The sequence below is a fragment of the Microcaecilia unicolor genome, chromosome 5, assembly GCF_901765095.1.
Source record: "Microcaecilia unicolor chromosome 5, aMicUni1.1, whole genome shotgun sequence".
NCBI classification, from domain to species: domain Eukaryota; kingdom Metazoa; phylum Chordata; class Amphibia; order Gymnophiona; family Siphonopidae; genus Microcaecilia; species Microcaecilia unicolor.
Genome location: NC_044035.1, coordinates 335589786 through 335878143, shown reverse-complemented (window position 1 = coordinate 335878143; position 288358 = coordinate 335589786). Strand labels below are relative to the sequence as shown.

The 288358-nt window shown below is 43.9% G+C and overlaps 1 protein-coding gene across 1 annotated transcript; it reads left to right on the top strand.

Moving 5' to 3' along the window:
- Positions 1-92102: 92102 nt before the first annotated feature.
- On the top strand, positions 92103-195583 carry ADAMTS18 (ADAM metallopeptidase with thrombospondin type 1 motif 18). The gene is given in 22 exon segments (XM_030202636.1): positions 92103-92361; positions 98060-98259; positions 98701-98784; positions 99633-99792; positions 104315-104420; positions 111179-111316; positions 131247-131400; positions 133543-133638; positions 144264-144412; positions 147818-147990; positions 150793-150923; positions 153151-153274; positions 154199-154443; positions 174772-174892; positions 177376-177438; positions 177441-177501; positions 181890-182094; positions 185256-185447; positions 192331-192397; positions 192400-192542; positions 194313-194460; positions 195294-195583. Coding segments are annotated over 22 exon segments (3153 nt in total). The 3' UTR covers positions 195428-195583.
- Positions 195584-288358: the final 92775 nt, after the last annotated feature.

The following is a 288358-nucleotide window of genomic DNA, read 5'->3' as shown; positions in this document are numbered from 1 at the left end:
TGGCGTACCAAGAGGGGGCGGTCCGCCCCGGGTGCACGCTGCTGGGGGGGGGGGGGGGGTGCTGTGCGCCTGTTGGCCGAGTCTGCTCATTTCTTCCCTGCTGCTCCCTCTGCGCGGAACAGGTTACTTTCTGTTTCGGGGCAGAGGGAGCAGAGGGAGCAGCAGGGAGGGAACGAGCGAACTCGGCCAACAGGCGCGTGGCACCCCCCAGCAGGTAAAAATGCACCCGGGGGGAGGGCGCTGCACCCGGGGGGGGCGCATCAGCGATCCGCCCCGGGTGTCAGGCAGCCTAGGAATGCCACTGTTGATCTGAGAACTAAAATTTAGGGTCCTGTCTAGTAAGGAGCGCTAACGTTTTTAGCATGTGCTAAAATTAGCGTGCACTAAATGCTAGAGATGCCCATATATTCCTAAGGGCGTCTCTAGTGTTAGCGTGCACTAAAAATGCTAGCATGCCTATAGAGCGGCTTAGTAAATAGGGCCCTTAGAGACTTGTCACAGTAAAAATCTAAAGTTTTATTTCATCCAGAAGAGGCAAAATGAACCCCCTTGAATTTTAGGAACCAACATCAAGGGCTTATTCGCTTGTGAAATCCACGTAGCTGCTGACTTACTGACATTCAACAGCAAATCTCGAGCACATAGCCATTTGTTTAGACTATTCAGTTTGGCGTTAACATCCTTAACTGCACTTGATTAATTGTCTTTCATGAAAAAAATCAGCTGGATATCTACCCTGCAAAAAAGTTTTAATAGTATAGGATGTGATACTGTATCAAAAGTCCCAGTTAAATCAAGCTGCATCCATATCGCCCTTCCTCCCATACCCCCCCCCCAAGTGCCTCTCCCCACCTGTTGGCCCCCCTTAGGATTACCATACATCCAGTTTTACCAAGACATGTCCTCTTTTTGAATACATGGCCGGGCAGCCGGGTGGATGTTGCCAGCCTGCCCGTTTGCCTGGATTTGTGGACGATCAGGCAGGCTGGTGGGCGGACATCTTATCCTTCCCTCCCTTCCCCTCTTTTACCATAGTGTGGTGCCCTGGTGGTCTAGTGACCTCTTTGGGGCAGGAAAGAGTCTTCAAACTGTCTTTCTCCTGGCGCTGATTCAAAATGGCTGCCGAGAATTCAAGCATAAGTCTTGCAAGATCATTGCTTGAGCTCTCGGTAGCCATTTGGAATTGGCATCAGGAGAAAGACGGTCTTCAGACGCGGCAGACGGCAAAGACGGAGCTCTTTCCTGTCCCGAAGGGGTCACTAAACCACCAGGGCACCATACAAAGGAGGGGAGGGGAGGGGTAGTGAATGGAGTGATGTGGGTGGAGGGAGATGGAAAATTGGGGAGGGGTTCTACTTGGGGGAGAGAGGGAATCTGGCTTTCTTTGGGGGGGGGGTCAAAGTGACAGGGGTTGGGGCAGGGTTTGACCGGGTGGGACATGGTGCAACAGGCAGCAGGGCGAGGGTGCGACAGGGGGCGGGTCATGTGTCCTCTTTTGTCTTAGGGCAAATATGGTAACCCTTGCCCCCCTGAGCCTATCTTACAATCCCTGGTGGCTTAGAAGTATAGTTGGGGCAGGTGTGATCCCTAGTTACTCCTGCCCTTTCTCGGTCTGCTCTTAAAATAGACCACCAGGAATGTAAGGTAAATCGGGGGGGGGGGGGGGGCTACTGTTTGTATTCTTTTTTTTGTACTGTGATTGCAAGTAATGCATTTATGATTTTGCACAATGGTTTATATGGTAACTAGAATGCTCCAAATAAATGCTTTTGATTCAAAATTTTAGCAGGAATTTAAGTCTGTAAATTTGAGATGATAAGCTCCTTAGAAATTAACCTCTCTTTGGATTTATGATTTCAGCTGTCACTCTGAGTGTAGCACACAGTCAGCCACTGCAAAAGCATTGTGGTTTTCAGTTTCAGTTTTCATTAGCTGTGGTCAATGTGTGTGGAGACTATTTTGCTTGGATGTAAAATACAGGTTTTCATTTTTTAAATTATTATATTTTGGCTTGGATACTGTGGGTTTAGCAAAGAGATGCAGACTGCAAGCTCTGACAAACCCAGTGGCCATCACTAATTCACATTCACAGAGCCAAACTTGAGTTTTCGGTTTCAGTTTCGGCCAGAACCAGGTGATGAATTTCGGCTGCAGTTTTGGTTTTAGCCAAACGTTTTCAGACAGTTTCGCTGGCAGTTTCAATTCCATCTGAAACTGAAAAAAGCAGTTTTGGTTGGCCTCTATGAAAGACCCATTCTTTTACCTAATTTCTTTGCTCATGTGATTCTATAGACTTTAGTTTATGTCTAACTTTTTCTTCTTTTCTTATAACTGGGGGCTTTCTCTGCTTGCCCCATGCATCCTTGAATCTTGTTACTGATGTTGTCTCCACCCACCTCCACTGGGAGGCCATGTCTTGCTTACACTGTGCTTTCTATGAATAATTACACTGTGATGAAAGAAACAGTGAGTTTCCAAACCTGATAACTGTGGGGTCTTTTACTAAAGATTAGCTTGAGTTACCTGCAGCAGGACCCATTTTATTCCTATGGGTCCTGCTGCAGATAACTCAAGCTAACCTTGAGTTATCTGCAGCAGAGGAAGGAGATACACACAGATGGAGGGGAAGGAAGAGAGGAGAAATGCTGGACTTGGATGGAGGAGAGGGAAGACAGAGGAAGGAGATGCACATGGATGGTGGGGAGGGGAGAGAGTTGAAATGCTGGACATGGATGGAGAAGGAGGCAAGAGAGAGGAAGTGAGATGAACATGGATGGAGGGGAGGGGGAGATAAGAAATGCTGTACATGGATGGAGGGGAGGGAAGACAGAGGAGGAGATGCACATGGATTTAGGGGAGATGAGAAATTCTGGACATGGATGGAGGGTGGAGAGTTGAAATGCTGGACATGGATGGAAGGGAGGGAAGAGAGAGGAAGTGAGATGAACATGGATGGAGGAGAGGGAGGAGAGAGGAAGTGAGATGAACATGGATGGAGGGGAGGAGAGAGGAGAAATGGTGGACATGGATGGATGAGAAGGTAGAGAGAGGAAGGACAGAAGATGTATATGGATGGAGGGGAGGGAAGAATAGGAAGGAGATGCATGCTGACAGAGATGAGGGAAAGGGAAAAGAGGAGAAAAACTGCACATGGATGGAGAAAATAGGCAAGAACTGGATCCACTCTATACCTTCTCCAATCAAGTCTGCGGAGGACCCAGCTTTTACCTATGGATGTAGAGCAAGAAATTAAGAAGAAAGGAGGAAAGTAAAGTAATAAATGGAAAGGAATCCCTGGAAACGGAGTTAAGGGAACAGATAGAGAGCAGCAGAATCAGAGACTGGGACCGACATGATCAGAAAAACAAAGTAATCAGACAGCAAAGGTAGAAAAAAAATCATTTTATTTTCATTTTAGTGATTGGAATATGTCCGGTTTGAGAATTTACATCTGCTATCTTTTTTTGCACTGGGTATACTGGAGCTGTAACATCTTACAAAAATTATTTATAATGAAAAAATTCAAGTTATTTTTTCTCCTACACTGGTATAATATTTTCAATGATGCCTGTTTATATGCGCCATGGTTGGTATAAGGGGTGTGGTTAACATGGGTGTGGCTATCAAAGGAGCAGAGCTATGGGTGGTGGCCCTGCCCATAATGAGTACCGGTACCTTTTTTCCTACAAAGAAAGCACTGCCACAGGGTAACCCCAGGCGGGTGCTAGGCGTTTCGTGACACTTTAGTTTACTCTCATGAAATCACATACAGTACCTTGACCTCTTGTGCCATGCAGGTTTGCTTGTTATACAATCATTAAACCTTTACCCCATGATTCTATATATTGCACCAAAATTTCTGCATGGAAATCAAAGTGTATTCCATAACAGTGTGCGTAACTTAGTTAACAAGCTAATCAGCGCTGATAATTGGATGTTAACAAGCAATTATCAGCAGTAATTGGCATTAATTAGAATTTACATAAACTACTTGCTAAGCATATTCTGTAATGTGTAACGTGGTGTGCGTAAATTCTAAGTGCACAGTTGAAAAGGTGGCATGGCCATTGGTGTGGAATGGGTGGGTCATGGGTGTATCTAAAATCTGTGTACATTGTTACAGAATACACCCACTCCATGCCTAATTTAGGTGTCGGGATTTACACCAGGTTTTCATTGGTGTAATTGACTGCAACTAAATTTATTCACATGGACTGCACTTGGCGTATTCTATAAAGTACGCATAAATTAAAGCGTATTTTATAGGATACACTTCGATTTCACACAGAAATATCGGCGCGATTTATAGAATCTGGTCCTTAATGCCCTCCTCTAAAGTACAGTGATACCTCGGTTTTCGTTGATAATCCAAATGAAAACAATCGGTGAAATCCGAAACTGACAAAACCCAAGGCAATGCCACACTGAGCAGGAGAACGCGTGGGTCACCCTTTGTTTTTGCAAAATTAGCAGTGAGGTCATGTGGGCACGCCGACGAAATCCGAGACAGATATTTTGCGGAAAAAAATCAGAAAACCGATGTATTACTGTATACATATTTAGATTCTTGTATCTTATTTTAGAAGCCTTTGAGGAGGCTGTGGTGCATTTTGATAGCCCTATACTGTACTGCCTCCACCTTGCCTATCTCCTTCTGAGGGTCCAACCTCCAAAATTGTACATATTTTGATGAAATCAGCAGCCGCTTTTACAGAAGCATTTTATCACCAGCATTTCCCTATGACTTCTTCTTATGTACCCTAGCACAGCCCTGGATTAACCATTAAGCAAGATAAGCACCTGCTTAAAGCACCAAGAGAAGGAGGGCACCACAGAGCTTTTTCCCCTAGCTATTATATCCTTAACTCTTTCACTGCTGTCTGCCACACTCATTATCCAATGTGAATTTCAGTGTTTCTAATCATTATAAATATATATGACATCTTGTTTCGTACAATAATGATGTTTCTCAGCACGTATTTAGTCTTAATATCTTGTCAGTTAAGCAATGGAAGGGCCGAGGGGTATCACTGTTGGGTTATGTTAGGGTATCAGTTGGACTTAATCCAGCCCTGCCCTAGCATTCCTCTAGCTCTCTGAACATTGCCTTTTCATGCTGTTTTATTATCTTGAGATCATCAAACACAAGGGATTTGTAGAGTCCTGTACAGTACGACAGTTCCCAGCATTGACTATTATCTTTACTTCAGAGACCTGACTAGATGAGATGTCAGGATCGAGCCTTAGCAGGTCAGAGTATAGAAGCGAAATGTTTAGAAAAGTGTGCTTATCATATGCAAATTAACCTTCTTTCTTTTTTTTTTCTTGAGGTGAAACGATTAAAAAGCTGATGAAATGAAGACTATAACTTGACTTGTTTCACATTTCCAGTGAAAATGAGAGTTCTTCAAATTGTCTCCAGTGGCCGCATAATGATGCACAGTTATGTATGTAAAGCTTGGTTTAATCTCTGGTGCACAGTTAATGGCAATGCAGTGGTCTTTGAACAGCTGCTTTTATAGTTGGTCAATTTGATGGGGTGTAATTTCAAGGGCAGAGATATTCTTGTAACAGAAGGTGTCCAACTTGGTAATTTCACAGTAGGTTCTGTCTCTGCTTATCAACAAATAGCCGCCAGATCACATGCTTTAAAGGATATAAACACAATGAAAGAATAACCATACTTAAATATCACTGACATGTTATTTTACCAGCAGTTCCCAAGAGACTCTCCAATGACATGAGATGGAACTTGTGAGGGTCATTTTTTAGCAGGGCACCATGGGTAGGTGCCTACTTCAACTTTATATAGGCAAGTAGGCGCCTACATCTACTATAATAAAACTCACCCTCAACGTTCTGAGGACACAGACGTCAGTGAAGCCAAGCCCTGACTTCCTTCAAAAAGGTTCGAAGGTTCGTGGTGGTGAAGCCACCAAAATCGCTCTGGGCCCCGCCCTCGAGGGCGGAGCAATGGCAGAACAACGAAGGGGTTGGCAGGGAGGGAGGCAGGGAGGCGGGGGGTGGGGGTGGGAAATCGATCCGGGCCCCGCCCTCACGGCAAATGTCATGACGTTGGGGGCGGAGCAATGGCAGAACAACGAAGGGGTTGGCCAGGGAGGGGGGGGGGTGTTGGCGACGAAAACCTTGTTAGCGCCCGTTTCATTTGCTCTGAAACGGGCCTCTTTTACTAGTGTCTTTATAAATTACTGGTGTATGTGGCAGAGAATGCACCTGGAGTCTAGGCGTGGACGTTTACACGTCATCCAGAGTTTAGACATGTATGCCCATTGATTAAAGTATTTCATAGACTACACACTCTGCCCAATCTCTGCCCCTGTGCATGTCCACCATGTCATGATGCACACTTTTATGTCCGTCGATATTTTATAAGGGGCTGCCGCTGCCTAGTTTAAGAAGGCCAGTAGGTGCCTATTGAGGTGAACACGCCTAAAGTATTAAATATGTGCATAAATTAGCACATTTTATAATCTATACAGATACTTCTACACACTGATCAGCAAAGTACGTACTTTTACACTGATCAGTAGTGTATAAGAAGCCTCTTATTTATTTTAAAAATTTGTATACCACCTAAAGCCTAGGTGGTTTCCAAGGAAAACATACATAATACATAAAAACAAAATTAATCATACATAAAAATGAAAATCTACAATCTGAGACCCTCATTACAAAAGCAGGGCCACTTAGGAGGTGGAAAACAGGCTTTCAATAGAACGCTGCTACAAATAGCTGGGTTTTCAAACTGTCTTAAATGCTGTCACATTTATCACAAAGAAGTAATTGTCCTCTAAGTGCATTCCATAACAGAATTAAGTAAATCAGCCTTTGATGTGTGAAAGTGGTTTATAAAATTACCTCCGAAAACTGCCACCTGTGCTGTTCCAGTTCTTTTGCATAGCTCTGTGTATTATGGGTGGCAGTCAGTAAATGACACCAAAAGTTAGGTGCCGTGAAGATCTGTACTAAGCTAGTGTTCTATAAATGGCGCTTTGCGCAGAGTGCCCTTTATAAAAAAAACTAGCTTGGCATGGATTTACCCCCCGGATTCTATATAGCGCGCCTAGAGAGCAGCGCCAAAATCAAAGTATCTATATATATAAAACTCACCCTCAACGTTCTATTGGCTGCTGATGTCACTGAAGCCAAGGTTCGTATGTGCGAAGCTCTGAAGCCTTGAAAATCACAGTCTCTGGGCCCCGCCCTCGCGTCAAACGTTATGACGTTGAGGGCGGAGGCGGAGCAATTCACCAACATCGATGACGGGTGGGGGGGGGGGCACAGGAAAGCCTTGCTAGCGCCCGTTTCATTGGCTCCAGAAACGGGCCTTTTTTTTACTAGTATTCTATAACAACGCACATAACTTAATTGGCTTTACAAGCTAATTAGCTTTGATAACAGCTTTTAACAATCACTAATGAGCACTAATTGGCAATAATTATTTACGCGCACAAGTCAGTAAGCACATTCTGTAATGCTGTACGCCTAACTTCTAACGCGCATAGGCAAAAAGGGGCATGGTTATGGGTGGGGAAATGGGTGTTCCAAACTTTACATGTGTAGTTATAGAATATGGCCTAGTGCACCTAAATCTATGCACCAGGATTTATGCCACGTTTCTGTTGGTGTAAATGGAGGTGTGTAGTTTTAGGTGCTGAGATATCAACTAAATGTATTCTTAATATACTTCGCCTAAATCTAGGTGCTGCTTATAGAATATGCTTAGTTGGCACTGATTTCTGCGCTGATTTTTTACGCACCATGTATAGAATCGCACCCTTTGGGCAGCAGCATTTATGCCTGCCAAGAGCTGTTATAAATACTGGTGCCAAGCAATTGAAAATATTCTATAACATCGTGCCTAACTTCTAGGAACACCCCCTGATCTGGCCATGCCCTTCCCATGGCCACACCCCTTTGGAGTTGTATGCTATGAAATTTACGCGTCCATTTTATAGAATACCACCTAGGGCAGATCGATGTGTAGCTCCAAATTGATGTCAATTAACAGCAATTATTGATTGCTGACACCTCTCTGAGAATGCTGGGTGTCATTATTGAAAGGTATCTCACATTTGAACCTCAGATTTCCTCTGTGGTTAGCAAGTCCTTTAAATCCCTTTGGAAACTGAAGCATATTAGACCCTTTTTTTTCCTTCTGATATCTTCAGGTTACTAGAATAATCTCTAGTCCTAACTCAATTCGATTACTGTAATGCTATATATGGCGGATGTTAGGAGAGTGTCCCCAAAAGATTACTAGTGGAGTGGAGGAGTGGCCTAGTGGTTAGAGCACTAGACTTGCTATCAAGAGGTGCCTGGTTCAAATCCCACTGCTGTTCCTTGTGATCATGGGCAAGTCCCTTAACCCTCCATTGCCTCAGGTGCAAACTTAGGGTCCTTTTACTAAGGTGCACTGAAAAATGGCCTGCGGTAGTGTAGACGCATGTTTTGGGCGCGCACAGAATTATTTTTCAGCGCAGCTACAAAAAAATGGCTTTTTAAAAATGTTTTGCCGAAAATGGATGTGCGGCAAAATGAAAATTGCCGCCCGTCCTTTTTGGGTCTGAGACCTTACCGCAAGCCATTGACCTAGCGGTAAGGTCTCACGCGGTAACCGGGTGGTAATAGTCTACGCACGTCAAATGCCACTTGACGCGTGTAGCTGCCGCGCGTCAGAAAATAAAAAATATTTTGCGGACGCGCGCCAAAATTGAACTTACCGCAAGGGCCATGCGGTAACCGGACGGTAACTTCAATTTGGCACGCGTTGGGCGTGCGTAGGTGACTACGCGGCTTAGTAAAAGGGCCCCTTAGATTGTGAATCCTTCAGGGCCAGGGAAATACCCAGTGTACCTGAATGTGACTCACCTTCAGTTACACCTAAAAAAGGTGTGAGCAAAATCCAAATAAAGAAACAGCCCTGAATATAGCAGCTACATTGATCCTTCAAGTTTCACACTTTGATTGTTAATTATTCTTTATTAGTTTCTTCACATTTACAAGACAAACTTAGAAATTTGCAGCACAGCATGACTTACAGAGATTGCATTAAAATAAAAGGTAACATTTCAAAATCATCAAGTATATAATCTCTATATTCAATACGAAAAATATATAAAGAAAAATAAATGGAATAATGCTTTCTTAGACCACCAACTGCTATTTGAGCGGTGGAGAAAAGTAAATGAGATCAAATTAGTATTTTAGTAGAAAGGTATATGGCCTGGTCCAAAACCCCCCCAGAATTACTCTTCTAATTTCCTTAATCTCTTTGCACAAACTATCTAGACAGTTTTTTTTTAATTTTCTATAAACATTTTAAGCTGATCTGCCTCAAAGAAAATATATTTATTCCCCAGGTATTTTATACAACATTTACAGGGGTATGCTAGCAGAAAAGTAGCTCCCATAGATTTTACCTCTTCTCCATAAGCAAGAAAACTTTTTCTACGGTCCTGTGTGGATCTTGTCACATCAGGAAAAATCCATATCTTTTGTCCGCAAAATGTTTTTTGAGAATATTTAAAATAAAGTTTCAGTAACGCATTTAGATCTTGCTCAAAAACAAAAGATATCAAAAGTGTCCTTCGAGTAGGAACCTCTGATATAGACTCCTCCAACAATGCCAAAATATCTTGAAGATTCAGTTCTGGAATTTGGTTATTTACTATTGGATCCACCTTGGATTGTTTTGTTTCCGGAAGATAATAGATTTTATGAATCGGTGGTATAGCTGACTGAGGATATGCCAAGACTTCAATCAAGTATTTTTTTTAGAAGTTTCACACTTTGAAAGGGCTACTCCTTTATTGTGTAAGCTGCATTGGCTCCCTATTAAAGCTAGGGTAACTTTCCAAATAATATATGGCGTAGCGCCAGATTATATGCAGCCTTTGATAAGGCTCCCTCTGCGTAATGTTCTCTTTGGCACTAGAAATTGTCTCCGACTTCATCTCCCCAATTAAAGGAAAATCACTTATAAATCGGTTCTGTCTGCTGGTTTCTCTTTTCAAGGTACCAAACAGAGTGAAACTCTTTACCAAATAACATCAAATATCAAGGCAATTACTTACTATTCCACAATGAAGTCATACCACTTTAGGACATTTCTTTCCACAGGCGAACTTCACCAGGCTTAATTTAGGATTACAGTTCTGTGCAACTTTGTGTTATCTTGGCGGTCTTTATCTTTGGAATGGTTTTGTACTTTTGATATTAAGTGTAATGCATTGTACACTGTTTTCCTTGTATGCTTGTTTTCACTATGTTTTGTAAGCCACATTATAAAAGATAACGTAAGTACATAAGTATTGCCATACTGGGACTGACTGAAGGCCCATCAAGCCCAGCATCCTGTTTCCAACAGTGGCCAATCCAGGTCACAAATACCTGGCAAGATCCCCAAAAAGTTCAATACATTTTATGCTGCATATCCTAGAAATAAACAGTGGATTTTCCCCAAGTCATTCTTAATAATGGCTTATGGACGTTTCTTTTAGGAAGCTATCCAAACCTTTTTTAAACCCCGCTAAGCTAACTGCTTTTACCACATTCTCTGACAACAAATTCCGGAGTTTAATTACACATTGCGTGAAGAAATATTTTCTCTGATTTGTTTTAAATTTACTACTTTGTAGCTTCATTGCGTGTCCCCTAGTCCTAGTATTTTTGAAAAGAGTAAACAAGTGATTCACATCTACCCATTCCACTCCACTCATTATTTTATAGACCTCTATCATATCTCCCCTCGGCCGTCTTTTTTCCAAGCAGAAGAGCCCTAGCCGCTTTAGCCTTTCCTCATAAGGAAGTCGCCCCATCCCCGTTATCATTTTTGCCGCCCTTCACTGCAACTTTTCTAATTCCACTATATCTTTTTTGAGATGCGCTGACCAGAATTGAATACGAGGTGCCTTCATACTACAGGCAGATCAATGTCAGTTGAGCTAACAACACAATTGGTACTAATCAATGTTAATGTTAATGAGTTATTTTGGCAAGTTTGCATGCAACACAGCTCATTAAAAATCATTTTGCACTAAGGCTGTATTAACATCAGTGTGGACCAATAGTTTCAAAGCGTGTTAAATAATGCCATGTTAACATGAGTTAAACAGATGTTAATATTAAGCATGTTTCAACATATGTTCACATTAGTACGGAATAATAAACAATCTGTACAATAAGTTGTAAATGCTTTCACTGAAACGCATTTTGGGTGAGCATAAAGCTGACACTTTTAGTGGTTTCGTTTTGTTAAAGAAAAAGGCAGTGGGGGTTAGTGGGTGGAGCTTTAACATCATAAAAACTGTTTGCTCCTGCCCAGTCAAACACTATTGGTGTTCGATTTGTTTTGCCTTTGATGAGTGAACGGAGGGGATCAGGCTGCAGCGCTTCAGTGAATGAACTCCTTTGCTTGCAGCCAGTTTGACTGCCTGATTAGGGCAAGCATGAACTCCGTGCCTGTCATTCTTGTTGCCCTGCAGTAATCGTGCTCTTGCAGGATCACTGTTCATCAAGAACTAATTTGCTTTGCAAGCGGGGGAACAACCCAGGATTTAAAATGCTGTTGCAATGCACTTTGCTTATGATTAGGAGCAGGTAACCCAATCCACTAAATGCACTGAAGAAGATGGATTACTTTCTGCTTTTGATGTGGACTTTAACTGTTGTGGTTCCCAACAGTAACTCAGTGCAATTTTTCACGGTCCTGTGGCTTGGAAGTGTTGTAAAGGCAGGTTAATTTCTTGTATTACCATCTTTCTATGAGCTAAAAATTGTAATCCTGCTGTCTTATTCCTATTAGACTTTAATCTCCTTTTATAGGTCTTGATTGCACTGCAATTTCGTGTTTTTTTTTCTCTCTTTTCTTGCAGACCTTTCAAGTGTGCTGCCTCTGTGGGGTGTCTTTTGCAGAAGCCTTAACCAGTGACAGCAGCGTCAGTGGATATAATTCTGGTTTGTATTAATTTTATACAGAAACCTGCGTTAACTATTGCCTTTTAATCATTGGGAGATTTTTTTTAGCAGATAGACTAATAGTATGCATTAGGTTTCTACATGCAGTGAGATTTTTTGCTAGATGCATCCATTCTTTGAAGCTCTGTAGGATATTGGACAATTATTTTATTTAAAATAATTGTGTGAATACTTGGTCAGCAGCAGAAAAAAGTGAATTGGTAAAAAAAACAACCAGAAAACAGGAAGGCAGAATGGAAGTAAAAGAAGTATTTATTTTAAACTTAGCTCTTTTTTTTATTGTTTTGCAACCATTAATATGTATCAATGAGTACCCTAAAAGAATACTGCATGTATCCACACAAACCCAACAGGTATGAGAGCTGAGCTGTACTTAGGTCTCCTTCGGCTCTTGTAGCTGAGGGGTTTTCTCTGCTTTATCAGCTGTTGCTAGCAACAGGGCCGTGCCAACACAGTAAGCGAGGTAAGCATGGCAGGAGGGCGCCATCCTCTGGGGGGCACCCCGCCGCACCATGCTTACCTCGCCCTCTTCTCCCCAGATCCTTTTCCTTTTTTTTGTTTAAATTTACCTCTGTCCGGCAGCAGCGTAGCGTTAGTGAGGAGGCGGCGCTCCCCCGCCCCGACATGTCAGTCTTCCCTTCGCTCAGTTCCGCCTTCTTCTGACATCAGAAATGACGTTAGAAGAAGGCGGGCCACTGAGCGAAGGGAAGACTGACACGTTGGGGCGGGGGAGTGCCGCCTCCTTCTCACTAACGCTACGCTGCCGCCAGACAGAGGTAAATTTAAACAAAAAAAAGGAAAAGGATCTGGGGAGAAGAGGGCGGGTAGTGTAGCGATCATTTTTGGGCGGAGCGGGGCCAACTGCAGGGGGGCGCCGGAGACACTAGGCACGGCCCTGGCTAGCAATGTACAGGTTTTTTTTTTTTTAATGCTCTGCAATGTAAAGCAGCAGGGACGTAGCCAGACCTCGGTGGGTCCAGAGCCCGAGGTGGGGGGGCACAGTTTAGCCTGCCTCCCCCAGCCGCCAACCCCCCGCCACTTTCAACCCAGCCCTGCCTCCGTCACCCCCCTGCTACTTTCGACCCCCCTCCTGCTGCTGACCCTCCCCCGTCACTGCCAGGTACCTTTGCTGAGGGGGTCCCCAACCCTGGCCAGCCAAAGTCTTCTTCAGCGCCGGTCTCCGGCGCCTTCGCTGATCTGTTTCTGACTCCTGACGTCCTGCATACATGTCCTGCACGGGGCTGCATACAGGACGTGCACGCAGGATGTCAGGACTGAGAAACAGAACAGCGAAGGCACCAGAGATCAGCGCAGAAGAAGACTTCAGCTGGCGGGGGTTGGGGACCCCCGCCAGCAAAGGTACCTGGCGGCGGTGGGGGAGGGTCGTCAGCGGCAGGAGGGGGGATCAAAAGTGGCGTGGAGGGGGATCAAAAGTGGTGGGGGAGGGTTGGCGGCGGGGGGAATGAACATAGAGGGGGCCAGGGCTAAATCTGTGGGGACCCATGCCCCCGTGGCCCCACCTAGCTATGCCCCTGCATAGCAGCATAATCATGTTCAAGTCCTTGGCATACTGTTTCCAGCATTATCAGGCACAGCAATGCAGCCAGACACTTAGCTGAGGGGTCCTTTTACCAAGCTGCAGGAAAAAGGGCCCTGCACTATCGACAGGGACCATTTCTCCTGCGTGCCAGGGCCCTTTTTTACTGCAACAGGTAAGAAGCCCCCAGACAAACATGGCCATGCAGTAAGAGAACTCTTACCACATGCCATGCGGTGGGGAGTCCTTACCGCCACCCACTGAGGTGGCGATAAGGGCTCCCGCAATAACCGGGCAGCGCGCGATGATGCCCAATCACCGCTGGGTTACCGCTGTGCAAGTCATTTTCTGGGGGGGGGGGGGGTTATTTTTCTCCCAGAAATGGCGCGTGGTCGGGGTGGAACTACCACCGGCAGCCGTGTTGGGCTGGCAGTAGTCCCAATTTAGTGTTCGGTAAGTCCGCGTTGCTCCTACCGACGCTTTGTAAAAGACCCCCTGAATATAACTTGCTGTGCGCTACTACTGAAAAGGCCTGAGCTACATCCAAATCAAGACATAAATGAAAATAGAATTAAAATGTTGGTGCCTAGGTGCTTATTTCAAAACCCTATTTACAATCTGCACATGTAAATACTGGTATTGACGTGTATCTTAAGTACGCAACTGTGGAATGCACTACCAAAAGCCACAAAAACAATACACGACATAACTCATTTCCGAAAACTACTAAAAACCAACCTGTTCAATCAGGTATACCCCAATGATCCATCCTAAACAGCAGACAACAAAACTCATACCGGAACTGTGCAAAACGGAACTCTATTCTGGACTGCTTAAGTTACTCTATTACGATCGAAGTTTAATATAATACCTTTTTATTCTTATTATGAAAATGATTTCTCCTTACTTGAATGCCTAATCTACTCTGTCACCTGCAACATAACTATGTATTTCTCATTCCGGATTTGGCGATCGCCATCAAGGAACAATGTAAGCCACATTGAGGCTGCAAATAGGTGGGGAAATGTGGGATACAAATGCTACAAATAAATATCTTAGCTAATATAGAAAACCTGATTTACACATGGCAAGGGGGCGTGGTTTGTGTGGGGCTCGGGCAGAACTGAAATCTACATGTGTTTTCCAAATATCAGGAAGGAAATTGGAGATAGCGGCCAAAATATACCAGCCTTGGGATTTACAGATGCTCCTGGGCATGTATAGGTTTTTTTTTTTAAAGTGCTATTTGTTTTGGGGAGCCCTTTAAAGGAAGGATTAAGGGAGGTCTCCTTAATCCCTGTTGCCCCCTCCCCCACACTTTAAGATTGAGGATGCAGAATGACTGCAGCCTCTGTATTCAATTAGGAGCATTTACATCTGTAGATTACTAAAATGGCAGACATGTGCATGTACGTTTTAAAATACCATTTCACATGTTTGGCAGTGGTTTGGCAGAGCGGAGGAGTGGCCTAGTGGTTGGGGTGGTGGACTTTGGTCCTGGGGAACTGAGTTCAATTCCCACTTCAGGCACAGGCAGCTCCTTGTGACTCTGGGCAAGTCACTTAACCCTCCACTGCCCCATGTAAGCCGCATTGAGCCTGCCATGAGTGGGAAAGTGCGGGGTACAAATGTAACAAAAAATAAAATAAACTTGCACCCATTGAAGTTTTCCATAGTCACAGTTATAAAATAGATGCTCCCACTCCATGTATACACCACATACATTTGCATTCCATCTCTAAAATATTACCACCATTGGACACAACCCAGCCTGGATGTATCAATTTCTATGTTCTATCAAAAATGGACTTTTATATGCAAATTACCTCAGAGATTTCACTGAGGAGACAGCGTATTAGTATACATAAGTGGCTAGGGCTCTTCAGCTTGGAGCAGAGAGATGAGGGTAGATATGATAGAGGTCTGTAAAATACTGAGTGGAGTGAAACTGGTAGACATGAATTGCTTGTTTCCTCTGTCCAAACTACTAGGACTAGGGGACACAGAGTGAAACTATTAAGTAGTAAATTTAAAACAAACTGGAGAAACTATTTCTTCACTCAATGTGTAATTAAACTCTGGAATTCATTGTCTGAAAATGTGGTAAAAGCAGTTAGCTTAGCAGGGTTTTAAAAGGGGTTGGATATTTTCCTAAAAGAAAAGTTCATAATCCACTGCTTATCGGTAGGATAAGCAACATAAAATCTGTTTTACTGTTCTGGGATCTTGATACTTTTGCCAGGTACTTGTGACCTGAATTGACCACTGTTGGAAACAGGATACTGAGCTTAATAGACATTTGACCTATCCTAGTATGGCAAAATTTAGGTTCTTATATTATGGTCCTGTGCCATCAATTCAGGTCCACACACTTGTAAGTCTATTGAGTAGTCCAAGATAAGGTCCCAGTGCTCTACCAAGAAAAAAGGTCCTTCTCCCTTCAGGATAGGTCCACAACTGTGGATAGCCTAAGGGGATGGTGTGTGTTATAGCCTTTTGACTGCTTCTAGGGGCCTGATTATGGGCTGCCTTCACAGTCAGGGTGCAGGAACCAAATCACCATCTAATCATCACCAAGATTATTTTCAAAGTCCACAACATAAGTTCCAGCCCCTGGATTCCTTCCCTAGCAGTTTATAATCCAGGGATTTTAAATGTCCACAACACATATGCAAATCAGATCTGGAAAAATCCATTAATTTTTTTAGTCTCATCTCTGATGTGGGCTCTTCCAGTTTTATGAGTTCTGAGGGACCCCTGACAGTTCCTTCGCTTGGGATCCCTAGCCCCACAGCTGTCAACCAGAAAGTTCTAAATTGTAGCAGGTATCTGGCAATCCCCTTTCTTCACTCATATTTCCATACTTTGGGGTTCTACCCAGTTGGTTCCATCGGAGCAGTCCATAAACTGTGCTTTTGACATTGATCCTCCCTTTGTATTTCAGACCCCTCCACTTCCATAGGAGTAGGTTCCACCAGCCTTTGGGGTCTCATTAGGAACTCCAGTCCCTTGACCCTGCTAGGAGCCATTATATACTTACTGCAAATCCAGGGAGTTTCATCTTCCTCAGAGCTTCTCTCTTCACTAACTCTTCCCCTGCAAAGTCTCCTGGGCATCTGAGACCTCTCCTCCTTTCCCCTCCAGCCTAGGAATTCCTTGTGTACTGGTGTACTTGATGTTTCAAGAACCCCTGCTCTCCATGGGAAAGCAATCTTACGGACAGATTCATGGGCTGGGGCACGGGCATCCTCCTGAATATATATAGATATAGATAGATAGATAGATAGATAGATAGATAGATAGATAGATGTAAGTATAGATAGATATAGGTATATGTATATATATGTGTGTATATATATATACACATATACCTATACATAGTAACATAGTAACATAGTAGATGACGGCAGAAAAAGACCTGCACGGTCCATCCAGTCTCCCCAACAAGATAAACTCATATGTGCTACTTTTTGTGTATACCTTACCTTGATTTGTATCTGTCATTTTCAGGGCACAGACCGTATAAGTCTGCCCAGCACTATCCCTGCATCCCAACCACCGGCTCTGGCACAGACCCTATAAGTCTGCCCAGCACAATCCCCGCCTCCCAACCAGCCCCCCCCCCCACCACCGGCTCTGCCACCCAATCTCGGCTAAGCTTCTGAGGATCCATTCCCTCGGAACAGGATTCCTTTATGTTTATCCCACAGTACCGTGGGAAGGAGATCGATGGCGATGCTTCTTAGCCTTCGCTCGACGCCCATCATCGACACTCCTCAGTACTGATGAGTAGGACGTGGAATCCTCACGCCTCCTCGGGGCCGGGGCCGGGTCCGGGAGGCCTGCATAGCAGTAGGCCTCGAGACAGTATATATATTACTGGGATTTGAAACAGATATCCCTAACATTTACTGGAACACAGAGTACAAATGGAATATTGGGATGATATATATTATCAGTAATTACAAAACAGTCATAATAATCTGTATTGATTGTGTAGTTTCATCATCAGTATATTGCATTTTAACAGTTAACACATATTTAAATATATGTATACACGCATAAAAGATTCACGCAGAAATAAGCTTACTTTTAAAAAGGAAAGGGAATGTGTGGGTGGTTTGAAACTTGTACTCCAGATGCCATGCACTATTAGAATTAATCTGTATTGAGGTACTATGAAAACGTTTCATATAATCTGAATGTTTGAGATCAGAATTTTAAATAAGTGTTCTGGCACATGGAAGAGCACCACACAAAATGTGACATCTCTCCACAGGAGGTTGGCATCTTTAAAAATGGGCACCTGGGCCATGCCCAGCTGCTATGCCCTAGTTACGGCCCTGATGAGAACAGCAGTGTTAAATTTCTTAGAGGATCAATTTGCTTGTCTCTTGGTTCCCTTTTTGAGTTTATTCTTGTCTTTGTTCTGATCATTCTCAATATTTTTTTCCCTAGGTCTTTATTAAATTTTCAAAGAAGTGGAAAGTCAGAACACACAACGTGCTACAATACAATCAACAACTACTTATTAAGCTACAAACTTCTCCCCAACCCATCTTTTCTCTCCCCAAAAAGACCCCCCTCCAGTCCCAATATTTTAAAGGAGTAGATTTACATTTTAAGCACAAGCAGAGCCTCAATCAATCAATGAATCAAAAAAAGGAGACCCCCCCCCCCCCCCCACTTTGTCATGAAGCCTGGAAAGTGCAGAGATTTTGCCCCAGGCTTTCTTTCATGTCACTTCTGACAGGGAAAATCACAAATAGATTTTTAATAAATCATGCAATTTTTGCCTGAAATGTAAGCTTATCCCTTAATTTTTTTCTATTGTTGTTTTTATTTTTGGAGGGTGGAGGGATATTAGGTGATTTTTTTTTGGGGGGGGGGGGAGGGGACCAGGTGGAGGAAGAGAGGTTGGTGGTTGGGAGACGAGGATAGTGGAGGGCAGACTTATACGGTCTGTGCCAGAGCCGGTGATGGGAGGCGGGACTGGTGGTTGGGAGGCGGGAAATACTGCTGGGCAGACTTGTACGGTCTGTGCCCTGAAAAAGGCAGGTACAAATCAAGGTAAGGTATACACATATGAGTTTGTCTTGTTGGGCAGACTGGATGGACCGTACAGATCTTTATCTGCCATCATTTACTATGCTACTATGTTACTCTTTGGGGTTCTACATGGAATGTTGCTACTAATTGGGATTCCAGAATCTTGTAACTCTTTAGGATTCCAGAATCTTCAGAACGTTTAGTACAAGAACAGTGCTGGGCAGACTTTTACGGTCTGTGTCCTGAGAATGGCAAGGACAAATCAAACTCAGGTATACATATAAAGTATCGCATACCATATAAAATGAGTTTATCTTGGGCAGACTGGATGGACCGTTCAGTCATTTACTATGTTACTATGTATTTGTCCTTCATAATTTTCAGTCACAGGGCAGGTGAGAATAAAGACACTGAGGTCAATTTCTTAGCTGAAATTGGGTGGCGGAGCAGGTGGGGGGAAGAGGGGTTGGTGGTTGCGAGGCGAGGATAGTGGAGGGCAGACTTATACAGTCTGTGCCAGAGCTGGTGATGGGAGGCGGGACTGGTGGTTGGGAGGCGGGGATAGTGCTGGGCAGACTTGTACGGTCTGTGCCCTGAAAAAGGCAGGTACAAAGGTAAGGTATACACATATGAGTTTATCTTGTTTATCTTGTTGGGCAGACTGGATGGACCATGCAGGTCTTTTTCTGCCGTCATCTACTATGTTACTATGTAAAATGTCCCCAATTTTTCTAAACTTTTTCTCATGCTTTCCATGTACCACTGTATTTCTTTACCTACATATCTTGTAATCTACCAAGAAACAAAACTGTAGCAAATGTAACTTGCTGATTTTTTAAAAATTTATTATGATAGGAGTGGTTTAAACAAAAGGGGGGCATTTTCAAAACCTTTAAACACTAATGTCTCCTCAGGTATCATATAAAAGGGTGGTCAAAAGGGGGAAAATGAATGGTTTTGTTTACATGCCAGGGGAATTATCTTTCAATTTGATCTCATAGTCCAGCTGAGCAGTAAATACCATTACACAAGGCTCTCCGAAATTAGACCACTTGTTGCTTAAACCAATAAAGCGGCAGATTGCTAGTTACCCTATTAGTGTCATCACTGCAAACACACCTTCCAATTTGATAGCAATTACCACCCCAGAGGGGGATGGAGTGGTGTGGGTTGAATCTTTTCCACCTCCTGGTGATGACAAATGCCTTGACAAGAACATTTGTGAGAAACTTCACAACTGTGCTGGGTTTCTTTCTGCTCTCGGTGGGGAGTTCACCACAGAGCAGGAAAGATTCAAGCCCAGCTTTGTAATGTAAATTAAAAACACACCTTGGTCCACAGTGATAAGAGCCTCAGACATTGCTCCTGACTTTAGTCTTTTTCATTCATGTTTTTAATGATTATTTATCTGTTCCTGATATCCCTGTTAGAAAATTGAACATTATTTTTATTATACTACTACTACTACTTAACATTTCTAAAGCGCCACCCGGGTTATGCAGCGCTGTACAGTTTAACAAAGAAGGACAGTCCCTGCTCAAAGGAGCTTACAATCTAAAGGACAAAAAGTGCAGTCAATCAAATTGGGGCAGACTAGATTTCCTGAATGGAGGTATAATGGTTAGGTGCCCAAGGCAAGGCGACATTGAAGAGGTGGGCTTTGAGCAAGGATTTGAAGATGGGCAGGGAGGGGGCTTGGCGAATGGGCTCAGGGAGTTTATTCCAAGCATAGGGTGAGGCGAGGCAGAAAGATGTTTACATACATAGTAACATAGTAACATAGTAGATGACGGCAGAGAAAGACCTGTACGGTCCATGCAGTCTGCCCAACAAGATAAACTCATATGTGCTGCTTTATGTGTATACCTGACTTTGATTTGTATCTGCCATTTTCAGGGCACAGACCGTAGAAGTCTGCCCAGCACTAGCCCCACCTCCCAACCACTAGCCCCGCCTCCCCCACCAGCTCTGCCACCCAATCTCCGCTAAGCTTACATAAAATATATACATATCACCGATGCCTCGATGATCAAAGGTAAATGCGGGTACTAGAGGCCACTAGCGCTGGATTAGCGCCCGCATTTACCAGCGAGGCATGATCAGAGGGGTCTGGCGCTCATTTAAATATTTAATTATATTTAAATTATATCTAAATGAGTTCTCCCTTATATGGTATGGAAGCCCCACCCAGGATGCTCTGGACAGGGCAGAGCGCCGCCATTTTGGAGGCGGCGCTGGAAGGATGAGGAAGTGCTTCTTCTTCCTCTGGCATCTAAAAGTACAGGGGGAGGGTTCAAGGCCACTAGACTACAGGGTGGGGGTGCGCTAGACCACAAGCCCTCTCTTCTGTTTCGGGGTGATAGAGGGGCTAGAGGTCAGTTTCTGAGGGAGTGGGGGCTTTGGGGTGCACTAGGCCACAAGGCCTTGCCTTTGGGGGGGGGGGGGGTCTGGGAGTCCTTGAAATGTTTGACAAGTCCAGGCTTTTTTTTTTGGTTTGACAGCCTGGACCTGTCAAACAAGTGAGGGAGGATTGTGCCTGAGTGCATGCCCAGGCACAATCTTCCCACACTTTCCCCTGATGAGCATCATTAATAATGCACCTACATTTCATGTTATTAGCGTTGATCATTAGGGAATTAATTCCCCATGCTATTCTGGTGCTAATTTATGGCGGTGTTTTGGAGCTGCACTGGGAATTGATCATTGGGTCCTAATTTATTTCAAAGTATAGACTGGTTTCTGAAAGGAGGTGTGGTTTTGTTAACCCTACTACTACTACTTAACATTTCTAAAGTGCTACTAGGGTTACGCAGCGCTGTAGAATTTAACATAGAAGGACAGTCCCTGCTCAAAGAGCTTACAATCTAGAAAGGGTGGGAGGGAGGCACGTAAAATGTAAACCCTGGTATAAAAATAGCAACATAATGTGGGAAAGTTTAGAGTCTATCACACACATACCCCCTAATTCTATAATCTCACACATCCAGTTTTATGCTTACCCCTGGATTCTGTACATGATGCCCGAAATTACACGCCCTTGGGTGCGTGTCTAAGTTGCAAGTGCAGCTTAATTGAGCAACTAGGTGTTAACTGCGACCATCTAAACTTCAGAAAATCATTAAAAACCTATCTGTTTAAAAAGACATATCCCACCGACCCAACATAAATGCCACTAGACATCAGGGGGTTGGGGTGGGGTGGTGGCTTTAGAATATCAGTAGGGATAGAGGGATATTTTTAGGAGGGAGGAGATTCGGTCATAGCATTAGTTAGGGGGGGGGGGGGGATAGATGCAAAATGCCAATGATGTGCTTTTTTTTTTGCCTGTGGCATATGGTTTTTTGAGTATCACCCTACCTGTCAATGCCTGAGCCGGATCACTGCTCGCCCACTGACAGGAAGGTTGTCATTTAGCATTGTGCTGCAGATTACTGTTGGGTTTTTAAGGTGGCAGTAATGTGTGTGCTCATTGGATCCTCAGGAGCTTAGTCAAGATCGGGAGGCGGGGCTGGTGGTTGGGAGGCGGGGATAGGGCTGGGCAGACTTATACGGTCTGTGCCAGAGCCGGTGGTTGGGAGGTGGGGCTGGTGATTGGGAGGCGGGGATAGTGCGGGGCAGACTTATACGGTCTGTGCCCTGAAGAGCACAGGTACAAATCAAAGTAGGGTATACACAAAAAGCAGCAAATATGAGTTATCTTGTTGGGCAGACTGGATGGACCGTGCAGGTCTTTTTCTGCCGTCATCTACTATGTTGCTATGTTACTATTGTAAAGTGGCAGTAATTTGTGTGCTCATTCTACGACATGCAGTGGTATTTGTGGTGTGCTAACTCTGTGGTAGAGCTGTGTACTGTACCGGCTATTCCACGAGCCTTTCTGCCTAGGCTCCTGAAAGTGGATTGGTGGCAGAATTGGCCAGAGGCTGGCTACCTGACAGAAATCCCAGAGTAGGATTTGATCCCAGGTTGTGGGCACACTAGGCCCATGATCTAACAATTTTTTTTTTCGTAAATCTGTTTGTATTACTACTAGTGCCTAAATTTACACAATTTTTGAGGAGTTCCAGGAAGAGGATATGGTCAGTAATGCACAGTATAATAATATCCAAACAAAATATCATAACTCATCATATTTAAAAGATAGTGGTCATTTCTCTCTACAAACTACTTTTTAAGAACACACCATTAAAGACCGTCTTTCCAAGGCCCAACCTGCTGCTAGTAATTGCAGGTTCTGTCCCAAGCAATCCTACTTATAAAAAAATCTATTTTCTTTATCTCAAAGATATCCTAATAGGAGGGATCTCATATGGTATATTTTCCTTTTGTGCTGCATATCTTGATTGAAATCATTTTGCAATTGCAGATTATGTATTTGTGACACCCGTTGAAGTGGATTCCAGTGGCGCTTATGTTTCACATGATGTTTTGCACAACAGTAGAAAAAGGAGGTCAACTCAAACTCTGGGTTCATTGCACTACCAATTTTCAGCATTTGGCCAGGAATTCCACTTAGAACTCCAGCCTTCTGTCATATTCAGCAATGGTTTAACTGTACAGATACTTGAGAACAATGGATTCACTGCTTCTCAGGAAGAGGCAATTGAACAATGCTTCTATCAAGGATCTATAAAGAACCACAAGACGTCCTCGGTAGCCATATCTACATGCCTAGGCTTGGTGAGTGTTACTTGATTGTATATGCTATGTTACTCCAGTGCTTTCCAAGCTTTTATCCAGTATGACCTACTGTAACATTCAGAAGTTCACAAGATCCCAGACAGTGATGAAACAAAGTAGCAGACTGTTACAGCCCCTTCCTTTGTCCTTTTCCTACTTACCTGGTGTAGAAAAATAGTGACAACGATGGTTGCAACAGTAGCAACAGTTAAAGTAGAACTGCAAGTCAATAATTCGTTGCCAGAAAATATAGTAAAAGCAGTTAGCTTAGCGGGGTTTAAAAAAGGTTTGGCTAGCTTCCTAAAAGAAAAGTCCATAAGCCATTATTAAAATGGACTTGGTGAAAATCCACTGCTTATTTCTAGGATAAACAGCATAAAATGTATTGTACTATTTTGGTATCTTGCCAGGTAATTGTAACCTGGATTGGCCACTGTTGGAAACAGGATGCTGGGCTTGATGAACTTTTGGTCTGTCCCAGTATGGCAATGCGTATGTTCTTAATATGCACTCACAAGTCCTGACTCTCTGCACAGTCTTCCAGTCCACGTATGAAGGTGGCTAGGCCTGTAAATGTTATCTGGCTCACAGACCCCATTCTGATGGCCATTATCGACTGGAGTCTCAGTGGAGATCAAGAGGGAGTATCAGCCCTGTTTTTGTGACCACATCCACAGCAACTTGTGACTCTGACCAAGTCACTGAACTCTCCATTGTCCCAGGTACAAAATAAGTACCTGTATATAATATGTAAACTGCTTTGATTGTAGCCACAGAAAGGTGGTATATCAAATCCCATTCCCTCCATTTGGGGTCACAGCCCACAGTTTGGGAACGATTGTGGTACTCTGTTTATAGATTTAAATATATTGAAAAGCATGCCTACTGATATAAACCAAGTCAGACTGAATGGTCCATTTTCTATGTTACAGTGTATCAGTTTTATGCAACTGACAATGCTAAACGTTTGGATAGATTGCACTGTTTAGGAAGTACTGAATAATCCTTGGCAAGAATGTCCAAGTTCAGTCCTTAAGAGCTGCAAATAGGCTAGATTTTCAGGATATCCCTATTGAATATGCATGAGAGAGATCCGCATACCCTCTACCTCAACTGCATGCAATCACTCTTGTGCATATTCATTAAAGATATCCTGAAAATCTGGCCTGTTTGTGTCCTCTGAGAACTGAACTTGGAATACAATTTATCTTACGTTGTTTGGGCCACAGTTCCTGGTTTCTGGGAAGAAAACTTGTTATGGATCTAACTGTTTGAAAGCCACCAGACCATATCTCCTGAGGTTGCTGCATTCGTTCCTCACAGCAGTGGCGAAGCGAGGGCAGCTGCCACCAGGGGTGGTTCGCTGCTGCGCACACCCCCGGGTGCAGCATGACACCCCCCCCTCGGCGCATCAAACCGCCCCTTGGCGCATCACCCAAGCCCCCCCTCGGCGCATCAACTCCCCCTCAGCGCATCACCCTAGCCCCCCCCTGAGTGCATTCTTGCCTGCCGTGTGCACGCCGCTGGGGGGGTGTTGGTTCCGCTGGTTCCCTACTCCCTCTGCCCCAGAACAGGAAGTAACCTGATCTGGGGCAGAGGGAGCAGGGAACCAGTGGAGCCGACACCCCCCCAGCGGAGTGCACCCGGGGCAGACTGCCCCCACTGCCCCACCCTTGCTATGCCTTTGCCTCACAGTCATGCAAAAGGTGGTGTAGCCACTGCCTCTCTTGACAAAATAATGGAACATAATTCTCAAAAGTAAGCGCAGATGTATTGCGTTAGTCCAGTAAAAAGGTCTCGCCCTGAAACCTGTTTCTACACATTCAGGTGGACTAATACAGCAGCCTTAATACCTTTTGGAAGACATAGTAAAAAGCAGAGCACAAGATTATACCATGCCCTTTGGGCTTTAAACTGGCTAAACCCTCACCAATTTCTTTAGGAAACCAGAATGACAAATGTCTCAGTAGTTGATGTTGGGGGTGAGGGATTGAGAATGTAAACTGTGAAACAGGCAGCGAGAACTGACAAGATCAGGACAGCTGAAATGAATGGGAATAAGATACTTTTGCAAATCAGAAAATGCTGATATTCACGGACACAAAGAGAGTCATTTTATAACAGGCTATAGTGCCTAATGCATGCAGGAGTTATGATCATAAATTACCGTAGCTTTCTAAGAGAATGTAAGATATATAAACATAGGACCAAATTCTATATATTGCACTGAAAAATCAGCGCAAAAAACAAAATTGAGTGCTAAGTGTTATTCTATAAACTAGTAAAAAAGGCCCATTTCTGAAAGAAATGAAATGGGCGCTAGCAAGGTTTTCCTCGGAGTGTGCATGTTTGAGAGAGTGTGTGTGAGAGTGACTGTGTGTGAGAGAGAGAGTGAGACTGGGTGCGAGTGCGTCTGTGAGAGAGAGTGTGTGTGTGTGAGATTGAGAGTGTGTGCCAGGGGCACCCCCCTCCCTCCCAGTTCCAGGGTCCCCGTCCTTCCCTCTGAGTTCCAGGGTCGTCGTTCTCCGTCTCTCCCTCCCTCTGAGTTCCAGGGTCATCCACCCCTCCCTCCGTTCCAGGCCGTCCCCTCCTTCCCTCCCTCCGAGTTCCAGGGTCGTCATTCTCCGTTCCTCCCTCCCTCCCTCCCTCCGAGTTCCAGGGTCATCCACCCCTCCCTCCGTTCCAGGGCCGTCCCCTCCCTCCCTCCGAGTTCCAGGGTCATCCCCTCCCTCCGAGTTTTAGGGTCCCTCTCTCCCTTCGAGTTTCAGGGTCCACCCCTCCTTCCGAATTTCAGAGTCCCCCCTCCCTCCCTCTGAGTTTCAGAGTCCCCCCCTCCATCCGAGTTTCAGGCCCCCTCCGTCCAAGTTTCAGGCCCCCTCGCTCCCAGTTCCAGGGTCCCCCCTCCCTCCCAGTTGCAGGGTCATTGTCCCTCCTTTCCTCTCTCCCTCCCTTCCTTCCAGTTCCAGGCCCCCTCCCTCCGAATTTTAAAAGTGATCTTCACTTACCTCGTTGGGGTTATGGCGGCCGCCAGCAGCGGTAAAAGGGGTGCAGGCTTGGCCCTTCTCTCTCTCTCAGCTGTGGTCCCGCCCTCATTTCCTGTTTTCGCAAGGGCGGGACCAGAGCTGAGAGAGAGAGAAGGGCCGAGCCTGCACGCCTTTTACCGCTGCTGCCGTCTGCCATAACCCTGACTTGGTAAGTGAAGATGACTTTTAAAATCGGAGGGAGGGGGCCTGGAACCGGAAGGGAGGGAGGGAGGAAGGGAGGGACGACGACACCCTCATGCTTATGACGCTGCGTGTGACGAACCAGGAAATACGCTAACGTCAGGACAGAAGATGGATACAGCGTTACAGGCAGCACGAACCCTACAAACCCATCACTGCCACGGAGTCAGCTTCAGAACGTTGGAGGCGCTTTTTATTATAGTAGATGTCACTGAGAGTCAGGATCTGGGCTTAACTTTTAAGCATGAGGATTTGCACGACATAAATAGCATTGCATAAACTATCTTTATGTGGTAACCCATAGCTAAGAATTGCACTGAGGGCCTCTTTTACAAAAACACACTAAATGTTAGCGATGTAAAACGTTTAGCGTGCCCTAAATATTAGCGTGTGCTAAAAACGCTAAGGTACCTTAGTAAAAGACCCCCATAACCAGCTATGATATGATATGAGTCTGCCAGTTCCTCAATCTCAGAAATTCAATGCTGGTGCCCTTACATGGCCCATCATTGAATTTCCTGGTTTAGCACTGGTGGCAGCAGGGCCAGCTTAACATACGGACCAGGTGAGGCTCTGGCCCAGGGTGCCGGAGATAAGGGGCACCAAACACCTGAGTATGTGATGTCACTGGCCCTATAGATTAAGCAGCCCAGAGCTTATCTGGCAGCATTGCGTGTGCAGGGAAAAAAGAAGGGTCGGCAACCCCCTTCCTCTTTCTGTCTCAGGACACTTTCCCTTGTCTACCTTTATAGGCAATTTTCCCTTCCCAAATATGGACAGCCTTTCATTGAACGTTACCCGCATCAGCACTCTGGCGTCTTCCTTCTGTCATGCCCCTGAGGATACAGGAAGTTATGTCAAAGGAGGGGCCAGGGTGCAGCAGAGGGAACATGCAGGGGCTGATGCTGATAGCGTTAGGTGAAAAACTGTCAATATTCAGGAGGGGGAACTGCCTTTAAAGATAGGTCAGAGGGGGAGGATGGCCTGAGGGGGGTGTGCCAATAGGAGGGCACCAAACCAAAAGGTGGCTCAGGGCACCATGGTCCGTTGAGCTGGTCCTGAGTGGCAGTCAGCAAAATGCTGAGAGCCACCAGCTGAATTTCAACCCTAAATGTCAAAATGTATTTATTGTCTCATTTCAGAAGATTATTGACTTGCATGGGACCTTATATTCCTTTCTTTTCGCATCTCATCCTCAGGGAACTGAGAAAAGTTTCCTAAGGGAAGTCCATGAAAATTGGTGACAACAGGAGAGTTTAGTTAAGCCAAGTGTGTTACACAAGTGCCAAAGAGCTATTTGTTTCTTTATTTATTTGTTGCATTTGTATCCCACATTTTCCCATCTATTTGAAGGCTCAATGTGGCTTACATAGTACCGTGATGGCGATTGCCAATTCCGGTATGACAAATACAGAGTGGTATAGTGTTAGGGTTCATGAGTAAGAGACACATTAGGGAATCAAGGAGGAACAGTAAAGTTTTGTCCAGTTCGAGTATTAGTTTCGTTGTGTTGCAGGGTTCAGGCGTTTAAGTTGGATCATTAGGCTATGCCTTTTTGAACAAGTTGGTTTTTAACGATTTCCGGAAGTTTGTTGGGTCATGCGTTGTTTTCATGACATTTGGTAATGCGTTCCATAGTTGCGTGCTTATGTAGGAGAAGCTGGATGCATAGGTTGATTTGTAGTTGAGTCCTTTGCAGCTTGGGTAGTGGAAATTTAGGTACGTGCGTGTTGATCTTTTTGTGTTTCTGGTTGGTACGTCTATGAGGTCTACCATGTATTAAGCTATTAGCTAGGCTGAGTATGAGATGTGAGATGTGGCATCAGTATCACACAACTTTAAACATCATAATTTCAGCATGAATGTTGCCTGTGATAAAGCAGAGCTTGTGAATTGCCTCTATATCCTCTTAGCATCATCCTCTTTTGACACTTGCTTGCCCTTCCCTCTTGTTTTCTTTGTGCTGTGCAATTAAACTGAAAAGTGGTGCTTCTCCTGGATGCTTGGCAGCCCTAATCTTTTTATTGTTCCTCTCTGTAGCAGTAGCTTTTCTGCAATAAACCCACAGTGACTAGGGTTCTTTTAAGCCTCCAACACCACTCTGTGATTTGGGTGCAATTGCATCTCAATAGGCTGGAGGGGCTCTTTGATCTAATTTTTGGACTGTTGAGGGGATTCAGTCATCAGATTGTCCATTGTCTGCAGTCATTTACTCAGTAGACTTTGAAATAACAAAAAGGTCTATTTGTAATGGGTGGTTAGGGTGAGTGTCTTTAATCTTATTCACAAAAAGGAACATGCTTGGATACAGATCCATTTGAAGTGGTTTGTATTTAGAAGCATGCTACTACTACTAATACTTAACATTTCTAGAGCACTACTAGGGTTACGCAGCGCTGTACAAATTAATAACTAAGGACGGTCCCTGCTCAGAAGAGCTTACAATCTGAAACAAACTTCTTTTTACTACCTATTTAGGTGAACATTTCAAATTTAAAATATATTGATGTTTTAATGATTAGACGAGATTGGCAATAATTTGATGAATAAAGTGTGTGTGTGTGTGCGCGCGCGCTGAGCGCACACGACTAATGTACTAAAGTGCACTAACATTGTTAGTGGAGTGGAGGAGTGGCCTAGTGGTTAGAGCACCAGTCTTGCAATCCAGAGATGGCTGGTTCAAATCTCACTACTGCTCCTTGTGATCTTGGGCAAGTCACTTAACCCTCCATTGCCTCAACTTAGATTGTGAGCCCTCCTGGGATAGAGAAATATCCAGTTTACCTGAATGTAACTCACCTTGAACTACTACTGAAAAAGGTGTGAGCAAAATTGAAATAAAATAAATTGTGGGGCCCTTTTAGTAGTAGCATAGGTATGGGTAGGCATAAGCCTAGCCATTGGCTGAGACCTACCCTGTCTGGCACCCAAAACACTTCAGTAGCAGTCACTTCACTTCCCTATCCCTCTCTCTCAGCCCTAGGATTGGGCATTTGCCCCTCCCCCCCCACCTGCAGCTCAGAAACGCCCACCCCCACTCTACCTCAGCCCCTTCACCAGTAGCAGCAGTGATTCATCCACTGCCTGTGTCTTATAGGCTTCCCTCTACCATATCCCACCCTCACGGTTGTCACTTCCTTTTTCCTGTCTGGTCAGACACCCCCGTTTTCTATTTCTGTTGATGGCTCTCTCATTCTCCCTGTCTCCTCAGCTCGAAACCTTGGGGTCATCTTTGACTCTTCTCTCTCCTTCTCTGCTCATATCCAGCAGATTGCCAAGACCTGACGTTTCTTTCTTTACAACATCCGTAAAATCCGCCCCTTTCTTTCCGAGCACTCTACCAAAACCCTCATCCACACCCTTGTCACCTCTCGTTTAGACTACTGCAATCTGCTTCTTGCTGGCCTCCCACTCAGTCACCTCTCCCCTCTCCAGTCGGTTCAAAACTCTGCTGCCAGTCTCATCTTCCGCCAGGGTCGCTTTACTCATACTACCCCTCTCCTCAAGTCGCTTCACTGGCTCCCTATCCGTTTTAGCATCCTGTTCAAACTTCTTCTACTAACCTATAAATGTACTCACTCTGCTGCTCCCCAGTATCTCTCCACACTCGTCCTTCCCTACACCCCTTCCCGAGCACTCCGCTCCATGGATAAATCCTTCTTATCTGTTCCCTTCTCCACTACTGCCAACTCCAGACTTCGCGCCTTCTGTCTCGCTGCACCCTACGCCTGGAATAAACTTCCTGAGCCCCTACGTCTTGCCCCATCCTTGGCCACCTTTAAATCTAGACTGAAAGCCCACCTCTTTAACATTGCTTTTGACTCGTAACCAGTTGTAACCACTCGCCTCCACCTACCCTCCTCTCTTCCTTCCCGTTCACATTAATTGATTTGATTACTTTATTTTTTGTCTATTAGATTGTAAGCTCTTTGAGCAGGGACTGTCTTTCTTCTATGTTTGTGCAGCGCTGCGTACGCCTTGTAGCGCTATAGAAATGCTAAATAGTAGTAGTAGTAGTAGTAGTAGCAGAGGGAAACCTGTGGAAGCAGTGGCTTTTGCATCATTGCTGCCACCAGGGAAGATGCTGAGGTAGAGCAGGGAGGGGAGAATTGCCAAGCTACAGGTCGGAGAAGGAGGGCAAAGGAGCGAGAGAAATGCAGACAAAGTACGGGGGGGGGGGGGGGGGGAGGGAATGAAGGCTCCATGTTATGGAATTGCCCCCATACTGCACAATATGATACATAGCCCAAAAGTGATGGGTCAAAGGATGCTCATAGCAAATCTGATTATTTGAACTGTTTACATAAAATTGGTTGCTCATGTTGATAATTTCCCCCATCAGTGTGAACAATTTCAGTTTCTGGTAACCAGAGATGATTACTGTGATGTCACAATGCCTCATTCCACCAATGCCTAAGAGCCAACCTCATCAGTGATGTCACAATGGTTTGATTGTCCTATAATTGGCTCACTTTTATTATATGTACCAGTGAATTTGATTGCTAGATTCATTTCTTTTTTTTTCTTTAATTAAGAGACGACGTTACCAATATGAGCTACCATTAAGATGTGTTATTTTACTGTTAACCCCGGTTATTAATAACTTGGTCTCATTGCAAAAAAAATGGGACCTGTGCTGAAACTGCACAAGTTACAGATAAAACAACCCATCGTAATGATAGTCCATGTTGATAACTTCCCTCCCCCCTTAGTGAATCAAGGGGCCCTTTTACTGAAGGGTTGCCACGTGGCAACCCGGAACTACCGCCAGCCCAATGCAGATGCCAATGGTAGTCCCACCCCCAGTGCTTGCCGTTTCCGGCAGTAGCAGAAATATTTAAAAAATATTTCTGCAGGGGGGTTACTAGGCGGTAATGGTGCAGCGTCATGAGCTGTCCGGTTTCTGTCGGGTTAGCAAGGGACCCCTACTGCCACCTCAATGGGTGGCAGTAAGTTTCCCTCCCCCAAATGGCCACGCAGTATGTGTGAACTTACTGCATGGCCATGTCTTTTTTCAGCCTTTTTACCCGCTGCGGTAAAAGGAGCCCTGGTGGGCAGCAAAAACAGCTGCCTCCACTAGCGAAGGGCCCCTTTTACCGCAGCTTATTAAAAGGACCCCCAAGACTTGTAGTTATTAAATGGCTGTTTATTGTTGAAGCATAAATTTAAACTATTCCAGAAAGATTCAATCGTTCTTCAACCATTTTTATGGTTCGGAACTTTTCCTGCAGGTATCTTTAAAGCATATTCCAACTTTCCTTGCAGAAATATTTTTAAAAAAATGTAATTTCCCCACCCCTGCAAAGAGGGTAACATGTCTGTTCAGGGGCTGACAGTGCTGAAGAGTTGAGGTCATGAACTAGGAAAAGTTGCAGCTGTTGCTGACATGCCAAAACATGGTTACCCCTGTGGAGGCGATAAACCTCATTGCGAAATGCTTCAGGCAGCGGAGGCCGTTTAGAACAGAAAAAAATACAGTTCTGCAGCTTACAGTCTATAAGTCTGGAAAGAACTGTCACTTAATTATGGTATATAACTGACTCCTGCCTTCAGCCAATCAAGTTACTTTTCAGATGGACTGTTGCTTGGGAAGCTGGAGTCTTGGCTTTGGATTCCAGCTCTGGCTTACCTCCACAGACTGATTTATTAATTGTATCTCTTCATAATCTCACTCTATGACAGTCTCTGCTTGGGTATAATGGAGTTAACAGAGTTGTGCGTATTTTTTATCCTTGCACCCTTGAAGGAAAATTCCAGAAATCACAAGGAACTAGCATCATTTTACTTTATGGAAATTACATTACATCACAATGTTTATATTTAGCAACCAACTCAAAGGTTCTATGCAGATTACAAATGAAAGAAGCTAGGTATATCTAGTCTAGGCCAATTACATTATGCAGCATAATTACAATTTGGATAACAAATATTTATGGAACAAAGTTTTGACTGCCTTCCTACAGGCCAAGTAATTAGTTAACTGTCTTATCTCTAAAGATAATGTATTCCAGACTTTGGCGATTTGATACGAAAGGGACAGGATACATAATCTTTTCAACTAATACCTTTTGGATTTGGAAAAAACAAATCCAGTGCATTCTGGATTAGTCAGTTGATAGATTTCTGTGGTAAGCATAATAAATCTAGCATATATGGAGAGGCATCTTTGATACGATGTCTAAGCCCCAACTTTGGATGTTTTGCTCAAGATATACAGAATCCGAATACCAAATATAGCCATTTTCGAAAGAGCAAAATGTCTATCCTTTTTTTTTTAATGGCCACTTGCTAGATGTTTTTGTGCCCTGTGCATTTATCTTTTTGGTCTATTTTCGAAAAAAAAAAAAAGACCAAAACACACAAAATCAACCCATTGGTATGTGGGAGGAGCCATCGTTCATAGTAAACTGGCCACCCAGACATCCCAGCAGAGCAGTGGGGCATCCTAGAGGACACTGCAGTGGACTTCCCCTAAAAGCTCCCAGGTACACATCTCACCATTGCTTCCTTATATTGTATAGTGAGCCCTCCAAAACCCAACGGTACACCACCACAATAGCCTTTATGGCTGCAGGTCTGGGCTGGGCCTGGGCCTGGGTCCCCTTCTCCATAGTGCACTGTACCAACCAGTAGGCTACTCCATGGACCTGCTTGTTGCTCTAATAGAACTGGCTATAACATCTGAGGCTGTCATAGAGCCCGGTATGTACTGTTTGTTTTACATTATTGAGGGGTGGGAGGGGGTCAATGACCACTGGGGGAGTAAGGCACCTTTCGTGGCTTAGTCATTATTAAAACAGGTGTAGCTCAAAACATCTTGGTTTTCGTCCTGGACGTTTTTGTTTTGTTCCATTATGGCTGGAAAATGTCCAGGTCTTAGGAACACCCAAATCCCACCCTTAACACGACCTCAACATGCCTACTTGAGCATTGGGCGCACTGCAAGCGAACTGCATAGAAAAACATCTGGAGAATGGCTTTCGAAAATACTGATTTGGATTTTTTGTTGAGAAAAACATCCAAATGCTGTTTTATGCCACTTTTTAAGATGTTTTTCTCTTCCAAAAATGAGCCCCGTGGTAACATAGTAGATGATGGCAGATAAATACCTGTACGGTCCATCCACAGCATAAGGCATTCTCAGGGCACAGACTGTAGAAGTCTGCCCAACACTGTCCCCATTCTCCAACTTCTGAAATCATCATCAAAGCTCCATGCCAGCCCATCCAAATGTGTTCACAGACCGTAAAAGTCTGCCTGGCACTGGTCTTGGTTTCCAACTACCGTAGAAATCTACTCAGCATTGGCTTTGCATCCCAATTACTGGTGTTGGCATCTAATCGCAGCTAAGCTTCTTTGGATCCATGCCTTCTAAACAGGATTTTAAATAGCATACAAAATTTAAAAATTATTATAGCCTCAACTGATAACTGATAACAGGAGTGGCCTAGTGGTTAGGGTGGTGGACTTTGGTCCTGGGGAACTGAGGAACTGAGTTCAATTCCCACTTCAGGCACAGGCAGCTCCTTGTGACTCTGGGCAAGTCACTTAACCCTCCATTGCCCCATGTAAGCCACATTGAGCCTGCCATGAGTGGGAAAGCGCAGGGTACAAATGTAACAAAAATAAAATAGATACTATTGGAGATTCTACATGGAATGTTGCTATTCCACTAGCAACATTCCATGTAGAAGGCTGCGCAGGCTTCTGTTTCTGTGACTCACAGAAGCAGCCACATTGGTGATCTGCAAGGGCCGACTTCTACATGGAATATTGCTAGTGGAATAGCAACATTCCATGTAGAATCTCAAATAGTAGCAACAGTGGAGGAGTGGCCTAGTAGTTAGGGTGGTGGAGGTGGACTTTGGTCCTGAGGAACTGAGTTTGATTCCCACTTCAGGCACAGGCAGCTCCTTGTGACTCTGGGCAAGTCACTTAACCCTCCATTGCCCCATGTAAGCTGCATTGAGCCTGCCATGAGTGGGAAAGCGCGGGGTACAACTGTAATAAAAATAAAATAACTAGTGCCACTACACAAAAATCAGGGAAACTCTATCACATTTGCAGGCTGAAAATATTGCTGTTACTACTATTTCTAGAGAGCCAGGGCCGCCAAGAGACTGGCCCGGGGCATGGCCCCGCCTCCGGCACCCTCCCTCCATCCGCCATTGAAACCCTCTGCTCAATGTGAAGCAGTGGCTAAGAAAGTAAATAGAATGTTAGGAATTATTAGGAAAGGAATGGAAAACAAAATGGAACGGGTCATTGTGGTATGCCTTTTTGAACAGGTTGGTTTTTAGTATTTTTCGGAATTTAGTTATGTCGTGTATTGTTTTTGTGGCTTTTGGTAGTGTATTCCACAGTTGCGTGCCTATGTAGGAGAAACTGGATGCATATGTTGATTTATATTTTAGACCTTTGCAGCTGGGGTAGTGGAGATTCAGGAATGTGCGTGCTGACCTTTTGGTGTTCCTGGTTGGTAAGTCTATAAGGTCTGACATGTAGACCGGAGCCTCACCGTGCAGATTTTGAACGTAATACGTTCTCTCAATGGGAGCCAGGGTGATTTTTCTCTTAGGGGTTTGGCGCTTTCGTATTTCGTTTTTCCAAATATGAGTCTGGCTGCTGTGTTTTGGGCAGTTTGGAGTTTCTTGATGATTTATATATATAGTTATATGGCTACTATTCAGATGGGTACCAGGATAAGTACCTGGATAAAGTTAGAAGTGCCTAAAATGGGAAATGCATGTACAAATTTCCACCCCCCCCCCCCCTTGAAATCTCTGTTCTTCATCCCCGTCATCTGCCTGTGTAAATAGTGCCTACAACTTAATTGCCTAGGGAAGGTTCTCATCCTTCTTTGAAAACTGATCTCTACAATTTAAGGTTTATATACTTTTGTCAATCAATTATCTTTAGGGAGTCTCAGTGCTATACTTAAGAGCATTTTAAAAAATATGCAACTCTCTTGCTGAGATATAGTAGCATTTTGAATGATAGTAAGGATCCTTCTCTGTCATCCTCCAGGGCACAAACTCCTCAAGTCTGCCGCATATAAGCTTGAAATAAATCATGGCACGATATGATATATGATGTCATAAAATGCTTAGTAGTCTTAAAAACTGATGGGTTATGAGGCTCAAACTGTGTTTTTTTTTTCCCACACAGTCAAAAGAAGGATAAGCAGAGTGTTGTAAGTGTGTAGTGTTTTTAGGGATATAATTCAATCTCCATGCCATGGTCTATCAAAGTTCCACAGTATATGATTTGTGTACGCATGACCACTGAAATTTCTTTGTACTTGAGATACAATTACATTCCCTAATTATTTAAAATGTTCTTGAAAATTCAGAGTTGCCTCTTTCTTATTTTGGTTTGTGCATTTAAATGTCTCTAAGAATTGTACTAGTAGGCCAGTGTATTAAGATGCATCAACATTGACTGTTAGCATTCGTTAATTAACTTTTGTCAATGACCCATGTTAATAACCTACAAATGAGTTCTGCATTAATGAACGTGCATTAAATACATTAATGTGGATGTTATGGCAAAAACTAAACACACATTTCTGAGGTATAGCTAAGTTTTTGGCATTAAAGTGTCTATAGGGTCCTTTTACTAAGGTGTGCTGAAAAATGGCTTGCGGTAGTGTAGGCGCGGGGTTTGGGTGCGCGCCAATCCATTTTTCAGCACGCCTGTAAAAAAGGCCTTTTTAAACATTTTTGCTGAAAACGGACATGCGGCAAAATCAAAATTGCTGCGCATCCATTTTGGGTCTGCGACCTTACCGCCAACCATTGACCTAGCAGTAAAGTCTCATGCAGTAACTGGGTGGTAACGACCTACGCGTTCCAAAAGCCACTTGGCGCTCGTCCGATACGCGCGTCCAAAACTAATTTCGGCCATGCGGCAAAAATGAAATTACCGCAAGAGCCACACGGTAACTCCATTTTGGTGCGCGTTGGACACGTGTAGACACTTACGCAGCTTAGTAAAAGAGGCCCTATGTTTACTTTACATGTTTCAATGTATATTATTTTTCTATGTGCGAATAGATAATAAGCCATCGTCTGTAATTTTATATCTTATTTATGACATTATTTTTATTTATACATTTATATCCCACATTATTCCGAAAAGGCTTGAGTTCAATGTGGTTTACAATAAAGATTAAATAGATAAAGAATGAATTCAGCAATCTTAACATAGCATTGAAGTAACTAGGAATAGCAGATTAGCGAATAAACTGTACAAATGTACAAATAGACAAATTCATAATACAGAAGATTTTCAGCTAGTTGATTAGTTCTAAGTACTTAAGACTAATGTACTGACATTTGAAATGAATTAGTAAAGAAAGAAGTTTTAAGCATCTTTCAAAATTGCACGTAATTAGGCTGAAATTAAACAGATTTTTGGGGTCCGTTTACTAAGGTGCGCTGAAAAATGGCCTGCGGTAGTGTAGACATGTGTTTTGGGTATGTGCAGAATTATTTGTCAGCACGCCTACAAAAAAATGCATTAAAACATTTTTTTTTACCGAAAATGGATGTGCGGCAAAAGGAAAATTGATGTGCGTCCATTTTGGGTCTGAGACCTTACCACCAGCCATTGACCTAGCGGTAAAGTCTCACATGGTAACCGGGTGGTAATGACCTACGCACACCAAATGCCACTTGGTGTGCATCTGATACATGCGACAGAAAATAAAAATTATTTTTTGGACGTGCGCCAAAAATAAAATTACCACAAGAGCAACTCCCTCTGTGTAATAATTTTTCGGTATAGTACTTTGCCTCAGGTAAGGCACCAGAGAAAATGTTTTTTTCTGTGATGAGTCCATAAGTATATAAGTATTGCCATACTGGGGCAGACCAAAGGTCCATAAAGCCCAGCATCTTGTTTCCAACAGTGGCAATCCAGGTCACAAATACCTGGCAAGATCCCCCCCAAAAGTACAAAACATTTTATGCTGCTTATCCCAGAAATAAGCAGTGGATTTTCCCCAAGTTCATTTTAATAATGGTCTATGGATTTTTCCTTTAGGAAGCCATCCAAACCTTTTTTAAACTCTGCTAAGCTAACCACCTTTACCACATTCTCTGGCAACGAATTCCAGAGTTTAATTACATGTTGAGTGAAGAAATATTTTCTCCAATTCATTTTAAATTTACTACTTTGTAGCTTCATTGCATGCACCCTAGTCTTAATATTCTTGGAACGAGTAAACAAGTGATTCACGTCTACCTGTTTCACTCCACTCATTATTTTATAGACCTCTATCATATCTTCCCTCAGCTGTCTTTTCTCCAAGCTGAAGAGCCCTAGCCACTTTAGCCTTTCCTGATAGGGAAGTCATCCCATCCCCTTTATCATTTTCATCGCCCTTCTCTGCACCTTTCTAATTCCACTATATCTTTTTTGAGATGCAGCGACCAGAATTGAACACAATATTCAAGGTGCGGTCGCACCAAGGAGCAATACAAAGGCATTATAACGTCCTCATTTTTGTTTTCCATTCCTTTCTTAATAATACCTAACATTCTATTTGCTTTATTAGCCGCCGTAGCACACCAAGCAGAAGGTTTCAACGTATCATCAACGACGACACCTAGATCCCTCTCTTGGTCAGTGACTCCTAACGTGGAACCTTGCTATAATTCGGGTTCCTGTTTCCCACATGCATCACTTTGCACTTGCTCACATTAAACATCATCTGCCATTTAGACTCCCAGTCTCGTAAGGCCCTCTTGTAATTTTTCACAATCCTCCCGCGATTTAACGACTTTGAATAACTTTGTGTCGTCAGCAAATTTAATTACCTCACTAGTTACTCCCATTTCTAGGTCATTTATAAATATGTTAAAATGCAGCAGTCCCAGCACAGACCCCTGGGGAACCCCAATAACTACCCTTCTCCATTGAGAATACTGGCCATTTAACCCTAATCTCTGTTTTCTATCTTTTAACCAGTTTTTAATCCACAATAGGATAGTACCTCCTATCCAATTACTCTCCAATTTCCTCTGGAGTCTTTCATGAGGTACTTTGTCAAATGCCTTCTGAAAACCCAGATACACAATTGCGCTCATTTTCGAAAGAGAAGGACGTCCATCTTTCGACACAAAATCGGAAGATGGACGTCCTTCTCACAGAAACGTCCAAATCGGTATAATCGAAAGCCGATTTTGGACATCCCCAACTGCACTCCGTCGCAGGGATGGTCAAAGTTCAAGGGGGCATGTCGGAGGCATAGCGAAGGCGGGACTTAGGCATGCCTAACACTTGGATGTCCTTGACCCATAATCAAAAAAAAAGAAGGATGTCCCTGACGAGCACTTGGACGGTTTCACCCGGACCTGTTTTTCTTACGACTAAGGCACATAAAGGTGCACAAAATGACCAGATGACCACCAGAGATAATCAGGGATGACCTCCCATTACTCCCCCAGTAGTCACTAACCCCCTCCCACCCTAAAAAAACATCTTTAAAAATATGTCGTGCCAGCCTCTATGCCATCCTCAGATGTCATACTCAGGTCCATGACAGCAGTATGCAGATCCCTGGAGCAGTTTTAGTGGGTACTGCAGTGCGCTTCAGACAGGTGGATCCAGGCCCATACCCCACTACTGGTTACATTTGTGGAGGAAACAGCAAGCCCTCCAAAACCCACCAGGAATCCACTGTACCCACTTCTAGGTGCCCCCCTTCACCAGTAAGGGCTATGGTAGTGGTGTACAGTTGGGAGTAGTGGATTTGGGGGGGGGGTTTGGGGGGCTCAGCACACAAGGTAAGGGAGCTATGTTCCTGGGAGCAATTTATGAAAGTCCACTACAGTGCCCCCTAGGGTGCCCGGTTGGTGTCCTGGAATGTCATGGGGACCAGTGCACTACAAATGCTGGCTCCTCCCACAACCAAAGGGCTTGCATTTGGTCATTTCTGAGATGGACGTCCTTGGTTTCGAAAATCACCGAAAATCAGAAACGTCCATGTCTAGGGACGATCAAATTTAAGGATTTGGACGTCCCTGATGGTATTTTCGAAACAAAAGATGGGCGTCCATCTTGTTTTAAAAATACGGGGTTCTCCGCCCCCGGATCGGGATGTTTTGCGAGGATGTCCAAATCAAAACTTGGACGTCCCTTTCGAAAATGCCCCTCCACATCAACCTGCTCACCTTTATCCACATGTTTGTTCACCCCTTCAAAGAACTGTATTAGTTTGGTGAGGCAAGATTTCCCTTCACTAAATCCATGTTGGCTTTGTCTCATTAATCCATGCTTTTGAATATGAGGTATTCTGTTTCTACATTTTTTTTGCTGCAATAACTGGGAGTTATTTTTTAGTGTAAGAAAATGTGCTTACTTTCACTTGTAGAATTTTGAAAGCATAAAGCATGCTAGTCTTGGCTGCAGATGGAATCTACACAATCACAGTGCCTGAAGGTGCTAAGTTCCCTGTGGTGTGCCAATGTCTTTTTGTGTTCAAACAATGTAGTAAATTAAGCAGCTGTTAACTAATTGTACAGCATTCAATACTGGTCTTTGAAGATTCTATGTGTGCTTTGTACAGCTGTTTTTGCAGTCCAGTGATACCCCAAGCCTATTCTTGGATTCCTCCAAGGATTTCAGGATATCTCTAAATGAATTTTAATGAGATCTATTCACATACCTCAGAGACAACGTCTGAGGTTGCTTTTAATGTTGCGCTTACAAGGGGTTTCCACAGTAAAATTCCAATTGTTACAGAGCAAATCTGTCAATATGGAAAATTCTACTAATGGAACTCATATACTAATAAGTACATAAGTAATGCCACACTGGGAAAAGACCAAGGGTCCATCGAGCCCAGCATCTTGTCCACGACAGCGGCCAATCCAGGCCAAGGGCACCTGGCGAGCTTCCCAAATGTGCAAACATTCTATACGTTATTCCTGGAATTGTGGATTTTTCCCAAGTTCATTTAGTAGTGGTTTATGGACTTGTCCTTTAGGAAACCGTCTAACCCCTTTTTAAACTCTGCTAAGCTAACCGCCTTCACCACGTTCTCTGGCAACGAATTCCAGAGTTTAATTATGCGTTGGGTGAAGAAAAGGTTTCTCCGATTTGTTTTAAATTTACTACACTGTAGTTTCATCGCATTCCCCCTAGTCCTAGTATTTTTGGAAAGCGTGAACAGACGCTATTCATCCACCTGTTCCACTCCACTCATTATTTTATATACCTCTATCATGTCTCCCCTCAGCCGTCTCTTCTCCAAGCTAAAAAGCCCTAGCCTCCTTAGTCTTTCTTCATAGGGAAGTCGTCCCATCCCCGCTATCATTTTAGTCGCCCTTCGCTGTACCTTTTCCAATTCTACTATATCTTTTTTGAGATGCGGCGACCAGAATTGAACACAATACTCAAGGTGCGGTCGCACCATGGAGCAATACAACGGCATTATAACATCCTCACACCTGTTTTCCATACCTTTCCTAATAATACCCAACATTCCATTCGCTTTCCTAGCCGCAGCAGCACACTAAGCAGAAGGTTTCAGTGTATTATCGACGACGACACCCAGATCCCTTTTTTGGTCCGAAACTCCTAACGTGGAACCTTGCATGACGTAGCTATAATCTGGGTTCTTTTTTCCCACGTGCATCACCTTGCACTTGCTCACATTAAACGTCATCTGCCATTTAGCTGCCCAGTCTCCCAGTCTCGTAAGGTCCTTCTGTAATTTTTCACAATCCTGTTGCGAGTTAACGACTTTGAATAACTTTGTGTCATCAGCAAATTTTATTACCTCGCTAGTTACTGCCATCTCTAAATCATTTATAAATATATTAAAAAGCAGCGGTCCTAGCACAGACCCCTGAGGAACCCCACTAACTACCCTTCTCCATTGTGAATACTGCCCATTTAACCCTACTCTCTGTTTCCTATCCTTCAACCAGTTTTTAATCCACAATAGGACATTTCCTCCTATCCCATGACCCTCCAATTTCCTTTCTAGCCTTGCATGAGGTACCTTGTCAAACGCCTTTTGAAAATCCAGATACACAATACCAACGGCTCCCCTTTGTCCACATGTTTGTTTACTCCTTCAAAGAATTGAAGTAAATTGGTCAGGCAAGATTTCCCCACACAAAAGCCGCGCTGACTTGGTCTCAGTAATCCATGATTTGTAGTAGTAGTAGTAATATATAATTTTTTAATAAAAACGTTTAGGGGAAAAGGCCTCAGAAATCTGTGGCTGTTATTCAGTCTTTCTTATCACAGCCACCAGATGACAGACTAATCATCGACCAAAAAACCCTCTATAATTTTATATGACATTCCCAAGTGCAAAAATGTGCATGCTCTTTATATAACAAAATATATAATTGAAAATAAAAAATACTTAGCGCAAAGCATTGTTTCCAAATGTATAAATCACTACTTAAAAACCTGCATCTCTGTGAACAGATATTTGTTAATTTTTATTATGTTTACATTAACCTTCTGTGTGCTAGATCCATTGTGTGGCACTGGTATTTTACATTGGCTTGGTGACTCGATAAGCTGTTCTTTAATAGAAGGGTGTTAAGTAATGTTAGCCTGCTTCATGGCTGCTTGAGCCCGGAGCTCCCCCTGCTGCAAATTAAAATTGAACAAATCACCCCTTACATAAAGCATTTTTGGGCAAATTTCAAAAGGAATCACACCCCCGAACGGTTTGGGTGTAGAGGGATGGCTACAAAATGAAAGACTGTGGAGTTGAAGGACTTTGCGTGGACCAGAGATAAATCGGGCCTGCCGAAGGAAGGCAATATGGTGCTTGAAGAAAGGAATAGGAGCAAGGAACGTGGCACAACAGTCCAGGAACAGTGCCAAGGTTTGGGTGAAGCACTAGTAATCAGAGAAAAAAAAGTGAAAAAGTTAGGGCCCTGTTTACTAAGCCACGTTATAGGCGAGTTAGCGTCTTTAATGCACGTTAACCATGTACACGCGCTAACCGGTATGTGCCTACAATATCCCTACAGGCGCCTACATTGTTAGCGCACACACTAATTGTAGGCGCATTAAAAACACTAATGCACCTTGGGGGGGTCTTTTACTTTGGCGTGCTGGCGTTTTTAGTGCACGTTGAAAATAGGCATGTGCTAAATGCTAAAGGCGCCCATAGGAATACACGGGTGTTTTTAGCATTTAGTGCGCACCTATTTTTACTGCGTGCTAAAAACGCCAGCACACCTAAATAAAAGACTCCCTTAGTTTGTAAAGCTACGTACTGACTTTACAATGGTCAGGAAAGAAATACTTAAAAATATATCAGAGGTGAGAGCTGAAGAGGCCTCTATGGGAGGCCAGCTGGAGGAACTAGAGATAAGTGACAGTGCAGGTGGAGAACATGCAAGATGTGAAAACCTATTTACCTGGAAACTGCCAGCATATAGCTTATGACCAAATTAGAAAATCTGAAAAATAGGACAAGAATCCAAGGAATACTAGATATGAAGGGCAGACTGCTAAAACTTTGTCGCTTCTTTCTCTATAATATCACCAAAATTTGCCCTTTCCTTTCTGAGCAGACTACCAGAACCCTCATCCACACTCTTATCGCCTCTCGATTAGACTATTGCAACTTGCTTCTCACAGGTCTCCCACTTAGCCATCTCTCTCCTCTTCAATCTGTTCAAAATTCTGCTGCATGACTTATATTCCACCAGTGTCGTTATGCTCATATTAGCCCTCTCCTCAAGTCGCTTCACTGGCTCCCTATCCATTTCCACATACAGTTCAAACTCCTCTTATTGACTTATAAGTGCATTCACTCTGCAGCTCCTCAGTACTTCTCCACTCTTCTCTCTCCCTACACTCCTCCCTGGGAACTGCATTCAATGGGGAAATCTCTCTTATCTGCACCCTTCTCCTCCACCGCTAACTCCAGACTCCGTTCCTTTTATCTTGCTGCACCACATGCCTGGAATAGACTTCCTGAGCCGGTGCGTTAAGCTCCATCTCTGGCCGTCTTCAAATCTAGGCTAAAAGCCCACCTTTTTGATGCTGCTTTTAACACCTAACCCTTACTCACTTGTTCAGTACCCTGATTTTATCATCCCTACCTTAGTAATTCCCTTATCTCTTATTTGTCCTGTTTGTCTGGCCCAATTAGATTGTAAGCTGTGTGGAGCAGGGACTGTCTCTTCATGTTCAAGTGTACAGCGCTGCGTACATCTAGTAGCGCTATAGAAATGATAAGTAGTAGTAGTAAGGGCTAAAATACTAACAGAGAAGTGGTGACTAGGATATGCAGAGCCCTTCTATAGCCAGGCAAAAATGAGAATGAAATGGTCATTGTTAAACTTGACACGGAACATAGATCATTGACAGCACCAAGAGCCAACATCCTTAGTGACGTTGTCTGTGTGCATAATTTTACCATAAAAGAAAAGATGGCAGTGGCAAAAATAAAACAAAACAAAATAACACCCCCCCCCCAAAAAAAAAACAAGCAACAGATGAACTGAAGTCAGCAGATCTTTAATTTTGAGGATCTATCATTAGCAACCCTGCAAAGTAGAAAAGAGGTGTAATGTGTAACCTTGAAATTGAGAAAGACCAACCACTGCAAATGGCTTTTCCCCTTCAGATGAGCATTTACTGTCAAGCGAACTACTGGCCATAGGGGCGATCCTTGGTCGGCTGCCACCCGGAGCGGATTGCCGCTACCCCCCCCGCCCCCACCGGGTGCAGCACGACACCCCCTCTGGCGCATCAACACCCCTCCCCGGCATAGTACCCAAGGTCCCCCCCCCCAGGGTTAATTCTTACCTGCTGGGAGCAGCCACGCGGCTTTCGGTTCCGCTGTTTCCCTGCTCCCTCTGCCCCGCCCTCGGTACGCCACGTGGTCATGTTGGAGAAGGCTCTGCTAAAAATTGAAGGAGGAGTTGAGATCCTGGAGATATCAGGGAAGTGAGTCAGCAAGCAAACAATGAAGTGACAGTGTGCGCTGAAAAGAGAACACAGATTATGTAGAAAGAAGCAAAAACCCCGGGATTGGAAAGACTATCATCTAAATGTTATAATAAATTTAAGGGACTGTTGGTAAAACTGCTGTTAGAAGTGTTCAGTTTGTATTAGCGGAGAAGAGTTAATAGAATTAATGGACATGGCAAGATGCCAGTCTCTGCAGTTTCTGTAAATTGATTTCATTAATAAACCTGGATGCAAAACTTAGCAAAAATGTGACCAGCCACTTGTAAGCTGTGGTAACTATATTGGTGCATAAGGACTGAACTAGATTCATCCTAGAGAAGCAGGTGCTCAAATGATATCAGTCAATACGGAAGAACATTTGACCGAGTGGAGTTTTCCAAGTTCTAAAGACAGTAGGAGTAGAGGAAAAGTATACGGCATGTGTAAAAGCACTGTGGACTAAATTCTATATATGGTGCCTAGTTGGGCGCAGTTTATAGAATAGCTCTTCGCATTGGGATCTGCACCCAATTTTGGGTGCAAGGATTCCCACTAACTAAAACCTGGTGTAAATTATCTCCCCTAAATAATGCGCAGATCCACCTTTTTCTGTAACACTGCATGCAAATTCCAGGTACAGAGAAGGATGACGAAAACGATAAAGGGCATGGGACGACTTCTGTATGAGGAAAGGCTGAAGGGGCTAGGGCCACATTGGTGATCTGCAAGGGCCGACTTCTACATGGAATGTTGCTAGTGGAATAGCAACATTCCATGTAGAATCTCAAATAGTAGCCACAGTGGAGGAGTGGCCTAGTGGTTAGGGTGGTGGACTTTGGTCCTGAGGAACTGAGTTCAATTCCCATTTCAGGCACAGGCAGCTCCTTGGGCAAGTCACTTAACCCTCCATTGCCTGCCCCATTGAGCCTGCCATGAGTGGGAAAGCGCAGGGTACAAATGTAATAAAAAAAAAATACAAGAACCATGGGTCAAGATTAGCAGACAGTGGAAAAGGTGCCGGTACCCAGTACCCCTCAAAAAAAAGCCCAGGCTTTCAATCCCACATCTTCTTTTTTAACTCTTAGATACATCTGCTCCATCCACTCCCTCCTAGAGTCTTGCTTCCTTCACATCTTCCTGCACTCATTGACAGGACTTAATTTGTAAATTCATACCAGTCTGTTCCTTCCCACACATATTACGTCAAACCATATCAAACGCTCTTAGTTTAAATTATTTCCTTAAAATTTTTTTAATGCTCAGTGTGTATTGTAGTGCCAAAACAACATTTGTGACGGCTCCGGCTTATAGCACAGCAAAATTATAACATCGTAGCACTGAACCCTGCCTAACCCTTCCATAATGCGCACCCAGGTGATATTTCAGTTGTTATCAGTCTCTATTTGGCATCAATTCTTGAGCTCTAAGAGGAGATATTTTTACTTATCACATGTGGTCAGTTCATCTGTCATATCTCAATGCAGAGGTCAGAGTGCTCTCATGTGGTATTCGCCGATCGCTGTTATGTGTTCGAGATTACAAATTCCTGTTGTTTTCGCTTGGAAAAACTTGCTGTTCCCTACGTGAAGTCACGTTTCGCTGTATCGGCATCTTCAGGAGAATTTATGCAAATCTATCAATCGGTCATCTTAGGGCAGGAATTTGTCTCCCACTTGCTTTTGGAACAGGGGACAGATTCCTGCCCTAAATTGACCAATCTGGTATCAGTTATCAAATGAACTGATACCAGATTAATAGAGTAGAACCCTAAAGATGACCTCACTGCAAGAAACAGATCTATTTCCTCGCGAACTTAACTTACACCTTCCCAACTGTAGAGGAATTAAATACAAGACCTACTATGCATCCAGTTTCTCCTTTTTGGGCAGCCAGCTTTGGAACGCTGTACCTAGATCTATACGATTAATTAACGACTACTTGCCCTTTAGAAAAATGTTGAAAGCTCATTTCTTTAAGCAAGCCTACTCTCTAATGTCCCAACCTAACCTGATCAACCACCACTCCCAATTCTGTTCTGACTATGATACCGACCTCATCATTGGTTTTACTTACCCCACCTCCCCATTCCCCCTCTACTCATCCCAACCATCTCCTCTCCATCTCTCCTTTACTATATTCCTCCTTACCCCATTTCCCCCAACCTATACTATCATATCCTACCCTCCCTTATCCTAATCATACATTATCAAGCTTCAACTTTATCATGTTTCACTACTGTTTAATTTCTCTCACTATCAGACTTTGTATTTTGAATTACTATGTAAGCCGCATTGAACCTGCATTGTGTGGGAAAGCGCGGGGTACAAATGTAATAAATAAATAAATAAATAAGATTATAAGGACTTAATTTGTGCCAGAACAGCATTCTGGCACTTCATGAGCCCCAGAGGTGATGTCACCCTCCCCCCTTTCCCCCGTTGTCACTGCTTACGGACTTCTCTCTCTACTGCCCCTTCCCCAGCCAGTGAATATCCCCCCCCCCCCGGACCTACCTATCTCCCTGGTGCTCCTAATAGGGCCATTGGGGGCAGGAGTGAAGCCCTCTCGTTTCTGTCTCTTGCAGCTGCACTTGGAAAATGGCTGCCACAACCTCTGGTGTCCATCCCCTTCTTATTTAGCCTCCAATATTCAGTGCCGGTGCTTGAATATTTGAATATTGAGGGCTAATCTAGCTGGTGATGGTAAACATTTAAAAATCGCTGACCGCCACCGACTGAATATCGGGGGGTATATGTTAATATCCGTCTCACAACGTCATATGGAATTGCAAAGAGCTCCCTTTTCCCGATTTTTTTTTTGACTTAGTGTACTGCTTAGATTTCCTTTGTTATATTTGTAATATATCAAATAAACCTGAACCTAAACCATTAGCAGTATATGTAAGGCAAAATTTAGATATGAAGGGCTTTCAAGCAAAAAAAGAACAAATATAAAATCAAAGTGTTCACAGATGACATTATTTTCATTATAAGCTTTTGACTACTTTGCCTGTGCTTATCCAAGAAATGGCTATGCAGAGTTTGCACAAACCAATAGCTAACAAAAAAAACAAAAAGGCACAAAAACTGCTTACTGAATAATACCAACAAACAAAAAAGCAGAGAGGGTTAAGAGATTTATTGGAACAATACCCGACGTGGCCACGTTTCGCCCTCAGGCTGTGTCAGGGGTAAAACTAGTAGGAGTGAATCTAAAAACCTATTCACTCCTTAATTGTTCCTAAAAACAGTTCCTAAAAGTGTGTTCTCTCTTCTCCATTTTTTTTTTGTTACATTTGTACGCTGCACTTTCCCACTCATGGCAGGCTCAAAGCGGCTTACATGGGGCAATGGAGGGCTAAGTGACTTGGCCAGAGTCACAAGGAGCTGCCTGTGCCTGAAGTGGGAGTCAAACTCAGTTCCCCAGAACCAAAGTCCACCACCCTAACCACTAAGCCACTCCTGCCACAGCACTTCTGGAGTAGAAGAGAGAACACACTTTTAGGAACTGTTTTTAGGAATAATTAAGGAGTGAATAGGTTTTTAGATTCACTCCTACTAGTTTTACCCCTGACGTAGCCTGAGGGCGAAACGTGGCCACGTCGGGTATTGTTCCAATAAATCTCTTAACCCTCTTTGCTTTTTTGTTTGTTAGTACAAACCAATAGCTAGAAATGTTGTGTCCAATGTTGTCAGAGTAGCTTTATGGCAGTGCTGTGTATGACAAGCCAAGTAAGTATGGGTAAGTGTCAAATGCTTTGTAGCACTAAGTGCTGACATGGGAGTTGGTTGTGTGGACTCTGTGCCAGACACAATGAACCCTACATCATGTGGAAACAAATAAAATTGTATTGTCTCAATGGTGCAGTTGTTTGACACTTAATGTGTGGTAGACACAAATGGGACATGGGTGCTGTATGTCCCTAAAGCTCTGCTGCAAGTCATGACTCAAAAACTAAACTTGCAGCAGGACTTCAGGGTGCTGGCAGGAAGGAAAATCCTCCAGAATTGTAGCCACAGATTCCAGAGGGAGCCCAGATCTTCTTGTTGCAGGGTAAAAAGGAAGGCTGCATGAGGAGCCTTCCTTCCTTAGATGGCAAATCTGGCAGTGAAGAATTAAGAAAACCAGAAACTAAACAGGAGACAACCCTCTGCAGTATTCAAGCAGACAGCACAACAGCAACAGTGATCCAAGGATGGACAAGACAGCAAAAGTTCACTCAAATGTAACTTTAATGGAAACTAGACCCAACCTGGCCAACCTTGCTGTACCTGCCTCTCTGCATTTGAACTGATTCTTCTTCAGCGCAGGAGTTGCAGTATATATTGGCTACTTACGCATTTACCAGTGAAAATATTTGGAAACCAGTGTGACCCCTGACAAAGGTTATCCGAAACTTGGCCAGGTTGGGTCTAGTTTTCATTAAAGTTACATTTGATTGAACTTTTTCTGTCTCGTAATTACTTGGATCACTGCTGCTGTTTGAACTGTCTGTGAGGAATTAAGGCCTGTGCTGGGCAGACTTGTGTGGCCTGTGTCCTGTATATGGCAATCTGGTTTAAGCTGGGATGGAAAGGGCTTTGACATCAACTTAAGTAGCTGGAACATGAAGACAGTGCTGGGCAGACTTTTACCATCTCTGTCACGCCAATGACAAGATGGGTTCGGATAAGCTGGAATGGGCATCGATGGCAACTCCAGTAGTTGGAATGTAAGGACAGTGCTGGGCAGACTTCTAAAGTCTATGTCACAGAAATAATGAGTGGAGTGGAACGGGTAGACGTGAATCGTTTGTTTACTCATTCCAAAAATACTAGGACTAGGGGGCATGTGATGAAGCTACAAAGTAGTAAATTTAAAACGAATTGGAGAAAACTTTTCTTCACTCAATGTGTAATTAACTCTGGAATTCATTGCTAGAGAATGTGGTAAAACAGTTAGCTTAATGGGGTTTAAAAAAGGTTTGGATAACTTCCTACAAGAACAGTCCATAAACCATTATTAAGATGGCCTTGAGGAAAATCCACTGCTTATTTCTAGGATAAGCAGCATAAAATGTATTCTACTGTTTTGGGATCTTGCCAGGTACTTGTGATCTGAATTGGCCACTGTTGGAAACAGGACACTGGGCTTGATGGACCTTCGGTCTGTCCCAGTATGGCAACTTATGTTCTTAAGACCATGATCAAGTATATTATATCACATTCATTGTTGGTTTGATGACTTGATAATGAGCGTGACTGTTGAGCAGCCTGGAGGGACCATTCAGGTCTTTATTTGCCATCATTTACTATGTTACTGTGTAAGTGGAAGTGCATCACAGCTTGAAGTTGTGATGAAGGGGTGGAGGGTCACAGCTCCATGGAGTAGGGCTTAAGGGGGCAGGTCTATAACTAGGTACCAAAGTTAGGTGCCTAGGTCCAACATACTGAGTATTAATTCCATAACAGCATCTGGGTACCATGATTCCATCATAGAATACTAGTATTAATTGGCATCTATTTGCTGCAATTAACAATGCGCACATGCCATGTCAGTAGCAGATGTAAATGCACATGTCTAAATGTGGCACTTTGGTATGTAACTTACAGTATTCTGTAAGTTACATGTGTAAGTAGGTGCCCTGCCCATGCTCCGCACACAAATACTCCCTCTTGTATTTACGTGCTAAGCAAATTGTGCGTCTAAATTACAGAATAGCACTGAGCCCCCAGCTAACACTTAGGGTGGAATTCATCAAGATGTAGTAAAATTTCACCTTTTATCACACCTTGATTCCCCATAGGATTCATCAGCCTCTGGAATCCTGGTACCGTAGGTTGCTGAATCCCAGGACAAGAGAACAGTGCTGCTTGTAAGCCACCTCACAAACAGCGTTATTCCCTTGACTCAGAAGCATTGGGCTACAAAGCTATGGCCCGATGCTCCCAGGCCCACAGAGCTGTGTCCCCCGTTTATCCTTAAGCCCCTGGTCTAAGGTCTTTTATTTTATTTATTTATTTATTTATTTGTTACATTTGTATCCCACATTTTCCCACCCCAAGCCCCTCTCTGCCCCCACCCCCAGCAGGGGCTACCTTTACAATCACTGGTCATCTAGGGGTGTCTTCAGGCTAGAGTGATGCCCAATTGCTCCTGCCCAGCTACTTTCAAAATTGTGGCCCTAGGGGTAGTCTCACGTGACTACCGCTAAGGTTTATATTTCCATATAAGAAATAATGAGGGTCTTTTACTAATCTGCAGGAGCATTTTATGGGCTCTGTTTACTAAGCCGCTCTGTAGGCATGCTAACTTTTTAGCATGCGCTAATGCTAGAGACACCCATGGGTGTCTTTAGCGTTAGCGCGTGCTAAAATGCTGGCGCACCTACAGCACGGCTTAGTAAACAGGGCTCTTAGTTTGCGGTAGAAATCAGCTGGCGGTAAATGCCAAGATGCCCATTATATTCCTATGGGCGTCTCAGCGTTTACCGCCAGCTGATTTCTACTGCGAGCTAAAAACGCTACCACAGCTTAGTTAAAGACCCCCAATGTGACTTACGGCCCTAATGCTGCTTGACAAATTCCCCCCTTAGTAGATGCAAATATACATACCCATGTAAGTGCTAATATGCTATAATTTTCGCATGCCAATGAAGTTTACATTTTCGTGCTAGAGTTGTAGAATGAGAGGGTAAGTGTCCAATTGTAGCCAAAGCTGAGTGGTATAAATCACTGCACTTAGATTAGGTCAACTAAATTTTGAAAAAAAAAAATTCAGCTAATCTTAGATGCCTAGATTTCAGCTGAAAATTCTGAACCCAGATGGCTAAATTTCAGCTGCTTTGATAAGGTGCAAAGCCTTGGCTAAACATTTGCCCCTGTAGCTTGTGGGTTTTTTCTTGTGTTTAATGTTGCACTAAAGTGCTAAAGGATGGGTGTGGTATTATTTATTTATTTATTTTGTTGCATTTGTATCCCACATTTTCCCACCTTTTTGCAGGCTCAGTGTTACTTACATGGTACCGTAATCGGCGTTAACCGATTTCGGTATGAACAAATACAAGTTGCGATTAATATCAAGGTGATATTATGGTAGAGTGAGATACATGTATGGTAAAGACAATTGGGGAGAACTTAGAGAGGGAAAGGAAGAGTTAGGATATGTCCGTTACGATCTTTGGTTAAGTTGTGTCGCCGATGTCCAGGTTTTTTATGTTGGGTCGGTGGGGTATGCCCTTCTGAACAGTTCTGTTTTTAGTGCTTTCCGGAAATTCATGTGGTTTTTACTACTTTTGGTAGTGCGTTCCACAATTGTGCGCTCAGGTAGAAAAAGCTGGAAGCATATAGGTGGATTTGTATTTGAGTCCTTTGATGCTTGGGTAATACACATGCAAATAGTGAAAACAAAAAGTAATCCACAGAAAATGAAACTTACGCTGTTGTAATGTGAAGTAAAGGGAAGGAAAAGCCTCAAAGTAGCTCGAAACAAAATAGCATTCACAAAGTTAAAGCGGTCAATGACAAGACTTCACTTCTTCATAGGCAAAAACCTTCCCACAGGAAAGGAGGCTACATATACTATGAAAAAAAAATGTGCCTTATCTTAGAAACAATGTGTAGCTCTCAAAACATGTAGCTCCCAATGTGTCTGGTGGAAATCTGAAGGTGCAGCAAAGCCCCCGGGCCAACGTTTCGTAAAAACTGCTTCAGGGTCCCAGAAGGCACAAAAATGTCAACACTAGATATGCAAAAAGTCAGTACATCCACTAAAACATCTTATCCTGCTCTGTTTGCAAATAACACACGTAAAATAAACAAACATAATGACATTTGATTTTATTTTCTGTCATTTGAAAAAGAAGACAGGAAATTCCTTTCACTTCAAATAACTGCAAATCCCTAATAATTTAGCTGGTTCTCAACATTAGTCCATAATTCTTCTACTTCTTTCCTCGCAAATTAACACAGCATAGGAAGAAAATAGAAGTAGTTCTTCAAAGACATCAAATTAAAAACAGGATTGTCTCTCTGCACATAAATGATTATACTTCTCCGTAAACTCGGAATTCAGTGCACTTAAAATAACTATTTCCAGACTGAGCGTGTTCTATAGTCCAAATCCCCATGACTGTTGTAAGTTTTGTAGGAAGTCTTTATCAAAACCATACGTTTGAAATCATATCTACACAAAATCCTCTGGCAATATTTAAAGTTAATTTCTAGTCTGTTTTCTCTGGTAGTAGTAAAAACATAACCTGTCACTGGTAAACAGAAAAAAAAAATCGGCCTATTATATATTACTATGAAAAATCAGAGCATGTTTGCCTTGCATTATAAAATTGGAATTACATGTGCTTAATTTCAGCTTGATATATATTAAATTGTGATATACAGATTGCACTTTATTGCTTCCAAGCTCACAAAAATCAATGTGATCCACTGAGCAAAAAAGTACCAAACGTGGGGTTACAAATAACAGAGATAAAGACTATAACCTTCTGGAGAGGCAACTTTCTTTTTTTGAAAGTTTTGTGTACTATAGGGTCAGCAGAATAGGACTATGCAATTTTTTTTTCACAATTTTGGGGCCCTGTTTACTAAGCAGCGTTATAGGTGCATTAAAGTTTTTAACACCCATTAACCATGTACGTGCCTACAGTATCCCTATAGGCGCCTACATGGTTAGCGCGCGTGCTAAGTGTAGATGAGATTAAAACGCTAACGCACCTTAGTATACAGGGCCCTTGATGTTTTTCATGTTCTACAGCCTAAATTCTGCAAGTGCCTAAAAGTTATTTAAATTGTGATTTCTGGGGTTAATTACTTTCATACCTGAGGCTAAAATTTTGCAGGATTATACCATTGATATCCCTCTATCTTGTGGTATAAATAAGTCATATACCTCACTTTTGGTATCTGTTTGCTCAGCAGGTCACATATTGACAGCATAAGTTGGGAGCAAGATATATGACTTGATTTTAAATCAAGATTTCAACTTAGCAAACTGAATAGTTACATAGTAGATGACAGCAGATAAAGACCTGTATAGCCCATCCAGTCTGCCCAACAAGATAAACTCATATGTGCTACTTTATATGTATATCTGACCTTGATTTATCCTTGCCATTTTCGGGGCATAGACCATAAAAGTCTGACCAGCACTTGCCCCGCCTCCCAACCACCGGTGCTGCCACCCAATCTCCGCTAAGCTTCTGAGGATCCATTCCTTCTGAACAGGATTCCTTTATGTTTATCCCACACATTTTTGAATTCCGTTACCGTTTTCATCTCCACCACCTCCTGCGGGAGGGCATTCCAAGTCAGTTGCTGTTCAGACTTGGAAGGAGGAGGAGGTGCAGCCGGAAGCTCTGCAGGTTCCAGGGAAGGGAGTGAGGCCTAGCTCCTTCCCTGAGGATGCGGAGGGTCCCTGGGGAGCGGTCCTCAGGAAAGGCCCAGGCCATGGGGCCTCCTGGAGCCAGGGACCAGAAGGCCGGGAGAAGCAGCTCTCTTTCCGGTCGAGCTTCTGACAGGAGGGAGAGGAGTCCTGTTGATCGCAGAGAGCAGAGGCCCAAGGGTGGAAGCCAGTCCAGTAACCCCCCCACGCTCCAGCAACATCTGGGAGGTGAGAGTGAAGATTGTGGGGAGGGGAGAAAGCTGGTGGAGGCCCTGGAAGGGCACCCTAAGCAGAGAAAGGAAAATGAAGCTATGGAAGTTAGCTCAGAATGTTTTCCTGCACTTGATGAGGCAGAAAGTGAAGAGAGTGGGTCTTCAGAGGAGGAAGAGGAGGAATTCCTAGATATTCCTTATGACCCTGAGGACCCAGCACGTAGTTTGATCTGTACAGTGCGAAGAATTAAACGTGTGGAGAAAGAACTGGTTGATTTGGGAAAGCGTGTGAAAATGACAAAAGTTATGAGTAAACTTGCTCCAGCAGAGCACAAGAAAGGTTATGTGAAGGAGGAAGCCCGTTTGAGAAAACTGATACAAAAGAAAGAACTGTTGCTGCGGGGTTTAAAAAAGGGACCTGAGAACCCTTTAAGAGAACTATATTGTAATCAAGAACGTATGGCTTTAAGGTCACAGTCTTCAGGTCAAGGGAGAACTGTGTCCCAGCAAGAGTCTGCAGTTCCCAGGGCCTTGTCTCAGGATTTGTCTAAACCAGAAGACTTGCCAGACTCTGCTAGTACATCCACTTTAGCATTTATGAAAAACCTGGCAACTCAGTCCAGGGGACTTACTAAGCAGGCAGACTGCAGGGAGGCAGCAGCAGGATGTGGTTCGGGGGCAGGGTTGGTGCCTGCACCTGTTGGAGAAGAGAAAGTAATTAAAAAGCTGGTTAAGACCTTCCAGATTGTGGAGACAGAGGAGGGAGCTTCAGGCTGTCGGCTTTTTTCTACAGAAGTAGTGGCAGAGGTGTCCAGTGAAGGAGATGGTGACTTACCAATATTAGAACCTCCAGAAAGAAAGATTGCAGCAGCGGAAGCAGAGCCGGAAGGATTGCAGCAGAAGCAGGTGTCTTTATCTGCAGCTACATCTCTGCCTCTATGTTTGGAGAAGCCCTGCCCCCGCGCAGCGTCCGGGGTGCACAACGGCAGTCTTCTGGAGGGAGAGCTGGCAAACAGTGAGTCGGGTGGTGGATGCGCTGTCCCCGGCAGAGAATGGTTTCCAGAGGCACCGGGAAAGGCTGGCAGTTCATTACTGGATGGTGGCATTTCAGACGGTACAGAGGGGCGAGTGGCGGCGATTGCTGGATTGGAGAGGCCCCACCCACCTGACACGGAGCACCAGGAGACTCTGGTCAAGCAGGCAGCAGGAGAAGGACGAAACTTGCTGGTCGTTGGCAGGCAGGCAACAGGGAATTTGGATCAGAAGAAGGAACTGACTGAAACGGAACTCCCTGTTCGTCTCGCGCAGGACCTGTCGGCTGAGGAGCGGCATGCTGAGCCAGCTTTACAACAGACGGCAGATAAGTTGCTGAACACTTTTCCTGACATTGCTGTGACTCAAGTGGGGGGAGTGTTGAACTGTGAGGGTTTGTGTCCGACTGTTGACTCTGTTCCATGTTTGGGCAAGGACGATGGGGGGAGGCTTGGTGTGCAGGAAGGGGGAGGGGGGCAGGGATTGCGGAATGGAGGGGATGTGATTGACATGTCTCCTCCTGTTGAGGGGAATAGGTTAGCAGGTGTGGGGGCTCCGGGGGATAAGGTTCAGGTTGGAGAAGGGGGGAAGGGAGGGGGGGATAATAGGAGCAAGGAAGGGGATGGAGGGGGCCAGAAGGGTTTTGTAAAGGGGGGTTTGGTGTGTGCAGGGCAGGAAGCCTCGAGCGCCAAGGGTGGGGGGGGGGCGGGGGGCTCCTTCTTTTGCCACGGTGGTTGGTATGGGGAGTGGTAGGGGGGGATTTGGGCAGCGAAGGGGGGACAGGGGGTGGGTGAGGGGTGGTCTGGGGGGTCTGTTACCAAACGCCGGAATGTGGTTCAATTGAGGTGGGTGGGGGAGGGGGGATGCCAAGTAGGGATGTGGTGTTAAAAATGGTTCTAGGGTTAGGATTTCTCCCGGAAGATCTGTATGCTTGCATTCACCCGGCGAACATTCCAGAGTATGATGTCAGTTTTTTGACCCAACGGGGAATGGAGATTTTTTGGGAGAAATACGGGGAGGTTAAAGGGGGGGAGGACTGGAGAAATTTTCGAGTTGTGCCTATTAGTAAACCTGACCTGGTGCAGGTGACTCTGTTAGTGCGGAATGAGTCAATCTCGGGGGCGGATTTGACCTACTGGCTGCAGAGGTATGCAGAGTTAAGGACTCCTCTGGTCAAGCTTCCAGACCCTAGTAGGGTATGGGCAGGGGGGTGGGGGGCGACGGTGAGGTTATACCAGGTGGGGCACGTCACCCAACACATTCCTTCAGCGGCTTTCATCGGAAGAGATCGGATCTTGTGTTTTTATAAGGGACAGCCTAGGCAATGTTTTAAGTGTGGTTCCTTCCGGCATTATAGTATGTCGTGCCCAGTGGTTCAGTGTGCAAAGTGTGGGGCGAGGGAGCACGTGGCAGAACATTGTACCTCCATCCGGTGTAATTTGTGCGGGGATCTGGGGCACGCCTTTCGGGCTTGCCCGCAAGCCTTTCATAATGGGGGGGGGAGGGGGAGGAAGGGGGAGGGGAGGGTGATGAAAGGGGAGATCGTGCTGGGGGGAGGGGTGGAGGTTTGGGGCGGGCAGTAGAAGTGATTGGACGTGGGCGGAGGGTAGAGGAAGAGTTGGGGGAGCAGGGGGCAAACGCTTGGAAGGGTGAGAAGAGGCAAGGAGGGGAGGGGGAAGGGTGGACGCGAGTCTCTAGGAAGAGGAAGGGGGGGACTTCTGGTGGAGGCTGGAAGGAAGTTAGGGCAGGGAATAGCGGTGGAGAATAGATTTCGGGTCCTCGAAGATGAGGGACGGGGGGAAGAGTATGGAGAGGAGAACGGAAGAGAGGACAGTGAGGCATGGCAGGGGGTAGGTGAAGAGGGGGAGATAGGGACAGAGGGGGGCGGGAAGGGTACAAGGAGGGGAAGGGGGAGGATGGGGAGGTTGGAGATAGGAGATGGTATGGACGTGCAGGAGGAGGGAGGGAGAGCAGAGGTAGGTGGGGGAGAAGGGGAAAAGAGGAAATTAGGTAAGGTTCAGGGGGAGCAGGGGGTAGAGAGGGGGGAGGAAGGTGGAGGGGAGGGAGGGGGGATGGAGGGTGGGGTGGGGGGGGAGGGGGTGGGGGAAGGGGGGGAGACCGGGGTTTTTCCGGTGAAGGGGGAGGGGGGGGAGGAGAGGAAGAAGAAGGGGAGGAAGAAAGCAAGGACCAGGGAAGGATGGAAGGGGGGGACCTTTGAGTTTGGGGTTCGGGACTGGGCGGAGGAAGAGGTGGAGGAAGAAGCCGGGCCTTCAAAGGGAGGTCTGGAGCAGAGAGAAGGAAGGATGGGGAGGCAGGGCCAGGGGAGGCGGTTTTCTAATTGATAATGATGGCAGGTTCCTTGTTGGCGTTCATCACGCTGAACGTGGCAAGTATTGCCTCCACAAGGGCGAGGTGTCTGGCCTTTGAGGGCCTTTCCTCCATGTCGGCTGATTGTTTTCTCCTGCAGGAGACCAGGCTGCAGTCTTTGGCCGATGTGAGAAGAGCAAAGCAGGCTTGGAGATGGGGACCCTCTGTGTGGGGTTGGCAGGGGAGAAGTATGGGGGGGTGGGAATTTTGTTTAAATCTCACAAAGCGGTGATTCAACGGGTGGTGGAGTTAGGGGTAGGGAGGTGTTTGGTGGTGGATGTGGTGTTGCACGGGGTGGCGTTAAGGGTGATAAATGTGTATGGGCCACAAACTAAGAAGGGGAGGTCACAGTTATTTGGGAAAATCAAACCCTATTTGTATTCTTCACGTCAGTTAGTGGGGGGGGGCGATTTTAACACGATTCTGAGGAAGGAGGACAGTGGGGGCAGGTGTGCACAGGTGAGGTATGACGGAGTTCGTTTAGTGGGGATAATGAGGGGGGCAGGGTTAGTGGATGTCTACTTGGAGCACGGGGGTGGGCAAGGGGGTTTTACTTTTTTTAGAGGGAATTGTAGAAGTCGGATCGACCGGTTTTTGGTTAGGAGAGGGACCTGCGTACAGGCACCCGAGTTAGTGGTGGTAGAATTTTCGGACCACAGGGCGGTGCGGATAGAAGTAGGGGGGTCGGGGGTCCATAGGCCAGGAAAGGGGTTGTGGAGATTAAATTTGAAATGGTTAAAGGAGGGGGAGGTGCATAGAGAGTATGTGGAGTTTTTGGAGGATCAGCAGACTATCTTAGGCATCTTCCCCTCGGTAGGGAGGTGGTGGGAAGCGGTGAAACAACGCACGAAGGGGTTTTTTCTTAGACAGGCAAGGCAGGAGGGGAGGGAGGCGACACGGTTGGGAATAGCATTAAAAAAGAGGAGGGATAATTTAATTTCCAGGGGGGGGAAGAGGGAGGATATAGAGGCTATACAGGTGGAAATTGAGCGAGTTCAGTATGATCGGTACTCCTCATTAGTTTATGAGAGGGATTTTGGCAATTATTGAGTCCGGACCCGTTTGAGTGCTGTAAGGAAAGAAGGGAACGTAGGGTTATGGAAGGGTTAATGGACAGGGACGGGGTTGTTCAGGATTCGAGGGAAGGGATTTTGCGGGTGGTAGGGGAGCATTTTGGACATTTCTTCTCCGATCTACATTTGGATGAGGAAGACATACGGAGGTATGTGGAAGGGACTCCGGGGGTGGGACAGGGGGGGCCCCATCTTCAGGCCTTGCTGCAGCCTTGGACAGTCAGGGAGGTGGAGGCGGCCATTGAGGCTCTGCGGCGCAAGACGGCACCGGGGCCCGACGGTCTCCCGGCTGAGTTCTATCAATGATTTAAAGTTCAGTTGGCACCTATCTTGTTGGAGGTATGGGAGGAGGCCCGGAAGGGAGGTTCTCTGCCAGAGTCCTTTGGGAAATCGGCCTTGGTTCTTCTCAGTAAGGGGAAAGATGCTCGAGACATAGTAAATTGGAGGCCCATTGCCTTATTGAACAGTGACCGTAAGATCTTTGCTCACATGTTGTTGGCACGTATGCGGCAGGTGGCAGGGAGGGAGTTGGCGGTGTCTCAGGGGTGTGGGGTCCCAGGGAGGGGGGTGTTGGCAGCAGTGGCCTGGGTTCGGGAGGGGGTGGAGCGGAGCCGGGGGGGGCAGGAGGGTCGTCTAGTAGTGGCCTTGGACCAGGATAAGGCCTTCGACCGGGTGCAGTGGAGGGTTCTTTGGGAGAGTTTGCGGTACTATGGTTTTCCGAGGGCTTGGGTTGAGCAGCTCCAGTTGTTGTACATCGGTGTTCGCTGCTTTCCATTAGTTAATGGGTGGAAAGGAAGGGAATTTGACATCACGGCTGGGGTGCGACAGGGGTGCCCGTTGAGCCCCCTGCTGTACACTTTCGCGATTGATCCCCTGGTGCGCCGGTTAGAGTGTGGGGGGGTGGATGGGCTTAGAGGGATAGAAGTGTGTACGGGGGTGTCTCTGCGTGTGGTGGCATATGCAGATGACATAACAGTTTGGGTGGCGGATCAAGGGGAAGGGGAAGTTTTGCACAGGAAGATTGCGGAGTACTCTCGGGCGACAGGATCCAGGATTAACCTGCAAAAGTGTACTTCCTTGTGGGTAGGTCCGGAAGGGGCTCGTTTTGAGTTAGGGGGAGGGTTTCCACCAGGGGTGGAAATGATGCGGGTTCTAGGGGTTTACTTTGGGGGGGGGGATTATGGACAGTGGAACTGGGAACGGAAGATTTTGGAGGCCAAGGCTAAGGTAGAGAGGTGGAAAGGGTGGAGGATGTCGATGACTGACCGGGTGAGATTACTGAAAATGCAGGTGGTACCCATGTTTTTGTTTCTTAGCTATATTTGTTTGTTGCCGGAATGTTGTTATACAGGGCTTTATAGTGTTTTTTTTCAGTTACTCTGGGGGAACCGAATGAACCCTGTAAAGAGGAATATCACATATCTGCCACGGGGAAAGGGGGGGGTTGGGATGGTTAATCCGGTTCTTACGTTCAGTTCTTTCTTTATCCAGTTTAATTTGGGGAAGGCGGTGGGGCGAGATGCTCCGGGATGGGCGTGTAGTGTTGTGCAGTGGTGGGAGGAGTTTTGGGGTCCGTGGTTGGAAGGGGGGAAAGTGGTGGGCCGACGGAGGGGTTTCCCAGGAAGCGTTGGGTATTACAGGACATTGACTAAACTGGTGCGGTTGTGGGGGATTACGGTGGAGGAGGTTAAAGAGGGAAGGAGGGAGGTATGGGTAGAGAGAGTGCGGATGCAGCGATTCTCCTCTCCTTTGGCACTTCGGGACGCTCCAGAGCCAGTTCTGCAACAAGGCTTGCAGTTTGTGGCATCAAAGCGGATTCCACACAAATATCGTGACATTGCCTGGCTGTCCCTACACGGGAAACTGTATGTGAGAGCAAACTTGAATTATAGGAACGTACAAGATCGTGATTGCCCAAGGGGGGAATGTGTTGGTTGTACTGAGACGATGGATCATTTCCTTAGGGAATGTCCATTTTCGATTCTGGTGTGTAAACGTGTGGCCTCCCTGCTTCATATCCCCAGCTTTTGCACCTACTCTTATGCGGATTGGGTGTATGGGCGGGGGCAGGGGTCGGGGGGCTTGGACCCAGGGACGGAGTTCTTGATCTCGGTCATTGTCCGTTTCTATCTTTGGATGGCACGGTGCGGAGTCTCCCTGCGCCAGGAGTTCAGGTCAGTAGAACGGGTTAGCTGGGATATTGTTGGAGCTGTGTGGGAAGTGGCACGTTGGGAGCGGGTAGAAGTAGGGAGGGGTACATTTTGCAAATGGTGGAAACATGTGCGATTGAAGCCACCTTGAATTTGTTTGAATTTATTTGACTGTGTTGGGGGGGTAGGGGGTTTGGTCTGTCTTTGTAAATAGGGGATTGAGGGGTTTTTATGTACCTTTTAGCTTTTATGTATTTGGTTTTCCGTTTCCATTAATAAACGAATTTTCCAAGTATCCACCACTCTCTCTGTGAAAAAAATACTTCCTGACATTTTTCTTGAGTCTGCCCCCCTTCAGCCTCATTTCATGTCCTCTAGTTCTACCGCCTTCCCATCTCCGGAAAAGATTTGTTTGCGGATTAATACCTTTCAAATATTTGAACGTCTGTATTATATCACCCCTGTTTCTCCTTTCCTCCAGGGTATACATGTTTAGGTCAGCAAGTCTCTCCTCATACGTCTTGTAACGCAAATCCCATAACATTTTTGGAGCTATTCTTTGCACCGCCTCAATTCTTTTTACATCCTTAGCAAGATATGGCCTCCAAAACTGAACTCCAAAACTGAATGTTGAAAGAGAATGTGCTTATGGGAAAGGATAATAGGAAGAGCATGTGAAGGCATGGAGATGCATGCGGTGCAGGGTTGCCAGATGGGAAAAAAAATTCTCAGCCCAACCCGCACCCAAAGGTAGCCCAAACACAGCCCAAGCGGGGAGGGGGAGGGGTTTCCCACCTGTACAAGTGCGGGGAGGTGGTATCTCACCTGTGCAAGTGCATGCTGTCTCTTCTCCTCTTCCCACCATGTGGCTGCTCTATCCTCCTGACGTGCTGCTGTTCTGCTCCTCTGAGTCCTCCCCAGTCTGCTGCGCTCCACCCTCGCTCCTCCTCCAGACAAGAGCATAATGAGTCTTCTTCATCTGCTGACGACCTCATCACACACCTCACTCTCCTGTTGGTCAAATTTGGAGCCAAGCTTCATTCTGGCTCCAAATTTTGACCAATAGGGTGACAGTAGAAAGCCGGAACAAGGAGGAGAAACCAGCAGAGCCCCCCCACTCAAATAAAACCTGCTCAAGTCGCAACTCGCGACTGCCAGAAAGCGCCTGCAAGCAGCAGAGAAAACCCCAGCCAACTCTGCGGGAACCCTGATGCAGTGCACTTGTTTGATAAAGACAACTTATGGAAGAATGTGATTTCATGGAATAACCCCCTCCCCCACCCCTAAGAAACTTGCCACGCAAAGGTACACCTGCATTGAGACAAGCATAATGGGTGCATGTATCTCATGATGAGAGTCACACCTGTGGACATATGGAGGCCCTTTTGTTAAGATGTGGCAAGAAGTGACCTTAGCGTGCCTTTACATGGGGTTTTCCCACACAGTAAGGATATTTTCCATTTTTTGTATTAATGGCCATGTTCTAATGTTGCCATTAGCACGCAGCCATTAAAAGACATTAATGCAAGAGCAGTTACTACTACCCATTTTGTTGGTGGTAAGGGCTCATGCAGCAATCCTGCACTAATCAGTTAGTGCACGGTAATGTAGATATGCTAACTGATTAGGGCAGGAACATGCCTGACATGCCCCCTCCCAAAAAGGATTCTAAAATATTATAGTGCGTGGATTAACGCAAGCTAAAATGGAATTTACTGTAGGACGCCTGAGTGCATCTCACGGTACGCCATTATAAGCTGCATTAGACACTTCTTAGTAAAAGGACACCAGTGTCATCGAGCCTTCAGTTTCTGTAGGATACTTGCTTTCTGATCTTTTTGGTGTAGCCTGATGATATGGTTAGTTTATCACTATCCTAATCTTTGTCTTTTTCCAATGTCCAGAATTAGTATTAAGCTGTTGCTGGTGATCTCTTTGGCTGATGTAGTATGCACATAAGTACATAAGTAATGCCACACTGGGAAAAGACCAAGGGTCCATCGAGCCCAGCATCCTATCCACGACAGCGGCCAATCCAGGCCAAGAGCACCTGGCAAGCTTCCCAAACGTACAAACATTCTATACATGTTATTCCTGGAATTGTGGATTTTTCCCAAGTCCATTCAACATGATTGTTGAATAAATATAAACTTTGAAAACAAATAGAATTATTGCTTAAGCATTTATTATATAGGATATTTGGATATCTCACACCCCATTCATCCTTTCTCCAATACCTAGTCTGTTTACATTTAATATATAACTAGGCTGCATAGGACCCTTTTACTAATGTGTGGTAGAGCCTTGCACTTTCTATGTGGTAGAAGGCTAAACTATAGTACAGGAAGTACAAAGCCAGTAGAGTAAATAGGGGGGGGGGGGGGGGGGCTACTGCACAGGCTCTACATTACAAGCAGTAGTAGATAGTACGGACACCTACACAATTTGCCACTGCATATAACGAGTGTGGGCCCAGAATCAAGATAAATAAAAGATGACACAGCCACGGTGGCACACCTCCCCTGATATTTCCCATTCCCTCCAGGTCCCGCCTCTCATTTCTTTGATCTTCCTGCCCCCTCCCTATATCAATGCCCCCTGATGTTACTATCTTCACTCTCAATCCTTCCTCGATATCTGATTCCCACCTATCCCCTTCCCCATGTCTGATCTCCTCCCAACATCACTATCCCCCTCCCAATTCCCTGGACAAAACCCTACCCCCAAATGTCCAAACTCTGCCCCTGATATCAAAACTCAACCCCTCAACCTTTACCCTCTCCATCCTCCTGACTTCTCGCTCCCTGATATTTACCTGGGTCTTCCATCTGGTAGTTCAGGATTTCCAGGCAGCAGCAGTCCCTCTCCACTACTGCCCAGGTTGGGGTCATCTCCTAAAATGGTGCTTCTGCCCCCTAGCAGTTGTCTCACAAACTTACCTCTAGGAAGCATCTTTCCATGTAACCATATAACCTTATGTGGAAGGATGACCTCACAGTTGTCTTGCAAGACTATTGCTGGGAGGTAGAGCTGTCATTTTGGAGATGGCACCAACCCAAGCAGCAGCAGGGGGGGGGGGGGGGCTGCGGCCACCCAGAAGCTCTGAACTAGCAATGGAAGACTCCTGATTGAGTCCTGGGGATGGGATGGGGGGGAGGTGAGTTGTGGGATACAGCTGGGGGGAGCTTCATTTCCATGTTGGGGGTTAGGGGTTCATATGTCATGGATACATGGTTTTGATGCCAGGGGAATCAGAAGATGATATCAGGGAGGATCAGACATGGGGGTACGGGTGGGGACTGGACATCAGGAGAGGATTGGGAGGGTGATAGTGATGTCAAGGAGATGGATATGGGCGGGGAAAGCAGATCAGAGCAATAGGAGGAGGGATCTGGATGGAATGAGAGATGGGGGAGGTATGCTTGGTGACAAGTACCTCAAGACGCATATGCTATTGGACTGCCGGTAGCAACACTACACTTACTGCTTCCTCTTGAGGTGTCAGTAATTGTGGCCATGCTATCGGCATTCATGACAGCTAGCGCACGGTAATGATCCATGAGTCTAGCTGTCAGGGTATGCCACTCCTTGCTCCACCTCAGTCCCACCTCATTCCTTCTGATTTCCATGTTAAGAAGTTAGCGTGGCATTTTTGCCACATGGACTGTCTTAATGCATGTTAATCATTAGCATGGGTCCGTAAACACTTTACACATTTAAAACCTGCAGTAGCTAATTAACACAGCATTAGCTAATTAACACAGCTTAGTAAAAGGGGCTTTATGTTTTTTTTCTAGTACCTATTTTTATTCAAGTATATGCAAAGCAATAAGTGCCTAATTGTTAATGTAAAACAGATTCTATATGTTCATGTCGCTTATTAAATTACTCCGGTGGTCTATATCTCTTCTGGGCTTTCATACTTCTTTGCCTTCCTGCCTGTTACTGATCTTAATTTATGCTGATGCCACCTAGAGGCTCATTATTATATTTCACTGTTTTCCTATTTCCTCTTTGCTGTCACCTTTAACCTTTGGCTATAATGCAGCATGGTTCCTGCACAGCTGCTTTTATTTTTAATTCGGAAACATGGTGTCAGAAGTTTCTGATCTCTCAGAGAAGAGTAAGGATACCAAAGCCATCTTGGATGCATTAGAAACCTATTTCCACTCTGTATACAGCCATTGAAACATGTCATTCTGCAGAAGTTACTGACTTGTGACTGAGAACAGGATCAGCAGGCTGACAGTGTTAAGGCAACAGACAAGAATCAGTGAAGTGTGGATGGCTACAGCAACGAGCAACCTCAGAGTAACCCAGTGGCATCCAAAACGTCAACATGTAATTAAGGTGGCAGTGCACATAAGCAAGTCCAGCATATGGAAAAAACATGTCAGCCCTACAGTGGCCCATATCATTTTGTCAGGTTATGCCTATCAAGTAGGAAGCAAAACACAGCAACTAAGCTACATATGTTGGAGGAGATACCAGAGTGAATTGATGCAGACCTTGCTCAAAACTGATGTAATTTTCTCAAACAAGTGCCCCGTCACTATGCGAATTCAAGGACAAAAATGATTTGTGAATCTCAGATTGAATAACATGGTACAACCTTGTCAGTTGTAGTCTGAGGCAACCTGTAATGTCATGTGTCTGAAAGTCAAAATGAGGTTGGCACCGAGGGCACCCTGCAGCTAAGTAGCACCCAACTGAAGCTATATTCAGGGGAGTTCATACCATCCTTGAAACTTGTTCTGATGCAATGTTTCATACATGGATGCACACATGAGTTTGAATTTGAGATCGTGAAAGCAAATCAGAAATCACTGATGTCTAAACCATTCTTCCTGAGGGAAACATTTCGCAACCTGATACAATCAATGGTTCTAAGCCATATAGACTATTGCAATGGAATTTATGCAGGATGCAAAGAACAACTCATAAAGAAACTTCAGACCACTCAAAACACGGCAGCCAGGCTTATATTTGGAAAAACGCAATTCGAAAGCACCAAACCCCTCCGAGAAAAATTGCACTGGCTTCCAATCAAAGAACGTATGGCTTTCAAAATCTGCACCCTGGTTCATAAAATTATCTACGAAGAGGCCCCGGGATACATGACAGACCTCATCGACCTACCAATCAGAAATAGAACCGGATCAACACGAACATATCTAAACCTCCACTACCCAAGCTGCAAAGGACTCAAATACAAATCAACTCATGCATCCAGCTTTTCCTACATAAGCACACAACTATGGAACATATTATCAAAAGCCGTGAAAACGTGTGCGCCACCTAAACTTCCAGAAATCACTAAAAACTTACCTGTTCAAAAAGGCATACCCTACCGACCCAACTTAAATGCCTGAACCCTGCAACACTACGAAACCAAAGCACGTAATGGACGTAACGTAACTCTTCCTCTATACGATTCCCTAATATGTCTGTTCCACATGAACCTCATTCTACCACAACATCACTGTGTAACTGTTTATACAGGAATTGGCAAATGCCTTTACGGTACTATGTAAGCCACATTGAGCCTGCAAATAGGTGGGAGAATGTGGGATACAAATGTAACAAATAAAATAAATAAATAAATTCCTGCACAGCTGGGAGAAATCCACTTTGAACACAACACCAGTGTTTCACCAGTACAATGTACTCCACACAATGCGACATTTGCCATAAAGCCAGAGGTGAAAGACTAGTTACAAAAGGATAAAGCAGATGGTCATATAGCACCTCTGACTGAACAACCAATTCTATCTGCAATATGGTTAGAGTGAAATAGCCCGAGAAGCTGAGAATTTGTATTGATCCAAAGTTTCTGAAGAGATCTCACTATATTACTACTACTACTTGACATTTCTAAAGTGCTACTAGGGTTACGCAGCGCTGTACAATTTAACATAGAAGGACAGTCCCTGCTCGAAGGAGCTTACAATCTAAAGGACAAATGTACAGTCAGTCAAATAGGGGCAGTCTAGATTTCCTGAAAGGTATAAAGGTTAGGTGCCGAAAGCAACATTGAAGAGGTGGGCTTTGAGCAAGGATTTGAAGATGGGTAGGGAGGGGGCTTGGTGTAAGGGCTCAGGAAGTTTATTCCAAGCATAGGGTGAGGCGAGGCAGAATGAGCGGAGCCTGGAGTTGGCGGTGGTGGAGAAGGGTACTGAGAGGAGGGATTTGTCCTGTGAGCGGAGGTTACGGGCGGGAACGTAAGGGGAAATGAGGGTAGAGAGGTAATGAGGGGCTGCAGACTGAGTGCATTTGTAGGTAAGAAGGAGAAGCTTGAACTGTATACGGTATCTGATTGTAAGCCAGTGAAGTGACCTGAGAAGAGGGGTGATATGAGTATATCGGTTCAGGCGGAATATAAGACGTGCAGCAGAGTTCTGAACAGATTGAAGAGGGGATAGATGGCTAAGTGGGAGGCCAGTAAGGAGTAGGTTGCAGTAGTCATATCATGCCAACATTCAGCAATATCTTATACAGTCCCCAAGGCACCCTCAGTACACCCCACACTGTCACCCTCCACCCTACCTTAATAAAAGGCTGCAGGTCTTCAAGGGCAGGAACGATCATGCCTGCATTTCTAGTGCTAAAATTGAAAATGGGGCCAGCTGGTTCACAGCTCATTTTTGCCCTTCCTACAATTTTTTGAGATTTGAGGAAATGAGGTAGTGAGGCGCTGCAGTTAATTTTACAGGAAATAACTATTCGCAAAATAGCAGAGAGGTTTACTGTGGATTTGCAAATAGTCCCCGTAGCATTGTAAACTGGTTATAAACTCTGGCTCACATTTTGCCTCCATCTACACACATTTTTCTGAGATTAGGGAACTGGAAATATGGTCTTGCAGTTTATTTTACTTCTATGAAAAAAAAAACTCTTGCAGTTGTGGTTAATTCACTATAGAAACTGGCTCCCTTTCAAGGACTCAACCCCACCTATTTATTTGATATTTGACTGTGCAAAGGCAGTCTAGTGCACCATGCTGTGAGCAGAGGAAATGTTCCACAACAAGTGGTCAACCTCACTTTTCCTCTGTTTACTTTACCACCTGGTAAGAACAAAAAAGGTGGAGTAATGACAGATGATCCAGATGAACTGGATTAGCGGTCTAGTCTTCGGTCATGATGCATTAACACTTCTTAATTCATGCTGGGAAGGACCATGATCAGGTTGGGTAGTGTTGCTTCTTTCCCCAGCTCAACTAAAGGTCACAGAGGGAGGATAAATGTAAAAATGCTTTCAGGGCCATGGAACCCCAAGATTGCTTTGATTAAGGGCTTCTTGTCCAGATCCAGATGAACCTGAGATGAATGTAAATGCAATGGGTTGAAAATTCTAGTATTTAATTTAATGTACTGCTCAATGAATAGTTGAAAATGTATAATTTTCAGAACCTTGTATAATTTCACCGCTGGAAGACTTAAATTCAATGAGTAATTACAGCTAGAGGGCCAACGAGATGATGGATAGGACACTAAAAATGTGTGATCCAATGGGCAATAACCATAAAAATCTTATAAATCAAACAAAGAACTTTAAGATCTATTCTAGCCCTAACTGGCAGCCAGGGCAGATCCCTTAGTAAAGGAGTAACATGTTCAAACTTTTTACAGCAAAACATTAATCTAACTGCACAATTCTGCAAGAATTGCATCCTTACCTGAATGGTCTGATGGATACCAGTTAGTATATAAGGAGCTACAGTAATCTATATGTGGCAAAATAATAGCCACTAAGATGTGTATAAATATAGGCTGTGGAAATATAAAATCGTTAGATACTGTCACTTGTCTTAATTTCCACTGATTAATGAATTAATGGTATTCAAACATAACATTGTTCTATATGGAAGAAGGAAAAAAGGCCTGACAGAGCTCCTAGATGTGACTATCTATCGGAGCTAAAACGGATCTATAATGATCCTCTGTTCATCATTGGCCAAAACCTTCAAAACTGTGTGGTAATCTAATCTTTTTCACACAATTATCTCAATCTGTAGATTATTAAAGATATTCTCTCTCACTGTGGTACTCAAAAGAGCTACTCCACACGGTGTTAATCTGAATCTATATTGTTCAAAAGAACACTTATCTTTTGAAACTGCTTGCACAAGGGTATTCAATGATTCCGACTCGTTCCTTCTCTCCCCTCGCCCCAAGCCAACGATGGCCAGCGTTTCATCTTGCTGCATCAGGGTCTTGGTGGTGGGACTGCTTTGGAACAGATATTCACACTCCGTGAATTGTGCCTAGGCCATGGTTGTGAAGGGCCGTTGCTAAAGGTATCATCATGATGTTGAACTGGGTAGGCGAAAGGGGTGAGCCTTGAGGAACCCCACAACAAGATCTCCAGGATGGTGAAATAGAGGTCTGGACTTTGACCCGATAGGATCGGCAAGACAGAAATTCCCAAAACCAATCCAAGACAGTACCTCCAACACCATTTTCAGCTAGTAACATAAGGAGGAGATTGTGTCAACCATGTCGAACGCGCTCGACATATCAAATTGAAGAAGTAAGATGCTTTTTCCAAAAGGCAGCTCCTTTCTAAAGTTGGACAGGAGAGTAACCCGTACTGTTTCGGTACTGTGGTGAGGTCAGAATCCAGATTGGGAGGCATGAAGAATCGAAAATTTGTCCAAATGATCAGCAAGCTGAGAATTTACCAAGCTTTCCATAGTCTTGGCAAGCAATGGGATTGTAGCAACAGGGCAATAGTTATTAATAATACTAGGCTCACACTTCGGGTCCTTCGGGATTGGTGTCAGGAGAATATGGCCGTGATCAACGGGGATGCGCCCGTGCTGAAATGTAGCTAAGATAGGATGTGAGGTCAGCAACAAAACATTCCGGCACCGATTGCAGAAGGTAGTTAGGGCAGCTATCCAGCTTGCAGTGCGTACGTGAAAATTTGCGAAGGGCCACAGAGACCCTCTCGGTGGTGACTGGCTCAAAGGTGGACCAATGACGGTCAGCTGGGCATGGGCCATGCGTGGGCACAAGACCTGGAAGGAAGTCAGCAGCACTAGAGGAGCTTAGAGGAAGTGAGTTCCGAAGTAGAAGGATTTTTTCCCTGAAATGGTTGGCCAACTGGATCGCTGATGGCATGCCCTCACTTGGTGAAGTAACTGGGGTGGTGTCAAGTAAGGAATTCAGCTGACGGTAGAGCTTCCGTGCATCCAACATAACAGTTTGAATTTTTTTCTGGAAGAAAGCTCTTTTGGCCTGTTTGATTGCATATGTGTAAGTGCGAAGTGAGAGCTTCCAAGCTGATAAGGTGTGGTCGCCTTTAGACTTGTACCAAGCTCTTTCCAGCCGCCTAGTTTGTTGTTTTAGCGCTTTAAGGTCAAGAGTAAACCAAGCTTTAGATTTGCGGTGGAAGGAGGATTTAAATTGCAAAGGTGCAAGTCCATCTAAGATGCATTGTCACCGGTTCTCCCAACGAGTGAGGTAATCAAAGGAGTCTGCGTTTGCATGCCAGGCACACACATAAATTTGCTCCCAAAATGATTTGAGGTCAACTTCCCCTCAAATTCCCCTTAAAATTGTAAGTTTTATGTTAAAACTGTACCTGCTGTACAGTACCTTGAGTGAATCTCTTCAAAGAGGTAGTTAATAAATCCCCAACAATAGATAAACATATATTTCAACAATCAATCGATAAATAAATATAGGTGTTCTGGGTCAAGGGGTGGGGGACAGGGAGTCCACTAAATCACCAGCGATTTTTTTTTTTTTTTGGGGGGGGGGGGGGGGGGTTAGGTGAGCTCAGGCGATCATCTATAGGATTAGGGTGTGCACAAGACCATCAGGGATATTTTGAGGGGAATGTTGGGAGTTAAAGCAGATCTGGAGAAAGGAAGCAACAAAATTTCTTTTTAAATATCTCCCTTCCTGTCAGTGAATGAGTCAGTCGTGATTCTATCACTGACAGGAAGGGAGACAGTTTACTCTTAAGTGCAGTAAAGGCTGCATATTATTGCAGTGGTATGCAAGTTTTTTTTTGACAAAGCACAAACTTTTTGAGGCACAGGTAATTTGCATCCTATCAGTGGCGTACCAATGACGGGGTGATCTGCTCCAGGTGCATGCTGCAAGGGGGTGCTCCCTCTGATGTTACTTCCTGTTCCGGGGCAGGGAACAGGCAGAACTGACAGCTGTGCAACTGCTCCCAACACCCCCAGGAGGTAAAAGTGATAAGTTGGGGGGGGGGGGGGAGATGCACCAGGGGAGGGTGCAGTGACGATCCGCCTTTGGTGGCAGCCAACCTAGGAACGCCACTGCATCGTATGTGCTTATGGCTATTTGTGGTGTGACTTACAGGGCCAAAATTAAAACTGTCTTTGATTTCCAAGGTCTTCAGACAAAATGCCAGAATACCTAAAGAATTAGCCTTCTACACACCTTTGAGGCCTCTAAGTTCCTCTCAAGGAGAATCACTGGGCCCGATATTCAGACTATGGGAGGTAGCCAGGCTACCTTCCGTGGTCAGTGCTGAGGCCCAGCACTGAATATCCAGTTTATTTTTGGCCACTAAGACCATAGCCTGCCAAGCCAATATTCAGTACTGGCCGGCTAAGTTCATAGCAGCCAAAGATAGACCTGCTATTGATGCGGCCAGCTTTGGCCACCAATCTTAGCCAGCGATGCGTTGAAAATCGGCAGATAGCTGGCTATATCATATGATTTAACCAGCTATCCACTAAGTGCTAACTGGGGATATTCAGCAGGGGACAGCTGGCTATCTCCCGCTGAATATTAGCGGATAGTCGGCTAAGTACCATTTAAGCGGCCAGGTGGCGTTCCTGGATGGTTAAATGGTTTTGACTATTGGCTGGACTATCTTTACCCTTGTCAATAGAAATAGCACTATGTGATACCTGCCAGTGAGCCTTCTAGGGAGTTGCTCTTACACATTGGAACACTCTCCAAGGGTGTTTGCCTAACTCAAGACTACCTGCACTTCATAAAGAAGGTGAAAGCCTGGCTCTTTCCCCAAGCCTTTAATACACCTGGTGACTTGACTATCTACTCCAAATCTGGACCACCTTCCTGAAGACTGTGTGACTATGACCAGTTCCTCATCCTTATGCAACTGTACATATTATTAGCCTTCAGTTTAGCCACTCATCAATTTATCCTAATGACCTTTTCCTACCAAGCTTGTCCATCTATATTTATTTATTGGGATTTATTAACCGCCTTTATAAACAGTCTCAAGTGCCCTTGCCCCCTCAGTTGCCTAAAGATTTGCCATTGTATGATGTTGATATTATGAATGTGATATCTATCCTGCTTATTTTCGAAGGAGAAGGGCGGCCATCTTCCGACACAAATCGGGAGATGGCTGGCCTTCTCCTAATGCCGGCCAAATCGGTATAATCGAAAGCCGATTTTGGCCGGCTTCAACTGCTTTCCATCGCAGGGCCGGCCAAAGTTCAAGGGGGCGTGTCAGCAGTGCACTGAAGGTGGGGCATGGGCGTGGCTAAGAGATGGCCGGCCTCGGCTGATAATGGAAAAAAGAAGGCTGGCCCTGATGAGCATTTGGCCGACTTTACTTGGTCCCTTTTTGTTCACGACTGAGCCTCATAAAGGTGCCCGAACTGACCAGATGACCACAGGAGGGAATCGAAGATCACCTCCCCTTACTCCCCCAGTGGTCACCAACCCCCTCCCACCAAAAAAAAAAATTAAACACATTTTTTTGCCAGCCTCTATGCCAGCCTCAAATGTCATACCTAGCTCCATCACAGCAGTATGCAGGTACCTGGAGCAGTTTTAATGGGTGCAGTGCACTTCAGGCAGGCGGACCCAGGCCCATCCCCCCCTACCTGTTACACTTGTGGTGGTAAATGTAAGCCCTCCAAAACCCACCCAAAACCCACTGTACCCACATGTAGGTGCCCCCTTCCCCCTTAGGGCTGTGGTAGTGGTATACAGTTGTGGGTAGTGGGTTTGGGGGGGATTTGGGGGGGCTCAGCACCCAAGGTAAGGGAGCTATGCACTTGGGATCAATTTGTGAAGTCCACTGCAGTGCCCCCTAGGGCGCCCGGTTGGTGTCCTGGCATGTGAGGGGGACCAATGCACTACAAATGCTGGCTCCTCCCATGACCAAATGGCTTGGATTTGGCTGGGTTTGAGATGGCCACCATTAGTTTCCATTATTGGCGAAAACCAATGGCGGCCATCTCTATCGCCGGCGATCTCTAAGGGCGGCCCAAATGTTGAGATTTGGCCGGCCCCGACCGTATTATCGAAATGAAAGATGGTCGGCCATCTTGTTTCGATAATACAGTCGGGTACGCCGCTTGAAGGGGCCTTCATTTGAGGTGGCAGCCCTTATAGATGGCCAGCCCTGTTCGATTATGCCCCTTCACGTTATATAATTGTTCTAACGCATGCCTATTTAGGTGTTTCATTTTTATCGTGCTGTCGTTGCAAGTATCATATCTATGTTACATGCTTTCCATGCTGCTTATTGTGGTCTATCATTTATATTCTGCTAATATTTACCATATCATATCTGCTGTGCTGTTTGATTGTGTACATTTCTCATGCTAGACCATGTTATTCCTGCTTCTAGGATTCAGTTTCCTATCTCCAAATTTACCTCATTTGGTCATTTCACTAGAGTTATGCTGTTAACAAAATTACAAGTGTTACGTTAAGCTGTACCCACCGTACACCACCTTGGGTGAATCTTTTCATAAAGGTGGTTAATAAACCTCAGGGGCTTCTGTGGATCTGGACATGATGTAGTTGTTTTAAGAGGGATGGGTCGTGGGGGAGGCATATACTTTAGTGGAGGGTTCAGGAAGGGGTGATGGGATGTTGATTGATAATGCATTAGGTGGGGGAGGGGAAGAATGGATGGTGAAATGAAAAATTCATGCTGTTGGTTAATTCTGATTGTTTCTCTGTATTTCTACTAAAAAAAGGTTTTCGCATAAAGGTGAATAATAAATCCCAACAAATAAAGACATAGTTGCAGTGAAGAGCTAAAATTTTGTCTTAGGCTTGTGTTAAGAAGCTGTGCACGCACTAACCCCCTAATTCTATAAAAGTTGCCAAACATTGTGCACGCAAATTTAATTGATTAATTATTTTAAACAAGCAATCATTTGCAGGAATTAGATTTAATTGGAACTTACACGCGTAAATTTAGGCGCAGGATACGGCCTTCCTTTTACGTGCGAGTACCAAAAAGGGGCATAGAAATGAGAGGGCCAAGGGTGGAATGGAGGCAACCCTAACATTTATGTGCATTGTTATAGAATATACTCAAAACCCAACCAGTGAAGGAATGACATTGCAAGGAGGAAAAAAGATCTCATACAACTGCGGCAAACAAAGAAAAACACCACTTTTTTTTAGCGATTCTTCTGCCCACAGTGGAAAAAAGTAATCATTAATCCTTGTAATATCATTCCTTCTCTGGTTGGGGTTTGAGTATATTCTATAACAATGCATAAAACTGGCTAAGGGGTCCTTTTACAAAGGTGCGCTAGTGTTTTTAGCGCGTTCTTAAAAATAACCACATGCTAAACATTAGAGACATCCATATATTTCTATGGGTATCTCTAGCATTTAGCACATGCTTATCATTAGAGTGCACTAAGCTAGCACGCCTTTGTAAAAGACCCCTTAAGTGCTGACTCCGCCCCCAGAACACCCCCTCCCCCCAAAATAGCCGTTTTTCATTTTGGCACTAACCAGTTGAATACCATTGAAAATTAGCGATTAGCCCTGAACAGGTGATTTAACTGGCCAGGAGCCATTTCTGGCCATAGAAATTGCTTTGAATATTAACGTCTTTGTGGTTTTTTTTTTCATTCACTGATAACAGTGCCCGCGCTTTGCAAATGTTGCATTCCCTAAAGAAGGGGCCCTTTTAAGGAAGAGTATGTGCTCTTTGTAAAGAGCATATACTACTCTTGATGACATTCTTACTGGAATGAAAAAAAAATTCCCTGGTAAGAAATGAACATAACCAACATTCCCATAAACAATATGGGAAATGTTCTAGCTGGCCACCCCTATAATGTAGTAGCTTGATACTTAGTGTGCACTGATTCTTGCATTAACTGCAGAGTAGGGGCAATGGATGACCATGGGCTCTGTTTTACATTTAACACTTGCTATGCTATAGATGTTTTATATTCTGCGATATGTCCTATTTATTTAGATTTTGCTCACACCTTTTTCAGTAGTAGCTCAAGGTGAGTTACATTCAGGTAGTCTGGATATTTCTCTGTCCCAGGGGGGCTCACAATCTAAGTTTGTACCTGAGGCAATGGAGGGTTAAGTGACTTGCCCAAGATCACAAGGAGCAGCAGCAGTGGGATTTGAACTGGCAACCTCTTGATTGAAAGACTGGTGCTCTAACCACTAGGCCACTCCTCGTAGGGTTCAGCGCGGATTACAAATAAAAGAAGCTACCACAAACAGGAGGAATTACACAGCAATAACAGAAACCCCATAGAACTGGCCATGGAGTAGGTAGTGATGAGCGTTGAGGTGGACCGCCTGCTCCAAGCCACTGGTATAGATCGAATAGAAGAGAGAAGCTCAGGGTGAATTGGACACTCTTTTGTTAACAGAATTCCTCTTAAAGCCTTGACCCGAGCTCGGGCGTGCCAACAGAGAAAAGTTACCAAAACTCAGCCGAGTGGAGAGACACTTGAAGCGGGTGGTTTGGGAAATATGTTACCTCAAGTACCCGTATGTGTCTATTGCAGTAAGGCGTACAGTAAGGGGTTAATTGCAATTACATTTCTCTGTTTTAAAAATATTAGGGTACTAATCTGATCATTTGGTTACATTTCAATTTACGGCGGCGAGATAGTGGAATTCATTGCCTCTTCAACATAGGAATATTCTACATTACTTTTTGTTTCGAAAGACACTTAATACTTTTTAATTAAAAAAAAACTTGTCATATCAAATAGAATGCACACGTAAGGAACTAGTCAAAGATTTGTATATTCCTGGGTATGTCCAGTTTCTTAATATGTATATCGCACTGAACTCCAATGGGGGCATGTTGCGATTAATAAGAAACATGGTAATGTAATGTAATATATATTCTTTTTCTGTTTTGTTTTAACTGCACGAAATCAATTTTAAGAAAACAGTGCCCTTTTTTTTATACCAAAGAGGAACTTATCTGCTAGAAAATATTCAAGACTGAAAGAATTACTCTTATGTTCTCTATCCCTAACTAAGGGCCCTTTTTACGAAGCTACGGCAAAAGGGGGCCTGCGCTGGCGTCGGCATGTATTTTTGATGAGCGCCGATGTCCCCTTTTAATGCAGCGGATAAAAGGCAGGTCTGTTTTTTCAGAGAATGGCCATGTGGCCATTTCGGGGGGGGGGGGGGGGGGAGTACTTACCGCCACCCATTGAGGTGTTAATAAGGGCTCCCACGCTAACCCGGCAGTAACCTGGCAGTGCATGGCCCTACCTGATTAACTCCGAGTACACACCAGTATTACAAAAATAAAACTATTCAGGTAGCACCGGATATGACATGCACTGGGGGTGGAACTACCACCGCTTTGTAAAAGGATCCTTAAATGCATTATTCATTAAGGGATTTCCCCATAGATAGTGAATAGGACTCATATTTGGAAAAGCAAAATACGAAAGCGCCAAACCCCTAAGAGAAAAACTACACTGGCTCCCACTAAAAGAACGAATTACGTTCAAAATCTGTACTCTGGTTCATAAAATCATTCATGGCGAGGCCCCAGTATATATGTCAGACTTCATAGACTTACCAACCAGGAACACAAAAAGATCATCACGCACATTCTTGAACCTCCATTACCCCAGTTGCAAAGGACTTAAATGCAGTGGCGTAGCAAGGGGGGGGGGCAGGAGGGGCGGTCCGCCCCGAGTGTCAGCTCGGGCGGGGGTGCTCCCTGCCAGCTCCCCCCCTCGGCGCATCAACACCCCCCCCCCCGACCAGTGCCTACCCTCCTCAGCTCCCTCCGGCTCCAACCAGCTCCTGCACCCTACCTTTAAAGAAATTTCGGAAGCCATGGAGAGGCAAGGCGCAGCGCCTCGCGCCTGCATGTAAAAGAAGCGTGGATCCTCATCGGGCCTTCCCTCACACTGTCTGTCCCGCCCTCCGCTGACGCAACTTCCTATTTCCACAAGGGAAATAGGACGATCCACACTTTTTTTACATGCAGGCGCAAGGCGCTGCGCCTCGCCTCTCCACGGCTTCCGAAATTTCTTTAAAGGTAGGGTGCGGGAGCTGGTTGGAGGGAGCTGAGGAGGGTAGGCACTGAGTCGGGAGGGGGGTGTTGATGTGCCGAGGGGGGGTGTCATCGTGCTGCACCCGGGGGGGGGGGGGTGTGCAACGGTGAACCGCCTCGGGTGGCAGCCCTCCTTGCTACGCCACTGCTTAAATGTAAATCAATACATGCATCTAGCTTCTCCTATATCAGCACGCAACTATGGAATGCACTACCAAATGCCATAAAAACAACGCATGACCTGGCAGCCTTCCGGAAATTACTAAAGACAACCTATTCAAAAAGACTTACATATAATGATCCTTCATAAATGACCTGACATCAAAACTCTACCAGAACCAGACAAAATCAGACTCTCTATACCTGGTTGCTTCAATCAATTTGTCACTAATGAACGTTAATGCATTACCCCATTATCTCTCCCGCCTGAAATGAACTGTCTATCTAACTTACTTTATAATTTATTTCAACATTTATGAACTTTAAATGTAATACTACTTTGTATTTCTCCTCCGAAAACGGCGTTCGCCATTATGGCATAATGTAAGCCACATTGAGCCTGCAAAAAGGTGGGAAAATGTGGGATACAAATGCAACAAACAAACAAATAAATAAATAAATAAATAGGAGCAAAGCCTGTAATGTCATTCTAAGAAGCACCACATTTGGCATTGATATTTTAATGGACAATAATACTCCGCATTAATCTGTCTGTACAAGAATCACTTTATTTCTGAAAGTACACTTCCCTTTAATGTACTTCTCTTTCATGTGATTACACAGTCCCCATTATCAAGGAAATAACTGAAGCATTAATTTTTCAGTAAAAACTTCCCGCCATCTCCTGTTTGCTTTGTGATGGGTTTCAGATGTGTCAGCCCTTAGTGGAATATCTAAAAACAGATAATATCTCAGATTGCTGTAACACACTCCAAGTAAAACATTAGTATTCTCTATGCAAGGGTTACACTTAGTTCTTTCATAAATTCCAATCAGCTCTGACTTGGACGTTTCCACTGATCATATTGTTTCCTGAATGCAAACACCATGTGCAAAAAGATAGTATTTGCTAATGGAAGTTTCAGTATGAAGTGACTCTTTTGGGCTACACGTGGAGAGACAGGAGCACATCAAGGCTCAAGAGATACAGTATCAGAAAGAGATAGAAATAGCAATTGTCGGAGGCGCTACTATATAAACCAATAAGAATTGTCAAGCTCTCTTCTTTCCCCTGTCCTTTTTAATATTTTCTTAAGCCCTTAAGCAACATTGATCCAATCAACTGCAGTAAAATTCTACATCTATGCCAATGATATTCTCCTTGTCTTTCCTCAGTTCCCCTTCAATATTGACCTCTCCCCCCTTCAGTCCTGTTTAAACCAAACTGATCAGTGGTTAACCACTCACCGTTTAGTCCTCAACCTTTCTAAAGATACCTCAACCTTTCAAGTCGATCTACTTCCCCTACTCAAGATCCTTCATTACAGGGTACCCCACTTCAACTGGTACAATCTCTCAAATATCTTGGCATGACTCTTGATCCATCTCTGACTTTCCATCTCCACATTTCTGCTATAGTCACAAGCTGTTTCTTTTTCTTCTGTTTTATCAGGTCCCTCTGTTCTTCTTTAGATGATTCTTCTTATGCAGCTCTTCTGTGCTCTCTAGTTTCCACCCATCTAGATTTTTGTAATATTATTTATTCTGGTCTCCCGAAGGTATCCCTCAGGTGTCTCCAAACAGTACAAAATACCGCTGTTTAATCTCATTTTTGCTTAGATCGGATCACGTTATTCCCTTGTTGGCTGCCCACTTCTGGCTCCCTATCCCGTATTGTATTCAATTCAAGATTCTCACTCTCAAACACTATACTCTCATCTCTCTGCCCTCATCTCTCCCTATACCTCATCTAGAGTCCTCTAATCAGCCCGCTCTTCTTGACTGGCTCTTCCCCCATTGTACTGCTCTTGCCTCCAATTGACCTGCCATTCGGCCTTTTTCTGTGCCACCTCAACCCTATGGAATGCTTTCCCAATAGACCTCCGGTCTGTACAATGCTACCCCCAGTTCAGGTCCCTTTTAAAAACCTACCTGTTTACCTAAACATTCCCTTCCTGTCCTTGCCCCTAAAGGAGGGCCTTCACTGTTGCCTTCCCTGGCAGATGTAATTCTACTCTATTTCTATTTTTTTTCTTTTTTCCTTTGATAAATTTTATGGCGTTCCTTTCTGATTTTGATAATTGTACACCCCTCAGATTGTGCCAAAGGGTGGTATATCAAATGAAATAAACTAATCTAAACTAAACTATCTTACAACAGGGTGTCCTCAAATCTAGTCCTTGAGGTCCACAACCCTTTTCACAATGAATATGTATGAATTTATTTTGCATGTAACAGAAGCAGTGAATGCAAATAGATCTCATACATATTCATTGTGGAAAAGCAGGCTGGGTTGTGGAACTCGAGGACTAGATTTGAGGACCCCTGCCTTACAGGCACCAGAAGGAAGCTCTCGTTGGCACAATGCAAGTATTAAGAGGAACAGTATCAGTGCATTTCAGGGAATGAAATCAAACCCAACATACTCTGGCTTATGAGAGATTTCTTCCTGCCACGTTATGTGCGAGACAAACCCATTTGCAGATATGACCTAAGAAGGACCATTCTAAATCACATGTGTCTGACGGAGATCTATTCTATGGTGGCAATTCAATAAATTGGTGCCAAGATCTAGGTGTCCCAATGTCATGTGCTTAGCGCAAATTTTATAATGACTTCTTGGCACCAAGGTTCCGTTATAGAATGCAAGTGTAAGTTTTCATTGGTCCCTCTTAGGTTAGCTGCCAACAGTTACACCAAGTCAATGACAGTTGTAACTGCTAGTGCCTAATTGTGCCCTGAAGTGTTCATAAGTTCTAGTATTCTATAAGTTGCATATGTAGCTCAGACCAGTGGCACAGCTACGTGGGGCCACGGGGTCCTGGGCCCCCGTAGATTTGGCCCTAGACCCCCTCTCGACCCTCCCTTCCACCGCCAACCATCCCCTCCCCGCCACCGTTGCTGTGGGCTACCTTTGCTGACGGGGGACCCCAACCCCCGCCAGTCAAGGTCCTCTTCTTCCGGCGCAAGGCTTCGGTCTGTTTTTGAGTCTGACTGCGCCGGAAGAAGAGAACCTCGGCTGGCGGGGATTGGGGTCCCCCACCAGCAAAGTAGGCAACAGCGGCGGGGGAGGGTTGGCAGTGGGAGGGGGGGTCGAGAGGGTCGTCGTCGGGGGGGGGGGGGGGGGTCAAAGTTGGTGGTGGCGGCAGCACCGGGGGGGGGGGTCGGCAGCGCTGGGGAGGCTAAAATGTGCCCCCTCACCTCGGGCTCTGGACCCCCCCCCTGCCGAAGTCTGGCTACGCCCCTGGCTCAGACCCATCCATGTTGGCTCATATGTTATAGAATAGTGCCTAGTACTAATTGCCAGTTGTTGGCGCCAGTCAAACTCATAAATGGTATTATTGTATAACTTACACACACAATTTGGTGGGGATTCTATAAACGGCACTCAAAATTCAGTGCTGTATTAAATCGGCACTAAGCACGTTTCTGCAAAGGACGCACGCCCTTTATAGAATCATTCTTACTGCTGACTCCCATGCGTAACTTTAGGCGCCAAAATTTATGCCTGCCGAAATGCTGGTGTGCAAGTTAGATGTATTCTATAAATATGCGCACAGCTTTTTGGAACATCCCTGACACGCCCTTGGCCATGCCCCTTTTGAGTTACACACTAGTAGATTTAGGTTCCATGCGTTATAGAATAGCGTGCAGCCATATGCTAATCAGTGTCAATTAACATCAACAATTGGTTGTTAGCATCCAGTTATTGGTAGTTAAAGGCTCATTACTCAATTAAGTTGCTCACGGATCTTTGGGCATGCACCTAAATTCGGGCATAGAATTCTCGGTGCCATATATAGAATCCAGGGGTATCCATCTGTCTTTAGGCACTGTTTTATAGAATTGCCCTTCAAGGTTTTTTTTTGTATCATTTGTGTGGGAGAATTCATTCTGATCTACTACAGTTCTCTAAATCCATTAAACATAATATTCAGCTGTTTGAAGAATGCATAAGATATCCATTTAAAGTTATGTGTATCTGAAAGGAGTTGGTACATGGCAATGGGCTTGCTGGCCACCAACCTGGTACTACCGCAAGTCCAACGCAGAGGCTGGCGGAAGTTCTGCCACCAGCGTGCACCATTAGGGGATCTAGCAGTAATTAGGGAATAATAATACTGCAGGTGGTTACCCGGCGTTAATCGGGTAGTGCCACGCACTGCCTGGTTACCGCCAGGTTAACGCAGGAACCCTTACCCCAGTGCTTCCTCCAAAATGGCCGTATGGCAAGTGCAAACTTACTGCACGACCATTTCATTTTCCCCAATTTTTCACCCGCTGCAGTAAAAGGGGCCCGGTGTGCGGTAAAAATGGGTCGTCACTGCTAGCACAGGACCCCTTTTACTGCAGCTTAGTAAAAGGGCCCCTAAGATTTTTAACTTGCGATATAGATGAGGAATGTTGTAATAATCAGCCAGCTGACTCCAAATTCAGAACACAAAAATTATAATTCAAGACCAGGAAATATAAGCAGGGAGAGATTTACCTTTGTAGGCTTCAAAAGGAAAAAAAAAATCAGTATTACACATGATTTTATAATAAGGGTTTATGTGAAAAGGCAACGTGGAGGGGCATAATCGAACAGCGCCGGCCAAATAGATGGCTGGCCATCTATTTTGGCGGCGCCGCAAAGAGCAGTCCCGACCCGTATAATCGAAAAAGATGTCTGGCCATCTTTTGCTTCGATTATACAGTTCGGCCCGGCCAAATGGCAGAGATCGCCGGGTTTCAGGTGGCCGGATTCGATTTTCAGCAATAATGGAAACTGAACCCGGCCATCTCAAACCCGGCGAAATGCAAGCCATTTGGTCGTGGGAGGGGCCAGCATTTGTAGTGCACTAGTCCCCCTGACATGCCAGGACACCAACCGGGCACCCTAGGGGGCACTGCAGTGGACTTCACAAATTGCTCCCAGATGCATAGCTCCCTTACCTTGGGCGCTGAGCCCCCCAACCCCCCCCCCCCAAATCCAATGCCCACACCTGTACACCACTACCATAGCCCTTATGGGTGAAGGGGGGCACCTACATGTGGGTACAGTGGGTTTTGGGGGGGGGTTGGAGGGCTGCCATTTACCACGACAAATGTAACAGGTAGGGGGGATGGGCCTGGGTCCACCTGCGTGAAGTGCACTGCACCCACAAAAAACTGCTCCAGGGACCTGCATACTGCTGTCATGGAGCTGGGTATGACATTTGAGGCTGGCAAAAAATGTTTTTAAAATGTTATTTTTTGGGTGGGAGGGGGTTGGTGACCACTGGGGGAGTAAGGGGGGTCACTGATATCATTAAGCTCACTGATAATTACTTTGGCAGCAGTGGTCTCTTCCAGGACCTTTTGAACGGTCACGTCACCTAGCTGATTGTACTGACTGCCTGACTAAATGGTTAGAAACAATTATAAATCCCTGAACATGCAAAAATTATGTTAATGAGCATGGTCATATACCTTGGCAACAGCAAGAGTTTGATTCCCACTGCAGCTCCTTGTGACTCTGGGCAAGTCACTTAACCCTCCATTGCCCCTGGTACAAAATAAGTACCTGAATATATGTAAACCGCTTTGAATGCGGTTGCAAAAACCTCAGAAAGGTGGTATATCAAGTCCCATTTCCCTTTCCCTATTTGAGATTCTACATGGAATGTTGCTACTATTTGAGATTCTACATGGAATGTTGCTATTCCACTAGGAACATTCCATGTAGAAGCCTGCCCTTGCACATCAGCAATGCAGCCGCACAGGCTTCTGTTTCTGTGAGTCTGACGTCCTGCCAGGACTGCAGCTCCTTGTGACTGTGGGCAAGTCACTTAACCCTCCATTGCCCCTGGTACAAAATAAGTACCTGAATATATGTAAACCGCTTTGAATGCGGTTGCAAAAACCTCAGAAAGGTGGTATATCAAGTCCCATTTCCCTTTCCCTATTTGAGATTCTACATGGAATGTTGCTACTATTTGAGATTCTACATGGAATGTTGCTATTCCACTAGGAACATTCCATGTAGAAGCCTGCCCTTGCACATCAGCAATGCAGCCGCACAGGCTTCTGTTTCTGTGAGTCTGACGTCCTGCCAGGACTGCAGCTCCTTGTGACTGTGGGCAAGTCACTTAACCCTCCATTGCCCCTGGTACAAAATAAGTACCTGAATATATGTAAACTGCTTTGAATGCAGTTGCAAAAACCTCAGAAAGGCGGTATATCAAGTCCCATTTCCCTTTCCCTATTTGAGATTCTACATGGAATGTTGCTACTATTGGAGATTCTACATGGAATGTTGCTACTATTGAGGTTCTGTTGCTACTATTTGAGATTCTACATGGAATGTTAATGTTGCTATTCCACTAGCAACATTCCATGTAGAAGCCTGCCCTTGCAGATCAGCAACGCAGCCGCGCAGGCTTCTGTTTCTGTGAGTCTGACGTCCTGCACATACGTGCAGGACGTCAGACTCACAGAAACAGAAGCCTGTGCGGCCGCATTGCTGATCTGCAAGGGCAGGCTTCTACATGGAATTTGCTAGTGGTTAGCGCAGTGGACTTTGATCCTGGGTAACTGAGTTCAATTCCCACTACAGCGCCTTGTGACTCTGGGCAAGTCACTTAACCCTCTATTGCCCCTGGTACAAAATAAGTACCTGAATACAGTATATGTAAACCGCTTTGAATGCAGTTGCAAAAACCTCAGAAAGGCGGCATGTCAAGTCCCATTTCCCTTTCCCTTTTATACAAAAAAGAACATTTCCTTGTCAGCAGCATATTATGATTCAAACCATTTCTTATTCGCCATGCAACCTGCACTCTCATGAAAAACAGCAACTCCTTGGTGGGCTCAGGTAGCTAACGGATATTGCCCAGATATGGGCCCGTCTCCTTCTGCATATATATTATATCCTGTTTTAAAACAATGTTACAATTTGAACACTAATATATTTTCAGTTAATCAGTAATAAAATCATAAAATTATAGGCTTTAATAAAGTCAGCAATTATAGATACAGTGTGGACAGAGCTGTACTGTCCAGAACAATCCAGAATTCTAATACTTCTCGCTCTCCAGAGGTGAAAGACATTGTAGTGCAGGCAATCAAACATATAAATTGCGAGTGACCGTACTCACCCGCAAATGCGCAGTAGAGACTTTCCCTCTCTGTCCCGCCCCCGCGTTAAAACGTGATGACGGGGCGGGACAGAGAGGGAAACTGCGCGAAGGGGAGGGAGGGAGGGAACCGCCGAGGTCGCTACCGCTCCCCCCCAACCAGAGTCACCGCCGCCGCCCCCCTCCACCCAGCCCGGGCCCTCTCTTCGCGATTCAACTTACAGTGCCGAAAACGCAGCAGGCAGATCAGCTGATCTGCCTGCTGCGGTTTCGGCGCTGTAAGTTGAATCGCGAAGAGAGGGCCCGGGCCGGTGACTCCGTGGGGGGGGGGGGGGGGACGGTAGTGGCGACCTCGGTGGGGGAGGGGTGGCGGCGATCTGGCGAGGAGGGTAGCTGGAAATCTCGCCTGTTTTAACGGGCATAACGGCTAGTAGATGTAGAAAAAGAGAGAAATATACAGTTTCACCCATTTTGGTGTTTGTATCCTGCATGAAGCGTAAAACCTTAGCTGGGTTGTTGAAATTGTAAGTACAGTTATTCAGCGTGATTTTCAAGATGGCGGGATAAAAAGTCCATATCGCGCCCCTATTTGTTTTAGTTGCGGTCTGAGTGCCAGCAGTTGTTTTCTTTTATTCACAGTTTCTTTAGCAAAGTCTGGTAGTATAACAATTTTGGATCATAAATCTGATGTTAACCACATAAAGCGCTTTTGATATTGACTCACGTCTAAATGAATCTGTGTATGAGAAATATTTGTTGTAGATTTCTCATCAGTCATCTTTGACTATATCAGAACATGCACAGTAAGACCGGTTTCTGTAATTTAAAGTCACATTTAAGACACGAATTGTATGCGTATAAGGGGCAGCATCTTACATGAAAAAAACAGAGAAAACCCTTTATTCCATATGGTTTGAATTATGTATGATATGAGTCCTCTCAGAATAATTTCAGATGTGAAATCCCTTTAAGATGGGAAATTGCAAACAGATTTACCAAGCTGTTGTCCTACAGTAGGAGCAAAATCAGATAAATGTTCAGTGAATGTGAAATTATGAATGATTGTTTTTGGGTATGTCTGCCTTATGTCACCCACAGTGAAACTCCCTCTCTAACATGTGTTGTTTCTCATGAGAATGTGCTGACTGCAAGCAAAGAAAGCAGTTTTCATCTAGAGGTTTACTTAACACAATAAATAAATAAGTAAATAAATAACACGATACAATACAAAACATTATAGCATGCTTCACAACACATACACAGGGAGACAGACTGTGTGGAGGGTGAAGAATGCGGAAAGGAATAGGTTGTTTACGGCTTCTCTTCCTTGTGTGTTGCCTGGGAAAGTGGAAGTATGGTAACAGTCTCATAGCTCCACCAACTTACAGCAGGGGCGTAGCCAGACTTCGGTGGGAGGGGGGTCTAGAGCCCGAGGTGAGGGGGCACATTTTAGCCCCCCCCGGCGCCGCTGACCCCCCGCCATTGCCGACCCGCCGCCACCTTTCACGACCTCCCGCCCTCTCTACCCCCTCCTGCCGCGGACCCTCCCCCGCCGCTGCCTACCTTCGCTTTTGCTGGCGGGGGACCCCAATCCACGCCAGCCGACGTCCTTTTCGTCCTGCAGTCAGTGCAAAAAAATCTTCGTTCTGTTGCACGTTGATGCCGTGCAAGACGTCAGACTCAGAGAACAGTCCTGCGCGTCAGCATGCAACAGAACGAAGACGTTTTTGCACTGACTGCAGGACGAAGAGGACGTCGGCTGGCAGGGATTGGGGTCCCCCGCCAGCAAAAGCGAAGGTAGTCGGTGGCGGGGGGGGGGGGGGGGTCGAGAGGGTCGTCGGGAGGGGAGTCCAGGATGAAATCTATGGGGGCCCAGGCCCCACGTAGCTACGCCACTGCCTTACAGAGGTGACTTCAAGGTTGTGACACATTGCCACTAAGTTCAGATCAATGCTGCATCAAGCCTAGTATTTCCAACAGTGGTCAATCCAGGTCAAAAGCACCTGACAGAAACCCATGCTACTGACCCCCAAGGATAAACAATGGCTTTCCCTAGGTCTAAGATAACAACAATCTATTGACTTTTTCTCCAGGAACTTGCCCAAACCTTTTTACAACATCCTACAGCAGCAAGTCTCAGAGCTTAACTATGAATTGAGTGAAAAAAGTATTTTCTCCTATTTACTACCTTGTAAATGCATGGAATTTGTACAAGTCATTTATAAACTGGCTATCTACCTCAGCTCCCAATATCCGAGATGATCCCTTGAGCTTAACTTTAACAACTCCTAACTCAAAAAAGGGGTAGCTTTGTTGTAGAATACTTGGTGCTCCCACCCATTAAAAAAAATTAAGTTTTGTTTTTATTCAATTTTAACCTGTGGGAGGAAGCCCATGACTCAATCAAGTTCAAACAGTTAAACAGAGCATCAGTATCATTGCTAACAATGGAAAGAACAGCATTACATCATCTGCATATATAAATACTTTAATAATAATTTTATCAAGGGCAGTGCAGTGTGAATCCTGGAAATCAGAGCTGTTTCAGTGTGACATATGTTCTATAGAGGCACCAAGTGTTTTTACAGAGTTTTAAGTAACTGCTTTGGTTGTCAACATAGCAGTGCATATCAACATAATAGTTTTAAACATGTTAACATAGGGGTCAATATTTAGCTGACGTGATAAACGTACCAAGTTAAATGCTTACACTAACTCTGAACAGTGTAGTAAATTTAAAACAAATCGGAGAAAATGTTTCTTCACCCAATGCATAATTAAACTCTGGAATTCGTTGCCGGAGAACGTGGTGAAGGCGGTTAGCTTGGCAGAGTTTAAAAAGGGGTTAGACGGTTTCCTAAAGGACAAGTCCATAAACCACTACTAAATGGACTTCGGAAAAATCCACAATTCCAGGAATAACATGTATAGAATGTTTGTACGTTTGGGAAGCTTGCCAGGTGCCCTTGGCCTGGATTGGCCGCTGTTGTGGACAGGATGCTGGGCTCGATGGACCTTTGGTCTTTTCCCAGTGTGGCATTACTTATGTAGTTAACTTAATATTTATATTTAGCACTGCTATTCAAAAAGGTAGTGGTGTTCAGTATACTTATATAGGATTAGGTGCTTACATTTGCATGCATGCTGTGTTTGTAAATGTTTAGAATACTAGCATTTATGCGTGTCTGGGCCCACCTATGTGTGTAAATGCCATCATGGCATTTAATTGTTTTCTTCAAGGACCTGTTTAACTTACATAGGGGCCAAAATGTGGTAAAAAGTGGCCATAGCGTGTGCTTACGCGAGTCATTCAGGTGCACTAAGGGCACCCTAAGTGCATCACTTTTTTTAAAATTCAATGCGAAGAAATGCAAAGTGATGCACTTAGGGAGCAGAAATCCAAGGGAGGCGTATGTGTTAGGCGGGGAGAGCCTGATAGACACGGACGGGGAGAGGGATCTTGGGGTGATAGTATCTGAGGACCTGAAGGCGATGAAACAGTGCGACAAGGTGGTGGCCGTAGCGAGAAGGTTGCTAGGCTGTATAGAGAGAGGTGTGACCAGCAGAAGAGAGGAGGTTTTAATGCCCCTGTATAAGAAGTTGGTGAGGCCCCACCTGGAGTATTGTGTTCAGTTTTGGAGGCCGTATCTTGCGAAGGATGTTAAAAAAATGGAAGCGGTGCAAAGAAAAGCTACGAGGATGGTATGGGAGTTGCGTTCCAAGACGTATGAAGAGAGACTTGCTGACCTGAACATGTATACTCTGGAGGAAAGGAGGAACAGGGGTGATATGATACAGACGTTCAAATATTTGAAAGGTATTAGTCCGCAAACGAATCTTTTCCGGAGATGGGAAGGCGGTAGAACGAGAGGACATGAAATGAGATTGAAGGGGGGCAGACTCAGGAAAGATGTCAGGAAGTATTTCTTCACAGAGAGGGTGGTGAACGCTTGGAATGCCCTCCCGCGGAAGGTGGTGGAGATGAAAACGGTAACGGAATTCAAACATGCGTGGGATAGGCATAAAGGAATCCTGTGTAGAAGGAATGGATCCTCAGAAGCTTAGCTGAAATTGGGTGGCGGGGGGAAGAGGGGTTGGTGGTTGAGAGGCTAGAATAGGGGAGGGCAGACTTATACGGGGTATGTGCCAGAGCCGGTGATGGGAGGCGGGACTGGTGGTTGGGAGGCAGGAAATACTGCTGGACAGACTTATACGGTCTGTGCCCTGGAAAAGACAGGTACAAATCAAGGTAAGGTATACACATATGAGTTTATCTTGGGCAGACTAGATGGACCGTGCAGGTCTTTTTCTGCCGTCATATACTATGTTACTATGTTATTTTACCACATGGCTAAAATGGCCAAATTTCTGAGTTTTTCTTTTAATGGCCATGTACTAATTTTCCCATTAGCAAATGGTAATTAGCCTGTGAGCCCCTATCACCACCTATTTTGTAGGCAGTAAAGGCTCTTGTGCTAATCATGTGCTAATCGGTTAGCATGTGACCATGTAGCTATGCTAACTTATTACATAAGTACATAAGAACATAAGAATAGCCCTACTGGGTCAGGCTAGTGGTTATCTAGCCCAGTATCCTGTTTCCAAGTACCTGGCAGAATCCCAAAGAGTACCAAGATTCTAGAATCCCAAAGAGTACCAAGATCCTGGAATCCCAAATAGTAGCAACATTCCATGTAGAACCCCAAAGAATAGCAAGATTCTGGAATCCTAAAGAGTAACAAGATTCTGGAATCCCAAATAGTAGCAACATTCCATGTAGAACCCCAAAGAATAGCAATATTCTGGAATTCTAAAGAATAACAATATTCTGGGATCTCAAAGAGTAGCAACGTTCCATGCTACCAATTCTAGGGCAAGCAGTAGCATCCCCATGTCTATCCCAATAGCAGATTATGGACTTTTCCTCCTAGAACTTGGCCAAATCCTTTTAAAACCCAGATACGCTAATGCTGTTTCCATATCCTCCAGCAAAGAGTTCTAGAGCTTAACTATTTGTGAGTGACAAAATATTTCTTCCTGTTTGTTTTAAAATTGTTTCCATGTAACTTCCTTGAGTGTCCCTTAGTCTTTGTACTTTTGGAATGGGTAAAAAGATCAGTTCATTTCTACTCGATCTACACCACTTAGGATTTTATATCTCCTCTCCTCTTAGCTATCTCTTTCCGTGCTGAAGAGGCCTAACCTTTTAGCCTTTCCTCATATGAGAGGAGTTTCTTCCCCTTTATCATTTTGGTTGCTCTTCTTTGAACCTTTTCTAATTCTGCTACATCTTTTTTGAGATACGACAACCAGAAATGAACGCAATAATGAAGCTCAGGACATGCCTACTTGCCACCCCCAACACTAAAATTAAAATGTATTTTTCAGTGTGTGAGGTTGCGTGCACTGATGCCACAATTACTGCACGATGCCTGAGTGCACCCCCGCAATACGGCATTTTAAGCGGCGGGAATAGGGTTACCATATTTTGTCCCCCAAAAAGGAGGACACATGCCCCGTCCCCACCCCACACCCCTCCCCCTTTCACACCCCACCCCGCCCCCTTTCCTGCCCTCACTCCGCCCCCTGTCACATTTTCCCCTCCCCACTGTCACACACCCTGTCACCCACCTTCTCATCACCCCCCTCCCCTTACCTTACTACTGCCCTGGTGGTCTAGTGACCTCTTCAGGGCAGGAAAGAGCCACCTCTTTCCTGCCCGGAGCGCTGTCCTGATGCATCCTTCCTGTTGCTGATCTCGGTACCGATTCAAAATGGCCGCCAAGAGTTGAAGTCTTACGAGGTCACTTCAACTCTCAGTGGCCATTTTGAATTGGCGCCGAGATCAGCAACAGAAAGATGCATGCAGGACAGCGCTCCAGGTAGGAAAGAGGGGGCTCTTTCCTGCCTCGAAGGCGGAAGAGGTCACTAGACCACCAGGGCAGTAGTAAGTAAGGAGAAGCTAGCAATCTGCCCGTTTGTCCGGATTTCTGGACAAACGGATAGGCTGGTGGGTGGGCCTTCCTCCACCAGCCTGCCCGTTTGTCCAGAAATCTGGACAAACGGGCAGATTGACAAAACCCGCCCGGTTGCCCGGACAATGTCCTCAAAAAGAGGACATGTCCGGGTAAATCCGGACATATGGTAACCCTATGCGGGAAGCACACATTAGTGCATACTGCAGCTTAGTATAAGGACGCCACAGTGCATATCTGCAAGAGGACAGAACATGGGCAAGACATTGCCAGGGCTCCCACTTTTGCAAATAACTTAGTATTCTGTATTCTGTGTCTCTGGCCTCACTCATATCTACTCTATGGCTGGCACAGGCATGAGCACCTATATATTAGGTATGTTAATACCCGGTAATGCTGGGTATTATATAAAGGAAAGTAGACACCCTATAGAGAGCACTTCTATAACTGGATGCCTCCAATTAGGTGTCCAGAGGGCACATGGTATAAGCCTATCTATAAAGGTGCCTCCTTGCTTTTATAGAATACTAGTGCAATCAGGTATTAACACACCTAACTTTTAGGCACTTACATGCTTAAGTAATAACAATTAAGTGCCATGCATTGTTCTCTCTAAGCTGGGTGAGAGTCCTCTAAATGCATTGCTGCCAGCGGGGGGCAGTGTTTCAATATTGTATCTTCCATCACTAGGGACAGGCAGATTCCCTGGATCCTGCAAAACTTGCCTGTCTCTCACTATTGAAAGCGTGATAGTGAAACAGTGCCCTCTACTGGCAGGACTGTAGGTGGAGGACTCTTGCTCAGCTTAGAGCAGTGGTTCCCAAACCTGGTCCTGGAGGCACACCAGCCAGTCAGGTTTTCAGGATATCCACAATGAATATTCACGAGAGAGATTTACATGCACTGCCTCCACTGGATGCAAATTTCTCTCATGAATATTCCTTGTGGTTATCTTGAAAACCTGACTGGCTGAGGTGCCTCCAGGATCAGGTTTGGGAATCACTGGCTTAGAGGGAACAATGGTGCCATTTTAGCATTTATGTGCGCAGGTGCACACTTGCACGTGTAAACACTAGTATTCTAAACACATTCACCTGTGACACACATATAAATATGAGTGCCTAGGTTATAATACCAAAACTAACAACATTCCTGTAACAATGAATTAGAACTAGTCGAAAAGAAGAGGAAGTAAGTATACAATAGAAATTTCCAGATATTTATCAAGCTTCAACAGAATATTGGTAGATGCTACAATTTTCCATAGAAAAAGAAGGTCAGTGACAAGGTGCCATAAAGGGAGGGAGGCCGAGAGGAAATTTGAGGAAATATATGAGAGGGTGACGGAAGCTTGCAATAGCCCACCAGTGTAGATGGTAGAGACCAGCACAGTGACAGAATAAGTATGTTTGGGATTAACAGACTGGGTAAAAGACAAGAGAGAGAGAGAGAGATAAGGCCCATAGAATTTGATTTCTATGTGTGTGTGTGTGTGTGGGGGGGGGGGGGGGGGGGGGTGGATTTCTCCAAATGGACTAGTTTTGTTTATGGAAACCAGAATGCAGAGGTGGCCAAAAAGGGATGCGTAACTACATAAGGAATCTTTATTAACTGACTCAACACAGTCATATTTCAGCATAATGCCTGCATCAGGGGTTCGTGAAAGTTTTGTGCACACTTAGCTACTTTTGTATATACTGTAACAGGAATGAGCTTCACTCCTAAGCCATGTATGTGGAGTATGATCTCAATCTTTTGAATGGTAGAGTACCAAGACGGAAGCTAACAAAGCTGACTTGGCTAAGATGAAAGATACCTTAGTTTGAACAGCGGAGATAGAAGCAACCACATAGACTAGGTGAGCCAAATGCTCCTTATCTCCTATCGTCTACTCTGTTACTATATTCCTTATCCTTTATTTTTCAGTCCGGTTTGATAAGGACACAAGAAAATGAATTCCTTATATCACCATTACCTCAGCACCTGGCAGAAGAACATAACTACTCATCGCCTGCTGGACATCATCCTCATGTACTATATAAACGGACAGCAGAGCCTAAAGTACATCGTCACAAAATAGATTACAGTAACGACCATTTGTCTGGTCGTCTTAGCCGAATTCACACTTACCACAGGCAACATTACCAAGAGCATCATGAATTACCAAGGTTTCAGAAGCAGCATTTTTGTGGACGGCGCAAGAAATGTATGTAAGGAAACTTTCTTTTTTTTTACTTGAGATCATTGGTAGACTCTAAACCCTACGGTTTAAAAGTACCTACAAACTGGTGGTGTTTAAAACCATTGATAATAATGTTTGAACACAGAAGCCTTTATAAAAATGTGCTGAATAAAAGCCAGTTGATTGTACTGTGCTAGTGCTGCACTCATAAGAATGTCAATATTTGTTTTACAGTAGCATTTATCAACAAGTTAATTGGCCAGATTGTTGATAAAGGTGCACCTTGGTTTTCTTTAGAACTTCTATTTGCGCTTATGGAAAAATCATAAGACTTTAACTTAAAAAAGATAGCAGAGGTGGGTGCAGTTATTGTGCATTTCATTGTAATACTGTGAAATTCTCAGTAACTGATTATCTCAGAAATCCTTTGATGGAAAGTGTTTTTTTCTTAGACATAGATCCTTATGTGAACTTGCACAGTGACTGTCGACTGAAATGTAAGTAATTTAGTATGAGTTTTCTGTATTTTTAAGTGCCTGCACAATGTCCCCATGAGAATAGTAAATTTCTATGTTCTTGGCTTTAGTAGAAATAGAGGGGCATAATCGAACGGGGGCGCCCATCTCTAAGGACAGCCCTGTAAAGGGGCGTCCCTGACCGTATTATCGAAACAAGATGGGCCTCCATCTTTCGTTTCGATAATACGGTCGGGGACACCCAAATCTCAACATTTGGGTTGACCTTAGAGATGGCTGCCCTTGGTTTTCGCCGATAATGGAATCCAAAGACGTCCATCTCAAAAACGGCCAAATCCAAGCCATTTGGTCGTGGGAGGAGCCAGCATTTGTAGTGCACTGGTCCCACTCACATGCCAGGACACCAACCGGGCACCCTAGGGGGCACTGCAGTGGACTTCACAAATTGCTCCCAGGTGCATAGCTCTCTTACTTTGGGTGCTGAGCCCCCCAAACCCCCCCCCCCCCAGGTCCGCCTGCCTGAAGTACACTGCACCCACTACAACTGCTCCAGGGATCTGTATACTGCTGCGATGGACCTGAGTATGGCATTTGAGGCTGGCATAGAGGCTGGCAAAAAAATATTTTTAACCTGTTTTTTTATGGTGGGAGAGGGTTAGTGACCACTGGGGGAGTAAGGGGAGGTCATTCCTGATTCCTTCCGGTGGTCATCTGCTCAGTTTGTGCATCTTTTCACGGCTTGGTCATGAAAAAAAATAGACCAAATAAAGTCGGCCAAGTGCTCATCAGGAATGCTCTTCTTTTTTCCATTATTGGCTGAGGACGCCCATCTCCTAAACACGCCCCCGTGAACTTTGGTCGTCCCCGCGACGGAAAGCCATCGAGGGTGTCAAAAAATTGGCTTTCGATTATGTCGATTTGGGCGGCCTTGCGAGAAGGGCGCCCATCTCCTGATTTGTGTCGAAAGATGGGTGCCCTTCTCTTTTGAAAATAAGCGTGATAGTTGCACATTTAAATGGTGTTTTTTTAATTTTATTTTTTATTCAATTTAATAATTTTACAAGACGATATGCTTGTTCAAGCAATTCAGCAAAGTAACAAATTGAAAAGAAAACAAAATTAAAGAAATAATATAATAAACTTCCTTAGACCACAACAAATGGGAGAGGGGTCAATGGAAAATAAAGAATTAGATAAGTAACAATACGTAGAACTTCACATAAAGAACAAGGTAAAAGCTTAGCATGAAAACCTCATCCTTACTTTACATAATATTCCAACAAATTCATAACAAATTCGTAGGCAATCTATTTCAAATCCAAAAAGGCCTTAAGTTGTTCTGGGGCATACAAAATATAGATGCGTGAAATGGCCTCCTGGTGAAGGTCCTGAAAACGCAGACTGTATCAGAATTTCAGAAAGCATGGGACAGGCATGTGGGATCCCTTAGGAAAAGGAGAAGCTAGTGGTTATTGAGGAAGGGTAGACTGGATGGGTCATTTGGCCCTTATCTGCCATCAAGATTCTATATTTCTATGTTTCTTTTTAGAGCCCCCCCCCCCTAAATAGAACGAGGCATTTAAGTGTTTCTAAATGTACTCAGTAATGGAGGAAAATGTTCTTGTTAATGAGACAGGAAACTTCTTGGTGCGTCTTTCCTGCTGGCTTATCCTTGTAAATATCCAGCAAAAAGACTGTCCTTAAGTTATCCAGCTAGCAGACTAAGGGCTCCTTATACAAAGCCACGGTAAAAAGTGGCCTGTCGTAGTATGGGCATGTCTTTTTGGCGCATGCTGGGACACTTTTTACCGTGACTGGGAAACGGGCATGTAAAAAAATGAATACTAGCGCACGTCTATTTACGGCTTGAGCCCTTACCGCCAGCCATTGACCTAGCAGTAAGGGCTCATGCGCTACCGGCATGGTAACCATACAGCACACACCAATGTGGCTGCCCTGCCAATTACCGCTGGGAATGCCCCCCCCCCCCCCCCGCGGTAGAAAATAGAAAAATATTTTCTACTGCGGGATTCAGCACGGTCAAAACTCAGAATTACCGCCAGTCGCATGCACTACCCTGGCGGTAGTGCTGCTTTGGCACATGCTACCCGCGCATTAGTCCTCTGTGGCTTTGTAAAAGGGTTTCTAAGGGCCGTATTTACTAAGGTGCGCTAGCGTTTTTAGCATGCGCTAAAATGAGCGAGTGTTAAATGCTAGAGACACCCATATATTCCTATGGGTGTCTCTAGTGTTAGCATGCTCTAAAAAATCCAACTTGCCTACAGTGCAGCTTAGCATACAAGGCCCTGAATATCAACCTATCAAGATTACGCTGCTGGTCTCCTCTCTCTCTGGATATTCATCGCTGTTCACTATCTGGAAAGCAGACTGAATATTTGGATTTTTTTAATCTTCTGTGGATGGCACTTTAGAAAACACACTGACTGCAATAGCTGAATATTTTATTTATTTATTTATTATCTCATTTGTACCCCACAGTTTCCCAATAGTGTCAGGCTCAATGTGGCTTACAGCGCACCACAGAGGCAGACGGCAATGCAGTAAAATGAAGCTAATACAGCAGAAAACCTTAACACAAGAGATAATGGGGAGGAAGAGGAAGGAATGGAAGGAGTAGGGAAACCAGGAGAGAGGAGGGAAGGGGAATGTATCCAAAATTGTCTCTAGATTGATGCACATCCAACAGTGGAGACACATGCAGAGACCGTGGGATAAGCGTTTCCAAATAACATGGTCTTTAGTGATTTCCTGAAGGCTAGGTGGTTGGTGATGGTTTTTATGGTTTTCGGAAAAGAGTTCCAAAGCTGAGTGAATATTGACACATTGATTGTTATAGCCAAGCCCAACTGAGTTACATACCTCAAACCAAAGAGATAAATAAAGGTTGGAGAAGGGTTGGGCTGGAGAGATGTGTTCAAGAGCTCAGTGCTTGTAAGTCTGAAACCATTAGAGGAACTTCATAATGATGGTTATGATTGTCAGTGGTTTCTAAAATATCATTAAGTAGAGGAGTGTGGTAGCCGTGTTAGTCCACTCTTAAGGTTATCAATAGAAATCAAACAAAATAAAACATGGAAAAGAAAATAAGATGATACCTTTTTTATTGGACATAACTTAATACATTTCTTGATTAGCCCATTATAAACCATAAAGCTGTATTTCTCTGTTGATCACCCTCCCCTCACCTATCCACACCCATCCTGTTAGAATATCAATGATATGCTTTGATGTCCCCATGCATACCTCCGACCCACCCCCATCCTCCCACCCTGTCAGACTGTCATAGTAATGCTTGAATGTTTTCACTTATATACACTGTCAGCTAGCACATTTGCTTATTTCCGATCTGACAAAGAAGGGCAACCTTCGAAAGCTAATCAAGAAATGTATTAAGTTATGTCCAATAAAAAAGGTATCATCTTATTTTCTTTTCCATGTTTTATTTGGTTTGATTTCTATTGATAAAATATCATTGTACTTATATATCATAATGGATTCTTGTTATGTGGAAAATTCAAAAAAGATGTAGTGAATTAGAAAAGGTACAGGGAAGGGTTACGAAAATGATAAAAGGGATAGGACAACTTCCCTATGAAGAAAGGCTGAAATGGCTTGGGCTCTTCAGCCTGGAGAAAAGACAGCTGAGGGGAGATATGATAGAGGTGTATAAAATACTGAGAGGAGTGGAATGGGTAGATGTGAATCGCTTGTTTAGTGTTTCCAAAAATACTAGGACTAGGCAATGAAGCTACAAAGTAGTAAATTTAAAACAAATCAGAGAAAATATTTCTTCACGTAATTAAATTCTGGAATTTGTTGCCAGAGAATGTGGTAAAAGCAGTTAGCTTAGCGGGGTCTAAAAAAGGTTTGGATAGCTTCCTAAAAGTCCATAAACCATTATTAAAATGGACTTGGGAAAATCCACTGCTTATTTCTAGGATAAGCAGCATGGAATCTGTTATACTGTTCTGGGATCTTGTCAGGTACTTGTGACCTGGATTGGCCACTGTTGGAAAAAGGATGCTGGGCTTGATGGAGCTTTGGTCTGTCCCAGAATGGCAACATTTATGTAGGAGCATAAATTTAGGAGCATAACCTTTATAGAATAAGGTCCAAACTGCATGCTAAGCTAGTATTCTGTAAAGGGTGCTTAGCACTCCTTTGCAGAATGATAGTTTAATGCAGATCATTTAGGTACCAAATTGTGGTCGCCATTTATTGAATGTGGTGCTATGTGCATATTCCCCCTAATTCTATAATCTTAGTGCCTAAATGTAAGCACCACTTGCATGCTAAGATTTTAGAATACTAGTTCTTACATATTTGAATGTAACAGTTATACATGCATGTGCCGGTTGGCCACTAAGCTGTATTTTATGAGGCTGGGGCCCTTTTACAAAGCATCAATAAGTCCAACGCATAGATGTTTAGAATGCTAGCACTTACACACATATGTATGCACATACCACCATAAATGCTAGCAGGGTTCCTAACTGTTATTCTACCAATGCTCGCTTAACTTACTTAACATGTATCTGCAAAGGGGGATGTACATGGAGAAGATCGAGACTGGGGCTTAGGCGGGTGTCCCACTTATACAGGTAACTTACAGAATAAGCAATTAGGTACTCACACTCATGCCAGCTCTATGGCTGCTCTAATTGCAAACACCTAAATATTAAATATTAGACGCATCGATACAGGGTTTAGCTAGTAGTCTATAATGAAAGAGAGGAGGGAGAGAGGAGACATGATAGAGACGTTTAAATATCTCAAGGGCATTTATGCACAGGAAGAGAGCCATTTTTCAAATGAAAGAGAGCTCTGGAATGAGGGGGCATATGATGAAGTTAAGAGAGAACAGGCTTAGGAGTAATCTAAGGAAGTACTATTTCACAGAAAGCTTGGTGGAGGCGTAGAATGGTCTCCTGGTGGAGGTTGTGGAGTCAAGGACTGTTTCAGAATTTATAAAGGCATGGGATAAGCATGTGGGATCGCTTAGGAAAGGGAAGAGTTAGGGGTTAGAGAGGATGGGCAGACTGGATGGGTCATATGGCCTTTATCTGCCGTCATGTTTCTATGTTTCTATGGAACCTAGGTGCCTACATTCCTTTATAGAATAAACAGCCTAAATGGAGGAGCCCCGTTATAGAATTGCCCCCAGGATGACCATATAGCTCCGTGATTTTCTTGGGCCTCTTCTAAAAGTGTGGTCTTTTTCTTTTCTAGACACACCCAAACCCCCCACCAAGGATACTTATATCCAGCCAGATGAATATGGAAGTTCAGCAAGGTTAAGACGATCTACTGAAAAACTACAGAACGGTGAAAGTCTAAATGTTGAAACCCTAGTTGTGGCAGACAAAAAAATGGTAGATAAGCATGGAAGGGAGAATGTGACCACTTACGTTTTAACAGTTATGAATATGGTAAAATATTCCATTCTACTACTATTGCAATTTAATTGAAAGCACTATTATAGAAAACATTGACAAGCAGTTGCAATTAGCAGTTAATCATACGATCCAGCCGTCCCATGAAGATTTGTCATTAGAACTAAAATGTAAGATTTCGATTTATCAACACTAATGGGAACTGCTTCATCCAGCAGACATCAATTCTAGTCGGTTGGAATTTTCTACTCTGTTTAAATTCATGAATGTTGTAATAAATTGAGACAGATGTCTGTGTGAGGGGATTGCATTAGGGTGTCTTCATAAATTGATTACTGCTTCAAAATGTTTACACAGTTTGAAATATCTGGCTTCACTGACACTAGTTATGGCTTCTGTAATAATAATAATAGTGAAACTCGTAAATGTATTTTATAGATTTTTTTTTTTTTACTTTGTTTCCTAATGTTCATGCAGGTTTCCAGTCTTTTTAAAGATGGCACAATTGGAAAGGACATAAATGTTATAGTTGTGAGTCTTCTGCTTCTGGAGCAAGAACCTGTAAGTTCTATTTTGTTTTACTTGCATGCTTATAGGCTTATATTGAACTTTATGAACAAATATATAATTCTACTACTACTAAACATTTCTATAGCGCTACTAGATTTACGCGGCACTGTACAAATGAGCATGAAGAGACAGTCCCTGCTCAACAGAGCTTACAATCTAAATTAGACAGACGAACAGACAGCTAGGGGTGGGAAATTGCAGTGGTGGGGGTGATAAGTGAGGGTACTGAGTAAGAGAGTCATGATTAGGAGTTGAAAGCAGTAGCAAAGAGGTGGGCTTTAAGCCTAGATTTGAAGACAGCCAGAGACTGAGCCTGATGTACCGGCTCAGGGAGTCTATTCCAGGCATAGGGAGCAGCAAGATAGAAGAAACGGAGCCTGGAGTTAGCAGTGGGGGAGAAGGGGGACGACAGGAGATATTTACCCAGCGAACGGAGTTCACGGGGAGGAGTGTAGGGAGAGATGAGAGTGGAAAAGTACTGAGGAGCTGCGGAGTGGATGCACTTGTAGGTCAATAGGAGAAGTTTGAATTGTATGCGGAAGCGGATAGGGAGCCAGTGAAGTGACTTGAGGAGAGGGCTAACGTGAGTATAGCGACTCTGGCGGAATATAATCCTGAAGTCATTTTATGTTCTTTTGAGTTTCTTATCTTTGCTTTTCATTCTGAACCTCTAAGAAGGGATGACAATTGGTGCCTAGTTATCATTATCAAGCTCTTTGAGTGGGACAAGGTTCCCAGAGTTTGAACCTTGTCTTATTTCTCTTTGTCCAGAAAGTGTAGGTAATTTTTGAGATCAAACAAAATAGTTTCTAACTTGGAATTTTTGTCAACTTTTCTAGGCCGGGCTTATTATTAATCATCGTGCAGATCAGACATTGAACAATTTTTGTCAGTGGCAGTCAGCTCTTGTTGGTAAGAATGGGAAACGCCATGACCATGCCATCTTACTTACAGGCTTGGATATCTGCTCCTGGAAAAATGAACCCTGTGATACGTTGGGTAAGCATATATTTCAGTTTCTGTTCCTATTAACCAATAGTTTTGCACAGAGATAGGGGCTCTTTAATAAGGTATGGGGTCCTTTTTCTAAACAGTGGCCTGCGGTAGTGTGGGCATGTGTTTTTGGCGTGCGCTGGACCAATTTTTACCGAGTTTGGAAAAAGGACTTTTTTAATGGGATGGGAAAAGGCCATGCGGTAAAACTGAAACCAGCTTGTGCCTAAAACCGGCCTGAGTCCTTAATACCACCCATTGATCTAGCAGTCAGGGCTCATGCGCTACACATACATTAACCGGTTGGTGCGCGCCAACTGCTAATTACTACCAGAAATGCCATGTGCGGTAGGAAATAAATAAATCATCCAGGTGGTACGGGTGTGTGGAAAATCTGAAATTACCACCGGGGAGGGGGGGGGGGGGCGTGGTAGCCTGGCAGTAGTCTCGTTTTGGTATGTGCTGCACACGCATAGAAAAAGGGCCCCTATGTTAGGCATACAGGACCAGTTTCAGTAAATGATGCCCAAAGTTGGCGCCATTATTGTCTGCACTAAGGAGCCCTTTTACTAAGCTGCGTAGATGCCTATGCGTGCCCAACGCATGCCAAATTGGAGTTAGTGCCCGATTACCACATAGCCCTTGAAGTAATTTCAATTTTGGTGAGCATCCGCTACGCACGTCTGAAAAATATATTTTTATTTTCTGACGCCTCAGCTACGCTCGTCGAGTGGAATTTGACGTGCATAGACCATTACCGCCTGGCTACTGTGTGAGATCTTACCACTAGGTCAATGGCTTGCAGTAAGGTCTCAGACCCAAAATGGACGCACGACAATTTTCATTTTACCGCACGCCCGTTTTCAGCAAAAAAAAGGCATGTTTTGTAGGTGCACTAAAAAATAATTCTGCGTGTGCCCAAAACACGCGTATACACTACCACAGGCCATTTTTCAGCGCACCTTAGTAAAAGGACCCTTAAGATACTATTCTATAAAGGGTGCTCCACACAGAACACCCTTTACATAATACTATCTTAGCATACTTCCCACATGAGGACTTATGCTTGCTAAAAACTTGGAGTAAATCCTTGCACCCAATTGATGATAGATGGGTATTTTATTTATTTATTTGTTGCATTTGTACCCCACATTTCCCCACCTATTTGCAGGCTCAATGTGGCTTACATAGTCCCTTCAAAGGCATTTGCCCAGTCGGTGGATAACAAATACAAAGTTGTATAGTGATCGTATGAGATAAAAGTGGAGAGTCGGAATGGATGAAGATTGCGTGTTGTCCTGTTCGATCATAGTCATACTGTGTTGGTAGGTGAAGAAGGTTATGTGGGGTCGTTGGGGTAAGCCTTTTTGAAGAGGTTGTTTTTTAGTGATTTCCTGAAGTTCAAGTGGTCGTGGATTGTTTTCACAGCTTTTGGGAGCCCATTCCAGAGAAGCCGGCTGCGTAAGTTGTTTTGTATTTCAGTCCTTTGCAATTTGGGTAGTGTAGGTTTAGGTAGGATCTTGATGATCTGATTTTGTTTCTTATTGGTAAGTCTATGAGGTCTGTCATGTATTCTGGGACTACGACCTATATGATTTTGTGGACTAAGGTGCAGATTTTGAGGATGATCCGTTCTTTGATTGAGATCCAATGCAACTTTTCTCGGTGGGGTTTGACACTTTTGAAGCGTGTTTTGCTGAATATCAGCCTGGCTGCTGTATTTTGGGCGGTGTGGAGTTTTTTTTATGAGTTGTTCTTTGCAGCCCGTGTAGATTCCGTTGCAATAATCTGCAAGGCTTAGGACCATTGATTGTATTAGGTACGCAATGCAAGTATTCTATAACATTGTGCCTAATTTCTGAGAATGCCCCTAACCTGCCCATCACCACACCCCTTTTGAGTTGCTATGAAATTAAGTCATGATTGTTATAGAATAGGGCACAGGGCTGATTTGCACGTGACATCAAATGAGTGTCAATTTATGCTAATTTTTTATTATTATTATTATTATAAATGTTTATTAGCAATGTATACAAAAGAACAAAAACAAACGGAGCTTGCACACTAGGTTAACTCAAACCTAAGGGATACATAAAACCAATAACACCCATGTGTCTAACTATCACAAAACACAGCAACCAGTGAGCATTGAAGCTATGGTCATAATATCAAAAGTAGTATCAAAGTATTATTAGAGTAAATACTGTCCCTGCCCCAGGACATATTCAAAGCCAAATAAAACTAAGCTGTTATATTTGTTTAAGATAGATATCCACCTGATCCCTGCATGTCAGCTTCCTAAGATCTTCTTCCATTGTTCTAATGATAGGGCTTTTTACAATTTCCAGTGCTTAGAATCCTTTGAGCTGATAAATAGCACACATGAATCTTCATTCCTAAATGAGATTGCTCCCTCCCAACTTCCAATAGACAATATTAAGGAGATGCATCAAACAAAATAACAGTAATCTCTTTACCCACTTTATCCCAAAATTCTTGCACTACTGAGCAGGTCCACCAGTGGTGAAAAAGCATGCCCATAGCCTCACACCCCTTCCAGTATAATTCAGATACTGCATAATTCATTTTGTGCAACTTGACCAGAGAATAATTCCATAAGAACATAAGCGTAGCCATACTGAGTCAGACCTAGCCCAGTATCCTGTTTTCCAAACAGTGGGCAAGTCAGGTCACAAGTACCTGGCAGAAACCCAATTAGCAGCAATATTCCATGCTACCAATCCTGGGGCAAGCAGTTGCTTCCCTTGTCTGTCTGTGGAGTTTTCCTCCAGGAATTTGTCCAAACCTTTTTGGAACTCAGGTACACTAACCACTATTACTACATCCTTTGGCAAAGAGTTCCAGAGCTTAACTATTTGTTGAGTGAAAAAATATTTCCTTTTATTTTTTTGTAAAGTATTTCCATGTAACTTTCTCGAGTGTCCCCTAGTCTTTGTACTTTTGGAACGAGTAAAAAATCGATCTACTTGCTTTATACCACTCTGGATTTTCTAGACCGCAATCGTATCTCCCCTCATCCATCTCTTTTCTAAGCTGAAGAGCCCTAACCTCTTTAGCCGTTCTTCGTACAAGAGGAGTTCCATCCCCTTTATCATTTTGGTCACTCTTCTTTGAACCTTTTCTAATTTTCTAATGCCAGCACATTAAAACCTTTATATTAACCTCCGCACTGAGTAAAATATCCCTCTATTGTGCTTCAGAATAATCTATGTCTAAGTCCTTTCCCCACTCTATCATAGAAGGCAATTTATAAAATCCTTTAGATATCAAGAGAGCATAAACTGATGAGATCAATCCTCTGGCACCCAGATGGGATACCTACAGATATTCCCAATCATTCATGGATCTCTTTCAGATTCCTGCCCCCTCCTTCTGGTGCAAAAAAGTGCTTTACCCTTAAATATTTATAAAAATCCTTATTAGGAATCTCAAATTCCTTCTGTAGTTGGGGAAACGTTTTCATACCATTCTACTCAAGCAGCTGAGAGCAAGATTCTAAACCATATCTTTTCCACCCTACTATCTCCTCTCTATTGCACTTCCCAATTGAAAGGTGCCAAAATGGATCTTCCTCCTTCAGCTCCTCCAGTATTCCTTCTCAGTATCTTCCACCAGAAGGAGAGTAGATGTCTAGTATAGGGGGTTGCTATCTCCTGAGTCAGATGCAGCTCACACCTTGCCCTGATTAAGTACCTTAATTTACAATCTCCTAGTAGACTTTGTTCCAACCCCTCTTGTCAATCCCATAGATGTCAGATTTGTACAGCTTCGTAGTATGCTCTCGTCAGGTATTACTAGCTCCCTGCCCTCTGATTCATGCCTCCTGAAAATACTCAGGGCAGTTCTAGGAGGCTTGCCACCCCCCCCAATAAATTTGTATATAGGTTCTTGGGATCTATTTGGGGGGGGGGGGGAGGCATAATCTATACCCAAGGTCAATTTTATGTGGCCTGTTTGTTCTTCTGTTCTACTTAATTTTTTGTATGACTGTTTTTGGTTTATATTTTAAAGTCTGTACAGAACTTTTTTTAATGTTGTAAACTACTTAGATTTGTTTTAGATTTGTGGTGTATCAAATAGAATTAAACTTGAACTAGAGCACCTACTCATTTCTTAGTGGCCACTCAATGGCTTTCAGGTGGAAATGAGTTGGCCCTTCTATTTTATGCTGAAATTGAATTTGTGATCAGTTTCCATTTGTATTTTGCCTTCACATTCTTTTTATATAAGTTATCTTTATGATTTAAGGTATATTCAGTATTATATAGATATTTATTTAAATTGTTTAGGCTGCACCTATTATATTTGTTGTGAATATTGTAACTAAGTAGCATTGTCTTATAAGAAACCAGTTAGGGTTACTTTTACTAAGGTGTGCTAATGGATTTAGCGCACACTATCAATTATTGCATGCTAAATCCATTAGCCCACCTTAGCCAAAAGGAGCCCTTACTCTCTCCTCTTTATCAATTATATTTTATACAATGAATATCTGTTTTTCTCTTAGGATTTGCTCCTATAAGTGGGATGTGTAGTAAATATCGCAGCTGTACCATCAATGAAGATACAGGGCTTGGCCTTGCTTTCACGATTGCACATGAGTCAGGACACAAGTAAGAAATCTCTCATTAAGTCTTTCCCACACTCTTAAATCTTCTGTGTCGGTGGTGACAATGTATAGTGTACAGGGCGCAAGTTCTGTGCCTCAAAGAAAAAAAAAGTGTGAAAAAGAAGACCATTCTCACAACTGAAACTGATTATTCCATTTTGTAGCCTGAGGGGTCCTTTTACTAAGGTGCGCTGAAAACTGGCCTTCGGTAGTGTAGATGCGTGTTTTGGGAGCACGCAGAATTATTTTTTAGCGCACCTACAAAAAAATGCTTTTTTTTTTTGCTGAAAATGTACGTGCGGTACAATGAAAATTGCCGCGCATCCATTTTGGGTCTAAGACCTTACTGCAAGCCATTGACCTAGCGGTAAGGTCTCATGCGCTAACCGGGCAGTAACGGTCTACGCACGTAGCTGCCACGCGCCAGAAAATAAAAAATATTTTTCAGACGCACGTAGTGGACGTGCACCAAAATTGAAATTACCACAAGGGCCATGCAGTAACTGGGCGGTAACTCCAATTTTGCACGCATTGGGCATGCGTAGGGACCTACGCGGCTTAGTGAAAAGGCCCCTAAGGCAGGTGTTCAGTTTTGAATAAATGAGGGTTACTCATTCCAGAGCAGTGCCTGGAGAAAGATGCGTAGGCATTACAGTGGAGGATAGATAGCATGTAAGCTATGAGCTAGATTCTATATATGGTGGCTAAAAAAATTGTCACTGACAAAACCCCGCGTAAGTGCCACAGTTAATAGAATTAATACTTAAGTGGAGAGGTCACACATAAATTTAGGCCTGGCCATTTGCATCAATGAAAATGTGGTGCAAATATCAGTACCTAAATTTACTCGCGGAGCACCATTAATCTACAATTATGCATGTAACTCAAATTCACCACAAAACGTCCATGACCCTCCCATTTCTGTGCCCCCCTTTTTTGGACCGCATGTAACTTTTAGATATGGATTCAGTGCCTAACTTTACACATGAGTCAATTAAATCTAATTAGTGTCAATAATTGCTTATTAAAAAGCCAATTGTTGGCACTAATTGGCTCATCTATATATATAAAAGGCACCACTGAAGCCTCCAGCCGGAAGTGTGAAGCACCAGAGCGCCAGAGATATCCGGTTTCCCCATGAGTGAAGGAAAATCAGAGGGGGGAGGGGTGGAGAGAGATGCCCTCACTCTCTCTGTAACACAAACACAGAACAGCAGGAAACTTAACACTGAAGGACTGAACTCTGAGGGGGAAGGGGAGGGGGCAGGGACACACATACTCCCACATGCACACTCTGAAGAAAACCTTGCTAGCCCCCGTTTCATTTGCATCAGAAACGGGGCTTTTTTACTAGTTATTCTATAAAGTTGTGCACACAAATCAGGAACATGCCCAAATTTGCGTTCACAAATTTTGACAACCTTTATAGGAATCCGGGGTACAGTATACATGTTCTAAGGGCCACATCTAAGTACTTTTAAAAGGACCATTTCCCTTCCTATAAACTATTGTGTCATTCATTTCTTTCTAACAGTTAACTTTATATTTCTGTCTTTGGTTATCTATGTGTTTTTAATTCACTTTTACCCTTAGACCAACATTTGTAATCTACTTGTGTTTCTGTCAGGGCTGGATGGATATACAGCAGTTTTCCAAGGCAAATATTAACATATGTTACATCCTGGAAGGACTACACAGTACTTTTGCAATCCCAAATATAATTTTTTTTTTACTGTACTTTTTTGTCCAAACTTGCTCAACTTGTGAAAAAGAGAACTTGTCAGTGATATCTTGTGGATATCTGTAGACAGTCAGTTCTTCAAAAAATGATTTTTCTGATCTTATCATAAATCTGCAGAGAAAATATTAGGGGGAAATTCATGCTTGAAACACATCATCATGTGAATGATTAATGGCAAATGAAAGATGAGTCATTCCACAGATGTAAATGAAAATAGTGTGATGATAAATCAGACATTATATAAGTTTTCTCCTTTCATTAAAGTATTCAGGGTTATAATAGACAGCAAGTTATCTTTAGATTCTCAGATTAAAGGACTCACTCAAAGATCATTTTTTGTTATGCGTAATTTATGATGGGTGTGAAAATATTTTGATCAGGATCATTTCCTGTTAATAGTGCAATCTTTGATCTTGTTTATTAGATTATTGCAATATAATTTATTTAGGTGCATCTAAACATTTGATAAAGCATTTCAAGCTGTTCAGAATGCAGCATTACGTCTGATTTTCTCCCTGAAAAATTTTGAAAGCGTCTCTTCATGTTACAGAAAACTTCATTGTAATGTTTAAGTTTTTTTTGTCTTATTTATAAGACTCTACATGGTTTAGCTCCACTTTATTTTCTGGATCATTTTGTATTTTTGCAAAAAACAAGAGTTTCAAGAACATGGACTTTATTTATGTATCCTCCTTTAAAGTATTTAAAAGACAAAACTAGATTATTGGATGCCCTTTTTTAAGGACAAGGTCCTACTTCTTGCTCTTTAATTGGATGCAGGGCATTTCAACATTGAAATTTTGATTCTCAACGGTGAACCTTTTGAGTCTTACCTAAGATCACTTCATATCACATGCTATCTGCACGGTGAACGTTAGAAATTCTATTTCACTTATGTTGCACATTTTATTCACGTCAGGGCCTTTTTACAGAGTGGCGGTAAACCCAACGCAGGCTTACCGCTCGCTCTTTCGGGACTGCTGCCGGCCCAACACGACCACCAGAGGTAGTCCTGCCCCGAGCGCACGCCATATCCAGGGGAAAAAGAAACCCCCCAGAAATGGCTTTGTGCGGCGGTAACCTGTGGTAATTGGGCATTGCCACGCGCTGCCTGGTTACTGCCGGGTTAACGTGGGAGCCCTTATCGCCGCCTCAGTGGGTGGTGGTAAGGGCTGCCCATTGCATGGCCATGTGGTAAGAGTTCTCCTACCGCAGGGCCATGTGTGCTGGGGTCCTTTTTACCCTCTGTGGAAAAAAGGGCCCCGGCATGCCGGAAAAACGGCCCCCGCTGCTAGTGCAGGTTCCTTTTTCCCGCAGATCAGAAAAAAGGGCCCCTCTGAATTTAGTGTCGCACACTAATTTGAAAAGCATGTTTACATCACTACTTATCTTCAACACACTGCCTTCAGTATATATGTGCACATCACACGGTATCCCTCCGTATGTGTATTGGTTTTGGTGGTTCTAGCGTGTATTTCATTATCGTTTCTTTTATTATTTTAAAATGTCATTATAGTTCACATTATTTTATTGCATGTTTGTTATTTTAATATGGACCCCTGATGCAGGCGCTGTGTGCTGAAACACAGCCCATGTTGGGTAGCTGATGTTCAAGGTTGAGTTTTTTGAGATATATAACCAATCAACATTGTGGAATAAAAGGACTTGTTCCATTTTTTAAGGCTTTTGGTACTTCGTTTTGTGTTTTGGATTGTGGTTTGTGCTCTGGACCCTCTCTGTTCTGTTCCATTTTTTTTTTTTTTTGGGGGGGGGGGGGACAGTAAGAGGTGATATTCAGTGGCACTTCCCAGTTTAGTGCAGCTGAATATCAGCGGTTTGGGGTGGACAGGCGATTTAAGTGGGCTACAGCTCTCTCCAGCCCACTTAAATTGCTCTGAATATTGGCCCCAAGGGTTTTGACCAATGAAAAACAATACCATGCCAGAAAGACACTGAGTTGTTAGAGTCCACGTGTACATAAGTACATAAGTACATAAGTAGTGCCATACTGGGAAAGACCAAAGGTCCATCTAGCCCAGCATCCTGTCACCGACAGTGGCCAATCCAGGTCAAGGGCACCTGGCACGCTCCCCAAACGTAAAAACATTCCAGACAAGTTATACCTAAAAATGCGGAATTTTTCCAAGTCCATTTAATAGCGGTCTATGGACTTGTCCTTTAGGAATCTATCTAACCCCTTTTTAAACTCCGTCAAGCTAACCGCCCGTACCACGTTCTCCGGCAACGAATTCCAGAGTCTAATTACACGTTGGGTGAAGAAAAATTTTCTCCGATTCGTTTTAAATTTACCACACTGTAGCTTCAACTCATGCCCTCTAGTCCTAGTATTTTTGGATAGCGTGAACAGTCGCTTCACATCCACCTGATCCATTCCACTCATTATTTTATACACTTCTATCATATCTCCCCTCAGCCGTCTCTTCTCCAAGCTAAAAAGCCCTAGCCTTCTCAGCCTCTCTTCATAGGAAAGTCGTCCCATCCCCACTATCATTTTCGTCGCCCTTCGCTGTACCTTTTCCAATTCTACTATATCTTTTTTGAGATACGGAGACCAGTACTGAACACAATACTCCAGGTGCGGTCGCACCATGGAGCGATACAACGGCATTATAACATCCGCACACCTGGACTCCATACCCTTCCTAATAACACCCAACATTCTATTCGCTTTCCTAGCCGCAGCAGCACACTGAGCAGAAGGTTTCAGCGTATCATCGACGACGACACCCAGATCCCTTTCTTGATCCGTAACTCCTAACGCGGAACCTTGCAAGACGTAGCTATAATTCGGGTTCCTCTTACCCACATGCATCACTTTGCACTTGTCAACATTGAACTTCATCTGCCACTTGCACGCCCAATCTCCCAGTCTCGCAAGGTCCTCCTGTAATCGTTCACATTCCTCCTGCGACTTGACGACCCTGAATAATTTTGTGTCATCGGCGAATTTAATTACCTCACTAGTTATTCCCATCTCTAGGTCATTTATAAATACATTAAAAAGCAACGGACCCAGCACAGACCCCTGCGGGACCCCACTAACTACCCTCCTCCACTGAGAATACTGTCCACGCAATCCTACTCTCTGCTTCCTATCTTTCAACCAGTTCTTAATCCATAATAATACCCTACCTCCGATTCCATGACTCTGCAATTTCTTCAGGAGTCTTTCGTGCGGCACTTTGTCAAACGCCTTCTGAAAATCCAGATATACAATATCAACCGGCTCCCCATTGTCCACATGTTTGCTTACCCCCTCAAAAAAATGCATTAGATTGGTGAGGCAAGACTTCCCTTCACTAAATCCGTGCTGACTTTGTCTCATCAGTCTTTTTCCTTTTTCATTTCATATTATAGGTTACATCTAGTTTGTTTTGACTTGTCTCAATAATTTCTTGAGTACTGCTTCTTGTGAGCTACCTTGCGATCAATGTTATAGCACCCACCCGGAAGCATCAGGCTGCAAAGCCGCAGCCCAATGCTCCTGGGTCACATCTTAAAGGACCATGCATATCAACTGGGAGGTGCCCCTGTCTCCCCAAGCAAAAAAAACCTCTCCTGAGACCACCTCCCAAGTAAATCCCCCCATAAAAGTTTCCCCAACCTGAAGACCCCAATCCTGAATGTCCCTCCCAAGTCAAGGTACAAGGAATGTTTTAAGGTAGGCCTGGGGGCCCTTTGTGATGATGGAGCCCTAGTGAGTGGGGCTTTTAAAAGACTTGGGTGGGAGGTGTCTTCCAGTGAGTTATGGAGGACTTCCTGGGAGGTGAACTTGATATGGGAGGACATTTAATTGGGGGGGGGGGGCTTCAGGTTGGGGGAACGTGCGTTGAGGGGACTTTATTTGGTAGGAGGACCTCAGGAGGTGTTTCTGCTTGGGGGGGGGGGAGTACCTCACAGTTAGCACCTTTAAGATGCAACCCAGAAGCATCAGATCATGGCTTTGTTGCCAAATGCTCTCAAATGGTAAACATCCCACAAGCCACATTATAGAAATTACATAGTAATGAGGTGTTATACGTGCTTTGCATCTCATTACAATGTACTCTGTGTAAACATACATAACACTGTATTATGACCCTGAAACTTATGTTGACTGGAGGAGTAGCCTAGTGATTAGTGCACTGACCTAAGAGTTACACAAATAAAGTTTGATTCCCACTATAGCTCTTTGTGACTCTGAAAAATGGCTTGCAGTAGTGTAGGCACGGGTTTTGGGCGCGCACCGATCCATTTTGTTTAGCATGCCTGTAAAAAAGGCCTTTTTAAATTTTTTGTCAAAAATGGACAGGCGACAAAATGAAAATTGCTGTGCGTACATTTCGGGTCTGAGACCTTACCGCCAGCCATTGACCTAGCGGTAAAGACTCAAGCGGTTACCGGGTGGTAATGACCTGTGCGCACCAAATGCCACTTGGTATGCATTACTTTTCAGACGCGCGTATCGGACACGCGCCAAAAATGAAATTACCGCAAGAGCCACGCAGTAAACGGGCGGTAACTCCATTTTGGCGCATGTTGGGCGCGCGTAGATGCTTATGTGGCTTAGTAACAGGACCCCATAGAAAGGTGGTATATCAAATCCCATCCTTTTTCCCTTGCCCTTTAACACATACTAAGGAATAAGTAACATGGGTTATCACTGTAACACAGCTTGTTAACTACTCAAAGTTGTCATTCCAAAGATCAGATGCATTCCTGAAGTTGAGTTGGTAAGGTTTCTGTAAAACAGAACTGCAGCTATTTTTTTTTTTTTGCTACATTTGTACCCTGCGCTTTCCCACTCATGGCAGGCTCAATGCGGCTTACATAGGGCAATGGAGGGTTAAGTGACTTGCCCAGAGTCACAAGGACTTTAATATTAATAGTTGTGCATTGAAAATTTTAGTTTTTTTATTTTATCCAAACAGACAAAACATTTAAAACATTTTGTATAGGTATGGGTTTTGTTTTTGTTGCCAGTTTAATCCATTGGCATTTGTTTTCACTTTTTTTTAAAGTTTTGGTATGATTCATGATGGAGAAGGCAATCCCTGTCGGAAAGCTGAAGGCAACATAATGTCTCCAACGTTAACAGGAAACAATGGGGTGTTTTCCTGGTCTGCGTGCAGCAGACGCTATCTCAACAAATTCCTCAGGTAGGCTGCAACCGCAACAGAATCCCTACCATGAATCAAACTATTCCAGTGAGCTTTTACGTGAAATTTAGTCATATATGAGTTCATAATATCAATAAGAGGGTAATTGTTTGACAGGTGGCTTAAACGTGAAGGCCAATTTTAAGCCTCTTTTATGAGAATATATAAATAAAGCTCAACTTTACGTAGAATGTTGAAAAGGGCATTTAAGCATCCAAGTAAGACATGCACAATTCCTCAAGTATTTTACAAAAAGCTCTGGCAAAATGCCAAACCTATTGTAAAATGTTGTAAGGATGTGCAGAACTGCACAAGTATCTGCTATCATTTCCAGCGGGAGTGGCAATTTTATAAAGGTCCACATGGGCAAAAATGGCATCCTGTCCACCCCTGTTATTGAGATGGACATGTTCCTACAAATTGGGTTTCTGCCAGGTACTTGTGACATGTATTGGTCACTGATGGAAGCAGAATACTGGACTAGATGGATCATTTGTCTGACCCAGTATGGTTATTCTTATGTTCTTATGGTTTCCAGATCTGCAACTTCTTAAAATTGATATTGCCTATAGCATTGATCCTCCTCCATCCCTGCACTTTCTGACAAAATCAGACACCCCCCCCCTAGCACCCGCTAAATACCAACATCAGCTCCCCATATCCCCACACCCTGTGATACTAACATCAGCTTGTCCCAATCCCAACACTAAATCACATCCAGATTAGCTTCCCTGCTCCTCTGACATCTACATCAGCTTCACAAATCACCTACATCTTGATAAAGACATGAGCCTCCCAAATTCAGTCAGCCCACTGATGAAGACCCTCACCATAAGATCCATTCTGGGTCTTTTCAGAGGTGTATCTTATGTAGGTGGGTGGGGGTGGGGAGGAGGAGCAATCCCCAGTCACTTGTGATCCTTCTGTTGCTGGGTTCAAAATAACAGTGACTGACCCCCTAGTGGTAGTCTTTTAGTAATACGCCAAGCCCCCTCCCTGCCCATCTTCAAGTCTTTGCTTAAAGCCCACCTCTTCAATGCTGCGTTCGGCACCTAACCCTTACCGTTCAGTGAATCCAGACTGCCCCAATTTGACTGCCCCGATCGGACCGACCGTTCACTTGTCTATTAGATTGTAAGCTCTTTGAGCAGGGACTGTCTCTCTTTGTTAAATTGTACAGCGCTGCGTAACCCTAGTAGCGCTCTAGAAATGTTAAGTAGTAGTAGTAGTAGTAGTAATACAGCTAGGGGTCAACCACTGCCTTTTTTGAATCTGGTGCCAGACAGGACAGGAACAACTACCTCCTGTTAGCAGGGAGACTTTTGGTTTGACCCAGGGGGGAGTTGAGGTGGGAGTCTTCACTGTGGGAGCTGCCTATGTTGGGATCCTGAGGGAAGTTTGTAGAAGCTGATGTAGATGTTAAGAGGGTATAGGGATGGGAAAACCAATGGAGTGTGTGTGTGTGTATGTGTGTACAGAGATGGAAGGAAGCTGATACTGGTGTCAGGAGTGTGAGGGAGTCTGATTTTGTCAGGGGGTGCAGGGACAGAGGATTCTGTCAGCTTGTGCATCTGGAACTTATGCGTGCCTTGGGTTAGTGTAAAGGCCAAAGGCTGACATACAGAAATTAAGGATTTCATGTATATTCCCCTTCTAAAATGTTGAATACATATGGAGATGTTCAGCTTGCCGAAACCACACCCTATCCATGCCCACAACACCCCCTCCCCTTAAAATCTACAGAGTCCCTTTACTAATCTGTGGTAAAATTAGGGCTTAGTGTGTCATTACTGCAGTGGACTTCATAAATTGCTCCCAGGAACATAGCTCCCTTACCTTGTGTGCTGAGCCCCCCCAACACCCACTACCCACAACTGTACAACACTACCATAGCCCTAAGGGGTGAAGGGGAGCACCTACATCTGGGTACAGTGGGTTTCAGGTGGGTTTTGAAGGGCTCACATTTATCACCACAAGTGTAACAAGTAGGGGGGGGGGATGGGCCTGGGTCCACCTGCCTGAAGTGCACTGCACCCACTAAAACTACTCCAGGGACCTGCATACTGCTGTGATGGAGCTGGGTATGACATTTGAGGCTGGCAAAAAATGTGGGTGACCCTGAGAGAAGGACGCCCATCTTCCGATTTGTGTCGGAAGATGGGTGCCCTTCTCTTTCAAAAATAAGCCTGATAGTGAACACTCTCTTTCAGGTCAAAATGGCAGCAGCATTTCTTAGGGAATATTTATATGGTGTGATACTGGTCAGCTGACCATAAAGAGGCCAATCAGAAAGTTATCTCTGTCTTTCTCTGCCCCTTCATGTCCAGCATCTCTTTAACCCCTCATCTGCCCCCTCCCCCACAGATTCCAGCATTTCTCCCCTCCCCCCTCCCCCCACAGTTCCCAGCATTTGTGCCCTCTCTCTCTCTTCCACATGTCCAGCATCTCATTAACCTCCCCCCTGCTTCTCCAGGGCCCTCAAAATCCATAACAGGCAGAAGGCAGAGGCAGTGAGGTAAACAGCCTGCTTCTAGCTCGTGCCCCAAAGCCTTTCCAGTGCTGCATCTTGCTCACAGGAAGTGACATCAGAGAGGCGGGACATGGCAGTGGAAAGGCCCTGTTGGGGCCGGCCAAAGGCAGGCTGTTTACCTCACTGCCTCTGCCAGCTGCTCATTCTGAATTTCAAGGGCCTGGGGGACAGCAGGAATAACAGACCTATGAGAGGGTGGAGAGAGGGGGAGAAATGCCAGGATCGGCAGGGAGGGGATGGAACTGTAGGCAGCCCTAGGCATTTTGCAGGGCTTACCCAAAGGTAGCTACACCCCTGCTGGGAGTTATGTCTATGCATCAAGAAAGGAATAGGGCGCACTAGGGACAACATTCAGTACATGGTGCCCATATTTGGGCACCCAAAAAAATCCACATGGAACACTATTCTATAATCAGTGTTCTAAGTTGCACACCATTTATAGAAGAGTGCTTAGAGTCAATTTCCATATCAAACTTTGGGCATGAGGATTTACATCAACTGAAACCTGGTTTAAATCCTGGCACATAAGTTAGGCGTGGATTCCTAGTATTCAGTAATAATGAACACATACTACTACTACTACTTATCATTTCTATAGCGCTACAAGACGTACGCAGCGCTGTACACTTGAACATGAAAAGACAGTCCCTGCTCGACAGAGCTTACAATCTAATTAGGACAAACACATCTTTTGTAATACTGAACGTCCCTGATCTGCCCATGCCCCTCCCATGGCCAGGATCCATTTTGAGTTGCACACTATAAGATTTGTGTGTGGATCTTTATAGAATAACATTTAGCAAGATGCACATACAAAACCAAATTGTTCTCAATTAATGCCAATAATTGATTGTTCGCCTCTCTTGCCTGCTTAAATCATTTTGAACATTGACTGGTCTGTTTCTAGGTAGAGAGCTAAAACAAAAAAGGCTTGGCATCTGTGGTGATAGGAGGAAGAGTGGCTGGAGAAGGAGCTTAAAAATCTTGAATGGCATTGAGTTGAGTACATCTAAGAACATATGTACATAGCATACATAAATGTTGCCATACTGGGACAGACTGACGGTCCATCAAGCCCAGCATCCTGTTTCCAACCGTGGCCAATCCAGGTTACAATTACCTGGCAATATCCCAGGACAGTAAAACAGACATTATGCTGCTTATCCTAGAATAGGCAGAGGATTTTCCCAAGTCCATCTTAATAATGACTTATGGACTTTTCTTTTAGGAAAGTATTTAAACCTTTTTAAAACCCTGCTAAGCTAACTGCTTTTTAACACATTCTCTGGAAACTAATTTCAGACATAAGTTACATGTTGAGTGAAGAAATATTTTCTATGGTTTGTTTTAAATTTACTGCTCAGCAGATTCATTGCGTGTCCCCTAGTTCTAGTATTTTTGGTATGAGTAAACAAGTGATTCACATCTACCCATTCCACTCCACTCAGTATTTTATAGACCTCTATCATATCTCCCCTCAGCCATCTTTTCTCCAGGCTGAAGTGCCTTAGCCACTTTAGCCTTTCCTCATACGGAAGTCATCCCCTCCCCTTTATCATTTTTGTCGCCCTTCTCTGTACCTTTTCTAATTCCACTATATCTTTTTTTAGATGCAGTGACCAGAATTGCACACAGTATTCAAGGCATGGTCGCACCATGGAGTGATACAGTGGCATTATGACCTTCTCATTTTTGTTTTCCATTCCTTTCCAAATAATTCCTAACATTCTATTTGCTTTCTTAGATGTTGCTGCACACTGAGAAGGGGTTTTCAACGTATCATCAACAATGACCCAATCAATTATGAACGCCCACCTTCTATAACTACCCCAATCACTCTCTTCCTTCTTCTTTCTTCCCTTCCTTGATCGCTACACATTACTAACTGTATCTGATAACCTGAAATGACAATGTTAACAAATCTATGTAAGCCACATTGAGCCTGCAAATAGGTGGGGGAATGTGGGATACAAATGCAATAAATAAATAAATGACACCTAGATCCTCTTTCTAGGCAGTGGCTCCTAAGGTGGAATCTTGCATCACTTAACTATAGTTTGGGTTCCTCTTTCCCACATGCATCACTTTGCACTTGTTCACATTAAACATCATCTTCCATTTGGATGCCCAGTCTTATAAGGTTCTCTTGCAATTTTTCACAATCCTCTTGCGATTTGACAACATTGAATAGCTTTGTGTCATCAGCAAATTTAATTACCTTACTAGTTATTCCCATCTTTAGATCATTTATAAATATGTTAAAAAGCAGCAGTCCAAGCACAGACCCCCGGAGAACCCTACTATCTACTCTTCTCCATTGAAAATACTGACCATTTAACCCTACTCTCTGTTTTCTATCTTTTAACCTGTTTTTAATCCACAATAGGACATAACCTCCTATCCCATGACTTTCTAAATTCATCAGGAGTCTTTCATGAGGTAAGTGTTTTTTTAGGAAAGTGTCACATGAATTTCCTTGTCTGCACCTTTTATTATAAAGTCACTACTGTCCTTATAAGTATCACAGCTATGTGGATGATTGTTTTCAAATATATATGATGGTATGTGCAGCCATTGTGAAAACTGTCTTATCATAGCAGTGTTCTTGAACACTTCAAGGAGTATATGTTCTAACATGGTTGCCATAATGCCTAAGAAGCTTACATTGGTTTCCTATTAATGCTCGCATAACTTTCAAAATATGCACAGTAGTCCACAGAATCATCTACAGACTCGCACCAGATTACATGACAGAACTTATCTATCTACCAATAAGAAACGTGACTAGAACAGCAAGAACCTATCTAACTCTTCACCACCCCAACTGCAAAGGTATAAAATACAAATCTTCACATGCCGCCAGCCTCTCGTTTATAGGCACACAACTTTGGAACTCACTACCCAAAGACCTGAAACTCACAGAAAACTACCTACAATTCAGAAAAAAACCTGAAAACACATCTTTTCAAGAAGTCTTCCCCCCTGGATCTGCCTAATCCCACACCACCATACATCACAAAAAGTTTAGAATGGAAAACAATAATATTAATCTCTTTCACAATATGCTAATATATCAACCTAAGCGTTTATTGTACTTCTGTATTATGTACTAGACTTCTACAAATCTAAATTTTGTAACTGCCTTTTTAGCAATATGTAAGCCACATTGAACCTGCGATACGGTGGGAAAATATGGGTTACAAATGCAATAAATAAATAGTCTGCTTCAGAGGTGCCATGGCCACCAAGAAAGAGGCATCTTTTCAAAGTGTCCCCATCATGTTGACCTTTCCACTCTGGCCTCTTATTCAATGCTTTCTGTGTTGAATACCCCAGCCCTATGCAGACCTCCTTATCTTGTACTACTCATGCATATCCTTGGAACCCAAGCTTAGTACACATTATTCCACTTCTTCCTTGTTATCCCTTTGCTAGGCAAAATACCAGTTATTTTATTACATTTGTACCCTGCGCTTTCCCACTCATGGCAGGCTCAATGTGGCTTACATGGGGCAATGGAGGGTTAAGTGACTTGCTCAGAGTCACAAGGAGCTGTCTGTGCCAGGAATTGAACTCAGTTCCCCAGGACCAAAGTCCACCACCCTAACCACTAGGCCACTCCTCCTTCCAGTTAGAAAGAATTCACTCAGCCCACTGAATTAAACTTACAGTGCATTTCATGTAGCTGCTCACGTTAACACCTGATCTTTATCTTTTCACAGATGCCACCAGCTCCTCCTCCTCCTCTTGCATCTACTCCAAGAGCAACACTAGCTGAAGCCAGCCTTTGTACCCCATTACCAGAAGCTGGAGGGACAGAGGTAGCAGCTAGTCTGCTCCCTGCACTTTCTCTTGCTTTTTTTTATTCTGTTTTCCTTCTATCAGTTACTCTAAGGCTATCCAAGGTTCTCACCCCAGAAGCTAAAACTGAAGCATCATTTTGAAGCATGTTTTTCTGGCTGATGAAAGCAATGGAATAACATCCACTCCTGGCTGACTGGTAGAGTCACATTCTGGGTCTCAGAAAAGAGCTATTTCTCTCCTGCTGAACCCAGTTTGGAAGTTCAAGTTACTGAAGGTGTTGCTGTGGTGTAGCTGAGGCAGATGGTTCCCAGTATGCAAGCGGAACTGAGAATTATAGGGGCTAGATCGAAGTCTCCTGTACCATTGTTGTACACCGCTCTGTGCATTCTGTGATTGAAAGAACAGAATAAAAGCACTGATATTAAACTTAAATTAACCATCAGGAGTGGTGTATTGACATTCTCAAGGATGTGTCAGTCATTCTTGAACTGGTTGCCTGCCTCATATACCCTAGACTTTTCCCCCATAAGGCCACCATCATTGCTGGGACTTCTTCTCAACTCCTTAGGGTTATTTCTGCTGTACTTGTTTTGGTTCCTTGGATTTTCTTACCCATCCCCATGTTTGAAAATAAAAGTTTCTGTGTTTGAAAAATCAGTTGTCAAGTGTCTTTTTTCCCATCCGTAGGGCACAGTACACTTTTAGCTAAGGCTTTCACTGCAGTTCATAGGCAGCATAGATATAAGGACCAAGAGTGATGTCCAAAAGTGAGGACATAACCCTTCTTTGGTATCTTGATTTGATGCTTTGGATTTGGGCCATCTGTTTGCAAAGGCTTGCCTTAGCTACATATCTGTGATCTTACTGAGAGGTATGTGCAGAGTGTAGAGCACCACAGGCTGGTCTGAATTCAGGGCTACTCAGCTAGGGAAAGACCCTGATGCAGCTAGGCCTGTAATCCATGTACAGTTCAAACTCCTCTTATTGACATATAAGTGCATTCACTCTGCAGCAACTCAGCAACTCTCCACTCTCATCTCTCCCTACATTCCTCCCCAGAAACTCTGTTCACTGGGCAAATCTCTCTTATCTGCACCCTTCTCCTCCACCGCTAACTCCAGACTCCGTTCCTTTTATCTTGATGCACCATATGCCTGGAATAGACTTCCTGAGCCGGTACGGCAAGCTCCATCTCTGGCCGTCTTCAAATCTAAGCTAAGAGCCCACCTTTTTGATGCTGCTTTTAACTCCTAACCCTTATTCACTTGTTCAGAACTCTTATTTTATCATCCTCACTTTAATATTCCCTTATCTCTTGTTTGTCTGTCCTAATTAGATTGTAAGCTCTGTCGAGCAGGGACTGTCTCTTCATGTTCAAGTGTACAGTGCTGCGTACGTCTAGGAGCGCTATAGAAATGATAAGTAGTAGTAGTAATAGTAGTAGATGTGAACCTTGGTAGCAAATTAACTCATTCTTCTTAGCACTCTGGTCATTGTGCAAGAAACATTTCCATTGCCTGTAATGACCAGTCCTGTTTAGGACCTCGTTTCACTGCAGCCCATCCCTTTTAAAATATGGCCACACAATACTTGTACAGCTTCAGAGATAGTGCAGCCATAAAGAAACAAGTAGGCTGGTTTGCAAAATCCAAAGGATAGAGCTGCATGAATGTGTACAGTTGTCTGACTATACCACTTTTTATAGCTGCCTATAATTGGTTGCCGGTGAGAGCTCGGGTGGTCTTTAAAGTGGCCTGCTTGGTTTATAAGATCTTCCCAGGTTATTGCCCAGTTTCTCAAGGCCAGTTGTTAACTTTTCCTTCAGGTAGGATAATGGCTCACTCTAGTTCTTTGATGAGACTTGGTTTTCCTTCAGTTAAAGATGTACGCCATAAGCGCTTTCAAGACAGTTTGTGATTCCCGTGCGACAAATGAGAGGAAGCCCTTAGGAATTGAATGGGCTTCCTCTCATTTGCCGCAGCGAGAATCGGTAGCCTGGATTTGTAAAAGAGGCCCTTAAAGAGGCTTTGAAAAGTATTATTTGTTTGATAAATACTTAGGTCCTGTTTAAATATTGATGTATTCTTTTTTTGTAACCCAATTTGATTCCTTGGTTGATTCAAGAGGGATATAAGCAATTGAATGGAATCACAGCATAATTTTTTTTCCACAACATGTACTGCTCAAGAAGTACAAAAGAGGAAAACAATGCTCAATACTTAAATCTCACATTAAAGTTGATCATACTGAAGGTCCCACATTGCCTTTTATGTGTGGGGATTAACCCTTGAGTTGCTGAGAAGAAAAGAACATTCCTATGCCCTAGGAATCAAGACACAGTATAAAGCAGTGGCGTAGGAAGGGTGGGGCGGTCCGCCCCGGGTGCATGCCGCTTGGGGGGGGGGTGTGGGGGTGTCGGCTCGCTGGTTCCCTGCTCTTTCTGCCCCGGAACAGGTTGCTTCCTGTTCCGGGGCAGAGAAAGCAGGGAAGCAGCAGAGCCGACGCAGCTCCCAGTGACGTGCACTGGGGGCGGATCGGCCCTCCCGCCTGCCCCCCGCTGCAAGGTAAGTGTGTGTTTTTGGGGGGGAGGGTGCGTTTTGGGGGGGGGGTGCGCCGTGCCCTTCAGCCGGGGGGGGGGGGGTGTGCAGCGGCAACCCGCCCCGGGTGTCAGGCACCCTCACTACGGCACTGGTATAAAGTGTTGTATTGGGGAATATCTGTCAGCAGATCTGATTTGTCAGTTGACTGCTGTGTTCCTGAGTTGTCCATGCTTGCAGTTGTCTTCTGCTTACATAGGCAAAGTCAAAATGAAAGCAGAGTAAGTCCCTGAATATAACAGTGTAAAACCATTCCGAAAAATCAGCCAAATATGGAGCTGTTGCTCAGGGTGACAGTGACATTGGGTCCCTAGTATACAGATCACAGGGTACTGCAATAGGTCAGGACTTCACCTGAGAAAACATTGCTTCCCTGAAAGAGTTTTACATAGAGCCAGTGTGTTTTTTCTAGCAAAAAAAGGTGCCTGTACTCAAATCCTAGGCCACCCTTCAGGGGTGGGGAGATCACGGAGGGACCCACCCCACAATGGCCAGGTTCCTGCAACCAGTCACAGAATCTATGACAAGGCAGAATTGGTGTGTAGAGCCTGAGCTCTTTCATGGGTCAATTTTAGCAGACGATGGAAAAGGTGCCAGTATTCAGTACCCCCAAGTACCCCCTCAAAAAAAGCCCTTCATAGAACGTCACAGATGTCATCAGCAGTAAGGGTAAGAGACACAATAGGCAAGCCATACTCCAGTCCCATATACAGGATGTAGCAAAATAAGCATTAGAATTACAGATACAGCGCTTATCATTCTTAAGGACATACTGGTATGCTAAGAACCACATTTCACACAATTGAGAACATTGGCATTTCAACTAGGAAATGTGTGTGTAGTTGTTTAATGAAACTTCATAGAGCTGTACTGTCTATTGTCACACAGTTCAGAATGGTAGCAGGCAGTATAGTACTTAAGAATAGGGCATCCATACCAGCTCTCCTTCTTGCAGAGGATATGGAAAGGATGCCGGGCGCCGTAAGACTTTACAAAAACAGAGTGAGAGCACACCAAATAGCAAAAGATCAACAAGTAATGGCCAAGAACATGCAGGTATACAGATGCTTTGCAAAACACAGCCATCAAGGTGGAATGGGAACAAAGAATGTAAGACCCTGTCAATGTATAACCCAGGAACAGAACAATAGCAATGGAAATTTCATAGTTATAACATTTACAGTGATACCTCGGTTTTTGTTGATAATCCGTCCGAAAACAATCAACAAAAACTGAAACAGACGAAAACTGAGGCAATATGAATCAATGTAAATCCAATGAGCAGGAGAACGCGTGGGTTGCCCATTGTTTTCGCAAAATTAGCAGCGAAAATCGAGGCAACCAACGAAATGTGAGACAAAATTTTCACTGAAAAAATCAACGAAAACCGAAACCGACGATAACCGAAGTCAACGAAAACTGAGGTTTCACTGTATTTTCTTTATCACTCTAGATATCTTACAAGCACTCATAAAAGCAAAAAACAAAATGTATGCACTGAGAATATCAAACTCATTTTCCTAAAGGGCAAGTTGTCTAAAGCAATTAGGATGGACCAAAAGCCCCTGGCAGAATGCATATAGCTGCATAGGATTAGTCAAATGTAAGTACATATAGGTATACGCCCAAGTTCTTTGTATGGTATCCAAAATTGAGCACCGATAAAAGATGTACTCTTGGCTAAGGAACCAATTAGTACCAATAATTATATGCTAATTGGCAGTAATCGGCACCAATTTGGGATTGGGTGCATATTTTGGTACTCGCTATTCTATAATAACGTGCATCCAAATTCCGTAGTGTGCAATCCCAAAGGGGGCGTGGCCATGGGAGGTGAATGGGTGGGTCGGGGCATTCTTAAACTTTGCATGCATTGTTATGGAATACCGGAGATGTGCGGCCAAATTGGGCACCAGGAACTATACCTGATTTTGGCGGGCGCAAGTCCTGGCACCCAATGCTATTCTGTCATGGGTGCTCCTTTTTGAGTTGCCCATTATAGAATAGCATTGAATGGCAATGTTTTTTGACACCGAGTTTTGAGTGCCATTTACAGAGTCTACCCATAGTGTAAAAAAAATTCCACAACTTGTGTAAGTTACAATGTAGAAAAATATTGTAGCTATTGTAACCACATATGCATGACTGTGTCTAATGACCTGCTAAGTTCTATTACTACTATTACTTATGTTATAACACTACTAACTTATGAAGTGCTATACACATACATATAAGAAACAGTCCCTGCTATGTAACGCTTGAAATCTATTTGAGACAGGCAAACAAGGGTGTGAACATAATGGCAGTAAAGAAGGAAGAATACCAGAGGAAAACCAAAACTTCATAGAGGAGGTAAACCTACTAGTGTAAGAGGCCACCAAACATGAGAGAACCTTGTTTTGGCCTGCTTCCACTAAAATGAGTCCTATCAGAAACAACAGTGTGGCAGGTCATCTGCTCCAAATTAAACATCATCACTTTCAATGATAGCCATGACACAGTGGACTTTGGGGGGGGGGGGGGGGGGGGTGGAGCTTAAGCTAAATACAATAGGTGAACACAGTTCACCAGGCTCCCTCCAGCCAAGTCTCTCTTTCAGAGAATACCAAGTGGTGAGAACACCGAATAATATCACGATCTCTGGGTGAAAGCATCTGGATACTTCCTGCCCTGCAATAATACAAAGTAAGTATATTAGTCCTATATCTGGCTATTTGCTGCCACCCTTTGCTGTTTTCTGTTGTCTGTTTGCCCATGGATGTACTCAGTTTCCCTCATGCCTATATGAAATCCTCTGTCTCATTGCTGCCAGGGTGCTGCTTAGTCTTCCCTGGTCCCAATGCTTTTACCCCCAATGCAAAGATTTCTCTTTTTTGGTAGCCTGTGGCTGCAGTCTTAACATCATTATGCAAGGGTGGACTGACCATTCAGGCAACTGGGCAATGCCCAAGGTCCCAAAGGATCTAGGAGGCCCAGATGCTCTTCCCTCCCCCCACCGCCATAACATGCTACAGCACCCCGAGCCTCAGTGGGCTCTCCCCAGTCCCACCTTGAAGAGCCCTGGTGGTCTAGTGGACTCTGCAGGGGCAGGAAAGGGAAGGGAAAGGGAAATGGGACTTGATATATTGCCTTTCTGAGGTTTTTGCAACTACATTCAAAGCGGTTTACATATATTCAGATACTTATTTTGTACCTGGGCAATGGAGGGTTAAGTGACTTGCCCAGAGTCACAAGGAGCTGCAGTGGGAATTGTCAGTCCACCCATGCCATTATGATACCTCATTACAAAGGTCAGTTCATAACAATGTTCTACCAAAAAGCACTACTGACTTTGGGTTGTGATTGAACGAGGCCATGGGCTGGACACAGTTGGGAACAGTGAGATCCAAGCAGGGGTGTAGCTAGACCTCGTTTCGGGGGGGGGGGGGGTCTGAAGCCCAAAGTGGGGGACACAGTTTGGCCCGACTCCTTGCCATAACCCTACATACCTTGGCTGGTGGGGGTCCCCAACAAGTTTCACTAAAACCGAACATGCACGTGACATGAGAAGAAACATGGCAGGCAATGCACAGAGAACAGCACTGGAGAAAGGCTTCAGCTTTCAGGGACTGGGGACTCCTGCCAGCCAAACCAGGGACCCCAGATCCAACTTGGGGGGGGGGGCCCAGACCCCTAAGGCCCACCTTAGCTATGCCACTGGTTCCAAAGCCAGACAAAGTGCTCTATTTCACAAGTAACAGTTATCTGTTATGGCCTTTTGGTATGGGGTACATTGTACAAGGAAAGGCGCCCTATATAAGTCTGGCTTAATCATTAGGCAAACTAGATAGTTGCCAGCTGCAGTCAAAAAAGAATGACAGTTACTAAAAACCACACAACCATCAGCACACCCTTTCACCTGCAGGGTTGGTGGGAGATTTTCATTTAGTCTATTTACCTAGTCAAATGGCTATTGGAAATTGCCCTCATTAAATATATAAATACAAGTGCAATATTTAATCATATGGAGGGTAATTTTATAACAGACATCCTTATTTAAAAAGGCAAGCAGGCATCTACTTAAACACTATTTTAGAAAGATTTAGACCTCGGGATTCTATATATCGCGCAGAGATTTCCACGCGGAAATCGAAGCATATTTTATAACAATGCACATAAGCTAATTGGTTAACATGCTAATCAATGCTGATAATTGGATGTGTCTTTATAAAGTAATCAAATTCCCAAAAGGTCCCAACACTTAACATCTAATTTCTTATTACTTAATATGTCACAACTAGGTCATCTAAAAAAACATTTTGGGACCAGTCAGTGGTGGATGTGTTCCAAATAAACTCATTCAAAGGAGCACATTAGTCCATGCAAAATCATCATAGGTCCATTTTTTTTTCAATCTTTTTTAAAAAGTTCATAATGACAATGAATTTTCATAAAGTTCCAATGCAATTTCAGTTCAGTTCAATTCAATGTAAACTTCGATTCAACTGTCTTCAGCTATAATTCAATCCACTATTTAAAAATCTATGGGGGTCTTTTACTAAAGCTTAGTTTGACATCTGCAGCATAGGGTTACCATATGGCTCTAGAAAAAAAAGGACAGATTGAGCCAGTCTGGATTTTACTTCCATTGAAAGCAATGGAAGTAAAATCCGGACTGCCTCAATCTATCCTCATTTTTCTGGAGCCATATGGGGACCCTACTGCAGCAGGTCCCGTAGATAACTTGAGCTAAGCTTTAGGAAAAGAAACCCTATGTGGTGTCACTTATCTTAGTGACCAGAGCTGGTTGCAAAGTAGGAGATCCACTGCCTTTCGTTGTCTGCTTCAGGGCATCAAGTCTGCTTCATAGCATACTCTCCATAGCCTTAACAAATGGCCAATGAAAAGCAGTGGCTCTCCTACCTTGCATCAGACAGCTAACTAGCTGTGATCGCTAAGATAAATTGTGGATTAAATTGTAGAGTAAGATATTTGAATTGAAGTTTACATTGAATTGAATTGAAATTGCATTGGAGCTATGAAAACTCATTGTTATTATGAACTTCTTAAAAAAAGATTGACAAAAATGGACCGATGATGATTTTGCATGGACTATTGTGCTCCTTTGAATGAGTTTATTTGGAACACATCCACCGCTGACTGGTCCAAAAAATGTTTCTTTACATGACCTAGTTGTGACATATTAAGTAACAAGGAATTAGATGTTAAGTGTTGAGACCTTTTTGAGATTTGGTTATATCTTTTTGCCCCCGCTTAAATATATCTTTTGGATTTATATAGCATAAGTGCCAAAATTGTGTCTACTTTGCAGAAGTGGACATTTACTCCTGCTGTTAAGCAGGTGTGAATGTCCAAGCCTGGACTGTGCAAGTATGCCCATAGATTAGGGCATTTTATAGTCCACATGCAAATGCCACCCACTTTCCACCCAAACTTTGCCGTTCTTCATACCTATCGATGAAGTAGGCACCATCATGTCATGGCATGTGCTTTTATGCTGCTTTGAATTTTATAAGATCTCATTTATGTGTCTAAGTCAGTGTTTCATAAAATTACCCTCCTGATGTCCAATGTATTGTCACAGGATTGTTTTGGAAAGAGTGATGTTAAAATGATCCTGATTGCTAAGTCTCTGGGAGGATCTAGGTCCCTGAATGTTCTTTCACAGCACCACAAGATTTATGGCTCACCCATGGCAACTAATATCCTTACAATGGCCCTTTATGTGTAACATGAACTTACATGACTACTATGGATCTCTATGTTTTCTACTTACAGGGGAAGAGAGGTCCATGCCATAGGAAACATCACATGGTTGTCATCATGGAGTCTACCAGGAGGGTTCAAGAACTACCCTGTCTTTATTCCAGCAACCAGTCATCATGGAAGCAATGTCAAAGGTCAGGCAACCGTCAATGGTGAGACAAGAGAAGGAAGAAGAGGAGGAGATTGAGGGTATCAACATCTTTGTGGAAAAGGAAGCTATAGGGTACAGCTATTACCTCTCTTCTCCAGCTACTGGGCTGTGTTTCAGGCCTTGTTTGAACTCCCAGAGGATGACATGCTGAACACCTTTGCAAAATGTCTAATGACCCAGAATGAGGGGCGGGTGAAGGAGCAGGCAAGCATGATGGGTGAGCTCTGCAGATTTGTTTGCACAATGGAACATGTACTGCATTGATCAGAGGTCTGTCTGTAATTGTGGGTTGTAAACAATAAATCAAAGTAAATCAAATAATGAATCAGTCCTTTTCTCTCCTTCTGCCCCTTTTGAGCCTCTCTGCCCCTCTCTGAGAGTTTTATCAGTGGTTTATCCTGTGCTATCACCAGCTGCCAGCCATGGCTATAAAGTGCCAAATGAGATAATGTTGTTCAGAAGCACTTAAATAGGGTGGTTCATGGAGTCTTTGGCAGCTGTTCCAGACAATGGACAGTCAACCCCCCCCCCCCCCCCCCCCAGTTATGGAAATGCATACACTACAAACAAAGTTAGATATACAATCAAACCATTTCTTGCCACCAGTGCTCATGTCCTTGCTTCTATTGGCCTTCCAGCCATCGCTTCGTAGGGTCCACGCTAAACCCCCTTAGGAGGAGCCTGCCTGTGGGTCAGGGAAATTTTGTAGAGCATACAGCATGCAAATAAAAAGATTTTGCATTTTTGTGGGGTGGTAGATTTCCCCCAGACCCAGGGCTTTTTTTAAGGGGGTATTTAGTACCGGCGCCTTTTCCATTGTCTGCTAAAATTGACCCATGGACCCCAAATTTTAATGAAAGAGCTCAGGCTCTATACACCAATTCTACCTTGTCATAGATTCTGTGACTGGTTGCAGGGGGCCTGGCTATTGTGGGGTGGGTCTCTCAGTGATCACCCCACCCCTGAAGAGTGGCCTAGCATTTGAGTACTGGCACCTTTTTTTGCTAGAAACAAACACACTGCCCAGATCTATCTAGACACCTGAAATGTGTTTTCACATGGCTAAAGGTCCTTTCTGTGACAAGTCTGGAGTGCCTATAGGCCATGTTGTACCACTCCTCAGCTGGGAGTAATAAACCAAGTTTTCTGCAGATATCCTCTGTCATCTATAGGGGAGAAGACAGAGGATATCAGTAAACCCCTAATTCTAGAAACCTTCATGCACAATGTTATGTTTAGCACGCAAAGTTGTGCGCACAAGTGAAAGAATAGTGTCGGTTGCACATATAATATAATAATTAGCGGCTAATTAGCATCAATGCCCAATTATTTACTATAATTGGTGTTAACTGGTGCTAATTGGCACTAATTAGCAGTTATGTGCATAGCTGTCAGTTGGCATTCTGAAAATTGCATATGCAAAATGCATAACATGGAACTGCAAGAGGAGCATGGACCTGGAAGGGGTATGCCTAGCACTCACACATGTGGGGTATAGAATACTTGCACTTATGTGCCTATTTGCCCACAGGTGTGAGCATTTACATCAGCCATCGAGTGAGCATAGGTGCTCATGCCTAAAGTTAGGCATGCACTGTGGACTTACACTGGTATTTTATAATGACAATTTTGCATTTAATTGCAGTTATAGACTTTGGGCCCAATACTTAGTCTCCTGTGGGCAGTGTGTTTGTTACCCGCTGGTGGCGTTAAACCCAGATATTCAATGCCAAGCCATATCCGGCAACCAGCATTGAATATCCAGGTTTATTTTAGCCACTAAAAAGTTAACCAGCTATGCCAATATTCACCGGTTAACTTTTTAGTGGTCAAGATAACCGGTTATCTCCCGCTGAATATCCACAGTTAGGTGCTTAAACCCTATTTAACCGGTTAAATAATTTTGAATATCGGGGGGGGGGGGGGGGGAGGTTGAGGTTGTGTTTAGTGTGCATCATCCCGGTGCCTAACTTTAGGCAACCTATAGAGAAGACCCCCAAGGGCAATGGTGGTGTGGCAGGTTCATAGACATTGGTGTGACTCATGTACTTGAACTTGGTTTACTAAAAACTAACCTATTCAATAAGGCATACCACAATGATCCATTTTAACTATCAAACAATGATACTCTACCAAAACCAGACAAAACAAAATCGAACTCTTTACAATTGACTGATTCATGAACTCTGTTACTAATGAACTTTAACATATTGCCACTTATTCGCCGAAATGAACTTCTGTATTCGATTGTCTAACTGACTCTATACATTACTTTATCAGTTATGAAGTTTAATGCAATACCACTTTGTATTTCTCGTCCCGGAAATAGCGATCGCCATTACGGCATAATGTAAGCCACATTGAGCCTGCAAATAGGTGGGAAAATGTGGGATACAAATGCAACAAATAAATAAATAAATAAATAAATAAACTGCAAAAGGAATGAGAAGTTTATCTGGCGAGAAAAGAGCAGTGATAAGATAGTGAATGTTGTCAGAGGTTCTTCCTTACCTGGATGTCATCCACTAGTGATCTGACACTTGTTCATACCATACTGAAACAGAAAGTATGTTGTTATGGCAATTCCAAGCTGGACTATTGTAATATAGTCTTCCTGGGCTGCAATAATTTCTTATTAAAAAAAGATCCAACCTTACAGAACACCACCATGAGACTTTTCTGTAATGACCGTCGTAGCAACCATTTCTCTCCACTCCTTAAATCTCATCATTGACTTCCTATAGAAAAATGTATTACCTTTAAAGTTCTTCTTGCTTTCAAAGCCCTCCATATTGGCCTACCACTTTATCTCTCATCCCTCACTATCCCTTCTCTTAACGATCATCGTCTCATTTTCCCAAACCTGAAACAAGCCACCCTAGAATCAACAAGATGTCAGGCATTGTTTTTTGCAGCACCATGGCTTTGGAACTACTTTCTCTCTCCCTGTAGAGCTGAAACATCCCTGAAAAATCTTAAGCCACTCCTTAAACCCTGGCTTCTCCAAGAAGCCTTCCCTGCTGCTTAATCTGATACTGCTCTCGGCTCTCTCACTGTGACTAACGATCTAAGACCTAGTCCCTGTTATCTTTTTATCTATTATTGTCTCGTTTTTGTTGTTTCTTTTGAATTTATTTATTTATTTATGTATTGGGATTTATTAACCACCTACATGAAGAGATATACCCAAGGTGGTAAATGAGTGATTATCTTTTCTTTCCTATCAACCAATGTAGCTTTTTTTTCTACATGTTCTATTCTATTACTTGCGTGTTCAGAGAGTGAAAGACGTTGTAGGTTCTCTACTGGCATAACTCCCTTTAGCTGACTTGATTGCAATGTGCAAGCATTCTATTGCCCAAACTGAGGGACAGTGAGCAAAGTCATAACATTTATCATGTTTTTTTTTTGTATATCTTCAGGAAAAGAAATGTTGATTAGTTCTCCTGAGAAAAGCACTCAGAAACAATGAAATGTTGGCTGACATAGTTCACTAACATATTCCTTGCCAAAGCCGCTCAGTGGCCAAAAAGGCAAGGACTGTGGTGACCTTCAAATGTATTAGCATGTATGTCTCCTAGTGGAAACCTGTAGTTCAACCTGTAATTTCTGGAATAGGTGAAGAATGTTCTTATGATATCTAAATCGGAGTAGACATTGCTCCTCCGACAAGTCCAACAAGTAGATCTCGAGCCTATATATGTGTTCTGCAGGGATTACCACCTCCTCCTCCTCCTCCTCAGTTGCCTCTGTACTCTCCCAGTCAGAGACCACATAAACCACTGATTTAGTACACATCCTAAATATGCTACTCAGCAGCAGTTCACCCAGAACCACAACCAACACACTCATACCTACCACCAATTCTCCAGCTATATCTCTATACATCCATACACCTCCACAACCCCTCAAACCCCCAGACACCCATCCATACACAGACCCAGTCATACATGCCCGGAGTGGACAGACACAAATAACAAATAGCAGACACACAGGCAAAGAACAAGGTAGACAGACAGGGAAGATAGAGACCAAATAGCAAAAAGACTGACAAGCAATGACCAAGAACTTGCAATCTTCTCACCAGCACGAATCACTGCTCCCACCACCAGTTCCCGATAGACAAGTAGGTCCAACCTTAGGCATCCTATAGCACTAGCGGTGGCAAATGTAGGTGTTAATATTGTTTACTGCCATTATAAAATATGCAGGACGGACATATTTCAGAAACGTGTTCCTGAAATTCCATCAGCACGCCCATTTTTAGATCGCACAAAATTATGTAAAACTCTTATACACATGTTCTCTTTCCTTTTAAAATTGCGTTGTGCATAAAACCCTTCTTGTATGCACATAATGGCCACTTTTATGCACCTATTCACTGCATAAACCTTTTAAAATTATCCTCTGTAAGCAGCACTATATTAAAAATCTGTTTTTCTTTTTGTTAGCGCACTCATCTGTTTTATTACTATATGTAAAAGAATGAGTGGTGTAGAACAGGTAAAAGGGAATCGATTTTTTAATCTTTCAAAAAGTACAAAGACTAGGGGACACTCAATGAAGTCATATGGTAATACTTTTAAAATGAATATAAGGGAATTCTTTTTTTACTCAACAAGGTTTTCCACTCATTGCCAGAGTATGTGATTGCAGCGGTTAGTGTATCTGGGTTTAAAAAAGGTTTGGACAAGTTCCAGGAGGAAAAGTCCATAATCTGCTATTGAGATGGACAGGGGGAAATCATTGCTTGCCCTGAAATTGGTAATATGGAGTGTTGCTAAGTTCCAGGAGGAAAAGTCCATAATCTGCTATTGAGATGGACAGGGGGAAATCATTGCTTGCCCTGAAATTGGTAATATGGAGTGTTGCTACTATTTGGGATTCCAGAATCTTGTTACTCTTTGGGATTCTGGAATCTTGGTACTCTTTGGGATTCTGCCAGGTACTTGTGACCTGGATTAGCCAGTGTTGGAATCAGGATACTGGGTTAGATGGACCATTGGTCTGACCCAGTATGGCTATTCTTATGATCTAGTAAATATTACCAGAACACATAACTAATAGTTATTGTCATTACAGTACAGATCAAGCTGCCTGCCTGATTGATGAACCTAAACAAAGTGGAAATTATAAATACCCAGATAAACTTCCAGGACAGACCTACGATGCAGATACACAATGCAAATGGCAATTTGGAGGAAAGGCAACACTATGCAACCTCACTTTTACCAAGGTATTGTACTTATTTCATGCTAAGATTAGACCATGCATTAAAAACACCTGCTCAAAGTATATGAACTATAACACTGTGACTCAAAGATTGTGCAGGTGTGTCAAGTCTTAATTTTACCACATGACTTGTTGTTTAAAACTATAGCAATTCCCCCTCTTTATCTTTTGTGGTTTGCTGATGAACAACTGGTATGTGTGCCACAGACAGATCAAGTTTATTTAGTTTTGATATACTGTTGATCAGAGAAGAAAAAAATTACTAAAATATAAAGTCATAATATCCAGTCCTCAAACTGACCCCAGAGCGTGAGGACTCACATCTAGCTGAAGAATGTTGACATTCATATACTTCTTGGAACAGATGTATTTCTAAACTGTTTTTGAGAAATGAATAAATGAAATGTCTTGTCTTATGTAACGAAGAAGTGTATTCTAAAATGTTGACCTGATCATGCTAAAGATAGCATACCTGATGGTGTCCATTCTGCCTATTTTTTAATGATGGTATTTTGTCATGAGATTTTGATGGCGCAATCTAAGCTGCAGTAAAAAGGGACCTGTGCTAGTGAAGGGGGGTCATTTTTGCTGCACGCTGCAGCCTTTTTTACCGCAGTGGGTAAAAATGCCTGAAAATACCATGTGGCCATGTGAGGGGGAGCACTTATCACCACCCATTAAGGTGGCGGTAAGGGCTTCGGTGCTAACCCAGCGGTAACTAATTACTGCTGGGTTAGCGCTGCGCTACAAAATAGCCATCTATTTTCCCATCGTGGCAAATGGCGCACACTGGAGCTGGAACTACCACCGGCGCCCGCATTGGACCAGAGGTAGTTCCAGATTAACGTGCTTAGGTAAGCCCACGTCGGGCTTGCCACTGCTTTATAAAAGGGTCCCCAAATTTCCTAGTGGGGATTTGTGTCATTTAAAAACATGCTAGAAAAAAAAGAACTAAGCTCATGATTTCGAATCTGATCCTTGCTGGTATAGGTAACCAATGTTCATTGTGGGATCAAATTTTTGGGCATAAGTTGATAGTTTGACAATTGTATTCTGATTAGTTGTAAGGGCCCTTTTTCTAAGCTGCATTAGGCACTAAAAATGGAGTATCATGGGGCACATTCAGGCGTCCTGTGGGAACTCCAAAATGTGTACGTGCTAACTGCACTAAAAAATATTTCAAATTTTTTGAGTGGGCATGTCATGGTTGGAGAGTGAGTATTCCTGCACTAACTGCATTACCACGCAGGGATACCATTTGAGCCCTTACTGCGTATAAGATGGGTGTCTGTAAGTGCTCATGCGGTAATTTTTTAAAATGACCACGCACTAATGGCAACATTAGTTAATGACTACTAAAAATTTGCCTTACAGATTAGGAAAAAGGACATAAATCTCTGGTTAATTAGCTTATTAAAGTGAGCCTCAATGGCCTGGGGAAAGTCATAGACCTTTACTAAAATACAACCCCTTTTGGGTTAACTCATTGGCTCGTTGTGATAGACTGCAAAAGCAACAGTGGGAATCAAATCCTACATGAGGAGGAAAAAACACTAAAGAAAAAAGCAGTCACACACAACCAAACAAACCTTAACATGCTCCAAAAAAATTATCTTAAAGCATCGTCATCAGTCATATCTCCATAATCTTACAAAAGCAACGCCCAAAGGAATCAAATGAGTGTCCCCTGTCCTAATCTGTAGGGCAAAATTATTTTTAGTAGTTGTTGATATTTTTTGCCTTTCCAATACAATTCTTGCTAACATTAGTGAATGGCCATTAATACAAAAATTAGAAAAATAGGTCATTTTACAGTTGTGCTAAAATTGTCCTTAGCATGTGGAAAAGACCCGTGTAAAGACTCGCTAAGGCTACTTTTTGCAACAGCTTACTAAAAGAACTCCTTAGTATCTTTGGTAGGGAGCCTGTATAAAAGAGCATTACAGTAATCTAAGTGAGTAAGAACTAAAGTAATAAATAAGGTCCATAATGCACCTTGTTGGACTAGGCCATGGACATAACAAATTAATTTTAATTTAAAACAAAATTTTTGTACCAGGAACGTTTCATGCTTTAAAACTTTAGCTCAGACCATGCTCTAAATTTTGCAACTCGATTATCTGATGGTGTTATTTTCCAATTGTAGGACATATGCAAATCCCTCTGGTGTCACAGAGTTGGTCATAGATGTGAGACAAAGTTCATGCCAGCTGCAGAAGGAACAGTTTGTGGCCTGAATATGGTAATCTGCATGTAAACATTTTGGGAGCTTTATAAAGCTAGAACTTTGAAAGCAAAATGTGTCTACTTCTCCCCAAAACTGATATTCTATAGAAGTTAGACCTTAGTGCCAAAGTTAGTCACCTAGATCAGCATATTGAACGGTAATTCTGTAATGGCATCTGGGCACCAAGATTCTGTTGTAAAATGCTAGTGTAAATCGGCATCTACATGTCTAGGATTAGGCGCATCGACTTACACCATATCTATAGCAAGCTTAAATGCACTCGCCTACATGAACACTTTAGCACATAACTTACAATATTCTGTAAGTTATGCAAATAAATAGAAGCCCCGCCTATGGCCCACCCATATCCCACCCATATGTATCCCTTCTTGTATTTGCACACTAAACAAGTTGTGTGTGTTATCTGCCAGATTCTAAATATTGCGCCTTAATTTCCGTGTGGAAATTGAAGCTTATTCTATAACAATGCACGTAACTTAATTGGTAAACTAGCTAATCAGTGAGGTGAATTGGATGTTAACAAGCAATTATCAGCATTAATTGGCATTAAGATTTACGTACAGAACTCGGTAAGCATATTTTGTAATGCGGTGCACGTAAATTCTAAGTCACATGAGTTGAATAGGGGATGTGGCCATGGGCGAGGCATGGGTGTTTCTAAAACCTATGCCCATTGTTATAGAATACACCCACTTTTCACCTAATTTATGCATCAGGTTTTATGCCAAGTAAAAAACATGGTGTAAATAGCCGTGACTAAATTTGGTTGCATGGAGAGGTGCTCGGCGTATTCTACATACTGCATGGAAAGTTAAACCTATTCTATAAAATTTAGGCGTACTTTAGAGAATACGCCTAGGTGTATTTTTTTCTGTGCAGATGTTTCATAGTAACATAGTAGATGACGGCAGAAAAAGACCTGCATGGTCCATCCAGTCTGCCCAAGACAAACTCATATGTGTATACCTTACCTTGAATTTGTACCTGTCCTTTTCAGGGCACAGACCATATAAGTCTGCCCAGCAGTATTTCCCGCCTCCCAACCACCAGTCCCGCCTCCCATCACCGGCTCTGGTACAGACCGTATAAGTCTGCCCTCCCCTATCCTCGCCTCCCAACCACCACCCCCTCTTCCCCCCAACTGCTCCGCCACCCAATTTCAGCTAAGCTTCTGAGGATCCATTCCTTCTGCACAGGATTCCTCTATGCATATCCCACGCATGTTTGAACTCCGTTACCGTTTTCATCTCCACCACCTCCCGCGGGAGGGCATTCCAAGTGTCCACCACCCTCTCCGTTTCAGGCACCATATATATAGAATCTAGCCCTATATATTTAAATTTGTTTATTGAGGGTTTACATGATGCTATAGCGGTGAGAGGATCCGAGTCTGGCTAGCTCCGGGGCCCCAGTCCCATTATTGTATCTTAAAGTTCACAGTCCTTCACGTATTATTTCTATATTGATGTAGCTAGTTGCTAAAAGTGCATGGACAAATTTTTGCAATGTGGGAGTGGTGATAGGTCGAACAGAGCAGGAAAAAAAAACGTGAAAGTCTACGTCAATCTGACAGTAACACGGGCGTGTTCAGCAATAATGGCTAGCATGTGGGCGTTGCCTCGTGCAAACCCATTAGTGCATGAGCCCTTATTTTCTAGAAAATAGGTATAGTTAAGGGCTCAAGCACTAATAGCCACTAATGGAAACTTTAGTGCATGTACAATACCAATGTGCTTAGTGAATCAACAATTAACACCTATGTACTGGAGCATGTAGTGCAAAAGAGAGGAAACCTCATACGAACTGTGGTACTGCCTGGTGTTTGCAACCAGAAAATAATTAAGGCTTACAGTGAAAAAGTAATCACGGGTAAAAACCTCTCTACTGGGCACTTAGTAAATACGATAGTGGCAAAAATCATCTAACCACTCGTCCTGTCTCAATAATTTAGAAAGTGGCCAAATAGCCAACACATCTTATACTGTTTGTACTGCTGTGTAGCTTAGCTCCATTTGCTCCGCACTGCTGAGGTCCCGATGGACCCGTTTCGCTGCCGCTTTCTCAAGGGTCCTCAACACACAACCCGGCGAGCTGGGAGCTGCTGTAGCGAATCGACACGGAGTGGCTATTTGGCCACTTTCTAAATTATTGAGACAGGATGAGTGGTTAGATGATTTTTGCCACTATCGTATTTACTAAGTGCCCAGTAGAGAGGTTTTTACCCGTGATTACTTTTTCACTGTGAGCCTTAATTATTTTCTGGTTGCATACACCAGGCAGTGCCACAGTTCGTATGAGGTTTCCTTTCTTTTGCACTACACGCTCCAGTACATAGGTGTTAATTGTTGATTCAATAAGCACATTGGTATTGTACAGTCACATTGTGAATCAGGTCTATATTGGTATACTTTGAAATTTAGTGCATGGCCATTATTGCTGATATACTAAAATCGGCCATTTTACTCCCGTGTTAAAAGGTGATTTCAGCGGGCGGGAATCCCACATGCTAGTAATAGTGCAGGCCCCCTACTACTACTACTACTACTACTATTTAGCATTTCTATAGCGCTACAAGGCATACGCAGCGCTGCACAAACATAGAAGAAAGACAGTCCCTGCTCAAAGAGCTTACAATCTAATAGACAAAAAATAAATAAAGTAAGCAAATCAAATCAATTAATGTGAACGGGAAGGAAGAGAGGAGGGTAGGTGGAGGCGAGTGGTTACGAGTCAAAAGCAATGTTAAAGAGGTGGGCTTTCAGTCTAGATTTAAAGGTGGCCAAGGATGGGGCAAGACGTAGGGGCTCAGGAAGTTTATTCCAGGCGTAGGGTGCAGCGAGACAGAAGGCACGAAGTCTGGAGTTGGCAGTAGTGGAGAAGGGAACAGATAAGAAGGATTTATCCATGGAGCAGAGTGCACGGGAAGGGGTGTAGGGAAGGACGAGTGTGGAGAGATACTGGGGAGCAGCAGAGTGAGTACATTTATAGGTTAGTAGAAGAAGTTTGAACAGGATGCGAAAACGGATAGGGAGCCAGTGAAGGGTCTTGAGGAGAGGGGTAGTATGAGTAAAGCGACCCTGGCGGAAGATGAGACGGGCAGCAGAGTTTTGAACCGACTGGAGAGGGGAGAGGTGACTAAGTGGGAGGCCAGCAAGAAGCAGATTGCAGTAGTCTAGACGAGAGGTGACAAGGGTGTGGATGAGGGTTTTGGTAGAGTGCTCGGAAAGAAAGGGGCGGATTTTATGGATGTTGTAAAGAAAGAAACGACAGGTCTTGGCGGTCTGCTGGATATGAGCAGAGAAGGAGAGAGAAGAGTCAAAGATGACCCCAAGGTTTCGAGCTGAGGAGACAGGGAGAATGAGAGAGCCATCAACAGAAATAGAAAACGGGGGGAGCGGGGAGGTGGGTTTGGGGGGGGAAAATGAGAAGCTCGGTTTTGGTCATATTTAATTTCAGGTGGCGTTGAGACATCCAGGCAGCAATGTCAGACAAGCACGCTGAAACTTTGGTTTGGATGCAAGGTGAGATATCAGGGGTAGAAAGGTAGATTTGGGAATCATCAGCATAGAGATGGTAGGAAAAGCCATGGGATAAGATTAATGAACCAAGGGAAGAAGTGTAGATAGAAAAGAGGAGGGGACCAAGAACAGAACCCTGAGGTACGCCGACAGGCAGAGGGATAGAAGTAGAAGAGGATCCACCAGAGTGAACACTAAAGGTGCGGAGGGAGAGGTAGGAAGAGAACCAGGAAAGGACAGAGCCCTGGAATCCAAGTGAGGACAGGGTATCGAGAAGTATGCTGTGATCGACAGTGTCAAAAGCAGCGGAAAGATCAAGAAGAATGAGGATGGAATATTGACCTCTGGATTTAGCCAGTAATAGGTCATTGGAGACTTTAGTAAGCGCAGTTTCGGTTGAGTGGAGAGGGCGAAAACCAGATTGTAATGGGTCAAGAATAGCATGTGAGGAGAGAAAATCAAGGCAGCGGCGGTGAACAGCACGCTCAAGTAATTTGGAGAGAAAAGGAAGGAGGGAGATGGGTCGGTAATTAGAGGGACAAGTAGGGTCAAGTGAAGGCTTCTTAAGGAGAGGTGTGACCACAGCATGTTTAAAGGCAGCAGGGACAGTCGCAGTGGAAAGTGAGAGGTTGAGAATGTGACAGATAAAAGGAATAAGAGTAGGAGAGATGGCATTAAGAAGGTGGGTGGGAATGGGATCAGAGGAACAGGTGGTACATTTTGAGGAAAAAAGGAGAAGTGTAGTTTCCTCAATAGTAACTTCAGGAAAGGATGAAAGGGAATGAGGGGAAGGAGAGAGAGGGGAACGGACTAGTGGAGGGAGAGCTGGTGAGGTAGAGAAAGCAAGGTTTATCTTTTGAACCTTGTTGTGAAAGAATTCAGCAAGGGTCTGAGAAGATAATGAAGGGGGAGTTGGGGGAGGGGGCACCTTGAGGAGAGAGTTCAATGTGGTGAAGAGAAGTCGAGGATTAGAGCCAAGAGAGTTGGTCAGTTGGATATAATAATCCTGTTTGGCACGTAAAAGAGCAGATTGGAAGGAGGTCAGCATGAACTTAAAGTGTAAGAAATCAGCAAGGGCCCGAGATTTCCACCAGAGGCGTTCGGTGGAGCGGGTACAGGAACGTAGGTAGCAGATATTAGAAGTCAGCCAAGGTTGGGGTTTTGTACGCCTTACAGGGCGGGTCATCAAAGGTGCAAGAGTGTCTAAGGCAGAGGATAGAGTATTGTTGTAAGAAGAAACAGCCTCGTTGACAGACGTGGATGGTGCCACAGTAGAGAGGAGGTTTGAAACATGGGAAGATAGAGATGAAGGGTCAATATCGTGAAGATTCCTAGATAAATTAGATAGGATAGGACGGGACTGGGAGGGAGGAGATTTAAGTGTGAAGTTATAAGATGGTGATTAGAGGAGGGATGATCAGAGGCAAGGAAACTAGAAGGTGAACAGTTGGAGGAGAAGATGAGATCAAGACAGTGACCATTTTGATGAGTGGGGGAGGTGGAGCATAGTTGGAGATTAAAGGACGACGTTAAAGCGAGTAACTTGGAAATATAAGAGTTGGAAGGATCATTAGCAGGAATATTAAAGTCACCAAGGATGAGAGAGGGGGAGGAAGGATCATGGAAGAAGGCAAGCCCCCTTTTAGTGCAGCTTAGTAAAAGGGCCCCTAAATCTAGACACTGATACGCTACAAAATTTGTCATCAGTGGGAGTTTTATGCTGATACGGCAATATTTAAAATGTCAAGAAAATATTCAGATAGTATATTTGTAAAATTAACATCCAGACTGTAAAACCAAGCAAAGCAATAAATCTAAAGAGAGGCTACTCAGCAGCTAAAAATGTTGTTTATTTGATATTATGGTAAAGCAGAAATGTCAAATTACCCTGTAGGTGGACAATAAAAATGGAAAATTCAGCAATAAACATATGGCATAAATTTGAAGAAACGTACTTCCCTCTCACGCTAATGACAGTCCACAGTAAACATTGATGAGGCCAAACTGATCCATTGGGTAAAGAGGTTTAAAAAAGTAGTCCTTTAACAGGCTAATGGAAGCCTCACATGCCCTAACAAATGCAAGCCACATGAACCAGTATGAGGGGGTAGCAGTAATTGCAAATTTTAGGAAATGACTAGTTGGTAAATCCTAAATGACAATTATATGTGAAGAATACATAAAGTGGTACTTTTCATAACACAACCCTAAATATAAGAACAGACAGGAAATCTGGAAGTGAAACAAGTTATTATCTGGACCTCTTTTCATACAAAAGAAACATCTTCTGGAATCTGGAACAGGGATATATCCAGGGCTTTTTTTTGAGGGGGCACTTGGAGGTACTGAGTGCCGGCACCTTTTCCATTGTCTGCTAAAATTGACTCATGGTCCCCAAGTTTTAATGAAAGAGCTCAGGCTCCACACACCAATTCTGCCTTATCGTAGATTCTGTGACTGATTGCAGGGGGCCTGGCTATTGTGGGGTGGATCCCTCAGTGATCACCCCACCCCTGAAGGGTGGCCTGGCATTTGAGTATCGTCACCTTTTCCATTGTCTGCTAAAATTGACTCATGGTCCCCAAGTTTTAATGAAAGAGCTCAGGCTCCACACACCAATTCTGCCTTATCGTAGATTCTGTGACTGATTGCAGGGGGCCTGGCTATTGTGGGGTGGATCCCTCAGTGATCACCCCACCCCTGAAGGGTGGCCTGGCATTTGAGTATCGTCACCTTTTCCATTGTCTGCTAAAATTGACCCCATGGTCCCCAAGTTTTAATGAAAGAACTCAGGCTCTATACATAAATTCTGCCTTGTCATGGATTCTGTGTTTGGTTGCAGGGGGCCTGGCTATTGTGGGGTGGATCCCTCAGTGATCATCCCACCCCTGAAGGGTGGCCTGGCATTTGAGTACCGACACCTTTTTTGCTAGTAAAAACGCACTGGTTATATCTAAAAGCTAGTAGGAACTAGAATTCGTCTCTAGCCTTGACCTCTTGCTCTTGGGGTATGTGAAAATACTCATGACCCCCTTTTTGTATATTACCCCACCGAGTGTGATTTTTCTAAAATCTGAACATTGATCTTTCTTGCACACAATCCAAACCACGTGCAAATTCTAGCATCGGTTGCGTCCTTGAGACTGGACAAGTCTTTCTTGATTGCACTGGCAGATTCAGGTTTTTGACAGCAAATTAGATTCAAGTAAATGCTCAATGCATGACAATATAGAGAAGGCTCTGAGTTGGGCTCTTTGGATTCAAACAATCCAAGTCAAAAACAATCTGCTAGTTTTCATTGCATCTCCATTTGCAAACAATGTTCCGAAGTCCATATTGCACTTCCTTGGTTTTGTGTATTCCGAAACTGGAAGGGATGCAGGCTGCAGCTTTCAACAGCACAAGGAAGAAGAACTTAAAACAAGGCCTCAGCTGGGATGGCGGGGGTTGGGGTCCCTCGCCAGCTGAAGTAATATTTTTAAAGCCACCGGCAGGAGGAAGCGGACCTCGGCGGGGGTAGGTGACGGCGGTAGGCTGGGGAGGGTTGACTGCGGTAGGCGGGGGAGGATTGACGGCAGTAGGGGGGGTGGCGGCCGGGGGGGCTATAATGTGCCTCCTCACTCTAGCCCCTGCCCCCCCCCTACCGCCGAACCTCAGATACGCCCCTGTTGAGGGATATCTAGAAAGTCAGACTGGTTTGCAGCTCTCCAAGATTGCAATTTGACACCCCTTCTTTATGAAAGGGGAAGTAAGGACTAATTTTGTGAGTAGACTGGACACTGGCCTACTGTATTTGTTTTTAATTATTTATTGAAAATAAAGATTTTGTATGACTGGTAGCGCTATAGAAATGATTTATAGTAGTAGTAGTATCTGGGCTGTTTTAAGGGCTGTGCATTACCATGGTGAAGAGCTAGATTAGATTTCAGGATGGGAGCCTTGCTTTTCAATTCAGCAAGAACCAGGAGGGGAGGGGGAGGAGGGAGGGGAGATCATCTCAGGAATTGTTTATTGGTGACACCCAGTGGCTAAGCTTAGAATCCTCATTAGCCAGGTTCCAGAGAGAACCCAGACTAGGTATTTGCAAATGAAGGTTTTATGATTACAGTATTATAAAACCCAGTGAAGGGAAACTCCAATTCGGCAAGAAACTCAAAGTAACAGGAGGAAACTGCCAAGGCATAAAACAAATCAAGGAGGAGGGGAGGGATATTCAAAACAATTTAACCAGACAGAAGTGGCTCCTGGCCGGTTAAGCCACTTGTGCAGGGCTATCCACTGATATTCAGTGGCACTTAACCAGTTAATTCCACTGAATATCACCATAGACCACTACTGCTATTTTGTGGGCAGTCCGGGGACAGAGTTAGCCCTTATGCATTTAAGTGCCCATATTCAGCACCTAACTGCCTACCTTTAATGCTGATATTGGAATGCATAAAAGTCAGTTTTTATGCGGTGTCACTTTTTTTTTAATTTATAAGAATTCAAATTTACAAGCAATAAAATAACTTGCCAGAAATACAGAGAAAGTAATACACAAGAATTATTTCAATCAGGTAATTCTATTCTCTTCCTTAGACCACAAAATAGGGAGAGTGAAACAAGACAAGGAGATCAATTAAACAATAGTAAACAGAAAAAAACGTGGTATTAACCTGATTATCCCCAGTTATTATTTATCTAAATCATTATTCCACATTAATCTTCTGGTTGGCTTCTTCAAACCCAAAACGGTGTATATTCAATTTATTTAGTTGGAAACATACTTATTAGTTAAAATAATACACCTAATTTCATTTTTTCTCTTTTAAAACCAGAAATTATTTAACAATGCGAACACTTGAGTCTCTAATCCAATTCCCACTGATTAAGGTAATCCCAGTTTCACAGGCTTCACTCCTTTTGAATTAATATTACTAAGTAATAATTTATATTACTAAGAGGAATCATTACAAAGGAAAATAACAAAATGTTCAGGAAATATTTCTGAGGAAATCTTTAGGAGTCATACCCGGAACTCTGGGAAAACAACAATCTCAATATTAATAATCTGTAATAATATTCATTTTGTTCAAATTTCTGGTCTATTGTCATTTTCAAAATCTTAACCGTTTCCTACTACTGTAGAACTTCATTTGCTGTATCAATTTTTCTTTCTCATACGCGGTGTCACTTTATGCATTTTAAGAACATTTTAAGAACATCCTCCAGTTTCTGATATCCTTGGTCGCTCTCCCACTTTCTGTTCTCTGTTGACCTGATATGGCCTGGCATTTAATATGTAGGAATAACCCTAGTGGCGGCTTAAAAAAATTTCACCACCGCTGGCTGAATATCTGTCTCCAAGTATTTTATCATTAAAGCAGAAATGAATGTGTAAGATCTGATTTAACACTATGGGGTCCTTTTTCCAAGCTGCGGTAAAAAGGGCCCTGCACTAGCGGCGGGCCTGTTTTTGCTGCATTCTAAGGCCTTTTTTTTACCGCAGTGGTTAAAAAAGGCTAAAGCTAGCCATGGCCATGCAGTAAGATTGCTCTTACCATGTGGCCATGTGAGGGGGAGCACTTACTGCCACCCACTGAGGTGCCAGTATGGGCTCCTGCGCTATCCCAGCAGTAACTAGGCAGTGCACAAAGCTGCCCGATTACCACCGGGTTAGCGCCGTGCTAAAAATATGGGCCGATTGTCCCTAGCACAGGAAATGTTGCGTGCCAGGGCTGGAACTACCACTGGAACCTGCTTTGGGCCAGATGTAGCTTGAGATTAACGTGTGTTAAGCCCGCATTGGGCTTACCGCCGCTTTGTAAAAGGTTCCCTAAGATAATTAATGATTAGTTACTTTTGTGACTACTGTGTGATGTTTGCTGTTTATCAGCAGTTTCATATGCCCATATGCAAGAACTATTCTGACATGAAGGATTTAAAATCTATCTATCTATCTATCTATCTATCTATCTATCTATCTATCTATCTATCTATCTATCTATCTATCTATCTACCCATCAAAGAACGTATCCATCTATCTATCTATCTGTCTGGCTACCCATCAAAGAACGTATCATAGTAACATAGTAGATGACGGCAGAAAAAGACCTGCACAGTCCATCCAGTCTGCCCAACAAGATAACTCATATGTGCTACTTTTTGTGTATACCCTACTTTGATTTGTACCTGTGCTCTTCAGGGCACAGACAGTATAAGTCTGCCCAGCACTATCCCTGCCTCCCAACCACCAGCCCCGCCTCCCAACCACCGGCTCTGGCACAGAACGTAGAAGTCTGCCCCGCACTATCCCCGCCTCCCAACCACCAGCCCCGCCTCCCGATCTTGACTAAGCTCCTGAGGATCCATTCCTTCAGCACAGGATTCCTTTATGCTTATCCCACGCATGTTTGAATTCCGTTACCGTTTTCATTTCCACCACCTCCTGCAGGAGGGCATTCCAAGCATCCACTACTCTCTCCGTGAAAAAATACTTCCTGACATTTTTCTTGAGTCTGTCCCTCTTCAATCTCATTTCATGTCCTCTCATATCGCCTTTAAGGTCTGTACCTTGATTCACAGGATCATTTATGGAGAACTTTCCGAATACATGCTAGATCTGGGCGATCTACCACCCAGAAAACAGGTCCAGTTTCTCCTGATCCTACCTAAATTTACATTATCCAGTTTGCAGTGGCCTTAAATACAAATCTACCTACGCCTCCAACTTCTCCTTCATAGGCACACAACTATGGAATGCTTTACCAAAATCCTTAAAATCTACTCAGAACTATCTAACTTTTAGAAAATTATTGAAGACCACCCTGTTTAAGAAGGCCTACCTTCCAGACTCAACATAACCTACTTCTTCCTGGTCTCACCAAGATTCATGGACTCTATTACCTTGTATTATCTTTTGCTATCTTTGTTGTTCGTTGATACCTATTTGCCTATTATCTTACTTTTACATAGTTTAATTGTACTTTCTCTGTACTGTAGCCTACCCTACGGTTTGTGTAAGCCACATTGAGTCTGCGATTAGTGGGGAAATGTGGAGTATAAATGTATTAAATAAATAAATAAATAAATAAATAAATCTATCTTATTATTTAACAGTGGTGTCGAAGAGGGCAGTGCGTAAAATATGGAGATCATGGCCCTAGACCAGTTAATGGCCTCTGGTCCGAATGGTCCAGTTGGTCAGACTGCTCCCGTAGTTGTGGAGGTGGAGTGACCTATCAGGAGAGGCACTGCAACAACCCAAAGTAAGTAGGGAAGTTAGAAAGGTAGGATTTTAATGCGGATTATTTATACATTGTTTTCACTCATCTTTCCTGAAGTTGGTCATTTACAGAGGTGTACATTGATCCCACATGGCATGTCATTTCTTTAAACTTATTAAAGCCCATCACTGGGCAAGCTTTATGAATTATGATCCACTGTTGCTATCACAGTGTACAGTACTGAATGTAAGGATATCACATTACAAGGTAAAACGAAATCTGCTCTAATGCATTTGTTACAAATATGTTTGCCAGTGTTACTTATTATCAAAGATACTTTGCTTTGATAAGGACATTCTATTCATTGACTTATCATTTTCCCATGAACTGAAGGTGAAATTGTATTATTCACAGATGTGCAGTTATAGGGTAGCTTCAAGGAGGCATGGCTAAGAATAAGGAGTTCGTATTCAACATCTAAAAAGGAGTAATGTGAACGAACCTTTAAATAAAGGGTCTTCTGTGCAGTGCTACAGAATGATAATTCTTAAACTATATGAATTTACCCATTTGAGGGTAAGAAGTTATTGTTCAGCTGCTGTCTATGGCAGCTCAGTTTCCAGCTTCTAATAGCTACTTCCTGTATTTTTCAGCGCTCCAGGACATCCTCCTGAGAAGGAAACAGGAAATTGTTTAAAGCCAGAAGTTGGCTCCAGCTATGAATGTTATCGATAGCTAATAGACCTAGTGACAACAACTGAAATGGCCAATCTAGTTTACCCAGGGGCCTTTTTATTAAGCGATAATGATGAAGTAATAATGAAGATGTGTCAATAGGATAATTCACATAATTAAGCATAAAACAAAAAAATACCAAAAAAGAAAGATTTTTTCACGGGGTTTTTTTTTGTCTATGATGACTTTTTGTGCGTGCATTAAAATTCTTGGACAATAAGTTGCCGCATCAGTTGAGACTTCCCCTCCCCCCCCTTTTCAATATAGACACCAGAATACTGCCTGGCTTTTTTTTTTTTGTGATTTCACAATTAGAGAGCTGTAATTGTTGATCTGTGTATGATCTTTTTGGTAAATATTGGAATGCCCATAAACACTCATTTCCCCACCCATAACCATGCCCCTTTTTGCCTCTGTGTTCGGCACACATCTTTAGAGAATATACTTAGTGAGCTGTGTGCCTAAATTCTAATTAGTGCTCATTTTTGCTTTTTAAGTGCTGTTAGCAGTGCTCGTTAGCTTGTTAATTTGCGTGCATTGTTATAGAATCCGTGCTGATTTTGATGCGGATCTTTAGAATCCAGGGGTAAGGGGGGAATTGATCAAGTGGCGTTAGGGCTTTAAGTCATGTTATTTGGCTCTTAATGTGCCTTAAATTGCCCTAAAGCCACTTGACTAAAAATACCACAGTGATAATTAAGTCACCGCAGGTTACACAGTAATAAGATGCAAAATATCCCATCCATGGATTCATTGACCAAATTAATTTCATATTTACATGCCTTCTGCTCTCTGGATCCAATTCCATCTGATTGTCAGAAGTTACCCTCATTGAAGTTGATACCATATATTCACTCTAAGTTACGTGCGCCGATTTTGGCACCTAAATCTAAACATACTATGTAGAAGCTGAGGGTAACTGACTAAGTTGCCACTCCACCTCCAGTCGCTCCTAACCTTGTCAATTAGAAGATGGCCAGTTAGATGTGATATCCAGTGGCACTATTTGGTTAAGAGCCACTGAATATTGGTGGCTGGTTTGCTCAGCGGGGTTAAACCCATAAGAACATAAGAATAGCCATACTGGGTCAGACCAATGGTCCATCTAGCCCTGTATCCTGTTTCCAACAGTGGCCAATCCAGGTCACAAGTACCTGGCAGAAACTCAAATAGTAGCAACATTCCATGCTACCAAACTCAGGGCAAGCAGTGGCTTCCCCATGTCTGTCTCAATAGCAGACTATGGACTTTTCCTCTGGGAACGTGTCCAAACTTTTTTTAAACCCAGAAAAGCTAACTGCTGTTACCACATCCTCCGGCAGTGAGTTCCAGAGCTTAAATATTCTTTTAGTGAAAAAATATTTCCTCCTATTTCTTTTAAAAGTATTTCCATGTTCTCATTGAGTGTCCCCTGGTCTTTGTACACCACTCAGGACTTTGTACACCACTATCAGATCTCCCATCATTCATCTCTTTTCCAAGCTGAAGAGCCCTAACCACTTTAGCCTTTCCTCACATAAGAGAAGTTCCATCCCCTTTATCATTCTGGTCACTCTTCTTTGAACCTTTTCTAATTCCACGATATCTTTTTTAAGATATGGTGCCCAGAATTGAACACAATACCCAAGGTAAGGTTGCACTATGCAGCGACACAGAGCCATTCTATTGACCCCAGAACATGCCCACTTTGAATCTGTGCGCATATGAGCGTGCAAGTAGTGGCAATGTAAACTTGACAGTTACACGTGGATATCATTTACATGCATATATGCTATTATTTACACACATACATCTTGCATAATTGTTCCAAAATTACCTCCTAAGAATTTAAGGATGGATAACATAGTACTGCCCACGTATCATGCATTGATTGATATTATATTCTCTGAGTGGTAGAGATGAGTGAAATTAGACATCTTGGATTTCTAAGGGAGTGAAAGGGAGAGTAGATGGCATGGATGGGCAAACTGGCTAGGCCACATGGTCTTTATCTGCCTTCATTTTTCTCTGTTTCTATGTGGTAGGTGTTGGGGTGGGGGATGTTCAGGTCCTAGGAGGTAAGATGATTTCTGCTACCACAGCAATTGCTGCTGACCTATGAGAAGCAGGGGCGTAGCCAGACAACAGAGTTTGGGTGGGCCTAGGCAAGAAGTGGGTGGGCACTAAGTATTCTCCCCCCTCCCCCACCACCAAAAAAAATCTCAGCTGGCGAGAAAATGCTTCTTTCCACCTTGGCAGTCTGCAGCAGGCATATGCTGAAAACTGAGCATGTGTAGGTGCTGGTATCGTGAAGAGTAGCATTTGCATTAGCATCAGGAGGAAGTCTTCAGCTGGCAGAGCTTGGGATCCCCAGTAGATACTGCTAAACACGTGCTACTGTTGGGTGGGCCTGAGCCGTAAATGGGTGGGCCCCGGCCCAGGCCCACCGATGAGAAGCCTTAACAGTCTGCTACAGAGGAGGCACTTGTCAAATTTTAAGGTCTGTTAAAGCTGCCCAGGCCAGCTCAGGCCTCTCTAGGGATGGGGTGGTGGCAAAGAATTAAAAAAAAGGAGAGCAGAATTTGATTACGGTAAAGTTATTACCTAGAGCCTACTTGAGAGAGCAATGCCTTTGTCTGTATTAAACACAATTTTGTTATAGAGTGGGGGTCACCCTATCATTTGTAATCTCACTTGTATGTTTGCATTTTCTGTATTGTTTGTGTGTCATAGGCCGCAGTATGGTGGCAAATTCTGTCAGGGCTCAAGTCGTATTTATCAACTCTGCAATATTCAGCCTTGTGAGCGCAATAGTTTGGACTTCCGTGCTCAGCAGTGTGCAGCATATAACAGCAAGCCGTTCCGCGGATGGTACTATAAATGGAAACCCTATACTAAAGTGGAAGGTAACTTGAGGAAAGCAGTATTTTCGATCACATTCTTACTGACAGTTATGGCGCTTGCCCCTCCTATATTTTTTTTTTCTGAATTGCCAGTTCAGTAGGGTGTTAAATTGTATTATTTTGAGAATGTGTTCAACAGGTTGGGTTGGACACACCCTTACTTTGAAATTTCAGTTTTGCCTCGTCCTGCATTGTTGGGTTTAGATTTGATGACTGTCTTCCAGTAATCTGGGACCCCAGGCAGTAAGAATGGCCTGGGCAGTAGCGTAACCAGGTTGAGGGTGCGGGGGAGCTGATGGCACCGGCGTGTATTTTAAACATGACAGATCGTGTGGAAAAATTGGCGCCTGCGCTGTTGGAAGTCCTTTTTGGGGAGTGGCTGCTACCCTGGCAACCCATCTAGCTACACCTCTGGACCTGGGCCCCCCGGCCACTGCCTGCCGCTTCCCTTCCCACCGCCACAGTGCTGCCCCCTACCACCGAAGCGGCACACTACAGTCCCCTGACCCTCATTGGGCCTTCCCGGTCCTACCTTAAAGGGCCCTGGTGGTATATTGACTTCTTCAGGGGCAGGAAAAAAATCCCACTCTTTCCTGCCCACGACCACTATTCTGCCTAGTGCTGCCGTGTTTTCAAAATGGCTGCTGAGACTTCCCGCGATAGTCTCGACAGCAGGGAGTCTCAGCAACCATTTTGAAAACATGGCAGCACCAGGCAGAATAGCAGCAGTGGGCAGGAAAGAGTGTTGTTCTTTCCTGCTCCTGCAGAGGCCACTAGACCACCAAAACTCTTCAAGGTGGGACTGTGGGGCTGTAGTGTGCAGTGGCGGCAGGCAACCGGGCAAAGCCCCTGGGTCCTCGGGCACTGCACGGTTGCCCAAATGGTCAGTCTGCCCCTGCTGTCTTCAAAGCTCTTTGAAGATAATTCTATAAATGAGCACTTTCTTTTAAGCGTCTGATGCCATGTGGTCAGAGTTTGTTCTATAATGGCATTTGGGCAGCCAGATTCTGTTACAGAATTACTAGCATATCCTAGCATCAGTGCAAATAATATATTTAGCCACCTGCAGTTTCACCAGCCATAGGCATCTAATTATGGCAAGGGCATGCTGAACTTACGTACACCACTTCTGGAACAGTGGAAGTGGAAGCACTATCCATGCTCTACTCATGTGAATGCCCCCTTGCATTTATATGTGCCCTTATAGAATCATGCTTAGGTGATAATGCGGTCATACAGTGACCCACAAAAGTGGCCCAGTTATAGAATTAGGGGTGCAGTCTTTCATTATTCTAAGCTCCTCACTTTATATAACAGATGGTGGCATAAAAAGTCCCACTGGGCCATCCAGGCTGCTCAATTGTTCATGTCCACACTATTGAGAATATATTCTACCTGCAAGTCATAGACCCTTACCATTTGTAAGATATCATTCCTTATCCAAAAAAGTTATTGCCATCAACCTCCTGTACAGATGAGCATGCATGATGCAATATTCACTTCATACCAGTGGCGTAGCCACAGGTGGGCCTGGGTGGGCCGGGGCCCACCCACTTAGGGCTCAGGCCCACCCAACAGTAGCACACGTTTAGTGGTAGCTGTGGGATCCCAAGCTCGGCCAGCTGAAGACTTCCTCCTCCCTAGGCCCACCCAAAATCTGTTGTCTAGCTACGCCCCTGCTTCATACCCAGCATCTCTCTCTCAAAATTAGCTTCCCCCTCCCACCTTCTTGGTCTCTGTTGTCTTTACAGATGGTAATTTCATCACCCCAACTTGCCAAACTGACCCAGTCAATATAAAAAAACCTGCCAGATAAACCATGCATCTGGTAGGCTTGCGGTGTCTCAGATAGATACAGCTCCTGGTCAGTTCCATCATCAAAAGGTTCTTTCCTTTCCATTGCTAACCTTAAAACTCCTTCTTCTTAGCTTATATTCATTTTCAAAAATGACTGTAGATGTTTCTTGAGACATGTAGAACTCACAAATACATTGCTAGAAAATGTCTTTTGTTTCTTGTAAGAATGCATCTATATTTTATCTTTCAGACTTCAGAGTATGAAATGATTCATTAAACAATTGCTTTCAGCTATGCATACACTGGAGGATGAGAGAACTTAATGAAAAGTGATTCTTTTTCTTGTTGTATTTCACAACAAGAAATGTATTTTCATAGAAAACAATTACCTAAAAAAATAGAATACTTCTTTTTGTGAGCGAAGATGGGGGACAGATCGATTGCGGTCATAACAGAATATGGATGAAGAAGTTAAGATCAGCCTGCTTGAATTAGAGTATAAAATTAAATAAACGTGAAAAAAAATTAGAAAATGAGCCTAAGCCCTTGAATTCAATAAATGCTGCCAAAAATTGTGCACGTAAGTTTGGGCATGTGCCTCAATTTGCGTGCATGATTTAATTGAATAGCAAGCTAACTAGTTCTGATAACTAATTATAGTTAATTGCAGTATACGTACATAAATTTAGGCACGGGATCCGTACCTAAATTTTACGCATGAGTTAAAAAAGGAGGCATGGAAATTGGAGGGTCATTGACGGAACGAGACATTACTAAAATTTACACACATTGTTATAGAATATGGGGGATACGTACCTAATTCAGGCATGGAGAGTTGTACCACGTTACAGCTGGTGCAATAGTGACGCCATATTTAAAATTCACCCCCTTAAGATGCTTACATTAGGACTGCTAGTATTGTATTAACACACTTTTACAATAATGGAACTGATTTTGTATCTCATGCACATAGAATGATATGATTGTTATCTCATACTTTATTTTCAGAAGGAGATATATGCAAACTCTACTGCACAGCTGAGGACTTTGGCTTCTTCTTTGCTATGGCCAACAAAGTTGAAGATGGAACTCCCTGCTCCCAGAATAGATATGATGTTTGTATCGATGGACGTTGCGAAGTAAGCTAAATGAATAACTTTGTAGAGGACAACTAGGCAGCACTGTTACCTCTAAGCTGTGTGGGAGTCCTCCAACTGCATTACTGCCAGTGGGGGGTGGTGCTTCAATATTGTCTTTTCAATCGTTAGGGACAGGCATATTCCCTGGAGTCCTGCAGAGACTGCCTGTCCTTCACTACTGAAAATGTGATAGTGCAACAGCACCCCCCACTGGCAGGACCATAGGTGGAGGACTCCCATTCAGCTTAGAGAGTGCTAGGGAGTAAAAGAGGCATTTAGGTGTGTGCATTTAAAAATCACTATGGTTCAATATGCAAATGAAATTATACGTTCATTGGTGACTGGTGAATGTACAACTTCATTATCTGTGTATTTTTAGATTTTTTATGGATGGTATCAGGACATATATATGACTCAACCGCCGGACACTATCCATATAAGAAGAGGCTAGGAGTGGGTGGGGAGAAAAAGGGCTGAAATATTATACAGATAGGGCTGGATTTAGTACGCACTAAACGCTATTCTATAAACAGCACTCGGAGTTGGGCACTATTTATAAAACAGTGTCTGACACCAGGATCCATGCCAAAGTTTTTAGACGTGAAGATTTACACCAACTGAAACCTGGTGTAAATCTCCGTGCCTAAAGTCATTTTACAAATGAAAATACGCAAAAAAGAATGCCATCATTTGGATTCTGCTACTTACATGTAGAAGCAACGATTTTATGATTTATACATGGAAGTAGAGCCACTTATAAGGGGCTAATTTTATAAAACTGATCAAGGAATCAAGCAGCAAAATTCTAACTTTTGACATTTTGAAGTGGTTTTCAATACCTAAGAGGTAAAGCTCAATTCCTCTATCAGATCCTTCTCCAAAGCCCAGGTCCACATCAGACGTTAGATGACATATATGCGACTTAAAGCAGGTATTATGACCTGTGGGAAATTTTCTGGAATATAGATGTATCAACATGCTAAAATATAGCATACAAATATTTATTTATTTGTTACATTTGTATCCCACATTTTCCCACCTATTTGCAGGCTCAATATGGCTTACATAGTACCGTAAAGGTGATCACCAATTCCGGAATGAACAGTTACAAAGTGATGTTGTGGAAGAATGAAGTTCATGTGTAACAGTCCCATTAGGGAATCATAGGGAGGAAGAGTTAGGTTATGTCCAGTACAAGCTTAGGTTTCGTTGTGTTGCAGGGTTCATGCATTTAAGTTGGATCGGTAGCATATGCCTTTTGAACAGGTACGTTTTTAGTGATTTCCGGAAGTTTTGGTGGTCATACGTTGTTTTCACGGCTTTTGGCAATGCGTTCCATAGTTGTATGCTTATGTAGGAAAAGCTGGATGCATAAGTTGATTTATATTTGAGTCCTTTGCAGCTTGGGTAGTGGAGGTTTAGGTATGTTCGTGTTGATCTTGTTGTGTTTCTGGTTGGTAGGTCTATGAGGTCTGTCATGTATCCTGGGGCTTCGCCGTAGATGATTTTATGAACCAGGGTGCAGATTTTGAACGCAATACATTCTTTGATTGGGAGCCAGTGCAGTTTTATACTTTGATGACCCACCCAAATTATGCCCAGAAAATGCTTCCTTGAATTCTTGGCATGTTGCAAGTGCATATATATTATTAGGATTTATTTTCTGCCTTTTTGAACGAATTCACTCAAGACAGTGTATAGCAAGAATTAGTCAAACATAAGCAATAGAGAATTGTAGCAGTACAATTATTCAAACAACGATACAAAGTATGGCATACAACACAATGTCAACACAATATGTGATCAAACATTTTGATAGACAACATAGTATATAAGCAAAGATGGAACACATAGATAGATAAGACAGAGTAAGAGGAGTTAGAAAATAAGGGGACTAAGTTGAAGAAAGTTGCACATGAGGACAGAATGGTGCTCGAAAATTATCTTAGCTAGGATTGGAGTGGATAAACATGCCCTGCTATTGTATGTGGAGCCGGTGTGCGTGTCTGTAAGTAACAACTTTTCTAAAATCACTACTTCTGTGTATGTATTTATACCTGTATGTCTGGTATTTAAACGTGTAAACGGTGCATACTGCTTCTAAAATTGCCTCCTAAACCTTTTTAGCAATGTGAAGTTACTGTACTCTACCTTATGAGGCTGCGTTGCAAGTTACATTGAAGACGTCTCCCATCTTAGGTTACTAGTGTTTCATTTTTGATTGCAGCTGGTTGGTTGTGACCATGTGCTTGGCTCCACAGCTGTTTGGGATGCTTGTGGAGTCTGCCAAGGGGATAACTCAACATGCAAGTTTCATAAAGGGCAATACCTGAATCAGCACAAATCTAACGGTAAGAAAAAAGATTAGGATCGCAAGGGTAGATCATCGGGTTCATGTTGGAATCAGAGCAAACCTTAAATGACCTCCATACTTTAATCGGAGCTTAGATGGATGTAACCTGGCTGTTGCAGCAGGTAGAAATCTGGCCACCTTGTTGGGTGGACTGGAAGGCCCATAAATGCCTTTATCTTCTGTCACTTATTTATTTACTATGTTACTATGAATCATAAGAGTCAACTTTTCAGAAGGGTTGGAGGTGCTCATCACAAACCACACTTCTTTGGACAAAGTGAAGACTTTTGCTCAATATTGGGGGTGCTCGAGTACCCACAGCACCCACAAAGCTGGCACTTATGGTATGAATATTGGCATCTATAGCTCAAGTCCCGACTTTACAAAGCCTGGGATATGCAAGTATTAGACCCAAATGCATGCAAATGGAAAGGGGGTGTGACCAGGGCATGTTTTGAGTAGGATAAGGGCATGGTAAGTTCATAGATATTTACCCCCTCATTCTATAAAGGTCGACAAAAATTGCGAATGCAAATGTAAGCGTATTACTGATTTTCACATGCAATTTAATAGAATAACGAGCCAATTAGTGCCAGTAATTGGCTTTTTTAACAAGCAGTTATTGGCACAAATTAGATTTAATTGGGTCTAATGCACATAAGATTAGGTGCATGGAAATGGGAGCATGGAAATGGGAGGGTCATTGGCATTTCGGGGCAGAATGGTTTTGAGTTACGTCATCACATAATATGGATTCTCCACACATAAATTTAGGCATGGGCATTTACACCTGTTGGTGCAAATGGCCATGCCTAAATTTACGTGCGACCTCTCCACTTAAGTGTTTATTCTATAACCTGCACCAAACCGTGTCTCAGTTCAGTGACCTATCTAAAATGGTGCTAACTATTTTCTCTTTTAGGATATTACCCGGTAGTCACCATCCCCGCAGGCGCACGTAGCATTAACATCCGAGAGCTGCACATCTCTACCAGCTATCTTGCCGTTTGTAATCTGAATAAAAAATATTATCTAACGGGAGACTGGACCATCGGTTGGCCTGGGAAGTTTTCCTTTGCTGGGGCAGTGTTTGACTACCGGCGCTCTTTTAACCACCCTGAAAGCCTATATTCAATGGGGCCAACTAATGAGACGCTGGTCATTGAGGTAAGCTGTCATCTACTTATTGAGTAATAGCTGTTTAGCTTGCTAGCGGAAAAGTTATTAAGAGCACAATTCACCCTATATCATATTGTCTGTAGGGCAAACAGCAGAAAATATTCAGTTGTCTGTGGATAGTATGGATGTGCATTTGAATCATTAATGTGCCTTAAATTTAGTGCACACAAAATCAATTTAGCATGCATTAAAGAGTTCTTCTACTAAAGGAATTTAAGAACCTAGGGGGAGATTCTATATATGGTGCCTGAAAAATTGGCTCTGAAATCCGATTAAATGTGTTTCTATAATCGGTGTCTTGATTTAGGTGCCGATTATAGAATACACTTATTTGATATTTCAGCGCCTAAATCTACATGAATCCATTTACACCGAGGAAACTGTGACGTAAATCCCAGCGCATAGATTTAGGTGCACCAGGCCATATTCTGTACCTAGGCGTTTACAGGCGTTTACATTTCAGAACGCCCATGAAACACCCATTTGCTCACCCATAACCATGCCCATTTTTCCCTGAGCACATTAGAAGTTTGGCGCACATCGTTACAGAGTACACGTAGCGATTTGTGCCCCTAAATTCTAATCAGTGCCAATTAGTGCTCATTATTGCTTAAGTGCTGTTATCGGCGCTCATTAGCTTGTTAAATTACGTGCATTGTCATAGAATCCACACTGATTTTGGCGCCAATCTCTAGGCGCACTGTATAGAATCCAGGGGCTAATGTGCGGTAATGTACGGAAACAGGCAACCATGCAACCACATTAAGGGGTTTTACAATAGTTTGCTTGTTTCCATGTGTTAAACTGTGCATTAGTCAGCGCAATTCACTTACCATATGCTAAACAGGAGGTGGAAAATATTTCTGCATTAACTGGGAGTAGGGTTACCATATTTTGTCCACCCAAAAGGAGGACACATGCCCCGCCCCACCACAACTCCGCCCCGCCCCTTTCACGGCCTCGCTCCACCCCTGTCACATTTTCCCCTCCCCACTGTCACACACCCCGTCACCCCTCCCTCCCCATAACCCCCCTCCCCTTACTGACCTGATGGTCTAGTGACCTCTTTGGGGCAGGAAAGAATCCCCTCTTTCCTGCCCGGAGCGCTGCCCTGCATGCATCCTTCCTGTTGCTGATCTCGGCGCTGATTCAAAATGGCCGCCGAGAGTTGAAGTCTCGCGAGGTCACGTCAACTCTCGACGGCCATTTTGATTCGGCGCCGAGATCAGCAACAGTAAGGATGCATGCAGGGCAGCGCTCAGGGCAGGAAAGAGGGGGCTCTTTCCTGCCCCGAAGGCGGAAGAGGTCACTAGACCACCAGGGCAGTAGTAACTAAGAGGCGTGGAGGCTAGCAATCTGCCTATTTGTCCGGATTTCTGGACAAACGGGACATGACCGGGTAAATCCGGACATACGGTAACCCTAACTGGGAGCAGGTACTATGTGTTAATGTGAATGTTAAATGCACAACCTGCAATAAAAAAAAATAACGGGAATGCCCCTTTTTTATACAGTGTTAGTGTTGGGTTTGCTTCACATTAAAATCCTGTGTTACCAGCGTATGAAACCCAAGACTGAACTCATTTTAGAAAGGCCCCTAATCTGCACCTTAACAGGCCTAAAGTTGATTAACACACATTAAAAAGTTCTAACATGTTAAAAAACATTTATTGACAAAAATATGTGTAAATGAACTGAAATAAATGTCTGAAAATTGCAGGAAAAATCTGAAAATATCTCAAAAATTAACTGTGGGCATCGCTAATAAATAGCATGATATTTTGAGGAGTGAGTGGGATGAAAGAGAGGGATGAAGGTGGATGCATGGAAAAGCCTGCCAGAGTAGATTAATATCGTAAAAAGAACAGAATTTGAGAATGCTATAGTAGTTTAAGGCAGTGCCGTAGCGAGGGTGCCTGACACCCGGGGCGGGTCGCCGCTGCGTACCCCCCCCCGAAACGCACCCTATCTTTCAGCGGGGGGCAGGCGGGAGGGCCGATCCACCCCCAGTGCACGTCACTGGGAGCTGCGTCGGCTCTGCTGCTTCCCTGCTTTCTCAGGGAACCAGCGAGCAGACACCCCCCCAGCGTGTGCACCCGGGGCGGACCGCCCCACCGCCCCCCCTTCCTACGCCACTGGTTTAAGGCCTCCATTTTTCAAACCGTTTTGATGTGTTACCAAGAAAACTAAGCTATTAGGTACAACAGATCCTTAGCAATGAAGAAGTAAAGAGAAAGCCAAAGGCTGGCTATGGTCTATGACATTGCAACAGGAAACAAACTAGAGTGCACTAAAAGAGGTGAACTTATTAACGTAACGACCGATATTCAGCCAGCAGCGGTCAGCGTTTTTTAAATGCTGATCGGCACTGCTTAGATTAGCCCATAGTATTTTATTTATTTATAGCATTTATATCCCACATTTTTCCACCCTTTGGCAGGCTCAATGTGGCTTACATCATTCTAGCAACAAACATTCAGACACATTTCAGTTGAAGAGGTTGGTGAGTAATTACAGAGGGGAAGAAAAGAGAAAGGGTAGTAGAGTTCAATACGTCCGTATGATAGTTACAGTTCAGGAGTTATTGATGCAATGCAAGACTTTAGCATAAGCTTTTCCAATAAGGTGGTCATCAGAGATATTCTGAAAGCCGGATGATCGTAAGTAGTTTTTACTGATTTAGGTAATCCATTCCACAAACGAGGGCTAATATAGGGAAAGGTGGATGTGTAACTGGTTTTAGACTTGAGGCCAAAACATGTTGGGTAGTGGAGATTTAAATACGAACGAGATGATCTGTGAGAATTCCTGGGTGGTAAGTTGATAAGGTTATCCATATAAGCTGGAGCTTCGCCATAGAGGATTTTATGCACCAGGGTGCAAATTTTAAAAGTTATACGATCCTTGGCAGGTAGCCAGTGCGGTTTCTCACGTAATGGTCTGGAACTTTCGAACCTTGATTTACCGTAGATCAGTCTTGCAGCTGTATTCTGCCATATTTAGTGCCAGGCCATGTTTGGGCACCAGTATTGAATACTGGGGGTTAAATGTGATGGGGATAACTGCCAGAGCCTATATGGGTCCCGGCTGATATTCAGCCAGGGCCCAAGTAAGACAGTTATGCAGGCCCTGGCTGAATATTTGCTGGGACCGGCATAACTATATTTTAACTAGAAAGTATCCCCAATCCTCACCTGGCCCCCCAAAATAGCCCACTCCTTCCTACCTCCCTAGCTCGTTGGACTCAAAGCCTTCCAATCCCCCCCCCCCCTCTGGAATAAGCCCCCCAATCCCAACTCCTCCCGAGGTCTAGGTAGTTCCCCCCAGGCCTACCTGTATCCCTGGTGATTGTAGTGGGGGTGTTGGGAGGGAGGGACAAAGCTCCCTTGCTCCTGCCCTTTGTGGCTACCGGCTGCAAATGACTACCGTGACCTCTCATGGCAGCTTGCAGCAGGGGCGTATCTGCGTGGGGCCACAGGGGCCTGGGCCTCTGCAGATTTTGCCCCGGACCCCCCTACCGCCGTTAACCCTCCCTCCCTCGCCTACCGCCGTCACCTACCCCGAGGTCCGCTTCCTCCGGCTTTTTAAAATATTGCTTCAGCTGGCGGGGGACCCCACACCCCCCGCCAGCCCAGCCGCGATCTTAACTTTTTTATCCTCGTCTTGCAGCGCGCTGTGAAAGCTACATGCATCTTTAGATCCAGTTGGATGGAGTCTGACGTCGCAGCACGTTGACGTTACAATGTGCTGCGACGTCAGACTCCATCCAACTGGATCTAAAGATGCATGCAGCTTTCACAGCACGCTGCACGACGAGTCGAGGATGAAAGTTAAAGATCGCGGCTGGGCTGGCGGGGGGTTGGGGGTCCCCCGCCAGCTGAAGCAATATTTTAAAAAGCCGGAGGAAGCGGACCTCGGGGTAGGTGACTGCGGTAGGCGGGGGAGGGAGGGAGTGTTAACGGTGGTAGGGGGGGTTGACAGCGGTGGGGGGGGCTATAATGTGCCCCCTCACTCAAGCCCCTGCCCCCCCTACCGCCGAACCTCAGATACGCCCCTGGCTTGCAGTACTTGGGTAGTACATGCAAGCTGCTTAGACAGGGATAGTTTGCATCCTTTACTCTGCTCTCCCCTTAAACACTCCTGACTTTCATAGTAAAATAGTAAATGACGGCAGATAAAGACCTGTATGGCCCATCCAGTCTGCCCAACAAGATAACTCATTTTAAATGGTATGTGATACTTTATTTTTATACCCGAGTTTGATTTGTCCTTGCCTTTCTCAGAGCACAGACCGTAGAAGTCTGCCCAATACTGTTCTTGTACTAAGTTCTGAAGCTAACATCGAAGCCCCTTAAAATTTACACTCCAGCCCATCCCTATCTATTCAGTCACGATCAGGGCATAGACCGTAGAAGTCTGCCTAGCTCCTGTTTTGTTTTCAATTACCAGTGTCACCACCCAAACTCCACTAAGATTCCACGGAACCATTCCTTCTAAACAGGATTCCTTTATGTTTATCCCACGCATGTTTGAATTCCATTACCATTTTCATCTCCACCACCTCCCGCGGGAGGGCATTCCACATATCCACCACCCTCTCCGTGAAAAAATACTTCCTGACATTAGTCCTGAGCCTGCCCCCCCTTCAACCTCAATTCATGTCCTCAAGTTCTACCGCCTTCCCATCTCCGGAAAAGGTTCGTTTGCGGATTCTTTCACTGTTGTTGAATCCTGTCTTTTGGGATTCCCTAAATGTCCTGTTTGAGTAGTATTCTCAAGGATACTCCACACTGAACCATGCACTCCTGGGCGACTGTTGGGTTTTATCCCCATTTTAGTTGAAAAGCTGCTCTATCTCCTTTTTTAAATGTTATTGTTGCACAGGTCCAATTTTATGCAGCGAGACCTAGTTACTAATAACCCAGGTTAACAGTAAATTAAAAAAAAAAAGGTCTTAATGGTAGCCCTTGTTGATAACTCCTCCCCTAAATTGTCCATCATATTGTATGTTTCTTTTGGCCTAGACAGCTCTCACTCCTGTTTCAGATTGAGTGAGAAAGCATCTTAGCAGGGAGTGGAACCAGTGACCTTTTAGTTTAGAGTGGGCAACCACAGTCCTTGAAGGCCACAACCCAGTTGGGTTTTCAAGATTTCTAAAATGAACGTGCATGAGATTGATTTGCATGTGCTGCTTCCATTGTATGCAGATAGATCTCTTGCATATTCATTATGGAAATCATGAAAACCCAACTGGGCTGTGGCCTTCGAGGACTGTGGTTGCCCACCCCTGGTCTAGAGACAGTATCTGTGCCAGTCAGCCAATTGGAAACCCTTTTGTTGTGTAGATTATCTATTCTTGGCTGTAGTTACCTCTCTCCACTAGGAGGTGTTTATCATACTTGTTTTTGTTCAAACTGTTAATTATTTGAGTTCTTAGGAACAGCAAAGCAACTGGAGAAGCCTCAAGCACACACCCTTCTGCGAAGATTAAAACAAGAGGCAGGAGATCAATTGAAAAGGGCTATTATAGCATTAGTTCTTAATAAGGTGTTTGATAATCAGCAGCCAAAGTGTCAACCTGGTATTAACAGAAACACAACTAATACACCTAAAATTGGAACATTAGTGACAGTCAATTACTGTCTGGCAGGCATGATCGAACCCACTGGAGAGAGAAATTGTCCTGCAGCTGCTTTCTTTATAAAGCATTCCTTTTTTTCCATCTCACAGATAGACTGCAGAGAATACCTTCTCCTGCTTTAGACTTAGCCTGGCCTCAGAATGACATCCTATAGTATATCTCCTATCAAACTGAGCTCTCTTTTTCATCAAGCACTGCCATTTCCTCCCCTCACCCTCCCCACTGACAGTTTGAACTTCGTGGGTGTGGCTTGGATCTCTTTCAGGGAGAGAAAACTAACAACTTATAGCAGCAGCTTCAGAGAGCATTTTCCATCTCACAGATAGGCTGCAGAGAATACCTTCTCCTGCTTTAGACTTAGTCCCGCCCACCCCTAGAGTGACATGTCGTATATAACCTCCCTATCAACCCACTCATTACTTTTACATCACCCATTCTATTCTTCTATCACCTACTCCAACCAGAGTTACACCTAATCACACTGACCACCCTTCAACATCTTCAGTCCTTCTGTGACTGTTCTCTTGTGCTTGACTGCTTAAATATTTTTAATTTAAATGCTTTACTTTTTGTCTATTAGATTGTAAGCTCTTTGAGCAGGGACTGTCTTTCTTCTGTGTTTGTACAGCGCTGCGTACACTTTGTAGCGCTCTAGAAATGTTAAATAGTAGTAGTAGTAGTAGTAGTAAAGCATTCCTTGAAAGATCCAAGTTCTCTTTTTCACGTGGAGATAATGCCTTCGACACTCTGGGCATCTTCTTGAGATAATTGTTATATATGCTCTGTTCTGGTTCAGGATATGTAAATATCAGCACATGCAGTTATTTCAGTGGGAAAGGCAGTATCACAGTTTAGATTTTGCTGTACTGTGTTTTAGAAATGCTAATTACATAATTAGGCTTGGCTATAATGGACACTGACGTGTAATTAACTTCACAGTATAAAATATGTAGGAAATATTTATCTGACCATGCAACATTTTTATTCCTTGATTGTCACTCTTATATTTAATTACAGATATTATGTTCATCAATGGTGAAGCTGCTGATACAATACTCTATTAAATTACAAAGCAACTTGTAGGCAATTTTAGCTAAATCTTATAATTAAGTGAAAAATGTATCTTTGCTTATTTTCATAAAACTTTTACAGAGTTGCCTTTTATTGTCAAGACTATATAGGGCCATGTTCAATATAGATTTTTTTTCCTTAGGCACAGAATGGGAAAAGTCCATTTTACTAAGGCCCCTAACCTCTTATAGTATCATCTGCTGAATGGCACTACAATTTTCTGTGATTATGGTAACCTTCCACTATACCTACCGTAGTTCTTTCAAAAGAAAACTGTTTTGGTCCAGAAGGTTGAGTGATGCAACTGGGGTAAAGGTCCCCTGGTGTTCCGTGAAATGCATTACATCTTACAGGACACGCGGAGGGGCATAATTGAACGAAAACGTCTATCTCCATGGGCGTTTATCTCCGAGAACGGGTCCGACAATTTGTGAGCTGGGCATTTTTGTTTTTCAGTGATAATGGAAAATGAAAGCGCCCAGCTCAAAAACAAATAAATCCAAGGCATTTGTTCGTGGGAGGGGCCAGGATTCGTAGTGCACTGGTCCCCCTCACATGCCAGGACACCAACCGGGCACCCTAGGGGGCACTTTTACAAAAACAACAAAAAAAGGTAAAAGAGCTCCCAGGTGCATAGCACCCTTCCCTTGTGTGTCGAGCCCCCCAAATCCCCCTCAAAACCCACTGCCCACAAGTCTACACCATTACTATAGCCCTAAGGGGTGAAGGGGGGCACCTACATGTGGGTACAGTGGGTTTGGGGGGGTTGGACGACTAAGCATTAAGCAGCACAATTGTAACAGGTAGGGGGGATGGGCCTGGGTCCACCTGCCTGAAGTCCACTGCACCCCCTAACAGCTGCTCCAGGGACCTGCATACTGCTGCCAGGGAGGTGGGTATGACATTTGAGGGTGAAAATAAAAAGTTTGTGAAACATCATTTTTTTTGGTGGAGGGGGTTAGTGACCACTGGGGGAGTCAGGGGAGGTCATCCCCGATTCCTTCTGGGGTAATCTGGTCATTTAGGGCACTTTTGGAGCCTTATTCGTGAATAACAGGGTCCAGGAAAGTGCCCTAAATTCTAGCTACAAACGCATACTTTTTTTCCATTATTGGCAAAAGGCGCCCATCTCTCCTCGGCCGATAACCACGCCCCAGTTCCACCTTCGCCACGTCTCCGACACGCCCCCGTCAACTTTGTACGCTTCCGCGATGGAGTGCAGTTGAAAACGTCCAAAATACCGATTTATTCGTTTTTGTGAGATAAACGTCTATCTCCCGATTTGGGTCGAAATCTAGGCGTTTTTCTCTTTCAATTATAAGGTGGATAGGAAGGCAAATCTTTCCACTTGTTGACATGTTAAAAGGCCACAGTGTGCGTACGGTACGTAAATGGGGGTAAATGTATAAGTATATTTTTTAACAAGTAAAACATACTTTAAACATACATAAAGGACTAGATTCTATATATCATGCCGAAAACATTGGTGCTGAACGAAACACACCTAGGCATATTCTATAAAGTATGCTGAAATGTAGGTGTACATTATAGAATAAGCCTAAATTTCCGCTTGGTTTATGGAACCTGACAAGTGCCCATCCGTGTGACTAAACGTAATCATGGCCAGATACGCCAAGTAAAACTTGGTGTAAATGGCGACACCTAAATTACGTGCAGACGTGCTCCTTATTAAACTATGCAACCTAGAATTTACGTGCATCAAGTTACAGAATACACTTAGACAGTTCTGTGCGTAAATTCTTATTAATGCCAATTAGTGTCAATAATTGCTTGTCAATTGGCAATTATTGGCGCTGATTGGCTTGTTAACTAATTAAGTTGCACACACAAATCCAGAATACGACTGGATTTGCTCACGCAACTTAAGCTGCACTGTATAGAATCCATGGAAAAAGGATCCTGCTTGGTTAAATCCCATGAGTGACCCAGCATCTGATATTCTGCGACACTTAACCAATTAGTGCTGCTGAATATCCCCTGGTCCGCCCCTAACTGGTTAGGTTAGGGGCGGAGCATGGACAGAGCGCCTACTTAGCCTGTGCTAGTGTAAGTGCGTGTTGTTGATGTGCGCAGGTCCATTTTTCAGCGCGCCTGCAAAAAAGGCCTTTATTTAAAGCCGAAAATGGACATGCTGCAAAATAAAAATTGGCGCATATCCATTGTGGGTCTGAGACCTTACCGCCACCCATTGACTTAGCGGTAAGGTCTCATGCATTAACCGGGCTGTAATTGTCAATGCACATATGCTGCCAATTACCGCCTGGTTAGTGCCGCACGCCAGAAAATAAAAAATATTTTCCGGCACGCATATCGGACGCACATAAAAATTACAATTACCACCCGGGGCACGCGGTAGCCGGGCGGCAGTTCTATTTGACGCAAGTTGTATACACATAGGCGTCTATGAACCGTAGTAAAAGGGCCCTTTATGTGCTAAAGTAACCAGGCACTGTCTGAATATTGACCGGTGCCCGGTTAACTTTTGGGTGTCCGTTGATACCCGGATATTCAATGTTGGGGGCTGCTCCAGCTCTGGCTTTGAATATTCCAGGTCAGTTCAGTCCGCAGCTGTGAGCGGCTCTAACCCTGCATACCAGGCCCCATATGTCTAAATACATGCATGCATATAATTACGCTCATTCAGCCTCACTTTAGATAGGGAAATTTGAATCAAGACGCCTTTTTTAAAATATAAGCAGAAACAACCTAAAATATCAACAGAGGTGACTAGGCAATATATGCAACTAAATGTCAGTACTTAAATGTGTAACTAGACATATAAATGCTGACACTTAGATGTGTATGCTTGCCATTTTGGAAACCTACACGTTAAAGTGCTTCCAATTAAGTACACAGCCCACAGTCATTAAGCGCAATTGATTTTGGGCAGGAAAAAATTAATAGGGGGGTCAATATTCAGCTGGCGGTGGTCAGTGTTTTGTTTGGCCGCCACTGGTAGTATCCTTGGATATTCAACGCCAGGTAATGTGTGGGCACTGGCATTGAATATACTGTTATATGTAGCGGGATAACACTTTGGGCCCTGTGTGCTAAGGTGCACTTAGGAATTAAGGGCATCTACATGATTAGAGTGCGGTAAAAACACTAACGCGCCTCAGTAAACAGGGCCCCCTATTTGGTTAAGTGCAATAATCAGAACTTACCCGGATAATGATAAGACTGTGTTATTTATCCGGTTAACATATTTGATTAAGGGAAGGGGAATGGGACTTATATACTGCCTTTCTGTGGTTTTTCCAACTACATTCAAAGCAGTTTACATATTATATACAGGTACTTATTTGTACCTGGGACAATGGAGGGTTAAGTGACTTGCCCAGAGTCACAAGGAGCTGTAGTGGGAATCGAACCCAGTTCCCCAGGATCAGAGTCCGCTGCACTAACCACTAGGCTACTCCTGAATATTAGCACTTGACTAGATAAGTGCCAGCTCTGCCCCTGGATTGCCTGTAAAATAGCCAGTTTCATCCTAGATGCTAACCAGGTATATTCAGCGGCATTCCATTGCAATGAAAGATGAAACTGCTGACAGTTCCAGTGGTCATAGTTCCAATGAGCCTATGTAACAGCCATCAGAAACAAATAGGTTGAGGGTCGAAAATTCCCCTCAACAGGAAAACAAGCACGTAAGGAAGCACTTAAGAAATGGGAATATCGTTTCTGAGGTCTCAGAAGCCTTTATACTAAGATGAGAGCACTGAGGAAAACTGAGGCGAATCTCCAACTAAGTCGATGTATACTAAACTCAGAAAGATGAAGAAGGTATGCCTACTAGACAGCAAACCTATCCCATTAGAAACAGAACACTTCCCAAGGGAACTTTCTGAATTGCCTTCGTGATCTGAGGAGCCAGAGTCAGGTGCAGAATTACCACAGGATCTGGATGATCCCTCCGCTGTGAGGATTTTCCACCATGATGAGCTGCCAGCGCTTATTTCAGATGCCCTTTTTATTGAAGAGCCTGACAGTGGCACGGCCTCCTCTGTGAATCCTAGGATGGCTAGTACCAAAAAGCCTGCTCGAGCCTTTCCTTTGCATGACTCCATCCAAGAGTTTATTTCCGCTCAGTGGGCTGACCCCGAGGGACCTTTGAAAGTTTCCAGGGCTATGGGGCAATTATACCCTCTGCGTGAGGAGCATTTGGCTCGCTTTGCAATGCCTAAAGTAGATGCCCTAGTCACTGCGGTGACAAAGAGAACTACCCTCCCTGTGGAAGGAGGAGTTGCCCTGAAGGATATACAAGACCGTAGGCTGGAAGCAGCACTTAATCACCTAATCACAACCTAATCACAACGCCTCTACTCAGGAAATCTAGACTACCCCAACTTGACATTTTGTCTTTTAGATTGTAAGCTCTTCTGAGCAGGGACCGTCCTTAGTTATTAACTTGTACAGCGCTGCGTAACCCTAGTAGCGCTCTAGAAATGTTAAGTAGTAGTAGTAGTAAAAGCCAGAAAGACTGTGGAGACACTTTCAGAAAAAATGCCAGGAAGCTAATGCAAAAAAACCTTGATCATCCAGGCTGTGCGGGCACGAGGCTGGAGGATGGGATGCAGAAGAGACCTGCTTTCCCCGTTACATGGGATGAGGGTCAGACACAGAGAGTGAAACTGGAGCATAGACCATGGGAATGAATAGAGGGTTGCAATCATTGCAAGCATGTTAGGACATCCAGAGTGCCAGAAACAGTTGTTTCCAGGCTGACGGAAAGAGTTAGAGTGGGAAGCCTGACAAGGGAGCTTCGCACTCTAGGTGAGCGGTAGGTACCATAGGAAGAAGCAAAGTAGAAGGCCCAGAAGAACAGTCCTAGGGACTAATAGGGCAGACTTGTTCCCAAACAGAAAGCAAACGAACCATGGGGACATGTGAAGGACTTATTCCAGGGTCCCCATGATCCGACACCATGAAGAAGCTAGAGTCCCCCAGGAGATCCCATGTGAAAAAGAGGCATGGGTGTTAAATGGGTGGTGGAGGCCATGTAATCAACAAACTGGGGGCCATTGATGGACCCAGTGCTCTGTTGGCAAGAGCGACTAGAGTATCCTTACCCCATAGGGGAAGAAATGCCCCAGTTAGGCGAGTATCTAACAGGAGCCCAATGATTTCGAAGTAGGAGATGGGAAGCAGACGGAGCTGGGGGTAGTGAAACATGAATCCCCCTAAGTTCAGCACCCAAAAAGTGCTCCATATGGACTATCAAGCAACAGTCGTCGACATGCTCTGCATAATCAAATGGGTAAAGAAAAGGACCCACAGTCAGCACAGAGGAGCTGTGAAGAACACAAGACACAAGGTGAAGTTCCTGGGATTGGACACGAAACCAAAAGGCAGCAAGTGGTACAGAAGGTAGAATATCCCCCAGTTGAAATGAAAGAGACTGCCCATAGATAAATATCCAGCCAGTGCAGAGTGCAGAGCCAATGACTGTCCAGAAGCATGGGGAGTAGGATGATTAGGTAAAGAAACCATCCTAAATTGTTCTTTGCTGAGAAATTAGCAAGAGTCATAGAGGTAGGATGGAAAGTATCCCCCATGCCTACATTGGCACCCATTGAGGTGGCGGTAAGAGATCCCGCTCTAACCTGGCGGTAACCAGGTAGCACAGTGCGCTGCCCGATTATCGACGGTTAACTGCTGCGCTTGAAATTAGTGCCCTATTTTGCCTAGCACGGAAAATTGCGCGTGCTAGGGCTAGAACTACCATCGGCGCCCACATTGGGCTGGCGGTAGCGCCATATTGACGCGTAGTAAGCCCGCATTGGGCTTACCACTGCTTTGTAAAAGGGCCCCTAAATCTCATTGCATATAATAGGATCTGTGCTATAATAGAATAAATTAGTGGTAAAACGACATGTCTTACCGGTAGCCCAGATTGATAACTATGACCCTCAATAATATATCCTTATCAGAGATGAAGTCTATATTTAAAAATCAAGCCCTGTCTAGTTCCCTAGGCCAGAGGGATGGTAATTAGACAATAACACGGGGACAAAGTTTGTCCCCTTCCCCGCCCTGTCCCCATGGGTTCTGTTTCTGTCCCCACCCCATCTCCGCAGGCCCTGTCTCCATCCCTGCCCCATCCCCGGAAGCCCTATTTCCATCCCCGCCCTGTCCCTACAGGCTCTGCCCCTGGCTCCACCCTGTCCCCATGGGCTCTGTCCTCATCTGCAGAAGTCTCAATCAATTATGATTTTACATTCAACTCTTTTTATTACGGAACAATATGTTGTGCAACTGTTGTGTATAAATTACAAACAGAAAACAATAACAGTGAGCAGCTATAATAATCTTCCTCACTACCACCCTCTACCCTTCCAACCCCAACAATAGATAATTTCTACTACCCCAAGGAATCCTAATCCATCCCGTTAAAATGTCCAGGGATACAAAATACAACCCGTTCTGTATGCCCTAGAGGGGAGAAATATGCCTTATGAAGCACTGTTTTGATTTTTTAAGGTGTCATCAACAATCTCAGGATTCAGTCTAGCTCTCGTGTCTTCCACAGTCCCTCCTGCAATAGAAGATGTCTTCTTAGAAGATGTGCTGGTAGCAGGATGTACAGGATCCCCCATGCAAAGTTTGCTAGTTGTGGCCAGCATGTTTGCTTGTTTTTCAAAAAAAAAAAATCAAAATATCGTCTGCATCACTCAAACATAAATAACAGTCCAGTTCATTAACAGGCTTCAAAGTAGAAAATGACACTGGGGACAAAGTTTGTCCCCGTCCCCATGTACTCTGCCCCTAACCCTGCCCCATCCCCGCTCTGTCTCCATGGGATCTGACCCTGCCCCATCCCTGCAAGCTCTGTCCCCATGTCATTCATTCTCTAGTGGGAATGCCACAGAGCAAATCTGTACTGTTCCTAGGTAAGGGTGTATGACAGTGAGGGAGAAATTCTGCACAGACAAATAATGGTGTATTCAAGGGAAAGGGAAATGGGACTTGATATACCGCCTTTCTAAGGTTTTTGCAGCTACATTCAAAGCGGTTTACATATATACAGGTACTTATTTTGTACCTGGGGCAATGGAGGGTTAAGTGACTTGGCCAGAGTCACAAGGAGCTGCAGTGGGAATTGAACTCAGTTCCCCAGGATCAAAGTCCACTGCACTAACCACTAGGCTACTCCTCCACTCCCTTAGGGCAATACCCCCGATTCACCCAGTCCTCATCACCTTCACTAAAGTCCAATACCCTGATTCCACCCAGTTCTCATCACCATCACATAAAGTTTAATACCCCTGATTCACCCAGTTCACATCACTTTCTCATAAGGTTTAATACCCCGATTCACCCATGATACTAAGGGAGCCCTTAGTATCATGTTGGTGTAGGCTAATCTATGCTGTTGAGTTCAATTACAAAATAGTATTTGACGAAAACCATATGGTAGATGTAGCTCTGTACAGAAGTTATATGGCACCAACTTGCAAAAGTATGAAAAGTCTTGAAACCTCTATTTATAGTTGAGTGCTTGTGGGTTTTTGAAAGCCAGTAAAAAAATTGAAATAAGAAAAGACATTTATTGTTGACAACGTTCTAGTGAAATGGAAATGAAGATAATTTTAGAATTTGTAGAAACATGATAGTTAAATGATAACATGGGATTAAGAATCATGTTGGCCAGTTGCCACTGGTTTTGGTAAGGAAACTGTGTTGGTGATCCAACGTGAAGACAGACTGTTGAAAGTTTTAAGGATTTCAACACAGACCACATTATACTTTCCCTGTATTCATGTACTTACTTTAAACCATCTTCTTCTGTTGTAAAGAATTTGTCATCAAATATTTCAGAGAATGACACGTATGTTTAACACAGGTTTGAATACTTGTCGACAGTTGGCACAGCACAGGTCAAGGGTAATTTTATAACAATCAGAAGTTTGGAGGGGTAAAGAAGCTTCTGTTTTACCTATTTTGTAAGGACACCTAGACACTTGTACATCTTTATAAATTATTACCACAAATCCTGCAGAAATAGCACCTGGATCATGGGCCAGTGGCGTAGCTACGTGGGGCTAGGGGGGGCCTGGCCCCCGTAGATTTGGCCCTGGACCCCCCTGCCGATGACCCTCTCGACCCCCCCTCCCACCGTCGCTGTCGCCTGCCTTTGCTGGTGGGGGACCCCATCCCCCACCAGCCAAGGTCCTCTTCTTCAGAAACAGAAGGAAGCCTTTGCAGGAAGAAGAGGACCTTGGCTGGCAGGGGTTGGGGTCCCCCGCCAACAAAGATAGGCGACGGCAGGTTGGTGGTGGAAGGGGGGTCGAGAGGGTCATCGTCAGGGGGGAGCAAAGTTGGTGGTGGCGGCGGTGGCGGGGTCGGCAATGGCAGGGGGGGTCGGCGGAGCCGGGGGGGGCTAAAATGTGCCCCCTCACCTTGGGCTCTAGACCCCCCCTCCCGCCGAAGTCTGGCTACGTCCCTGACGTGGCTACTGACATTTATGCCTGCTTAAGAGCAGACCTTAATGTTAAATATATTCATATGCATGTATTTTATAAAACATGAATATAAAAGTGTCACTTCACTATAATCATGTTCAGCTCTTTCATTATCTATATCATCTGCTCATTCAAGGGTCCTTTTATTAGGCTGTGGGAAAAAGGGGGTGGCGTGTTTTTGACGTGCGCTGAGGCCCCCTTTTACCGTACTGGGTAAAAGGCACTTGCTGCTTGGCCATTTCAGTGGGGAGCACCTGCCGCCACCAATTGCTAACCCGGCAGTAACCGGGCAGCGCATGTCACTGCTCGATTACCGCCAGGTAAACACCAGCACTACAAAAATAAAAATGTTTTTTTTTGTAGTGCCAAAAATGGCGCACACTGGGGGTGGGAGCTACCACTGCGCTGCTGCGCTAGTCTGATGGTACTTCCGAATTAGCGAGCGGTAATCCCACTACGGGTCCTTTTACAAAACGGTGGTAAAACCCAATGCAGACTTACCGCTCGCTAAAATGAAAGTACTACCGGGCTCTTACTGAATTCCTCTACCAGAACATCTGAGTGTCTATTTCCTATGTCTAGGTTGTTGTCTCCAGTGCTACTAAAGCAGGAGGAATAGCATACACCAAGTCCCACAAAATAAAGGCCCTGAACTACCATGGAGTGGTACTACAGCTTTATTTATTGCATATATGGAGTGGAGGAGTGGCCTAGTGGTTAGAGCACCAGTCTTGACATCCAGAGATGCCCGGTTGAAGAATGGAGGACAGATAAGATGAATCAAATCCCTTTACCAGAGCTAGTCATAGCCCCATCTATGTCCTCTGATAACAGTTTAAAATAAGGTCCCACCACCCCTGATTTGTTGTAGATGCCACTCACAAAACCACTTTTTCTTTAATTCGTTGGATTCCTCTATCCTTCCTAACTCTAAATGGACAAATTCAGAACTCGCTTGACTGCCTTCGCTTGAATTTGGATGTCAAATCCACAGCTTATACATGGACTGCTAGTTTAACTCCATTCCTAGGGAGGATCCATGTCATTTCCAGAGAACAATAGAGAATCCACAAAGCGTGGAGAACTCAAAGAAGACCCACGGATACTTTGTAAAACAAACAAAAAAGTGGGCACAAAACCAGGAGTCCAGAGACTGGATCACAGTAAAGCTAAAACCAAATTTTATTAATTAGTATATTTGACTCGTATATTTGACTCGACACAACCGTTGTGTTTCGGCCAAAGGGCCTGCATCAGGAGTCTAAATACTAAGGTAGGCAGCTATGATGATCCAGAATAAGAAATACTGGCGAATAGTGTATAAATGGTCTTAAAAAAGGCCTTTGTATTGAATTGTGGAACGGATCACTTGCGTGAAGAGTTCCACAATTCAATACAAAGGTCTTTTTTAAGACCATTTATACACTATTCGCCAGTATTTCTTATTCTGGATCATCATTAGCTGTCTACCTTAGTATTTAGACTCCTGATGCAGGCCCTTTGCCCGAAACACAACGGTTGTGTCGAGTCAAATATACTAATTAATAAAATTTGGTTTTAGCTTTACTGTGATCCAGTCTCTGGGACTCCTGGTTTTGTGCCCACTTTTTTGTTTGTTTGTTTTGATTTCCAGAGAACAACCATTCCTTGCACCCTATCAATCTTGGGAGATGTGTGGGCTGACAAGCTGTGATGAGAGCCTGCCCATTGGCACAGAGTATGGGTGAGAAAATTTCTCAGCTTCCATTCCTGTCTATCACTGGCACCAAACGTTCCCTCCCCACTCTAAATTATGCGACTAGTCTGCAGATCCCGCTGGAGCCTGCCTGCCGGTCAGTCCTATGCTGGTTAATCATGAGCTAGTTTTTCAAACCCTGTTTTACACTGCTCTGCTTCTTCTCATTTTCTTTCTCCCAGCATTTACTGTCAATGAAGCCAGCTGCCTAAAAAATAAGGGGGGAGGAGGCAGATTGTGGAATGTTTTAGATGTTTACTTCATTATCAGTCAAATTCAAATGGTCACTTTCTATTAGTAAGTGCTTTGGATTCTCTGTAAGGTACATCTGTACTGATTGGCTATTGTGTGAAATCTAATTTTAGGGACCAGCTGCATCGTTTCAGAATGGTGAGGAAGGTTTGTTAGCTTCAATTTCCATGCAGCTTTCTAACCACGAAAGTATACCAGCATTACAACGTTATCGACCAAGATCTTCTAGCTTTATTTTACAGTCTTCTACTTATTTCAGATTTGGAACAACATAACGATTGAAACTGAATACCTGGCAAATAACTGCAGTATTCAAAAGTACTTATCTGGATAACAGCACCTGATGTTCAGATAGTGTCGCTGCACATCTTTACAGACTGCCATCATAGGAGCCAACTTTTCAAAATAATTAGGGGTGCTGAAATTTTTTTTTTACAGGTGGTGCATTCCCCCCTCCCCTCCCCCTCATCCACCTCCCTCTCCCCGTCCCCCTTCCCCTCCTTCTGTCCCCCTCCCTTCCCTCCCCATCACCCCTCCCTCTCCCTGTCCCCCCTCCCTCATCCCCCCTCCCCCTCCCTCTGAGTTCCAGGCCCCTCCTCCCTCCCTCCCAGTTCCAGCCCTCCCAGTTCCAGGCCCTCCTCCCTCCGAGTTCCAGGGTCCCTCCGAGTTCCAAGGTCCCCCTCCTCCCTCCCTCCGAGTTCCAGGCCCCGTCCCTCTGAATTTTAAAAGTCATCATCTTACCTTGTCGATGTTACGGTGGCAGCAGCGGTGAAAAGCGTGCAGGCTGGGCAGTTAGTTCAGTCTTCCCTTCTCTCTCTCTCAGCTCTGGTCCCAGTAACCTAGAAATCACTCGGGATAATTTGAGAGTGGGAGACTCACCCAGAGGTGGTTGAGACGCAGTCAGTTGGAGGAGGGTGCTAGTGTAGAGCACAAGTGACAGGTGCAGGCGGACCTGAGCTGTGCTGGGGATAGGCTCTTTAAGTGGCTGCGGGGTAACCCCAGGCAAGTAGCTAGGCATTTCATGACAGACACCAATTATAAAATTGTCAAAATGGGGGTGAACGGCAGTTAGGCACCTAAGGGAACTTAGGTGCCGTTCTGTAACTTTCTGTCGTAGTGTTCTACTGCATAACTGCAAATTGGCGTTCACATGAGAGAAGCATGTGCAGGTCATGGGCATTCTGACTATTTAAGGATGTGCTTTATTGAATATTGTCAGTTAGAGGGGCATAATCGAATGGGGATGACCATCTCTAAGGGCGTCCATCTCTAAGGACGTTCCGGCAAAGGGGCGGGAAAACCCATATTATCGAAACAAGATGGACATCCATCTTTTGTTTCGATAATACGGTCGGAGACGCCGAAATCTCAACATTTGGGTCAACCTTAGAGATGGTCGGCCTAAATGTTGAGTTGGTCGACCTTAGAGATGGTCGTCCCCGGTTTTCGGCCATAATGGATACCAAGGACGCCCATCTCAAAAATGACCAAATCCAAGCCCTTTGGTCGTGGGAGGAGCCAGCATTCATAGTGTGCTGGCCCTCCTCACATGCTAGGGCACCAACCGGGCACCCTAGGAGGCACTGCAGTGGACTTCAGAAATTGCTACCAGGTGCATAGCTCCCTTACCTTGGGTGCTGAGCCCCCCAACCCCTCCTAAAACCCACTTCCCACAACTGTACACTACTACCATAGCCCTTAGGGATGAAGGGGGCACCTACATGTGGGTACAGTGGGTTTTGGGTGGGTTTTGGAGGGCTTACATTTACCACCACAAGTGTAACAGGTGGGGGGGGGATGGGCCTGGGTCCGCCTGCCTGAAGTGCACTGCACTCACTAAAAACTGCTCCAGGGACCTGCATACTGCTGTGATGGAGCTGGGTATGACATTTGAGGCTGGCATAGAGGCTGGAAAACATTAATTTTTTTTTTAGGGTGGGAGGGGGTTGGTGACCACTGGGGGAGTAAGGGGAGGTCATCCATGATTCCCTCCGTGGTCATCTGATCAGTTCAGGCACTTTTCAAGGCTTGGTCGTGAAAAAAAAGAGACCAAGTAAAGTTGACCAAATGCTCGTGAGGGACGCCCTTCTTTTTTTCATTATCGGCCGAGGATGCCCATCTCTTAACCACGCCCCTGTCCCGCCTTTGGTACACTGCCAACACGCCCCTGTGAACTTTGGTTGTCCCCGCGACGGAAAGCAGTTGAGGATGCAAATATCGGCTTTCAATTATGCCGATTTGGGCGACCTCGAGAGAAGGACGCCCATCTCCCGATTTGTGTCGGAAGATGGGCGTCCTTCCCTTTCGAAAATAAGCTAATTAGGCACCTAACTGGTGCATTTAGGTGCAACAGAGCAAGTGTAAATGGTGGTGCTAAATTTAGGCACCTAATTGCTGACTACCTCTAGTATTCCATATTAGATTAGGTGGACAAATTTGCCATTGTAGAATATTAGCTAGATTTTGAGTACCTGACTTTTAGTGCCCTTTATAGAACTGCCCCTATGCAAAGATGGCACACTCTTTCCCAATAGGTTGGCCATGTGTGGTGGTTTGCACATGCGTGCATTACCAGGAAAGTGTGTGCACTCCTTCTGAATTAGTGTGCCCCGTTTGCAAATAGTGGGCACCCTTTGCAAAGACAGTGTGCTCTTTGAATAGAGGGCACACTATTTCGACAAAGTGTACACTCTTAATGACATTGCCCTCAAAACGAAAACGAAGACTAACCAAAACAAAATGAACAGTGCTACCAATGACATGGGAAACAAAATGAAACAAAAATGTTTGGCCTGCTCATCCCTAGTGATGAGACAAAGCAAAGTAATAGGGATGTACAATTTACTTCAGTTATCCTATGAATTAAAGCATATGCAAATTGATTTGTTTGCACTATAATGTTCTAACTTGCTTTAGAAAAGTTATTTGAACAAAATGTGTGAAATTTAAAAAAATGTATATAAATCAGGAAACAAATCCAAAAATATCTGAAAATGCAGTAACAAGTTTTGCCTTTGTACATCCCTAAAAATAGTATTAGAAGGGTCAAAGAATAAATGTGTGCGTCTGAATTAGCAATACTGCAGAAACCACAGAGAGAGGTGGTTTTCTTAATTAATTCTTAATTCTTTTAGATCCTGCTACAAGGGAAGAATCTTGGATTGGCTTGGGAGTACACCTTACCCAAAGTCACAGATCCACATCAGTATACCTGGGTAACAGTCCAGACAGAATGCTCGGCTTCGTGTGCTGGTGGTAGGACATTTGAATTTTATTTCTACAGTTTTAGCCCTACTTACCACAGTGGTGTTCTCGTCAGTCAGTTCTATGGTTCCAGATTAACCTTAATTTTTAAATTATTAGGCTAGTTTGATGGTCTAGGGGCAAGTGATGCATACTGCCATTCAGAGGACCTGAGCTGAATTCATAGGCTAGGGATCTGTTTTCCAGTCTCTGCAGAGCTGTCTGACTCTAAATTCCCTGGTTATAGGGGGTAATTCTATAACTAGGTATCTACAATTAGGCATCCAGAGGGCACACGGTAAGAGCTTATTCTATAATGGAATGTAGTTGCCTAATTTCTTTATAAGAGATGTAAGATACAGTACCTGCCTGTACCAGAAAAGGTTTTCAAGGGTGAAGATGCAGAGAAAGTGAAAAAAAAAAATCTTGGTGAGCCTGGAAGATGTACTGAGCCAAATTGACGTTAAAGAGTGATAAGTCACCTGGACCAGATGGCATACACCCCAGGATTCTGAAAGAACTCAAACATAAAATTGCTGATCTGCTGTTAGTGATCTGTAACCTGACATTAAAATTGTCCATAGTACCTGAAGATTGGAGGGTGGCTAATGTAATGCCAATTTGTAAAGAGTTCCAGGGGTGATACAGGAAATTACAGACCAGTAAGCTTGACGTCAGTGCCGGGCAAAATAGTGGAAACTATTATAAAGAATAAAATTACTGAACACATAAGACAAACATGGTTTAATGGGACAGAATCAGCATGGGTTCAGCCAAGGGAAGTCTTGCCTCACCAATTTGCTTCATTTCTTTGAAGGCGTGAATAAACACGTGGATAGAGGTAAGCCAGTTTATGTAGTGTATCTAGAGTATCAGAAAGCTTTTGACAAAGTTACTCATGAGAGACTTCTGAAAAAATTAAAAAGTCATGGGATAGGAGGCAATGAGGGGCATAATCGAACAGCTCCGGGCATCTATATGGCCGGCCATCTTCTGGCCGGCTCCGCAAAGGGGCGGTGCCAACTGTATTATCAAAAAGGATGGCCGGCCATCTTTTCTTTCGATAATACGGTTGGGGCCGGATAAATCTCAACATTTAGGTCAAATGTTGAGATCGCTGGGTTTACAGATGGCCGTCTTCAAAAAAGTGGGGAAAAAATCCAAGTGCTTGTCAGGGACTTCTTTTTTTTTTTTAGTGTAAGGACATCCCTGACGTGCACTTTTTTTGGATGGCCACCTCTGGATTACAAGACCGGTGCTCTAACCATTTGGCCACAGCTCCACTTACTTGGATGTCCCTCCTGTTTTATTATGCCCCTTCAGGTCTCTCTCAGCCAATCACAGACCGGTCTCTCTCAGCCAATCACAGACAGCTAAATGTGCCAACACCCCCCGCCATTGCCAACACCCCCCGCTGCCGCCAGCACCACCATCAACAACTTTGACCCCCCCCCGACCGCTCCCTCCCGCTGTCGCCTACGTTTGCTGGCGGGAGACTCCAACCCCTGCCAGCCGAAGTCTTCTTCTGTCGTTTGATTTCTGAGTCTTGCGATCTGCACGGCTTCGTTCTGCTTCTGTGAGTCTGACGTGCTGAACGTTGTACATGCAGGATGTGAGACTCAGAAACCAAATGAAGGAAGAAGACTTCGGCTAGCGGGGGTTAGGGTCCCCCACCAGCAAAGGTAGCAGATGGCGATGGCGGGTTGACAGCGGGTGGTGGCAGGAGGGGGGGGTTGAGAGGGTCGTCGGCAGGGGTGTCCTGGGCCAAACCTACAGGGGCCCAGGCCCCCGTGGCCCCATAGTAGCTACACCCCTGGTCCATATACAATCGTTTTGCATATTTAATAGAGCTTATTTTGGAAAGGGTTTTGCCCAAGGCACAAAGGGGCCCTTTTACTAAGCCGCATAAGCATCTACGTGCGCTCAATGCAGGCCAAAATGGAGTTATCGCCCGGCTACCATGTGGCTCTTGTGGTACTTTCATTTTTGGTGTGCATCCGATACGCGCATCCGAAAAATAATTTTTATTTTCGGACGCTTGTATTGGACGCATACCAAGTGGCATTTGAGGCACGTAGGTCATTATCACCCGGTTACCATTTGAGACTTTACTGCTAGGTCAGTGGCTGGAGGTAAGGTCTCAGACCCAAAATGGATGCGCGGCAATTTTCATTTTACCGCATGTCCATTCTCGGCAAAAATTTTAAAAAGGCATTTTTTTACAGGTGCGCTGAAAAATGATTCTGCGTGCGCCCAAAACCCATGCCTACACTACCGCAAGCCATTTTTCAGCGTGTCTTTGTAAAAGGGCCCCAGAATGAAAAAAAATCCTCTTTTGCAAATGGACCCCATAAGTATTATCTTAATCCAAGAGGTTTGTTTAAATTTTATTCTTGAGGAAACACGATCGAGAGTTCCATGCGGGTACTGTGAAGAGTCTTCAAATATGTGTTGGTTAATCTAAACTATTGTATTATTTTGTCATTCTTTTTCAGGTCGTATGACAACAAAACCAATCTGCTTGCAAGATCGACTTACTCGAGTTAATTCTTCCTTCTGTGGTCCAAGGGCCAACATGTGCCTGAAATTAAAATATGCAATACTGATCCCTGCCCAGCATAGTAAGTGCTAAACCCCTTACTTTTAATTACATGTTACACTCGTTGGCAAAGTGGTCTAACATTAGAAATACATCACAGCACTGTGGGCGAATTAATACATCAGAGAATGAGTTATATGTACATTCCAGAGCGGTACATGCCAATTCATCTCATAAAAATACGTCTTTCATTCAACAGCTGAAATAGAGTGAATAATTAGGAATGTGCTGTCTAAGAAATGCAATAGGAAATGTCTGGGAGACCTGGAGAGGAGCAAGGGAGGTACACGGGGGGGGGGGGGGGGGGGGGGGCTTTTATTTTATTTTATTTTTAATTAAGCAGTAGTAGCAACAGCAAAAATGACTTAGGTGGACAGAACAGACTATTTTCATTTGGTTTTGTTTTTCATTTATCATGTGTTTCATTTGTTAAGAAAAGGAAACAAAATGAAAATAAATGAAAAGAAAAGCAGTTGAAAATACACACTTACATTGTGACACAATGGTGAGTTTCCCAGGGCCAGCCAAGGGTATCTGATGCCCTGGTGGACCTTCAGCTTGCACCCCCCCTCCCACTTTCCTCTCTTTCTCCTCTTCCCTACACCCTCCTAGGTGAGCAGCATTTCCCTTTTCCCTTCCTACCACCTAGATTTTTATTTTTTTTATTTTATTGCATTTGTACCCCACATTATCCCACTTTTTGCAGGCTCAATGTGGCTTACAGAGTAAGGTTATGATAAAGTCAGTACATGATTTAAATACTGATGTCCAGTATCTCCTCTTTCCCTTCCTAACCACCCTGGGTGGGGGCAGTGGCGTAGCCAAGGGTGGGCCCGGGTGGGCCCAGGCCCACCCACTTCGGGCTCAGGCCTACCCAGTAGCAGCACACCTATGATGTGGCTGGCAGGGATCCCCAAGCCCCACTAGCCAAAAACTCCCAACAACTGTCCCCCCTGCATACCTTATAAATACCAGATCTTCGCCTGCAGCGAGCAGCGACTGATACATACTGTTTGCACCGGCCCCACAGCCTTCCCTCTGATATATTCCTGCCTATGCGGAAATAGGAAGTTGCATCAGAGGGAAGGCTGTGGGGCCAACATGAGCAGTGTGTATTTGCTGCTGCTCGCTACCGGTGAAAGTCTGCTACTTAAAAGGTATGCGGGGGAGGGGGATGTTTGAGAGACCATATGCATGCAGGGAAGAGAGGGAGAGACTAAATCACTTGTGAGACAGGGCGGAGTTCTGCCCATCCATGTTGGGTCCAGGCCCACCCAAACTTGGGTGTCTGGCTACGCCCCTGGGTGGGGGGTGGGGTGGTGGTGGTAGTTCTACAACTGAATACCCCATTTAAGCACCCTGTAGAAGCATGATGGAAACCTATTCTACAACAGCATCTGGGCATTCAGTTTCCATTGTAGAATACTAGCATATTCCGGTATAGGCAATGCCTAACATTTATGCACCTCCATTTACAGCAGTCATAGACCTGGTGTAACCATGGCCATGCAAATGCAGTAGGGTCGCACCCAACTTACACGTATAATTGGGAGCTTCACCCCTGTCCCACCCATGCCTATGTCCTCTTGCATTTATGGGCTATGTTCCTTATATGCGCCAATATAGAATAGAGCTTAGGTGCTCCTCCAGCACATTCACGGGTAAGTGCACACTTACACATAAGTACTAGTATTCTATGAGGCTGATAGTCAAAGAGATTTAAGCGCCTAAGTAGGGATATTCAGTGGCACTTAACTGGAGAGTGCCACTGAATATCCCCTAAGACTGCCCAACTAAAAAGTGGGCAGGCCAGGGGCGGCACTGGGAAGGAGCCCCAGGTTATGTGGGTGTAAGCAATATTCAGTGCCGACAACCGTATAACTAGATGACTTAATTTAGGAAAGCTGAAAAGCTGTCCTAAATAAGGCTGCTAAGCTATGTCGGTGCCGGCTCTGAATATTGGACTGACACCCGCATAACTTCTTTTCCTTTAAAAAAAATAAAAACAAGCCCCTCCCACCCCCTGACAATGTCACCTCTCTCCCCCCCCCCCCCGGAAGAACCCCCCCCTCCAGTTGTGCAGGTAGATCTTCCCCCCAGTAGTGTCATCCTGCCCCCAACGACCCCGCTGGACTACCAGGGATACAGATAGGCCCAGGGAGGGCCTATCTGCACAGCTGGGGGGAGGAGTCTTGATGTGGGCTGGGGGAGGGAGGAGGAAAAGAGGGGACATTGTCGTGGGAGGGGGCTCAGGGGTTTTTTTTTTTTTTTTTTTAACCAATCAAGTTATGCAGGCCCGGCCCAATATTCAGCTGGGGCTGCCTAGCCCTTATGGAGCCCTAGATAAATATTGGACGGACCCACATAAGCTCTGGGTGGCCAGGCTACCCAAAATTATCCCCGATACTCAGTGCTGGTGCCCGGACATGGCTCAGCACTGAATATCAGAGGATAATTTAGCTGGCGACGATCAATGTTTAAAAATTCTGATCACCTCCGGCTAAATATCGGGTAGGTATATATTTATGTGCACAAGGGGTGCGTAAATGTGGACACCTAGTTTATAGAATTGTTCTTTAGGTGTTCAGCATCTCCTCTATCCCACAGATGTCTAGCACTTCCTCCTTCTCTCTTCTAAATGTGTCCACCATCCAGTGGCGTAGCAAGGGGGGGCGGGAGGGGCGGTCCGCCCCGGGTGTCAGCTCGGGGGGGTGCTCCCTGCCAGCTCCCCTCCCTCGGCGCATCGACACCCCCCCTGACCCAGTGCCCACCCTCCTCTGTCCAACCAGCTCCCTACCTTTAAAAAAATATCGGAATCCGAAGCAAGACGCAGCGCCTTGCGCATGCACGTAAAAGAAATGTGCACTGTCTCATCAGGCCTTCTCTCGCTCTGTCTGTCCCACCCTTGCGGAAATAGGAAGTTGCGACAGCGGAGGGCGGGACAAACAGAGCGAGGGAAGGCCCGATGAGACGGTGCACATTTCTTTTACGTGCAGGCGCGAGGCACTGCGCCTCATTTCAGATTCCGATATTTTTTTAAAGGTAGGGAGCTATTTGGACGGAAGAGGGTGGGCACTGGGTCGGGGGGGTGTCGTTGCGTCGAGGGGGGGTTATGTCATCGTGCTGCACCCGGGGGGGGGGGGGGTGCAATGGCGAACTGCCACCATCTTCCTTTCTGTTCCCTTCTTCCTGTTGCCCTCGTCTTCTCTTCCCCACTCTTTGTTGTTGTTACTGCTACTGTGCTACCACACAAAGCCTGCCTGAGCCTACTCCACTAAAGAAAAATCAGAGCAGCCTGTGCAGGACCTCAAGTACATGAGTGCAATCAAGAATTGCCATGTCCTGCACCTCTGAACGTCCCAAAGCAGTCTCAGCTGCCATTTTGAGATTGATAAATGGCATAAGCATGAGTGACTGGGGATTGCTCCTGTCCGTGCCAGTTCCAATCCTAAATGGTGACCAGGACATCCTGCTGCACGAGGCTTCCATAGGAAGGCACTGCTGCCATTTTCACTATGAGGTGATTGCTCCGCTCCAAAGAGACCACTAGATAACCAGGGCTTTTAGAGGGTAGGCCCAGAGACGGGTGAGGGGTGTGGGAAGGGCAGATTTACTGGGCGGCCTGAGAGGATGGGTATTTTGTCAGGGTGAGACAGGCTTGTGGCAGCTGCACAGACTGGGCATGGGGGCAGGGAGTTTCAGTTTCAGGCAGGGCCGTGCCAAGGGTCTGTGGCGCCCCCCCTGCAAGGGATCGGGTGGCGCCCCCCCCCCGCAGACAAGCGGTTGGAGCGCGCCCCCCACCCCGTGAAGATGATCGCTGTCCTCTCTCCCCTGCCCTCCCGCTCCCATGTCCCAACTGCCCGCCCTCTTCTGCCCCAACAAAATCTCTTTTAAATTTACCTCCGTCCGGCTGGCAGGGCAGCGAACGGCGCAGCGTCAGTGAAGGAGGCGGCGCTCCCGACGTCTCTACTAGTCTTCCCTTCGCTCAATGTCCCGCCTTCTTCTGACGTCATTTTCTTGACGCCAGAAGAAGACGGGACATTGAGCGAAGGGAAGACTAGTAGAGACGTCAGGAGCACTGCCTCCTTCACTGACGCTGCGTCGTTCGCTGCCCTGCCAGCTGGACGGAGGTAAATTTAAAAGAGATTTTGTTGGGGGGAGAAGAGGGCGGGCAGTTGGGACATGGGAGCGGGAGGGCGAGGCAAGCATGGCGTGGTGGGCGCCCCCAGAGGACGGCACCCCCCTGCCATGCTTACCTCGCTTACCGCGTTGGCACGGCCCTGGTTTCAGGCAAAAATACCGAATCAAAAACTGAAACCAAAATTTGGTTGGCCTCTAGTACAGATATTTCATATGGTATTCATCATTTCCCATTAAACATAAAATGACAAATATATTCTCAATTTCCAGTTGGTCAACAGGTGAATGGAGCCCCTGTAGTGTATCTTGTGGTGAAGGACAGCAAACACGCCTTATTCAGTGTCTCCAGAAAAAATTTTTCCAGAGAGAAGAAATGGTTAATCATTCTCTTTGTCCAGTGAGCACACCACCCCAAGTGCAAGACTGTAAATCTCAAGATTGTCCACCAGAATGGAGCACTGGACCTTGGTCTCAGGTAATGAAGAGAATTAGGGCCCTGTTTACTATGCCGCTATGGGCTTCTACACTGTTAGCGTAAATGGCTGCTCCTAAATGTGGAGGAGCATTTCGATACGACGTCTAAATCCAACTCAAAACGTCCAAAATTCAAGTGGGGAATATAATCATTTTCAAAACAGAAAACTATTTTTTTTTTTGTGAAAATGGCTATTTTCTAGATGTTTTTGTGCTCTGTGCATTTATGTTTTTAGATCATTTTCGAAAACAAAAGAAACCCACACAAGTTAAAAATGCTCAAAATCAAGCCATTGGGATGTAGGAGGGTCAGCATTTTTAGCAGACTGGTCCCCCAGACATCCAAGGAGAGCAATGGGGCACCCCAGGGGCACTGCTGTGGACTTCATATAAATGCCCCCAAGAACACATCTCACCATTTCTCTCTTATCTTGTCTGCTGAGCCCTACTTAACCCACTCAAAACCCAGTACCCCCAACTATACACCACTACAAAAGCCCTTATGGGTGAAGGGGGCAGCTATATGTGTGTACAGTGGGTATCTGGTGAGTTTTGGAGGGCTTACAGTTTCCACCACAAGTGTAACAGGTAGGAGGAGGTATGGGCCTGGGTCCACCTGTCTACAGTGCACTGCGCCCACCACTATTCTACTCTAGGGACCTGCATGCTGGCTATAACATCTGAGGCTGTCATAGAGTCTGGTAGTACTATTTATATTCACATTTTTGGGGGGTGAGAGGGGTCACTGACCACTGGGAGAGTAAATGGGGGTCATCCCTGAATCCCTCCAGTGGTCATCTGGTCATTTAGGGCACCTCTTTGTGTCTTATTCATTAGAAAAAAACAGGTCTAGACCAAAATGTTGTTTTCGCCCTAGACATTTTGGGTTTGTTCCATTATGGCTATAAAACATCCAAGTGTTAGGCATGTCATACTCCCACCTTCAAAACGCCCCCAACAAGCCACGTTGTGATTTGGACGCACTGTAGACAAAATGCATAGATAGACGTCTGCAAAACAGGTTTTGAACATATCGATTTGAACGTTTTGAGAAGAAATCTATCTAAATGGTGATTTATAACACTTTTTGGATGTGGAGGAGTAACCTAGTGGTTAGTGCAGTGGACTTTGATCCTGGGGAACTGAGTTCAATTCCCACTGCAGTTCCTTGTGACTCTGGGCAAGTCATTTAACCCTCCATTGCCCCTGGTACAAACAAGTACCTGAATATATGTAAACCACTTTGAATGTAGTTGCAAAAACCTCAGAAAGGCGGTATATCAAGTCCCATTTCCCTTTCTTTTTGAAAATGAGCCCCATAAGTACCTTTTTTCACCTATGTTATCAAGGTATGTAGAAGCAGGCACCAAAACACCGGGCGCTAATTTAGTATTCTATAACAGCAGAGTTGGGCACGAAATATCGTAAGTCCGCAGTTACACATCAAACTTTAGGTGTGACCACATATGCCAAGTCTATGACTGGTGTAAATGCTGACATCTAAAATCAGCAATTAGATGGCTAAATGCAACTATTATATAGGACGCGTGCTGAAATAGTCATAATGTCCATGACCTCCCCATGCCACTCCCATGGGAATGCCCCCTTTGCAGTTACGTGCTAGAACGTAACGACATAACGATCTACATCCCATTTAAACAAGATCTAAAGGAAATTTCCAATGACATCAACCAAAGTCTCCAGACCATGCATTCATGGACGGACGCACTTAGGCTGAAACTTAATGCAGAAAAAACCCAATGCCTAATACTCACCTCTCAACATAACAAGAACAAATTCACAGCCATCAACACACCAAATCTAAACCTTCCAATTTCGGACACCCTAAAAATTCTTGGAGTTACTATCGATCGACACCTAACACTCGAGAGTCACACGACACTTACAATATCTGCTTGTTATATTTCTATCATGTTTTATCATTATCATGTTGCCCAAGATCCTTCTGTAACACTAAATGTCTATTTTCTAATATATTTTCACCTTTCTTGATGTATTGTAAGCCACATTGAGCCTGCAAAGAGGTGGGAAAATGTGGGATACAAATGCAATAAATAAAATAAAAATAAATAAACAATTACAGGCAAATTTTCTAAAGAGAAGGAACGCCCATCTTTCGACACAAATCGGAAGATGGGCGTCCTTCTCACAGGGTCGTCCAAATCGGTTTTGGACGTCCCCAACTGCTTTCCATCGCAGGGATGGTCAAAGTTCACGGGGACGTGTCGTAGGCGTAGCGAAGGTGGGACTTGGGTGTGCCTAACACATAGACATCCTCGACCCATAATGGAAAAAAAAGGGCGTCCCTGACGAGCACTTGGACGACTTTACCTGGTCCTGAGATTTGGCCGTCCCTAACCGTATTATCAAAACAAAAGATAGACGCCCATCTTGTTTCGATTATACAGGTTGCCCCGCCCCTTTACGGAGCTGTCCTTAGAGATGGGCGCCCTTATAGATGGGCGTCCCCGTTCGATTATGCCCCTCCTTACCGCCACCTCAATGGGTGGTGATAAGTACCCGCCCCAACACACACGTGGCCACACGGTAAGTTCAATCTTACCTGCTGCGGTAAATAGGGCCTCAGTGCGTGGCAAAGACAACCCCCGGCACTAGCGCGGGACCCTTTTTACTGCAGCTTAGTAAAAGGGCCCCTTAGGTGCTATTTATAACCCCCCTCACCCACAAGTGAGGAAATTAAGCTATAGTTTGCAATACATAGATTTCCTTACATCCTAACTTGGGTTTGCCTCCTCTTCTCTTGCAATCTTCTGATTTTTATGCCATTGTTTTTTCCAAGGGCTTTTCTGATGGACAAAAGTAGTCTAACCATCACTACAGCCTATTTATACCGCTTTTTCTTTCATATGTCTTTGTTAACTTCCAATCTAATTAACAAAAGCAAGGTTCTGGATCTGGACGAGAGAAACTTAACATAGTTTCTGGTATTCCCAGAAGCAGTATCAGGGCAAACTCTCCTTTTCTATATATTTATTAGCTGTAGAAAGAGAAAAAAAAAGAATTAAAGATCTTTCTGTTTTAAATGATAACAGAGGCAGAGAAGGTATTAGGTGTTAATGTAAATACAATCCAGATCTCTTGAAGTTTGAAAAACCTATGATAAATTATTCCTTTTGTCAGTGTTCCAAGACTTGTGGGAGAGGAATTAAGAAACGTGAAGTCTACTGCAAGCAGTTCAACACTTTGGATCCAAAAGTCTTATCAGAGAACATGTGCAAGCAAAAGTTGAAGCCAGAATCGCAGCAGAGCTGCGTGCTAGTACGTTGCCCAAAGAATGAGAAGCTGCAATGGGCAATTTCTTCTTGGAGTGAGGTATTATTTATTTATTGCACTTGTATCCCACATTTCCCCCACCTATTTGCAGGCTCAATGTGGCTTACAAAGACCTGTTATGGCATTGCCATTCCAGGGTAAAAGATACAATTGGTGTTACAAAGAGATCAAGGACGTCAAAAAAGAACTAAGCAAACAGTTATAAAAAGTAGACTTTCAGAATAGGGTGGAGTGATGAAGTGTTATAATTAAGCTATGGATTCTCGTGGTAGGCCTTGTTGAAGAGATAGGTTTTTAGAGATTTGCGAAAGTTAGTTAAATCGTTGATTGTTTTCAAGGTAGTTGGTAGTGCATTCCACAGCTGCGTGCTCATGTAGGAAAAGCTGGTCACATGTGTTAGTCTGTATTTTAATCCTGTATTTTAGGCCTGATTCTAAATGATGAGGGACAAGCTTTTAGGTAATATTCAAGGAAGCCTGATGTTTTGAGCTATCCAAACGACTGGCATTAGAAACCTCTATACTAAGAAAATTACAAGCCAGTAGAGACAGAGCCTCAAATTTAAATTGTTTTCCATAATAAGAATGAAAAACAAATGAAGCAGATCGCAAAAATAAAACAGTACTTTATTATTAAAACCTGAAGTTATATATACACATAAATAGCCCGACACAGGCCGTGTTTCGCCCGACAGGGCTGCTTCAGGGGCTATACAACAATCCTTTACTCACAAGTTTAATTGATAATATTGGATATGTGCTGAGATGAACTGAAATTTCATACATAGGAGATCACTTTAGAAAAACAGCTCTATCAGAGATGCCAAAAGAGATAAGAGACTGATTGTTTGACGTTGTGTCAATACTCTTTTGGCATCTCTGATAGAGCTGTTTTTCTAAAGTGATCTCCTATGTATGAAATTTCAGTTCATCTCAGCACATATCCAATATTATCAATTAAACTTGTGAGTAAAGGATTGTTGTATTGCCCCTGAAGCAGCCCTGTCGGGCAAAACACGGCCTGTGTCGGGCTATTTATGTATATATAACTTCAAGTTTTAATAATAAATTACTGTTTTATTTTTGCGATCTGCTTCGTTTGTTTTCCATCTTGGAGCTTGCAGACCGTTTGCCCTTGTGTTTTCTTGGACCCCCCCATAATAAGAATGATACATCTTTGTTACTAATGCCATGTTTCATGATCAAAATGTTTTCTTTTTTTTTTTCCTTTTTTATTTATTTATCATTTTACTTAATTACATTCACATTTATCACATAAATGTAAGGGAAAACAGAAATTAATATTAAAAAGAAAACATTTTCTCCCACCATATATTTATATAATCATCCACAACTGGGAGATCCAAGATCAGGAAAACAATCTCAAAGAAAATAAGAAAAACACCAAGTGGTTAATCTTACAAATTCATATTTTCTGAGGGAGGAAGGTTAATCGGTAATTGCAGCCGCTACAGTGGTAACTAAAAGAAGTTGCTGCAGAGGGTTCTTCATCTGTTCTTTCAACTCCACAAACTCTTGTAATTTCTTAGGTTCAACAAATAAGTAATTATTAAAATTCAAAGAAATAGAACACTTACAAGGGAATCGCACATGTACCCTTAAAAGCCAAGAGTTCACATCTCCTAGTCTGCGATTCCCCTGATAAGTCAGGAAACATATTTATCTTTGAACCCAAAAAACTATCAACCATATGTTGGAAATACAATTTCAAAACATTATTCCTATCTAAATCAAAGGCGAAAGTCACTAGTAATATAGGTTTTCCAAAATATCAATTAAGTTCACATCTCTTTTCTCTGATAAAGAAGATTATTTAGGGGAAATATAAATCGCTTTAGACACCGGAGGATGGCTATCAGAAAATGTTTGCAAATTATCAGAGAAATATTTCTTCAACAGTTCAATAAAAGAAAAAAAATCCATAGTCAAAGTCTCTATTTTTATGTCTTGGACTTCCACTTCGTTAGATAAGTCTTGATATAAATTCTTTAATTCACATGTTTATTCCTGAAAAATTTTAAACATCTGAAGAAGAAAGTTATTCACACTCTGCAGCGCTTCTCATAATGCGTCCATTGTGACATTTTTTGGCTTCACCAGGTCCAATTTCTCCACAGAAACCGCTTCAGATATCTTCGGTGGGGGGGGGGGGGAGAACTCACTCTCCAATCCCCCAGTTGGTTTATTATCCGTAGTCGATTCTGCGCCAGGACCTCCTCAGGTCACGTGAAAATCCTAACCCACTTCGGGCGTTTCCACTGTCGACCTCCATAGCGAAGCGTTACTGTTTCCGGGTCTTGGAGGGGTCGTGCCAACAGGGGGACTCAAAGTCACTCCCTCTCCACTGAGATTTGGCAATAAAGCCTTGCTGTTCCCCGAAGCAGGAACCGATATCCCCGACGTTATGACCCCGAATTTCTCCAAAGTAGGCTGAGAAGTGGTGGGAACCCCAGCTGTGTTCGAGGAGGACAACACCACGGCTTTACCTTTTCTCTTCCCCATTCTCTGGGGAGCACGCCTACTTCTTCAGGTATTCTGGCGTAAAACGGGAACTCAACTAACGTACGTCCTCCCTCAACGCCATCTTTGATCCTCCAGTTTGGGACACTCTTTGTCTGGTTTCTCCTCAGAGGCCTGTCTGATATGGGTAACCCTACAGCATAGCCCTCTGAGTCATTGAAACACTGAAGCCCCTCCACCCCGACAAGGTGGTGTCCCTTCGGAGGGGATGATCAAAATGTTTTCAATTTTATTTATGTTATGTGGAGGCATATTTTCAAAACCCTTAGGACCCTTTTCCCAGGCGGCATGAAACTGGGGCCTTGTGGTAGAGTCAGCGTATGGGTTTGCCATGCGTCAAGGCCCCCCTTTTATCGCTGCCTGGGAAAGGTTTTATTTTTTTTTTTTTTTGTAAGAGAAGGAAATGGCTGTGCGGTAAGTTAACACTTGTTACTTCCTATTTAGGAGTCAGTAAGGGTTCCTTTACTGCCCCCGCTGCACAAAAAAAAGGCCCTTTGTCTCAACCATGCATTGAGATTTCAGACCTCTGCTTGCCTTTTGGGTCCTGCGTATGGAATGGTGATGATTTATGAAAATACTGCCCTGGAGGATCTGGATTTCAGCTTTCTATGTAACAGCCTAAATTTGGCTTCCAGAACCTGCCTCCCACATTTTTCCATGTCATTGGTACTCACATGTACCAAGACAGTTGGCTCCTCCCCAGCTCTATCCAATCCTATCTAGGTGATGCGTGAGGTCCGCCACCTTCGCACGAGGCAGGCAAGTGACCAGGCGATCCTCATGTCTACCAGCCACCTAGCTATCTACATGCCTAATGATCAAATCACCAACTACAACAGCTGTCCTAACCCTTCTCTCCTGGGCAGAAGCTTCTGGAGACACATCCTTGGTGCGAGAGGATTTCCAATTAATCATCAGAAGAGAAACCAAGTCCCTCTTGCTAGAAATGTTGGAAAGACTTTTGAGGTGCATTCAATCCGGGGGACATGAGGAGTAAGAGAAAGAAGGTGATGAGTCCTTATTGTGTTTGGAGGCTGGAAGTGGGAGATTTGGAGGGTAAGGTGGTTCTTGTCTGGTTGAGGGAATTAGATGAGACAGGTGAAGGGAGTGGTTGGGCTCTATCACTTGGGCTTGTTAGCATGGAGAAACAAGAGTTACCTTGTGCAACAGCATTAGAGTGGCCATACTGTTTTTATATGGCATAAGTGTGGGCCATTAAATATATCAGTTAACTCACGTTCTGATGGCAGTTTTTATTCTGGCAGGTATATAGACACCTATGACAGGAACTGCATTATATAAATATGATGAAGTTGTCTACCTAGTATGTGTTTGAACCATGAGAAGTATGATATTACATATTACAGATTTTCACTGATAGTATGCAGTGCTATTTTGCTGTTCAGTACTAAAAGTGTAAAAACTATTATTCACTGCTAGGAGTTAGACATCCATTTGATCTATATGGAAGCCTGACCCCTAGCAGTAACATCACAATATTACCACTAGAGGTCTTGGCAGCCATTTTGGGGAGCTAATGGCCACAAAAAAGGTATGAGTAGGCATTGCTTCTAACCTACTAGTCACCAGGAACCCCCCCCCCCCCCCATAAGTCAAGGTACTGGCTTAGGGGAGGGAGATTTAAGGGACTTTTGACTCAAGGGTGATTTAGAGGGCTTTGGGCTCCAGGACGTGGGTTGATTTTGGGGGAGGCTACCACATGTTGGGGTTGTGCCCATATCTGGAAGGTTGGAGTGGGTAGATGTTTTTGCTGGCAAGAGAGGGGATGTCAAGTGATGGCAGGGGAACTTTGCTATGCTGTCAGGGAAGTCAGATGATGGGGGGGGGGGAATTGGGTGACGGTGGGGGGATTTTGTTACGTAAGAATAGCCATACTGGGTCAGAGCCATTGTCCGTCTAGCCCAGTGGCCAATCCAGGTCACAAGTACCTGGCAGAACCCAGGGGTCGGGTAATGGTAGAGGACTTTATTGTGCTGTCTGGGGGGTGGGAGATGGTGGGCAGGACTTAATTGTGATGTTAGGGGTTCCCATGATGGCAAGGAGGTGAGCTTAGTTGTGGTTTGGGGGATATTAAGTGTATTTGGGTCAGATAATTACTCTGCTTATAGCTTATGTTTGTCTCATTTGCCTGGGATAGATTTGCTGATTTCCACCTGTGCCTCAGGCTATAGAGAATAAAACACTGTCCTGTATTGTGGAAGGCAGACGCTCCTCCGGCAGGCAGATGCTCCTAGCTTGTCTGGTTGGTCTCTTTCCTTCTCCGGGACTCCAGATACAGACTTCAGCAGTTCTCAGTGTCAGCTGCTGCTGATGGCACAAGTGTGATAAAGATGCTGTTTCACAGTCTCTGATGAGTAAAATAACAGGCTAACACAACAGTGAAGTCTTTATCTGCTGCCAGCTCATTGCTCCTCTCTCTTAGTCAATACTCAGGATGTTCTCTAGTGTTACTCCATGAGGCAGAGAAAACATAGAGGCAATTCCTACCTTATGTTATGGTAGAGGTTAGGCATATCAGTCACTCAGAGTTACGGAGCCCCTAAGGTATTCAGTGATAACGTCTTGTAGCTCTGGTGTTATTCTCGGTAGATGATAAGTCTCAGGATCCCCATAAGGGTGATCCCTGGTAGAAGCCCAAACCACAAACAGCCAAAAGAACATATACATAAGCATAGCACGTACTGAAGAATCAGAATTATATGGCCAGCTTCGTATCTTGTATAAACAGTTGTCTGATTGGATAAGCAGGTCACATGAATTCTGTTGGGACCGATCAGGTGTAGGTGTACATAAGAACAGGCTATGAGTAATGGCTAAGGTGCTGATGGACATTACACAGGCCAAGATGGACTCTGGTATCTAACTGGTCTGGGCTGATATATATACAATGAATCACCCAAGATCTTTCTGGGTCTAAACAGCATATGGAAAGTCCCAGGCCTCATGATCACATAAAGAACAATGAACAAAGGTCTATTCAGTGTTCCTACACAAGCAACTTGTCCTTGGCTAGATGCTCAGTATCCAAGATGCTGTGCTTCAGGAAGTCATGCAGAAACCATGATAGTTTGGTCATGATACAGTCATGGTATGGTTCATGGCCCTAAGGTAGGCCTCAGACACATCTTAATGTGTATGGAGTTACCCCTACAGGTAGGATCAGGGAAGGAGGCATCATGGTAAGAACATGATGGGGGTGGGGGAATTGACTGGCATTGCAGGGACCAGTAAAGTCAGGATTTACAGCGGTCCTGATGTGCAGGTTCCTCAATGCCAAAGTGGATTCCCTATGTGAAATAGGGTACACACGTCTGTATAGTTGTCCTGACCGAGACCACTCCCTCTCCCTGCCCTCCTTACACCCCCTTGCCATGTAGATGTACTCAGCTTCCCCATGTCTTGAATGCCCCTGTTCTTATAAGGCATTTAAAAACATCTGGGCCTCTCCGGATTTAAATGCTGTCATTATACCTAGGGCTGCTTCTAAAATAAGCTTCATAGACATCGATGTTGCCTTTATAAAATAGATTCAAATTTTGGACCTTTCACATAGGCTTCTTGTTATAAAAGCAAGCCCACAAAGAGTAGTTTGTTCAAGTATTAACAGGGATTATTAACTCATCTCTATGTGAAGGCCTGTTGTGGCTTCTTTGAAAAAAGCTACAATAAGCCCATTATTGAAGAAATAATCCTTTACTTTGGGATTAAATGTGATAATTACTGATCAACTTCTAATCTTCCCTTCCTAGAGAAAATGAGTGAATAGCCTGTGTTACATGAATTAAATGTATTTTTGGCAAAAATGTTTGCCTAGGATCATTACCAATTTGGATTCCGTGTTGGCCACAGCTTGTGTTTCCTGTACTTTTATTTTAAGAAATTTCAATTGCCTTTCTCATGGCGAATCATGATAATTTTTTTACAGCATTAAAGGTCATTGGAGTGCAGAGAGGAAGTTCTAAGCTGGTTTCAATCATTTCTTTTAGACAGAATGCAACAAAGTGGGGCAAAATATATCTGACAGGTTTCTATTGGTGATAATGTAACATAGGTTCTATTATATATTATATACTAGTGTTGTATAAAAGAATCTCATCACCTCAGTTCTATTACACATTCTATGTTAGTGTTCTATAAAAGAACCTTGTCACCTAGGTTCTATTACACATTCTATGCTAGTGTTGTATAAAAGAATCTTGTCACCTAGGTTCTATTATAGACTAGGCTCCTACCACACAAGTCTTGGGGCACCTAAATGGAAGTGCCCACTAATAGAATTGCCTCATTATTGTCAGAAATTTACTGTATTAGAATTTAGCATATAACAGTTGAAATTGCCATTTCATATTTTCATTTTATAGTGTTCAACAACTTGTGGCCTGGGTGTGAAACATCGAGAGTTGCAATGTACAGAAAAAGGTGTTTATGGAAACTGATCATTTCTCCCCACCGAAAATGCCGTAATATAAAGAAGCCCAACATTGCACTGCAGCAAAGTTGCAATAATGGAGGCTGCCCACCACACACAGCATATAATGGTAGATCTGGATGGTATACTTCACCCTGGCAACAGGTAAGGAAAATAAATTATTTCTTTGTTATATAATAATAATAATAATAATCTGTTAAAATTTGATAGTGATGGAAGCATATAAGTATTTAGATATTGCTAAGTTGTTTTTTTTTTTTTTTAATGATAGGAACTAATGCATGCGATCTCTGTAGAATATTTGTAACTAGTACAACATCAGTATTAATATAAATGTATGGGTAGAACAGCAGCATGGTGCAAAGGAGTCCATTGGGTCTGTTTATTTATTTCCACAGTTTATATACTGCACTATCCAGTGTCTGCTAGATGGTTCATTGAACGTCCCTGGGAGAAGGACGTCCATCTTCCAATTTATGTCGCAAGATGGACGTCCTTCTCTTTCCAAAATGAGCCCAATAGTCTACGGCAAGATAGTTGGCAAAGATGTATCCAACATAGAGCTGATATTTAGTGTACCCAGTCCATGGAGACAGGGGCATCAATTTGGGGGGCAAGATTCTCTGGGCCCAGCCTCCAATGAGGGCCCGGTGCCGGGTTTGTCTCTTTCCTGCTCCTGTGTGTTGGGACCCAGTTGATTGTGTTAACGCGATAGCCCGGGTCTTGGTACACAGGAGCAGGAGGGTGACAAATCGAGGGAGGAGCAGACGCAGGAAGGGAAGGGGGTAGGGGTGGCATGTTCCTGAGTGGGGTGGGGTGGGGTAGGGCGGCTGCGGCAGCAACATCCACAGCGGCCCTGTCCCGGGCCCGGCTCTGTCTCTTGGCGGCCCTGCATTATGTTTAATTAATCTATACAGAACTCGGAGAAAGTTATAGTCATCATTCGAAGAGTGAAGAAAAGGAGACAGAGTCAAGTGGCGCCTTAAAAACTAACCAATTTCTTCAGACATGGGCTTTTGAGGACAAGAGTCCACTTTGCTAGATATCAAAACTTTGCTGCCAGTTCATTGGGAATTATTTATTATGATGAAATAAACCTACATATTTATCAAGGTGCTGTGATTTAGAAAAAGTAAAACAAGGCAGTAGAGAAACAAGCAAATGTTTTGCAGAAGATGTGTTTTAATGTGGGCAATGTGAATGCAAAGAGATAGAGAAGGAAGATGAATAAGAGAAAGAAAAGTTTAAAATATTCTAACACAAAAGTTGCGTATGGGTTTCAATGATTTACAACAAAATATTCCATTCTTAGTTGTTCTGTGACATTATACCCAGTGGCGTTCTGAGGGGCGCTGACACCCGGGGCGGATCGCCGATGCGCCCCGCCCCCCCCCCGGGTGCAGTGCCCCCCCGTGCAGCGCGAACCCCCCGGCGAAGGGACACCCCCCACCCTGGCTGAAAGAATCCCCCCGGGTGCACGCCGCTGGGGGGGGGTGCCGCGCGCCGGTCAGCGTTGTTGGTTTCCATGCTCCCTCTGCCCCGGAACAGGTTACTTCCTGTTCCGGGGCAGAGAGAGCATGGAAACCAACGACGCTGACCGGCGCGCGGCACCCGGGGCGGACCGCCCCCACCGCCCCCCCCCCTTGGTACGCCACTGATTATACCATAAATCACAAGAATATAACCATCTCTTTCTGAATCTTGAGTGTTTATGATGAATGCATTACACAGAAGTGCTAAGGATCATATTGTCTGGGGTGATGACATTACAAAATGATTAAGATCAGAAACAAGAAAGATGAAGAGAAGAAAGCAGAGGACCAAGGGAGAGGGTAGTCTGGTGCTGCTAGCTTTCATATCAAAGATAGCCCTTGGTGGGGCAATGAACAGTACTGACATCATTTTTGCCTGCAGTGTACAGTGACATGTGGTGGAGGCGTGCAAACCCGGACAGTGCAGTGTCTGTTGCATGGCAGTGCGGCAGCTGCATGTTTACCTCATCAGAAGCCGGCAATATCGAGAGCCTGCAACACTAACTTCTGCAGACCTCCTGAAAGAAGAGGTGAGCTATGACATCGCACAGGATAGGTTGTTTCTGAGTGTATTTGCAAAATGTATACACTTTTTCATAACAAAGGTTATATTTCTTAGAAATTAATTGCTTTTTATCTCCCACATTTAATATTATTTTTCCATTTAGATGAACACAAAAGGAATTTGTTTTAACCTTTAAAGTGATAGAAAAGTTTTCTAAACATATCCTAGGGGCCCGTTTAATAAAAGGTTGCCACGCAGCAACCTGGAACTACCGCTGGCCCAACGCGGGTTAAGGAGGTAATTGTATCCCCAGTGCATGCCATTTCCGTCACAGGGAGTTACCTGGCAGTAATTGGGCAGTGTCGCACGCTGCCTGGTTACCAGTGGACTAGCACGGGAGCCCTTACTGCCACCTCAATAGGTGTTCCCACCGAAAATGGCCGTGCAGCAATTGTGAACTTACTGCATGGCCATTTCTTTTTTTGGCTTTTTTTCCCGCTGCGGTAAAGGTCCTGGCAGGCAGCAAAATGGCTACTGCCAGGGCGCATGGCCCCTTTAACCGCAGCTTAGTAAAAGGGCCCCCTATTGTGCTGATGTTCATGAAAAGCAATTTATTGGCGCACTGCACATTTTTTTCATCCAATTTGCTGCGCAAACCAGTCCCCTGCCTCTAAAGGATGTCCAATGATCGGCTTTCCATTATCTGGACTGCCCTCTGCCAGGGTTAGTCCGGATCATTGTCGTCTTACTGTATTTATTTTATTTATTGGAAGTATTTATAACTCACGCCATCCTCAGTTCTAGGTGAGAAGCAAGTGCACTAAATGCATCTGAAATTACATGTCTCTCTTATTACAGATGATCCGTCGTGCCTGGATCTCTTCGACTGGTGTCATTTGGTCCCAGAGCACGGTGTCTGCAACCACAAGTTCTACGGCACACAATGTTGTAAATCATGCACAAAAAAGAACCTTCTCTTGACTTTCCACTGACATGAGTCTGTTCGAGTCTTCCAGGAGATTTCGTTTCTTGAGACAGGGCACTGTAACACAAGCCACTGATCCATCAGACCCCATGGAGTTATTCTAGATGCTGATCTGAAGTACTGTGGTCAGTGGTGAATGCACCCAGGCTTCTCTGAACTGCATTCTCATGATGCATGTGACATGAGGTTATTCCTAACTGCCACTATTTCCAGTGGAAATTATATATTTTTTTAAATCTTCCCGTGCCTTATCATGATCTTACTATGCGCTATGAGAAAGCGGCTCAATTTGACACGTAAAGACTCATTTCTGATGAAGTGCAAAAGATATTAAGAAGCACTTGAAAACAAGAAACGGCAGGTTCTTTGTATTGTACTTTTATTTCAATACAATAGCATTATTTGCACTGTTGAAGTTTGTATAAAGAAATTGTAGAATGCAGAATGGCTGTTTTGAACCTGTAATATGACTGAGGTATTTTTCATTGGTAGCAGGTATGAATAGGAAATCATTCTGCCTAAGCAAACAAACAGTATCACTTCAGCAGGAACTGTCTTTAAAAAATGAAGATGGTTTGACTCGGCTCTACTTCATAGGAGTGTTCTTTAAAAAGTCATTACTGTACTTTTGCATATTTTTTAAATTTTTTATTTTTTTTTCATTCTAACACATGCTTCATGGACTTAGTATGTCGCTAAAGTAAAAAAAAACAACAAAGAAGAAAGACATTTATTTGCATCGTTTCAGATTTGAGGGAACACAAAATGAAACAAATGTTCTTGTTTCCGTGTCTTTTAAAAATGACTGCACCTACTACTACTACTTGACATTTCTAAAGCGCTACTAGGGTTACGCAGCGCTGTACAATTTAACATAGAAGGACAGTCCCTGCTCAAAGGAGCTTACAATCTAAAGGACAAATGTACAGTCAGTCAAATAGGGGCAGTCTAGATTTCCTGAAAGGTATAAAGGTTAGGTGCTGAAAGCAACATTGAAGAGGTGGGCTTTGAGCAAGGATTTGAAGATGGGTAGGGAGGGGGCTTGGCGTAAGGGTTCAGGAAGTTGATACCAAGCATAGGGTGAGGCGAGGCAGAAAGAGTGGAGCCTGGAGTTGGCGGTGGTGGAGAAGGGTACTGAGAGAACCGGTAATGAAGTGAGGTCTGGGTGAGTTCCCCCAGGGGATTACTGAATTATAACTGGCTCCTGGCCAGTGACTGGGAGGAGTAATGGGAGTGGTTATTGGCTGGAGGGGAGGTGTATACCCAGCTGATTGGCATGTGGTGGATATGCCAGGGTATAGCACTGCTGCTGTAAAGAGTGAGGGGGAAAATTGATACTTGTCTAATGACTGACAATGAGATGTAATCAGGGGGAGGCGTGAGGTGAAATGAAAACGTCTGCCATTTTGATCACGGGGTCTTCGGATGCCCTAACCTCTGCCGAGACCCATGAAGGGAAGGGATATTCTGCCCGGCAGAAGAAGAAGGGACTGCAAGTGAAAACTACGTCTGCTGAGAAGCAGAGGTCGCGGTGTGGAGGCTCCAGGGAAGGGAGAGAGAGAATACGTCTCACCAAGAGTGGAACAGAGAAGAAGCCTGTTTGGGCTGGAGGTGGGTGAGAGAAACCACACCTTCAGGGAAGAAGAACGGACAGGGAGGTCTGGTCCAAGATGCAGTCTGGCAGCTGGGGAAAAACCCAGTGGGATGCTTGCCTAGCAAGGGATGAGACAAACTGCAGCCCTGGGTTGTCTTGCTGGGTGGGATGTGCTGGAGAGCTATGAGGCAAGTGGACATTGAACAAGACTTAATCTGAGGGATTACCATCTGCTTATTGCCCCGGAATTGCCCCTATGGGAATGAGAGTTAATGACTGTTTAAACGATACCTGTTGCTGAAAGTTTCAGTTGGTTTTGCTATTAGTAAAGTTCACTGTTTATTCTTTTTCCTGGGGCTGTGTTAAAATGGAAAAGGTGGTGGAAACCCTCCCCCCACCAGCCTACTGGGATTTAGCCTGGCACCGGCCTGTGCCTAGCTCACAGAGACTTTACCTTTTCTACACCCTGGTCTGGATGCCTGACCCAAAGAGCTTAACCGGCATCCAGCACTGACTGGAGGGAACCAGGGTTACACTAGTAATTCAGCAAAGAAGGAATGACTATGGGGTCCTTTTACTAAGTTGTGGTAAGCGCAAGCATGTGTTTACCGCAACTTTAAAGAGCTTAATATGGGATGCACTGAGGTGTCCCACGGTAATTTTGTACTCTGCGCGCACATATCATGCGGTAAAAAAGGTCTTTATTTTTTTCATAGAGGCAGGGGCATAGCCAGACCTCGCCGGGAGGGGGGTCCAGAGCCCGAGGTGGGGGGCACTGTTTAGCCGCTCCTCCCCCGAGCCACCGCTGCCACATTGGACCCCCCTGCCGGCCTACCGACAACCGCCTTGAACACCCCTCCTGCCACCAACCCTCCCCCGCCGTCGCCGCCCGCCCGCCGCATCAGATACCTTGTTTGCTGGCGGGGGTCCCCGAACCCTGCCAGCCGAAGACAGTCTTCTTCAGCGCCAGAGTAGCGCCTTCATTCAACGAAGTTCCTGGTACGATCAGCTGTTTCTGATGCCTTACGTCCTGCAGCGTGCATGTAGCCCCGTGCAGGACGTAAGGCGTCAGAAAAACAGCTGATCGCACCGGAACTTTGCTGAACGAAGGCGCTACTCCGGCGCTGAAGAAGATTCCTCTTGGCTGGCGGGGTTCGGGGACCCCCGCCAGCAAATAAGGTATCTGATGTGCGGCAGGGTGGGCAGCGATGGCGGGGGAGGGTTGGTGGCGGTGAGGGGGGGGTTCAAGGGGATCGTCAGCAGGGAGGCCAGGGCCAAATCTACAGGGGCCCAGGCCCCCTCAGGCCCCACGTAGCTACGCCACTGCATAGAGGGCACGTATCTTGGGGTGGACAAGGAAGCATGTCTACACTAATCAGTTAGTGCATGATTAGCGCATGAGCTCTTATCGCCTACAAAATAGGTGGCAATAAGTGCTTACACGCTAATCTTTCTTAATAGCCACCATTAGTGCCTGGCCATTAATGCTGGACATTGGAAATCAGCCTTTTTCTGGCTGCGGGGAAGAAATGGCCTTAGCATGTGGGAAAGACCCACATAAGAAAATTCTAATTTAAGTTATTTTTTTGTCAGGTGAGGGATTAGATCTCGTTCACTGAGATGGCTCAACCTTTTACTTCTCCTAGTTCAAAGGGGTTGGAACTGTCCCGTTCATTTGACTCTTTTTTTTTTTTCCTTTTAAGCAGTAAATTTTGGAAATTTCTCCCAATAGATGGTTTGGTCTTTTTTAAGACCTTTCTATTTCAAAGATTTGTACACAGGAATACATTTTTTATGAGTTATATGTGACTTTCTGTGTATTAATTGTATTAATTTAGGTATTATGATGTAATTTTACTGATTTGTGATATTTCGTATTCCTGCTTTGTACTTGTATGTTGTATACTGTGATCCCCATTGAACCAGTTTCTGGTATATGTGGAACAGAAGAATAAATATTATTATTATTTGATAATTAGGTCTAATTGTGTTGGTGCTAAATTGGCAGGTTATTTCTGTTTTTTATATTTAAATCTATTTATCAGTTTCAATATTTAAACAAGCATTCTACTTGTACAGAAATACAACATTAAATATAAGCCAAAGAAAGAAAGAGGGAAAAAAAGAAAAAAGGAAAATATCATACATTATTATTCATAACATATCATCTATATATATAAAAGGCACCACTGAAGCCTCCAGCCGGAAGTGTGAAGCGCCAGAGATATCCGGTTTCCCCATGAGTGAAGGAAAACAGCACAGCAGGAAATCCCACGAAACAGTGAAGGACTCAGAGGGGGGAGGGGAGAGAGATGCCCTCACTCTCTCTGTAACAAAAACACAGAACAGCAGGAACAACACTGAAGGACTGGACTCGGAGGGGGGGGGGGGGGGAGGAGAGGGCAGAGGGCAGGGACACACACACTCCCACATGCACACTCTGAAGAAAACCTTGCTAGCCCCCGTTTCATTTGCATCAGAAACGGTTTTTTTTTACTAGTTATATATATATATATATATATATTATATATATATATATATATATATATATATATATTCAACGTTTCCTTAGACCACTATTCGGGAACATAGTCAAAACTTGAGAAGAGTTATTTGTGGATTAACTTAACATATAATAAGGCTACACGTGGTGGCTTCGCATGATTCTTATATTATCTCAGTTGTTTAGTATCTAGAAAGGATTTCAACTGTTCTGGAAGAAAAAGGGAATATTTAGTTTCAGCAAAACGGACCGAGCATTTACAGGGATATGCAAGGAAAAATGTCCCTCCCAGATTCAGAACTTCTTGTTTCATTTTCAAAAAATCTTTCCTCCTGTCTTGGTCTGTCGAGTAACATCGGGATAAATCCAGTTATTTCTGTTTTAAGGGGCCCTTTTACTAAGCTGTGGTTAAAAAGTGGCCTACAGTAGTTGGACATGCCAAATTGGCAAGCACAGGTCTGGGGAAAAAAGGATTTTTTTTAATGGGGCAGTAAATAGCCATATGCTAAAATCAAACGTGGCACACAACTATTTACTGTCTGAGCCCTTACCGCCACCCACTGACCTAGCGGTAAGGGCTCACACGTTAACTGCGTGGTAATCAGGCAGCACACACCAATGTTTTCTATTGCAGTAAACAGCACACGCCAACTTTGAAATTACTTCTAGGCACCCCTGGTGGTAGTGTTGATTTGTTGCATGCTACCTGAGCATTAGCCCTACCACTGCTTAGTAAAAGGGTCCCTAACTGCCTTTGGGGTCCTTGTACTAAGGTGCACTGAAAATGGCTTGTGGTAGTGTAGCGTGGGTTTTGGGCGGCGCCGATCCATTTTTCAGCATGCCTGTTAAAAAAAGGCCTTTTAAAATTTTTGCCGAAAATGGACGTGAGGTAAAATCAAAATTGGCGCAAGGCCATTTTGGGTCTGCAACCTACCGCCAGCCATTGAACCTAGTGATAAAGTCTCACGCGGTAACCAGGCGGTAATGACCTATGCGCGTCAAATGCCACTTGGCTCATGTCGATACGTGCGTCCAAAAATAAAATTTTTCGGCCGCGCATATCGGACGCATGCCAAAAATGAAATTACCACAAGAGCCACGCTGTAGCCGGGCAGTAACTTCATTTTGGCGCTCATTGGGTGCACGTAGACGCTTAAGCAGTTTAGTAAAGGGCCCCTTTGTTTTTTCCTTGTTTGTTCTTCAACTCTCTCACAGTGCTGTAGCGAGGGCTAATGGCACCTGGGGCGGGTCGCCGCTGCGCACCTCCCCCGGGTGCAGCACGGCACGACCCCTCCCCTCTGCGCCCCCCCGGAGCGCATTCTTACCTGCAGGAGGGCCGATCCGCCCCAAGTGCACGTCACTTGGAGCTGCGTCGGCCCCGCTGGTTCCCTGCTCTCTCTGCCCCGGAACAGGAAGTAACCCCGCCCCTCCCGCCCCCCCCCTTCCTACGCCACTGCTCTCTCCTTGATGTGGTCTTGGTTAGTATCTTTTGTATATGTGAATATGTATGTTTAAAATTCAAAAAGGAAAGACCTGCATAAGAACGCGCAGGCCACTTTTTCCTGCACCATTGTAAAAAGACCTCTATATTGATTGCTCAGGCAGCTCAAAAGAATAAAAATGTACTACGTAATAGATAATGCTTTGCTTTTCCACTTGTTGCTGAAAAAGCAAAGTTACATTATGCTGATTTTTTTGTGTTTTTTTAAATGAAGAACTGACTTTCTGCTTTGCCTAACGTACTGAATATTCAATGGCTTAAAAAAACGCATACTTCACAGTACATAACCCCTCATTCTATGGCAGCTTTTGCATGCTTAAATTTATACAATGCCGCCATTCATGCGGGTAAGTGTACATTTATGCTTGTAAATGGTAGCGGTACACCTAACTGCTATTCTATAATTACGTGCTAAATGGTTTAGCATATAGGTCCCGGTTATTTAGCTGGCAGCGTGCAGGGCTTTTGCTGTCCACTACCAGCGTTTCTGGCAACCAGCATATCCAGGTTTTATTAACCTCCCCTTAGTCCCCCAATGGTCACCAACCCCATCCCACCTTCAAAAAACTTTTAAAATATTTTTTTCCAGCCTCTATGCCAGCCTTAAATGTCATACCCAGCTCCATCACAGCAGTATGGAGATCCCTGGAGCAGTTTTAGTGGGTGCAGTGCACTTCAGGCAGGTGGACCCAGGCCATCCCCCCTACCTGTTACACTTGTGGTGGTAAATGTGAGCCCTTCAAAACCCACCAGAAACCCACTGTACCCACACGTAGGTGCCCCCCTTCACCCCTTAGGGCTATGGTAGTGGTGTACAGTTGTGGGGAGTGGGTTTGAGGGGGGGGGGTTGGGGGCTCAGCACACAAGGTAAGGGAGCTATGCACCTGGGAGCAATTTCTGAAGTCCACTGCAGAGCTCCCTAGAGTGCCCAGTTGGTATCCTGGCATGTCAGGGGGACCAGTGCACTACGAATGCTGGCTCCTCCCATGACCAAATGGTTTGGATTGGTCATTTCTGAGATGGGCGTCCTCGGTTTCCATTATGGCCGAAAATCGAGGACGACCATCTCTAAGGTAGACCTAAATGTCGTGATTTGGGAGTCCCCGACCGTATTATCGAAACGAAAGATGGACACCCATCTTATTTCGATAATACGGGTTTCCCCGCCCCTTCGCCGGGATGTCTTGTGAGGACGTCCTCAGGAAAACTTGGGTGCCCCTTTCGATTATGCCCCTCATAGTATCTCCAATTGTCTTTGGTATGTTATTCAGCTCACATGATTTTCTGATGCTTTATTGAAGAATCTGATGACCCCTGATGCAGGCAGTCACTGAAATTTGGCCGAGCCAGTTCTCTACCTATAGATAAAGTAGTCACCTGGTCTACTAGGCGGGGTTTGTTGCAAAGCAGAGGTGTAGTAAGGTGTTTTAATGCAACATTGGAAGTTGATTTCACAGCTAACACAGTCACAGATCTTTGGGAAGGAAGTACATAGTATTACATTGTTAGGTTTTCAAGGCAGAAACTAGGTTCATGAGCCCTTGGGCCACTGCCGAGGAGCGGCAGTGGCAGGCAAAACTACCCCAAACCAGAGACAAGGTAGAACTCTGACAGAAACAGCTAGACTTCACCTGCACTTGACCACCCACCCCCAGGAGTTGAGCCCCTGGGTGGAGACGGCTGGCAGGACTTACCGGACAGGCCAGGAACTGGATACCAACTAGGCTGAACAGGGACTGAGGGTCAGAGGGGAAAGGAATATACATGGGCAGCAAGGCAGGAAACTGGGCTAGGACTCACAGAAAGATAATACTATACAAGGCAGGAAATGGACAAGCTAAAGGACAGGAACTGAAAGCTGCCAAGCAGTCCCTGAAAAAGGTTACAAAGACACTGACAGACAAGAGACAGGACTGAAAGCCACTAAGGGCATAAACTATAGAAGTCTGCCCTGCACAGTCCTTTTTCTCCAACTTTTGAAATTGTCATTTTATTTTAGTTACATTTGTACCCACGCTTTCCCACTCATGGCAGGCAATGGAGGGTTAAGTGACTTGCCCAGAGTCACAAAGAGCTGCCTGTGGTGGGACTCGAACTCAGTTCCTCAGGACCAAAGTCCACCACCCCAACCACTAGGCCACTCCTCCACATAGAAACCCTACTCTAGTCTATTATATCTGTCCAGCTACGATCAGGGCACAGACTGTGGAAGTCTGCCAGGCTTCCCAATTACTGGTGTTGCCATCTAATCACTGCTAAGCTTCTTTGGATCCATGTCTTCTAAACAGGATTTCTTTGTGTTTATCCCACACATTTTTGAATTTCATTATCGTTTTCATCTCTACCACCTCCCGTGGTGTGAAGCACATTTAAATGTCAATGTAAATATCTTTCAAGGTAAACTTATCTTCTGAAATACAGAATGCATGTAGACTTTGAACACATGCCCTTACCATACCTACAACACACTTCTTTTAGATCTGTGCTTTCCACCCACCTGTTCTAAAATTGCATATTTTGCATGTATACCAATTTACATGTTTAATTCTGATTTTTAAATATATTATGACTACCCTTTCTAAAATGACTTCCATTATGCATTAAATGTCCACGGTGTTTGGCACAGTTTGAACATCAAATTTGGAAGTTACTCAGAAGAAAGAAGGCATATTAATGTATTTTCCAAACCAACATAGCTGAGATAGGGTTGTGTGAACTGTAATTTTCTGGGGAGTAGCTAAAAGGGACAGTTACTTAATTCTACTCAATCCCACAGCCTCTTCTGATGAGTGTAATTCAAGATCAGTGTATGGTTATGCAACTCAGCACTAATGCTAGACAGTGGTTAGTTCAAATTGTCAGTTCTATTTGTAGCAATATGAACGGAAAAACATGTATCAACTCATATTCTAGGGAACCCTGAATGGCATCTTAGTCAATTCGGATCTTCCACGGCATTACTCATAATTCTTGCATTTTTAGATTTTTTCCCCATAGGAAAATTGCAAGTTTCTGTTTAATAATTGTGTTTAATTATGTGATGTAAAAAGTAATTTATTAATAGCTTTTTGGTATACATTATTATTTCTTAAGTTTCTCATAGAAGTCAACCTGGGCGACTGTAGAAGATAACAAAACGCAAGTGTTGATATTCAATTTTTTAAAGTTTTATACTAATCATTCTGTTATGTTTCTGTCACTGGGACATTATAAAACTGTTGAATAAAGTATCAGGAATAAGAGGAATGTACAGTTTCTTGTTTATTCCACAGATCTGACCTATATTTTTGGCCCAATAATTACCACTGAAAATCTCTAGACCATCCCTGTTATATCCCAAAAGAACCAATAAGCAAACCGAAAAATGCCGTCCTGTACATATCTGTAATAATGCAAAACAAACAAGTGAGTTTCAGAGAAAAGTGGGACAGACAAGAGGTCACAGTATGAGGCGTCAAGGAGGTAGATTCAAATGTAACGTCAGCAAATATTTACTCATGAAAATTACGATAGACACACCTTCCAAGGGAAGAGATGGAGATGCATACAGAAACAAAGTTCAAGAAAGCATTGGATAAGCATAGGGGGAATCAAAGAGGCACTTTACATGTAAAGAAATGAAGGGGTGCCAGAGATCAACTGGGGTCCACAGAAGTGCACCAGGATAAAGCTGGGCAGGTCGGATCTTTTGGTCTTTACCTGCTGCAATTGTCCATGTTTCTCTGCAAACAGAAAAAAAAAAAGATGTGAATTTATAACATGCTTTGAGCACTTGGCCATGAGCTAAGAAGCACATTTCATGCTGAGTTACATTTTACAATCTGTAACATGGATAGAATTCCAATTTAAAATACAAGTATTTTCATCCATATGGACTAGTTTAACAGTCGTGTTGAGTAGATTTATATTTTATTTTATTTTTATTTATTGCTTTTGTATCCCACATTTTCCCACTCGTTGGTAGGTTCAATGTGGCTTACACGTTACATGGGGAGCAGTTACAAAGTTTCAATTGCTTTGACGTTTAGTTCTAATACAAAGGGTTATTTAAAGGAATATCGAACATATAAAGTTGGATTTCCAATGAAGAAGAACCGTCAGTGCAGTAACTATGAAGAAATCAAATAGTATCCTTTGTGAGTCAGAAAAGCTACCTTTCATTACTGATGAACGAAATATGAGCATGTAATAGGACAAAGGTTTTGTGATCAGTAGGAGTTGTTGTATTAGGTTCCATACATCTGACCAACAGGATTTTAAACATGTACAATCATATAACATGTTGAAGTATACCAGTTGTTGCCTGACATCTCCAACAAGCAGAAAACTTTGTACTACCTGAAATTTGACAATATAAAGCTAAGTGATCCATAATTACTTTAGAAATATTAATTTTTCTACATCATTTTAAATCCGACTCATTAGAGGTATTCTGTATATCAGCAGCAATGCTTTGAGGGCCGGATGCACTAAACTTAATGAGCCCTTAATGAGCCATTAACGAGCAAGTAGTAAACCCTGGCATGCACTAAACGCCATTTCCCGATCATGGTAGCAGCTAACGAAAATGCAAATCATTATAATGCGCTGCAGTACAATTGCAAGGCTATTATAATGATATGCACTAACGTTTACCGATTCCCCTTAAGGTGGAAACCCTAACGTGAGGTCTGCACCTCTCGTTAGGCAGGGGCTGCTGTGGGAAAGGAAAAAAAAAACAAGCTGCGCGTCTGTGCCTAGCATTGACGTCCTTCAAGGACGTCCCTGATGAGCACTGCTTTCTTTTTTCCCTACCGACACCCCCCCCGCCCGAGGTTGCTGCCGCTGCTCCCCCTCCCCCTGCATTGAAAGAGTTTTCCACAGCCCCGCCCCCCGAGGCCACCGCCACCGCTCCCCCCTCTCTTGAATTGACAGCTTCCCCACCATCCTCTGCACCCCCGTGGCCAGGCCCCCACCGCCCCCCTGAGGTCATCCCCGCTACCACTCCCCCCTCCATTTACCACCTTTTTATCCTTTTCTCATATAGGCCCTTGACAGAATACTATTTATTTAGATTTTGCTCACACCTTTTTCAGTAGTAGCTCAAGGTGAGTTACATTCAGGTACTCTGGATATTTCTCTGTCCCAGGAGGGCTCACAATCTAAGTTTGTACCTGAGGCAATGGAGGGTTAAATGACTTGCCCAAGATCAGAAGGAGCAGCACTGGGATTTGAACTGGCCACCTCATGATTGCAAGAGTGGTGCTCTAACCACTAGGCCACTCTTCTGCTCCTAGCTTAGTACTGCTAACCCTTACTCACTTATTCCACCCCCATGTTTTATTATTCACACCTTAAGTAATTCCCTTATCCCTTATTTGTTCTGCTTGTCTGTCCTATTAGATTGTAAACTCTGTTGAGCAGGGACTGTCTCTTCATGTTCAAGTGTACAGCGCTATGTACATCTAGTAGCGCTATAGAAATGATAAGTAGTAGTAATAGTAGTAGTCTTTCGGATTCCAAAATCTTGCTACTCTTTGGGATTCTGCACAGAACCTTGCTACTCTTTGTCCTTATCCCTTATTTGTCCTGTCTCTCCTGATTAGATTGTAAGCTCTGTCGAGCAGGGACTGTGTCTTCATGTCCAGTGTACAGTGCTGCATACATCTAGTAGCGCTATAGAAATGATAACGACTACTACTAGTAGTAGTTATTACGGATCATCCTAGTGCCTACTTTTGGGTACCATTTACTGAATTCCTGAATTTGCTTTTGATAGCCAATTTTTTTTTTCTTTGACATGAACTATAATTACATGAAAATTCTGCTGCACATCCCTGGGTTAATAATTTGAGCAACATATGCTCCACACCACCACCATAGCTGGAGTATTAATTCGTTGACTTTCGTTGACTTTCAGTTAACTGAAGGTGGGAATGTGTTGCCCTTATGTATGATTTTGGGGAGATTTTTAATTTAAAAATATTCTTCATTTTGCTGAAGAACAAGCTATTCATGGTTAAGGATGAATAATTTTAAAAAAATGCCAAAATGTCACCTCTCCTTCAATAAAGTTGGTTGGATAATGACGTCAGAGGGCGGAACAGTGAGAGGGAAGGGAACGCGGGAGGCGAGCTGATGTCAGGAGGGATGTTACGAACGGAACGGAAGCTAGCGCCAGCCAGCCAGAAAACATTCAGGTACAAATCGAGGGGAGGAGAGAATCGCGGGACATCGAAGGGAGGGAGGGAGGGAGGGGAGGGGAAGGGGAGGGAAGGGCAGAGGAGAGTTGATGGACATGGATGGGATGGGAGGACAGTAGAGAGAATCGTGGGACACGGATGGGAGGGCAGGGGAGAATCGCTGGACATGGAGGGGATGGGATGGAAGGAGAGTTGAAGAATCGCTGGACATGGAGGGGAGGGCAGGGGAGAGAGAGAATAAAAGCTTACAAGACAGCCTTCCTAGGGCCCGTTTCATTGTTGAGGAAACGGGCATGGTTCCACTAGTATACAAATGAAATGGTGGCTTGAGTCTTATGCATCTCAAGCACACATATGCCATAATTGAGATGGGTAAGTGAAATGACTAAAAATATGCAACAAAAACCTCTTGTGTTCTATGAGATACTATTTAGTTCACTTTTGGCTAACTCAAAATGGTTTTCTTTCTCATCCTGTAGCAAATACATGGGCTCAGTTGTTTTATTTGTTTCTGGGCCAAATGCTTTGCCCATCCAAAATGGACTGTTAAAGATAATTTATGCTTTCACTGGAGATGATTTATTCAGTCTTATTTTTTTAGAAGCATAAAATGCAAAAAGCCTCTTAAGAGGGTATACCATTGTTTTTTTTTATTCCAGTCACTTTTAACTGTTTACAATCTATGGCTCTGATCACTCATACTAAAATAACAATATTCATGGATTATACAGTAGTTTATGGGCTACATTCTGTATATGTTGTAGAAAAAATGGTGGTGAAAAATTAGCACTATTGTACAAATGGTAGAATGCCATTTATAAAATAACATTTCTGATGCCAGGATATACAACCAGTTTCGGGCACAAGGATTTACACCAACTAAAACCTAGTTTAAATCCTCACTTCTAAATGAAGTGCGGATCTGTCTTCTTCTGGGTACTGCAGCTGGCCCTGGAACCTCCAGAGCTTCATCTCTCTGTGTTGGAGAGGAGGGGGAAAGATGCAGGAGGCTACCAAGCCCCTCCTGAGGATGGTCCAACCACTCATGGGGTGGCACATGGGGTCCAGGGTGGGCAGGTCGAGGGGAGGGGGTACCGGCCACCGGGACAGGGGACCGGCAGAGCTGACAGCATCTGACTACATCTGGAGCAGACCGCCCCATCACCCAACCCTTGGTACATCACTGCTTCCAGCTTTAACAAGGTATTGTTATCTTTCTTGTACTAATTTTCAGTGATTTGGCCCATCTTTAGTAGAAGCTTTTTAAACAAAGAATACACTCTAGCTCCTAGTCAGAAATTTGCAATCATATTTTAAATGTAGTGCAAGTTTGTATAAGAAAAACATGTTCTTACACTACCATCTGCTGGTCAAAATGCTTGTAGCAGTTAACCTAGTGAATGAAGTTTGGGAGACACCCATACAGAAAAATGACTGTGGGGTCCTTTTATTAAAGCACGCTGAAAAACGGCTTGCGGTAGTGTAGGCGCAGGTTTTGGGCGTGCACCGATCCATTTTTCAGCGTTCCTGTAAAAAAGGACTTTTTAAAATTTTTGCCAAAAATGGACGTACGGCAAAAACAGAATTGACCTAGCGATAAAGACTCACGCGGTAACTGGGCGGTAATGACCAATGCACGTCAAGTGCCACTTGGAACGTGTCCGATACGCGCGTCCAAAATTTTTCAGATGTGCGTCAAAAATGAAATGACCGCCAAAGCCATTCGGTAGTCGTGCGGTAAGTCCATTTTGACACGCATTGGGCACACGTAGACGCTTACATAGTAACATAGTAACATAGTAGATGACGGCAGAAAAAGACCTGCATGGTCCATCTAGTCTGCCCAAGATAAACTCATATCTTGAATTTGTACCTGTCTTTTTCAGAGCACAGACCGTATAAGTCTGCCCAGCAGTATTTCCCGCCTCCCAACCACCAGTCCCGTCTCCCATCACCAGCTCTGGTACAGACCATATAAGTCTGTCCTCCCCTATCCTAGCCTCCCAACCACCACCCCCTCTTCTCCCCACCTGCTCCGCCACCCAATTTCAGCTAAGCTTCTGAGGATCCATTCCTTCTGCACAGGATTCCTCTATGCATATCCCACGCATGTTTGAACTCCGTTACCGTTTTCATCTCCACCACCTCCCGCGGGAGGGCATTCCAAGCATCCACCACCCTCTCCGTGAAAAAATACTTCCTGACATCTTTTTTGAGTCTGCCCCCCTTCAATCTCATTTCATGTCCTCTCGTTCTACCGCCTTCCCATCTACGGAAAAGATTCGTTTGCGGATTAATACCTTTCAAATATTTGAACGTCTATATCATATACCAAGTACAATGAAAAAAGTAGAGGGAGAAAATTCAGTAGACCTACAAAATGTCACAGCCATTTTGGAACAATCAACTGCAGATGCGACTGAAAGAGGGACATTGATAGTTTCGTTTGTTTTCCAGCAGGACCTGATTGCAATAATAAGACTTTAATTTAAATCAACTAACCATTTGTTTGCTGGCCAGAAAATCTGGTTTTACCCTGATGTGACTAAAATTACACAAGGAAAGAGAAAAAAGTTCCTATCTATGAGGTCAAAAATTCTGGAATTAGGGGGTTCTTTTCTCCTTGCATACCCCTGTAAATGTGCCATCAGGTTAAATCAGTTAAAATATATATATTATATGCCTGATCAGCTTAAGACTTTCCTAGATGCAAAACAACGTTAGAGACAAGATGTATGGGAATAACGGCGACATAATTTCGTATTTAATTTTGTTTGTACTGTGTATATACTTCACTAATTCCTAATGCCCCCTCTTTTATTGAGGTCTAAGGAAGCCAAGTTATATTAAGCATGTGGAAGAAGAATGTTTTCCGGTATTAATAATTGACTTTATACTTAATGGCTGTATTACACTTCACAGTATTATATATCTGTATAAGTATATAAAAAAAATTATAAATCATAAACATAAAAACAACAACAAAATATGATGGAAAGATCATACTTTCTATTTTATCTGGTTAATTTTCTTGGAGTAGCCTAGTGGTTAGAGCACCGGTCTTGCAATCCAGAGGTGGCCAGTTCAATCCCCCTGCCGCTCCTTGTGATCTTGGGCAAGTCACTTAACCCTCCATTGCCTCAGGTACAAACTTAGATTGTGAGGGACAGAGAAATACCCAGTGTATCTGAATGTAACTCACCTTGAGCTACTACTGAAAAAGGTGTGAGCAAATCCAAGTAAATAAAATTGTATAGATCCTGCTTGATCCTCGCCTTTCCCCGCACTTAGGGGCTCTTTTACAAAGCCATATAAGGGCCTACACATTGTAATCCACAGGGTACAGGGAGGGTTGTATGCCCCCAATGCTCTGTAATTCTCCCCAAAATTCTCTGTGCCCTTGCAATCTGGATTTGTAATCCACAGGGTAAAGGGAGAGTTGTAATCCACACTGCTCTGTAATTCTCCCCCGAATCCCCTGTGCCTTGCAGTCTTGTCCCCAGGCAAGCCCCGGGGATTAAATATGCCTCCTCTCCTTCCTTGGCTTTAGTCCCCCTCAAACACCCAGCTCCAACCTAGGCAGCCACCTGGTCCTGCTGTCCAGGCATCGATCTCTCCCTGGGGCCCTCCCCAGCTGCTCTCTCCTAGTTTTTGCCCACTGTCTGTGACAATAGTTCCACAGTGGGGCGAGTCTCTTAGCGTTTCACCAAGTCCTCACTAGATTCCAAACTGTATCAAACTTCCAGACCGAGGCAGTCCCTTCTCCCAGTCTACCTTTCTCTTCCCTCCCCCTTCCGCCCCTGAAAGGGAAACGGAGTAGCCGTGCTCTTTCACCCCCCCCCCCTTTCTCCCAGGTTCCTCCACCTTGGTCAAGTTAAAGAGCATGCTAGCTTCTAAACAGAAATTAAACAGTTCTCTGGTTCTCCTTTGTTTTCATTTAACACAGTCTCAATAAACCCAATATGGCTTGTTCAGCTTCAACCTTTGCTCCACTCCCCTCCTACTAGCAGGCTAGGGAATGTAAAGGTCCCACCCTTTCTCTGTCAGCACCAACTCCTGACAACCTCCCACTGGACCCAGGTCGAAACCTTCATTTATTAATTCACTACTGATGTAGCCACCTTTTCCTTCCCTTCATTAGGCCGGAGAACCAGGCAGCCATCAGCCCTTTTAGCTCTCTACCTTTGACTCGAGCCAGAGCAGAAATGTCCATAGGCTCCTCTTCCATGCTCTCTCCTCTCTCTCCAGCCCCACTCTTCACCTGTTGCCAATCCATAGGCACTTCTACCATCCTCTCCTCCAGCTGCCCCTCATCCACCTGAATATTCCTCCTCAGATCCTCCTCCCTCCCCTTAGCATCCTGGGACTGGTAGTGTAGAGAACTCTTCCTGGCACTAACCTGTGTCTCCCTCAAGGGCTGCTGGGAATTGTAGTCTTTGGGTCTCACTGTTCTCTCTGAGGAAGGTGACCAGCTGCTTTCTCTGACCTGTTTGATCCTTGGGCATCGGAATCTACAGGCTCTGCCCTCCCGTGTGGGTTTAGGACACCCTAAAGGAGACCTTCTCCCTCCTGCCCTAGCTGTTTCCCACTCCATGCCCCTGTACTCTTCACAACGTGTCCAGCGTGTGCCAAATCAGCTTATCGCCCAGCTACCGTGTGCCCCGGGCAGACATTCTGGATTTAGCGCATGCTGAAAACATGCGGAAGAAAATATTTTCTATTTTCTACTGCGTGGCACTTACCCGGCTGTAAACAGCACTGGGCACCCTGCATACCTACCGCCCAGGTAGCATGTGAGACCTTATAGCCAAGCCAATGGGTGGTGGTAAGGTCTCAGGCCGAATATGGATGCACGCTGGTTTTTATTTTGCCACACATCCATTTTCGGACCCCTTAAAAAAGGCCCTTTTTCCAAGACACGGCAAAAACTAGCCCGGCATGTGCCCAAAAGACGTGCTCACACTGCCGCAAGCCACTTTTAAAAGTGCCCTTTATTCACATTTAAGGATCTTGTCTGCTTACATCTTCTTTTCTGAATTTTGTCACCGTTTTAACTCCAGCATGATCAATGAGGCACTCTTCCATTCATGTAGAGCCCTTTTTGATAAATATTTCCTTAGTTGAATGTGATGGTTCCACCAAAGATATATATTTTTGGTACAGTGATCTCTGTCATTTGGGTTGGGAGGCTAAGGGTGGACTTATCAATAGGCAGAATAGGCAACTGCTTAAGGGCAACTTCCCAGGGGAGGGAGAGTCACAGTTTGGTGGATGAAGAAATTCTAATGTCCTTTTGTGCATGGTTGTGCTATCATAAAGTCTGGTTGCTAATGCGGAAGACCCCTTCCCCTTCTGGTTGTCTTCAAGTTCAGGGAATGATGGCACCTGGCAATCCATGCCTCAGAACAGATGAGGGACAGATATTCAAAGACATTTATTTAGCTCACAGTTGTTGCTAACCAAGAGGGCTTTTCAGCAGCACTAACAGGATAGTGCCGTTAAGGAGGGAATTCATCAAGATGTGGTAAAAGATCACCTTTTACCACACCTTGATTTCCCATGGGATTCAGCAACAAGTGGGATCCCGGTAGCATAGGTTGCTGAATCCTGCCTTAGAGGATTAATTCTGCTTGCAAGCCGCCTCACAAGCAGCATTATTCCAGCAGCCTGGGAGCATCGGGCCACAAAACAGCAGCCCAATGCTCCCGGGTCAATAGCTGAGAGTCCTCCCAGACTTCTGCCCCCCCCCCCCACACACACACTCAAGCACCCCACCAGAGATGAAGCCCCTTCACTCCTCTTCCCCAACACTATCTTCAAAATGCCCTGTACACTGTACACTACTACCACTAGGTATCATATTCCATATAAGGAAATATTTCCTTATATGGAATATGACTCCCTAGCAGTAGTAGCACGAGGCTACCACTAGGGGCACCATTTTGAAAATGGTGCCAGACAGGGCAGGAGCAATTGGGCATCTCTCCTGCTCAAAGAGCCCCACCAGCCTTTCACGTTGGGGGAGGAGGAGTGGGGGGCTTCAACTCTGGGAGGTGCTTGGGTGGGGGGCGGGGTGCTTGAGGTAGGAGGGGGGGGACAGAAGCCTGAGGGACCCACACCTAGTGGCCCAGAAGCACCAGGCTACTGTTTTGTGGCCTAATGCTCCCAGATGGTAAAATAACCCCAGCAAAAAGGTGGAGTTATTTTCAGTGGTTTTTGGGCCCTAACATGATTTGCGATATATCACCGCAAGTCACATTAGGGTATTTGTGTAGTAATAAGATGCAAAACACGCATTTGCATATTTTGCATCCTATTACTAACTAACCCGCGGTGACTTAAATATCACAGGGGTACTTTTAGAAAAGTGACGTTAGGGTTGTTTAAGTCGTGTTACGGGGCAATTAACGCGACTTTAAGCCCTAACACTGCTTGATGAATCCCCCCATAAATATTTCCTCTGACCACCTCATGGTCCATGGGTGGATCCAGTGGTTATCTCATTAATGGCCATAGACCATTACCTGGATAAAGTTAGGACAGCAAAAAGGCTGTCTTAGCTGCAGTGGCGTACCAAGGGGTGGGGGGGGGGGGGGGCGGTGGGGGCGGTCCGCCCTGGGTACACGCCGCGGCGCACACCTGCTCTGAGTTTGCTGACTTCGCACGTTCGCTGCAGCTCCCTCTGCCCTGGAACAGGTTACTTCCTGTTCCGGGTCAGAGGGAGCTGCAGCGATCGCGCGAAGTCAGGGAACTCTGAGCAGCCGCGCGCTGTGGCACCCCCCCAGCGGCGTGCACCCGGGGGGGTGGAGGTTCCGCGCTGCATCGGGGGGGGGGGGGTGCTGCACCCGGGGGGGGGGGGGGGGGCGGGGCGCCGCCCCGGGTGTCCGCCCCCCTAGGAACGCCACTGCTTAGCTGTATCCAGTTAGCTATGCTTTTTGTTTTCTGAATATGACTGCTTACCAGAAAGCACTTTCGGGTCAGCACTGAAACCAATATTTAGTGCCCACTGGTATCCAGGTACCAGAGTTGAATATTTGATTTCATTTGAACCTCAGCGACTGGTGTTTTGCCTAAACACTGACTACCACAGATAATATTAGATGGCAGGTTTGGAGGAAGAGCAGTAATGAAGTCAGGAGACTCAGAGGATGGGGAAGAACACTGAAGCTGTGAGAGGAATCAGAAATTTGGATTTGGGATGGGGGGGGGGGGGGGGGATGCCAGTAAGTGCCAACAACTATGTAGGCTTCTCCTACATAAGCGCACAACTATGGAATGGCCTCCCAAAAGCTGTGAAAACAATCCATAACCACCTGAACTTCAGGAAATCACTAAAAACCAACCTCTTCAAAAAGGCCTACCCCAACGATCCTACCTAAACCTCTTCACCCAAAACACAGCATGCCTAATGATTGTACTGGACAACACACAATCTTCAGCCCTTCCGACCCTCCACATATACCTCATTCGATCACTATACAACCTTGTATTTGTTATCAACCGACTGGGCAAACGCCTAACAGTACTATGTAAGCCACATTGAGCCTGCAAATAGGTGGGAAAATGTGGGATACAAATGCAACAAATAAAATTAAAAAAAAAAAAAACTACAGTGCAGATTGAAAAATTGGCATCTACTTGCTGCATTTACCTGTGGAAATCCCTGTGGGATCACACTTTCTATGACTGTTGATTTTTCTAAAATCACTGTTGCCCCGTATGTGTTGTCAAATGTGTCTATTTACCAGCAAACCATACAAGTATTTTACAAAAGGTTTCACTTATTTATTTACTTACTAGTAAAAAAAGGCCTGTTTCTGACACAAATGAAACGGGCGCTAGCAAGGTTTTCCTCGGAGTATGTATGTTTGAGAGAGTGTATGTGAGAGTGACTGTGTGTGAGAGAGAGAGTGAATGTGCGAGTGTGTGTGTGTGTGTGAGAGAGAGAGAGAGAGAGAGAGTAAGTCTGGGTGCAAGTGTGTCTGTGAGAAAGAGTGTGTGTGTGAGAATGAGAGCGTGTGCAAGTGTGTATGTGAGACAGTGAGAGAGAGAGAGAGAGAGAGAGTGTGTGTTTCACACAGATACAGTGTGTGTGAGAGAGTGTGTGTGAGACACAGACTTTCTGTGAGAGTGTGTGAGTGACTTTGTGACACATAGAGAGTGAATGTGATACAGTGTGAGTCATAGAGTGTGTGAGAGACAGTGTGTGAGAGTGAGAGAAAGACATTGGCTGTGAGAGTGAGAGAGAGAGAGAGAGTGTGTGAGAGAGAGAGTGTGTGTGTGACAGAGATACCTCCCCCCCTCTCTGGTGTCAGCCCCCCCCCCCCTCTCTCTGGTGTCTGAGTGTTACTGTGCAGGACGCTGAGCTCTGGCTGTGCTTCAAGGAACTGACCAATCCTATTTAATAGAATGCACCTCCAACATTCTGAAGCCGAGAAACCTCGTGTGGTTGGTCACTTCTGCTTGTGATGAACCCGGAAGTACGTGATGTCAATTCAGGAGATGGATACAGAGAGCAGGAATGCCTCAGCCATGCAGTCAGCTTCAGAACGTTGGAGGTGTGTTTTATTATAAAGGATTTATTGGGATTTATTAATTGCCTTTATGAGGAGATTCCAAGGCAGTGTATGGCAGGTACAGTTTAACATAAAACTTACAATTTTGTTATCAGCATAACAATAGTAAAATGACTAATTTTAAACCTAATAATAGGACTACCGTGAAATAGGATAAAAAATATACATATTTAACAGCACTGAAATTCAAATAACAGAGATACAATACGATGTCAGCATAATACTAATGAAACATCTAATAAGCACACGTTAGAACATTCAAATAACAGAGATATAATATGATGTCAAAATAATACTAATGAAATATCTAACAAGCGCACATTAGAACATTCAAATATCATAGCTACGATACCAATGATTTTCTACAATATAGCTTACCATACAGCTGAGGGGCTAAGTGCAGATATATAGATGGGGATGATGAGTGGTACAGAGTCAGTTGGGATAAACAGATGGGTGGCTAAACTCAAGGCAAGCTCTTTGCTCAGTTAAACAAGATATAAGGAAAGGAACTGATCTAAGTTACAGTGTGTGTGTAGCAAGCTAGTCCAGATGCAGAATAAGTGTACAGTCAGTCATCCTATGTATTAACGGCTTGGGAGAAGAACCAGGTTTTCACCTGCTTCCTGAAGTAGAGGTAGTCTCAAGTTAGATATAGTCCCTCTGGGAGTAGATTCCAGAGCGTGGGGGGCTACTCCTGAGAAGGCTCGCTAGTAGATATCACATTGTACAATTTCTTTTGATGAGGGGATAGGTAGTGATGATTTTTTTTTTAATTTTTTTGTTACATTTGTACCCCGCACTTTCCCACTCATGGCAGGCTCAATGCGGTAGGCAATAGAGGGTTAAGTGACTTGCCCAGAGTCACAAGGAGCTGCCTGTGCCGGGAATCGAACTCAGTTTCTCAGTTCCCCAGGACCAAAGTCCACCACCCTAACCACTAGGCCTCCTTGAGAGGACCTTAGAAGTCTCAAAGGTGTGTAAAGGGCTAACTTATTCTTTATGTACTCTGGCCCAATTTGTCTGAGGGCCTTGAAAATCATAACGTTTTAAACTTAGCTCTGTAAAGAACTGGTAACCAGTGTAGTTTTTGAAGGAAGGGTGTGATGCGGTCATGTCGTTTGCAGCCTTCTATCAGTCATGCTGCAACATTTTGAATTAGTTGGAGCTGATGTAAACTCTTTTTGGTTTGACCAGTGTACAGGACATTACAGTTGTCTAGTTGTGATATCGTGGCATGGACCACTGTGGAGAGAGAGCTATGGGTAGATCTGGTTCAATGGTTATACGTCAGCATAGATGTAGCATTTTGTGTCCATTGACTGAAGCAGCTCAGCCAGAGGCTTGAGGTAGATCTCTCTATATAAAAGGCAACACCAACGTTCTATGAAGCCTCCAGCCGGAAGTGTGAAGGGGGCGAGATATCCGGTTTCCCTATGAGTGTCTGCCCCGCCCTCTCTGTAACACAGTCAGTGAAGGAAAACAGCAGAGCACGAAATCAAATCGCTGGCTCTGTAACAGTGAAGGACTCAGAGGGGGGAGGGGAGAGAGGCCAGAGGGCAGGGACACACACACTCCCACATGCACACAGAAGAAAACATTGCTAGCCCCCGTTTGATTTGCATCAGAAACGGGGCTTTTTTTACTAGTATTAAATAAAATTAGAGACAGTATGGATCCCTGTGGCACCCCACAGTTCAATGCCCAAGGTAATGATGTGCTGTTGCTGAACAGAATTGATTATTGTCTATCTGACAAATAGGATTAGAACCATGTAAATACTGTGCCACTCATACCTGTTTCTGCCAGTCTTGTGAGCACGGTATTAGGATCCGTGGTGTCAAAAGATGCTGAGAAATCCAGCAACACTAGTATTGAGGCAGATCCCCTGTCACAGTTTCTATGTAGATCATCAAGAACGGACACAAGAACTGTCTGTTCCATACCCAGGTCTGAAGCCAGACTGACATGGGTCTAGTCAATTAATTTCAATTAGCCAGTCACTGAGTTGAATGCAGACTGTCTGTTCTATAAGTTTTGCCAGGAATGATAGAGACTGGTCGGTAGTTTTCGAGATTGTTCTGGTCAAGTGAGCTGTTTTTCAGTAGGGGGTGCACCACAGCTCTTTATAGAGCTGCTGTTCCACAAAAGAGGTGTTAACAATTTTAGTGGAGGAGTGGCCTAGTGGTTAGGGTGGTGGACTTTGGTCCTGGGGAACTGAGTTCGATTCCCACTTCAGGCACAGGCAGCTCCTTGTGACTCTGGGCAAGTCACTTAACCCTCCATTGCCCCCTGTAAGCTGCATTGAGCCTGCCTTGAGTGGGAAAGCGCGGGGTACAAATGTAACAAAAATAAATAATGGCCCCTTCAATGAGGCCTGTGCCTGCTCTTTGCTGGGCAGGGATCAAGAGGGCAGGATGTATAGGCTATAGGTCTTTCAGGTTTTTTTTCAAGAGCTTCCTCTGTGAATGAGTCCCAGATGGCTGTGCACGGTGGGGAAGAGGGAGTGTTCTCTTCATTAGCTAGTATGAGCGTTGATGGGAGTGTCTGTAGGTCCTGATGGAGACTTTTAATTTTGTTGGCAAAGAATGTGGCAAACTCATTGTTGGTTAGTTGTGACTGGGCGGGCTGGTTCTGTTGTGGGGTTGCAGTAGGCTGTTTACTATTTTGAATGGTTGCTTGGTTGAATTGACAGCTTGTTCTATGTGTTGAGAGAAATATTGTTTTCTGGCTGTTGTTAAAGCCTGGTGGTACATTGCCATGTATTTCTTACAGTTGAGCCTGTCTTCATCTAGGTGAGATTTTTGCCATTTTCTTTCAAGTTGATGTCCTTGATGCTTAAGGACCCATGGTTCTGGGGAGAACCGCAGGGAACGTACATTTGTAGAGCATAGGACTTTCTTTAGAGGGGCCATTTTGTTTTTTCTAATGCCTTTACTAAACATTAGATTCCAGATATCAACCTGTTCTGACACTGTCATTATCTTTTCATCCATGTGGGGGTAGGACAAAGCCTCCAGGAAGTTATCAGCAGTCAGATTTCTTATGACTCGAATTTCCTTCTAAAATGTGATTGGGCCCATCTGTTTTATGTAGTCCTTAATAGAAAATTTGATTATAAAATGATCAGTCCATGATAGGGGTGTTATCTCAATGCCACCAGCCTTGTATTCAAAGATGTTGTCCTCTCTGCAGAATACCAAGTCTAGCATATGTCCCTTTTCATGAGTTGGAGATTTGATCACCTGAATGAATCCTAGAGCTGCCATCGTATCATTGAAGGCATTTGTTCTGAATTTGGTAGAGCCTTTTGAAAAATACCTGGGAAATTGATAATGTCCTGACCTGGCTATCTCAATACCCCTCTCCACGATCTATTTAAAATGGACTTCACACTGAAAAAAAAAACAGGCTTGGTTTAATGAGAACACGAAAGAAATGGTTGAAGACTAATACAAGCTGCTCATACCTCAGAGTAGTATATTATCGACAAATCCTCATGAATGAAAATCTACTATATCTATGAAGTTCAGTATTGAATATGGCAAATAAAAAACAAAATTACAAGTACATGGGATCAAAACTACATGACTATAATTTAAAAAAAAGTATCATTATGACTAAATATTATTAATTACAAAGCAAAATGACCTAATATACTTATATAGTCCATAAAAATAAATTGCATCTAATCAAACATATAAATGGCGAGTGACCATACTCACTCGCAAATGCGCAGTAGAGACTTGCCTCTCTGTCCCGCCCCCGCGTCAATACGTGATGATGGGAGCGGGACAGAGAGGGAAACTGCGCGAAGCCGCCAACGTCACTACCGCTGCCACCCTCCCTCCACCCGGCCCGAGCACTCTCTTCGGTATTGAACTTACATCGGCGAAACGCAGCACGCAGAACAGCTGAGCTCCCGTCGACCTTCCTTCCCTGCCTGTGTCCCGCCCTCGCCGATGTTACGTCACACAAGGGCGGGACACAGGCAGAGAAGGAAGGCCGACGGGAGCTCAGCTGATCTGCGTGCTGCCTGCGTTTCTCCGATGTAAGTTCAATACTGAAGAGAGGGCCCGGGCTGGGTGCAGGGGTGGTGGCGGTGACTCCAGGGGGGGGGGGGACCGGTAGCGGCGACCTTGGGGGAGGAGGGGCAGCGGCGAGGGGAGGAGGCCTTGCCAAAACCCCATACTAGCCCGTTTTAACGGACTCGACGGCTAGTATCAAATATAATACAATGTGCTCAGTTCACCAGTGTGATCATTATAATGTGTGACAAGTGAAAACTGGAATGGAACCATTATCGCACATCGGTGTTCCAAATGCATCCTCAAAAGCAATGATAAGGATAATTGGTTGTGTCACCATCATCGGGTTATTAAGAAAAATGCATTGTTATAGAACTATCTGTTCATCAATATAATTCCAAATTACTGCAGTCAATGTTGATAACAGACAGTAAAGAGCACAAAAATTCAAACCCAGTTGTTCCACTGAATTGTATAAGTGAAGTCAAATCACATATCTCTTAAATTAGTCCTCCTCCAGTGGAATTGTTACTGGCATTCCAAACAATGATGGTCCGTGCCCAGTTTGAAATCAAAGAATACTCCCACCTATGTATCACCAGAGATAGGTTACAAAAACAAAGAAACCAGAAAAATGCAGGAAGCAACAGATAAACACAATAAACAAATTTATCTATAACGATCTATGAGCTGTTTACAGTCCTACATCATACAGCACTGTACCTCTGTACTCAGTAGATGGTGCTAAAAGCCTGACATTTATCTGACAAGGCTTTGGATGACATACTCTGATGAACAATACTGAAGGAGTTGGACATACTGGCAATCTTGCCTGTTCAATAAAGGTCGTCAGTCCAGTGCAACCAGGGAAAATCCAGGTCTAGATGACATAGAGGTAGATTCTGTACAGAGTACTCACATTTCAGTGATGGGAAAGTGCACACTAACCCCTGGATTCTATATATTGTGCTGAGATTTCCACGTGGCAATTGAAGCATATTCCATAACAATGGGCTTAACCTAACTAGTTAATAAGACAATCAGAGCTGATAATTGCCACTTAGCAAGCAATTATTGACACTAATTGGCATTAATTAGAATTTACGCGCAGGTGTTATTAGGAAGGGTATGGAGTCCAGGTGTGCGGATGTTATAATGCCGTTGTATCGCTCCATGGTGCGACCGCACCTGGAGTATTGTGTTCAGTACTGGTCTCCGTATCTCAAAAAAGATATAGTAGAATTGGAAAAGGTATAGCGAAGGGCGACGAAAATGATAGTGGGGATGGGACGACTTTCCTATGAAGAGAGGCTGAGAAGGCTAGGGCTTTTCAGCTTGGAGAAGAGACGGCTGAGGGGAGATATGATAGAAGTGTATAAAATAATGAGTGGAATGGATCGGGTGGATGTGAAGCGACTGTTCACGCTATCCAAAAATACTAGGACTAGAGGGCATGAGTTGAAGCTACAGTGTGGTAAATTTAAAACGAATCGGAGAAAATTTTTCTTCACCCAACGTGTAATTAGACTCTGGAATTCGTTGCCGGAGAACGTGGTACGGGCGGTTAGCTTGACGGAGTTTAAAAAGGGGTTAGATAGATTCCTAAAGGACAAGTCCATAGACCGCTATTAAATGGACTTGGAAAAATTCCGCATTTTTAGGTATAACTTGTCTGGAATGTTTTTACGTTTAGGGAGCGTGCCAGGTGCCCTTGACCTGGATTGGCCACTGTCGGTGACAGGATGCTGGGCTAGATGGACCTTTGGTCTTTCCCAGTATGGCACTACTTATGTACTTATGTCTAACTACTTAAGCATATTCTATAATGTGATGCACGTAAATTCTAAGTCACGTGGAGGGCCATAATCGAACGGGGCCGGCCATCTGTAAGGGCGGCCATCTCTAATGATGGCCCCGTAAAGCGGCGCACCCAACCGTATTATTGAAACAAGATGGCCGGCCATCTTTCATTTCGATAATACGGTCAGGACAAGCCAAATCTCAACATTTGGGCCGCCCTTAGAGATCGCCGGTGTTAGAGATGGTCGCCATTGGTTTTTGCCGATAATGGAAACTAATGACGACCATCTCAAACCCGGCCAAATGCAAGCCCTTTGGTCGTGGGAGGAGCCAGCATTTGTAGTACACTGGTCCCCCTCACATACCAGGACACCAACCGGGCACCCTAGGGGGCACTGCAGTGGACTTCACAAATTGATCCCAGGTGCATAGCTCCTTTACCTTGGGTGCTGTGCCCCCCAACCCCCCCCCAAAACCCACTACCCACAACTGTACAACACTACCATAGCCCTTAAAGGGTGAAGGGGGCACCTAGATGTGGGTACAGTGGGTTTTGGGTGGGTTTTGGAGGGCTCCCATTTACCACCACAAGTGTAACAGGTAGGGGGGATGGGCCTGGGTCCGCCTGCCTGAAGTGCACTGCAGTACCCACTAAAAACTGCTCCAGGGACCTTTATACTGCTGTCATGGAGCTGGGTATGACATTTGAGGCTGGCAAAAAAAATGTTTTTTATTTTTATTTCTTTGTGTGGGAGGGGGTTGGTGACCACTGGGGGAGTAAGGGGAGGTGATTCCCGATTTCCTCCAGTGGTCATCTGGTCAGTTCAGGCACCTTTTCAAGGCTTGGTCATGAACAAAAAGGGACCAAGTAAAGTTGGCCAAATGCTCATCAGGGCGGCCTTCTTTTTTCCATTATCGGCCGAGGACGCCATCTCTTAACCACGCCCCCCATCCCGTCTTCAGTACACTGCCGACACGCACCCTTGAATTTTGTCCAGCCTTGCGACGGAAAGCAGTTGAAGCCGGCCAAAATCGGCTTTCGATTATACCGATTTGGCCGGCCTTAGGAGAAGGCCGGCCATCTCCCGATTTGTGTCGGAAGATGGCTGCCCTTCTTCTTCGAAAATAAGCAGGATAGTTGAAAAGGTTTTACTTGGTGTAACTGCCCATGATGAACTGTAGTTACATGGACCAGTGTATTCTATAAACCACACAGAAATGTTGGCTTATTCTATAGAGTGCGCCTAAATTGGCTAAGATCCCGAAGGGTCTCCAGAAGAAGCCATTTGCAAAATGTGTCCCCGTTGGGATCTTAGCCGATTTAGGGTGTCTTTTACTAAAGTTTAGCTCGCATTATCTGCAGCAGGATCCATTTTATTGCTATGGGCCCAGCTGCTAACTCAAGCTAAGCTTTAGTAAAAGACCCCCTTAGGGTGGATCTGATACACCAGGCTGTGAGGTTGAGGATTATCTCACAGCTTGAAGATTGAACCCCCCACCCCCTCGCTGTTGAATCATGAGTCAGGATGTTCAGTGCTGTGATTCTATGCAGTGGAAAGCAACACTGTAGCACAACCAACGTTGTGTCTTTTGATTCATTTGGATACACAGCATCCATTTTGTGGACATTATTAGAGCGACTTTTCTGATTTTTTTGACATTATTTAAGTGACCAGCAATTCTTTGGAGGTTTTTTTAGGCCCCTGATTACTTTTTGATCTGGCTACGGTTTCAAGTGGTCACAATTCAAATTTGTGCTTCTGCATTAACCGTACCGGTCTTTTCCTCCACTTTTTTTTTTTAACAGTTTAAACTTTTGAGTGTCTTCCTGTATTCCTTAAAGCGCGCCATTTTTTTCTCTACAGATTTAGTCTATTTTCATATGGCGGCATTGATCTATTTAGTTTTTTGTTTTTGTGGTCAGTTCTGACTTGGACATGTTTTTGAAAATGTCCCTCTAAGCGTCAGTTTACATGCCCTTTTTTCTAGAATCTGAGTGCTTCTCTCTAAGGGTTCCTTTTACTAAGGTGCACTGAAAAATGTCCTGCAGTAGTGTAGATGCTTGTTTTGGGCGTGCGTAGATTTATTTTTCAGTGCACCTACAAAAAAAAAAATGCCTTTTTAAACTTTTTGCCGAAAATGGACGTAACGTAGTAACATAGTAGAAGACAATCTATGATTGTTTATGAGTTAATTTTATTTGTCCTGTTTCTTGTCTCGTCTTACATTTGCTCATATAATTGGCATTCCTTTCCTTGTTTTATTTCTGCCCACTATTTAGCGCTAGTTAACCGGTCAGAACAAATGCTGACTGGTTAAATAGTGCTTAACCGGCTATCCTCTGCTGAATATCCGTGGTTAGTGACTGGTGGATAACCGGTTATATCACGTGATATAATCGTCTATCTGCTGATTTTTAAACTGGGATTGCCAGTCATATTTGTCTGCATCAAACCCTGCTGTATCTTTGGCTGGTTTAAATACAACCGGCTATGTCTGAATATTGACATAGCTGGTTATCTTCAAACTGGCTGAAACCCCCCCCCCCCCCCCAAGATATTCAATGTTGGTCAATGGAAACAGTAGATTGGGGCCTTTATTTGTACCACTATCCAGCTTATAATCGAACGAGAAAAACGCCCAAGTTCCGACCTAAATCGGGAGATGGGCGTTTTTCTCACAAAAACAAATAAAGCGGTATAATGGAAAGCCGAACTTTGGACGCTTTCAACTGCACTCCGTCGCGGATGCGGACAAAGTTGACGGGGGCGTGTCAGAGGCGTGGTGAAGGCGGAACTGGGGCGTGGTTATCACCCGAACAGAGATGGGCGCCTTTCGCCGATAATGGATGCGTTTGTAGGTAGAATTTAGGGCACTTTTCCTGGACCCTGTTTTTTCACGAATAAGGCCCCAAAAAGTGCCCTAAATGACCAGATGACCCCCAGAGGGAGTCGGGGATGACCTCCCCTGACTCCCCCAGTGGTCACTAACCCCCTCCCACCACAAAAAAATGATGTTTCACAACTTTTTACTTTCACCCTCAAATGTCATACCCTCCTCCCAAGCAGCAGTATGCAGGTCCCTGGAGCAGTTGTTAGGGGGTGCAGTGGACGTCAGGCAGGTGGACCCAGGCCCATCCCCCCCCTACCTGTTACAATTGTGCTGCTTAATGCTACTAGTCGTCCAACCCCCCCAAACCCACTGTACCCACATGTAGGTGCCCCCCTTCACCTCTTAGGGCTATAGTAATGGTGTAGACTTGTGGGCAGTGGGTTTTGAGGGGGATTTGGGGGGCTCAACACCCAAGGGAAGGGTGCTATGCACCTGGGAGCTCTTTTACCTTTTTTTTTTTTTTTTTTGTAAAAGTGCCCCCTAGGGTGCCCGGTTGGTGTCCTGGCATGTGAGGGGGACCAGTGCACTATGAATCCTGGCCCCTCCCACGAACAAATGCCTTGCATTTATTCGTTTTTGAGCTGGGCGATTTCATTTTCCATTATCGGTGAAAAGCAAAAACGCCCAGCTCACACCTTGGCGAATAAAACATGGGCTTCTATTGTTTTTTGAACATACGGTTCACTCCGCCCCTTCACGGACCCGTTCTCGGAGATAAACGCCCATGGAGATAGGCGTTTCTGTTCCATTATGCCCCTCTATGTTCCTCCTTTTGGTAATTGCAGTATATCAAGTATTTTAATAAACATTAAACCCCAAAAAAAAGTAGAATTCAGTTTTATTTTCTGCTGCATAGCAGTGTGTGTTTGTCATGGCTACTCTAAATAATTTTTATGGAGCTTTTGATGATTTTAAACTGTCTTACTTATAGTCTATAAATGAGATTAACTCTTTATATATATACTGTATATATATATATATATATATATATATATATATATATATATATATATATATACATTTTTTTTGTGCTATTGCAGTATTGCCTATAGTGAAGTGAAAGGGTATTTTACAAGCTTTGTTCTGGTCCCCATCCATGTTTTGATGTTTGACAATGTAATATATCACTCTGCATGTTTTTGGAGATGCATTTAAATATATATATATATATAATTTCTCTCTATATATATATCTATATATAACTATTTATTCTTTTATTTATATTTGCTGTTTGATATAATTATTTGTGAGTTATTTAATTACTATGATCTGACACTGATCTTGTTGTTCATATGTCTGTGTTATGGTTTTGGTCTGATTTTATCTATTATGATTTTCTGTGGTTTTGTAATATTTAAGGTTATTTGTTTTAACAGTAATCTATCTATCTATATCTATCAAAAAATATAAAACTATCTATTCATTTATCTGTCTATCTATTTATCTATCTATATAAAACTATTCTTTTATTTATATTTGCTGTTTGATATAATTATTTGTGAGTTATTTAATTACTGTGATCTGATATTGATCTTGTTGTTCATATGTCTATGTTATGGTTTTGGTCTGATTTTATTGATTATGATTTTATATGATTTTGCAATATTTATGGTTATTTGTTTTAACAGTAGTGTTTTGCCCCTGAAGCAGCCCTTGCCAGGTGATACACAGACATGTAGGGCACGCTTTTTAATTTGATATTTAATAACACATTTTGTTCCTTCTATCACCATGTCTGCTCTAACAACTTATTTCCTTTATAGAAAAAAACGTGCGTAGTTTTCACTAGCTATTTATGTGGGCTGTCAAGAGGAAAAACAGGATGTGCACATTTCAAGATCAAACGTATGTGTACTGTTTTCTTTCCATAAAAAAATGCTGTCTGGAAGTGTTGTATCACCTGGAGCATATATGGAAAACTGAGGAATTCTAGCCCAGCTGCATGATGAGGAAAAACGTGCACAAATTAAAATTCCATTTGCAAATAGTTTTATGGGTTTTCTGTGACATTAAAACACTTACAAAATTATTAGTCAAAAAGTAGTCCTGGAAGAAATTTCAACCTCCCCAATAATGTGAACAAGGTGGAAACTTAACATTCCACAGCATCTCACAGTCACTGTTCTCTGTAAGCTAAGCAGGAGGTCCTCCGACTACATTGCTGCCAGCGAGGGGAAGTGCTTCAATATTATGTTTTCTGTTGCTAGGGGGAAGCAGATTGTCTGGAGCCCTGCTATCTTCCAACGCAGCACTAACCTGGTAGAAATCGGGCAGTGCCGCGTGACACCCGGTTACCACTGGGTTAGCGCGGAAGCCCTTAACACCACCTCAGTGGGTGGCATTAAATGCTCCCCCCCCCCACACATGGTCATGCGGTAAGTGAAATCTTATCGCAAGTCCATGACATTTTTTGGTCTTTATACCTAGTGCGGTATAAAGGGTCACAGCACATGGCAAAAACAGCCCCTGCTGTTAGTGCAGGGACCTTTTAACTGTAGCTTTGGAAAAAGACCCGTCAGTGTTTAGCGCCAACTGATTTGCAGTGTGAGGTAAAAACGCTAGTGCACCCTTAGTAAAAGACCCCCTTAAAGAGAAAGCAAGAGGAGGTTAGCTAACAGAGTTTAAAAAGGGGTTAGATGCAGGACCGTGCCTAGGGTCTCTGGTGCCCCCCTGCAGACTATCAGTTGGCGCCCCCCCCTCCCGTGTGGCACAAGATGCTAAGGAAATAGGAGCTTAAAGATGGAGTGGATCTTTGTGGAATTGCTCAACAAATAGAGGGTTTACAACCACTTAGCTTTTCGTGCTTTCATGTTCACAAAATTAGTAATGAAATCTTTGATATCTAACTGGGCAAATATATATTTCTCAATAGCAATCATGGCAAGGCTTACAAGCCTTTCTTGTGAAATACTTGATCGCAAATAATTTTTTATGATTTTTAACCGTGAAAATGATCGCTCACCACTTGCCACACTGACAGGAATTGTAGCAATATTCTTAGAAACAAATTGCTATACATTGCAAAATAAGATAGCAGATGTAAATTCTCAAAGTGGACATATTCCAAACACTAAAATGAAAATAAAATGATTTTTTTTCTACCTTTGTTGTCTGGTGACTTTCTTTTCCTGAACATGCTGGCCCAGTATCTGATTCTGCTGCTATCTGTCCTCTTAACTCCGTTTCCAGGGCTTCCTTTCCATTTATTTCTTTACTTTCCTCCTTTCTTCTTCATTTCTTGCTCTATATCCATAAGTAAAAGCTGGGTCCTCTGCAGACTTGACTGTCCAGTGGATCCAGCTTCTGCCTATTTTCTCCATCCATGTGCAGTTTTTCTCCTCTCTTCCTTTTCCCTTATCTCATCTCCTTTCTCTTTCTTCCCTCCATCCATGCCCAGCATTTCTTCTCTCTCCCTTCCCCTCCATCCATGTGCATCTCCTTCCTCTGTCTTCCCTTCCCTCCCCTCCATCCATATCCAGCAATTCTCCCCTCTCCCCTCCCCTCCATTTCCAGCAATTTCTCCTCTCCCTGGGCCCTGCCCTCCCATCCATGTCCATCCATGTCCCTCTCTGCCCTTCCCTCCTCCATCCATATCCAGCAATTCTCCTCACTCCTCTCCCCTTCATTTCCAGCAATTTCTCCTCTCTCCCTGGGCCCTGCCCTCCCATCCATGTCCATCCATGTTCATCCTTGTCCCTCTCTGCCCTTCCCTCCTCCATCCGTATCCAGTAATTCTCCTCCCTCCCCTCCCTTCCATTTCCAGCAATTTCTCCTCTCTCCCTAGGCCCTGCCCTCCCATCCATGTCCATCCATGTCCCTCTCTGCCCTTCCCTCCTCCATCCATATCCACCAATTCTCCTCTCTCCCCTCCCCTCCATTTCCAGCAATTTATCCTCTCCTGGGGGGCTTTAAATCTTTTATCTCCGACGGTTGCAGCAGCTGAGCAGCGTCAGTGAAAGTGCTGCCGACGTCTCCAGCCTTCCCTTCGCGCTCGCTCGTTCGTTCCCTCAGTGTCCTGCCTTCTTCTGACATCATTTCCTTCCGAAGGCAGGACACTGAGGGAACGAACGAGCGAGCGCGAAGGGAAGGCTGGAGACGTCGGCAGCGCTTTCACTGACGCTGCTCAGCTGCTGCGACCATCGGAGATAAAAGATTTAAAGCCCCCAGGGTGGCGCGGAGCTGAGGTAAGCGGCGAGGGTAAGCACCGTGGTGACGCCCTCCAGAGGTCGACGCCCCCCTGCGGTGCTTACCCCACTTACTGTGTTGGCACGGCCCTGGTTAGATGGTTTCCTAAAAAACAAGTCCATAAACCACTACTAAATGGACTTGGGAAAAATCCAAAATCCCAGGAATAACATGTATAGAATGTTTGTACGTTTGGGAAGCTTGCCAGGTGCCCTTGGCCTGGATTGGCCGCTGTCGTGGACAGGATGCTGGGCTCGATGGACCCTTGGTCTATTCCCAGTGTGGCATTACTTATGTACTTATGAGGGAGATGTAATATAAATACAAGAAGAGTAAACCTATGTATTTTTGTTCATTCCAAGGTTTAATTCTAGAGAGATTTTATCATGCAGAAGTTGCAGCTTTCTGAATTTTTTCTGCAAAAGCCTTGATTACACTATTTTCGCTTGCTCTACAATTTTTTTCATGCCTCTTTACCCATACACTAGCGAGAATAACCTGCCCACACTCCCCCCCTCCCAGGAATTACATAAAGGCCCCAGACTCCACTGGAACTCTCTCCAAGGTCTGTGGCTTTCTTTTATTTCTTTCCTATTCTAGATCGGATGTGAAATAGCCCATGTCTACACAGTATATGCACTTAATTAAGAAGAAAAGGTTTTTATTTAAAATAATTAGCTAATCAGAAGCTTGAACGCAAGAATGCCTTACAATAGCCGATATTCAACAATCCCTGTGTGTTTAATGGCCCTCGGAGCAGCTCTTAAAAATATCCCTTAGCTGGAGGTAATACACTGATAAAAGCCCTGCTTGGGCCCATTTTTATAGATTGCTGTAATTACTTCTGAACTGCGATAATGCAGCACTTACAGTAAATTTTAAGGAAGGTTATATTTCCTCCATTTGTGTGCCCTGCCACATTAACTACACAAGGACCTAATGTTTTAGGTTGAGCTGCAGTTAAACTGACTAGCAAATGCATTTCTTCTAGTGTCACAGTTTTCTCCAAAAGAGAAGATGAGGGTGACAGAGAGCTTCTGTTCTATTTATGATACTGCACAATAGTTTTACAATTTATTTCCAATACTCTCTTTTTTTTTCAGGTTTTTGCAGTTCCTTCCTTCTTAAGGCTTTGAGCTCCATCGGAACTGGCCTTTATTGACTTGTGGAGGGGCATTTTCGAAAGAATGTTCAAATCAGAATTGGTACATCATACTCATAACATCCCCTCCCCCCACCCCAAAAAATGTCCATCTCACAGCAATTTTCAAACAGGAAAGACATCCAGATTTCCTGTTTGAAAATACGTGAGGACATCCTTACCCTGGAGAGGTTCATCTTGAAAAACCATTTTACAAACCTAGGTGCCCTTTTACTAAGCCACGTAAGCGTCTACGCGCACCCAATGCGTGCCAAAGTGGCGTTACTGCATGGCTACCATGTGGCTCTTGCAGTAATTTCATTTTTGGCGTGCATTCGATATGTGCATATGAAAAATAATTTTCATTTTTTGCTGCGTGTATCGTATGTGCGCCAAGTGGCATTTGGTGTGCGTAGACCATTACCGCTCGGTTACCACATGATGCTTTACCGCTGGCGGTAAGGTCTCAGACCCAAAATGGACGCGCGGCAATTTTGATTTTGCCGCACGTCCATCTTTGCATTTTTTACAGGTGTGCTGAAAAATAGATCTGCACGCGCCCAAAACCTACGCCTACATTACCGCAGGCCATTTTTTAGCGCACCTTAGTAAAAGGAGCCCTGAGTTCCATCAGAACTGGCCTTTATTGACTTGTGGAGGAGCATTTTCGAAAGAATGTCCAAGTCAGAATTGGGACATCATACTCATAACATCCCCCCCCCCCCAAAAAAAATATGTATCTCCCAGCAATTTTCAAACAGGAAAGACGTCCAGATTTTCTGTTCGAAAATACATGAGGACATCCTTATGCTGGAGAGGTCCATCCTGAGCAACCATGTTACAAATTGAAACATTTAAATTATAAACAGGGAAAACACGACACAGGGACATCTGTCCGGCAGCATGCTTATTAAAATGGCCACACAGGCATCCTTGTAGAACAGAGGACTAGCCTACTGGTTAGTGCAGTAGAGTGTAAACCAAGGGATGTGGGTTCAAATCAAACGGTAATTCATGTTTTTGTAAATTTGATCCCTCCAGGAACAGAAAGATACCTACTGTACCTTAATGTACACTACTTCAATAGTCTTCAGGCTTGCAGGTGTCTTATATATTTAGGTACAAAAATTATTTTTCTGTTCCTGGAGGGAACCCCAGGAAAAAAAAAAAAACCTTAACAGAGTTACAGTGCAATTTGAACCTGCAGTCCACTGCACTAACCACCAGGCTATTCCTCTGACCTGCTTGGTGCTTTGTTCAGAATGGCCATAATACCTTCAGCTGACATAGAGTCTGGTTTTCCTTTCCAGTTTAATTTTCAGGGAAGAGGGAGAGGGACAACAACCACTGGGGATTAAGGGGGGGGGGGGGGTCATGCTTTCATCCTTCTATTGGTCAGCTGCTCAATGAGAACACCTTTATAGCTGAAACTAGTCTAGATAAAAATGACCTTCTTTTAAGACATGGAATTATTTTTTCCCATTTGAAAATCGCTGTGGGATGTCCTACTTTTGGGCTCTTCCTAGTCCCGCCCAAAACACACCCACAACACCCCCCCCCCTTGCTATTTAGATGAACTAAAGTGTGAAACGTCCAAATTCTGACTTTCCAAAATCAGGATTTAGACATTTTTAACAAAATGGTGTGGAAGCCATGTTAGTCCAATTTTAAAGGTAATAAATAGAAATAAATCAAAGCATAGAAAAGAAAATAAGATGATAACTTTTTTATAGAACTAACAAGGATGTTATAATGCCGTTGTATCGCTCCATGGTGCGACCGCACCTTGAGTATTGTGTTCAATTCTGGTCACCGCATCTCAAGAAAGATATAGTAGAATTAGAAAAGGTGCAGCGAAGGGCGACTAAAATGATAGCGGGGATGGGACGACTTCCCTATGAAGAAAGACTAAGGAGGCTAAAGCTTTTCAGCTTGGAGAAGAGACGGCTGAGGGGAGACATGATAGAGGTATATAAAATACTGAGTGGAGTGGAATAGGTGGATGTGAAGCGTCTGTTCACACTTTCCAAAAATACTAGGACTGGGGGGCATGCGATGAAACTACAGTATAGTAAATTTAAAACAAATCAGAGAAACGTTTTCTTCACCCAACGCATAATTAAACTCTGGAATTCATTGCCGGAGAACGTGGTGAAGGCGGTTAGCTTGGCAGAGTTTAAAAAGGGGTTAGCCAAGTCCATAAACCACTACTAAATGGACTTGGGGAAAAATCCACAATTCCAGGAATAACGTGTATAGAATGTTTCTATGTTTGGGAAGCTTGCCAGGTGCCCTTGGCCTGGATTGGCCACTGTCGTGGTCAGGATTCTGGGCTCGATGGACCCTTGGTCTTTTCCCAGTGTGTCATTACTTATGTAATACATTTTTTTGATTAGCTTTCAAAGCAAATGTTGACAAATATCAGAATATATAAGTGAAACACAAAAGCTGTGGGGTCCTTTTGCAAAGGCACACTGAAAAATGGCTTGCGGTAGTGTAGGTGCGGATTTTGGGCACACACAGATCCATCTTTCAGGTGGGCACACTGAAAGACCCCTTACCGCAAACAACTGGCCTAGCTGTAAAGACTCACCCGGTAACCAGGTGGTAATGACCTACGCGTGCCAAATGCCACTTGGTGCACATCCGTTATGCGTGTCCGAAAATAAAAAATATTTTCCAGTCGCGCGCGTTTTGGACGTGTGCCAAAAATGAAATTACCGCAAGAGCCATGCGGTAGTCGAGCGGTAACTCCATTTTGGCGCAGGTTGGGCATGCGTAGACGTTTATGCGGCTTAGTAAAAGGACCCCTGTATGTGGTATCTTCCATCTTGAGTAAAGTGGTGTGGTAGCCATGTTATAGATTCTATAACAATGCACGCAATTTAACTTTTAAAGGTAATAAATTGAAAAAAATCAAAACAGAGAAAAGAACATACAGCCCTATGAAAAAGCAAATGAGCAAACTTACAGAAAAAGAAACCATTCATGTGTGTTGTTATAGAATTAGGGGGGGATCATTTGCACCACATTTCAGTTGATACAAATGGTGGTGGCAAACGTTAGCTGTGATTCCGTGGCATAAGCGCTATTCTATAAACTGCGCCTTACTTTAAGCATGACTTATAGAATAGCGCTTTTTCCAGCACTGATTTATTTTCGTGCCATAAATAGAATTCACCCCTATCTGCATACAGAAGCAAGGGGCAAACACAATGAAGCCCTTTTACTAAGCTGTGGTAAAAAGAGCACGCTGCGTCACTTTTTACCGCAGTGGGTAAAAAAAGGGCTGCAAACAGCCATGAAAATGCAGTAAGATTGCTCTTACCGCATGGCCATGCAAGGAGGAGCACTTACCACCATCCATTTAGGTGGTGGTAAGGGCTCCTGCGCTAACCGGGTAGCGTGTGGCACTGTGGCCAATTACCTCCGGGTAACTGCCACACTAGAAAACAGTGCCCTATTTTCCCTAGCATGGGAAACGGCACATGTGGAGTGGAGGTGTGGCTTAGTGGTTAGAGCACCACTACTACTACTAATAGCATTTATGTAGCGCTACCAGACGCACGCAGCGCCGAACACCTGACATAGAGAGACAGTCCCTGCTCAAAGAGCTTACAATCTAGATAAAACAGACAGACAAGACATTACGGGCAAGGGAATTACAGGGTAAAGAGGAACAGGGGGGAGGAGAGCACCAGTCTTGAAATCCAGTGGTGGCCAGTTCAAATCCCACTGCTGCTCCTTGTGATCTTGGGCAAGACACTTAACCCTCTATTGCCTCAGGTACAAACTTAGATTGTGAACCCTCCTGGGACAGAGAAATATCCAGAGTACCTGAATGTAACTCACCTTGAGCTACTACTGAAAAAGTTGTGAGCAAAATCTAAATAAATATTCTTTGGGGTTCTACATGGAATGTTGCTACCAGTGCACTTTTTCTAGCAAAAAAGGTGCCGGTACTCAAATGCCAGGCCACACTTCAGGGGTGGGGTGATCACTGAGGGACTCACTCCACAATAGCCAGGTCCCCTGCAATCAGTCACAGAATATATGACAAGGCAGAATTGGTGTCTTGAGCCTGAGCTCTTTCATTAAAACTTGTGGTCCATGGGTCAATTTTAGGAGACATTGGAAAAGGTGCCGGTACTCAGTACCCCTGAGTACCCCCTCAAAAAAAGCCCTGGTTGCTACTCTTTCAGATTCTAAATGGAATCTTGGGAGTGGAGGTGTGGCCTAGTGGTTAGAGCATCAGTCTTGAAATCCAGAGGTGGCTAGTTCAAATCCCACTGCTGCTCCTTGTGATCTTGGGCAAGTCACTTAACCCTCCATTACCTCAGGTACAACCTTAGATCATGAGCCCTCCTGGGACAGAGAAATATCCAGTGTACCTGAATGTAGCTCACCTTGAGCTACTACTGAGCAAGATCCAAATAAATAATGTTAAGTCTGGAACCACTGCTGGTGCCCACACATAGTCAGGCTTACTTTCACTTTGTAAAAGGGCCCTTTAGTATTGTACATCTATTCCCCCAGACCCTTCAAGTGTATATTCATCTTCCGTTGTACAAGAGGTTTAACATATGGCCATTATCTCAGAAGCAAACTTAACATGTCATTTATTATTGGCGGCTTGCTCAGTTATAGCCACTCATTGGAAACAGCAGGAAGACAGGTGCATTTTATATATAAGTTAGATAAATTATTTTCATACCGGGCTGCTATGAAATGGATTGCTTTACCTAACGATGTCAGCATTATTCATTCTTACGCTTTGATACATCACTCTCTCAAAATGATCCTATTTTGGAAATTTCTGTTGTAATAATTTGGAACTTAGAGTTTTATTTTATATTTTGTTATGCACTAATAATAATAATAGTTTATTTATATACTGCACTAACCACAAGCTCAAGGCAGTTTAAGAAAACAGCTTCTACAAAGAAAACTTAAATCATTTACAATAGATGAATATATATAGACAGCATGCTTAAGCTCATATTCAATTATAAAATTTGCCAAAAAGTCTGCTTTTTAACAATTTTCTGAACGTAAAATAGTCTTTTTCCAGATACATTTCTAAATGGAGCAAGTTCCGCATTCAAGGAACAATTGCTCACATAATCCCAATTTACTTATTTTCTGTGCTGAAAATAATTGTATTTGATGAGTGTAAATAGATTGAGCGGAAGGGGGCACGGCCATGGATGTTGAATGGGCGGATCGTGGGCATTTGTAGAATCTATGCGAGTTGTTATAGGATATACCCTGACCATGCCTAATTTAGGCATCGGCATTTACGCCAGGTTTTACTTGGCGTAACTGCCCTTTGACTAAACTTAGTCACGCGGAGCAGCACTCGGCGAATTCTATAAACCACATGGAAATTTAGGCTTATGTTATGTAGTTCACCTAAATTAAGGTGTACTTTATGGAATGCGCTTTGGTGAATTTTATTTTGGCACCAAATCTTTAGGCATGATATTTATTTATTTATTTTATTTATTTATTTGTGTCCCCCATTTCGCCACCTATTTGCAGGCTCAATGTGGCTTACATAGTACCGGAGAGGCGTTTGCAGACTCCGGTGTGAACAAATACAAAGTGATGTTGTGGTAAGATAAAGTTCATGTGGCATAGCCACATTAGGGTATCTTATAATGGAAGAGTTGTGTTATGTCCATTGCGTACTTTAGTTTTGTTGTGTTGCAGAGATCAGGCATTTATGTTGGATCGGCAGGGTGTGCCTTTTTAAACAGGTTAGTTTTTAGTGTTTTCCGGAAGTTTAGGTGATCGTACGTAGTTTTCAAGGCTTTTGGTAATGCGTTCCACAGTTGTGTGCTGATGTAGGAAAAACTGGATGCATAGGTTGATTTGTATTTGAGTCCTTTGCAGCTTGGGTAGTGCAGATTTAGGTACGTTCGTGTTGATTTGGATATGTTTCTAGTTGGTAGGTCGATCAAGTCTGTCATGTATCCCGGGGCTTCACTGTAGATAATTTTGTGAACCAGAGTGCAGATTTTGAAAGCAATGCATTCTTTGATTGGGAGCCAGTATAGTTTTTCGCGGAGGGTTTTTGCGCTTTCCAAACGTGTTTTTCCTAAGATAAGCCTAGCTGCCGTGTTTTGAGCGGTCTGAAGTTTCTTTAAGGTTTATTCTTTACAACTCGCATAAATTCCATTGCAGTAGTCTACATGGCTTAGTACCATTGATTGTACCAGGATATATAGAATCTAGTCCATAATGGGCACTGTGAATCAGGGGCGTAGCCAGACTTCGGCGGGAGGGGGGGCCAGAGCCTGAGGTGAGGGGGCACATTTTAGTCCCCCCGGCGCAGTGGACCCCCACCATCTTTGACCCCCACCAGGCACCCCTCCCCTTTCGACCCCCCCTTCCCGCCGCTGCCAACCCTCCCCCGAGTCCCCCGCCGCTGTCAGGTACCTGTGCTGGTGGGGGTCCCCAATCCCCGCCAGCCGAAGTCCTCCTCAGCCGGTCTTCGGGCCGGTGTGTTGCTGCAGCTGATGTGGAAACCTAGGATTCTGTTTCTTCTGTGTGAGTCGTCCTGCACGTTCAACGTGCAGGACGTCAGGACGACTCACACAGGTACCCGATGGCAGCGGCGGGGAAGGGTTAGCGGTGGCGGGAAGGGGGGGGGTCGAAAGGGTTGGCTGGGGCAAGGCCCAAATCTGGGGGGGGGGGCCATGCCCCTGTGGCCCCACATAGCTAAACCCCTGCTGTGAATGTCTTTGACTGCCCCCTGTTATCATCTACTGCTATAGTCCCTGCCATGCATTTGAGAAATCTTTAAGAGTGAACACTCTGATAACAGCGAGGCCCTTTTCCGCTACCTGGAGCTACCGCTGGCCCAACCCAGCCACTGGCGGTAGTTCCGCCTTGAGCACATACCATTTCCATTGCACCTGAAATATTTCTAAATTTTATAGCATGGTGCTAATCTTGCGGTACTCAGGCTTCACAGTGCGCTGCCCAGTTACCGCTGGGTTATCACGGGAGCCCTTACCGCCACCTCAATGGGTGCTGGTAAGTGCTCCCCCCACATGGCCACGTGGTAAGACTAACCTTACCGCAGGACCGTTATTTTAGGGGCTTTTTACCCACTGCGGTAAAAAGGGCCTGGGACATGGGGAAAACAGCCCTTGCTGCTACCGCAGGGCTCTGTTTTCCCGAAGCATAGTTAAAAGGATCCCTGTATATATTGCTTCTTCTTCTCTATGCAGGAATTGCTGTCTTCAAAATGCTTATATTTCCCTAAGAAACGTTTCTCCAGCAAGGAGGAAAATTCAAGTGTTTTTCTGGCCCTCATTCTCCTGTAGAATTCTGACCATCAGATCTGTGATCTAGTGCCATCATTTTGTTTGAATTAACACTGAATTTTAGGTTTGGATCTGATCTCTCACCCATTACAAATTAGTACCAAAATCACTGAAATTTATATATCCATATGTCAGTAATCTCAATGAATTCTTCTATGGATGTATCGCTATTTCCTGAGTGAGAGTTTCACATCAGATAATCGCTTTAGTGTACAGAAATTATCTAGCTATAATAATCCAGTAGAGATGGTGTGATCCAGAATTTCTGATCTACCAATTATGAGATGTAAGTTTACTGATTCATGATTTTTTTTTCCTTAAGCAGAATACAAAGGTTCATAAATTGTGGTTTCTGTTAGCTGGTGCAAATAAAAGAATTGCTAACAGGTTTTAACATTCAGAATGGTAAAATACTGGTGTGAATAGTGAAATAAAATTGAACATGATATACAACAATATTTGAAAATATATATATATATAATGGAGTAGATGGTGAAAAAAAGACACCAACACAAACTCAATCTAATTATAAATAAATAAAGTACAGTGAGTTACAATACCTTCCCAGTGTATGAAAACTTGGGGGGAAAAAACACCATCACTGGTCTAAAAAAAATCCACTACAAGATATAAATAAATTTGTAAAAAAACAGCGTTCACACATATCAATTTTTCATTACAGTGTCCAAAATGTATACAGATTCCTCCAATATTCAGCGCCATTTAACTGTCCAGGAACGGCTCCTGGCTGGTTAAATAGCTCTTAACCGGCTACCTGCAAATATTCAGCAGGAGATAGCCGGTTATCTCCCACTGAATATTCCCTGTCAACGCTTACCCTTGGATTCTATATGGTGTTGGCACGTTTACAAAGCTGGAAACTGGGTTTGTGAGCCCTTGGACCACTGCTCAGGAGCGGCAGTGGCAGGCAAAACCACCCCACGCTAAAGACAGGGCAGATCTCTGACAAACAGTTAGGCTTTACCTGCACCTGGCCACTTTCCACCAAGAGTTGAGCTCCAGGCTTCAGGTGGCCGGCAAGACTTACTGGCCAGGGCAGGACTGGATAACAGCTAGGCAGCACAGGGACAGCAAGGCAGGGAAAGGATAGGCTAAAGGACAGGACAGAAAGCTGCGAGCAGCCACTGAAACAGGGAACAAACACAGCTAGACAAGAGACTGAACTGAAAGCTGCAAGCAGCCACTGAAGCAGGGAACAAACACAGATAAACCCAGCACTAGACAAAGACATACACACAAGACACAAGACTGGGAAACAAGCAATACAGTAAACAAGCGATACCCTAAACTAAACATAGACTAACTAGAACAGGCAAGACTTCAGGCAAGAACAAGAGCAAGGAAGCAAACTCAGGCTGAAGTGCAACAAGCACCAACATACCAGGGCCTTAGGTGAAGCAAAGGCAAAGGCAGAGAGGTTCCAAATGGCTAATAAGCCCAGCAGCAACTGAGCTTCACTGCAGCAATCATCAGGCAGCTATGGGTGCAGTGCAGGGTCAAACAAAACAGACAAGTCTGGCAGCCTGGAAGATCCGGACTGGACTGGGCTAAAGTCTGGAACGGGTGATAGTCCATAGCAACCACCGGTTCTGGCCACCAGAGGGTGAGGGGAGCACAGACGTAACAGGTGTGCCCTATGCATTCCGTGTCAAAATCCAAGCTTATTCTATAACAACACGTATAACTTAATTGGCTTAACAAGCCAATCAGCTTTGTTAACCGTACTTAACAAGCAATAATGAACACTAATTGGCAATAATTAGAATTTACGTGCACAACTTCGTCAGCGTATTCTGTAACGCATTGCACCTAAATTTTAATGCATACAGGCAAAAAGGGGTGTGGTTATGGGCGGGGAAATGTGCATTTCACAGGTGTTCCAAAATTTATGTCAATTGTTATAGAATATGGCCCTCTGCGCCTAAATCTAGATGCTGGGATTTATAACACATTTTCATTGGTGTAAATGGAAGCACATAGTTTTAGGTGCTAGGATACTGACTAAGCATATTCTATATACCGCGTCTAAATCTAGGTGCACTTATAGAATATGTTTAGTCATGTTTTCCATATGGATTTTTAAAGTACCATATATAGAATCTGGCCCGTAGTGGATAACTGGTTCCATCATGCGATATGACCAGCTACAAGCTAATATTCAGCGCATCGTTGGCTAAGTTTGATGGCCAAATCAGGCTGTTGAAATAGTAGGCCTAACTTTGGCTGGTTTAAACTTAATTGGCCAGCCCTGAATATCGGCTCAGCCAGTTAAGTTTAAACTATCCCATCATAAACTGGATATTCATGCTGATTGTGGGACGTGGCCAGGCTGACTCTCACAGTCTGGATATCGGCCCCAGAGACTTCATATACAAATAAAAATATAGCAAATAGCTTCCAAAAAGTATATTGCTTCTCTTTGCTGTTTAATGTCCAGGACTTAAATCTCCATGGCGAGAGAAATGTAGGATCACATATTCCCAACAAGGGCCCCTGTTTCACCAAAGCTTTATCAGGGAAATGTATGCTATAACAGAAAAAATATATTAGTGTATAATGCATCCGCCTACTCATACAGTATTTAAAAATAATAGTGAATAATACATGTAGCGCTACTTAAGTCGGGGCTGCAAAAGTGGAGGTCCTGGTCCTCTCAGATTCAAACCACCCAATCAGCATGCAGACCATCATCAAGCTTAAGCCTGATTGGAGGAGCAATGGGATCATAGAAAAGCTGTCCTTTCAAGTTGCAGCATTCAGACCACACGAGGTTCTCATGTATTAAGCCTGAAAATCCAGCATTGCTCATGCTATCAGGGGTACTTCCTAAAGTTACCTCCTCAAGGATTAGGTAACATCTTAACTCTAAAAAAGAATTATTTTTGTGAAGACAATGTTGTACCAAAGGTGTTTCTAGTTTTGTTTCTTAATACAGGACTTATGTTCAACCAGCCAGGTTTTCAACATCCGAGAGATCTGTCCTTTATAAAACAGAAGACAAGGGCATAATATTGGGCTGGTTAGAATTCCATTTCCTCTGAAGCTGACAAACAGAATGTGGCTCCATCTTCAGCACTGATCCTTTCCCCCCATAGCAGCAGGACCACCCTTCCAAGAGACATTCTTGTGAGGCATAGTAGGAAACCTCCTACATGATAGCACTGAGGCACTTCCTAACAGTATCACTTCCCACAAGCTTTCGCTACCCTCCTGCTCATAGAGATCCTGCACCACTGTACTGGTAAGACCAATTTTGTTTTGCAGAGAAACAGTTAAAGGTAATGAGTCATGGACGTGATATACCACCTTTCTGTGTGGTTTACATGTATCATATGCAGGCACTTTATCTGTTCCTAGTGAGCTCAAAATCTAAGTTCTTGTACCTGGTGCAAAGGAGGGTTGAGTAACTTGCCCAAGGTCACAAGGAGCCATAGTGGGAATAAAACCCATTTCCCTGTGTTCTTAACCCACTGCACTAACCATTAAGCTACTTCTTCACCCCCTTTAGGAGAATGTCTTGGGGAGGGGAAGGAGGAAGCCTTCCTGGAGGCTGGGTGTTTCTTACTATTTGCAGTGGTGTTCCTAGGGGGGGGGGCGGTGGGTGCGGTCCGCCCCGGTTGCACGCCTCTGGGGGGGGTGCCGCGCGCGCCTGTCCTTCGTTCGTTCCATGCTCCCTCTGCCCGGGGGGGTCTTTCGTGGGGGGGGGGTCGCGCTGCATCAGGGGGGGGGGCGCTGCATCCGGGGGGGGCGGGGCGCATTGGCGATCCACCCCGGGTGTCAGCCCCCCTAGGAACGCCACTGACTATTTGTTATATGTATGCCTCTCTAGGGAGCAGTGTTTCTTCCATGTTGAAATTGCCTTGGTGGTGGGGGGGGGGGGGGGGGGGGGGCACTGTCTTTTTGCCATGTTCAGAGAGAAAAAGGAAAGAATGCCTGCAGGATGACATTGAAATCTAAGGCTGTCAACTGGATCCAGATTTGCAGGACAAGGTTGATCCAGTCCTGGGTTTACCTGATTGCATGCAGGAACTTGTAGTTCTGATTTCCTTATTGCATTCCCTAAGGAAAGCAAGACTACAAGATCCAGCATGCCCTGGAGTAAACTCAGGACTGGATCAACCCTGTCCTGCAAATCTGGATCCAGTCGGCAGCCTTACTGAAATTCCGTTTGCATGTTAAAAGATCCCTCCCTCCAAATCTGTAAGGGATGGAGAGGACTTGCTATGCAGTGGGGAAGGGGTTTCTCTTGGTGGGGAAGCCTCTCACGGAAAGTGGGTTTTTCATATACACTTTGGGGGGGGGAGGGGAGGTAATAAGCTTAACTATCCTTATAAAATCATTTGAAAATTGCCCTCAGAATAGTAAGCTAAAATCTGAACAATGTCATTGGTTGGAAAACAGAACACTAGAAGGTCCTTTTACTAAGCCGTGGAAGTGTCTATGCTCACCCAACGTGCGCCAAAATGGAGTTACTGCCCAACTACTGCGTGGTTCTTGTGGTAATTTCATTTTTGGCACGTGTCCGATACGTACATCTGAAGAATAGTTTTTATTTTCGGGCACGCGTAACGGACGCGCACCAAGTGGCATTTGGCGCACGTAGGTCATTACCACCTGGTTACCACATGAGTCTTTACCATTAGGTCAATGGCGGTAAGGTCTCGGATCCAAAATGGACGCACGGCAATTTTCATTTTGCCGCATGTCCATTTTGGGCAATAATGTAAAAAAAGGCCGTTTTTAAAGGCGCGCAAAAAAAATGGATTGGCGCGTGCCCAAAACCCGGGCCTACACTACCGTAAGCCATTTTTCAGCGCACCTTTGTAAAAGGACCCCTAGTATTCTCCTAGGAATGACCTAGTACAGTGACTTAAGGATGCACAACTCCATCAGCTGCTTCTTTAGAATCTAATCAATAGAACTAGAATGAAATAAAACATGGAAAAGAAAATAAGATGATACCTTTTTATTGGACTAACTTAATACATGTTTTGATTAGCTTTCGAAGGTAGTCCTTTTTCGTCAGATCAGAAATAACCTAATGAAATCATCAAATCCCCCTCCCCATAAAAGGCATCTTTTAGCTAAGAATATCAATAAACACTTCAGGACAAGGTATCAACTGTCCTTAAGTGTCTGGTTCTTCAGGGCTGCCACCGAAGTTCAGTGCATTCCCTCGGAAATCGACAAGTTGGAGAGCAACATCTCTAGCCACTTGATGTCACCATTGCTCTATAGAGATCGGCAATGAACAAATTTAAATGAAACAGCGAATTATTTGGCAGTGACTAGTGCAGAGGTAACTTGGTTGTTGCTGCTATCAAAATGTATATACGATTTTTACAATAAATATTTTCCTTAGTAGTTTAATAGGTTTGATAACATAGACCTAATTGCAAATCATAGGTTGGTTGAGATGCAGAATGTAGCTTTCAAATCTAGTAATCTGAAAATCTGTTCTTCCCTAGTCTAAAATGTCCGTCCCTTTAGTTTTGCCCCGTTTCTTGAAAATAAATTTTAAAATAACGTGGTGCTGTACAATAGGCTTCCATTTTTGATTTATACTGTGTACAAGCGTACAGAAATGTTTCTATTTTATAGACTTCCTGCTCTTGTCTCTTGCGAAATTCCCAAATTGCCTCTGGTAAATCTACACCCATCTACATATTATGATTCTCCAGCACATGTAGTAAATACCTGAATTAGAAATAATTGTAATTATGGCAGGAGTGTCAATCTGTTATTGTATAATGTGGCATTGAAAATAATCTTTATGCATTTTTAGCAGATTTTTAGTTGACGACAGTGTATTGGTAACCACAAAAATTCCTGTTAACACACATATTTTGGATTATTCCAGTAGCCTATGTTATCCAAAAGATCTGTATCACACTACTGTTTATTTAATTAAAATAAAAAAAAAAAGTAGCAAACAGACCAGTCTGCTAAAATGCATTTTGGTCTTAACACATAAGCCCCAAACTAACACTGTATTAACAAGGGATGTTCCCTCTATTTTTTATTGCAGGTCATGCATTAACATCTGGATTAATGCAGGAGTAGATTTTGAGGGGCATAATCGAACGGAAACGCCTATCTCCATGGGCGTTTATCTCCGAGAACGGGTCCATGAAGGGGCGGGCCGAACTGTATTTTCGAAAAAATGGACGTTTTTGAGCTGGGCGTTTGTTTTATTTAGTGATAATGGAAACTAAAAACGCCCAGCTCAAAAAGGTCCTAATCCGATCAATTTGGTCGTGGGAGGGGCCAGGATTCATAGTACACTGGCCCCCCTGATATGCCAGGACACCAACTGGGCACCCTAGAGGTCAGTGCGGTGGACTTCAGACAACGCTTCCACATGCATAGATCCCTTACCATGGGTGCTGAGCACCCAACCCCCAACCCCCTTCCCCCAAAACCCACTACCCACAAATGTACAACACTACCATAGCTCTTAGGTGTGAACAGGGCACCTACATGTGGTTACAGTGGGTTTTGGAGGCCTCCCATTTACCAGCACAAGTGTTACAGGTGGGGGGGGGGGGGGGGGGGGGATGGGCCTGGGTCCACCTGGCTGAAGTGCACTGCGGTACCCATTAAAAGTGCTCCAGGGACCTGCATACACGCAGGCCTCTAGGACTGGTTGCTGCTGTATAACATTGGCACACCAGTTGACACCTGAAGACTAATCTCTCCGAAAACGTCCTTTATTGGAATAACCGCCTTTACTCACAGTTAACTGCAGATCAGAGGCTGTGCCCCACTGGCAACGAGTCTCCCTGGTACTGAGATGAGCAGTAGGTCCGAGCTGGCAGAATGCTGTACAATGCCCTCTTTCAGCCACATTCAAGGTAAGAACTAAGTTCTGTAACGTGGCTAACACAGGAAAGGGAACTAAAACTGGCTTACAAAAATGGCCACTACCGCATGGACTACAACGGGAAACACAACAGGGCACACTCTGACCCAGTAGGCAGGGGGAAAAGCACCATGGGAGAAGAGCCTACCAACTACCAACATCGTGAGACTGTAACACAAGCTAATGAAATCACAGAGCCCAATACCCTACACCCACCACAATGCAATGCTGATGTGACCCTTTACTGCACCCGAGAGCCACATCTGACCCAGGGAAAGGCTGTGACAGGATCGAACACATTCTGCTGTCATGGAGGTGGGTATGGCATTTGAGGCTGGCATACAGGCTGGGAAAAAAGTTTGTAAAGTGGGGTTTTTTTTGGTGGGAGGGGGTTAGTGACCACTTTGGGAGTCCGGGGAGGTCATCCCCGATTCCCTCCAGTGGTCATCTGGGCAGTTGGGGCACTTTTTTGGGACTTGTTCGTGAAAAAAAGGGTCCAAAAAAGGTGACCCAAAATCGCGGGAAAAACGCCTTTTTTTATTATCAGCTAAAGACGCCCATCTCTCCTCGGCCGATAACCACACCCCAGTTCCGCCTTCACCATGCCTCCGACACGCCCCGTCAACTTTACCCGTTTCTGCAACGGATTGCAGTTGGAAACACCCAAAATCGGCTTTCGATTATACCGATTTGGGCGCCTTTGCGAGATAAACGTCTATCTCCCGATTTAGGTCGCACTATAGGCGTTTTTCTCTTTCGAAAATAAGCTGGACTGCCTCCTATTTAAGAGGTAATATTTTATTTTAGATTTTGCTCACACCTTTTTCAGTAGTAGCTCAAGGTGAGTTACATTCAGGTACACTGGGTATTTCTCCCTCCCTGGAGGGCTCACAATCTAAGCTTATATCTGAGGCAATGGAGGGTTAAGTGACTTGCCCAAGATCACAAGCAGCAGCAGTGGGATTTGAATTGGCCACCTCTGGATGTCAAGATGGGTGCTCTAACCACTAGGCCACTCCTCCCCTTAAGAATGCATTAGCCAGTTAACACACTGTAAGTACAAAGCATTAGCTGGCTAATGCTTCCAAGCCTACTCTCTACCCATGCTATGCCCTATGAGAGAAAAATTCACTAATGCATAGTTAATGTATGGAAATAGCCAATTTATCCCCCCCCCCCCACGTTTAATAAGCCACGCAAGCGGCTGTCACATGGCAATGCCAACACAGCCCATTCAGCGCATGGCAGTAAACAGGAGGGGCATGTTTATTGAACTTGTTATACCACCAATACTGGCTGGCAGATCTAGGCAGGTTACAATTCTAAATAAAAACATAGAACAGGAAAAGAGTGCCAATGTCTAATAGAAAAGAAGACACCAATTACCCAAGGACACACAGCGGATAATAAAAATTAAAAACAAAAACTTAAAACAAGTCTATTCTGTGCAGTAGAAACTGGTTATCTGCGTCAACTAACTGTGAGGCACAACATACATTAGCAGGTAATAACAGCTAAAGTAAAAAGATATGATTTAAGCAATGTTTTAAGTGTTCTAGGCTTGTGTGCGTGTGTTTTGAATAACTATACTGAATATGTATGATGTATGTATGCAAATGAATATGCTAATGCACCACATCCCACCCTTTGCCCCCCAAAATGGAACTGTCAAACTATGCCTATTGTTGGAATGTAATTGTATTTTACATGCATTGCCTGTCACCTATTATTTCTCTGTGATTACTCTGTGACCTCTGATGTGAATTACTTAGAGAGGTCACACAGCTATGCAACTTCCTGTGGGGGTTAGACACAGCACATGCAGCACATGGAGCACATGGAGCTCATGATCTCTCCTAACCTGAGAGGATCTATGGTGGTGTGAGCATCCATTACCATCTAAGCACATGGAAGGAGCTGATAATACAAATGTATAGTAATATGTATATATAAGCCTGTCTGATTATAATCTAACTGCAAACTGTGAGTAAACAGATGTTTTGTTACTTCAACTTTAAAGTGACTCAGCAGTGAATTATTCAGGGGTGAATGAGAGAGAGATGAAGAAAGAAATTAACATTTCTAAAGCTGAAGCTGTGTGTACTAAAATCTGCTAATTATTTACTACAAATAATCCAACAAAAGGGTTATGGGCCCAGGCCCAGGAATTGAAAAAGAAGAGAAATATTACCAGGCAGAAAAAAAGGCCACATTTTTCTCTTAAGTTTTAAAGGAAAGATTCAGTCTGTCTCTCTCTCCCCCCACACAGCAGACAGAAGGCTAAGAAAATGGCTGAGGGAAGAAATTCACTATTGTTCTATTCTCTCAAGGTGCCTAAATTAACTGAGTTTAATTATCAGAAGTGGGAACTAAGATTCATATGTCTCCTTCGAGCAAAAAGATTAAATATATGCTTAGACCAAGACAGAACAGCTGAAAATATGGCTGAATGGGACAATGCAAACTATTATGTGAAGTGCATGCTTTTGGAAGCTCTCTCAGAGAAACAAGCCATATTAGTGGAGGGAAAAGATACACCAAAGGACATTTTATATAAACTGAGAACTATGTATGCAACTACATATGCAAAGCAGCAACCAATTTGGCTGGCAGAGTTGAATGAAACCAAATTAAGGGATAAAAGTAAATGTAATGATCACATTATGCATCTTATGTCTTCATTTCAAAAGCTAGAACTTTCTGGAATTCCCATGTGTGATGCATTGAAAAGAGCATTTCTTTTTACCTCACTATCAAAGAAGTTTGATGTTTTTAGGTCTGTAAATGAGGCCATTGAAGGGCAATCTTTTGAACAGGCAACATCAAAACTAAGGCAGGAATGCATAATAAATGATTCTGAGGAGATGTGTTCTCAAAGCAAGTCAGAGAGAAATGAAACAAATTTCTTGGCAAAGAACAGAGGAAGGCGGACCTATGGGAAAACTCCACCCAAGGGCAAGCTGATTTGCTACTCATGTGGAAAGGAGGGACATGTATCTAAATTGTGTAAGGAAACACAAAACACTCCCTCTAGCTCACCTAAGCCAATGGAACTAAAGAATTTTCAAACCAGGAAATGTATGAAGGACAAAGATAAACACAAGGGCTTTCTAATGGCAGAAAAATCTTTGACTATGGTAAATAATAATTCAAATGAAAGTACTTGGATTTTGGATTCGGGGAGCACATGCCATTTAACCAATTGTAAGGATTTCTTTCAGGAAATGTGTCCAGAAGAAGGTATTCTTAAAACTGCAAACGCAGGGACTGCTAAGATCCAAGCAAAAGGTATTGGATTCTTAAAATGCAAAGTGTCTAATGAAGTTAAAGAAATTCCTGTAAGTGATGTCTTGTATATTCCCCAAGCAGTTTGCAATATGCTTAGTGTATCTACATTAGATAAGAAGGGATTTGCGATTCATTTTGAAAACAGTAAGTGCACAATCTCTAAAAATGATGAAGTGTATGCTGAAGCTTTTATGCATAATGATGTTTATAAGCTGAACATTTCAGGTGAAGCCTCACATATGGCGCAAGTAAGGAAGAATGATGGTAAATGTAGTCTGGAAATCTGGCGCCGCCGCCTGGGACATCGTGATTTTAAGGTGATCCAGGATCTTAACAGTAAGCAACTAGCCACTGGCATTCAGATAAGTGCAGATGCTGGTAAAATGGAGAAATGCATAGACTGTGTTACTCAAAAAGGTGTGAGACCCTCATTTCCTGCATACACAGGAAATAGGAGTAATAAAGTGCTGGACTTAATACACAGTGACTTATGTGGACCGTTTAATATCCCATCATTGGGAAATAACAGATTTGTGCTAATATTCTTGGATGATTTCTCTAGATATTGTGTGGCCTATTTGCTGAAAGAGAAAAGTCAAGTCACAGACATGCTGAAGAAATACGTAGCCATGGTGAGCAATAAATTTGAAAGAAAACCAAAGGTTCTTCAGACCGACAATGGTGGTGAGTTCACTTCACAAAGCGTGCGCACATTTCTAGAACAAGAAGGCATTCAACATATCACAACAGTAGCTTATACACCAGAGCAAAATTCTGTTGCAGAGAGAAAATTTAGGTCACTTGTGGAAATGACCAGATGTATGCTGTCAGATAGCAATCTCCCTAAAAGACTATGGGGGGAAGCAATTCTCACAGCAGTGTACCTACAAAACAGAATGCCAACTAAAGGCGCTGAGCGAACACCACATGAGACATGGCATGGTAGGAAGCCAAACCTGTCACACATAAGAACATTTGGAAGTACAGCATATGCTCATGAACCAAAGCAAAGAAGGCATAGGCTGGATTCCACAACAGAAAGGGGCATTTTAGTTGGCTATGCTCCAGGACACAAAGGATATAGAATTTTGAATCTGAAAACTGGCATTGTTGGCATAAGACATGTTACATATTTTGATGAAAACAAAAGGGTTGATAAAGGCTGGATTATCCCAGATGAGCCTTATCATCCAGAATATGAAACTAGAACCATAATAGACATGCCAGTGTATATAAATGCCATACCAAGGCAGATGTCTGAAAGCAACTCATCTGTATCTAACGAGGAACAGGCAGAGGAAGCAGACACAGAAAGGATCATTGAAGAAGACAGTACAGTTGGAGAAGGGGAATCAATTGGAGAAGAACTCTCAGATTTAGAGGATGCGGAAAGGTCAGACCAACCTGTTGTCAGACGCTCATCCAGGGAAAACAAAGGTGTTCCACCCCCAAGACTGTCTTACCTAACAAAGTCAGCAGAAGCTCAAGAGCCCTTAACATGGGATGAGATTGAGAAAATGCCAGCAGAAGAAGCTGCTGAATGGCATAAAGCTGCACAAGAAGAAATTGATGCATTGGATAAAAATAATACTTGGATTCTTACAAAATTACCTCCTGGCAAGAAAGCTATAGGATGCAAATGGGTATTCAAGTTAAAAAGGAATGCACAAGGAAAAGTGGAAAGGTATAAAGCCAGATTAGTCGCAAAGGGATATCTTCAAAAATATGGAGAAGATTTTGATGAAGTGTTTGCACCTGTAGTGAAACACACGACAATCAGAACACTTCTGAGCATTGCAGTCTCAAAAGGCATGCAAGTCAACCACGTTGATGTGAAAACAGCGTTTCTTCACGGAGATATAACTGAAGACTTGTACATGGAACAACCAACAGGTTTCATAAATACAAAACAAAGACAGCTAGTGTGTAAATTAAACAAAGGTCTTTGTGGATTAAAGCAAAGTGCAGAATGTTGGAATGAAAAATTGCATGAAATATTGACAAATTTAGGATTTAAGCAAGGTGAAGCAGATAAATGCTTGTACACTAGGTGCAGAAATGGACAATATGCATACATTTTAGCTTTTGTTGATGATCTGCTCATTGCAAGCAAAAGTGAGCAAGAGTACAAGGACATTGTAAAGTGTTTAAACCTCAATGTTGAGATAAAAGAACTTGGTAATGTGTCATACTATCTTGGTATAGAAATTGAGAAACAAAATGATGGTTCTTATCTTCTAAGCCAGAAGCAGAAAATAAATGAGCTTATTGAAAGTTTAGGTATGCAAGATGCCCAAGTTGTAAGCACTCCCATGATCACTGATTTTCTGAAGGATGAAACAGTAAGAGAACCTTTACCAGATAACATCCAATATAGATCAGCCATAGGTAAGCTTTTATATCTAGCTACCACATACAGGGCTGATATAGCAAATGCAGTAGGAATTTTGAGCAGAAGGGTCAGCTCACCTACCAAATCAGATTGGACTGCAGTTAAAAGGATGGTAAGGTATTTAAAGGGTACCATTGATTGTAAATTAAAGATTTCAGCCAATAGTAATCCAAAACTAATATGTTACTGTGATTCAGATTGGGCAGGGGATCATTCTGATTATAAATCCACAAGTGGATATGTGTTTATGTATGGAAATGTACACATTTCATGGGCCAGTCATAAACAAAGTATTGTGAGTTTGTCTTCTACAGAAGCTGAATATGTGGCCGTATCGGAAGCGTGCAGAGAACTGATGTGGATTGAAAAACTTATGCTGGATTTTGGAATAGCTGAAAAGAGACCAATCCAGATAATGGAAGATAATCAGAGCTGCATCCGACTGTCACAAAATGACAAGGTTCAGTCACGCACCAAGCACATCGCAACGAAATACCACAACGTGCGAGAGTTGGCGAAAGAAGGGGTCATCAGTCTACACTATTGTCACACCAGTGAGATGACAGCTGACATCATGACCAAACCGTTACCCAGAGAACATTTTGTGAATCTGCGTATAAAGCTTGGACTTTGTATGAATAAATAATTGCATGACAGTTATGCATGAGAAGGGGTTTGTTGGAATGTAATTGTATTTTACATGCATTGCCTGTCACCTATTATTTCTCTGTGATTACTCTGTGACCTCTGATGTGAATTACTTAGAGAGGTCACACAGCTATGCAACTTCCTGTGGGGGTTAGACACAGCACATGCAGCACATGGAGCACATGGAGCTCATGATCTCTCCTAACCTGAGAGGATCTATGGTGGTGTGAGCATCCATTACCATCTAAGCACATGGAAGGAGCTGATAATACAAATGTATAGTAATATGTATATATAAGCCTGTCTGATTATAATCTAACTGCAAACTGTGAGTAAACAGATGTTTTGTTACTTCAACTTTAAAGTGACTCAGCAGTGAATTATTCAGGGGTGAATGAGAGAGAGATGAAGAAAGAAATTAACATTTCTAAAGCTGAAGCTGTGTGTACTAAAATCTGCTAATTATTTACTACAAATAATCCAACACCTATGGTGGCCCATCCAGGTCACAAGGACCTAGAAGAAACCCAATTAGTAGCAACATTCCATGATACCAATCCCAGGGCAAGCAGTGGCTTCCCCCATGTCCATGTCAATAAAAGACTATAGACTTTTCCTCTGTAGTGTCCTGCCTCTTCTGACAGAATTTCCTGCTTGTGGGTGGGAAGCTACAGAGAGAGGTTTTGGGTGGCTGAAAGGAGCAGCATGCCTTCAGCCTCTTTTACTTCACCTTTTAACCATGCTGGCTGTTTTTTTCTCTTCGTTCCACCTTTGCAAATACATGGAATGCATCTAGTCTGGGCTTCCAAGATGGTATTTTTAAATAATGTCCACTCCTGATTTAGTGTCCCAACCTTAGCAGCCGATTATTTTAGCTTCTTTTTAATAATTTTCCTCATTTTATTGTACTCACCCTTTCAAAAATTAAATGCAGCTACAGTAGATTTCCTTTGCAGGTTCATCCCAGATAGTAGCTCAAACTTGATCATGTTATGATCACTTTTTCCCAGGGGCACAACACCACCACTTCTCACACTATGACCTGCATGCCACCAAGGACCAGATCCAAAGTGGATCCCCCTCTTGTTGGTTCCGGTACCAGGTACGCCAAGAAGCAGTCATTTATTACATTTAGAAATTTTATCTCCCTGGCACTACTACAACTACTACTTATTATTTCTATAGCGCTACTAGACGTACGCAGCGCTGTACACTTGAACATGAAGAGACAGTCCCTGCTCGACCGAGCTTACAATCTAATTAGGACAGACAAACAGGACAAACAAGAGATAAGGGAATATTAAAGTGAGGATGATAAAATAAGGGTTCTGAACAAGTGAATAAGGGTTAGGAGTTAAAAGCAGCATCAAAAAGGTGGGCTTTTAGCTTAGATTTGAAGATGGCCAGAGATGGAGCTTGACATACCGGTTTAAGAAGTCTATTCCAGGCATATGGTGCAGCAAGATAAAAGGAACGGAGTCTGGAGTTAGCAGTGGAGGAGAAGGGTGCAGATAAGAGAGATTTACCCAGTGAATGGAGTTCCCGGGGAGGAATGTAGGGAGAAATGAGAGTGGAGAGGTACTGAGGAGCTGCAGAGTGAATGCACTTATAGGTCAATAAGAGGAGTTTGAACTGTATGCGGAAATGGATAGGAAGCCAGTGAAGTGACTTGAGGAGAGGGCTAATATGAGCATAACGACACTGGCAGAATATTAGTCGTGCAGCAGAATTTTGAACAGATTGAAGAGGAGAGAGATGGCTAAGTGGGAGACCTGTGAGAAGCAAGTTGCAATAGTCTAAGCGAGAGGTGATAAGAGTGTGGATGAGGGTTCTGGTAGTGTGCTCAGAAAGGAAAGAGCAAATTTTGGTGATATTATAGAGAAAGAAACAACAGGTTTTAGCAGTCTGCTGAATATGTGCAGAGAAGGAGAGGGAGGAGTCGAAGATGACTCCAAGGTTACGAGCTGATGAGAAAGGAAGGATGAGAGTGTTATCCACAGAAATAGAGAATGGGGGAGGAGGAGAGGTTGGTTTAGGGGGAAAGATAAGAAGTTCAGTCTTGGTCATGTTTAGTTTCAGATGGCGCTGAGACATCCAGGCAGCAATGTCAGACAGGCAGGCTGATACTTTGGCCTGGATTTCGGCTGAGATTTCTGGTGTGGAGAGGTAGATCTGGGAGTTATCAGCGTAAAGATGATACTGAAAACCATGGGATGAGATCAGAGTACCAAGGGAAGAAGTATAGATGGAGAAAAGAAGAGGTCCCAGGACAGATCCCTGAGGTACATCAACTGACAGTGGGATAGAAGTAGAGGAGGATCTACTAGAGTATACACTAAAGATACGCTGGGAGAGATAAGAAGAAAACCAGGAAAGAACAGAGCCCTGATGTAACATTTATTCGGTCAATATTGGGGTAATTGAAATCAATACCTTTACTCCAAAAATTCTACAATTTACCAGTGTTTGAAGGGTGATAACAGTATATAAACATGTAAGATGGTGGAGAAAAAAGACCTCAGTGAAAACCGGACACACCTCTTACAAAGGAAACTCCTTAAAGCCTTCCTTTACAGTGATTTGAAAGGGCGTTATGTTTTGTAACATGAAAGAGTAGTATGTGGAGTTTTTTTGAGACTAATGATTAAGAGGTCCCCTCTCTATTTAAGGGGTGTGTCCGGTTTTCACTGAGGTCTTTTTTTTCCACCATCTTACATGTTTATATACTGTTATCACCCTTCAAACACTGGTAAATTGTAGAATTTTTGGAGTAAAGGTATTGATTGGATTCTACATATTCCATACACTTCAGTGGTAATTGAAATCACCCATTATTATAGTGCTGCCTAATTTGCTAGCTTTCCTAATCTCTGTAAACATTTCTTCATCTGTCTGCTCATTCTGTCCTGGCAGACGGTAGTACAGCCCTACAAGTATACTCATCTTTACAAGTGGAATTTCTATCCATAATGATTCCATGCTGCTCTCTGTTTTATGTGGAATGTTTATTTTATTTGACTCAATTTCATCTTTAACATATAGTATAACCCCCCCCCTCCAATTTGATTCTCTCTATCATTGTGATACAGTTTGTACCCTGTTAACGTAGTGCCCCATTGACTGTCCTCTTTCCACCAAGTCTCTAAGAGGCCTATTATATCTACCTCATCAGTTACTGCTAGATACTCTAATTCTCCCATCTTATTTTTAAGACTTCTAGCAGGCTTCCCTCACTCTGCCACTCTACAAGCAAATGTCCACAATATGGTTGCAATCTCAGAACTCCAATGCCCCCCCCCCCCCATTCTGGTCCAGCACATTTCCATGTCCTTCCAGCCCTCCTTCCAGTACAGCACATCTCCACCTCCCTCCAGCCCCCTCCAAGTCCAGCACATTTCCATCTATCTACAGCCCCCTCCCAGGACAGCACATCTTCATCTCCCTCCAATGCCTCCTCCCATTTCATCGTATCTCCATCTCCCTCCAACCCTCTCCTGGCACAGCATATATCCATCTCCCTCTTCTGGTCCAGCACATCTCCATCTCCCTCCATCCCCCTCCCAGTCCAGTCCAGCACATCTCCATCTCCCTCCAATTCCCCTTTCAGTCCAACACATCTCCATATCCTTCCAACTTGCTCCTGGTCCAGCACATCTCCATCTTCATCCAACTCCCTCCCTTTCCATTATATCTCCATCTCCCTCCAGCCCACCTCCCAGTCCAGCACATATCCATCTCACTCCAGCCCCCCCAGTCCAGCACATATCCATCTCCTTGAAGTCCCCCTCCAAGTTCAGAACATCTCCATCTCAATCCAGCCCCCTCCCTTTCCAGCACATCTCCATCTTCCTCCAGCCCTCCTCCTCCCTGCCCAGCAGATCTCCATCTCCTTGAAGCCCCCCTCCCAGTTCAGAACATCTCCATCTCCCTCCAATGCCCCCTCCCAGTCCAGGACATCTCCATCTCTCTCCTGTCCCATCACATCTTCATCTTCCTCCAATGCCCCCTCAATGAACATCTCTATCTCCCTCCAGCCCTCCTCCTGTTCCAGCACATCTCTTTCTCCCTCCAGGCCCCCTCCCAGTCCAAGATATTTCCCTCTCTATCTCCCACCTTCCTTGAGGTAACGTCATGCTTCCACATGGGCAGAACTGGCAGATGAAAGGCCCCGACGCTGGCCACAATAGTGTGCCTTAATTCCAGCTGACGCTAGGGGTGAAGCAACTTTGTGGGACCTGGGAGGGAGGGAGAGACGCTGGATTTGAGGTGGGGAGAATGAGAGAGAGGGACATGCCAAGGCTACTGCCACCACAGGGCCCATGGGAGCACAAAGCCCTGTGCGACCACCCCTGTCACCATTGCCTAAGACCGGTAGTGCTTTGCACTGGGAACCATGACTACATTTAGGTGGAACCATTTATACCAATGAAAGCCTGGTGTAAATCCCCACACATAAATTAAGCATGGATTGCTGTAGCAACACGCTTACATTTTACAAACTACCCCGAACTGCCCATGCCCCTCCCATGGCCAGATCTGCAAAAAAGTAAACTTCACACACACCTCTTTATACAATATGCCTAAAAAGATGCAAATTCTAATTATTGCCAATAATTGCTTGTTATTGCCCAATTATTGGCTCTGTGGCTCTTTAATTAAGGGCCCTGTTTACTAAGGCGCGTTAGCGTTTTTAACGTGCCTACAGTTAGCACGCGCGCTAACTGTGTAGGCACCTATAGGGATATTGCAGGTGCATTCATGGTTAATGTGCGTTAAGAACGCTAACGTGCCTATAACGTGGCTTCGTAAACGGGGCCCTAAGCTACACACTCAAATTGGAAGCGCACCCAGTTTGCACACACAATTCAAAGCGTCATATATAGAATCTGGGAATTAGTGTGCACTACTTATTATACACTAACTGCAATATGTAGTACATGCCCAATCTCCACCAATACCTCATCCAATCCTTGCTCCATCCCATGCTAAGCAGTTAGCATAGGATTTTCACGGTACTGGCTGTTTTATTGTAATCTGGACCCCCTGCTCCGGGAAGCTTGATCTTTAGCTTTTAGGTGAAAGAGTTCCCCTTTTTCCTGTAGTCGAGCCAGGAGAATGTCACCCACCCTGGAGCAAAGGGACAGGACACAGTTCACTATCCTCGTCCCAAGTCTATGCTAGAGATGGGAGGAAAAAAACTAATTTGTTGGGCTCAGTCAGATTTGAAAGAAGCAAGCCTCGGTGTTTACAATAAATTTGTTTTATTCAGTTTAAAAGTTAAACAAAACAGTGAAATATAACTCTTTAAAACCCTAAATTAAGACCCCTTATTTATGCTACAATATCAGACTATTATTCTACAGCAATGTCAGATTCATTTTAACTTGTGCTTTTGTTGTCAACAGGTTAACCCTTCACCTCCCAGCTACAAGATATCAGATAAGTATTATCAGATTAACTATTACTTTCTAAAAGAAATGTGGAATAATGTTCTCTCAAATTCTCCAAGTTTTCAAGAATTGATACTTTGTGTCAACTTCCTTTTGTTTTTCAGAATTACCCTTAACCCTCCCGACGGATCCAGGTAAGTACCCCTCTTTTCTACCCTCTTTCTTTCTTTTTGAAAGTCACTTCCCTTTCAGTGCGTAGCTCAGTCCCACTTCTTGCTTCACACCAAAGGTCTTTCTTGCGTGGGGGCCCGTTGTTTTTTTAGATGATGCAGCGTCTTCTGTATCTTCTTCCTAAACCTATCTTAAATAACTTAAACAGGAGAAAAACCCTAGCTCCTTACAAATATTTCAGGATTTCTTTTCCTTACTAAAGGGATCTCTTAATTTAGAAAGATTGGGCCAAAACTAGCTTTAAAATCAAAATAATTCAATTTTCCTATTCTAAATCCCCTATGCTATGTTTTTCTTTATGTCCTATACTACTGAAGGAGGGACACAAGTTTTCAGGAACATAAATTATTTTTCCAATCACACTCCAATGCAGTCAACCACTTCTTAATTTATAAACTTATCAGATAACACATAACCTATATCATATCATTCAAAACATTCAATATATAAATTCCAACACTTTAAATCACTCATTCAATTAATTCCCAATAATCTCCACCCCAACAATTCTATTTCCAATTCTAACTTAAATCCTAACTTTCCTAAAATTCCCCTAAACTATTAAATGATAACACAATCACTCCTTTGCTTAATATAATTTTCCACTAAACTCCCTTTTTACTAATCACCCCCTTCCCAAGTCTAATTTAATCTAGCTATCTTTCCTCTACCTCACACAAAATCCACTCCACCAACACACATCTGCTCTCTTTGCTGTCCCAACTCCTTCTGCCAACCGCCAATGACTCCGTAACCAAGGATACGGAGCTTTCGGTGACATTCCAAGCCCTTCCCAACCAATCAGCCATCTCCCTCAACATTCCGAGCTTCACTGTTGACCGGCGGAATCTTGGCCAGCAGTGCTAAATCCCCATTTTAATTACTGATTTCCCATAGAAAATAATGGGGAAATCAATAATTAAAATAAAAACCCAATTAAACATTTTCCAATCTATCCCAAAATTCCCATACTCAATAACACTTTTATTCCCTACCTAGCTGTAATTTCAAAATTTAAATTTAACCCTTTTTAAACCATACCTCACTATTTTTCCCCAAAACCCCTTTTAAAAATCCCAAAACAATTCAAAAAATATCCCAAAAATTCAAACTCCCCCCTCTAAACCTACCCCGTCGAATAAAAAAATTAACTCTTTCAGAACCCCTTTAAACCACACCCTACCAAAAACCCCCACTAAAAATATTCAAATTCAAAATCTAACCCGCCACAAAAATCCCCCAAAATTCCCCGACCCCAAAACTGAAAACCAAATTTAAAAAAACTTAAAACCCCGAATTTTTAAAAATAAAAAACGCTATTTCCACATTTTAAAATTAAATAAATTAAAATTCTGGGTCTAACGACCCCTTACCTGAATCCCGAATTTCTGCACACATGACGCCTGCCCTCCGTTCCGGTCCCGCTGGTCCTGGGGCGAAAACGGAGCAAAAATAAGAAAACAGCCCCAAAAACCGCCATTTTGCTGGAACTCCGGTCAAAAATCGAGGCCCAGGCTTCTAGGCCTCGCCGGAGTTCCAGCAAAACGCGAGCAGGCATGCTTCCGATTAGTGCATGAGGCTCGCCGCCTCATGCACACGCCTGCACAGCTCCCTTGACTCGCCGGCCACTTTCTTATAATCTTCGGCGCTCTTCGGGACCTGACCCCGTCTCTTCTGGTCCGGGGATGTCGCCAATCATCCCCGGACATGAAAAACAACGGCGCCCCGAGTGGAGGAAAACCCGCTCACCCCATCTGACCCGGGGACGTGCACAAACATCCCCGGGAGCTAAAACAAATGACGGCGCCCTCCCTGCAGCGCTCCTATAGCGCGACACTTCTTCCTCTGGCCCCAACCGGCCCCAGCAGCGCTCCTCCTCACTTTTCTGCCCCCGATCAGTCCCAACATCCCGGAGCCCGAGGTAAGTAAAAAAAAAAAAAAATATATATATATATATATTTTTTTTTCTATTTTTAACCCCTTATTACATTATTGCATGGCAGCTCTTAGCGCAGGCCTGCATTTATGGTTAGCATTTGCTAAAACCTGCACTAACAGGTTAACACACTTTAGTAAACATGCCTCTTTATGAAGGTGTAGGATGTATAGCCTAATGGTTAGTGCAATGGCCTGGGAATCGGGTTTGATTCCCACTGCAGCTCTGTGTCACTCTGTGCAAGTCACTTAATCCTCCCTCGCCTCAGATACAAAATAACTGCCTGTATATAATATGTAAACCGCTTTGATTGTAACCACAGAGAGACAGTATATCAAATCCCACCTCCTTTCCCTTTCCCTAAATTAATGTGCATATAATTTGCATACATAAAAAAGTTCTTGCTTACATCCAATGTGCAAAACAAAACCCCACACAAATGTGTGGGAAAAGGCACAGCAATGACCAAAACCTTAAAACCAAGACCGTGGCCATGCGCACTTCTACCATTTACTAACAATCAAAGGGCCCTGTTTTTAACGCACCTACAATTAGCGTGCGCACTAACCACATAGGCGCCTATAGGGATATTGTAGGCGGCTTAGTAAACAGAGCCCAAAATGTGTTAATTCTGTTATTGCATAAGTACCTAAGTAATGCCACCTTGGGGAAAGACCAAGGGTCCATCAAGCCCAGCATCCTGTCCACGACAGCGGCCAATCCAGGCCAAGGGCACCTGGCAAGCTTCCCAAACGTACAAACATTCTATACATGTTATTCCTGGAATTGTGGATTTTTCCCAAGTCCATTTAGTAGTGGTTTATGGATTTGTCCTTTAGGAAACTGTCTAACCCCTTTTTAAACTCTGTCAAGCTAACCGCCTTCACCACGTTCTCCGGCAACGAATTCCAGAGTTTAATTATGCGTTGGGTGAAGAAACATTTTCTCCGATTTGTTTTAAATTTACTACACTGTAGTTTCATCGCATGCCTCCTGGTCCTAGTATTTTTGGAAAGCGTGAACAGACGCTTCACATCCACTTGTTCCACTCCACTCATTATTTTATATACCTCTATCATGTCTCCCCTCAGCCGTCTCTTCTCAAGCACATTATTTACCACATTGGATCCTACTGCTAATTGTGCACACTAACTGCTGTAGTGTGCACTGTGAGGGATCCTTTTACTAAGTTGCAGTAAGCACTAACACACACTTACCGTGGGGTGCGCTGAGGTGTCTCACAGTCATTTTTTGATGTGCCCAAGTGCAAAAAAAAAAGTTTTTAGTGCTGGGACAGGTCTAGGGGTGGAGAGCGGACAGGTTTTGCACTAATCAATTAGCGCAGCTACATTACCACAGGCTAACTGATTAGCACATGTTTAATGCGTGAGTCCTTATTGCCTATATATTGAATGGTGGTAGAAGCTCACAAGCTAATAGGAAAATTAGCACTGGGCCATTAATGGTGAAAATAGAAAAAAACAGCCACACTTTCCAAAAATACTAGGACTAGGGGGCATGCGATGAAACTACAGTGTAGCAAATTTAAAACAAATAGGAGAAAATGTTTCTTCACCCAACGCGTAATTAAACTCTGGAATTCGTTGCCGGACAGCGTAGTGAAGGCGGTTAGCTTGGCAGAGTTTAAAAAGGGGTTGGACGGTTTCCTAAAGGACAAGTCCATCGACCGCTACTAAATGGACTTGGGAAAAATCCACAATTTCGGGAATAACATGTATAAAATGTTTGCACGTTTGGGTAGCTTGCCAGGTGCCCTTGTCCTGGATTGGCCGCTGTCGGGGACAAAATGCTGGGCTCGATGAACCTTTGGTCTTTTTCCAGTATGGCATTACTTATGTACTTATGTACTTACCCTGTCAGTAAAATTGGCCGTAGAGCACAGGAATGACCCACATAAGGATGCACTAAGGCCATTTTTAATCAATATTTCATTTTATATTCAGTCATCCTGAATACTTTGAAAGCCCTTGGTGATTTATTATTATCTTTGTTCCTTTTGTTTCTTAATTTGGCCCTCTTTGATGTCTGCATGCAAACCAGATAAGAAACACCTAAAATATGCTAGTTGGATACTGTTATCAATATCCTAGTTACGGACTGACCTGTTCCGCATGAGGAGTATAGAAAGTTCCATCTGTGGCTTCAATAGACTTCTCTATTTCCTGCCTTTGAAAGACTCTGACCAAAGAATTGATGGCTCTGTGCGACAGATCATCATCTGCATTCTGAGAGAAGAAAATGCAGACCAGAAGTGTAATTTTCTTGCGATCAGACCTTTGTGTGTGATAGGAAAGAATCCAGCGAAAGATCAAAGAATGCATCTTTCACGTGTCATTAAAGTGTCATATATCTACACAAAAAATGCGATGCATTTATGACACATAAAAGCTCATTCTGAATTGTTTCAATTATTGTGCCTTCAGGACTCATGTCTGCAAAATTTCTGAGGCATATAAATAGCTCAATATTTGTAGATATTTCGTCTTCAGAATTTTTTGTCAAAATCTATCTATCTATCTAGATATAGATATACAGATTATTTACTTCACAATAATGAGGTGGTCCTGTAGATGTCATATAATTGAGGCCTAAATGAATGCATCTTAATTATTTTATGGGTTTAATAAATCTATCAGGGTACCAACAGTCTTGTGAATAATCAAGACGTTTAGGGGCCTTTTTACTAAGGCACATTGAGGGGCATAATGAAATGGCGCCGGCCAAATCGATGGGCGGCCATCTTTGGGGCCGGCTTCACCAAGGGCGGAGCCAAGCGTATTTTCAAAATACGCTTGGCGCCAGCCAAATCGCTCGCCGGGGTTAGATGAAATGGCCGACTCCGATTTTCAGCCATAATGGAAACCCGAGCCGGCCATCTCAAATCTGGCGAAATGTAAGGCATTTGGGCGTGGGAGGAGCCAGCATTTCTAGTGCACTGGCCCCCCTGACATGCCAGGACACCAACTGGGCACCCTAGGGGGCACTTCAAAAAATTAATAAAAAAGCCAAAATTAGCTTCCTGATGCATAGCACCGTTCCCTTGTGTGCTGAGCCCCCCAAATCCCACCCCCAAACCCACTGCCCACAACTCTACACTATTACCATAGCCTAAGTGGTGAAGGGGGGCACCTACATGTGGGTACAGTGGGTTTGGGGGGGGGGGGGTTGGGGGACTCCCATTTACCAGGACAAGTGTAACAGGTAGGGGGGATGGGCCTGGGTCCATCTGCCTCAAGTACACTGCACCCACTACAAACTGCTCCAGGGTCCTGCATATTGCTGTCAGGGAGCTGAATATGACATTTGAGGCTGGCATACAGGCTGGCAAAAAATGTCTGGGTTTTTTTGTGCGTGTGTGGAAGGGGGGTGGTGACCACTGGGGGAGTAAGGGGAGGTGATCCTCGCTTCCCTTCTTTGGTCATCTGGTCAGTTGGGGCACTTTTTTGGGACTTGGACCTAAAAAAAAAGGGTCCAAATAAAACGGACCAAATTCTCCTGACGGCCGGGTTTCTTTTTTCCATTATCGGGCGAAGCCGGCCATCTCAACCCACTCCCCCGTCCCGCCTCGTCCCGCCCCGCCACACCTTCGCTACCATGCCAACACGCCCCTTTCAACTTTCGCCGGCTCTGCGACGGAAAGCAGTTGAAGCCTGCCAAAATCAGCTTTCGATTATACCGATTTGGCTGGTTTCAAGGGATCGCCGGCGATCTCCCGATTTGTGTCGGAAGATCGCTGGTGATCTCTTTTGAAAATAAGCCTGATAGGCACCTATGCATGTCCAATGCACGTCAATTTGGAACTACTGCCCAGCTACTGCGAGCCCCGGGCGGAAATTCAATTTTTTATCGGCATCCGATACGCGTGTTTGAAAATATTTTTTATTTTCTACCACGTGGCACTGACCGGGCGGTAATCGGCAGTGTATGTGCACTGACGATCACTGTCCAGTTAATGTGTGAGACCTTACCGCTAAGTCAATGGGTGGCGGTATGGTCTCAGGCCCAAAATGGACGCATGCCAATTTTTATTTTGCCCGCACATCCATTTCCGGACAAAAAAAAGCCTTTTTTTGCAGGCGCACTGAAAAAAAGGACCTGTGTGCATCCAATACACGCGTCTACAACAGCGCAGGCCATTTTTCAGCGCACCTTACTAAAGCGTGCTTAACACAGGAGAAAATGATGACCACAAACTGCATTACAGTATTTTGTGATAAGTTCCCCTTTTCACGCACTAACCGCACATTGTTTATTTATTTTTAAAAATATTTTTAGGAAGGGCGGGGAATGGGCATGGAAACATTGCCCAGCTACAGCATTCTGATTAGTGTACGCTATTTAGATAATACAGGCCATAGGTGCCAACTTTTCAAAATTATTGGGGGTGCTAAGCCCAATGGAAATAACCCCTTCCTGGACACATACAAGGAATTTTCTCAATATTGGGGGTGCTCAAGTACCCACAGCACCCACAGAGTCGGCTCCTATGATACAGGCTTAGGGGTACTTTTACCAAGCTGTGCAAAAAAGTGGCCACCTTTTCATGGTTTTTTTGGAATGGCCCTGTGTTAATTTCCCCATTAGTGTGTGGCCATTACTACAGGAGCCCTTACTACTACTTTTTAGGAGGCAGTAAGGGCTCCCACTGTAATCAGGTAGCATGCAGTAATGTGCCCATGCTACCCCATTGGCGCAGGCATGCCTACTCAATGCCTATGGGCACACCTCCCATGCTGGAAAATAAATTAATATTTTTCAGTGTGGGATTAGTGTGGGCAAATCAGAAAACTACTGTGCATCCCATGGTATTGCTCTTTTAGCGTGCGGTAGGCCCGCGTTAGGCCTACCATGCCTTAGTGAAAGGGCCCCTTATTGTGGGAGCTAAGGCTGAAAAATGGTCTGCGCTGGTGTAGGCGCATGTTTTGGACGTTCGCAGGTCCATTTTTCAGCGTGCCTGGAAAAAAAAGGCCTTATTTTGTGTGGCCGAAAATGGTCGTGCAGCAAAATTGCAACCAGCGCACGTCCATTTTTGGCCTGAGACCTTACTGCCACGCATTGACAAGCGCCACATGGTAGGAAATAGGAAACATTTTCTACTACTTGTTTTATACATATGTCAAAAATGGAATTACCGCCCAGGGCACACGGTAGTTCTAATTTGATGCGTATTGGACGCTCATAGGTGCCTACGCACTTTAGTAAAAGGGCCCCTCGCTGACTCCTTAACGGGAGGCAGCAAGTGCTCCTGAATTATTTATTTTCAGTTGCTGTGTGTTAATCTACTCTAATCTAATCTGGCACTTAGCATAACGCTAATTTCCTCAAATGGGTACGCAGAGATGTACAACAATAATGCTTAAACATTCAATTGCATAATTACAGGTACAATTTACCCAGATCAATATAAAATAAACAGGTCAATTATATAGCATCTACCACTAAGTATTCATGAAACAAAAATGTTTTAAAAATCTTATGAAATAAGCGCTAGGAACTTTCTAATCTTAGATCTGAAGGTAAAGAGTTCCAGAAATGAGTTGCCTGATAGAAACAGATGTGAATGTCTCTGCAGATATCAAACTGAAAGACAGTTACTGAGTTTGGCATAGTTGTAAGTTTCCGAACCACAGCTTGGGAACAGAGAGACACAGACAAACCAATTTCCCAGGTTAGAACAACATGAGCCATAACTAGAACCAGGAAGTAGTAAGTAGTGTCATTAACCACAATCATACATAAGAAAAATGCAAACTCAATAAAAAAATATATTAATATATAAAATAAACTAAAAAAATATATAGGGGTCCTTTTACTAAGGCACGTTAATGATTAGCATGTGCTAAGTGAAAAGATGCCCATAGGAATATAATGAGTGCCTTACCATTTAGCTCACGCTAATCAGTAGCGTACGCTAAATCTGTTAGCGTGCCTTAGTAAAAAGACCCCTAAGTTTGTGAATAAAGGAGGGGATTTTCAGTAAAGTGGATGAACCTCAACCCGTGAGCTACATAAATCGGCTGCTCATAAGAGCTCACTAATCATCCGTGCACGAAAGGGGATTATATGATGATTACTGAGCTGTTATGGAGCAGCTGATTAATCTGTAGGTTCATATACTTTTAACCCATGGGTTGAAGTTCATCCAGTTTACTGAAAATCCCCTCCTTTATTCACAATATATTTTTAAGTCTCTCATATATATATATATACTAGTAAAAAAGGCCCGTTTCTGACACAAATGAAACGGGCGCTAGCAAGGTTTTCCTCGGATTGTGTATGTTTGAGAGAGTGTATGTGAGAGTGACTGTGTGTGAGAGAGAGTGAATATGCGAGTGTGTCTGTGAGAGAGACAGTGTGTGTGTGTGAGAATGAGAGTGTGTGCAAGTGCGTATGTGAGACACAGTGTGAGAAAGAGTGTGTTTCACACAGATATAGTGTGTGCGAGAGAGAGAGAGTGTGTGTGAGACACAGACTCTGTGAGACTGAGTGTATGAGACCAAGAGAGTGTGTGAGTGACTGTGTGACACATAGAGAGTGAATGTGATACAGTATGAGACATAGAGTGTGTGAGAGTGAGCGAGAGAAAGACATTGACTGTGAGAGAGAGAGTGTGTGTGTGACAGAGATAACTCTCCCCCCCTCTCTGGTGTCAGGCCTCCCCTCCCTCCCTCCCTCTCTCTTGTTTCAGGCCCCCCTTCTCTCTCTCTGGTGTCTGAGTGTTACTGTGCAGGACACTGAGCTCTGGCTGTGCTTCAATGAACTGACCAATCCTATGTAATAGAATACACCTCCAACATTCTGAAGCCGAGAAACCTCGTGTTGTTGGTCACTTCTGCTTGTGACGAACCCGGAAGTACGTGATGTCAATTCAGGAGATGTGGGTTTCACCATCATGCATTTAGAACATTGGGAGTTGTGGAGGCTTCATAGAATGTTGGAGGTGCGTTTTATATAGAGAGATAGTTATAGTTATAGGTATATATTGTTATATATTTCTGTTATACTTTCCCGTTGGTTTTTGTTTTACTTGTGAAGAATTAACCACAATCAAGCAGCAGCCTCTGGTTTAAGTAATAGAAAACACCAAAGCAGCTAGGATTGTGGCAAGTTACTAGTGGGTCCTTTTACTAAGCCGCGTAGGCGCCCACGCGTGCCCAACGCATGTCAATTTTGAGTTACCGCCCGGCTACCACATGGCCCTTGCGGTAATTTCATTTTTGATGCGTGTCCGCTACGCACGCCAGAAAATAATTTTTAATTTCTGGTGTGCAGCAGAAACCGTTCTACACGCGTAGACGATTACTGCACGGATAATGTATGAGTCCTTACTGCTGCATCGATGGCTGGTGGTAAGGCCTCAGACCTAAAATGGACACGCGCTAATTTTTATTTTGCCGTACGTCCATTTTTGGCAAACTTAAAAAAAAGGCTTTTTTTACAGGCGTGCTGAAAAATGGATCTTCGCACCCAAAACACGCGCCTACACTAGCGCAGCCCATTTTTCGGTGCACCTTAGTAAAAGGATCCCTAAGTAGTTTGCTGTTGAAAACTAGTAACAAGGGCTTAGCAGAGAAATGTAGTTTATTTATTTATATACCACCTAAAACTAAGCGGTTTCCAGTAAAACATACGCAGTACAAAGCATCACTTAAAACGATATAACACAGTTAACATTTTAATTATCTCTGCATCAAAAACTACAGAGAAAGAAATCACTAACAAGACAGTCCAATACCTCAGAGAAAAGCCTCAACAAATAACTTAGGGCTCCTTTTACCAAGCGGCGGTAAGTCCAATGTGGGCCTACCAGGGCCGCCGAGAGGGGGGGGGACAGGGGGGACAAAATTCCCCGGGCCCGGGCCTCAGTCCGCAGTCCGGCCCGCCCGCCCTCCGTCGCTCCTAGGCATTGAATTTAAGCGCCTCACCTTCGAAAGCGCAGCAAGCAGCGGCAGACCACTCCTTCCTTCCGTGTCCCGCCCTCGCCTGACGTAACTTCCGTGAGGGCGGGACACAGAAGGAAGGAGTGGTCTGCAGCTGCTTGCTGCGCTTTCGAAGGTGAGGCGCTTAAGGTCAGTGCAGAGGGCCCCGGGGTGGAGAGAGGGCCCGGTGGCGGGTGGAGGGGGGGCCCTGGGTGCAGACTTGCCCTGGGCTTGGCCCAGTCTCTCGGCGGCCCTGGGGCTTACAGCTCGCTATACAGGAAGTACCGCCGGGCTACTGCAGCAGCCTGGCGGTACTTCCCACCCCGAGTGCACCGTCATTTCTAGCACTACAAAACTTTATTTATTTTCATAGCACCAGAGTGTACCTGGCGGTAATCGGGCAGTGCCGCATGCTGCCCAGTTACTGCCAGGTTAACGCGGGAGCCCTTACCGCCACCTCAATGAGTGGCAGTAAGGGCTCCCCCTCCGAAATGGCTGCGAGGCAAGTGCTTTTCTTGCCGCATGGCCATTTCCTGCAGGAACACAAGACTCCCCTTTTACCAGCTGCGGTAAAAGGGGGCCTTGGAGCATGTGTAAAGCATGCGCTGACGCCAGCGCCGGCCCCCTTTTGCCGCAGCTTGGTAACAGAGGCCCTCGGGCTTAAGGAGTTTTTTTTTAAGTTGCAATCCTCCAGCACATAGACACAACTTTTCCACTAGTGCATTTCACCTTTGGATTCCTGCGATTGAAAAAACAGCAGCTTTTGTATCACAATAATGCACTTGCACAACCGGATCTAAGGAGACCCTCATTGCAGATGGAAGCAGGAATGCACAGCGAGCTAGTAACAAGACTCTAAACCACAGGATATTTCAATAACAGAAGTTTTGCAGCATAAAAGAGCTGAGGAATGTCTGGTTACTGGGAACAATCTCCAAGTTATTAAGACTATTAACAGATCCCCAGCCTGGGGGTGAGGACACATTGTAGTTTTCCTTTCTCCCTTTGTATTGCGGATAGTTAGGAACTCATTCCTAATTATGGAGCTGTCCCAAATTCAATCCTCACCTGCTTCTCATCCTCAGAATAGACAGGATGCCTCTGTAGGAAGTGTTTGAATCCTATATTCAAACACTTCCTAGGTGTTGATGCCCCACTTGGAGTACTGTGTTCAGTTTTGGAGGCCGTATCTTGCTAAGGATGTAAAAAGAATTGAAGCGGTGCAAAGAAAAGCTACAAAAAAGGTATCAGAATTGTGTTACAAGACGTATGAGGAGAGACTTGCTGACCTGAACATGTATAACCTGGAGGAAAGGAGAAACAGGGGTGATATGATACAGACGTTCAAATATTTGAAAGGTATTAATCCGCAAACGAACCTTTTCCGGAGATGGGAAGGCGGTAGAACTAGAGGACATGAAATGAGATTGAAGGGGGGAAGACTCAAGAAAAATGTCAGGAAGTATTTTTTCATGGATAGAGTGGTGGATAATTGGAATGCCCTCCCGCGGGAGGTGGTGGAGATGAAAACGGTGGGATAAACATAAAGGAATCCTGTTCAAAAGGAAGGGATCCTCAGAAGCTTAGCCGAGATTGGGTGGCGGAGCCGGTGGTGGGAGGCGGGGCTGGTGGTTGGGAGGTGGGGCTAATGCTGGGCAGACTTCTATGGTCTGTGGCCTGAAACTGACAGATACAAATCAAGGTAAGGTATTCACAAAAAGTAGCACATATGAGTTTATCTTGTTGGGCAGACTGGATGGACCATGCAGGTCTTTTTCTGCCATCATTTACTATGTTACTATATTCCATGTACTATTTCGCTATAATAATATGATGAATAACAAATCATAGGTTTGTTTAAAATAAATGTGACTAACGACTAAGAAGGAGGTTTTAGCTCCTGAAAAGTAGTCAAAAAGGAGTACATTTATAAGGAACCGCCAAATTTTAAGTGTTAACAACACTCACAGTGCCTCTTTTACTAAGCCGTCTAGGTGCCTACGCACACCCAACGTACGTCAAAATGGACTTACCGCCCGACTACCGCGTGGCTCTTGCGGTAATTTCATTTTTGGTGCGCTTCAGATACACGCGTCTGAAAAATATTTTTTATTTTTGGACGTGTGTGGCGGACACGCGTCAAGTGGCATCTGATGCGCGTCGGTCCTTACCTCCCAAATTCTTTACCACTAGGTCTATGGCTGGCGGTAAGGTCAGAGACCCAAAATGTATGCACGGCAATTTTGATTTTGCCGCACGTTCATTTTTTTGGGAAAAAAAGAGTCATTTTTTACAGGCGCGCTGAAAAATGATTCTGTGTGTGCCTAAACCCTGTGCCTACATTACTGCAAGCAATTTTTCAGCTCGCCTTTGTAAAAGGACCCCATAAATGGCAACATTTTAGTCATTTATGCATGTAAGTGGATTTAGGCACATAAATGTCCTCTTATAATATATCAACCAATATGAACGCTTGCATATAACTTTCATGGTGCTTACATTCACTGTGAGTGTGTACTGTGATGGAGTCTGGGTGGAGGCCGGGCAGACTTCGTAATTACATGAGAAGATGATAAAATTCCTTAATTTATAGGCATATTTGAGGAAAGTATGCTTTAACATTTATACCAGGCCTCAAACTGGTGTGTTAGCACCTATATACACATGTTCTTTCACCGTATGCTATATCTAGGAGATCAAAGCTCCCGACGACAACAGTCCAGCTATCAATGAAACTGAGACATTTAATAGTATCACAGAATTACTGAGCAGTGCATTGTCAGCAAATAATTCCAATACCAAAACAATACCTACAGCTCACATATACCTTAATCAGTTCAATGCAGATTACAACTGAAAGAAGATCTAGTCATTCATACCTAGGGGAAATACACAATGTAATCATCACCTACAATTTAGAATTCTCATTAGAATGCATGTTTTTGAAATAACTAAGTTTTTAGGTTTTTGGTTTTTTTTTTTTGAAACTGTAAGCACAAAACATGTATCTAGGGGTTCTTGAAGGTGCTCAGAAGAAGAAATGGATCCACAGAAGCTTAGCAGAGATTGAGTGGCAACACAGGTAATCGGGAAGCAAAGCTAGTGCTGGGCAGACTTCTATGGTCTGTGCCCTGAAAATGGCAAGGACAAATCAAGGTCCTTACTCTGACCCCAATGTTATACTCAATCCCTCATCTTCTTCCCTCCATCCTTTACCATTTCCCTCCCATTCTCCTTCCCTTTCACCTATCATATCCTTGTCTACCTTCCCTATTCTAGTTCATTACGTTCTTTTCACATGTCCTTTGTAATGCCTTTCATAATGTAAGTAGTTATGATCATCAGAATTTATAATACTGTTCCTACATTTCCTTGTTTTTACTGTATTCTTTACCATGTAAGATGCTTTCTTTTACTATGTAAGCCGCACTGGACCTGCTGTATATGGGAAAGAGCGGGGTACAAATGTAATAAATAAATAAATAAAAATATACATGTAAAATAGTACATACGAGTTTATCTTGTTGGGCAGACTGGATGAACCGTACATCTATTATGTTACTAGGTTACTTTCAGTGGTCCATTTGTCTTGAAATCTGATTGGATGCAATATCGCATTTCCTTTGCATTGCCAGGTACCATGTTTGTTTGTTTGTTCTTCATGCATTTGGAGCACATGCAAGCAAATGCAACAAAACCTTACAGGCACCATCCTCTCTTCCGGGAGGAAATAAATAACTATTTTTGGTTGAAAAACATTGGTCCCTGCCTGGAACAGCCTATCTATCTATCTATCTATCTATCTATCTATCTATCTATCTATCTAATCAATGAGATTGCAGCATCTGATAGTATTGCAGAACTACTGAGCAGTGTGTTGTGAGCAAGCACAAAACAGGTACCTGGTTGCTCTTGAGGGTGCTCAGAGGTCCATTTACTTTGACGTCTGGATGCAGTATTACATTTTCTGTGCAACGCTGGGCACCTCTGCTAGTATTTTCAAAAGTCAAGTAGGCACATACTCAGCTTTGAAAATTAGCCATATGAAAGTGCATGTTACCTAGGTGAGACCTTAGAAAATTACCTTTGTGTATTACTGTATATTCTTGAATATAAAGTTATTCAAATATAAACCGAGGTAAGTTTCCCTCCTCCCCCAAAAAAGGGGGAATGAGGAGTTTATTCAATTTTATAGTAACTCCTCCTCCTCCCCCCACTACAGGCATCTCTTCCTCCACACTCCCCCCTCCCAGCAGTCACTGGCATTTCTTACTCCATAACCCCTTCCCCACCCGCAGTTAGCAGAATTTCATCCTCCACCCCCTTCTGAACCTCCGCAGTTACCAGGATTTTGCTTGTAGTTCTTACCTCCCTCAGCATACACTGATAAGCAAAGCTATGCACTGAGCCAGTGCAGGGCCTTGAGAAACTGCACATGGAGCCGGCAGGCCTTGAGCATGCACAGATGCTCAAGGCCCTGCATTGGCCCAACTCATAGCTATGTCTTTTCTTCCTACTTCCTCTGACATCACTTCCTGTTTCTGTATGGGTAGGACGGATCAGAGGGAAAGCTTTGGAGCAAGCTGCAGGCAGCATATGTGCAATGCTGCTACTGCCAGGGACCAACAGGAGACCACCTTTATGGTAGAATGGTGGAAGAAGGCAGATTCCAAATCCCAGGTGGAGGGAGGGGAGTGAGGAGCAGAACCAGTGGACGCTATGGCTGAGTTAGTGAGCTCCAATGGCCATGAGAAGAGTTTGGTGCTTCTTACCAGCAAATATGTGTCGCTGCTCATGGGGGTGGAGGGGAGGGGGGGAGGTACTGGACAAATGGAGGGAAGGAGGGAGGAATGGAAGAAAGAGAAAGAGAGAGATAGAGATAATGGACCTTGGGGAAGAGGAGAGGGAGGGGAGGAAGAGACAAGGAGAGATGTTGGATCTAGGGGTAGGAGAGAGGGAGACAGTCTTTTAGAGAAAGGAACGGGGATGGATTTGATATATCACCTTTCTGTGGTTACAATCAAAGCAGTTTAGATAGTATATACAGGTACTTATTTTATACCTGTGGCAATGGAGAGTTAAGTGAGTAGCCCAGAGTCACAAGGAGCTCCAATGGGAAATAAATAAATAAGTACATAAATAATTTTTTTTTAAAAACTCTTTAATTATGTGATTAATCAAGATTAAAAATGTTTAATTGCATGATTAATCATGATTAAAACACACACATGCACACACACATAAAACATTGATCTCAGTCCCTGAATGAAATATATTTACATCCTTTTTTGGTATTACATAATGTTGAATACAATATATTCGTGCTTGCTTTCTAATCAATTCTTGTCAGTCCCTCTCGTGTACTTTACAGTCACTGCCATAACCAGTAAGGTCTTTCACACTGTATACATTTTCCTTTCATTATAAAATAACTTCATTTTGCACAATACAAAGGAATATTTGCATTATTTTTGTGTCTTTTCAAATTTACTGAATATAACGTACTGGAATCTCTAATATGATAGAAGTTATTGAAAAATAACCCATTATGGCCACAGGCAAAACATATTGAAATGAAGTGACTGAAAGCCTGTGGGGAATTTTGTATGTATATTCAGGTATATAGGCTAAAGGCTGATTTTCAATCCCCCACTTCAATCTTTGCTGCTTTGGGATTCCCACTGATTGCTAAGCTTAAAGTTTTGTCCCAAAAGCTCATCAAGAACATTGACTGCTTGATAATATCCTCTTGTACACTTGGGTCAACATGTACTACAGAAGAAGGTTATTTGTGTTATTAAACTTCTGACTCTCTGTCTTATGAAGGGAGCTTTCCGTATTTTGTTTATGCCAAAATCGTAATTAGATTTGATAATTAAGGCAAGAATGAACTTTTATGGACACTCTGCACCTTCTATTTTACACATTTGATAACTTTGCTTAGATTGCTTTTTTGACCTTTGTGTGGGGTTTGCCACTATTCGTTAATTAGTAAATTTTAATGAGAAGAGCTGATGAATGTGCTAGCCCCTGCAATAAATAATGAGAGATGAAACGGTAATGCTTTAAACAAGAAGTTATAGGCTTTGCAGTTCTCACAGTGCATCTAATCTTTCGAAAACACATTGCCGTGGGATCGACCCAAATGTTTAGCACTAGAATTGCTACATGGTGACCTGATTTTATTATCTTGAGCCTGGCTCGTGTAATGTAGGTGGACTAAGCCTTGGAGAAGTAAACAGAGCCTGGCACCATTCACTGGACAAATCTGCCAGCTGTCAAAAAAAAAAAAAACACAATATTGCATACAGACCCATGCAAGGCTCTTGGCTAAGGGTTATCATTGCTGTTCTTATTTTCCTTGACAGAGTGGAAAAATACCCCTTGGGCAATGAGTAATGCACTATAAATATTCTGTCTCTCTCATCAATAATTGAGTTTGGGTTAATCTTCAAAATATTTATCCAGCAAAGTCCTGAGGTAAGCCAGATTAAACTGACTTTTGGCAATTTTCACAAATTTAGTAGGTCCTTCACAGGCAGAAGAAATGAACAGAGATTATAGCTGTGAAAGAGGAAGTACTACTAATAGGTGATTTTAATATGTCAGATGCTGATTGGGTCTTGTAGAAGCAGGGAGAGCCTAGATTCTCTACAGGGAGAACTATTCCAGCAGCTGGTAATGGAACACATGCGGGATGGGGACATACTGGACTTAGGAGTCCTTTTACAGCCCAACGTGGGCTTATTACTCACTCTTCCAGGACTACCACTGGCCCAACATAACCCTGCCCTGAGCGCACGCCATTTCGAGGGAAAAAGAAAAACTCTGGAAATGGCTTGCACGGCAGTAACCCTGCAGTAATCGGGAATGGCCATGTGTTTTGGGGGGCTTTTTACCCCCTGCCTTGCGGGAAAAACGGTCCCCATCACTAGCGCAGGGCCCTTTTCCCCTCAGCTTGGTAAAAGGACCTCTTAGTGCTTATGATTGGGGAGAGTGTTTCTGATGTTACATAGTAACGTGAATAACATAGTAAATGACAACAGATAAAGACCTGAACGGTCCACCCAGTCTGCTCAACAAGATAAACTCATTTTACATGGTATGTGATACTTTATAAGTATACCTGAGTTTGATTTGTCCCCGCCTTTCTCAGGGTACGGACAGTAAAAGTCTGCCCAGCACCGTTCCTGTACTAAATGTTCTGGAGCTAACATCGAAGCCCCTTAAAACGTACACTCCAGCCCATCCATATCCATTTAGCCACGATCAGGGCGCAGACCGTAGAAGTCTGCCCAGCATTGGCTTTACTCTCCAATTACCGGCGTCACCACCAATCTCCACTAAGATTATGATGTGGTTTAATATTAAAGAAATACACAATCCAGAATAAAGGAGAAACCATCCCCCAAACCCCTAACAGGTACTTTTTATCAAGATCATGAACAAATGTTCACTCTAACAAGCGTATAGCAACAATTGCACAATGAAGGCACCCATGTAATATAAAGGGAAGGAAAAAGCCTCAGAACCACATCTCCGCTGTATGTCAGCGATGAGGATTTAAAGGTAAGAACCTCACAGGCATTAAAAAATCCTTCCCTTTTTTAAAAATAATACGTGGTGCTCTGTGCAATGCAAAAAAATCCCTATACGATATACAATACAAGCAATAGAAACTGAAAACTTATCTGAACAAATGACTGAAACTGTCCCAGTTCGTAGATGAGAGTACGCATAGGTCAACTTTGATTGTTTCTTTAATTTTTGAACAGGATTTGAATAATATCATGAAAATGTATTTTAGGAATTTACAAACCTGTTTTGGTGGAGTAAAGGTGCAGAGTTTTCCTGACGTTACAAAATCGACCCAACAGAGAAGGAAAGCCTTCTTGGCATTAAAAAAAAAAGAACGCTTGAGATAGGAGGGATGTTTTTTCTTGCCTATCCCTGTAAATGTCTTGTTAGGTTGGGCCAGGTTAAATACACCTTTTATTCACCAGATAGTCTAAAATCATTTCTAGATTCTAAACAACTGTAGTAGTTAGAATATTATGGGAGAATTTATGCCGCCTTAGTTACTTTTGATTAAAGATTTGTAATAATTCTTCCCTAACTCTGATCGCCCTTTTCAATATAATGGGGTCTAAGAAAGCTTAATGTATCATAATTAAAAGAAAGTTTTATGTTTAGGAAGTATGTTATTACTTTCTTGATGATTTAATTCCGAATGTTGTTATTGCTTCTCAAATAAAGTGTTATGGCTGTATTTCAAAACAAGTGTATCCTTGTTTAAATGAAAAATTAATAAACAAATTGAATCATAAAAAAAAAAAAGGAACTGTCCCAGTTCGCTTTCTCTATTGTGGATTGTGCACTTTTCATTAGTTGTGGTTTTAATATTACAACAGGTGTGGAAGAGGGTTCATTCAAAAGTAAAGGTTTTAGACTTCAAAAAAACTAACTTTGTTCAGATGGAGGATTACCTTAAGGAATTGTCTGAATGGAACTATTTGGAAGAAGTAGGAACAGCAGTGGGCAAAACTGGAAGGAGCTATTCTAAGGGCAACCAACCTTTTTGCAAGGAAAGTAAATAAAAGTAAGAGGAAAAGAAGGCCCGCTTTGGTTCTCAAAACGTAGCAGCTGAAAAGCTAAGGAAAAAAAGATATTAGCCTTTATAAACTACAAGAGATCGCAGAAAGAGGAAGACAGGCGACAATATCCGGAAAAGCTAAGAGAAGCTGGTAGAGCAGTCAGGAAAGCAAAGATGCAAATGGAAGAAAAAATAGCCAAGACAATAAAATGGGTGGAGAAGACATTTTTTTTTAGATATGTTAGTGATAGAAGGAAGTGCAAAGGTGGTATTGTGCGACTCAAAGGTGAAGGGGAAAAATATGCTGAAGCTAATAAAGAAAAGGCGGAAATGATTAACAAATGTTTCTATTCTGTATTCACAGCTGAAGGGCCGGGAGAAGGACCATAGAAGACAAACACAAATAGGAATGAGGGGGTGGTAGTCCCTGAACGATTTTCAGAGGACTGTGTTCATGAATATCTGGTTAAACTAAAGGTGGAGCTTCAAAGAAAGTGCATGAAAGTGGAGAAAAACCCTCAGAAACTTGGGACAAACTGTCGCAGGTTTAGAGCGAGGTTACTGATAACAGAAGTAACACACGCCCAGATTCTATCACTGGGTATAAAAAAACTCCACAAGCTAATTTTTTAGAATTTTTTCAAACATTTGTTTTAACTAGAAATGTGATTCTTAATTGCTAAACTGTTAAGTTTACGGCATCACTTAACTTAATAGTGAGAATAAAGCACTCTTATCTTTATGTTCACTTAACTTAATAGTAAGAATAAAGCCATTTTGAAGTGTATGGTGCTCAGTTCAGCTATTTTCAGCATCATGATTTAGCGCTCTGTTCCTGATGAAGCCTTGATGTTGGGGTGAAATGGAGGTGGCCCCTGTCGAACATAAAGATAAGAGTGCTTTATTCTCACTATTAAGTTAAGTGAACATAAAGATAAGTGCTTTATTCTCACTATTAAGTTAAGTGATGCCGTAAACTTAACAGTTTAGCAATTAAGAATCACATTTCTAGTTAAAGCAAATGTTTGAAAAAAATTCTAAAAAATTAGCTTGTGGAGTTTTTTATACCCAGTGATAGAGTCTGGGCGTGTGTTACTTCTGTTATCAGTAACCTCGCTCTAAACCTGTAACAGTTTGTCCCAGGTTTCTGAGGGTTTTTCTCCACTTTCATGCACTTTCTTTGAAGCTTTGCTTCCTAGAGTCATTGTATATTTTGTATCATACTACAAGCCTTTTGACTCTAGTCGATACTGCAACCTGTGCTGTCTTTTCGAGTTAAACTAAAGGTGGACAAAGCAATGGGGCCAGATGTCATACATTCAATGGTACTGAAGGAACCTAGAGGGTCTTTTACTAAGGCAAGCTAGCATTTTTAGCACATGCTAAAATTAGGCGCGTGCTAAACACTAAAGACACCAATGTATTCCTATGTTAAGTGCGCACCTATTTTTAGCACGTGCTAAAAACGCTAGCACTCCTTACAGGCAGATGATCAAAAGCCCCGCGCTGTTCCAAACAGTGCTCTAAAATAGCGCTGGAACAGCGCGGGGCGCTATTAGACCAATGATCAGAGATAATGCATGCAAATTTAAGCAGCGCAATTATCTCTGATTATGGGGTAGAAGTGCGGGAGAATTGTGCCTGAGCATGCGCTCAGCACAATCCTCCCGCACTTGTTTGACAGGTCTGGGCTGGAGACCAATGAAAAGAGAAGGACGCCCATCTTTAAATCGGAATATGGACGTCCTCAACAGCCCTGTTGCAGGGACGGCCAAATTTCAAGGGGGTGTCAGAGGTATAGCGAAGGGGCAGTTGAGGACGTCCAAAATTTGGACGTTTTTGTGACGGGGCAGTAGAGGACATCCAAATTTTGGACGTTTCAGCAATGGGCAGTTAAGGACGTCCAAAATTGGATGTCTCTATGAGAAAGATGTCTTTCTCATAGAAACATCCAATTTTTGACACCCTTAACTGCCCATTGCAGAAATGTCCAAATTTTGGACGTCCTCAACTGCCCTGTCACAGAACCGTCCAAATTTTGGACGTCCTCAAGTGCCCTCGCTGGCAGGTTTGCTGTAGGGGGGAATGGGGGCCTGCCAGCATGCAAATGCATGCTGGACAGGGCTCAGCATTCCTCCCCAATGATCTGCAAACCCTAATGCCAGCTCAGAGCTGGCATAGGGTTTGTCGCACCCAGCAACCCAATCTTTGGCGTGTTGGACGCTGATCGCTGATCATTGGGGATGAATGCGTTAAGCACTGATTAGCATGCGTTTGTAAGCTACTTGCGCTATGAGCCCTGTTTAGCATGCATTTGCATGCTACTTGCGCTAAGAGCCCTTGAGCGCATTGTTTCACGCGCTCAAGGGCTCTGATCATGGGGCGGTAGCAAATGCCGGCGCTAGTATGGCGCAAACAGCCTCTAGCGCCGGCGTTTGCTTTTGATCATCTGCCTGTTAGTAAAAGACCCCTTTAAGGAAGTTTTGGCAACTATAATGACTGACCTTTTCAACAGTTCTCTAGAGTCAGGAGTGGTCCCGGAGGACAGATACGGTCCCTCTCCACAAAAGCAGAAATAAGGAAGAGGTTGTGAACTGTTAAATATATGTTTGAAAGTATTGATTTCAGAATCTCCAGTGATTTTAGACTTTACAGTCTTTAACGGTGGATTATATGCATGATAATACCATGTGAAAACTGGCCAAAAAATTAAAAATGTTATTGATCAATTTTCCTGCAGCTCTTTCCTGACTCTTTTAGTTGGAAAAAAAGTGATGTTCTTTATATTTTCAACTTAGCCCGCCTCTAATTTCTTGTTTCAGTGAAGGGGAGGTGGATGTTTAGCCTGGTTTAGGCTAATTTAAAGTCCCAGAATGCTATACATGTCACGTGATTTGGTGTTCATCTTTTTCTCAGGTGATGTTATACAGCTTCCTCCTGTCGATTCTTCTTCCCTGGCTGAACCCTACCTCATCCAACTGTATTTCTAGGAGCTATCTAACTTTTTTGATCATGTCTCAGAACTCATCGCCTGATTATTATCCATAAGCATAATGGAGATGCTGTTGTGATTCTAGCAGCCTGAGTGCAGGTATTTAAATAGCTGTCAATAGAAAAATAATATATGCAGCCACTGTTCACAGATAGCAAGACAAAAAGATGGTGGACAGATGATAGCCCACAATTTTGACTTTTTTTTTTTCCCTTAAGTAGTTTTATGGAAATTCTCCCAGAATATCTTTTTATGAAATGGACGGCAACACTTTTTTTATGTTTTAAGTGCTCCATGAAACTTCTTGATGTATATCTCCTATTTCTCAAAAACAATTTTTGTCTTAAAATACTATATATATATATATATATATATATATATATATATATATATTAATCAAAGAGAACATCTATGAATGTGATTGCTCAATCTAGTGACATCATTATACACGCATTTGTGTACATTGCAATCACTGAAGTATACATTTTCAACAGGGCATCTAACTTCCAATGCACAGGAATACTTTTTCAGCACATTTTTTCAAAGTGTCCAGGCCCATTCAGCCCAGTATTCAAAACCTCTGGCCAGTAGGATTTTTAAAAACATTGACTGTAACATTTTAAAATATATATTCAGTTCTGCTATACATATATAGGGCCATTTTAGAAAAGTTGTGGATGTCAGTATATAGACATTGTAATGTATTTCCAAGGAGAGGTGAGCCCTTGTACTCGATGAAGGAAATCCCTCACCGGGCTGTCGGCCAAAACCCTGAGTCCTCCCTGTGCCTCCCACCATTCCCCAAGAGTTGAGCTCCTGAGTACGAGTAGCCAGCAGCAGAGAGAACAAAATCCAGCACAAAGTCCACAGGGTTAGACCAAGCAGCAGAAAACAGCAAAACCAGGGCTAGGCAAAGGTCAGTACCAGGCAGCGGTCAAGAGCAGGTCCAGGAACAGGCAGCGGTCAGTACCAGGCAGTGATCAATAGCAGGTCCAGGAACAGGCAGAGGTCAGTACCAGGCAGCGGTCAATAGCAGGTCCAGGAACAGGCAGCAGTCAGTACCAGGCAGTGATCAATAGCAGGTCCAGGAACAGGCAGAGGTCAGTACCAGGCAGCGGTCAATAGCAGGTCCAAGAACAGGTGGCGGTCAGTACCAGGCAGCAGTCAATAGCAGGTCCAGGAACAGGCAGAGGTCAGAACCAGGCATTAGCCAGAAGTAAATCCAGAAGCACTGCAACTATCCAGCGAACTGAGTAGAAATCGAAGCACAGATGGGTTGAGGGCAGAGCCTTAAATAGAGAAGGAATTAGGCTCAACCCAGCACAGCTGAAAACAAGATGGCAGCCCCCATCAGAAACACCCTATGGCCAAATAAGGACTTCCTTCCTGAAGCTGCCACACTCCAAGATAGCTGCCCTGGCCTAATAGGCCCTCTTCTAAGATGGCTGCCAAAACCTGGAATAAGCCCAAATCCAAGATGGCCGTCTGATCCTCCGGTGCCCATCCTCTGCAAAGACAGAGAACATGACAGACATTTTAGGCAAAACATCTAGAGCCTGTGGTATATTTTACAAACGTAGGACTAAATGTAGAAACCTATTGTGAAATTGACATATCTCCGCCCCCTCACCAAGGTATCCTAAAAGCCTTCAAAAATGTATGGCACATCAACGGTGATGTCTCAAAACGTGGTAATGTAAAAAAAAAAAAAGGGATACCCAAGGGTGCCCATGAAGTTGAAAATGGCCCACATGAGCTCACACCATCATGTGTTGCCCCCATAGGACAAGTGCATAGCATCTGCGAGGTCCTTGCAATGTCTCTGGTGTCCATTCAGTACCTGTAGGGGAAAATGTCTAGCGCCACCTGTGGTGGCAGTACAAAACATATAGTGCACGTAAACATTTAGGGGTCCTTTTACTGAGGTGTGCCGAAAAATGGGCTGCGCTAGTGTAGGCGCGTGTTTTGGGCATGCACAGATCTATTTTTCAGCATGCCTGTAAAAAAGGCCTTTTTAAAATTTTTGCCGAAAAAGGACATGCGGGAAAATAAAAATTGGCACGCGTCTCTTTTGGGTGTGAGACCTTACCACCAGCCATTGACTTAGCGGTAAGGTCTCACACGGTAACCATGGGTAGTAGTAGGAATTGTCTTCACATGTAGAATGATGATTACTGCCCGGTTTCTGCTGCATGCAGGAAAATAAAAATTATTTTCCAGCACATGTAGCGGACGCGCCTAAAAAAAACTAAATTACCACCCGGGCCTTGCGGTAACCGGGTGGTAACTCCAAATTGATGCGTGTTGGGTGCGCGTAGGCGCCTACGCGGTTTAGTAAAAGGGCCCCTTGGCACTGTAAAACATTTAGCAACTGGCTTTTTTTAAAATATCTTGAATTAATCAGCACTGCACAGAAATGGAACAAGGTACATACACCATTAACAAACATAATATATAGGACATCAAATCACAAAAAACAATTGACATAAAAAGAATGTTGCTCTACCTAAATCCTCTATAAACAACTTTGGCTTGCATTTCAATGGTTAGTGTATTGTTTCAGGCCAGGAGTGTAGCCAGACTTCGGCGGGAGGGGGGTCCAGAGCCCGAGGTGAGAGGGCACATTTTAGCCCCTCCCCGGCGCCGCTGACCCCCCCCTGCCACCGACCCTCTTGACCCCCCTCCTGCAGCCAACCCACTGTCGCCTACCTTTGCTGGCGGGGACCCCCCCCCCCCCCCCCCGCCAGCCAAGGTCCTTTTCTTCTTGCAAAGGCTTCCTTCTGCTTCCTTCAGCTGATCTGTAAGGCTTTGTTCTGTGAGTCTGACGTCCTACATCAGAAACAGAAGGAAGCCTTTTGCGAGAAGAAGAGGACTTCGGTTGGCGGGGGTTGGGGTCCTCCGCCAGCAAAGGCAGGCGATGGCGGGTTGGCAGCGGGAGGGGGGTCGGGCGGGTCGTCGGCAGGGGGGTCCAGGGCCAAATCTACGGGGGCCTTGGCCCCACGTAGCTACGCCACTGTTTCAGGCAAGCCTTATCACTGTTTTGCTACATCACTCCCAGAAGGATTAGCATGCAGTTTAAACTCCGTACTGTAAGCATACAACATCACCAGGATGGAGTCTCAATTCTTAAGCAGATCATATTTAAAGTAATAACTCAAACAAGGAGAAAATAACAGTTTTGTAGCTTGAAAAGTACTGTAGCCTCTGCTACCACAGTCCACTCTTAACCAGTATACCCTGGGCTCAGGGAACTGGGAGAGTAATTTCAGCACACCCCGAGAAGTAATGCTGTGGTTTACAATAAGAACTGAAGGTTGGAAATGGTGTACAGTATAATAATAGGTTGTCAGTCAGGTTATAAAAAGACTTGATAGAATTACAGTGATTTTGGAGGTATAACCCATGGTTTGTTTAAGAACATGATAGAGTGAGTCCTGGGTGGCAGGTCACTGGGGGCATAGGAGCTGACTCTGGGTGCTGTGGGTGCTTGAGCACCCCCAATATTGAGAACATTTCTTGTATGTGTCCAGAGAAGGGTTATTTCTACTGAGCTTAGCACCCCCAATAATTTTGAAAAATTGGCTGCTATGACTGGAGGACCGGGAGGAGCTCAGAGAATATATAAGGGAAGCCTTGGGGGAAGGATTTTGTGTCTGGTTCTGCCTCTTGAAGAAGTAACCAGCTCTGGTGTGGAAGTTAGTTGTTACTGTTAGTTCCCCTGCCAGATGACCCATTGCAAGAGAAGGAGAAGTCCTGTAGCATTGTAACCAGTGGATTGATTATCTGGACAGTAAACTGTTATATTACATCAGTCATTATAGAAGCCAGAAACTAGGTGGATTGGGGAGTCTGCCCATAACCGGGGCTCAGGTGGAATTGTAGTCTACGCCTGGCTGATAGCGAGACCCTCGAGCTGCTGACTTGCACTCGGGGAGGAGGGAGCAAGGAGACAGGTTAGAAGGGCCTTGGGGCTAGACGGGGGAGGGAGAGCTGCTGGATTCACAGGGGGAGGGCAGGAGAGATGCTAGACTGGCTGGGGAAGGGTGCAAAAGAAAATCTGGACCTGCAGAGGAGGGGGAGATGATGATGAACTATGAGGGGGCTGGGTAGGTGAGATGCCAAGCTAGCCAGAGGGGTTCTGATTAACTACTAGGGGGTAACTGGGGAGCAAGGGGGAGTTGCAAAACTACCCAGAGGGACCCGGGGGGGGGGGGGGGGGGGAGATGAGATGCCACAGTGGGGAGAAAGATGTGGGACTTTGATCTGCGGGAGATGGAGGGAAGAGGAGGGGGCATGCTGGACCATGTTAGGCATGGAGGTTAGAGAGAAAGAAGAAGCTGGACATGGGGAGGGCTAGGGACACAGATGGAAGATAGTGAGCGTGGAGGAGCATAGGGACAGGGTCTAGGACAGAGAGTGTCAATGCTGGCTAGAGAGAGGGTGGGGCACAGAGGACCAATGTTGAACTTTGGGGAGGGGTGGTTAGGGATATAGAAGGGAGCCTATAGTCGGGGAAAAGGGTAATGTTACACATGGGGGGATAGGGACACAGAGGGGTGATGCTGAAAAAAGGGTGGGTAAGGAAACAGAATGGAGATGTTGGGCAGAGGAAGTGAGATGCTGAACATGGGGGCAGGATAGGGACAGGGACACAGAGGGAAGATGGATAATGGATATGGAAGAAAAGAGGGGAGACAGGCTGCATATAAAGGGAAGAGGAGATGGGAAACAGGCTGCATATATAGGGAAGGATGGAGAAGAGGGGAGGGAAGCTGTACATATAGGGAAGAAGGGAGCGAGGCTGCACAGATAGGGACGGGAAGAGAAAAGTGGAGACAGGCTGCTTATATTGGGAAGGAAATTTGGTCGCTTCCATTTAGGCCTTGTTTTACTTGGTGTAAATCCCAATGACTAAATTAGGCACAGATTGGGTGTATTTTATAATAATGCACATAGATTTTAGAAACACCTATGCCCAGCCCATGGTCACATCCCCTTTTAAACTATGTGACTTAGAATTTATGCGCACGACATTATAGAATACATTGAGTTGAGCGCGTAAATCTCACTGCTGATAATTGCTTGTTAACATCCAATTAACAGCACTAATTAGCTAGTTAACCAATTAAGTTATGCACATTATTTTATGCTCAATTTTCCACGTGGATTTTCAGGCGCCATATATAGAATCCAAGGGTTAGCGGCTAACTGGCTATATCACACAATATAACTGACTGGTTGTGAATATTCAGCGCTTCGTCGGCTAACTTTAGCATCCAATTTGGACCACCTAAATAGCAGTCCTATCTTTGGTCATTATAAACTTAACCGATCAGTGCTGAATGTAAACTTGGCTGGTTAAGTTTAAGCTGCCCCCCCCCCCCCAAAAAAAAAGAATGTTCAATGCTGGTCAGTGAATATCTGGGCTCAGCATTGATTGCAACACTCAGGGCCGCCGAGAGACTGGGCTGGGCCCGCCGCCCCCCCCCCCCGAGGTCGTCGTCGTTGGCACCCCCCTCCACCCGCCCCCTCCATCCACCACCTGAATTCGGGCCCCCCTGAATTCAAATCATAGTGCCTCACCTCGACCTCGCTCCATGTGAAAGAAGCGCAGCAGTGGCAGTCTGCAGACCGCCTCCTTTCGGGCCTTCCCTCCCTGTGTCCCACCCTCATCTGATGTAAGTTGCGTGAGGGCAGGACACAGGGAGGGAAGGCCTGAAGGGAGACGATCTGTAGACTGCCGCCGCTGCACTTCTTTCACACGGAGCGAGGTCGAGGTGAGGCGCTATGATTTGAATTCAGGGGGGCCTGAATTCAACCATATCTCAAACCACTAATTGGTTATTACTCTATTTACCATTACCTTTCTCTTTACTTCATGTACAATTTCTCATTCATAATAGATTTTCTAAATGTTAAACATCTGTAATTATCCCAGGGGGAGAGAGGAGATACGATAGAGACGTTTAAATATCTCAAGGGCATTTATATACAAGAAGAGAGCCTTTTTCAACTGAAGGAAAACTCTGGAATGAAGTTAAGAGGGAATAGGCTTAGGAGTAATCTAAAAAAGTATTATTTCACAGAAAGGGTGGTGGAGGCATGGAATGGCTTCCCGGTGTAGGTTGTGGATTCGAGGACTGTGTCGGAATTTTAAAAGGCATGGGATAAGCACGTGGAATCGCTTAGGAAAAGGAAGAATTAGGGGTTACAGAGCATGGCCAGACTGGATGGGCCATTTGACCTTTATCTGCTGTCGTGTTTCTCTGATACTGTATTGCAAAACTGGATTCTTACAACAAATTACTTTCTTATACATTATTCTTTGTTATGTATCCTATACATAACAAACTTATTTGGGATAATGTGGGATATAAATGTCACAAATAAATAAATATCAATAAGGTTTATATGTGGATTATTTTTACAAATCGTCTGCACAGGAGTCATTTAGTTGAACTGATATCCTATTCAGCTCATCTTTCCATTTTTATAATGAAGACTGACATACATAGGGCCTTGAGATAGTAGAGAACTATACTCACCAAAAAAAACCAAGAAAATGTGTTGAAACCAATTTTCGACTGAACAAGTTTCAACAAAATCCTGATGAGAAGCAGAAAATGTGTTTGATTATCTCCATGCATAGAAAAATAGCCACAGCCAATCTGAAGGGAAAGGTGGGGCTCTTAACCCTGCTTGAACCAAAGACTTGTTTGCTGAAAACGAATCCTTGAAATCACATAGGGGGTCTTTTACTAAAGCTTAGCTCGTTATTTGCAACAGGGCCCATTTTATTCCTATGGGCCCTGCTGTAGAAAACTCGAGCTAATCTTAAGACCCTCCCCCCCCCCCCCCCCCCAGTTTGCAAAGACCAGCTTTGCTCTTCTTTGCAGTGAATGACATCGCACACAAAAAAAGAGAAGCTGAAAGAATTTCCTAAACTATTATATTACTAGCCGTTGAGCCCGTTAAAACAGGCTAGTGGGTCGCCACTGCCCCCTCTCCCCCCCGAGTTCGCCGCTGCCAGTACCCCCACCCCCCCTCCACCCGGCCCGTCTCTTCGCTATTCAACTTACATGTCTGCAGCAGGCAGATCAGCTGAGCTCCTGTCGGCCTTCCTTCTCTGCCCGTGTCCCGCCCTCGTGTGACGTAATGTCGGCGAGGGCGGGACACAGGCAGGGAAGGAAGGCCAACGGCAGCTCAGCTGATCTGCCTGCTGCGGAGATGTAAGTTGAATAGCGAAGAGACGGGCTGGTTGGAGGGGTGGCGGCAGCGGCGACTCCGGGGGGGGGGGGGGGGCACCAGTAGCGGCAACCTCGGGGAGGGGGGGAGCGGTGGTGACCTCGGCGGTTCCCTCCCCTTCGCGCAGTTTCCCTCTCTGTCCAGCCCCCCGTCACACGTATTGACGCAGCGGCGGGACAGAGAGGGAAGCCTCCACTGCGCATTTGTGAGTGAGTACGGTCACTTACCGTTTATATGTTTGATAAGCATATGCACCGTCTGTTTTTCATAGTAACAGCTAATGCGGCCAGTCTGGGTGATTTGACGGAAGACTGGAACCTCAGCTACACAATTCTAGCAGAAGCAGAAAATGAGGCATGACATACAAGGCCACATATCCATCTTTTAGTAACGATTTCCTGTGAGCAATATTAACGAACGGGGGGAGCAGAGAATTATGGTTTAGCAGGATCTCTTTTTCCCTTGAACTTAGAATAGCAGCAGGACTTGAAGGGGCTGGTAAATAATGTAATAGAGTGTATAAGAATTGCCAGCGGGAGAGTTAGGTCTGTCATACAGTAATCCTGGAACTCAAGCACCAGTGTGTGAAGAAATAGCCTCCAGCAGCTTTTTTTTTTATTTCTAAGGCTTCAATAATTTCTGTTTTCTCACTGATCTTTGTTTACTGTTTTGCCTTGTCAAAGAACTGTTTTACTTCATTTGAAAAAGAAAAGGTAAATGAGGAAAAATGTATTTTTTTTTGTCTTTGTAAGGGCCAGTACGGATCGCACAGGAACAATTTATGCTCACTGTGCTAACAACATCGGAAGCCACAAAACCAGTTTAAGTTTCATTCACAAAGTCAGTGCAAGGCCCATACCTCATTAGTTTAATGCAAGTTGAATCCATACACTCTTAGGGTGTGCGCATGCATGAGATGCTCCTGTGACGTACGAGGAGTGGGGGGGGGGGGGGGGCAATGTCAAGAGAGAGGTAGAGGAATAGCTGGATCCAGGAGGTGATTGAGGATGAAGTGAGACCTGCTTATCTCTGCTCATGATTTGCAGTATTACTTCCTAAGGATTTTAGTTATTAAGGATTCAATCGCAATAAGCCACACTGAGCCCGCAAATAGGTGGGAAAATGTGGGATACAAATGCAATAAATAATAATAATAATGTTTCTTGGGTGTTCTGCCGGTCTTTCGGAATAAGATTCCTGTGGAACTAAAGAGCTTGCATGATTGCATGACTCTTTCAATAGAAATCAAACAAAATAAAACATGGAAAAGAAAATAAGGTGATACCTTTTTTATTGGACATAACTTAATACATTTCTTGATTAGCTTTCGAAGGTTGCCCTTCTTCCTCAGATCGGAAATAAGCAAATGTGCTAGCTGACAGTGTATATAAGTGAAAACATTCAAGCATTACTATGACAGTAAAATAGATACCATTGGAGATTCTACATGGAATGTTGCTACTATTGGAGATTCTACATGGAATGTTGCTATTCCACTACGTGCAGGACGTCAGACTCACAGAAGCAGAAGCCTGCGCGGCCACATTGGTGATCCGCAAGGGCCGACTTCTAGTGGAATAGCAACATTCCATGTAGAATCTATAGAAATCAAACAAAATAAAACATGGAAAAGAAAATAAGGTGATACCTTTTTTATTGGACATAACTTAATACATTTCTTGATTAGCTTTCGAAGGTTGCCCTTCTTCCTCAGATCGGAAATAAGCAAATGTGCTAGCTGACAGTGTATATAAGTGAAAACATTCAAGCATTACTATGACAGTCTGACAGGGTGGGAGGATGGGGGTGGGTAGGAAGTATGCATGGGGACGGCTACCACACTCCTCTACTTATGACTCTTTCAGAATGACTGAAAACATGGCTTTTTGCTAAATGCTATGAACCTTTTGGGTTTTGATTGGGGTGGAGGTTTATATATTTTATGTATGGTTTGTTTTTATTTTATTGCTGTAATCCACTCTGTGCAGCCTTTGTGTTGAAAATGCAGGTTATGGAATTAAATTATGGGAAAATATAGACTCATAATCTTATAATACTCAAGATTACACACCTCCTTTACCGACACTAACAGAGAACTATTTATTCAGGCATCTTACTACAAAGAAAATCTTCCAATTGAATAGAGTCATAAAAGGTAAGTATTCCACTGATAGGAATGGAGGAGAAACCCAGGGAAGAAAACTGGCTTTGCCTCAAAGTGTCTGTGCTTTTAAAGAAAGAAAATTCTCGTGATAAAGCTGTGTAGTTGTTGCAATATTAAGGAAAATGTGACTCCCCTGGCCACAGAAATTTAGCTTGCTTGTTCTTATAATTTCCCCTAAGAACTAAAACTTCCTCTAGCTTTTGGGGAAAAAGTAACCATTTATGCATATTTTTAAAAGTATGTGTATAAATTTGATCTTCTCTCCAACCCACCCCTGGGAAATCCTCTGCTCAGTTTGGGCGAAGATACCCAGGCATAGGCTGTATGGGGGTGACTTTTTATGTTTATCTGATGTGCAGTTTTGTAAATATTTATTTCTGTACATAAAAACACTGTTTTATACACAGAAATGGTGGACTGGTCTAGCAGTGAACCATAGAATCCATTCAGAAGTTAAAACAGTTGCAAATAGAAAGTGTGGTAAAAGCGTCATTGAGGACAGCCTCACAGTCCACCAGAGAATCCATGTTGCAGTGAAACAATATACATGCCCTGAGTATGGTAAAAGCTTTAGGCAGAAGGCAGACCTCACAATACACAAGAAAATCCACAATAGAGTGAAACCATTTACATGTTCTGAGTGTGGTAAAAGCGTTGGTTGGAAAGAAAGCCTCACACAGCATCAGAGAATCCACATAGGGATGAAACCATTTACATGCACTGAGGAGGTAAAAGCTTCAGTTGCATTGGGACAGGTAATTAAGGAATGTACACTCTTGCTATGAAGTATGGAAAAATAGCACTCTGGTATTTAGATATATGTAAGGAGACCTCCTTTTTATCTATAAATCTGAATACAAAACCCAAATCTACTGAAAAATAATAGACACAAGGCTCAGATGTTATAAAAAATAGAAAGCTCGGCATCAGGTAGAATAATGGAAACGTGACATCCCAGGAAAGCAATAGGGCACCCTAGGGGGCACTGCAGTGGACTTCGTAAAATGCTCCCAGGTACACATCTCACCATTGCTCCCTTACCTTGTCTGCTAAGCCCCCCCAAAGACACACCCAAAACCCACTACCCCAACTGTACACCACTACCATAGCCCTTGCGGGTGAAGGAGGCACTTATATGTGGGTACAGTGGGTTTCTGGTGAGTTTTGGAGTGTAACAGGACTGATTCTACAGCAATTTGAACTCTGTTATCCTCTATGAATGCTTTCCTGTGACTGAAACTTTTCTTATGGTCTGTATCCTAATGGCTTGATTTTATGCGTTTTGCATTTGGACGTTTTTTTGTTCGAAAATGGACTGAAAAACAAAACATCCAAATCACAAAATGTTTTTCAAAACAGTATTTTTGAAAGAAAAAGATAGATGTTTTTTGGTTGTTGACCATGACCTTCTTTCCTGTTCAGATTTTGGACGTTTTGTGTAAAATGTCCAAATTCAGATTAAGACATCATATCGAAAATGCCCCTCCACGTCTCCCACAC